At 40.3% G+C, this 262500-nt stretch overlaps 7 protein-coding genes, 1 long non-coding RNA gene and 1 pseudogene across 14 annotated transcripts in view; 6 read left to right on the top strand and 3 right to left on the bottom strand.

Annotated features, from left to right (window-relative positions):
• Positions 1-41160, top strand: part of gab2 (GRB2-associated binding protein 2) — a 56595-nt gene extending 15435 nt beyond the window's left edge. The window contains exons 1-10 of one of the 3 annotated variants that reach the window (XM_022189078.2): positions 6794-7225; positions 22568-22868; positions 33496-33724; positions 35885-36480; positions 37235-37332; positions 37515-37794; positions 37937-38027; positions 38161-38263; positions 38382-38501; positions 38608-41160. In XM_022189078.2, the coding sequence (XP_022044770.1) occupies positions 7154-7225; positions 22568-22868; positions 33496-33724; positions 35885-36480; positions 37235-37332; positions 37515-37794; positions 37937-38027; positions 38161-38263; positions 38382-38501; positions 38608-38754 (2037 nt within the window). In that variant the 5' untranslated portion in view covers positions 6794-7153 and the 3' untranslated portion in view covers positions 38755-41160. Of the gene's footprint in view, positions 1-6793; positions 7226-22567; positions 22869-33495; positions 33725-35884; positions 36481-37234; positions 37333-37514; positions 37795-37936; positions 38028-38160; positions 38264-38378; positions 38502-38607 lie in introns of those variants that run through there. The other 2 variants (XM_022189077.2, XM_051957682.1) reach the window with 2 other exon arrangements.
• Positions 1997-2901, top strand: LOC127536676 (uncharacterized). Its single transcript, XR_007945773.1, has 3 exons — positions 1997-2162; positions 2636-2744; positions 2839-2901. It is a non-coding gene; the product is annotated as an uncharacterized LOC127536676 (long non-coding RNA).
• On the top strand, positions 3172-6156 carry LOC127536721 (probable asparagine--tRNA ligase, mitochondrial; annotated as a pseudogene).
• Positions 41161-43898: 2738 nt separating the features above from the next.
• zmp:0000001236 (mastermind-like protein 2) lies at positions 43899-78472 on the top strand. Its single transcript, XM_022189076.2, has 5 exons — positions 43899-45240; positions 70169-71377; positions 76620-76778; positions 76874-76982; positions 77062-78472. Exons 1-5 carry the CDS (start codon positions 44830-44832, stop codon positions 77904-77906), a joined length of 2733 nt encoding a protein of 910 aa, XP_022044768.1. The 5' UTR covers positions 43899-44829; the 3' UTR covers positions 77907-78472.
• A 16735-nt stretch (positions 78473-95207) lies between these two features.
• On the bottom strand, positions 95208-132221 carry yap1 (Yes1 associated transcriptional regulator). The gene is given in 9 exon segments (XM_022189074.2): positions 95208-98191; positions 101130-101242; positions 102351-102405; positions 102408-102477; positions 104866-105035; positions 118646-118759; positions 120613-120731; positions 129696-129931; positions 131074-132221. Coding segments are annotated over 9 exon segments (1314 nt in total). The 5' UTR covers positions 131275-132221; the 3' UTR covers positions 95208-97955.
• Positions 132222-132314: 93 nt separating this feature from the next.
• Positions 132315-160057, bottom strand: cep126 (centrosomal protein 126). Of its 2 annotated transcripts, none has more exons than XM_022189073.2 (11): positions 159714-160057; positions 159361-159480; positions 145809-145954; positions 145594-145708; positions 145247-145376; positions 141500-143477; positions 138800-138918; positions 138399-138468; positions 137683-137892; positions 137512-137576; positions 132315-136212 (listed from the first exon to the last, which is right to left on the bottom strand). In XM_022189073.2, the coding sequence occupies exons 1-11, from the start codon at positions 159746-159748 to the stop codon at positions 136204-136206; spliced, it is 2997 nt and encodes a 998-aa protein (XP_022044765.1). In that variant the 5' UTR covers positions 159749-160057; the 3' UTR covers positions 132315-136203. The 2 variants fall into 2 exon arrangements, with proteins under 2 accessions (XP_022044765.1, XP_022044764.1); XM_022189072.2 differs by lacking the exon at positions 132315-136212 and adding an exon at positions 136685-137422.
• A 1001-nt stretch (positions 160058-161058) lies between these two features.
• trpc6b (transient receptor potential cation channel, subfamily C, member 6b) lies at positions 161059-170729 on the top strand. Of its 3 annotated transcripts, XM_051957678.1 has the most exons (13): positions 161059-161255; positions 161585-161682; positions 162649-163417; positions 165497-165682; positions 165840-166004; positions 166409-166625; positions 167186-167413; positions 167795-168059; positions 168224-168419; positions 168646-168852; positions 169027-169083; positions 169420-169495; positions 169594-170729. In XM_051957678.1, exons 2-13 carry the CDS (start codon positions 161633-161635, stop codon positions 169758-169760), a joined length of 2583 nt encoding a protein of 860 aa, XP_051813638.1. In that variant the 5' UTR covers positions 161059-161255; positions 161585-161632; the 3' UTR covers positions 169761-170729. The 3 variants fall into 3 exon arrangements, with proteins under 3 accessions (XP_051813638.1, XP_022044762.1, XP_022044763.1); XM_022189070.2 differs by lacking the exon at positions 161585-161682 and having other exon boundaries at positions 161061-161255; XM_022189071.2 differs by lacking the exon at positions 161059-161255 and having other exon boundaries at positions 161585-161686.
• A 1515-nt stretch (positions 170730-172244) lies between these two features.
• pgr (progesterone receptor) lies at positions 172245-178684 on the top strand. 2 transcript variants are annotated; one of them, XM_022189067.2, is made up of 8 exons: positions 172245-173797; positions 174197-174306; positions 175180-175296; positions 175577-175882; positions 176186-176330; positions 176480-176610; positions 176972-177129; positions 177228-178684. In XM_022189067.2, the coding sequence occupies exons 1-8, from the start codon at positions 172917-172919 to the stop codon at positions 177381-177383; spliced, it is 2004 nt and encodes a 667-aa protein (XP_022044759.2). In that variant the 5' UTR covers positions 172245-172916; the 3' UTR covers positions 177384-178684. The 2 variants fall into 2 exon arrangements, with proteins under 2 accessions (XP_022044759.2, XP_051813654.1); XM_051957694.1 differs by lacking the exons at positions 172245-173797; positions 174197-174306 and having other exon boundaries at positions 174952-175296.
• On the bottom strand, positions 178307-243592 carry LOC110947757 (rho GTPase-activating protein 42). Its single transcript, XM_022189063.2, is given in 25 exon segments — positions 178307-179737; positions 180423-180502; positions 180611-180673; positions 181874-182030; positions 182366-182761; positions 183036-183186; positions 183681-183840; positions 184068-184173; positions 184783-184841; positions 185041-185125; positions 185702-185776; positions 185974-186036; positions 186343-186382; positions 186696-186774; positions 189126-189235; positions 189814-189914; positions 190325-190454; positions 191252-191356; positions 192738-192848; positions 193075-193103; positions 193106-193175; positions 201399-201470; positions 220771-220832; positions 223689-223784; positions 243312-243592. Coding segments are annotated over 25 exon segments (2643 nt in total). The 5' UTR covers positions 243466-243592; the 3' UTR covers positions 178307-179648.
• Positions 243593-262500: the final 18908 nt, after the last annotated feature.

Genomic DNA, 262500 nt, shown 5'->3' with positions numbered 1-262500 from the left:
TACATTTAAAAGTGTTCCTACTATTTTGTCCACCCTATTCACATACAGTCAAGACCGAAATTATTCAAACCCCTAGCAAATTCTAACTTAAAGTTCCTTTTTAATGCAAATCAAAGCTGAGAAATTATTTTTTCCACAATGATACCTCTTGTACATCATCTTATCTTTTGGGAAACAACTGTGCCATTTCCAATAAAAAAAAACAAACACATTTCTGATTGACATAAAAGTAACTAAGTCAAAATTTGCAAGGGGTATGAATAATTTCAGGCTTGACTGTACATGAGGAGAGCAAAATATTGTGCATAAATACATTAAAGCATAAAATACAATTACAGTTTTGACCAGTAAAAATGCAGCTGTTTTTCATTTCAGAAGACCTTGGAGCTGCAAATGAATAATATATTGGAGGCAACTCGGGGGTAAATGAATAAATCTGCTCTAGGTGGGGATTTGGAGAGGGAGTGGAAAGTCTCATAGAGCTACAGCACTACACTGTGGTGAAGTCAGATATTGCACAATAGGAATGTAAAGAAGCAGTGGTTTATTACTCCAACAACTAGTTTGGTGTATGTCCTGGAAAGGATATGCTTTCTTTGTATAGTTTAAGTTGTCAAATATTCTAAGCATTGTGCAATGGATAACCTTCTCCTGAATGTTGCCTGAAAGAGGTCTGATTTTCATCAGACACATGCAGAGATACAACATTAGAAAAACATAGCTACATGACCTTAGCAAATTCCCACACTACATTTTGCACTCTGTCAATTCATCAGGAAATAGAATTGTTCTGTTTCCTGTTAAGAGGAGACCATGTGCATAATTGCTCCATCCATGCTGGAGATAATTAATATCAATGACCCCGCTGACGTTTCAAATGCATCATGTTGGGTTTAATGATGATGTGTCATAAGCAGCCGGAGGTGGAGACACCCAGCTCTGTGTTTTCTGGCAGACCCCGGCCAGGGGCTGCAGAGCTGACAGGCGAGACCAGGTGAATAATTGTCTATGGCATCTTATTATATTGCTGGCATGATCTGATTTACTCCAGCAGCAAATGGTGGGAAGAGACCCAGTGTCGTTGTGGGTATTGAATTAACGAGGTTTACGCACAAATGAACCCCACACTGACGGCAGATACATCATGCAAGATTAAAGAGGATTTCCATGTGGCTCTGATAGCTGTTCTGCTTGCTTCATTACACTATTGAATCACTCCGTATGTGTTGCACGCTCCTGTTGAGAATAGGTTTTATATTTCTCCCTGTATGTAGAAATGAGCTGGGTTGATGGCCTTTTGTAGGAAATCTTCCGGCCAGTGTAGCAGAAGAGAGGTTTTAACATGCAATAGAAAATGTGAAATATTTTTATTCCGGGAATCACTGCCTTAGCCCACATTTATCCCCACATTCAATGCTGATATGAAACTGTGATTTAAAAACAATAAATTCTTATTAAAATCAAGAGATAAGAATTTGCAATATTTAAATGTTTGTGTTTTTTACTTGTATTTTTCCTTCACTTGTATTCAGCCAAAACCGAAAATCATAGGTGACTAGTTTGAAAATTTTAAATTATGAACATCTGCACTCCTTTTCCTTAACAGTAATTCTATTTTATTTTTTCTAAATATTTGTGTGGCTTATATATCTTATTAAAAAGGAAAATATTTACAAAAATATCCGTAAAATAAATGCTAAAAATATGAATTGCGTCACGAACTCTGAACTACAACTCCAGAGCACGAAAAACACTGCTGCAAAGACTGAAGATTTGATTGGATCATTGTAATCCACGTGACTCAATTGGACGAATGGGGCAAGACCTCAACAGGAAGCGTTCCTGTAAGACAACTGACACAGCGTGAGAGCTGAAGTCAAGTCAACCAAAATATTATACATGTTAAACCGATGAAATATGTCCTTTTGTATCTTCAAACTATCGCATTCTGTTGTGCTTTTAATGTACTTTTGTGTCCGTGAAAGCAGCGGTTTGCCACGATGTTTCAGGCAGTCACTAAAACGCTTTCCGTAACATCAACCTCTCCAGTTTGTCGCGGAATATTGTTGGGTATTCGACATTATTGTAAGAAGACACCGACGAAGCTAAGAGTATCTGAGGCACTTTCGGGAGCAGATTTGGGAGCAAATGTCAAAGTACAGGTAACAACTGTGAACACTGTGTTCTTGCAGTAGCATGCTACTTATTTCCAGTTAAACCCAGGCTGCTGTGTCATAGTTTTGAGGATGTGATGGTCAAACCAGCTGCTTAAAGGCTCAATAATGCCTATTAATATCCATATTGTCATATTTTATAATTGTAATCATGCTGCACAAGGTTATGGGTTATCCTTGGCTTCTGAGATACACACAACTGTATGTTTTAGCTGTGAATTTGTTGTTAAACACTTGTTTTACCTGGATATCAGCTGACACTTTAGACACACTGAACTAATGCTACTAGTTTCACATTTTGCTTTTAAATATTACCAGTATACCACATTCTAGGTTTCTGACTGATGTATTTGATAAGGAATGAAAAGTTCTTAAATAACAACATCCTGGTTATACAAGCATAAAGAAGGTGTTTTGTGTTCCCAGATTAAAAGTGTGTTTGATTTGTCTCTCTGCTGCAGGGATGGGTTCGCTCTGTCAGACCTCAGAAAGCCAACGTCTTTCTCCATGTGAATGATGGAGCTCCTTGCAGCCGCTGCAAGTCATCACTGGTGCAGAGCTGAGTGATCCGTAAGCATGTCTATAACCAGTTTTTGATATAAGGTCTTCACAAACTTGAAATACTCAGATTGTCGTCACCTCTTTTATTTCTCCCTGATCTAAGGTCGCTGACATTTGGCAGTGCTGTTGAAGTCACAGGTATTCTCAAGAAAAGTCCGCACAAAAACAGCCAGTTGAACTAGAAGCAGACCAAATCAGTGTAATTGGAGAATGTAACCCTGTGGTGAGAACAAACATCTCGCACACTTTCACTTGCCTTCTGTGCTAGCTTCCAATTAAAGCACCTTCATGTTGCATCTGTTCATGTCGTCACTGTGAAACGCTTTAATATTGTTGTGTCATCTTCTTGTTTTGTCTCAGGATTTTCCCTTAAGATCAAAGAGAGACACGGCCTTGAGTACATTCGCCAGTTTCCTCATCTCAGGTGTAGCAACAAATGCTTCAGCTCTCTGCTGAGGATACGAAGCGAGGCCACTACAGCAATTCACTCGTATTCAAGGTGAGAAATCTGTAGAGCCGCTTTTAGCAGAATGCACAGTAAGGGGTTTTTGTTTGAATGTTGAGGGTTTTTTTCTTTTTTTTAAAATTTCTGTCAGGAAAATGATTTTGTACAGATCACACTCCCATCATCACCTCAAATGATTGTGAAGGGGCAGGGGAGCTCTTTCAGGTGAGGTGAGTGTGTAAAGATTTCAATTTTTTAGTTTTTGTGATCTCATTTGAATCAATCGGAGCTCTATTGTGAACAGAAGGATAAAGGACAGTGTTTGAAAACCTAAAACCTCTGCTTTTGTAACAGCCATCAGGCCTGATATGTAGAAGATGAGTATTTTCTCATGTACCAACCTTCCTGACTGTGTCTGGACAGCTTCATTTAGAAGTAATATCAGGGTGAGATAAAATATATGAATTTATCTGTAGTGCATCTTTTAAAATTCACATATTTAGCTTTAACATATTTGTGCCATACATGTACATTTAAGCACTTTTCATATTATGTCCTGTCGATCCGTCTCTTGCAGTGCTTTTCTCGAGTCTACACATTTGGTCCAACTTTTCGTGCCGAAAACTCCCAAGCAGACGACACCTGGCTGAGTTCTACATGGTGGAGGCAGAGATCTCCTTCACACAGTCAATAGAGGATCTCACTAAGGTATATTCTGTTATTGTCCTCTAATCTCAGCTCTAATCGAGTTAATACATTGGTTGACGTGTTATAGCCTGTTAACTGCCTTTCACTCAGCACATTTCACTGCAACAATAGAGCAATTTCTTACCTTTCTGAAAGCCTTTGAGATGTGCCATGCCATATGAACAGAGGGCTTTGATTAGTCTGTCATCTTTATTCGTTCACAAAGCTGCTTTACGTTCCTGTTGGGCATTACTTTGTCCACAAAAGTAGAAACTAAGTTGCGATGAAGTTGTCTGGCAACCTTTGATTAAAAGCCATCTCAGCTGAGTCATTATACGTGAGCATCTCGGAAAGAAGCGAGTTGATGTCATCACATAATCTCTGTGTACTGAGATTCAGTTTTTGCATTTACCTTGCGTGCCTTTTAAAGTTGCCCTTGTGCACAGCGCACAGAAAAAGCTTTAATTATTAAACTTGGCCTGCTCCTTTAGGTCATGGAGGGACATGTTCAAATCTGCCACCGAACATGTCTTGGCTCACTGTGTGGAGGATGTGGATTTGTTTCACAAGCATGTGACTCCTGGACACAGGGTGAGTCGTCGTGAAGGACACTCATTTAACTCGGGCACATAATCTGGCTCCTTACAGCAAGCAGCCATGACTATATCTGACTTCATGAATATCTTAGATTACATTTTTTCCTCTTGCATTCACAAGGACACGGTAGATGCTATGATGAAGAGCAGCTTCCCTGTGTAGTTTCTTATTTCTCTAAACATTGCATTCAGAATATATATTAGATAAAGAATAAAATGTAAAGATTGAAGGGCTTAAATCTATATACTCTCTACATTAAGGATTACCTACACTGAGGCTGTAGACATCCTAAACCGCAGCTCTGAGAAATTCACCTTTCCAACAGATGTAAGTGGCAATAGCTTTATTTTTTTCCTTTACAGAGCATATTTAATATCTACCTGAACTGTGTACAGTGTTTTCTATTAACATGTTCACTCCACATTAACCTCAGCTCTTCTTTTCTACAGTGGGGTTGCGACCTCAAGACGGAACATGAGAAGTACCTGGTGAAACATTGCGGCAACACTCCAGTCTTTGTCACTGATTATCCTTATGATCTGAAGCCGTTTTATGCAAGAGACAACCAGGACCATCCTGAGCGCACAGTAAGGCACAGCCGCACTGTTAAAAATGCAGAGGGAATCAATGATTTAGCCGCTCATTTCCTTCCTTGCACTGTCAGTTGAGCTATTGCGGCGATTTGCATATGTGAGCTGACGTCGGCTGTCGTTTGTGTGCAGGCAGCTGCAGTGGACCTTCTTGTGCCAGGGTTGGAGAGCTCTGTGGGGGCTCGCTGAGAGAGGAGAGGCTGGATCTGCTGAGTGCTCGGGCTGGAAGAGTAAGAAGGAATGATTTAGGAGTATTGGAAGCAGATTGTAATACATTTACACTCCACTTGTCGATGGCTGCACAGTTGTTTTAATTTTATTTTTTGGCGCTTTAGTCCTTTGAGATCAAGCACAGCCCTGATAGTGCACTCTTTCTTTCTTGCTGTTGCTGAATAAAATAAAGATCAGGTTAGTATATGCATCATGTACAACAACTCGGACATCATTTTATTAATTTGCACCATCACAGAGAGCAGCAATTTTACAGATGTCAGCTCTGTAAACACAGACTAACTTCTATGAATGGTAGCAGGTTTTTTTTTTTTTTTAAGCTCCTGACTTTCCACAGATATTCAGTGGCAGGAAACTACCACTTAAATTGCATTTCATTAACTTGCATGTTTATATATTACAAATGTATATAGAATAAGCCTTAATGCCTTGAAATTACATTATAAATATACTGTGCAACGTAAAGAGGTCATTTTTGACCAGCAGCTGTTACAATTAATGACTTTATTCTTCTCTAGGGCTGGATTGGAGGACATCTACAGCTGGTAAACAACAAAAACTCAAATTTACATTAGCAGTATTTATAAAGAAATTATCTTACTAACAGATTCCTCATGACATTTTCATGTATTTGCAGGTATCTGGACTTGAGGCGTTTGGCTCCGTCCCTCACGGTGGCTTCGGACTGGATTTGAGCGATATTTGCAGTGCATTCTGGGTGTTGACAACATAAAAGACGTCATACCTTTCCCAAGATTTTCTCATTCTTGTCTTCTATGAAACTGAATTTGAGCCCGTTGGATGAGTTCATTAAGTTGTTTGTTGCTGTCTGTGAAACATAAAATAAACATCTTATTCAGCTTTGTTTTAATTTGTGTCACTTGTTTGGTTTTTAAATATCACTTTTGAATGTACTTGCACCTGCAATATGAAAACACAGAATATTAGAATTAGAAATTTTCTTTGTGAAAATGGAATTTGTTTCCTTTATTTTATTATTTTGTGTGCATGGCATTCCTGCAGTAGTGTATGGCCAGGGTCATTATTGTTGGTAGCATCATATTATAGTTTTTGGCATGTTACATGTCCATATGTAAACACAATGTAAGGAGCATGTTAAGTTCCCAAACGCTCCACCAGATGGTGCCTTTTCCATTTATTCTAGAAAGAAATCGCGATTTTTTTTGTCAGCCCACTGTGATGACTTTGTGAATGTTATATTTTCCCCAAAGCGCAACAAACGCAGGAATCTCCTCTTTTTTTTGCAATTTTTATGCGTAAAAATATTTGGAAAGGCATACAAGTTTGAGGTAATCATTAGCATTAGTATTAGCAAGTATTTTGTTCCACAGAATTGATTAAACATCTGCTCTGTGTGAACATCACAGACACTATATTATAGCTGGGTAGGTTTTATTTAGACTCATTCGGGGATCTTGGAGCTGTTTGTGGAAATCAGTTCTCCCATCCTGTTCGTCCCAGCGCAGCCCATCCCTCTCTCTGCTCGGTGGGCGTGGTGTGAGTTGGGAAAACAAATTGCAGACATCCTATGATACTTCCTCACCCTTCATCAGTTGAGTTTCCCCGCGGCTCGTCGTCAGCTGGCCGTGCGTAATTCCCCAAGAGTGGAGTTGCACCGTTTTGCGCGCCGGGTATTTTTATTTTTTTTCTCGCCACAACACCACCAGGAGCGGCTGGCTACATCTCCGACCAGCACTACTTTGATTTTATATCAAATGGGGGGAGCAGACTGCACCAGCGTGAGCCAAACGCCGACAGCACTTTGAACAGGCGAGCTTCAGGAGCCGTCATGTACTAGTGACAGACGGCAGTTGTAGAGCAAGAAGAGGCAGCAGACACTGACAAACATGAGCGGAGGAGAAATCATCTTCCAAGGCTGGCTGAGAAAATCACCGCCGGAGAAAAAACTAAGGAGATATGTAAGTTAAACAGACTTCCGCTTAGTTTTCTTCTTCTTCTTCTTCTGTGTTTAGAAGTTTGACTGGAGCTGGAGTAATCACATTTCTCTGGTTGCTTTCTCTGTTAAATGGGCCCTTTGTGTTCTTGTTCATCTGCATCTCAAAGTGATGTCAATCTCAGGTATTTAAAGTCCAGTAGCAGCAGGTGCATCACACCACTATCGAAACCTGTACTCCTTTTCAAGTCATGCAAGAGGCACATAATTCCTGATTCTGAATATAGAAATGTATGCCAAATTGCAGTTGTCAGGTTTTTCATGGAAGGCAACCCACTGTGGGGTCCAGAGATAACACAGAGGTAAGCCTGGTGTAATGCTCGACAGCTGTCTGTAATATCTGAGATGCACACAAACTGCCATTTGGCTTTATCTGAGCATGATGAGGTAATGCCTAATCAAGCATTGATGTGACCAGTTATCATCTGAGCCAAGTCGACTAATGTCACAACAATGGTGATAACTGCACAACACTTGAGCGCCTTGATAAGGCCGCGTAAGCCAAAGCTGCTCGCCTCTTGCTGGGTGCCGGGCAGGGAATGGCTGCAAATCAGATAATAGGATTTATGGAGGCAGATAGAACCATGAGACAATCTCCTATAAATACAGCTGTCCGCTGTTTATGTATGGTGTTGCATTACAGGCCTCTCCATGTTCTTGCTAGCTGACTTCGCCATGATGTCATCTCTCTGTTTCATCTGGAAATCCATCCTTGAATGTCTTCAAATGCACCCCCCTCCTTTACTCCTCTCCTGTCATTTCCTCATTGTCTTCCACTTAAAGCTGGCTAATGTTTACACAGAGACCACCGTGGCAGTATGGAACAGCAGCTGCAACGGTGCAGAGTAGAATGCTTTGCTTGGTTACAGTACTTTATAAACAACAGGAGAGAGAGAGAGAGAGAGAGAGAGAGAGAAAACTCACAAGACAGGATAGAGCTGCCAACATAATGGTCTGCAGGCAAGAGAGCAGGGAACAGCCTCTCAGCCTTTCTCACCCTGACTTTCACCCTGACTTTCACCATGAGAAAAAACCTATGAACAACTGCACAGACACACGCACACACACACACACACACACATACACACAAACGCACGCAGTTTCAGCCAGAAAACAGTGTCATGAGATAGTGTCCAGAACAGGCAGACTTGTGAATGTGATAATCTGTCCATCTGAAATTCCTTCCACTTAAAGTCAGTCTTCGGACAATCGGGGCCATTTACTCACCAGTGTTACTGTCATCTGACGTAGTTAAGTTAATGTACAGGGATATTTTCAGATACTACTTGCATACACTCCCAGACATTCCAGCCTCAAGGTGTGTTTTGTTTTGGAATATGGTAATAAGTTCGATCACTCATTATATCGGAATGAGATGAGGAGGCGTAGCTGCCAAATGCTGTGACAGTTTGTACCCTTGTGCTTTTCATAGGTGATTATTTGCAACGATGAAAAGGCGTTTTAATTCTTAACAACACCTCCCCTGTCAATATTCAACCCCCTTTCTGCCACAAAGTTCCTTCTGGAGCCAGATGAAGCCTGTGTTTGTTAATCAGTAGTTAGTCGGTGAAATGATTTGTTATTGCACAAAAAGGGAAAAAAAGAAAAAGCAGTCCCCTGTGACTTTCCGCAGATGGTTTCTGAGAATGTGGCACACGGCCGTGCATGTTTTCTGCAGCAGTAGAATCCAGTGCAGGATAAGGAAAGAGTAAAAAAACTGGTACTACCACTGCATGTCTGGCATGCAAATTGTATGCAAAGCAAAACGTCAGCAGATAGAGCCTACATGCAACTGGTGGTGGAGACAGGAGACAACATGTTTATACGCAGCAACAAGCATGACTAGTCCCAGTTAAATGTTTTCTAATTGTTTACAAATGTAATTAACTTTCAGCGGTGACTCACTCGCTCTACAACGGCCCCTTGCTGCACAAACACATGATGAGTATAAACTTTCTGTGCCCCCCCCCCTCCTCGTCCTCCTCGAACATGTGACAGCGGCACTGCAGACATGTGTAGTCAATTTTCACACACACACACACACACACACACACACACACACTGCATCTCCACAATATAAGGAAAACAGTCATGGTGGAAATGTGTCAGAGCTGCTAAAGGAATCACTTAGTTGGAGTTTTGATCTGTTGTCGGGGGCTGACCGAGGCTCCAGAGGTGGGCAGTGTTTAAAGGCAGGTGGGAGTGGCCTGTTTGCTTTTTTTGAACGATGTCCAGAATAAGCAGAAGGAACATGAAAACAACTGACGAATCCAGCACTCACCCGGTGCCTCTTGCATAGCTCTGCTGAGGTCATTTTACTCATCAGTTAGCGGTCAGACGATATGCTTCATCATGTCTGCCGTATTCAGCCCCCAAACAATCTTTCATTTGTAGCTGCTGCTTAGCAAACAACCTCCTTTCTATCAAGTAATGCGGTACAAAGGCAATTCTTGACGCTTTTTATCTTGTAATAAAGGTCAGAAAGCCTCTTCTTACCCCTTCCTCTCTTCGTATTTAGAATGGGACACTCCTTTCTGACCTTCATTGTTGACATATGCGCAACAAGAAGTCACCTAAATGAATCATGCATGCATGAAAAGTGCCCACCATGAATCATAAATGTGACATGTCATACCGTGAACAGTTTATTGCCTGTACTCAGATTCAGGATCGAATCGCTGTGAGCTAAATCCTCCCATCGCCGTTGTTGTCTGACATCACAAACGTGTCTGTTCAAATACAGTAAAGCATTGCCACATTCCAGACAGATCATATCGGCAAGGTGATATCGGCTGCGTTTTCTTTCTCCCGCCTACGGTTTCAAAGGGCTTTACTGTCTTGCCCTTGTGGATGGCACACAAGAGAAGAGAGGTGGAGGGTGGAGGGGGGGCAGTTGCTTGGGTTTTAAAGGCAGAGCAGAGCAGAGCAGCAGTGGTGGCCTGTGTCCCACTGTCAGCTGCCGGGTCTGCTGTTGTTTTGCAGAGGGGCTTTGGGAAGTCCTTGCCCTCAGAGGTCAACACTGAACGCCTCCCAGTTCCTGCTTTGACAGACACCCAGCGCTCGCACAGACATTTTCCTTGTTCCATTTCATTTGTGGGCCTTTCCCCATAAGCGACAAAGCTGGGGTGGCTTGATGTGACTGCAGTGTCAAAGTCAGATTAGTTTATTATCGTTAGATATGTTCACCTAAAGGGATACTTGTGAGTGACATAAGATTGCAAACTACTACCATTTTCATTGTTGGTCAATCTATTGATCATTTTTAACCTCATTTATCCCGGAATGCTCCATACTGAGGATAAACATTTTCTTTGATCAGATTAATTGTTTATTCTTTGATATAGTTTCCTGTCATATTCTTTTCAAGAGTATACTTACTTAATACTTCATTGACACAGAGGAAATTAGTGCATAAACGTCACAACTTTTTGTCACTAAATCATACTTTTTCTATTTTTGCCTCTCCAACCCCGGCATCTTTCTTTCACATTTGTCTCTCATTGTAAAACTCCAAAAATGGCCTTTTTTTGAACTTTTGTCATAATATGCTGCTCTTTGCCATGACTCTGTGATTGAGCCTTTGTGTTTTTTGCTCCAAAATGTAATTATTTCACCAACAGCATATGCCAGACTTCCCTTGACTGGTACCTACAGGAAGTGTTGTGACAGAGGTCCCATGACAGGGAAGGAAATTAAATTGCTCTGCGAGTATATAAATGCATTTCCATCTATCAAGACTTTATCAGCTGAGCTTACAATAGTACTGTTCTGAAGGAAATTAGATCCCATTGATTTTTTTTTCTTGTGTTTTGGACCTGCAGTGAGAATGTGTTTGGTTTTTTGCTGAACCCTCAGAAAGCACACTAACACAGAGGTGACAGTTTCATAAAATGGTGCCTAAAATAAAAATGAGTCCAACAGCAACAACAACATGGTTCATAAACAGCTGACTCAGGCAACTTCTTGTGATTAATCTGCTTTAACTTCTGACCCTTCTGCTCTTTCAGAGATCTGCAATTGTTACAGTTCAGGAAAACACAGAGCGACCATAAACAAATAGTTGATTTTGCATCTACATTCTGTGTGTTTTTTTTTTTGTTTTTTTTTTTTTTACATTGTTCTGACAATAACAGTGACTGCTAGGAGCTAGAGCTTGCATGTCAAATGACTGTCATTAGCATTGGCCTTCTGAAGTTCATGGCTTTGCAGCCTTAATATAAGTCTGTAGAAATGTCTTTTAGTCTCCCACTCAGCAATAAATGAACACATAGAACTTCAGAATGATGCAGAAATTCAGAAACATCATGAGTAAATGTGAAAACTATTTTAGTCATTTCTCACAAATTGGGTGCAAACATTTGAGGTTAAATGTGTGATGCTTGCTTATGCATGTGTCTATTAGTTGGCAGTGATAACTAGAAATGTCTGTCAGCAAGAAAAAACGTATGTGGTGGCTTTTCTTCAGAGGAAGTTGTTCATGGCTTTTGTTGTGGTGCTGGGGTCTTAAAAATGACACTTGTTAGGAGGAAGACTATTTGTGGAGCTGTTGTATGTCACACTAATCTTGTTCCAGTTAAAAAAAAAAAAAACACCCAGTGGTGAGACATGAAGAGGAAAAAGGAAAATGTATTTTTGTAAAAATTGTATGTGCATTGCTCTGCTTGTTGATATGTCCTTTGAAAATATAGACACTACTGTTCAAAGGTTTAGGGTCACCCAGACCATTTCATAGTTTTCCATGAAAACTCACACTTTTACTCATGTGCTAACGCAATTGCACAAGAGTCTTCTGATCATCAATTAATTCAATTCAGTTCAATCAACACCTTTAGCTAACACAATGTAGCATTAGAACACAGGAGTGGTGGTTGCTGAAAATGGATCTCTATACTCCTATGTAGATATTCCAAATTGAAAATCAGCCGTTTCCAGCTAGAATAGTCATTTACCACGTTAACAATGTCTAGACTGTATTTCTGATAAATTTAATGTTATCTTCATTGACAAAGATATTTCTAAGTGACCCAAACCTTTTGAACAGTAGTGTAATTATTTAGAAATATTAGATTTTTTTCAGTTTTGTTCTGCCTTTTGAAGTAAGGTCTTCTACACCTCAGTGTGCCTTGCAGGAATTTATGATGATAGAGAGGAACAGATTTTAAACTGTTTTTGTTAAGCATGTTTTTTGAGACAATAGTGTAACTGTTAGAATAATACAGTTAAGCTTGCATGAACCTGCCTAATGTGGAAAAAAATGCATGAACAAAGATATTTGATCAGATAATTAAGAGCTGGCACACTGCAAGGCAAATCCTTCTCACTGTAAACACAACATCTTGTATAACTGCAATAAAAGGGCATTGGTCAAACAAACCATGCAGTTGTAGATACCGTAATTAAAATTTCTGTTGTGTATATCTTCCCAGACACATTGTTTTTATGTCAAGTGGGAGTCAACCAGTCACTTTGGTCTAAATTTGAAGATATTGTATGACCTATAGAGGAAGTTGCATTGGGAAATATAAGCCTAAAATAAACACCTCTAGAACATGTTAAAAATAGACTGATATGATTAATTATCTTTTGGTTTCATGTGAAACACTTTATCTTGCTGTGATAGTTTGTAGGAGTAGAAAATGCGTAAGCAAAGTGCATTTGGGCTGAGCTTGTGGTACAGGTGGTTAAAGTAGTCAAAACGAAACACAAGTGTCTCGTTATCGCTACTGATCAATAATTTGATTTAAGGAAACTCTGCAACAGTGGAAAAAAAAAAACAAGTGGCTTGTGCTTCATTTAAATTATTATTTTTGTATGTGGCTGTAAGACCCACCCATACAAGCAGCCACAATGATGAAGTTGTGTTGTTTTTCAATTGTGAAACTCTTTAACATCCTTAGTGTTTTTTCAGTGTCTTTGTGCCTTTACTGGACTTATTATAGACAGAGCCTAGAGATTAGTTCCTTCTGAAAACCCAGACGCTGATGAGTCATTGCAATTCAGTTGTAGGAACTGAAGTTTCCCACTACGGGGGTTCAGATAAATATAAACTCTGGCTAATGCAACCAATATATAAATAAGGATAGATAAACAAGATAAATAAGGCAGTGCATGTCCACAGAGACTCTGATGTTGATTACTGTTAGATGTGAAACCAAGGTTTTACGTGACACAGATCTTTATCATAGACCTACAGTAGTTTTTTTTTTCTACTAGACTTACTTATTTTTATTATATTTATTATTATACTTTAGAAACTTGGTGCTCATATGTTGGAGATATTAAAAGACTTTGGTTCTGGAAATGTTAGCAGATATTTATGTAGTTATCAGATTTAGATGGTTAGCATGTGCCAGATTTACTGTCCAGCTTGCTCCCACTAACCCTTGTTCACTCCCATCTCCCCTCAACCTCTTTTTCCTACTTTCCCATGACATGCTGGAGTAGTGTTGTCTGAATAAATCTTCACCACTCTGTTTGTTTCCCATAAACACTCTATTGCTGAACCTGGACAAAATGTATTGGGCAACTTGAACTCTATGCTACCTTTACACAACCCGACTGTTATTAACTGATGAAATTTCATTGTCAGTATTTTTACCATGTTATGTTGAGTATGTGGGCCATGATAAAGAACCACCCTAGTTTTGTTTGGTTGCTCAAATGACAGCATGTCATGTCACAAGTGAAAAGACAACAGTTATACATAGACTTGTGATGCTACTAAGTGTAGAAGGCACTGACGCAAATCTTATTATTGCAAAGCTGACAAAGAAAATGTTTTTCATCATGCTGACCATCAAAATGGTTACACAAATCACTGAAAAATTACATTGTTTTCTCCTGTGACTACATTTCCGAGTGACACAGCAAACTGTTTACAAGATACTTAGCTGAGCATCAAGAATAAAACACTTATGAAGTCTTTTTTTCCCCCCAGTGGGTAATTATAATCCATCGGTTATTAGTTGCTTTTTATAATAATTTACAGAGTGATCTGTATAAATGTAGTAAAAAAATGTATTAAATGTGTCACTAATTAGCTACACTGCATTAATGCTTCTTTAAATTATGACTGAATAATAGTATTTTAAAAATACTTCTGTATAAGAGTTATATAATCATACATTTGCAAATCTTTTGGTGTCTTTTTTTAAATTAATTTTAATTAATGTTTCTCTTCAATTTAAAGATATACAACCAGAGTGTAAGGCAAGTGCAGCACTTAAGTAATCTCAAAACAAAATATTTTAACATTAAGACAGAAGGAGACATTAATTCTGTGGAGGATTATAACAGAAAGACAATACCAAGAAAGGAGAAAAATTGCATGGATCAAAAAAAGGCAGCATCATGAATTTGAGATGCCTATCTAATTGACACAGATGCGCACATATTTTTTTTAAGTTATCATTATCAGCAGCCTAAAAGTATAAATGATAACACTAATGATGAAATGATTTGTTCCTTGAATTGCTTTAGAGTGCACTTCACAATACCTGAATTAAAGTAACCGCTGGAAAAAGTGTGTTTGTTGATTCAATAAAGTAAACTCCAGATTTCATACTCCACTAATCATGAATAATATTAGCATTGTGCAACTGTAAGCATTACTCCCCGTGCTGAGCTGGTTTGTGCCTGCTGGTGTGTTCCAGCTGCATGATAGCATTTCCAGTGTATTTACTGATGTCATACATGCAGGATCCTGAATCTTTAATGATGCACACAGCTGGTGGAGGAGAGCCGGCAGCGTCATAGAGACACAGTGATATTTGCACAGATTAGGGTGCTGAGGTCAGACGTTTCCCCATGTACGTCTGCTCTGTGGACCCCTCCCATTTTTAATTGTTTTTCCATTCACGGTTGTGCATCTACAACTACCCTGCAACGCGTTTCAAAGACCGGGAGATGTTCGCAGTGTGCCCTGCGTACGCAGACGTGTATGAGCCGACGCAGATGGCAGAGGCAGTGGAAGCAACACAAAGAGTTCTGATTAAAAATAATGCCTCCCGTTAGTCAAACTGTCAGGGTGGGCTCACGCTAAATAAGCCCAGCCTTTTGCTGATACGGAGACACGGCGAGAGATTACTCATTTTCCTAATGATGGAACTGTTCGGCTGTAAATTGAGGCTGATTATATCTACTGAGAGCTTTTCAGAGGTTGTTTTTCATAGGATGTGGAGCAGATTTCACAGATCATTGCCCCCATGAAGTGAGTGAATGAGGACTGTAGGTACCGAACGCAGCATCCCTCTTAATCATCGTCACACCTGTAGGATGGAGCTTTCTATCACAGTCATATGATGACGTTGTATCTATTTGCCACAGTATTGTGAAAGCTGTATCACATCTAGGTCTGCTCTCCATGTACTAAATGAGTTTCAAAGCTGATGTCTGGCTTTAAAGGAGATTGTGAATTTGGTAATTGCACAAATTACGGAAACATCATTTTCAAATGTCCAAATTTCCTCTCTGGAGGTCTGTATTTGCACTCCATTGCTAACCTTGCACCGTCTTTATTAACACACATGAATTTATGGGCCTGTTTGGGTCTTATCTTCTTGTGTTATGTTTTGCAGCTGTCTTCTTTCCGAGGTCAGTGTTTTGACTATTGGGAAACCTGAGCAGTTTGATTTAAACTGCAGCAGTGCTCTAATGCATTCGCTGGATTTAAACGTCTGTAGTTTTATACTCTGAGAATCTCTGTTTAACATCCTTTCATGTTTACCTTATTGGGCACATGGATTGGACAAACCCAGGAGCATCTGGATCTTTTCACCACTCGAGACAGGTAATGGGCTTGAGCTGCTGAAGAGGCACACTGTTGGCACACTGTTGGACTTTGTTTTGTTTGTCACCTGAATTGATTGGAAATGCTCCAGAAACATCTTTTATAAACTTTGTCTGGGGTAGATGTCTGCTTAACATCTCACTCAGAGCCAAGATGTAGAACCCTGTGTGAATCGTACGTCTTCCAAGGAACCGTTTGTGTTTTATTTAAGCTCATATAAACTGATGTCATGTAGGTAAATATTGGTACATGGAACCTGGTAAGCACAGAGGAAGAAGACAGACCTGCTTTTTGTGGATTATGCAGCTCCTTTGTGACAAATTAGACATATTCATATTCTGTTTTTCATGAATTTTCTGTTAGAAATGTCCCAATTTTTCAATAGCTTGGAAACCACTATAATGCAAATTTGAAATGTGTTACTTTGCTGTGTGAATGACAAGACAATATTCTTCAAATGTAACTCGATTGCATTCCCTCACTTGGTGAAACTCCCGTCTGTTTCTGGAATGTGATGCGATGTGTGACCCACTATTGATTAGGACTGAATAATCAGGGCTCTGTCGTCATTGTCTGTCCAGCGTTGTCCCCTCTCGCTGCATTAACCGGAATCACAAGTGTTTAGGCATTCGCTCGCACAATCGTGGCCATTTTAACAGTCCCACATTCTAATTCATGCATTGCAAAGTGGCCTCCACTGCTGTTCTTTTGTTGAGGGTAGATTTCTGGAAAAAAATGATGAAATTCTGGCATTATTCAGGCACCAGAAGGGACAAGAAATTAAGTCACTTGTGTGCTAAATTTTGTTCTTTTGTCTTAACTAACTTTAATATGCAAGGGAGCAGAACCTAAAGAACAGATGCAGGATGAAGGCATTGGAGGTCTGCTGTGTTTGCTGTCCTCACTGAGAACCAATCGCCAAAAAAAAATTATATAACGTAATTTCCGGACTATAAGCCGCTACTTTTTTCTCACGCTTTGGACCCTGCGGCTTATACAAAGATGTGGCTAATGTATAGATTTTTACGTGCGAGCTTCATGCCATCATTTAGTTTAGCCTCGTCACATCAGACCAATAAAATTACCAAACAGGTCACAGTGGACCATTGACACTGTTTGAATTAAATCAAACACACACTAAATTCTTCAGATCAATCATTCTGTGCTTCATGCACACACCCTCATCATGGAAAACAACACGAAGAAATGCGTATGATGCAGCTGTTGCAGGCCAAGCCTGCTCTCCTTTAACCTAGGCAGGTTACGGTGTGTGTGTGTGTGTGTGTGTGTGTGTGTGACGTGAGAAGGAGCGCTGCAGCTGTGTGTGTGTGTTGCAGATACGAATGTGGAAATGGAGGCAGAGTGAAATGCACCACGATGACATACAATACGATACAATAAAAAACTTAAAGATAAGTTTTAGCGCTAAGCGCACTAGCTTAGCGTGTTGGAGTTGGCAGCGTGCGTGGACTGACTCCATGTGTTTCACTGCCGTGTTGCAGGCACTGTTCGAGAAGAAAGTATGTATTTAATTACAAGTTAACTAAAATCTTTCAGTGTAAATATCTCATGTTACAACGTGGACACCTGCAGCTTATAGTCAGGTGTGCCTTATATATGTACAAAACTTTTTTCTTTTTAAATTTAGTGGGTGCGGCTTATATTCAGGTGCGCTCAATAGTTCAGAAATTACGGTATACTAAAAAAAGCTTAATAAATAATGTTGCAATGTGCTTGACAAGGAAAAATATTGTAACTCAAGACTGGTATCTTTTCAAACATTTTTTTAATACAATTTAACTGTTATGGCCAAGCCCATTTGCATTTCCATGCATTCCATGTGTTATTAGTGCGTCATCATCTGATAAAATGGAGGACATATTGGAAGAGACATCCAGATTCCAGCTAAGTAAAGATGACAACATGTACATCTCTGTGTCATAGCTTGATCATTATAACTGCTGGCAATAGGTGGGAAAGTGTGCAAAAACAAGGTGGTTCCAATGCTGTGTCGCAGCTCCACAGTGCCAGTGTTTGTGCAGCTGTGTAGTGTATGTACTGCAGCAGCAGGTAAACCAGAGGAGGCCGAGTCAAAGGCAACAACCTGCTGTCTCCTCCCACTGCTTTAATAGGATCAGAGGTAAACAAGACTATTCTGACCTAACATATGTGTGTAGCTCCACTGTTTGCATATGCACATTTAAAAACATGTTGACTGATGCTTATCGTGTGGCCTGTTGACACAGCCTACTCCTAAACACACACAATGTATTGCTGTGCAGCTGTAAAAGCCACACTTTGGGTAATTGTTTAGGCCACGACCATGTCCAAGTTCATTAATCCATGTTATTATGATGGCAGAGTGATGAACTGGCTTCAAACACACGAGACTGGGCTCATTTTTACTGTCTTTCACAGTAGATGCACAAAAACAGTAGATGATTGCTGTGACTTATTTGCTATGACTGTGTATTAATCTTCCAAAGGAGAACTAATAACACATACCAGACAATCGCATCCCGTTTGTTTCTGCAAACAGAGAGCTTTTGTATGAATTGGTTTGTTTTTCCACAGAATCATTGTGTTGCGTTCTGCCAGAAATAGAAAAAAACATGTCTACTTATCAACATCCAAAGAAACAAAAGGAACTGGCAAGTCAAAGCTGTTTTGATCGTATTTTTAGAAGCAAACTTGCTGAAAATATTGTTTTGTGTGGTTTTGTTATTAGATGTTTTCCTTCCCAGTTGTCTAAAATAGATGCAGACTTGCTAGCCTTTGTACTCTTCTGCTGTCTCTCTGTATCCCTCGCTGGCTCAGCACAGAGCAAATGAAACTGTTGGAACAAGGTAGGATCAAGCCTTTATGGGGTGATTGAATGAGACTGAAGGGACTAAACGCTGTACCTTCATAGCTACGGGTGGCTGCCCTTCTTGGGAACCTCAAGTGCCGGCAGGCCGCTTGTAAATATATGTTTTCAGCCTAGAGTCAGTCAGGAATTTCAGGACTTAAATTTCAAATGATATTCTCAAAGTCTGTCTTTACAGTTACATTATTAACAGCAGAATGTTTGTTTAGTGTTTTATGTGAATGTGTTGTTCTGTTTTCTGCTCAGATTTGACCTTTATTTGACTTTGATCTCTTCCTCAGAAAGAGCAGCAAAGCATGCCGTACATGAAAGTTACGATACGTCCCTTGTGGTTTGTAGTGAATTTCTCAGACAATAATATATCTCTTTGATATCCTGTTAGTTTATCGTGCAATTAGTGGCCTGGATCAGAGCTGTCTCAGTGGTCCCATGGACTGTCCAGTTCAGTTGTTAACAAGGCCAGTGTTTTTCTGCTGGTCCCTTTATTTTCTCCTTCTTCTGAACAGCGATGCAGCTTAAAACCAAAGCCATGAGGGGGAGGGGAAAGTTCGAGAGAGACGAGAGAGTTCAGCCTAGTTTTACAGCTTCAGCCCTCGCTTCCCAACGCTTAGACAGTGATTGATGGGCTTAGACATGCTCTGCAGGACAGGCAGTTGGTGGGTTAGCTCATTTTGTTGTGTCCTTCTTCCTTCATGATCTACTTTGCAGGAGAAGTTTGCTCAAATTTGAAAGAGTACATACGAGAGAGAGAGAGAGCAAAAGCTGCTTGTGTTGTTGAAAGGGCTGATTTTGAAAACTGATTGCATTTAATGAGGAGCTTAGCAGAAAGTGCGACAGAGGGAAGCAGTAATCTGATCCTCTTATTCAGACCAAGCTGTGAATTATTTTCTTCTCGTATTAGGCATCAGCTCCTATTCCTCAGGACGTACTAATTCTATTTGTAGTATCATAAAGGCACCTAAATGAATTGTCTCTCCTCTGTGGTTGAGAGCTATCCTGGGTTAATATGCTCGCCACAGCTGAAGGATGCCAGGAATAACCCAGCTGGGTCGCACTGACCTTTTGAAACTGGGCAGTACTCCAGGTCTCAATTAAGTGATGCTCTCTCTTTCCAGAAAAGGCAAAAATATTCAAATAGGCCTTGCAAGAGTTAGAGTGATTTCTGTCTAAATGCTGCAAATGCACTGAACCGAAGCGGTTTGGGGACCTGGAAAAAAAAAAAAAAAAAGGTGCCGCGTTCAGGTTTGTTCTTGTGGAGGAGTGTGATGACTCTACTGTATTTCTATGAAATAAGGAAGTTTACACTCCAGTGGAAACATTTCGAAGGAAACTTGAAGACTATCGCTGTCGACTTCTTTGCTATCTGTTTTCCCACACCCTTCACCCTTACAGTCGATATTAGTAAACATTAATATTAACCTGTCATAGCGAGAAATGACCTAATGGATAGTTTTCACGCTGCTTATGATATGGTGCTGATTCAACTTATTTTCTTCACACCTTTTTTTTTTCTATTTCCTGGGACTGGGGTTAGTGGTAAGATGCGCAAAACAGGTCAGCTGCCAACATTATTAAGGGCAGACTGCCTCTAGGTTTTTATCATTGTATCAGACTCACAGAAGATGAAATGAAAATTCTTACACCCCAAAACCTCAGGAGTAATTCAGCTACACACAAAAGATAAGATTGCAATCTGTACTTCCTGGAAAAAAACAGAAAGAAAAGATGTGTGCTGCAGCAATGGAAAAATGTCAAAATAGCACTTTGGTACAGCTTTAAAAAGGGTATGAAGGATCTCGTCTTATAATAATAATAATAATAAACTAGACTATACTGTGTGCATCATTATTTAACATTCACATTTATTTAAGTACGTGACATTACAATTCTCATTTATTAAACATAAGGTAGCACAACATTAGTAGGACTAAAAGATAAAGTTAGGTAAGGATCTTTAATAAGAAACATATTATCACTCTGTGAATTTGCAAAAAGTATCTTGTACATCTTGGAGCTTTCATACATCAGTGTGTGGCTCAGCCTTTCCAGCTCTCACAAAGCATCCATGACTCATTGTCTGAGTAGATGTGAAATCTCAGCAGGATCAGTTGCAGGCATTTCCCTGTCCCAGGCATGGGAGCTGGCATGTGGTGGGCACTTCCTAACTTTAAATCTTCAGGAGATCAGGTGACCACCTTTTGATAAAACTCACAGGCCTATCCCATTTTACATCCCTTGTTACCCCTACTGTACGTGCATTCTATCTTCTGTCTCTGTTTTCCAAGTCGTCAATATGTTTGGCTAGCTCATACATTGTCCTCTCCGTTGTTTCTCATTTGCCGTCCAGGGGATAGATGGTATCTTCGAGCTTCGGATTCTGGCATCAGAGATTTGTTTTTCAAAGGAAAATCAAAGGTACAACAGCAGCAGTTCTGTTCTGTGTCGCCGTGTTTGCCAGTGTCCCAGTGAGCTACAGCAGTGTGACAGATAGCCACAGCACCGGGACCCTGAAACCAAGGCAGCTATCTCAGCCATCATTAATTTTACCTCTGCGTCTCAGAGTTAATGGTCTCTCTAAATAGAAAATTTAGTGTTCATATATTTCCAGGGGAGATTAGAAATATCTCTGTGAAAAGAACAGGGGAGATGCATCCATTTTTCTGCCCTGTTTGTATGTGCGTGTATTCGGGGTGGGTGTCAGCCTTGCGGCAGTGTCTGTGTTGATGGAGGGAGAGGGGGCCTGCAGGATCCTGTGTGTCAGCAGCCTGCATGTGAGACATTGCCTGGCGGAAGTGCATCACTGGCAGATGTCCAAAAAATCCCCCCCTCAACCCTCCTTTACTCCCCCTTTCTCTTCCTGGTCTATCTTCCTCTTTTGTCTCTGTGCACAGAGAACACAGAGTCCCTTTAGACTGCCACTGGAAAAGCATATGGAGCTGTTGCATTGAAGGCCGCTGTTCTTCCTCTCTGCTTTTCCAGTTGACGAATACAGCAGTGCCACTGGTGTGAAGCCAGCATGTTGCAGCTTTCTTGCTCTTACATCATGACTTCCTATTTGAGCGCGTTCTTTTGCTGGCTTTCATGTGGTCGTGACAACTGATGCTTATTTACGCTCTCAGATGAAAATCCTGTGACTTGTTCGTATGCAGAAGCCATGGCTTGATTTTGATTGGGCCGAAGCAGCGTCACTCACCGGCTCTTGCAGTGAGGTTGTCGAGGCAGAGCTCTGCTTCTTCTTAGCTCAAGGAGGGATATCAGCACAGGAAATACGTTGGGAGGGAGTAAACACCTGCTGCCTCCCCACTCCTTCCCTCCAGCAGCCGCTAACACATGCACAAGCCTGACGCAACCGCACGCGTGCTCAAATAAGCAGACTTTTCTCTAAAGTCTGTCTGTTTGATCAACAGTTAACACCACAACTGAAGTCCAGCTGTTGAGTGCGTTACCACGGCAACACTTTGCATCACACACAGTACGACATCAAACAGAGCTGCAGATGGTGTTGCTTGGTTAAGATGTATTTAAAATGTTTAAATATTATGTTTTTATTAACTATCAGCACACATGGATGATGTGACTGTACCTGCTCGCAGGGTGGGTGTTTTCTTTGTGTGTCCTGAGAATGTGTTCTTACGTTTCTGTCTCGTTTCCAGGCATGGAAGAAGCGCTGGTTTATACTTCGCAGCGGCCGCATGAGTGGTGACCCCGATGTTCTGGAGTACTACAAGAACAACCACTCGAAGAAGCCCATCCGTGTCATCGACCTGCACTGCTGCGAGCAGGTGGATGCTGGCCTGACCTTTAAGAGGAAGGAGTTCCAGGACAGCTTCGTGTTTGACATCAAGACTTCAGATCGCACTTTTTATCTCGTAGCCGAGACTGAGGAGGAGATGAACAAATGGGTCCGCTCCATCTGCCAGCTGTGTGGTTTCAACCAGTCGGACGAAAGCCATGGTAGGGAACCCTGACCCATCTCTGCTGCCCTATCACTTTGCCTCTCTTTCTATTTATCTCTCCTGTGACTTCATTTTTTTATCTTCAGCTGGGTAAAAGAAATCTCAAATGGGCTGAAGTGACCTCACTTTGTATCACTAACCATCTTTGTTTTCGGTTAACCAAAAAACTCTGTCTCCTTTTGATCTGCTTTCGCTGTTGTCTTAGATTTAGATTTGCAAATTATTTGGTATTTTTTAGTTGCTACAGTTGTGAAACCTACTTCTTGTATTAGGTAGCGCTGAAATGATGTGCTAGTTAAACAATTATACAGAATATTTGCTTCTCAATTATAAAGATTTTCAGTTTTTGACCCATTGTCAGAGATTTCAAGTAATTTAAAGATGTAAGCTTACACTTTGGGAAACAATTGATTTTCTGGCGTTTTATAGACTTAGTGAACCATCCAATATGTACAGTGCATACAGTATAAAATGTACAGTATACTCTGTACTTCAGCTTCACTACATAACACCTCACTTTCATTAGCCACCCACTGTTTCTTTGTCACTTTATTTGGAACAGCTGACATCTTACTATTCTCAAAAAGTCAGACGCAAAGGCTCAGCCGCATAATATCACTTGCAATTGCGTTTTTTCCATCTTTGTTATTCGAGAGAGTGTAATGGGAACATCCGTGCCAAACAAATGGATGCTGTCTGGGGCTGTTATTGATTTTCATGCACATTTGTTTTGTTAAAGAAAAGATCTGATCTCTGCTTCTACTGTTCAGAAATTCTTATTTCAGATAATGGACATTTTAAAAGTTAGTTAGGCGAGATAGATAGATAGATAGATAGATAGACAGATATCGGGGTGTTTTTTTTGTTTTTGCCAGAGCTTCTCTTTTAGATCTGTTGTGCATGAGAATGGCTTGTTTCCCTCTGGAGCTGCTATTGATAAGAAATGAATCCAGCAGTGGCTCTGTAAAGCATGTAGGATAAAAGCACTTATCAGACTAGACATGCTAATGAGAGCATGTTTATGAAGTAATGTTCTTATGTAAAGCAGCTTTGGTCTGGACCGAGAGGAGCAGTCTTCTTACCTTCAAACTGGTTTTCTTTAATTGCCTAAATTATGCTCCGCTATGATCTCTTGCCATTAAAAAAACAAAACCACTGCACATACAAAATGATGATTCAGTGTTAAATATGGGAATACTGAAGTGTTCTCCTTAAGTAGCAGTGAGTAAGTGAGTGAGCTCTTTATGGCTGAACACACTATTGTTGGCTAGTTTTTGTTTTTTTTTGGCATATGTTTTCACAGAGCAAACATGAACGTATTGTGTTGCCGCTGTTATTTTTGCAAATGATACCTGAGGTTTGAGCATCTGTGCATCCCTCTGCCAAACACGAGAGATCAACAATAGTTTGCAATAACAAAAAACTCTCCAGTTCTTCTTCCTATCCGTCCAGATTGCTGTTGTTTTCCCGCCATCTGGCAGCTGGTGGACGTTAATCTTTGTGCACATGGTTGATCACCTGTAACACGCAAGATGTCCAGCTGTGGAGTGAAAAACAGCTGTGGCGAGTGTAATAATCCTCACATCATGAGGAGATCCCCATGGTCCGTGTTGAGTAATTAGCAGGGTCCCGTTATACGCCTTAAACTGTATCAACTGCAGCCAGCAGGGTGTGGCTGGGATAGAGAGTTCAGGGAGAGAAAAGGGCTTATGTCATGACAGCTGCACAAGTGATTACAGTAGATTTAGTAAGAAATCCACATCAGGCTTTTTTGGTTTTCACAGAAATGTTTAGTTCCTTTTTCTGGTGAATTTCTCTCATTATTAGTGCCAGAGGGCTGTCTTGGACTACGTGACTTTGATTAGCATTGCACACCAAAACTAATACCTTCTTCTGAGGGTTTCAGAAAGCCATGAAAAGGGTTTTGGAAACATTTTATGCAACCCTTACTCAGAAAGACTTCTTCGGTATTTTCTTGTGCTCCATTGGTTCCTGAAATTAGAGTGGGAAAAGCAGCCATGGATGTTATCGTGGCTGATAAGACCATTCAGTGGAGACCTGCCGCTTCTATGAAACGATAAATCCACCAGCTGAGTCTGTTTGTTGGTTTGTGTGCTTGGAACGCTCTTATTATTATTATTATTCTGAATAGATACAAAAACCCCACACACATCTTAAGATCAGTTCACACAACACGTACCGCCCTCGTAAAAACCAGCTTTGCACAAGACACGTGTCAAGTCAGTGTTTCCCAAGAAGTAAGTTGTTGACTTTAATGCATGATTGTGTTCGTCATAATCTCTCCTGCCTGCTCCTTTGTGTGGTATCTATGTGGCAGTGGAAAGAAATGCTCACCTCCTCTCCACTGTTTCTCATCAACACTGTCCTTCTGTCATGTTGGCTAGTGTTGAATATGTATTTTTACACAACAAATCATGCTACATGGCTGAAACTACAGGGTGTATAATGGAGCTAAAATGCATTTTTAATTATTTAAAGAGCCAGCAATACTTCTAGTCAAGTCTATTTTGTTTTTACAGATTTGCCTTGAAGGGTTTTCAAGGCCTTTTATTTGGGTAAGGATTAATTAACTATATAGATGCTACAACTAATTGGGTGCCTGCCAAAGAACGGATCGGATTTTAGCCGATAATCACAATTGTTGTCGATCTTTTTTTTTTTTTAGCAATTTGCTAACCATCTAATCATTTCAGTACAGCTTTTGAGTTTCTTGCCCAAAAGGAATTCATGAAAGCCATGTGCATTTGTGAGAAAGTGAAAGAAAAGCTTCCTGAATACTACAGTCATGTGGCAACAAATTCTATTTTTGACAACACGTTCTTGTCATGTGTGAATTCCCCACACATTTGGAAAATGCTCTCACCACATTTCAACTGGCAGAAACTACCTGTCAATCACAGGATGCATTGATGCTGACAGTGATACGAGGGAGTGCATTTGTGAGTGTTTGTAAAAGAAATGAAGTGGGAGCACGAGGAGTGTTGCTGGTGACTTCCTGCCAGCATCAGTATTCCTCCCGCAACCTCTCTGATCTTGATCACCCACGAACATGTACTTGTTATTCAGCCACGATTTTAAACCAGCAACACAATGACTGCTTTTTTTTTTTTTGTTTGTTTTTGTTTTGCTCTGTTAACCGGTTGTGTGATTACACTTTAAAGAAAAGATCCAGATGTGTGGATGATACTTGGAGTTTAACGGAGAATAAAATTCGCTGAGCATCTTTTAGCAGTAAATATGTTTTGTGGGTTTTTCTCTAAGAGGGCAGCTGCAGATCTGAGGCGGTGTGTCGTCTAACAGACTGGGAATTCCCTCTTGAAAGAAAACAAACTAGATGAGAAGTTAGTTCCTCTTGTGGAAATTACATAAGCTTACTGAGACAACAGAAGAAATGCAAATTTGTGTTATGGATATTTCATGTTTGTTTCCATACAGAAACAGAGAGAACATGCTGGCCGGACTCAAACGCATCGACATGGCTGTTTGATAGCTGTAATGTTACATACTGTGCACTGTGTCATATCAACTGTTCTTACAGCTGCAGTGCCAATAGAAAGTCTGATATTGTTGTGAATGGGATTAACTGGGCTTAGCCAGACAATAGTACGTCTTAAGGAGGACTGAGGTGTTTGTGTTACTCAGAGGACTTTAGTGGGCTATTTGGCAGCATCAGGTATTTTAGCACCTTGATCGGAACGTACCTTCTGTCAGTCGCAGTTGGCTTCTTTCTGCCTGTGATAAGCTGCGACTGTTGGGAAGGACGGCCAAGTGAAACACATGGCAGTTTGTTGTTACACAACTCTGGCTGTCATTCTGTGTTTCACTTTGCCTCACATTGTTTCTGTTTCTCTATGATGTGAACACACCTTCGCACACATGCCCATCGAAAGTTTTTGGGTCACACAGGCCATCTCATGTTTTCCATGAAAACTCACTCTTCTATCCATGCGCTTACATAACTGCACAAGAGTTTTCCAATCATCAATGAGCCTTTCAACACCATTAGCTAACACAATGTAGCATTAGAACACAGGAGTGATGGTTGCTGGAAATGTTCCTCTGTACCCCCTACGTAGATATCCAATGTCTAGACTGTGTTTATGACTAATTTAATGTTATCTTTATTGAAAAAAATGCTTTTTTTTAAAATATAAGGAAATTTCTAAATGACCCCAAACTTTTCAACAGTGGTGTACATTTGCAAATTATAAGTGTGCTAATGATTTTGGTGTATTTTTTTTATTATTCTAGCTCCTAAAATGCCACTTTTCCCACAATTATTTCATTTAAAATTAAAAAAGGTTCAATAAGATTAAGTTCACCTCCTGTTATAACAAAATAACATAACTGCAGTATGCCTTTGCAGATGTGCTTTTGATAGATAGATAGATAGATAGATAGATAGATAGACAAAACCTTTAGTGATCCCGCAGCGGAGAAATTTACAGTGTAATAGCAGCAAATAGAAAAACAGTTTGAATAAAAAAGAGCAGTACACAATGCACACAGCGCATAGATATAGATATGTTCTCCTTCTAGAAGAAAAATAAAAATACTACCTGAACCCCTGAAGATGCAGGTTTACAAAGACAATTTCTTTAGTAACACATTGTTTCTGTGTAGTTGAGTTTTTGACATCAGCCTTTCTGTGTTTTAAGCAATTCAATTCCACTGACAGGGATCTTGATGTCTCAGAAACCAAATGTGTGCGTGGAAAAATATCTTGAATTGATCCTTTATGCAAGTAAGACTGTACAAGTTTAAAAAACAGACAAGAGTTGTAACCATATCTGACATACAAAAAGGCTTAGAAAAAACAGACATACATGCACACTTGAATATCATGTAAAAACAACTTGTGTTCCCTCTCGCATGGCTTCTTACTCTCTCTGTAAATGCATGCCTGTCTTTTCCCTTCCCAAAGTGCCCTTCAACTGCATCGATTTTTGTTGAAATAACCAGACTTCATGGCACTGGGAGGTCAGGTTTCTGCTGCCACAGAGCTGTCTTAGGACAGTTTTCCGTTGCTGCCACTGCTGCTCATCCCACAATACCACAGACAGAGTCTAAATTATTGTTGAAAAGCAGAGATTTGAGAATGTATTGTGCACACCCGTTGTCAAAATCATGGGAGAAAAGGGCAGCGATTTCTGTCTGTCAAAATAAAGAAGTCCACCTGCATGTAGATGTTTAAAATATTTAAATTATTTAGTGATGTCTTTAGCTTTAATAGAAATAATTTCAATTTAACCACTGAATAGACTGATAAGAGCTCAATAGAGTAGTACAGTTACTCATTTGGTTTTGAACAAACGCCGATAACCAACATCAGGAGCTTTTAAATGAAACTGGACAGCAGTGGGGAGTTTTAACCCTAATTGTAGCACCTCTGTTTTCCTTTCACACAGACACACACCAAGCTGTGTGTTTTTCTTGTTCCCACAATCTGTTGATGAGTGTTAGCACTGTTGTTATCAGACTCCGATGGCTGGCTGTGCGGCGTGTGTCTGCTCATTGGGAGACCCACCCCTGAGCACAATCTAATGAATGGAACATCGTCTCGTCAATCATGTGCTTTGTTCCTATTTCTGCCAGCTGTTTGAACTCAGAAACAAGGATAATCTCAACAAAGGGACGAGGTTTTTACTCGTCAGCAGTCTCATTTCATCTTTCTCACAAATCTCCAGCTGTTTTGTTTTCCTCCTCATTTGGTCTGTTTTCCTATCTGTCCCTAGGAAAAAGGAAGACAAAATTGGTATTGTTTTTCGATTTGACTGCTGCCCTTAAAGATGGAGAGAAATTGGAAAAAGAGAATAAGTAGCTTTTCCGACTGCACCCCAAGCAGTTTTTTAGGCACTCAAAAGTGCCTATTTTTGATTTATTCAAACCAAAACTTTCTCAGAGGGATTCCACATTGAACCCCGTTTGTGGAGCCAGATCCATGATTTGTTGACGACAGCTCTTAGCATGGTTTAAAAAAAAGATTTCTGCATGATGGTGCTGGCAATGCAGTTGGCTGTTTAAGTAATAAAAATGTTACTTTTGAGGGAAAATTCCAATCTACTCACTTCCCCATTTGTTCATTAATAAACAAGACAAGAGATTTGTACACCATGTGAAAAACGCAGCTTACCAACAATTACTAAAGAGGAACACACTAGAAAGATAGTGAAGTTGCGGTCATTATTTGTTTTTCTCTTCATCAGAGACTGTGCTGAAGAAATGCCAGCTACAATGAGACTGATACACATAAATCTCCCTTGGCAAAGCAGGAATTTCAACAAATGTGACAAATCCAAATCATCCAAGCAGATGTGGAAGTTATGAAATCAAGTTAAATTATTGTTTCCTGCTGCTGTTATAAATAAGTACGCTGTAAAATCAAAATGTCTTCGAATAAACTCTTTAGATTTTAGATGGTTTTATATAACTGCTCATAAATAAATCATTGCTTCTTTACATTTTCTTTTTGCCACAGTCCTTCATCACATGTACTGTTCGGTATCTAGACTACAGTTCAAACGTTTGGGGTCACACAGACAATTTCATGTTTTCAATGAAAACTCACACTTTTATTCATGTGCTAACAGAATTGCACAAGGGTTTTCTAGTCATTAATTAGCCTCTCAACACGATTAACTAACACAATTAGACGCATTAGAACACAGGAGTGATGGTTGCTGGAAATGTTCCTCTGTACCCCCATTAAAAATCAGCTGTTTCCAGCTTGAATATTCGTTTACCACATTAACAATGTCTAGACTGTATTTCTAATTAATTTTAAGTTAAATTAATTGAAAAAAATGCAAGATCTTTCAAAAATACACTTTTCAACGGTTGTGTATGGAGGGACTAATTTTTCATCTTTAAATTGTCATTATCTCAGTATCTTGACTAAATTAGCTATTAAAGTATGTTGTTCAGAGCAAACACAACAAACACATTCTCTGTTTTTCATTCATTATTTGTTTCCATGCCAAACTTGTACTATATTGGCAGGGAAACTTATCTTTTTGTGCTGTAGCCCTTCTCGGGTAAGTCTTTTTTTAAATTTTTTTTTCCAATAAGACAGAGGAAAACGCAAGTTGTCACATCTCTATCCAACCTGCTGTTGCACAGCTGCAGGATTTATGTAGCCATCGCCGTAAAGAAGTTAGGTCAGGGCATCGTAAATGAGCCGCCGTTTTAGAATTTAGCCAGACTTTGTAATTAATTAGCCCTGGCAAGCGTGAGCCTTTTAGGTGATTGATTAGTCCAGTGTTTTGAGGAAAACCGATGTCGCAGTGTGGTCAAGTGCTGGTGCTCACATGATGCTGTGGAGCACACACGGGGAGTAATGTGATCAAGGGAATGCTCCTGTGTCTTTGCTTGGCTTATTTCGTGTAGTTTGTAAGGGGGAATGAAACAGCCTTGTAGCTTTGTTCACTTCAGACAATCTAGCAGAGCGGGAACGCCATTTTCCCTCCTTCCTGTGAAGTGTCACACTCCCTCAGTGCTAACAAGTGCTCTCAGTGTCGGCGTAGCCCGTCTCGGCAGCAACCTAGCATCTGCTTTATCCAGCTATGTCAGTGTCATGGAAAGCTCCCAACCCCCCGCTAGCCACACATGCAAATGGACCCCACAGTGTGGCCTCCTGGGAGACACTGTTTTATGGACTGGCCTTGCAGATCCATTTAGCACAACAAATAATGCATAAAAATACATATGCTTGGGATCAGCAGTGACTGGAATCATTAAACTGGTGCGCATTTCCAAATTAACATACACACTTTTTTTCCAAGGGCGCTTCGACATCGAACCTATTGCATGATCCTTGTGTCACAAGATGGCCACACCCCACCACCAGGGCACCCTGTAGAGCCGTGACATATCTCTTGATCCCCGAGGCCATATTTTAAAGTGCAATCTCTTATGAAACCATTAAAGAAATTGCATTTTTTGGTACTCAAATTGAAAGCAGGTGGATAGAGTTTACTATAAATAATTATCTTTAATGGAATACTTCAATAGTGCAGTTGCAGTGATGATGAAAAAGGTGTTGTGTAGAGAAAATTCAAATCCTTTCAGTTCAATAGGTCAGTGGTATTTTCTATTTTTACATGTAAAATTTCAGATCAAATTATCAGATGTCCTCATCTAATTCTGGCCATACAGGGAGGAAATGAGAACCCTACAAAGACTTTCTTGTCATGAGTGATCCAGCATGGTTCTAATTTTGGCCCCTGGAGACCAGCAGCCTGCTTCTATTAGATTATGACCACAGACCCAATGAGACAGTAGGTGATGTATTATACAACGTAATTGGAAAATTGCTCATGAACTTAGGAGATCTTGAACCAAAATAGCCACGTGTTGTTCACCAACCAAAGTGGGTCTTTTGCTGCATTGTTGTTGATAGTCGGGTGTTACTTTCAAGCTGAGGAGCTTAATGGAAAGAACACTTTGTCTCCTTATATCGCATTGTATGATTTTAAGCTTTCTGCCTAATTGTAGCAAAAACAATTTCTGGTAATGACACCAGGCTCATAATTCAAAAAAACATAATTAGCCCTTATTTTATTTGTGTTAGTCCCTCCCATTTTTATTGCTTTTCTTTGTAAGTGGTAGATAATAAATAACTTCTCACTTTGGTTAATAAACACGTTAACACCTTATACTGAGTGTCTCAGTATATTAGGCAGTGGAGAGAATATTACCAGGGGCATCTGGGGAAAAGTTTTAGTGCTTTTATTTTCTGCTTTTTTTCTCCATTTCTACGCTGTGGTTCTACTGAGTCAATGGAATTGTTTCCCAGTGGTAACATACATCATCGGGCCCATTAGTGTCAGTGATGAGCCATGTAGGCTATTCCATCAGCACACAGACCAGTCATCTTTCATCTTGTTCTGATTCTGACAGTCACGTGTGCCCCTAATTGAAAATCTTTTAGAGCACACAGAAAAACATCACTGTCTGCACACACACATACTACAAAAATTAGCAAGATTACATTTTACTTTCTAGTTAAAGTTTCATTGTCTTTTGGATATTAAAGCCATCAAGCTTGCCTGTGTTTTTGAATGCAGCTCTGCACTCCAGCAGGGGGGGGAGGAACTGTGTTTCGACAACAAATCAATATATCTACCCATATTAGTGGGCATAGTACTCGCCACACTGGATGAAAGCTTTTACAAAGCTTTTTGTGGAGAAAAGAGATGATGCCTAACCTGCCTAGGCAGAGTGGATTCGCTCAGCACAATGGCGTAATTGAGGATCGTTGGGGGGAGTCCCTGCCTGTGTAGCTGAGGGCCTGGACATCTCGCTGGTGTCCGCTGGCCTGAAGACTCCATAGCAGAGCCCTTTTTTTCCCCTCAGGCATGGATGTGACCTCATTCACCAAACTGGACTGCAGAATATCCCCGCCCTCAGACTGCCCCACATGCATGCCCACATGCTCACACACCACATTTGTATGTGTTTTTCAGCTCAGAACATGACTCACAGAACATTGCTTTCTTCTTAAAGGGCAATTTGACCCGTAGCATTCCTTGCAAAAGTCTGATAAAGGAGGAGAATGTTGGAGGATAGACGAGCTGCATTAAAAAGCAGAGAAATTTGTTGTTACTTTTCAGATTTGGTACAGAAAATCCAAACATTAATTGGTCATAGCTTCTAAAATTAGAAGATGTGTATTTTTTTCTGTTTTATATCATTGTAAATATATTTTGGTCCTAGAATATTGTTAAGCAGTCTCTTGGAAGTTATGTTGAGCATTTTCACTATATTTTTTTTACATCAGATTAAACAATAATCAATAGCGTTATTGTACTTAAAATAATTACTCTTTAGGCTGCAGCAGATCTCATTGTTCTTACATAAACATGCTCATGCTAAACCTTGCATTTACTGGACCAGTGAAAGAGAGAGATTACTTTCAGCGGCGGCAGAGTTTTTTTTTTCCCTCTCCCCCATCAGCTAGTGTTGCACACAGCACCATGGGTCGATGGATCAGTGGGCCGCCCACTCTCTACTCCTACAGCTCAGTGTGCACCTCCTCATTTTGGCTCCCTGCCCAGTCTATTTCCAGCATCCCCATCTCCAGTTTGTCTCTTCTTTGTAGTCTTTCAATGGAAATATCAGGGATGTCACTCAGAAACAATAAGACTGTAACACCATGTTGCTCACACAGTCCCACAGTGGAAAACAATGGTCAGCTCAATAAAATCAACTGAAGCACATTGACCCGGGTCAAAAAGGATAACTTGGATCATGTGCTGTTCAACCACTTGCACTCTGCAGTCCAAAAAGCAGAAGGATACTGTTTTCTCTCCTCCCTTGAGACAAATCCCTCATCTCTATTGATTAGAGTGCAGAATGAAAGCTACTAAATGCAGGACTACAAGACCATGCAATGCAAGGTCACAGAAAGGCCCAAAACCATCAGGTGAATTGTGCATGGTACTTTTAATTCAAATGTGTAAGGGATGTCTCCTCGGCTGATTATTCATTTCTGTCACACAACACTGCATGGCATGTGCAGTCTACAGAAAAAGAACCGAGAAAGAGTGGGGGGAAAAAAACATGTTCTTTAAATAATCAATCACTCCCATTTCTTCTGTCTGCAGATGGCAGGTTACACCATATGCCTCGGTCTGTTGGAGCAGATGTCACCGGCTCAATGGGTCCCCTGACCGGAGAGCGCAAGTCCTCTGCCCCCATCCACTCTAGCCAGCCAGTGCTCTTCACCTTTGATGTGCCTGTGCGCCACTCACACCACAGCTCGCTGTCCAACAGTGCACCCCAGGACTACCTCCTCCTCCACCAGTGCATGAGCAGGAAGACAGAAAGTGCACGGTAAAGGTCATGACCCCTCAGGAGTCCTGTGTCAGTTTCCTGTTTTCTGTTAATGCAGGTCAACATACAGATTTACGGAGCTTCCTCTGCTTGGAAGCCCCTAAGGGTTAGAACTACTGTTATAGGGGGGGAGAACTATTCCGCTGCTGTATGTCTGTGTGTGTTCAAGTGCATGTGGTAAAGCATTGTTAAAAGGTTGCGTGGGTGAGCAATGAGAATTCCATTTTCTAACGTAGTCAGCACATTTATTTTGGAGAAATAAGTAGTATAAAGATAAAACAATCAAATGGGTACTCATTTTTGATTCATTATAAGGTAAGATAAGCTTTTATTAATCTCACAGTAGGAAGATTTTCAGTATTATGACAGCAAAGATAGTGCAAACATTTAAGGGATGTAGCATAGGAATGAAAATAAACCAAAATATACAAGTGCTACTTCTAAAAATAAAATTATTGCTCATAGCTGTGGTATTGCACAGATTTTTTGATTAATACAAATACCCATAGAGAATTATTGTTGCACAGATCGTACCTAGCAGAATACTAATTTATGCTAAATACCACAAAGATAAAAGTGTTTTATTACATTAATGCAAAATTACCATAAATTGAATACGGCCATGAAACAGAGTAGTGTTTGAACAATTCAGTCGATCTGTAATTTGACCCATGATATGCACAAGTCAAGAGGTGTGAATACAGATTGAGTAACTGTATCCATATGCATATGAATGCCTGTGTCAGCTATATGCTGAGCAGGAGAAGATTATGGCCAAGCGCCTGTATTAAATGCGCTCCTGAGTTTTCATTAACATTCAACTCACCTCCCACTGCCATCGTGCCTGTTTCTACGAATCAAAAGCCAAGCCTTAATAATGATGCCATTCAGCAGATAGCCGGCACAGTAGATGATCAATGAGGGTGAGGCAGCAATTCATCACTCCTATAGGTTTGGACTCTCCCCGGGTAGAACTGCCCTCTGAGCCACATGATTTGCACATAAATCTGCCGCACTGGACCTCGGTGAAACCCAGAAAATCAAACCTGACACTCCATCTCATCAGCTTTATGCAGATATTTATGCGGATATTTCTGTCACTACCTTCTGCTTCGTGAGTCCGCTAATTAAGACTGGTGGCAGGGTATGACTCATGTCAGACTGAAACTCCCCAGGTCTGATGATCAGTGGTATGAATTAACCTACGTAAATTCCCCTGTGTACCCACAATGATGCAAGACGATGAACAAAATTACTGATTGATGATTGAAATCGAGAGACAGAAGAAGAGAAATTTGTGAAACACTGCGTGCCGTTTGACATGAAAAAGAAAGCGTTTGAAAGAGCAAAATCCATCCATCCATCCATCCATCCATCCATCCATCCTCTATACACTGCCTTATCCTCACTAGGGTCACGGGGGGTGCTGGAGCCTGAAAGAGCAAAATGTTATGTCAATATTAAATAGATTATTCATTCAAAATTGTTATTTTTATAATACAAATGTACCATAACCAGAAGAAGCCTGCAGTGAGGCTAACAGATATGATCTTCTCTGCAGTACAGCAGCGACTCATTGAGGGTATCTTCTATTTGTTTCTGGCCAGCTAAGACAGGCTACTGCTCAACTAACTGCCTAGAAATGTCTAAGCTGTATGGTTGCTCGAGTGGCCACTCAAGGTCAAGCCCTACAAAGGAGGCAGAATAAATGAGGCATGTCCCTAGGGTGCCTAACCAAGGCTGAGAAAGTCTGGGAAAGTCACAGCATTTTCCTTCTTAACATGGATGTCCTCTGCTGGTCAACACACCCAAAACACGTAAATAAATTGGCTTTTTGTGTAAATGTTAAACATCCTAAAGCCGAATGCATGTGTCATAGTAGTATTAAAGTGCAAAGGCACTGGATACGGAGGTATGTTGTGCATTGAATGTATGCAGACACAGATAAAGTCAAAGTTCTCTCTGAAGTACTATGGTACCATCTAGTGGCTGGTTGTGTAGTTACACCAACATTGTAGTAAATGCTACTGTAAGACTTTTTTTTTTAATTGTTTGAAATTGGCTGGCATTGAGGTATGAGACAGATGCCTGCCTCTGAGGAAGCATTTAGGCTCTGTGAAAAGACTTGTGCTTATGTGTATGTCTTTGCCCATGTTGCAGGAGTGCCAGTTTCTCCCAGGCCACGCGAAGCAATGTGTTTGTTGGAAGTGACTCTGCAGTTCAGAAACTCTCCTATGGCTTTTCACACTGTCTGAACGGCATGGGTGCCCAGCTGCATGGCTTCTACAGCCTTCCCAAGCCAGGAAAACACCAGTTACCCGAGCATGATGACTCCCCCCAGGAGGCCTGCTATGTACTTCCGCGGGGCTACAGCTCCGAGGCACCGGCTCACAGCGCTCTAGGTGATGCTGAGCTGGAAAATGAGGAGGTCTACACTTTCAAAACGCCCTGCAACGCCCTCGCCACCATGCACAGCAACGACCGTTCACCTGACAATTATGACCTTCCTACGACGCCTGGCTCCTTTTATCAGATTCCCCGGACATTTGATAAGAATCACAATGCCTTGACACCCTCCAGCTCGGAGTCATCCTGTGCTCCTCCTCCCAGGCCCCCGAAACCCAGCCAGGGATCTGAGGGTCCGTGGGGGAGCCCTCAGTCAGTAGGAAACCAGAATGGAGAGATGACGTCTGCAGTGTCGGTCATCCCACGCAGGAATACGCTACCTGCTGTCGAGAACATCAGGCTGTACAGAGGTACGCTGACCTTTAACTGCTTTCCTACAACTCTCCTTCTAAATGCTGCTTGTTTCTCTAAACACAACACTAGCAGATGCGCACAGAAATCATGTATTTAATCTGCTTCCTGTTTTCGAATTCAGGCCTGGTTTGATCAGTCAACAAGCTTGCGGTATTGCAGTGACTTAGCGACACCGTTTCCTCTCCCCTTTTCATTCACTCTTTCTCTCTTCCTCTATGTCTCTTTTTACTGACTTAATGCTAGCAGCTGAGCAGAGACAAAGAGCCCAGTCTAGTAGACAGTGTTCTGCTGAGACGCTAATGAAATTCAAGCCATACAGCCTGCTCCAGAATGCCTCGTTCCAGGCTGATAAGCAATTAAAAAAAGCACCCGCAGACACAATGCATGGCTTCTTAGTTTGCTGTGTTCGTGGCTGTGCCAAGCCCATGCTCGGGCCTCGTATACCCAGCGACAAGAATTGACTTGTGACCCCTGTTAGTGAGACTACAGGCTGTTCACACACCTGTGCTGCAAATACTAATTATAACCCACTGAAGCATTTAATGAAATGTCACTTGTGTTCTGTTTGTTTCATTGGAAACACGAGTTCACTTCTTGAAATGCCAGGCATTTTTATCTAAATTGGCCTCCACTGTACAATCTCTGACTTGTGTATGTTTGTGCTATTTCACTTGAGCAGTATTTTTTTTTTTCCTTTTAAAGTTTATGGCAGTGGTAAATATTGATTTCTCTTCTCTCCTCTCTCCACAGGCTCCTCCTTTGAAACTAACAGCCATCATCGTCTCATCCATTTCAACAACTCAGGCCAGTCCGTGGAGTCTGTCAATGATGGGTTCAGCTCCTACCTGGTGAGTCTCTCTTTAACTGCACTGCCTCCTAGGATAGATACTGTCAGTACAAAATCATAAGCTGCAGAGACAGAAAATGCATTCTGACTATATTTATTCCAACCGAGTGTTCCAGTTTTCCAGCAATATTGAGTCCACAGAGATTGAGAAAGTCATGTGCCCTCTGTCTCTTTTGACACCAGAGAAGCCAAGCCCCTCTGACTCGCTCAGACAGTGGCAATTCAGATGACAACTACGTGCCCATGAATCCTGGCTCCTCACCACTCAGCACTGCTCAGGCTGACAGTCCTAAGAATATCTACATTCCTATGAGCCCTGGGCCACATCACTTTGATTTCCCAGGATTCTCTGCAACATTACCTGCCCGTAAGATGAGTAGTGCCTCCTTGTGTCACAGGCCAGGTCGTCTCAGTGATGTTGCACCACCGCCCATCGACCGCAACCTCAAACCTGATAGGAAATGTGAGTTTCTGACTGATTTCCCACTTTCATTCTCTGATATATACATCTTTTTTGGCTTCAAGTGAGCTCCGAGGTCTGTATTGTTAATTGTTTTTTGTCAAGACCGCGACTTTTGGTGACAATGTGCTCTTGTTTTTCACAGCGAAGCCAACACCTCTTGATTTGAAGAAGAATGGGATCATTGATGAGCTGCCATTTAAAAGCCCAGTCACCATGTCTTGGACACGGCCCATGTGAGTCTTATATCAGTCACTCAGGACAGATTACCCAGGGCCACTCACACACACATGCAGTTTGATGGTACAGATTGTTGCTGCATTTCATTTCTGCCCGAGGTCCCTCACAGTTCTGCCTGCTTTGCTTCAGGCCTGCTGTGAACTCCATGCCCTCCCAGCCTTGTCGACCCATCTCTACACAAAGTATCACCAGCACTGACTCTGCAGACAGCGAGGAGAATTATGTGGCTATGGTGAGTGCCAGTAGCTGGAGGGGAGGAGAGTACGTCTTGTTCTTTGTATTAATGAACGTGTTGTCGTGTTTCTCTTACGCACTGTGTGAGTGAAACTTCTCTCCCATCCCATTAGCAGAACCCAGCGTCTACCTCCCCAGCCGTGAGTGGCACCAGCAGCCCAGCCAACAGGAAGTGTGGTAATGTGGACTACCTAGCACTGGACTTCCAGCCTGGGTCACCCAGCCCACACAGAAAGGTAAGCAGATGATTTTGTAGACTTAACGGTGTTTGGCTTATTGCTACCGAAAAATAATCCACCCTCAGGCCAGAATCTCACTCCTTCCTCATTTATCGCTCCACAGCCCTCTACATCCTCTGTGACTTCGGATGAGAAGGTGGACTACGTGCAAGTTGACAAGGAGAAGACGCAGGCACTGCAGAGCACGATGCAGGAGTGGACTGACGTGCGGCAGTCTACTGCTGAACCTGCCAAGGGGGTCAAGTCCTGACACTGACCTGCGCAAAAAAAAAAAAAAACAAAAGTCGAGCATCTCCAGTATCATGTTTGTATCATTATGAATACTGTTTGGGTTTGTTTAAGAAAGAAAGCCATAGCCTATCCTATGCCTGTTCTCTGTGATGATTATTACTGCAGTGCACCGCTAGCATGCAGGATATCAGGCCATACAGGTAAAGTGCCCTGCCAAAGCTCTTCATGCAGACTGTTAGAACAGTGTATGGACAATTAATAATGTGTATGAAAATATCATCCTTCCTATCAATCCATTCTTCATGAATACATTGTTTGATCGAAGCGGCCCCGCCCACCCCTCTGTAACGGTTTTGTTTGCATCTATTTGGTAATTTACTCAATTGCTGCCGTTTAATTGAGCAGCAGAGGCTAACTGGTCGATAACCATATTAATATACTGTAGGAGTACGCTTACTGGTCTCAGGAATGCCAAGATGCACTCCAATTTTGGCATGCAGGCTGACTTTCTCTTTTCACTTCAATCTATCATTTGTGCTGAGTCTTGCAGAAGCAGTGAAGAGATTATTTTCACTGCGGGCAATCATTTCAGCTTAGCAGTGCATGTCTGGTAAAAGGAGAGGGGGAAAAATATAGCCATACAAATATGCAAAGGCCTGTGTCAGAAGCCCTAATGATAACTGTACATGACTGCTGCCTCGGTTTCAATTAAGTATGAGCCCAAACCATATTTAACAGCTGTCAGGCTGGATGGCAGGCCAATTATTTCAACACAGGTACAAAGTCAGTTATGCCCAAGTGTACAGAATGAAGAAAACAAGACAGACAAGATGAAGAAACATCTTGTATGTTTATAGGTTTGACTTCAGCCAACTCACTTCAGGTAATATTCTAATACATTTCATTGTAAGTGTGCACTGACCAAGAAAAATACTGCGTTACAGGAACTGAACATAAAGTAGGAGATGTAGTTTCCAAGTGCTCGGTCTCTCTCCAGAGACCATATATACAAGCCTTGTAGGATGGAGAATAGCATATTTATGTTTTCCAGAACTCAACAATTCACTGATTTATGTCTTTGGGCTTTGACATGCCACACACTACATCTGTGTCTCAGAAGAATAATTGTTTCCTGTATGTAAATTATTAATAGAATGACATATTTGCAGTGCATCTTGTCGACTGGTAGAAATTCGATGCACTTGTCTGAGACAAAGCGTGCATTATAGCAATGGGACATAGTCCTTGTTTTTTGCAAAGGCAACCTGCCACGATGAAGACTTGCCAGTGATCGTAGTCACTTGAAAATAGTTGAGGAAAGAATGTTTACTAAATTTTTCCTAAACTCTTTTTGCTTAATTTGCCTTAAATTTTCATTTCAGTTTCGACTGTACATTTTGCCTTGGAGAAATTTAATTATTCACAATCTTATTCGAGAAAGGACCATATTATATTCAGGGCAACTGAATGATGAGTTTCTAGTTCAACTTAAGTCCAGTATTTCATTGTGGGCTGGATCCACTGAAGGGTGAAACCCTAATTGATCTTAATAAGAATAGTGAGGCCATGCAGTGCGAGATGGTGTTATTGATTATTTCACTAAGGTTTACTTCTTAATGTTTTTCTACCATTTTTACAGCTTTTTGTATTCTTTTTAATCATTATTTTTTACTGATACGTGTAAGCAAGTGTTATGCATTAAGGACAGGATCAGGCTAAATTAAGCTAAGGTTTGTTACAGTGTGTGTTTTATTCCTTTTCAAATTCCCACATTGAATTTTTTGTGATCTACTTTTGAAATGGGATGGCTGGCAGTTTAAGCCGCACTGGCAAAACCATTCCCGGGTGAACTGTGATCCACAAAGAGCATGAGAGGAAAGAAAAGACTGAAGAAAAGCCTGTCTCCTTGTCAGTCTCTAAAGTGAAGTGGATGTGTAATTTATTATCTAGAGAGACCCGCTGTAAGCAGAAGAGCTGTGTATGTGTTGTGGTAGATTGTGAGTTGTAGTATGTTAAATGACAGCCTGACTGGGCGAGATGGAAAACACTGCTCAGATCTACTGTCAGACTGTCACTGGGTTGACGTACTGTACTTGTAGAGATCATTTTTTTAACCACTGTTATTGCTACTACTGTAACGCATTTGCAGATTGCTTGTGTGTTAATTTATTAATTTATTGTGTGTTTTGCAGTTGATCCTTGTAAAGGAAATAGAGGAAAAACAAACAAACAAGGAAACCTTCTCTCTACTAACATTTGATGTATGCAAACTGTCTTGATTTTTTTTTGAAGCAATATGAGAAATGATGCCAGTGTGACGGTAATGTGGTACAGTTAATTTGGGATACACGAGAATACAAGATTTTGTTATTCCTGTATTATGGTAGACTTTAACTGTGGACGTAGAATAAATCAAGAAGTTAAAGTTTGGTGTCAACGTTCCTCTTTAAACCGTAACCAACACCAATATTCACCTCTCAAACACACACTTTTATTGATGCTGTAATTTACACAGTGATGGAAAGTATATTTGCAAGAGAACTAGTACTATCTCTATTTTAAAGTACTTTATGCTTCTATTCCAGTACATTTCAGGTGAAAATACTGCACTTTTTACTCAACTGCATCTACCTGGCAGCTATAGATACTGTTTACTTTCCACATCAATGTTTTATATGCAGAGCAGGTTGGTTTATTATATCAGTATAGTTCTTAAATTTTGCTTCAAGTTTACGCTACATAGACTTAGACTGACTTTATTCATCCCCAGAGGGAAATTAAGTTGTTGCAGCGACATGGATATTCAATCAAGGGGTAAACAATAAGACAAAAGAGAATGTTAGGGAATGAGGTAATGAAATGAGATAAAAATGTCTGAAATATAATATAGAAAAAATCTACAGAATATAAAAGAGTGATACAGAAATGTGCAAATGAGAATGTGCAAATGACATAAGTAGGTGCAGATGAGATTTCAGATACAGTAATTGACAGAATGGAAAGCATCCAGTCTGTAAATATGGGACCATTTTATATAACAAGTTGGTTTTTCCATTCATACTTTAACTCTATTTTTCTGCCAATATTTCAGTACTTTAAATTAAGTATTATTTTGAATACGTGACTTGAAATGTTGTGTTTTTTCTTTGCAGTATTTGAGTAAAATATCTTAATATTTTCACCTCGGAATTTACAGAAGTTTGATGTCTGCTGCCCCCTGTTGTGCAAAGCAGCAGCTGCATCTGTTGACATTAATAAAGTATCAGGTGATGGGTTTTTAAAAGTAAAAAAACATACCAGTGGATCTATAATGCAGCATAAAATAGCCAGCAATAATGTATATTTCCAGTTCTTTTCACTCCAAAAACTTATAAATATTAGTTGCTTCACACAATATATTACTATACTGAAGTATGAATAAAATAAGAATGTTTTTCTCCAGGATCTTATTGAGTCAATTACCTAATAAATGAATGCTATTGTGCTTCATGATATGACTATCACTTTCCAGTAATGACCAGTTGGACACGAGGCTGTTTCCCATAAAGAGAATTAAAATGACTAACAGGCTAAACATGTTTTGGTCAACCAAGACTCCAATGACAGATTAGTTGATGTGACTAAGAGAGGCAGCTAAACAAGCAAACTTTTAAATAATACCAGCACTTCTTTTCTTTTACCGCTTGTAGACAGAGTCACTTTCTCGATAACAAGAGCGGCATTGGCCAGTATTGGTCGACAAAATACTGCTAATTATGAGTTTGGGTTTCTCAGAATCCATGAGGACATTTTCTAGAGTTCGTGTGTATGAGTCCTAAAGGGATTTGTGTTTTTGTGTGGTTAAAGATATGTGCAGATGGCCAGGCTTTCTTCTCATGCCAAAGAAGCCCAGAGCCGGACGCTGAACTTTCAACAACCGAAGGACATTTTAATTACTTTTTAAAGGGCAGCAATTCAAGTCAAGAGTTCCACAGGACGGATTTCTTCTTGGTCTCTTTCTAAATGGCCTTAACCCATTCTTCTCACTTTTGTATGGCTTTTCTCTATGTTAATTTTCTTTCTTGAGTCACAAAAATACACATCATTCTTCTGTAAATTTCAGTGTGAATCAGTGGCTGTAAAACCTTTGATGCTTAGGCCTCCACTATGAGTCTATTAGATGGTAGTAAAGTCTAAAGCCACTGTGATCATCAGCTTCAATTAGCAGGTGATGAATGAATGAAAGTATGTCTGATACAGTGACTCACCTTGAGAGGGGGTAAAATTCAGGCAAAAGCAGCTGAATAAACCTAGTTTTCCCCACCCAAAGGTGTTTCTTTACACTGTAGCTGAGAAGTCAAGTTCTATATTAGACAGGTAGGCTATACATTTAAACAAGCAAGGTGTTAGAAAGTCTGAATTCACCTACAATTTCAAGCACAACAAGCCAACCCTCATTTGGACAACACCTACAGGACCACGTGACGTCAGGATGAGCCAATCACGTGCAGGGTTAACAGGTAAAATGGCTCATTTTGTTTGTGGGCTTCACGCACAACGTTAGATTAGATGTTTTGAATAAAAGCGGCCTTTCTGCGTAAATAAACATGCAAGAGTGCTTGGAAAGGTGAGTAAGTGTTCACTGTTTAATATGCGTAAACAGCTGAAGCTGGGGGCACCGAGGCACAGCAGCAGGGGAGGTAACAGAGCAGCTGGCACCTAACCTGAAACAGATTAGATCTTATTGGAACTTGGCTGTAAATGCGGTTTTATTTCTTAGTGTATGCGAGCTTTAGTTGTGAGATCTGTATGCTTAACTACAACCAGCAGCTTTCTTAGTCCACTTTTTCCCATTTCTCTTATGAGATTGCATCTAATTTGACACCTAGTGGACGAAATGTTATTAAAATTCAGCATGGAAACACACACACCACATGCAAACCAGTTTCGCCTTAGAGCTTAAAGTACATTAAACCTTTAAAGCGTCGTCTCAAGTGAGCAAAATCTCCCCAAACGTGATTTTTTTAAGGGATCTCAAACATAATCTCTGAACGATATCTGCCTCATCACTCACTTTTGTCTGCAAGTTCTATTTAACAAACACTGATGAGGTCCTAGCTTTAGCAGGACAGTTCCTCCTTCACTCCACTAGAGTGTGCGTTTGGACTCCGCTGCATCCATCTGAGTGCATCATGTCAAAAGAGGAATGTTCATACAATGAGGGTCTGTGTATAGCAGCTCCTCTATTGCCTCGGTGTACCACACGGACAAACGATTGTCAATGGACTATTTGAGACGGATCTCAATCGCTTTCTGCAACGGCTTCCTGCGTCTCGGCCGCCTGCTTTTTTGGACTTATTTCCAAACCAGATCCTTCTTCTTATCCGGATGAAGGGAGAAGACAGATCGGAGAAAGGACTAATTTCCGAACAACCACCAAAAAAGAAGAGAGAGAAAAATGCCGTGAGTCTTGAAGTTTAGTGGATTTTGTGCGTTTGTAGATTCTCCTATTCTGGCGACCGCTTCGCATTTCTAGTTGCTCGTGTCCCTCATACTCTGAGTGTTTTTAATAAGTGTGGGACATGAGAGATCTGTGAGCTGAAAATGTAGCAGGGAGAGCCATCGGTGAAACTGAAGTTGTGCGTGCTGTGGTTTTGAATCATCCGAGGGGTTCATATTGAATATCGCCTATTTATCTTTGCGCAGAGGTCGGCTCCTTAACAGATCCGCTCCAGCTGTGAATCCATGAGCCCTTTATGTGTTTGTAAATCATTTCACTTTTAATTATAAGCTGACATACTTAACACCCTCGAGGAATCCCTAATGCAATTTTGTAACTTCGGGACTTTTTAATGCCCATGTGGAACATAATGAGTTTATATCGACCTTATCCTACCTAAATCTTTTTTTCTATCATTCCCCCATCAGCCTGGCAAGATAATTGTGCAACATTTTAACTTAAAGCACATTCTCTCAAGTGATTTAGCAGTATTTTTTCTTCTTATTCCACATGGGATCATAGCTGAGTCCACACGGCTGCTTTTCTTCCATGCCTGTGGTCCATTATAATCTCAGTGGACCTCAGTCTCTATAAAGTTATCGGGGACCCGCGGGCATGGGAGAGGCGACCCCGGCTCAGTCTGCTGCGGGGACTTTCGTACCCATGTTGGGCGTCGGTTTGGGAGCTATGCCCGGTGGGGTGGGCAACGGGCCGGTGGTGGCCACCTCCAGAGGCTCCGCGGTTCCACAGCTGCACAACGCCATCGTGGAGCGGCTGCGCGCCCGCATCGAGCTGTGCAGGAGGCACCACTCCACCTGCGAGAACCGCTACCAGAGGGGTCAGGCCGAGAGCTCCGACCGGGAGCACGAGAGCACGCTTCACCTGCTCAACATAGTGCACCAAGGGCCTGGGAACCGCAAGGCAAAGGGCAGCCGGGGATCGAACCATCAACCCCCTGAGTACAGCAGGGCCAACGGGGAGCAGAAGGGAGCGGAGGGCGAGCAGAAGATTTCCACACGTATAGCGGTGAGTTTTTGGTCATAATTATTGATAATCATGATTATAATTAAAACCGATGATGATGATGGCTGTGATAATGAAGCTTGTGCCACTGGTGATGAGGATAGTAATGTATTTGCTGTTAGTTGTGATAAAACTTAGTTATGCCCACATAGTTCCACAAAACTCCGGCCAGGAGAGTTTGCAAGCATTTTTTTTTTTTGTGCACAAATATGTGAAAATGCTAGTGAGAGCATTGATGTTTCTACACAAATACCTCTAGAACTATTCTGCTGTGACTCTTGACATTTTTTGTCAGCCAAGTATACACAAAGTATGAATAAAACACTCAAGGTTCCTGATATTGCAGATTACATGGGCCCTTGAAGTTAAATGGCGTGACACGGGAATGCTTGTTTGCAATCCTTGCTCAGGAAATGATTTTGGTGTCATTGGGTCATGGGGATGTTTTGTATTTACTGCAAACCATGTCGACATCTCTACCGTGCAGCTGATCCAAACAGAGGGATGCAGATGCTTTCTGTGGCTTGTTTAACCCATTTAATACGCACCGTTATCTCAGTAAAGACAGTTTCCTTTGTGTTGCACGACTTGTCAGACTCTCAAGAGGATGCTACCTGTCATTGAACAGGGTTTCTCAAAGTGTTTCTAAACAAGAGAGTTTCTTTGTTTGAGTGAACCTGTGTTGGGTAAAGAGCTACATGACCATGTGCGAATAATTTCAAGGCTCATTTTGTAAATTTTGAGAACCTTAAAAGGAAAGGATATTGAGAATAAAGGACTATGTCGTTTGCATGTTTTCCCATAAGAGCAGAGCCTTGCACAGAACGTAGAGTAAGTGGGCAGGATAGGGGAAGCTTAGCTGAGCTTTGTGTGTGCCTGGTAGTGCTGATAGGACTGACTTCCTGTATGGCATCTGTTAAGGGAGCAGCAAGTGAGATGTGAGATTTATTTTGTTATTTTCTTTCATTGGGCATGAGGGAGTTCAGCATCTAGCCTATGAATTATTTCCCAAGCAGCATTTCAATATAATGTCAGAAGGGTGAAAGTTTGCAGATGTTTTTTTCTAGATGTGCTTGAAATGCGGGATGGAAAAATAAACACTGATTTTTTTTTTTTTTTTTTTTTTTTTTTTTTTTTTTTTTTTTACCAGTGCAGCCATAAAAGGGCCGTAATGATTGTTCTTTTATTCCATTTATTGTCTTCACTGGAATTGAGCTTGGGATGGCTTCTGCTATGTGGCATAGTTGTATTAATTATGCCTTGAATAAGCTATTTACATATGAGAAAAGTAGTTTCTCCTTGATTTGATTTCCAATGCCAATATAAAATACAGTGTGTCCTTTTGCTCTCCATGTATTTACTTTTAATGCCGTTGGGTACGGTACAGTCATGGAACATGATGTGAGGCAAGACACAACATCATGGATTATACTGCCTGTCTGAAAGAGGTCAGGGAACATCATTATCATGTCCTGTTTCATTTTTACTGATGTTGACTCTGGAGTAGCGTGTTCTATATAAAACTGATGAGTGCAGCAAGATGGTGTGGAGGAAATGAAGTCCTGGCGTACATGTTTCTAACAACCCTGAGGTTAATGTTTTTCACAGCTCATGATGATTGGGTGAAGCAGAACAGCAGTCATTGCAGAAATCTCCCTTAATACATGTATACTGCATCTATCCAGCATTGACTCTGCTGTTCCACAATGTATTCTTGAATTAATTCAAAATGAGTAAAGTGTAGAATAACTCTTGCAGCCAAATACTTAAAATATGTATTTTTTTTAATACTCTGGCTATAAAAAGTACATGTATTCCAAATATTTCCCAGGGTGCAGTAGTTCAACATGCTACATTCTTCTGAATTACAAAGTAAAGCATCTACAATGGCCACATCTGTGCGTGTTATTGACTGTTCACATTGGAATTTGCAGTGGAAATGTATACCAAGTGAGGGGCAAACAACACAATGGATTATGACTGGCTGGGAGCGCAGAGTGAGCAGCACTTAACAACGGTGCTCTTTGAGACCAGATTAACAAAGGATATTCTTTTAGATGAAATTGGAGAAATTGGGAAGAAGAGATAAGAGCTTATTTATCGACTGAGAAAATGATTTTCCATAATGCTTGCATGAACTCACTGAAAGCTTTGGGATATTCATATTCTAGATTATTTATTCACATCCAGTTGTTTTTTTTCATTGTTTCCCTTCATACCTGTATCAGTAAATGCGTTCAGCTCAGAAATAGGTCACACAGTAGAGCTTACAAAACGTTAGCCCCGTATTACAATATACAGACATTTGGTTTCATCAGATCAGGATCCAGCAATCATCTTGCATTGCCTGTCAACGATACAGATAGTGAGTACAGAAACTAAAGGCTTAACAAACAATGATGCAGCCTTGTCGCATGCTAGCATGCCATGCATTGTCATGGCCTATTATCATGTGTTTAACAAATGGCTCACTAAGCACCTTCTTGAAAGATTTGCTGGCCATGAAATTGTTTGAACCACAAGGCCCCCATATAAATGTTTAGAGCCACTGAATACATTTCCTGCACATGTTTACTTTAAGTCAAACAGGCCTTGAAAAAGCAGTAGGAGAGGGATGCCTGGTGATTAACAGTCCTATGTGCACTGGGAGGATTTTGTCATTACCCTGTCTTGTGCTAGTGACAGATCTGGGAACTATAGTCCTGAAGCAGTGTGTGCACTAAGTGCTCGCATGCTGATGTGTTTTCCTGTTATCTTTACCCACTTGTGAGACTGTATGTCCAACACACAGCAGCAGTTCTTTTTAAAAGACGGAGCATGAGGTGTCCTGGTCATCTAGTAGCGTAAAGCACAAACCACTTAACTGCCATGCTGCCACATTGAACTTCACTGTGCAAACTTGTCTTCATGTCCTCCTCTAAGTCTCTCCTGGTGCTTTTCTGTTGCTCCCAACCTTGAGCCATGCAAACAAAGACTTCATGCCAATAATTTGTTTAGGCTTGTGGCACAAATACACGACCTCGGACAAAGGGTTAATTGGAAGTAAATGACCCCCACAAGAAGGTGCAAGATTAATTTGAGGGGTTACAGGGTGATTAGGAGGATAAGAAAGCATAAGGAAAAAGTTGAAATTGTGTCTGCTTTTTTTAGGCTTTGCAGTAGTTTTGCCTTTGTACAATGGACAGTTGTGTAACTGAATGCTTTCTTGCATCCTATAGAAGTCAATTACTACAAAACTGGCCACAATTAAGTTTGTTTTACTATCCAACATACATTTTGTTAAGCCCACATGACATGACTTAGCAATTTTCATGTGTTTTCCCCTTGATTTCATTTTATTTGTTACGCATCACAAAAATGTTTCTAATCCGCATACCTTTGCCATTTATTGTATTGCCTTCCAACCACCGCTCCCTTTTAGCCAACCAATCATATCTTTGATGGGGTCAGAACACCCTGATAACCCAAGAAATGGAGGAAAAAGGTGTATTTAGTTCTAAACCTTGATATTTTTCTAAACCTAGGGAAGTAGCTTGAGTGCCTACATCTAATTAAGCTGGTAAAATGTAGTTGGCACAGCATCTTGGGTGAAAGCACTGTGCTAAACTTATGACACCGCCACCTTCCATCCTTATAACACAGACTTTGTGGCACTTGACAGTGGCAACGTTTCCTACCGTGTAGAAAATGCTTCCCTCAAAGCACAATTGAGAATGAAGTTAGTGGGAACATAATTTGTGCGAGACAGGGTTGTGAACGCTGACCTCTTAATTCATTATCACCGAATGAACTACAACTTCCAGCTGACCAGTGGATTGACGGCTCACTCAAATTGCATGGAGAAAATGAAACCCCTTTCACTCTCGTGTGGTCACATATGATGGATGAAGCCTCTGTGCATGAGTGGGGCGGGGTGGGGAGTGCACTGTAAGTGTTTCCTGGCATACACGGTTTGACTGTTGAACAGCCTGAATCAGAGCTGCCGGTGGTCTGATCTCAGCCTGGCTCTGCTGTGATGTGAAACAATTAGCCCAGGTCCATGGGGGCCACCCACAGTGAAGCCCACAGCTCTACCCAGCCCTGTGGATTGCAGAAAGGATCCATGTTCATCCCACAAATCACTCCCATGTTGTCATGGATAGGCTGAAGTTTTTCTTTTAGGAGTAGCTGCCTGTCAGTTGGCCTGAATGCTGAATTAGTTTAAGTCTCCTGTAGAGAGGAATAGAATTGCTGTGGGTGCTGTTTATTGACAGCTCGACTACACTGACTGTAAGCCTGATGTGATTAAGCTTGTCTCATTGTGTAGACTGTAGCTGTGAGATGAGTTGAGCATCTCATAGTGCTCTGATTAAAAGACATTAAGATAGGCCTCCCTATACTGTAGTAAAGCCATCTGTTAATCTCCTCCTCCTATTTGGGATTAGTGCTCATTCCAAGATGTGGTTCAATTCTACTTGTGTGTTGTGCATTTTTTAATATATTTAAGATGTCCTAAAATTTAAAGTATTAGTTTTTGCAACAAAGCACATACATTTACAATGTAATGCATTTTGGATTAGCATTTTGTTTTGATTTGATCATCTCATTATTATAATTTGGGTGAAAAATAGTTTAGGGAAAATGGTGTTGATACTTTGCATGGTTGCTCTGTAACTGGTTCAACGTCTTTGGTAATTGAACAGTTTGAGCTGAATTGCATGCATTATTCACAATCCACCATAGATTTCATTGACCATAGCTATAGCCACTTGCATGAGAATGGAGTCTGCTATAGAATATCAGAGTTTTATGAGCTCAGATTAATCTCAGGCAGTCAAATGCTTCAATAAATACGACTTCTCCATCCGTTCACTGCGTTGCGTCTTCTGATTGACACCAGATAAAAAGAAGGGATCATCATTACATTTGTTCAGAGAAACTTGACAGCAGCCTTTTACAGATTCACATCAGCCAGATTTACTGAGTTATGTAATAAAAGTTGGGGCCATGTAACGTTATGTTCTGGACATTCCACAGTCGTATCCGGGGGCAGTTCATAAATTTTTAGCACCAAGTAGATGTACGAAGGCACAGCTTGTCTTCAAGGATCCGGGATGTGGTATGTTAATATCTTACAAGGCTAATGTTGCGGCTTCTCAGTTTCCAGGAAATGACTTCAGTATCACATTTGTTTGGACACTGTTAATTTTGTCTTAATTATAAGGTACTGCATCATCTTCTAGCTAAATCGCGCATAAAATGAGTTTCCCTGTTTCCCAGTAAACATACTTTTATGATAACATCGGTGTACATGTGTTCTAAACAACTTAACTACACATAAATTTTGCGATCATGATTGCTATGTCCTCTAGGGAGAGCGGGTTGCAAGCCTCAACAAGTTTCTCTTTTGGTAACCAATCCAGACACCAGATTTTTAAGTGGCACAAATAGAGTTCACTGATGACTGACATTTCTCAAGGGAGCTTTGTTTGTCAGTCCTTTATGACAACATTTGCTGAAAATTTCATAAACTGTTTTCAGTCTTAAGCTTTTAATATCATCCAGTGGCATGATGTCAGAAGTCAGGATATTCAGCAACCTATTTGTTGTAGTATAATGATGTCTGGGTATGTCAAATGAAATTTTAAGTGGTTGTCCAAGAGATCTTCTTTTTGATTTTTAAGAGCCAACTTTAGTGCTAAACATGTGTAGTAGTGCTGTTTGTCATTGCCTCCAGGGGATCACATTGTGAAATATGCTTTTGGTTTGAGTGTTTCTGTAAAGCTCTTTTTCTTGTCTTTCCAACCATGGTAGCTGTTGCTGTTTATCCAGCTCCAAACAATCTTGTTAATACCAGAAAACATGTATCACTTCCTGTGTACCAGTGGATTTTCCCAGAAAAGATCTGTGAGGCACCAGCGTAACAAATGCAGTGAAAGGCATTCACATGTTTAAGTTATGTCTGCTACAAGGTCTTAAGTCGTTTAGTGCAAGCCATAATTAGTGAAAAGGGTAAAAATGTATGCAAGTGATTTGTGTATTGGTCAGCAGAGCAGAGTAAAGGTGGGATTAGAGATGAACCTTTTATGGGTTGTGCGACTATATTATTTCCCAAACAACTACCCTGTTTGATCTATGTAAAGGATCCTTATCCCTTCTGTGAGAACTGTTATCTCTCAGTGGTAATTATTTGCATTTTTCTGTTTTTACAATGGCAATAAAAATAGTTAATTTCAAATCCAAGCACTGAGAGGTAGAAAGACTTTTGCCATTTTACCTCAGAATTAAGAGTTTTATATAATTATTGTAAACTATTACTTGAACAATAATTAAATATGAAAATAATTTCCGCTGATGTAAAATGCTTATTAATCCAATGTCAGGTTTTTCATTTATTATTGTATCCGTATCATAAAAGAGAGAAAAATCCAGTACAATTACTTGTTGTTGTTTTTTTTGTCTTTTTAAAGACCAGGCTCAGCATATCAGGTGTCACGCAGCAGCAGCAGTGTTGGAAATAGTGCTCTGCGAATCTGGGACATCTCTGTACCTGGCAAGATTTGCATTGCCTTCTCTTCCTGGAATGAGTACACTTTTCTTCTTTTCTGGACTAATTTAGGTTTTGTTAGAGGTTCCATTCTATCAAAAAGGAAAACAAAAATCACAAAAATAAGAAAAACAAATGCATATGAATCAAGAAAATCTGAAGTTTCCACCCGGCAGGGCAGTGAGGATGTGTGTCAAATCAGAGGCATTTATGGATCATCTGTTATACAGTATCTCCAGCAGCAGTGTCTTAAGAACCCCACTCCCCCACTCCCACACACTTCCACTCAGCCACCCTCCCACCGTCTCAAACACACACAACACACCCTGCCGCACACGCCTCATGTTTTATTCAGCAGCCTATGGGAAGGCTGGTATCCGTCTCTGAAGAGTGCTGCCAAAATCGTGTAGTAAACCCATCTCATCCGCAGTCTTCAAGGGATGATACAATGTAAGTGGCTACATGCTCAGAAGAACATGCTCCTCTAACAGTCCAGGTGGGCCCGGTCTACTCTGCTGCCCTGTGAGGTTTACAACAGCGTGACCTTTAGGGTAAATTTAGCCTTTGGTTGTACTTGAACCAGCCCATCTCCGGGTTAAAAGCCTTTCCTCAGAGGGCCTCTGCTTGCTGCCCTTGGCTCCAGTTCCCGGCATCTGGCGGAGCTTTCAAAGCAGCGGTGTTACCTTCAGACGCCATGTAGAAAATATACATGATCAGCATCAACCTTGCAGAATCTCCTCCCTGGTGGCACAGGTTGCCGTTTGTCTTTGCGTGAAATCTGCTAATTTATACTCTGTGTATACATGAATATCAAGCTTGCTCTCACATGATTAAAAACAGCTAAGATGAGACTGAGTTGCTTTCACTCATTGCGTTCGTAAATAGAAAAATGATCCGCTGCAACCTTTATGAAGCAAAAATACCAATGTTAGTTTTACATTGTCAGGTTCAATTGAATCGCAATTTGGGGACGGTTGAAGCAATAGTTTGAATCAATTTGAAGATGAGATCTGTTGGAAACAAAGTATTTTTAAGCATTTTCTGATATCTTAGAGTTTGTGGTTGCTGCATATTTGTCTAAAACCTAATAAATTCACACAAACTGCAGTTTGACAATGTGTTCCAAAAACGATTGCGCGGTTGTCAAATTTTTCTTGTTGATGCTCCGACTGCAAGTTTGACTGTGCCACAGACTCTTGTGAATGTGTGAATACTTGTTTCATGTTGTGAATATGAATTACCCCGGCACTCAGTGTTTCCATACAAGTGAACATTTCACTGAGTTGAAATACCTCCATTCCCGAGGGGTTTGGATTAGAGAGTCCCCACTGTATCCCTTTGTTGTTGATTTGTGCTTTCAGCATGCTCCCAGTTGTTGCCAGCACTTTGTTTGAATTTCCAACATTATGTGGACCTTCAGATACAAAAAAAAAAACTCATTTGTGCCATTGAAATCAATGGGGAATTTTAGGAGGGCTAATATATTAGCTCTCCACTAAATAATTTAACAGAGAAAACAAATGTTTCGTGACTTTTAATCATCTGGATTTCAGACATAGAATAGGTATGAAGAGCTGTGTTCATGTCCATCTATGCATTCAGAAGGGGCCTTGTAGAAGTATCCGTTCATGCCTGATGCGATTTCTTCTGCTGAGAAAGCTCTTTGAGGTTTGTCAGGTTTTTCCTGCTTGACTTAATTGAGGAGAGGGCAGGATTGTGTGTGAAGAAAAAGAGGGGCGGGAGTGAGGTGGTGGTGAGGCGGGGTAATGCCTTGGAGTGTCTTTCCACGAGTGCTTTGCTACCCAGTGCTGAAACTGGAACCCTGTGGGAACAAGCGTGTTCAGGTGTATTTCATGTGCAACGCATGGAAGGTGATTTGAGGGAACAAATTGCATGCAAAATGAAACGCAAGCAGCACTTGTTTACAACAGGACACGGCCCAGAAAACAGACACGCTGGTTTAAGCCAGTTTTAACAATGTAGAAATTATACTGTGCTCCAATTTGACAGCTGTGAGGGTTTTGTTTGAGAGCTGACAGTTGTGTGTTTGGATACACAGCAGCTTATCTATAACTGTTCTCACACCTATCTGACAATCAGCCACCTGATATGTCATGGTTTCCTGGACTTATTCTAGCTCCTGTTGTAAACAGATCTGATTATCACAGTTGCCAACGGTGCACAGGGTGTGGGTGTCCATTTGTGTTACCCTTTTAACACAATATGTTTGTCTTCACGGTGCTGGAGTTCTTTACCTCAGCCTCACAAAGCTTTATAGATCTACGACATTATCTACTCCTCAGACAAAACCATTTGAAGCTCAAACGAAAGCAGCTATCTCACTTTTTTGCTCAGGAACAATTAGATTCAGAGCAAAATGGCTATATTTGCAGCAAGACTTCAAACAGCCTATCCTCCCCAGGGTCATTACCCTCCTCAGGAAATGAGAAAGTGGGCTCCTGATGTCACTGGCAAACCTCTTGCACAGAACGCTGGGTTAAACTGGGAGGGGGTAGGGGCGGGCCATGCTAGATCAGAGTTCAGGCATGTTTACATTACAGCTCAGGATATTTCTCAGAGCCCAGCCAAGCTGCTGAAGTTCCCAGGCTCCAGAGTTGCAGAGTGCTGAAAAGAGGCACAAGCATTCACTTCTTCTTTTCTCTCCCTCGCTCTCCTGTGCTCTGGGGTCTAAGTCATAGTTCAACTCCATTTGCATGGTGGTAATGTTCTGTTCTTTGCTACAGTTGTCCTTGGGGGAATATTATAAACAAGAAATATATGAAAGGTGAAAGTCACAAACCTAGCTGACATAAACAATGTTTGTATGCCTGAAATCATGTTGCTGGTAGTGTTTTAGAGCTGAATGTCAGGAACTAATTGCAAATTCAGTACATGCAAGAAAGTATACATTAAAATAGTTTTTGCGTCTAGTCCTTGACATCTCCTTATCCTTTTCTTTTAAAGAGAAAGTGTTTAATATGAATGTCCTTTTCTCTGTCTCAGCATTGACAACAATACGTGACTGGTAAAAAGCTGTCCTGTCTGTAGCAGTGATGTCTGAATTAGAATTAAGCCAACATACTGAACCAATATTAGTCTTTCAAATACAACACACTATTTACATGCTTTTTAGTGTCATCTTTAAAGAGATTAAGGCCTGAATATAGCACATAAACAGTTTAATTGTCATTTTCTTCAAATTTAGATAACTGGCTAGTTATCATCAATCATTCCGGTGCAGTGTGGCAGAATTTTATCTCAGTTTTGTCATTGGCACTGCTACTTCACCCAGTGTTATGGAGCTGCCAGCTGGTTTAAACAATATAATTAGTTTGGGTTTCAGTGGGGACTTTAAAGAATAGTTCTGGTTTAATATAGCTCAGATCTTTTTTTCATAGTTTTGAGCATTTCTTTCTGGCTTTGATGATTGATTTATCTCGGAATGTGACAACATCACTAAAAAGAAGTCAGACTGGGCAAGAAAAATGAAGACCACAACAGTGGACAATTGAAAGTAGATCCCAGGTTAGCCAAACTTATTTGGAGGGGAAAACAAAGGCCTGAACTGTTTGTTGTAAACATCCATCACATATTTGACCTACTGTACTAACCTCCGTTGTGTGCACAGTTTTCCTTTCCAATAAGGGATTATTAACAATATAACAGGTGTGTTCACTTTTCATTTAGCCTCCAAATAAATCTGGCTAAACTGATGGCTCATTGTCTGGTCATTTCAAGGCTACAGTGAAACTGGGCAGGTCAAAACATGAGCTGCATTCCCAGTGAGCACAGTGTTAATGCAGCGGATTTGTGAAATAGTGTTGTAATTACCTAGATTTGTCTTGGTCGGAGACGTTCACACCATTTTAGCAAATCTCAGGGAGCATGGTCAGATTTTAAAGGAACAAAACTGTCAAATACTAACTCAGACCGCTCGACCAGCCCGTCTGCAGCATCAGATACAGGTCTGGAGGAGGAACATAGATGGTCTTGTTTCTTGCCTCCACTCTGCCAATAAAGCTGAGAAGTGGCAGCTGGAATGTTTGTGTTAGTGCTCTGCTGTGGTGAGGTGTCACGGTGCTGAGCTATGCTTTGGCGCCTGCTCTCTCTCTCTCCACCTTGCCTGGAGGCACACAGACATTGCTGTTGCATCTACAGCATACATGAGAGGTGAAACCAGGGGAGGATCTCTGGTCTCCATCTGCCCCGTTGAATCATCTACACTCTGGTTTTTAACAGGAAACAGACCTGCCGTGACAGAGGTGCTGCACTTCCCGACTGCTTTTTAGGACTAATTTCAGCTTGTACAGTTGTGCTCATAAGTTTAACACACCCCGGCAGAATTTGTAAAATATGTACCATTCTTTATTGAAAACATGAATGATCAGAGCAAATAGCACAAACTCTAAATTAAAGTGAAGTTTTTCCATGATCAAACATATTTTCTAAATTTAAAAAAAAGGACAATTTCACAAATGTTGCCAGGGTATGTAAACTTATGAGCCCAACTGTATCTGCTTATTAAGTGGATAATTCAATTTTGATTTTTTTAATGATTTTAACTCTTATATGCCAGTACTGAAGTTAAAAGTGTGACTCTTTGTCCTTTTAGTTTAAAGCTGAATTAATTATAAGAAAAAACTTGATATCAAAGTGTTGGACAGCCGTTCCTCTAATTCCAATCAGTATTCACATGCTGTAACTTGGATGTTTTTTTTCATTGGTAGTGGTATCGCAGAAATTCGATAAAGCAGGATTGTCTGGTTTAATTTCATAGATGGCTGATTCTAAAGTTGAATTAAGATGTTTTATGTTGCATCTGCTGTTTGCATGACAAGTGAGTTTTTTTTTATTTTTATTTTTTATACCATTCACGGACTACATGAAACTCCAAACTCACAGTAAAATTGACCTGCTGACAGTAAAAGAGTCCTGCTTGGATGATGGATGGGAAGACATAAACTTCTCTCTACCAAATTTTAGTTAAGTCTTTGCTTAATGTCACCCAAATGGTATAAGATGTGTAACTATATCTGTGACCGTTGTCTTCATTTGTTTAAAATTCTCAACGTGGCAGCTGTAGGAGGCTGACCCAGAAGTGTAAATATGATCCACTTACTTATAAACATCTATGATATAAATACAATTCTTAAAATACACTTTTGCAATAAGTTGTTCAATTGTTCGGACTTTGCTGGAAAGATTTTATTTACTGCTGTAATTTTCGATGTAGTATTTGGGAATTGTATGCGGTTTATGGGTGTTTTGTGGCCATTAAGTGTATTTTCAGTTTAAAGAAACGCTAAAAGGTATCCATCAGAAGTGCGGTTCAGGGAGGCGATTCTTAGTAAGGAGTCCCTTGGAGGTTTTTGTACCGTACTCAAGGTTTTTATCTCATTTTCTCCACTCTTAAATAAGCACAAAGTATGTTTAATCCATCTGGTAAAGCCAGGTGGTGATTGTTGTCTCCAGAAGAGAAGAATGAGTCTTACAGCAATTAAAGGAGGTATACAGGGGAGCAGCTTTCAAACTGGATTGTGGAGGAAATCCAAGAAAAGAACCAGCATCTTTATAAAACATGTGAAAGTATGGTAGCAAAGTTGAGTCCAGACCTGTTTATGAGTCATCTGCAGGTTGGCCTTTACAACCAGTGGATCAAATTCTGATTAAACCTATCCTTATGAAATGGATTCTTAAAACTTGTGTCGTATCTGAGGAAGTAATGTGTTAGGTCAAGTGTTTCTCCCAATGATCATTTTCAACTCTTCTACATCAGTTTCCTGCTGTCAGTCAGTGGAAAGACTACCATGTGCAGCATGTGAGAATTTTAATCAATGAGATGCCAAAGACCACAATCGCACACATCTAGAGAGTGAATAGGTCCTGTTAAAGGGCCCCCCACCTCCAAATTTACTTGGGCTGACTTGTTGTTTTAAATTAAGATGGCAAATGATCATTAAGCAAGTAAAGGCTCATTCTCTTGTCCTTCTGCTTACAGAGAAAAAAACTGTGATGCTGCATTCTTTTCATAGCTGTTAGTGAGAAAGTGGGGTTATTATGTGTGCGTATGCATGATAACAAGAAGGAGAAAGAGAGAGTGAAGAGAACATTCCTTTCTCACTCCCACTCTCCACCACCACACCCCCATTGCTACTCACTGCCACCCCACCCCCAGTTTCCTTCCTGTGCTTTTTTTAGAGTCTATTGGATGTTTTTCCCACATCCGGCAACAAAGCCAGCCTTTTTATGCCATAATCTAACAGCAGGGTTCTGTGGTTAAGCTGTACACACGCATGGTCAAATGTAATAAATTCTCTGGCTCTGAATTAACCACTCTTTCCCAACTTTATGTCCTCATCCACTTTACTTGACAGTTTGCTTCAGTAGCCAAGAGCGTCTCCTTGAAGGACAGAAATTGTTTCTGTCGTCCGTTGTAGGATGTTTTCTGTTGACAGCGTCCTGGAACAATGAAAAATACTTGCAACACTAAATGTGAGGCTCCTCTCAAATAGAATAGTGTTTTTTATTAGTTTACTGCATATAAGTACATTTACAGGCACTTTTTCAAGTTACCTGGAGAACTTGCCACAGTTCCTCTGTGGATTTAGACTCCCTGAGTGTCTCTGGTCTCCTCATGTAAACCCAGACTGCCTACATGATTTTGAGATCAGCGCTCTGGAGGAAGCATGCCATCTGTTACAGGACTCCTTCTTCATCTTCTGGCTTAAATTCAGGTTCTTTACCACTGTACTTTGTGGGTCATTTTCATGTAGCAGATTGAATTTGCGGCCGATGGAATGAAATGTGAGGTCTTATCCCTGTTTGGGGTGCGGATGATATGACACGACCAGTTTTTCATTATGCTTTTTACTGTGGCTGTTCAAAATGACTACAAATAAACTTGATTTCCCAGGCGATCGGACGCCACATCTTGTTCTGTGTGACCATAATCTGGCCCTCATGAACTCCCTCACATTTTGCAAGCTGCAGCATCCCTACGACTGTGAACTGTTTGGGATTGTACAAAAGTAGAGGATGGCTGAAGATGCAAGCATGTTGATGTTGATCCCTGCAGGCAAGGAATGTTGTAGCAGTTTTAATACTTGCACCACCTAGAGGCAATGAGTGTTAGGCCGTCAGTACACAGAGCATTTCAGCTGCATTATATCTGTCTCATGGGTCTTATGGAAAAAAACATACTCTCCTATTTTTATCAATCCAGCTGTTCAGACATACCAGACATAATGTTTTGATTATGTTTCACCCATGTTATATTCCTGTAAATGTGAGCCAGCGCACATTTTTTGCACTTCGGGTTTATTTTTCCTGCGTTTTACGCTCATAACTACAGTGATGTGTGAATTACATTCGGAGACATGACATTGGAGTCGAAACATAGGTGACCTAGAACTCAATACTGTGCCTGAATGTATCCTGTATTGACTGCAGTTTTTTCTGTCTTGCTGATAGATTGGATTCGAACTGCAGTTGCAGAATGACAAGCTTGGTTTCGTGTGCTTTACATCAGTAGCATAGCCTGTCTTCTCCTGCCAAACTGTCCTTGTTCACGTAGATTATTTAAAGCTATCCTTTTAAATATACTTGACAGAGTGGTCTTTAAATGGACTGCTGACCTATAGAATATACGCTTTTCGCATATTGTATCCTAATGCTCTTTTCGGCTGTTAGCACGTTCTACCGGAACAACTTCTCAAAGCACCAAGTTAAAATACTAACACTTATGTTTATCAGCGTTTCTCTCCATTGTCATTCACAGTGAATTAATTCCTTTGGTAAGAGGGAATTTTTCCCCTCTATTATGCTGCCTTGCCTGAGTTTGAATCACCAGGCTCATCTGTTTTGCCCGAAGTAGTAAAAGCGAGGGGAAAAAAAACAGCTGTCTAGTCAGTGAAGGGACGCCTTGCCAGTTGAGCTGTGAAATCCACACAAGTAAGCAGGATAATCTCTTCCACTCAGACTGAATATTATATCCTGGGATGGAAATGCAAATAGTTCCACATACAGCCTTGACCTAATAGGGTGCAATTTAATGTGACAGCAGTATAAGGTATGGTGGGATACCCCAAGTTCCATCACACTGACGCTAAAGGTAAATATTGAAGGACACTTTCACAAACGGTAAAAGGAAGCAGTTTGTTTTTTATAACTTTGTGGGAAATATCATATGCACAATCTTTTAGTAATAACCTCTTGCTAGCTATGATACACTGGGATTTGCTACTTTATGTGCCATGTAATGGCCTCTTTCTGGTTAGGTTATTGTTCTTTTACAGCCTGTTCCTGCAGAGGGAGCATAGACAGATTCTGTGCATCTTTTTCCTATTAAATGGTGTAACGATAGCCACATGGTTCAATTATGGTTCATTATTCAGTCGTTTAATACCAGGCATGCATTAATAGAATCTTCAACATTGATTAAAAGTTTACTAATTTGTGCTTAGTTGGACTAATAGGAAAGAATAACTGCTGAATTGTACTTTAATGATTACACTTATCAGTATTAAGGGCATTCTTCATTTGGCAATAGTTGGGAGGTTGGCAAAATGTCATGTTCAACATTCAAGAACAGTTTGTCTGTTTTCAACTTGTAGGAATTATTTTCAGATAAGATGCCAAAGACATTTTTTTTTTTCCCACAGTTAGTCTTGATCAGCATAAATGTGCCTAATCAGTCTGAAATCAAAACAATTGCACTGTGTTCCCCTCAACTCTGAACCAATGTCTGTAATCACATAATGGGAAAGTTGTTTTTTTCCACTTGGCCAGATTACCTGAGAGCACACTGTGTCTCTCTCTCACCAGCTGCAACATGTAAAAAGACCTAAAGCACTGGTTTACAAGACCCACTAGACACACAAGAGCGGCTTGCATGCAGAAACTTGCTCAGAGAAATGGGCTCTGCTGCAACCTTGAACTCTCTCTGCCACTGTGAGAGCCACTATGCCAGTAGTTGAGCTCTGTGCCTTCAGGGCTCTGTGGGAAGGCAATTTAGGCAGCCCTTTGAAGAGTTTTTTTTTTTTTAATTCTACATGTGCAGGAGAATACACATTATGCACATTATGCTTTTTAGGCGAAAATTACCCATGTTAACCTAAATTTTCAACAAAAGAGTTAAAAAGAAATCAAATGGTTATCAGAAGCTCTCATTCTTTCTTTTTCTTTGATTCATTTGGAGTCTTTTTTTCCTGGCCACCCAACAAATTTAATTGCAATATTCACTCTCCTTGTAGCTTTCTTCCACCTCTACCTCCTGGGAAAATTAGCTACTAATTGTTCCCCTCTTGCCTGGTTTCTGACTTTGCTTAGTGCTTGAAAGGTAGTACAAGTAGCTGTTTGTTCTTTTTTTTTTTTTTTTTTTAATCAAAGCTTGTTTCTGGAATACAGCTGCCCACTGCAAATGCAGAAAGCACGACTCAACACTGAAACTCTGCAGGATAAGAGTGGATATCTGGAAGAACATCAGAATGTTTAAACAAACAAAAAAAAATGTACTTTTTAGCTTAGTTTCCGACACCCCTGCCAAAGGGTTGACTTCACTCTCAAATTCAGCAGTCGCCATGGCAACAAGAAGCGCGCCCTACCTGTGTTCAGCACTTTTTAGTGTCGCCTGAAAACATTTCCACTGCTGTGTGCACTTCTTGCACCATATCAGTTCCAACTGTGTTTTAAGCATCTGCAATGTATTTCAGTGTGTGGTGGTGTTTTGTCACGCTGGAGCATTTTATTTATTTATTTATTTATTTTTATATGCAGTGCACGTGGTGTCAAATTGGCAAAGTGGTTTTCTTGTGTATTTTCTATTTGCTTGTGTGTTTTCTTAACTTGCAGAGCACTGAGCTCTCAGGGCTAACTTTAGTGAGTGTTTAGCCCCGTTTGTCCAGTTTGCATTTTTCATGTGTGTGTTTACAAAAATGAAGTGACAGTATGTTTTATGATTTCTTGATGTTTAGCCAGCAGTGTGCAAAGCTGTCTAGTGCAGCTACTAATTTAGTGCTCCACCAAATGATTCTCATGGGGTTCATGTTTTTGGTGCGTGCCCTTCCAAAGACTTCTCACTAGCTTCAGCAGTGTGAAAAATAATAGCTTTAGTTCTTAGGCCACGGCTATCCTGAATCAAATGAACTGGTTTTCACTGGAATGTCGTAGATGATGGTATCTAAATAATATCTGAGATTTATCAATATCATGTGATGTTTTGTATTTGTCCTTCTGGGAAATGTCGGGCTGATGATAAATTTATGTGGAGGTCGCATATTTTCTGCTCCATGATCCCCACACTACACTAGCGCACACACACATGCACGCACACACTTCTTCCTTGGTTGGAGTCGGTGAGCTCTGCAGTGTTTTCTGTGTCCGCCTCTACCCGCGCCGGGCTACACAGACCTTATTTGGAATGTCAGAACTGATAGGAGTGGGAGTCAAACAAAGCTTCCCACTCATTTATTTTTTCTTCTTACTTTCTAGTTGCAGCAGTCCCTTTTCAAACCCAACTCGCTGAGGATTGTTTCAAAGCACGAGTGCAGATTAGTGTGACTGCTCGCCTGTCCTAATGTGTGTGTGTGTGTGTGTGTGATTTTAAGTGAAAGCAGAGAGAGATGGCAGAACTCAACAAGTATACCTTTTTTCAACTAGTGGATTTTTCAAAGCTTTCTCCATTGAAGCGGTTTAAAACACTAAATGTGTTTTCCCCTCTCTAAAAGCATGAGGCTTATCAAGACCTGGCTGAGTGAAGCAGCATTAGCACAGCATTAACCACTCAGCCCAGGTTTCCCACGGGATATAAAATGGATCCTTGTTTCTCTAGGAAATCGCCACAGCAATGCTGCTGAAGAGCACTTTGCTGCAGCCACACCAGATATTGACAAATAATATTTATATTTCCTGATTGGTAGCTGTAGTCAGTGCACTTGAAAGGGAGTATCACGGAATACGTAATCCAAATAGCTAAGTGATAAGACATTAACAGCACATTAAAGTGATAAATATGGTACAGTTTGAAGACAATCTCATTAAAACACACAGTAGATTCTGAATAATACTCACTGCTCACATGCCTCACATTAGCTAATGAAGCTACACAATGGGTTTTGCTTTGTGGTGGCCAGAGATATGACTGTATTGGCTCAGGACTGTTGTTGCTCAACTCAGCAGTGGCATTGTTGGCTCTCACCGTGCTGCAGCTGCATGCTGAAGAGCAGCCAGATGTTTGAGATGGTGAAATGAGCCTAGCGAGCAGGAAACGGTTCTGCATGCCATAGGAATCGTCTTTGAAAACAGGAAGGGAACTTGTTCCCTGCTTATGCGCCTTTTCCTGTGGCATGACCGGAGGCAGGCCTTGTGTTTGACGGTTGCTGGGAAAAAGGTACTTGTGGTTGTATGGTAATGGCCTTTTAAGGCTACAAACATTCTGAGAGAGCTTTAGACCTGTCCAACAAAGGATTTTCTTTCACAGGAGCTAAAATCATTGTCTGCTGTTTCACGTGGGCTCATTTACACATATTAGTTTCATCTCTGCAATCAGAACGTTTTGCGTAATGTGATAGGTCAACCTAAGCCAATATTATACAATAGCAACATATCAAATGTCAATGTGAAAACAAAGACTGTAATAAATCTAAAGAGAATTATCGATGAAAGTTTGCAGCTTTTCTTTGATATTCAGACGTTTAGAGATTTTCAGCTCACTGTCGGCTGTCCTGGCTGCAAATTCACTGACTTTGTTTCCTCTGTTTTTGCTCTTATGTCATTTCAGCAGCAGTAGATAGATATTGTCAGCATCAAAGCTCTAAAAACTCAATGTACACTACACAACAAATAGTAGATAGACTCATGTAGCAACTAGATGGTCAACATAGTGAAGCTTAAGAATTCCATGTTTCCCCCAGGAATCAATGACCACAGTGCAGACACAGGTTGAGTGAAAAACAGGCCAGGTGCCCAGAAACACAAAATCTGTACCTGCTGGATTTGTAAATATGCAGTGAAACCTTGCCGACAACATTTTCGTCAACTTAAAAGGTGATGATGTGTCAGTGCTCTGTTCACAACTTGTTTCCACCGCCCTCAAGTGGGAAAAAAAAATCAGTTATAGCAGGTTTAAGCCTCGGCTGTTAAGAATCCTTTAATGTTCTGATTTATGTTAACCCTCCCACACCCTCCAGCAGTTTCCCAGAATGAAAATTGTCTCTTACCTCCTTCCCCTTTAGCAGACACAGCGCAGTATACCAATTGAAGGAAGCATGACATCATGGCAGATACATCATGTCCTTTCATTTTTGGTGCAAGGCATGCAGTACTTAAGATGTGGCGAGGGTGTTTCCAGCACTTGGAGTGTTGGACCAATGAGAATTTAAGCCTGTTACCACTAAATTAAACCCATTGAGCTACAATAGCAGCTTTGACTGTGATGCAGTTAACAGGCAACCCTGAATGGTTGTTCAATGGTAGGATGCTTTCCTGTCCATTATGATGTTTGGTAAGAAAAAAAATATGCTGTGGCTACAGTGTGAATGTGGCAAATCTAGAAGTGATTTTTCAGTTTGCACTTCGTGTAGTTTCTTGCTTTAATCATTGATTATTGAAATTTTACAGGAACCTACAGCGATTGCGTGCTGCACTGGGTTGCTCCTGAGCCTGGGGAGTCCTCGGTCCTCCTCGATAAATGTCTCTGTGGTTAAGAATGACATGTAGATGAGAGGTGACAGCAGTGTCAGGAGCTCTGTGAGCCACATGGCCATGGGTGATGTGATGTGACGGCTTGTCACTGCGATGTTGGTGACCTGTGGTACGTCTGCAGTGGCATGGCCTAGCTGGTGCTGCGGTAATGCCTTGACAGAGTCACAGCTCTTAGAATCTCTGTCATTCTGACAGAATAAAAAACTTGGTGAATATAATGCACAATAAGCCTTTCAAGCTACCTGGCCAGATCAAGAGTCATTTGTTTTTAGATGATTAAAAAGGGTTATTTTTATCAACTCAAACCGTGCAGCTTTAAACACCTCGTTCACCCTTAGTTCAGGACATCATCATAATGGGTGTGACCAGTAAGTGCAACGATAGCAGTATTGTTTGTTGCTTTATAATGGGGCTCACATATTTTCCTATGTGGTCCACGCATATTTTTAGAGATGTAACTCCTGCATCCTTTAGCCTTGGGGATATCACATTAAATGTGTCTGGATTCTGAACAAAGGACATGCCAAAGCAAGGGCTGATTAGAATGCTGGCTTTTAATCTGTACATTTGGATAATGGAGAGCTCATTTTTGAATTCTAAGTGTCTCTAACAGGATTTTTAGTGTGCAAGCTGCCTTTTATTAAAATAGCAAGTTTATCCATGGAATGTTGAAGCTGAGCTACAGTAACTGTTAAAAAAAATCTGCCTTCAGTAAACATAATGGATGATTTCTCTTCAAAGGAGCTCTTATCATCTCTTCCCATTTCCCAGAGGCTGCCACAAAGCTGCCTCCCTTTTTTTTTTTTTTTTTTTTCCTGCTGCTGCTGCTCATCCTTCTCTCCTGCCTGCTCTCTGGAGGGCAGCCTCAATCTAATACAACTGTGTCAGGAAGTGTGGGGATGCAAAGTGCTGATGAGCCAAAAGTAGCCCACCTCTGCAGTGTGCTGCTTTGTCCCAACACACACCAGCATGATTAGGGAAGCACACCGTGAACCTATGTTCACATCCCTGTGCAACCTTATGGCACATGCTCTGCAGAAACAGATTAAATATGTTTCTTTTGTTGGGGAAATATGATGAGCTCCATTCCAACTGTTCCGCTTCAGGAAAAATATTGGGGGAAAAAAAATCAAGATTTAATCATTTACTATGTTTAAAAAAGGATTAGCAACCAAAATGTACTGCAAAATGTAAGCTGCCAAAATTTGTCAAGTGGCAACCATCTTATTCTTCTTCTAAACTGTGCTTCTGTAGGTTGTTTTTCAGATAGAAGTTCAGCTATAATTGCTTGTTGTTGCCTCAGTGCACCTCCCAGTTACATTCTCTTTATTTTTACTGCTATGAGAGTCTATTCTTTAAAGTAAATCTACTTTATGTGCAACCTAAAGCCAAAAGCTAAGTTTCTCCTGTTGGTACCATGTAATCAAGGGTATCCTGGAACATTTTAGTTATGTAGTACCAAACACATTGCGCAAATGTTCCTTTTCCCTGAGATATGCTGAATAAAAACAAACACATGACTGAGTAGCAAACAGGGTTTTAGAAAAAAATGAATGTGCCATTCCCCCTGACCTGATTTGGCTATAAATTGTCTTGTAAATGTGCATACTCAGTTCTAGCTTTAGCCATTAAATAATTACATTTTAAAATGATGTTTTTGGCTACAGTATCATTGTTTACAGCTTTAAACAGCTAGTACACATTTCATACTTCAACTGAGCTCTCCACACTTCTGAAAGCAGATGAGTTCTGTATGACAGCTGATCACTGGCACCAGTGTGAAGACTCTTGTTTCTGATCTGGCAATAAATGAGCTGAAATCCCCTCTTGCAACAGTACAAAACCTGCAAAACCGCATAAATATTATGTCTCCCTAGGAACACAATAGTCATATTTATTCTTTGATTTTGGGGCTGTTTTTTCCATGTCAAATGCCGAGAGGGAGGTCTCTAACTCTCTCTGGAGCAGATTGCAACATGTTTTAGGGCTCTGGTGAACAGATTAAAGGCTGGTGAGCTGGATCTTTTGTTGAGCCACTCTCAAACTCACACAGACATGAAACCTTCGAACACTCTCAAACCTATACCCTTCAAGCATGTATGGCTCTCAGGGCTGTGCCACCATACTGACAGATGGTACCAAGAGGCCTGGTGTTGCGTCCCTGTGATGGCTCACCCGGAGCCCCATCCACAGTGCTCAGCATCACCACACTGCTCAGCTTGACACACCAGCCACCAGCCTTCCAGCTCCCATGAATAGATAGCCTCTGTTGACACGGCCAAGGTCATGTTCCTCACTGCCACAGTCAAGAGGCGTCAATATGCGCCACTGAAAAGATGATGTTCTTAATTGAAATCTCTTTCTCGATCATGTTGCCCTTATTTAATCTGTTTTCTGTGAAATTCTGTGTCCACAAGTGGGTCAGTTATAGCGCCTAAGGTGGATAGATGCTACAAAGTGTGGTTTCTTATCCATCCATGTTAATATCTTTTAAAAATGCATATTCTTTCCATTTCTTTTTCTTGTAACTGTGAGAACTCTCTGGATTTTTTTTTTTTTTTTTTTTTTTAAACCAGCCTTGGTATCCTTAAATAAATGTTCTGCTCACTACTAACCTAGACGTTGACAGTGGATGTTATGCGTTTTGTCAATCCAGAAAATAAATCAAGTATACACTCGTCTCTGAGAGGATCGGTATATAATACATATGTTTGAGGCTCTCATGCAGCAGGAGTCACTTTCAAAGTGATTCAGAGCTTCTGAGCTCATTAAATGTTAATCAAAAAATCTATTTTCAGATCACTCGGAGATCAGTCATGAGGATTTCAGGCCATCTAGGAGGCCACCACTCCTGAGTGGTGGAGAGTTGACAGAACAGACTGGTCCTTTTTTTGTTGGAAATGTTTAAAAAACAACAACCCAATGCTGGTGCTCGAATTGAAGTTTGGTTTTTGCAGTGATAAATAATAGTATGAGGATACACACTACCGTGATCTGCCCTTGAGAAAATCTCAAAAGACTTAAGTGGCTTCATCTTTGAATTCTGAATTGAGATCTACTCTTGACCGGAGTCCATTTTTAAATGGCACAGAGGCAGGAGTGAGGCAACCCTGTCTCACAATGGCTTTTTGCAACACATGCACTGTCCTTTCCATTATTCATGACGTGTTTTCACAGACAGTGCCTTGAACCATGAGGAGTACTCCTGTCTGTCTTCTCCAGAAGGAGCCCTGTGGAATGAGAGAAAGTGTGCGTGAGCTGCACACACTAGAAGGACTGTTTTCGTCCGCATTTGGAGAAAAACAGATGTCCAGTAATGTTTAACAGTGTGGATCTCGGTGAAGATGGCAGAAGTTCGTACTGTAGATGAACTTTAACTGGAGCACTTGCAGTTTAAAATTGTGTGTGCCTCTGTAAATCTGTGTATTAACTTGACATCAAACAGCCGCACTGTCTCTGCATCAGCTGATGAGATTTCTTCCTCTAGTCTATATTAAGAACTGTTTTTATTGAGGCTTACTTTTGTGGGATGTGCATTCAAGTCATTGCTTATTTTCGTAGTAGTTGCATAAAGTTTTGAATTTTATAGTTTTGTTTAAATATACAAATCTGTTTTTATTATTAGAGTGAAAATGTACTTTGAGTGTAAGAATTACTTTACACTTACCTGAACAGCCTATGTACTTGCTTTTGGCCCATTATGTGCATGTATTATGTTTTTCCCCATTTTTATTAGTTATCAATGTAAAACTATTAATATTTCCATATTTGAGGACTCAAACATGTTGAGTTAGGTAATACACAACGCTGAACTATCTTTTAACTTGTTTTTTTACATTCATACCTCAGGTCTCCTGCCTATTGGATCAGGCTTGGCTTCCAAATTAGTTGTGATAAGACAAATCCTGCTTGCAAGTACAGGTCTTAAACTCAGAATTTAGTGCACCAAAAAGAAGCTTTCCACTCTCAGCAGATGAATTTTAAAAAGCCAAGTCAGAACAGACATTATTCTGAGCAGTGAAGGGCAAACATCCAAGAGAGGTAACAATGACCATAACAGATTTTTCAGCAGAGGGGCACTTTGAATTTTCAGCTAGCAGGGGGTGTCTGTGATACAGCTTTAAAGGTGGGCTCTGCCCCTAGATGCAGCACTACACAGTGGTTAGAAATTGTCAAAAATCTAATGGAAACAAATTGGTCACTCTTGATTAACTTCAAAACCCCAGATTTCCTGTTTTTCCTTATGCCTTCATATCAATCATTTCCTGCTGCACTAAAGTAAACTGTTTGCCTAGAAAACTGCTTTTCCAATCATGCTTAAGAAAATGCTCTGAATGATGTTAAAGATGATAGTTTGTGCTAAGTGTAACAGTGGGTTACATGTAGCATGATGAGAACAGCTCATTTCAGTGTCCCTCCTCCTCTCTGTGAACCGCCACCATCATTACTGTCGTCACCCATTCAGTATGTTGAAACACACGCGCACTTATTAGCTTTAATACAGGAGGCTCGGTGAGTCACAGATATTTGCACCTTGATTAACATGTGTGGATGTATCTCTGAACTATTGTTAGGAGCATTAGCAGAAGTAATACGGACATGAACAGAGTAGAAATGCAGTGAACTGCAGGATTCACTCCAAACCCTCAGGCTATGAATCATCTTAATGTAATGTTTGCCAGCAGGTGGAAATGACTCAAATTTGTTCCCACAGTGAAATATGCAACACACTGATACTCCTCTCCTATGCTCAAGCTGGTGTACAATCAGAGCCATTTTGTTTCCACGCAGGCAGCACATTAAAATGTGGTCAGATAATCAGCCGTTTTTATGTGTATACAACAGTGTGAGTGAGATTGCCCCCTAGATAAACGGTTACTTTCTGACTCATAGGCTCATTAGGCTCACGTGAAAGATAAAACTCCATTCTTTTGTTGACATGACAATGTTGTTTATTCCTAAATATATAAATAAATTAGTTTTTGTAATGATGAAATGCACATTTTGTTTTAGTTTCAGTTTTATGGAGCGTTACCGAGCGGTTCAAGTTGTGAGTCGTGCTTATGCTCTTATTACCTTAAATGAAGACATGGGCATAGGACAAAAGGAAATCAGATATCAGCACCAGCATGTTAAGCAGAATCTCAGCCACAAAGGAGAAACTCTGCTATCTAACGAAGCACAATGGAGGAAAATATAATGTATGCAAATGAGGGAAACAGACAAAGACCCTATTCTTCTCTCTGCGGTCTGTCGACTGTATCAGATTCCTAACTATCTTCTCATCCCATCCACTGCGCTCAGACTACGTTATATCAAAACCGTTTTTCAGTGCCTCATAGCTGCATTGCAAGCATTTAAATAAAACTGTATATTCAAGTGTTATGTGTAATCTAAATGCATCTACATGGCTTTACAAAGTGATGTGACTGGGTGATTTATGACAGAATAACGAATTGAGGCCTCTTTGCTGTTACTGTAAAATCAACAGTAAATGAAACCGGTTTCTGTTAATAAAAGATTTGGTAGTAGTTTCAGAAGCTGGTCAAATTCCCTGCATCTCCCCTAGTGCTATTTTTTTCCAAATGGCTTAGCTGCTGAGGTCTTTTTTTTGGAATACACTTACCGAGTAAATGGAATCAAGGTGAGGTAAAGTATTCTTTTTTGCATTTTCTAATTGTAATTTCATTATGTTGTGTTTTGCAGCTTCAAGGCTCCCTGCGAAGGAAGATTGAGGGACATGCACCAGGACACACACCAAAGCAGAACGGCCTCTCCTGTGGTTTTACTGGATCAGACTTTAAGCGAGTCCGTGTGGACGCCGGTGGTCTGGGACATGGGACCTGCAACCACAGCTTAACCCAGTCACACTCCCTGCAAGGCTCCTCAGCCATGGGCATGCAGAGGAAGAATTACATGATGCCCCATGGATTGGGGTCAGACATATTCAACATGACCCTGAAAGAAATGAAAAAAGAGCCCACTGAGATCCAGTCTTGTGGCCAGTCAAACACAGAGATGATTTTTGACTTCAAGGATGAAGGTGGCGTTCATATTGACCCAGAGCTCCAGGATCTGTTTGACGAGCTGACAAAAACAGTTCCTCCTCTGAATGACCTGGAGTTTGAAAAAATGCTGAAGCAGGACGATACATTTGGTTTGGATCTAGGTCGGCCGAGCTCAGCGGGAGCAACTGCCGGTCTGTGCTCCCCGATGGACAAGCCGATAAAGACGGAGCATTCGCCGGATTTCGGTCATGTTCACTGTGGCTCGCCACAGCTTCGGCCGGCCTCAGCGGGACCATCTTTCACATTGACCAGCACCACTTCTACAAACACGTCACAGAAAGCTAACACTCAGGCGGGACACCCCAGAGCCATGCCCTGCTGGCCAGAAATATCCCACGCAGAGCAGCTGAAGCAGATGGCGGCCAACCAGCAGCAGCCGAGCTCTCTTCTCCATCACCACCACCAAACCCCACCTGTGGGGTTGACCAGCTGGGCTCCTGCCATGAGCACCCACTCCTCCACCAGCACCTTCCCCCAAGACAAGGTTTCTAGCCCAGCCCCACTCAGCCAGCAGAGGATCGGGCCACACAGTAAAGGGATCAACAACTGCCTGTTCAAGTCCAACGGCCACAATGGCTCCCATCATTTGGACATGAAGGTTCTCAACACCAAACCCACTTTACACTTCAGCCCCAAAGTGCCCCATTCTGCCAGCCAACCGATGTCTATCATGACCAATCCGGTGAGCAAGACAGAACCACAGCAGCAGTCGCCATCACCGGGTCAGAATCAACCACATCCAGGTCACCATTTCCAGAACCAGCAGATCGCCACATCGGGGCCGCTTTGTCTGCAACCCAAGACTGTTCCTGCAGGGCTGCCATTCAGACTGTCTCAGCAGCGACAGGTAAAGATTCTGTCCAAAATTCCTTTGCACATGATTGCTCTTATGTGAAACCTTTAGCTGTAAACTTTGAAAAATTGGGAAAAAAACAAGTTTTAGCTCCATGACATAGCAGCTTTGACCATAAACAGACTTTTGCATGCTATAAAGGAGCATAAATTTCAATTCTACAATGAATATTAAAATCAGGATTTCTTTGTATGTCCTGAGTCATCCTGGTCCTAGGAGCTTTAGTAGAAAGCAACCGGACTTCAAACAACGTAAAAGAGAAGTCCGGTTGCTTTCTACTGAAGCTCCTAGGATTGAAATTAGGAGTTAACCCTTTAATGTGCGACATGGGTCAAAAACGACCAAATCCAGTGGAAAATGGGTGTCTGATGACTCGCACTGCACATCATAGGGTTAAACTACATCTAGCTGCAATCACAAATGTTGTTATATTGCAAAATAATCTGCTCAAAGACAATGGATTTTTTTTGCACACATGCGTACCCATAGTATCATATGTGATGGCAACAATACAACACAGCTAGTGCCATTAAATCGAGGTAATTGTTAAGGTAATGACATTAAAATGCCATGATTTAAAAGTACAAATAGTGTAAGAAGGTGAAAGTCTTAACATTTTCTGTTGCAAACTTCAAATAACTGGCTTGTGTGTTTTATTGCATAGTAAAGAAGTTCAGCGGTTTTGTCTGCTAAAAGTGAACTGACAGGATACAAAGCACAGTCAGTCGTACTCACTTTCGTCTTCTTCTCTTGGTTTCCTCAGTTTGCTCGCAGCAGCAGCCAGTCTGCTGTCTGGAACAGCTACAATGCAACGCTGTTTGCTTTGGGACTTTATTGTTATTGTTCTTGTTAATGTCTGTGCCTTTGCTGTTGTGACTCCCTTCAATATGCATTTCCCCTGAAAGTGTTTTGACGATGACACAGATTGCCAGAGCATGGTGGATTAACATGCAGGACTTCTAATTTCTCTGCTTGTCATGGTGGCTCCCTGTCAGGGCACAGATATGCACAGCGGGATTTGCTAATTGGAGGTTGTTAGCTACAAGGGACAAGTGGTGGAAAATGACAGTAATCTGCTTAGCCTGGTGCCGGAGGTTGAATCACTGATTTGTTATGATTGGGGAGATTTAGACTGTCCCCTCTTTCATTTTTGCACCAACAGTATCTGTGGCTGTCTTTGTGTGAAATGATAATGCGAGCCACACAAGAGAGCTCTCATAACCTCTACAGATCAAGGGAAGTGCTTGAGTGACTGGGAAGAGGGAGAGAGAGAGGGAGGAAGGGAGGGAGTTACGCAGGCATGGAAGTAAACAAGGTAGATGGCAAAATACATCATAGGACAGATAAAACAGGACCAGTTTTACCACTATAGCAGGCAGGCATTTACACCCAAAACAGTGCATGTTCACAGTTGTCTTAAAACTCCCTTTTAAAATGGTTTATTTCCCAGAAGTTTCCCATAAATGCTTGAGGCAGATATAGAAGAAAAAAATCAAAAGTATTAAATATTTTATAGAAGCAAATAAACTCTTTTCTGGCCACCAAATGACCCTATTTTACCACATGCAAGATTGTATCTATAAACACAATGTCAATTAAAAAGATCAAAAGTATTGGTTATGTAGCATTAGTGTTACCATTAGCATTAAGGATAATAGCATTAGCAGCGTAGCATATTTATACGCTAAATCATAAGAAGTAGAAGATGGTACGTAATTAGAAAGTACAGCAGTGAGGAAGAAGGGGAAGAGTGGAAGAGAGCTGGATATCAAATCATGAAAAAGCCTTAAATGGATTTTGATAAATTATTAACAAAGCAAAGTTTTCCAAAGCCCAGAGCTCCTGAAAGTAAAAGCTCAGTCACCTCGGAGTCTTTTAAAAACAGAGGATCTGAGGCTGTGCTGAGTTCACGAGGGGTAAAGGTTTGATGAGACATCTTTCTCAAGGACACTGTTCCAACTGTGCTGTTTTGTTTGAACAAATAAAATATGCAAACACAAAACCGAGGAGATGATAGTGTTGGAATTACGGGGAAGAAACAACTCATAATTTTAGAACAAGCGTTTAAAAATGCTGATGGCCCTGTTTGCTTTTCGCAGTCAGCACGGAGAGGGTTAAAAGTTCAGCTAATGAAGAAGGGACAGCTCAGAGAGGAGAAAAGAGTGGAGTCTCTTCCCACAGTGAACTGAATTAGTAATGCCAGTGAAATAAAGGTCCTGAAAGAATGCCCTGATCCCCTGTGTAACACTAGCGACTAGCAGTGGGCTTCCTCCCACTGACTCAAGCTGAAGACCCTTTTTTTTCCCCCATGAGCTTTTGTGCTTGTTTGAAGCTTCTAACAATTTAATAATCAGCTGCTGAATCAAACATGTCAAAATTTAGACCTGCCACTGTGCAGATCTCTAATTATGAGGTCACACATACACACACACACAAAAAAATGCACTCCATCACTCAGTTGAAGTATGAACACATTCTGGGGCAGCACACACTGGAGGACACTAATGCATTATGAAACCTGAGTTACTGTGGTTGGTGGTTAATAGTATTTCAAGGACAAAATTTTGTGTTGCTAGTCACGTCAGTTGTGTAGCCGTGTTGTGTATTTTAGCTAAAGGAAGAAGAAAATATTTTTGGGTGGATTGTATGACTATTGCTTTTTTTTTTTTTAAGGGCCAATTCTGGTATAAATCTGCAGGTTGTTTTTATTAATTATGACTGAAACTGGTTTCCAATTGATGTATTCACATTAGTGTAAATGTAGTATAGTATTGATTTACTCACAATTTTCTGAAAATCTAAAATCTAGCATGAAATATTTTTGGTAACTAAATGCCAAAATGCCTGTGCAAACTGATCAGATTACCTTTTTCTTAATTTAATTTATCATAATATTATTGGACCAGCTTCATAATTAATGCTGCCTTGACACATTCATACATTATATATTATCTTAATTCAACTGTTTGGTTCTATAATTTTAAGCATTTAATAACTCTAATTAGTGCCATTAGGACACTTTTGGATTTTTGATCCTTTTACAGCAGTATGCTAATAGATGTTTGTATTTTTAACTATAAATGCATTCAAAATCACTTTTACAGACATTTGACAGGCTATCCTATCCAAAGAGACTTATCTGTCCACTCAGCATTGAATCACATGGAGACATTTGAAAGCAGTTTCATCATCCCCAGTTGTTAGCTTCAGCTAAAACCAGTTCCTATTTCAATACTGCACAATAGATGTGCTTTCTGCAGAACAGAATACCCTCCTTACTGAAAACGCCGGAGTGCCACAGGAGCCGATAGTTACACTGCATGCCGTTCATGCTTTGAATCATGCTTCGATCTGCCTCCCATTGTTTTAAATCCGCCTCTTCACTCCCAACTGTTCAATAGTGGCAAAAAATGCCCCAGCAACAAAAAAAAAAAATCAAAATTGGTTTTGTCGCAATAATCAGGACTCCTTAACTTTTCTTGATGATCCTGTGGCACCACATCCTTCAGTAAGGATAGGAGCGGGGCCACAGGGGTTGAGCCTACCAGGTCAGTGCTGTGAAGGGAGTACTTGTTTCCTGGGAAAGGGAGCCGCGGCCAAGTCCAGATGCCGAGGCGCTCCCCTGGGACAGCATCCTGAGACCAGACTAGAGGAAGTGCAGTGTGAGAGCCGGCAAGGCTGGGCCTGGATCACTGTCAGCTGCCTGCACTGCCTCAGGATGGGAGACTAAATCACTCCGCTCCTTCTCTCGAGCCCGAGCCACATGTGGTATTCATTTACAACAAGCTTGTGAAGAATGAGAGCGGGGGGGGGCATGGAAAACAGCTTTATGACACATCAGGATGACAGAGGGGATTACTCAGTTGTACATGCTAAAACACCCCTCATTGGTTTTTTTTCTTACAACAAAGACAGAACAGGCCCACTCCAGTTTACCTCTGTGGGTAAAAAGTCTGTGATGGTCACAGTTTCTTACAGTCTCGATAAGTGGCTACAATGAATCAAAGCCAGTGACTCTGCTTTCTGGAGTAACAGGAGAAACCGCTGTTTTGATGTTTCGGTCCTTGTGTAACCTCATTGCCATGCTTGGTTTGCTGTGTGGGTTGAACTCAGGCAGAGAAAGGCGCATATTAGCTTATGTTAAATGGCTTGTGACTCCTGACGAGTTTCAACTTCCCCTTATTCTCTAATCCAGCCTCCTTAGTTCTCCATATTTCACATGTGTATATATGTAGACACACACACTTCCCCCTCTTTTATTTCTGTTTTTCTTTGGGGATCACAAAGTCACCTCCCTGCAGATTCTCTAAGAATCAAGCCTCTAAGTAATAGCTTCTGCTAAATGCACTGTTGGATTTCTAATCCATTTCACCCTGGGAAACATTTTAAGTCAACACAATGACTGACACTGTATACACACTGTGTGTTGACTTGGATTTGGTGCACATTAACCTCCTTCATGACTAATGCTCACACTTGGTTGAAGCTTTGGCGCTGCGAGGGTGTCCTTGTGTCCACATAAAAGACGAGTTTTCCTTGGAGTGCACGGACGGTCTGCACAGCTGCCTAAAAAAGCTCCAAAATATGCAGCGCAAGGACATATAACATCTCAAACACCCATGATGGTGAAAGCTTATCTTCAGAGCACACATTGGGGGACACGACTTCAAACAAAATGCTAGTTTGGACACCTCAATTAAATAGGAGTGCTGCCGACTACAACGTTTTAATCAGCGATAGTGTCAGGAGCCAAATGGGTTTCCAGGGGATGGGACGTCTCCTTGCCAAACACAACACAGTGATCAGTAAAGGAGAGCTTATTAAATGGAGGTAGTCCTGGTGCTGGCGCTTAACTTCCCATCGGCACACATTTCCTGCTGTCTCAGGGATTCTTTCCACTCTCTTTAGACACAATTATCAAGGGAGAGGCAGGCCTTGAGGAGGGCTCGCACCCCCCCCTTCCAAAAAAAGCCTCTCTCCAAGTCTCCCTTTTTCATCTGCAGAGGGAGTAGCCTTGACCACATTCTGGAGGTTGAATAGCATCTTTGACACAGATATATGATGTCTTGTACAGTTTTGCCCTCTAGTGGTCAAACCGTTTTGCTGCACAGCTTTCTGTTTTCAAAGCACTTTCTCAAGGTCCCAAGCAGGGAAAAGAGTGGAAGAAAACATCTAAAAATGAAATACTAGCACCACTGACGCTAATGTAAAACCATCCTGTGTCTATTTATCAAAGGGGGTTCCTGCTGGTCCGAGGCTGCCCACTAATGGAAGTTTAGGAGCCATGTCAGCGCAGCCGAGGCCCTCAGCACCCAACAACCAGCAGAAAGTCCCGGCCAAAACTCAGGCCATGCAAAGACAGCTGAACCAACAGCAGCACAACATCAGTAACTCAGTAAGCTGCATTTACATCATGCAGATTTCACTGGATAATAAGCATATCAGACTAATCGTTTAATAAATATTCACTGTTTTTTCTTTCCTTTCCAGGACAAAGATAACACACACGATCAGTTCAATCGTCATCTGACAAGACCGCCACCAGATTACAAGCAAACAAGAACCATGATGGGAGTTCAGCAAGGAAACCTCTTCACAGGTATTGTGTGTGTTTCTGCAAATTTGGGAATGCTGACAGGTGAGGTCATGGTAACCAGTTTTTCTCGGTGTCTTTGTAGGTCAAAACTCCTCTCAGTCTCCCAGTAATGGCCCCGACAGCAGCCTCCAGTCCATAAATTGTCACCTCCCAACTGCTTCTGCTTCAAAGATGAGCCCTTCACCGTCGGACCGGAGATTCGGGATCGGGACGGACTGTCACCCGAATCCTTGTATCAGTCAATTTCAGCAGCAAAACAGTCACAATCGAATTGGACTGAGTCAGAGTAAACCTCGGTTTCTGGGGCCAAACGCACAAGGAAAGTCCTTCGGGATGAACAGCGTAGCAGGAGTACAGCAACACCAGAGAGCGACAGCTGACTTGCATTCCTCAGGGGTGGCAGGACAGCCTCTGGGAGGGCTGATGACAAATGTCAGCATGGGCTGGGCTGCAGCCAACAAGCAAGTACCAACTGGACTTGGCGTGAGGCGACTCCCCAACCCGCTGCAGGCTCAGGGTGCTCAGGACCTGCCGAACCTCCCATACCAGCAGCGGCACATCGGCCCTCCCAACCAGGTAGCGCCAGACATGGGGATGCTCCCGCTGAACCCAGCCATAAGAGACGCAGGCCCCAGACCAAACCAGGCCATGATGGGCTCTCCGTCGGCGGTGGGGAACCTGAACCAGGCGTCTCCTGAACAGAGGGTACCAGCAGGAAACTTTGCAGAACCGAGTCCCGGCTCGAGCAGCTACCAGAATAACCGGTCCAACCGTCTGACCTTTGACTTCCTCCCAGAAGGAGACAACACAGTCCCAGGAATCAATGCAGACTCAGACTTCATAGACTCTCTGCTGAAATCTGGCTCTGGGAATGATGACTGGATGAAAGATATAAATCTGGATGAGATTCTGGGGAGTCACACATGAATTACTAAAATCTGACCCGTATAGAGGTCATGTATGTATGTAAGGTGGAAGGGATAACTTTTGTAAATAATGTTAAAATGGAATTTTATAAACTCATATTATTTGTTATCAAAGTATACTGAAGGGTTTTGTTTTGTATTTACTGTGAAAGGAAATTTGTGTTCTGTCCTTAGTACTCTGCATATTTGTTCCTGCTATAGTGGCCAAGAAGCTGTCTGTCCTGCTCTAGTGCTGTTCTATAGGAGAAAATACAAAAAAGTCTCACTGTGAAAACAAACATTGTTGTGTTACTTTCAACTCTCCCTTGGTTAAAGTTCTGAATCTAAAGCATCCTCTGTTAAGCATGACAAGGTATTTACCCCCTCAAGTTTTGCTACCATAAACACAAAGAATCTTGCCACAATACGTTTTTATTCCTTACTGTTTGAGCCTTTTCATCTGTGGTAGTTTTTGATGCAGTTTAAATAATGTAACCATTTTTTTTTCATGTGATATTTAATAATTATTGGGATCGTATTTAGGCATTATAATACATGTAATTAATAAAATTTATTTGAATAATGTGATGCTTTTGTTTTTTCTTTAAGAGATGATTTAATATTGTATAGTATGTAATGAAGATATGCAGTTTATCTTAATATAAAGAGCTCAGTTTCCAAAAAATGAAGGATAAACTGAAAGACAGACTCTGTATAACTACATTAAATTGGATTTTATTTTTATTTGACTACCGTATTTTCCGCACTATAAGGCGCACTTAAAAGCCTTTAATTTTCTCAAAAATCGACGGTGCGCCTTTTAACCCGGTGTGTCTTATGTGTGCACTAAGTTCCAAAATCTGACTGTCGGACCATTTCCTGCCGACATAGGGACGTAATACATACACTACACACGCTGGCAGTGATAAACCTATTAGAGAACATTACATAAATCTACGTACAGTACTGATTATTGTCCGAGCTTTCGCGAAAGCCGGCATCATTGCCGAACAGCCACCTGGCAACGAGACTGACTCCAACAATGACGAGAGTGAACCCGGCATGTTTGATGTCGAAGTTGCCCAGCTGTTCAATTCAGATACAGAAGATGAGGACTTTGATGGATTTGTGACAAAAGATTGATCAAAAAATGTATTTTTAAATGCGTAGTAGAATAAAGTTCAACCAAACTCACCGTTTTGCTTCCGTTTCCTTGTTTTAGTATGCGCCCAATAATACAGTGCACCTTATATATGGCTTAAGTACAGAAATAAACCCCGTAATTGAGACTGCGTCTTACAATCCGATGCGCCTTATGGTGCAGAAATACGGTAATTAAAGCTGGTAGACTTTTATTTTTTCACATTGCAGAAAACTATAAGTTGAAAATATTCAGTGCAAAGAACAAATTTTGCACTTAAATTTGTTAGATTTCAACAATTATGTTTAAAACAGTGACACTTCTTTCTTGTTGCTGTGGAGTTGTGACATGATCAGGGACCAATTTTTTCCTGATGTGTTTGAGTTTCACAGGTGTTTAAAACATCCTCTGAGTGTGGCTTTTGTTGTTTGCTGAATTCTTATGTGGGTTTTCCTACTTTTATTTTTATGATACCAGGTAAAAATCTGACTGTGATGAAGCCAAACATAACAAACAGGTGTATAACTCCTGCAGTTTTCCCTGGTGGATTAAAAACACTTCAAGTTCACAATATCACACTAATGTCATGATGCTGCACTTTATAAACCAGTAAAAAGATAAATTACACTATTTAGCGTTCAGCCTGATCTTGCAGGAATCCAAGGTTATTGTGTTGCAGTACGAACCTTTGAGTAAAGTGTGCACATACTCTAAACATCTTGAAATGTGATGCTCAGGAAAGTATTAAGTCAGCAATGATTCCAGTTTGAATATGTGTCCTTATCTGCTACAGTTAATTCTCTGCATGAAAATGATGGGCTTCTAAAACAAAATGTTTAGCACACCCAACCTCGTTAACATCAGCACGGAAAACAACAGCGCTGTAATATTGTTATGTAATTTTGATTTCCACACAAAATGTCACAGGGTTCACCTCAGAACAGTACGAATAATGCTTGTTTGTTATCCAATTACAAAGGATGTCAAAACATTTGTTTAAGAGGCGTTGGACAATGTAAATGCTATTATTCAAAAATATTCCATTTTTCAGCAAACTATATGACTCACTGAGATGTTCTCTAAATTAATTTATCCTCTTGTTCTGTGAAGTATGAAGTGCTGCACTGCCAAGTTTCAGATAAGACCTGAACCCCAACAGACTTTGATATCACTTATAACAGATGGAGATTACTACTGTGACAACTGTGCTACAACACCTTTTTTTTTATATATCTAAGAACAGGTAAAAGACTATTATTTTTATCCGGAGCATCACTGAGTGCAATACAAAGGTGTTATTTATTTGTTTCAATGGGAAAGCAGGAAAAACCTACTGTCCTCTGAACTAGATAACTAGTTAACATTAAAATCTTCAAATACAACCTCCATTATTCTGTTTTTATAAATACTCTCCTACAATGTCTCTGATCATATTTCAGACCATTCGGAACTAAAGTATGTATGCTGCTTTTTGTAAAAATATGTTTTTATACAATTCTTGCTTCGGTAGCATCCCAATTGCTCACGCTCTTGTTTCACTTTGTAGTCCACATGTGTAAAAGGACTGCAATACCCATAAGTACTGTGGCTGCACAGATGTTTTACATTGGGGCTAATTACAGGAAAGTCTATATATATATATATATACACTCAAATGTTGCTTCAGTTGGTTTGCCTGAATGCATGAAGGTTGAAGAATAAATGTTTGTGCATTTTTGAAACAAAAAGACTCAGCATGTGACTGTCCTTCAGTCAGGTAAGCTGTGAAAACTTAGTGATTGCTTTAATACGTAAATTCCCCAGAAAAAGAATCAATTTCATTGCTTTCGTGTGAGCAATTCATCCTGCTTTTACCAAAGATCTATTTTAGTAATTTGAAAGTTTATTTTGAAGGTCTTCACCAGAGGTATTTGTATATAATTCTTGTTTACCTTGATAGTCACTGAATCACAGATAGAATCACAAATTAAATGTTTATTTTGAAAGTTTTATTAAGGAAACATTAATTGCAAAATATTCTACTGTAGTTTATTAAAAATTACACGGAAAAATGTACAACAAAAAATACAGAGATAGAGAAAAGGGAAATGTATAATCTTATGCCCTGTGCATTGTACAGAGTTTGTAATTAACAAACACGACTGCCCAATGGTCACAGTGCAATTTATTCAATCTTTGACTTTGAAGTTCATACCGGATGGGAATGGGGAAATGCTATTTTTCTAATTTTCCGCTTTTGTGACTCAATTTTAGTTACGTACCGTGGCCACTAGATGGCATTGATACTCAAAAGTAGAGATGGTATACAGTTAATTGTCGGTACAAGCTAATGAGGCGTTATCAAGGCTAATCAGTTAGCCTGACCTTCCGAAAAGCGTAAAATTAAATAATCATCAAGCGAAAACAAATAAAACTAGAAAAGTACTCAGAGTGCAGTACTGCGCAAACGCTGCTCAGTTCACAAAAATGTAGTTTAGAAATATTAAGCTATGAGGTTTTTGTTGATTTTGGACGACATACAAAACTATGACGTTTATGACACATTTTGAACAACATACTAAATTATGATGTCTGTCACATTTTGGACAACTTGCTAAACTATGAAGTTGTTTGCACCTTTTGGAGGACATACTAACCTATGACGCGTTTTCTGCAATTTGGACGACATACTAAACTATGACATTGTTGTCATATTTTGGATGACATACTAAACTATGACGTTGTTTGCACATTTCGGACAACATACGAAACTGACGTTTTTGTCACATTTTGGACGACAAATTAAACTATGACGTTTTTTTATTATTTCTGGACGACATTAAAATATGACGATTTCTGACACATTTTGGACAAGATACTAAACGATGACGTTTTTCTCACATTTTGGACGACATACAAAACTATGACGTTTTTTGTCCATTTTCAGACGACATACTAAATGATGACGTTTTTGACCATTTTCGGGAAAAAAATGAAGTTTTTTGTCCATTTTCGGATGACATACTAAACTATGACATTTGTTGTCCATTTTCGGACAACATACTAATCTATGATGTTTTATGTCCATTTTCGGACGACATACAAAATTATGACGTTTGTTGTCCATTTTTGGATGACATACTCGGTTGATGCTACAGGTACGGACCAGGCTACGGGTACGGGTCCGTATCTGTAGACACTACCGACATACTAAACTATGATGTTTTAGTTAATTTTCCTACAAAAATTATGTTTTTGTCAATTTTCGGACGGCATACTAAACTGTGACATTTTTGTCCATTGTCGGACGACATACTAAATTATGATGCTTTTTGTCCGTTTTCGAAAGACATAACAAACTGTGAAATAATTTCAATTTTGGGACAAAAAATGACAATTTTTGTCCATTTTCGGATGACATACTAAACTATGACGTTTATTGTCCATTGACATACTAAACTATGATGTTTTTGGTCCTTTTTTGGATGACATAAACGTCATAGTTTAGTACGTTGTCCGAAAATGGACAAAAAACGTCATAGTTTAGCATGTTATCCAAAAATGGACAAAAAAACATCATAGTTTAGTATGTCATCCAAAAATAGACAAAAAACGTCATAGTTTAGTATGTCATCCGAAAAAGGACGAAAAATGTCATAGTTTAGTATGTCGTACGAAAATGGACACAAACATCATTACTTGTCCGAAAAATGAAAAAAGGTCATCGTTCAGTATGTCGTCCGAAAATGAACAAAAAAGTAATAGTTTAGTATGTCATTCGAAAATGGACAAAAAACGTCATTTCTTTCCCGAATATGGACCTAAACGTCACTGTTTAGTATGTCATCAGAAAATGAGCAATAAACGTTGTAGTTTAGTATGTTATCTGAAAACAGACAAAAACATCATAGTTTAGCATGTCGTCCGAAAATGGACAAAAATCGTCATTACTTGTCCGACAAAGGACAAAAACGTCTCAGTTTAGTATGTCGTGTGAAAATGAACAAGAAACATCATAGCTTGGTATGTAGTCAGAAAATTGACAAAAAACGTCATAGTTTAGCATATCGTCCGAAAATGGGCAAAAAAACGTCATAGTTTAGTACATTGTCCGAAAAGGGACAAAAAATGTCATAGTTTAGTATGTTGTCCGAAAATGGACAAAAATGTCATTACTTGTCTGAAAGTGGACAAGAACATCATAATTTAGTATGTCGTCTGAAAATGGACAAAAAAGGTCATAGTTTAGTATGTCGTACGAAAATTAACAAAAAACGTCTTTTTTTTTCCCGAAAACTAACAAGAAACGTCATAGTTTGCTATGTTGTCCGAAAATGGACAAAAAAACGTCAGTTTAGTACGTCGTCCGAAAAGGGACAAAAACGTCACAGTTTAGTAAGTCATCCGAAAATGGACAACAAACATCATAGTTTAGTATGTTATCCGAAAATGGACAAAAACATCATAGTTTAGCATGTTGTCCGAAAATGGACAAAAATCGTCATTACTTGTCCGACAAAGGACAAAAACGTCTTAGTTTAGTATGTCGTGCGAGAACGAACAAGAAACGTCATAGTTTGGTAAGTCGTCAGAAAATGGACAAAAAACGTAATGGTTTAGCATGTCGTCTGAAAATGGACAAAAAAGTCATAGTACGTTGTCCAAAAATGGACAAAAAAACCTCATAGTTTAGTACGTTGTCCGAAAATAGACAAAAAACATCATAGTTTAGTATGTCATCCAAAAATGGACAAAAAACGTCATAGTTTACTATGTCGTACGAAAATTAACAAAAAACATCATTTTTTTCCCGAAAACGAACAAGAAACGTCATAGTTTGGTATGTCATCCGAAAACGAACAAGAAACGTCATAGTTTGGTATGTCATCCGAAAATGGACGAAAAATGTCATAGTTTAGTATGTCGTACGAAAATGGACACAAACATCATTACTTGTCCGAAAAATGAAAAAAGGTCATCGTTCAGTATGTCGTCCGAAAATGAACAAAAAAGTAATAGTTTAGTATGTCATTCAAAAATGGACAAAAAACGTCATTTCTTTCCCGAATATGGACAAAAACGTCACTGTTTAGTATGTCATCAGAAAATGAGCAATAAACGTTGTAGTTTAGTATGTTATCTGAAAACAGACAAAAACATCATAGTTTAGCATGTCGTCCGAAAATGGACAAAAATCGTCATTACTTGTCCGACAAAGGACAAAAACGTCTTAGTTTAGTATGTCGTGCGAAAATGAACAAGAAACGTCATAGCTTGGTATGTAGTCAGAAAATTGACAAAAAACATCATAGTTTAGCATATCGTCCGAAAATGGGCAAAAAAACGTCATAGTTTAGTACATTGTCGGAAAAGGGACAAAAAATGTCATAGTTTAGTATGTTGTCCGAAAATGGACAAAAAATGTCATTACTTGTCTGAAAGTGGACAAGAACATCATAATTTAGTATGTCGTCTGAAAATGGACAAAAAAGGTCATAGTTTAGTATGTCGTACGAAAATTAACAAAAAATGTCATTTTTTCCCGAAAACTAACAAGAAACGTCATAGTTTGCTATGTTGTCCGAAAATGGGCAAAAAAACGTCATAGTTTAGTACATTGTCCGAAAAGGGACAAAAAATGTCATAGTTTAGTATGTTGTCCGTAAATGGACAAAAAATGTCATTACTTGTCTGAAAGTGGACAAGAACATCATAATTTAGTATGTCGTCTGAAAATGGACAAAAAAGGTCATAGTTTAGTATGTCGTACGAAAATTAACAAAAAACGTCATTTTTTTCCCGAAAACTAACAAGAAACGTCATAGTTTGCTATGTTGTCCGAAAATGGACAAAAAAACGTCAGTTTAGTACGTCGTCCGAAAATGGACAAAAAAACGTCAGTTTAGTACGTCGTCCAAAAATGGACAAAAAACGTCTTTTTTTCCAAATATGGACAAAAACGTCACAGTTTAGTAAGTCATCCGAAAATGGACAACAAACATCATAGTTTAGTATGTTATCCGAAAATGGACAAAAACATCATAGTTTAGCATGTTGTCCGAAAATGGACAAAAATCGTCATTACTTGTCCGACAAAGGACAAAAACGTCTTAGTTTAGTATGTCGTGCGAGAACGAACAAGAAACCTCATAGTTTAGTACATTGTCCGAAAATAGACAAAAAACGTCATAGTTTAGTATGTCATCCAAAAATGGACAAAAAACGTCATAGTTTACTATGTCGTACGAAAATTAACAAAAAACGTCATTTTTTTCCCGAAAACGAACAAGAAACGTCATAGTTTGGTATGTCATCCAAAAATGGACAAAAAACATCATAGTTTACTATGTCGTACGAAAATTAACAAAAAACATAATTTTTTTCCCGAAAACGAACAAGAAACGTCATAGTTTGGTATGTCATCCGAAAATGGACAAAAAATGTCATAGTTTAGCATGTCATTCAAAAATATACAAAAAACGTCATAGTTTAGTATGTTGTCTGAAAATGGACAAGAATGTCATAATTTAGTATGTTGTCCAAAAATGGACAAAAAACATCATAGTTTAGTATGTCGTACAAAAATTAACAAAAAACGTCATTTTTTCCCGAAAACGAACAAGAAACGTCATAGTTTGGTATGTTGTCCGAAAATGGACAAAAAACGTCTTTTTTTTCCAAATATGGACAAAAACTTCACAGTTCAGTAAGTCATCCGAAAATGGACAATAAACGTCATAGTTTAGTATGTCATACGAAAATGGACAAAAACATCATAGTTTAGCATGTCGTCTGAAAATGGACAAAAAACGTCATAGTTTTGTATGTCATCCAAAAATGGGCAAAAAACATCATAGTTTAGTATGTCATCCGAAAATGGACAAAAAATGTCATAGTTTACTATGTTGTCCGAAAATGGACAGAAAACATCATTACTTGTCCAAAAAATGAAAAAAGGACATCGTTCAGTATGTCGTACGAAAATGAACAAAAAATGTCATAGTTTACTCTGTCATCCAAAAATGGTTAAAAACCATCATTTTTGTCCGACAATTGAACAAAATTCATAGTTTAGTATGTCGTCCGAAAATGAACAAAAAGTAATAGTTTAGTATGTCTTCCGAAAATGGACAAAAAGCGTCATTTCTTTCCCAAATATGGATAAAAACATCACTGTTTAGTATGTCATCGGAAAATGGACAATAAACGTCACAGTTTAGTATGTTATCTGAAAACAGGCAAAAACATCATAGTTTAGCATGTTGTCTGAAAATGGACAAAAAAATTCATAGTTTAGTATGGCGTACGAAAATGGACAAAAATCGTCATTACTTGTCCTACAAAGGACAAAAACGTCTTAGTTTAGTATGTCGTACGAAAACGAACAAGAAACGTCATAGTTTGGTATGTCATCAGAAAATGGACAAAAAAGTCATAGTTTAGTATGTCGCACGAAAATGAACAAAAAACGTCATTTTTTTCCCGAAAATGGACAAGAACATCATAATTTAGTATGTCGTCCGAAAATGGACAAAAATCATCTTTTTTTCCAAATGTGGACAAAATAGTCACTGTTTAGTATATCATCGGAAAATGGACAATAAACGTCATAGTTTAGTATGTTATCTGAAAACAGACAAAAACATCATAGTTTAGCATGTCGTCTGAAAATGGACAAAAAAGTCATTGTTTAGTATGGCATACGAAAATGGACAAAAATTGTCATTACTTGTCCAACAAAGGACAAAAATGTCTTAGTTTAGTATGTCCTACAAAAAAGAACAAGAAATGTCATAGTTTGGTATGTCGTCAGAAAATGGTCAAAAGACATCATAGTTTAGCATGTCATTCGAAAATGTACAAAAAATGTCACAGTTTAGTACGTTGTCCGAAAATGGACAAAAAACATCATAGTTTAGTATGTCGTATGAAAATGAACAAAAAAACGTCATTTTTTCCCCGAAAATGGACAGGAATGTCATAATTTAGTATGTCGTCCGAAAATGGACAAAAAACGTCTTTTTTTCCAAATATGGACAAAAACGTCACAGTTTAGTAAGTCATCCAAAAATGGACAAAAAACGTCATAGTTTAGTATGCCATTCGAAAATGTACAAAAAATGTCATTACTTGTCCAAAAAATGACAAGAACGTCGTCATTTAGTATGTCGTATGAAAATGAACAAAATATGACATTTTTGTCCATTTTCAGACAAAAAATGACGGGTTTTTTTTGTCCATTTTCGGACTACATACTAAACTATGATGTTTGTTGTCCATTTTCGGACGACATACTAAACTGTGACGGTTTTGTCCATTTTCAGACAAAAAATGACACTTTTTCTCCATTTTCAGTCGACATACTAAACTGTAACGTTTTTCGTCCATTTTCGAACAACATACAAAACTATCACGATTTTTGTCCATTTTTGAACAACATACTAAACTATGATATTTTTTGTCAATTTTGAGTCGACATACTAAACTATGACGTTGTCCATTTTCGGGTGACATATTAAACTATGACGGTTTTTGTCCATTTTCCAATGACATAGTAAACTATGACGTTTTTTTCCATTTTCGGACAACATACTAAACTATGAGGTTTATTGTCCATTTTCGGATTGACATACTAAGCTATGATGTTTTTGTCCATTTTAGGACAAAAATGACTTTTTTTCCCCACTTTCCAACGACAAACTAAACTAAAACATTTTTTGTCCATTTCCGGACGACATACTAAGCTATGATGTTTTTGTCGATTTTCTGTCAAAAAATGTCGTTTTTGTCCATTTTCGGGCGACACACTAATCTATTATGTTTTTGGTCCATTTTCGGACGACATACTAAACTATGATGTTTTTTTCCATTTTTGTACGTCATAGTATACTATGTCGAAAAAAATGCCATTTTTTCAACATCTCAAAAACATGCCATATGATGAAATAATGTAAAGTAGGCCGTGAAAAACACTATAGAGCAGTTTTCTTTGAAAAAAAAATGATCATGAATTTTGTCCGAAAAAAACGCCATACTATACTATGTCAAAAAAAATCCATTTTTTTCAACGTGGTAAAAACATACCATATGATAATATTATGTGAAGTAGGCCGTGAAAAACACTATAGAGCAGTTTTCTTTAAAAAAAAAAAATCATCATGAATTTTGTCCAAAAAAACCCGCAAACTTCAGCCAAAGTTTCCAAGACCATTGACTCCAGTGCTGGCTTCTTCATCGAGGAGGATGACGACGGAGAGGCGGAGGAAGGTGGTGCACCACCTTCCTTCAGGCCAGGAAGGTGGTGCACCAGCCAGCTCCAGTGATTGAACCAGAGTATCTGCCTTGTGATGACTGTCAAAAACTCTTCATGGACTCTCACACGTTTCATGCTTCAAAAACATGCCATATGATGAAATAATGTAAAGTAGGCTGTGAAAAACAGTATAGAGCAGATTTCTTTGAAAAAAAAATCATGAATTTTGTCTGAAAAAAACGCCATACTATGTTGAAAAAATGCCATTTTTTTCAACATGCAGTCCCTCCAGGATTCTGTGGGCATTTTTCACGATTGTTGCGGCCGAAAATGCCTGAATTCGCGGCAGCTTTTTTAAAAATTTCGATAAAAGTTGCGATGATTTAAGCTTATTATGATTAAATTGTGGGAGTGTAAAAAGCTGCATTTTTACAGCTTGTAGAACATCTTTCAACACTGTAATTGACAATATTTATTCCGAAATTAATTATTTAACGTTCCAACCCATTTCCACAAAAGCTGGCACACCATGGTGGGACATTAGCAGCAGCCAGATGCTGGTTTAATATGACGTGACCTAATTATGTAGGGGGCGACAGGAATTGATGGGACTCAGAAACACCCCCACAATTTAATCAGTTGTTCCTTGTATCATTTCCGATACATCCACTGTGGTAGATTTGTTGGAGTATCACAATGATGTGATTGTCAGCAGGTCGCTGAGGTAGCGGTCACTTGTTGCCATGGTTACCGTGCCGCTATCAGACGCCATGCCGCTATGAATCCTTAAATCCGTGGATCCAAACTTTAAGCCGTATCACTGCCGAAGTCTAATTATTTGGTCCTTGTGTCATTTCTGACCGACCCTGAAAATTTCATTCAAGTCCCTGAGTCCCTTTTTGAGTGATGTTGGTAACAGAGGAAGGATTCACACATGCTGATTGTCACATAACTCCACCGAGTTCCTTGGTGGAATAATTAATCTAATTTACATTCATTCTTTCAGTGCTCTAACGGATCTGGATGCAATAGTTTCCATCATGGTGATTTTTCTGGTCTGTTGTCCGCTCATTTCAGCCGTTCTAATATGTTTAGTGTTTAAGAAAAAATGTGTCTCAATCGATGATTTTTTTGTTTGTTTTTTTTGTATTCCACCACAATATTGCACAGTTGTAAAACAGTTTAGTTCCACTTTGGTGAAGAACATCAGTGAATTAATTGTTTATCACGGTCTTCAGCAGTAATTTTTGTTGGTAAATGAGAGACATTAGTATCGCACATGTCTGCATCTTCAAACCATAAATAAGGAAGTGATTTCGGTGACGTACATGCATTACATTTGCGCTGGGAGCTGCTATGATTGGTGGAACTCACGGGAGGCGGGCCAAAGTTGCGGGAAAGTTGTGGTAATTGGACGAAATTGCAAGGCTGCGCAAAATTCATGGAGATTAGTTGATTTCACGTGAATTCCCGCAAATGCAACATCGCGAATTCCTGGAGGGACTGAACATGTCTCAAAAACATGCCATATGATGAAATAATGTAAAGTGGGCCGTGAAAAACACTATAGAGCAGTTTTCTTTGAAAAAAAATCATCATGAATTTTGTCCAATAAAAACGCCATACTATACTATGTCGAAAAAAATGCCATTTTTTCAACATGTGGTAAAAACATGCCATATATTATGTAAAGTAGGCTGTGAAAAACACTATAGAGCAGTTTCCTTTAGAAAAAAAAATCATCATGAATTTTGTCCGAAAAAAACGCCATAGTATAGTATGTTGAAAAAATGCCATTTTTTACTAAACTATGACCTTTTTTGTCCATTTTCAGACAACACACTAAACTATAATGTTTTTTGTCCATTTTCGGATGACATACTAAACTATGACATTTTTTGTCCATTTTCGGACGACATACTAGACCAGGGGTCGGCAACCCGGAGTCGCGTGCGGCTCTTTCAGCCGTCTGTTGTGGCTCCCTGTAACTTTGGAAAATATATTGTTCTGCCTTTCAGGTGCGTTTCAATGTATTTTAATATAGAGAGTTTTATTGTGAAATTACCGCTCTTATTTTGACGTGTCACTCCATCGGATGTGCTGCTGGTGTTTTCCCCTGGAACATGAGAGTGCAAAGTTGATGCAGAGAGATAACACAGAGCTTCCGATTCCCATACATTTCATGCCTTTTTTTTTTGTTGTTTTACTCCCGGAGAAGCAACGCCTGTAGTTTCACATCGTTTTGTACTCCAGAATGTCAAGCCTGTTATTAAAGCTCCATTCCAAGAAAGACACGTCTTGTCTTTGAGTCAAAAGTACTTGTGAGTACTAAGGTAAACTACAGATAACTGTCTTGCTCAGTATCTACTCTTTGATAGGGTAATACGACGTTACTCGCAAGAACATGGCTCCATGTCACGTCCAGCATCTAGGCAGCAGGTCAGAGAGTCAGAGGAGTGTCGTCTTGGAAAATAGGGCAGCGACTTACCGGAGAAAAGTTATTTGCTTAAGATAAATAGATTTTGCAAGTTAAATAGACATTTGCAAAATATTGATTTCCAGCTAACATTACATAACATATGAGGTCCAAGAGCAAAAATGACATTAACCAAGTAAGATAAATATTAGTAGGACACAATTAAAAAAATGAATCTATCTAATTAGTGGCATTGTAATTAATTAATCACGACTGATTAACAAGGGCATAGAGGTAAAAAAACGATATATGCAGTGTTGTCTTCATTTTAAATGCCAAAAGGATTTTGCGGCTCCCAGTGTTTTCTGTGGGAAACGGGTCGAAATGGCTCTTTGAGTGTTAAAGGTTGCCGACCCATGTACTAGACTATGACATACTAAACTATGATGTTATTTGAAATTTTGGACAACATACTAAGATATGACGTTTTAGTGATGACATACTAAACTAGACGAGTCCTCAGTAGATGGCAGAACCACGCCCATGCATGATACTCTGTATCAATTTTGATCATCCTACTTGATCTGCTGACCTCTAGCTCCACAACTGAGCAGGGGACCTGAGACTGATTGTCAGTGCCAAGTGCAATTATCCTGACTTCAGCACTTGCATACACACTTACCCAGCCAGATACCAAAGCAAATGCAGTTACCACGCTGGCGTACATCAGGTGTGGTTGACTATTAAGTTTTTGTCATATTTTCAATGACATACTCGAGTAAGGCAAGACAGGGAAGATCTGCAGTCAGGGGCCCTGAGGTGGAATCGAACCTGTGTCTCTGACAGTTTGGTTTATGAGTCACCCTCTTTACCTGTTGAGCTACCTGCCCACCTTCTTTCCACTTGTTGAGCGACATACTAAACTATGACTTTTTAAATGATATTTTGGACGACATAATAAACGATGGCGTTTTTTTCTAGGTTGTTTTTTTGTCCCCTTTTGCTGTTGTTTCCTCAATAACAGAGTAAAGAGAAAAACAAAGAAGACCTGCTGTCATGGGCCATGAGGTGGAATTGAACCTGTGTTTCTGACACAGTCTTGTTTATGAGTCACCCTCTTAACCAGTTGAGCTACGTGGCCATCTTCTCCCTGCTTGTTGAACGTTTTTATGATATTTTGGATGACACACTAAGCTATGACGTTTTTGTCCATTTTCAGACAAATATTGACGTTTTTTGTCCATTTTGTGATGACATACTAAACTATCATGTCTTTTGTCCAGTTTTGGAAGAGATGCTAAACTGTGACGTTTTTGTCCATTGTAGGACAAACAACGTTTTTTGTCCATTTTCGGACGACATACTAAACTGTTATGTTTTTGTCCATTTTCCAACGACATACTAAACTTACGTTTTTTTGTCTATTTTCGGATGACATACTAAACTATGACTTTTTTTGGTCCATTTTCGTACGACAAACTATCGATCCATCCATTCTCTATACACCGCTTTATCCTCACTAGGGTCGCGGGGGGTGCTGGAGCCTATCCCAGCTGAAGGCAGGGGACATCCTGGACAGGTCGCCAGTTTGTCATCGGGTTACATATACAGATAAACAATCACACCTACACTGTGTAGACAATTTAATATCAATTAACCTCAGCATATTTTTGGACTGGGGGAGGAAGCCGGACTGCCTGGGGAAAACCCACACACGGACAGGGAGAACATACAAACTCCATGCAGAAAGATCCTAGGCCCAGGCCGGGATTTGAACTGGGGATCTTCTTGCTGCAAGGCAAAAGTGCTAACCACTATGTCACTGTGCAGCCCAACGACATACTAAATTATGACATTTTTTGTCCATTTTTGGACGACGTGGTAAAAACATGCCATATGATGATACTATGTAAAGTAGGTCATGATAAACACTATAGAGCAGTTTTCTTTGAAAAAAAATCATCATGAATTTTGTCCAAAAAAACGCCATCCTATACTATGTCAAAAAAATGCCATTTTTCACTAAACTATGACGTTTTTGTCCATTTTCGGACAAAAAACGTCATTTTTTGTCCATTTTCGGATGGCATACTAAACTATGAAGTTTTTTGTCCATTTTCGGACGACATACTAAACTATGACGTTTTTGTCCATTTTCGGACGACATACTAACAAAGACGCTTTTTGTCCATTTTCGGATGACATACTAAACTATGACGTTTTTTGTCCATTTTCGGACGACATACTAAACTATGAGGTTTTTGTCCATTTTTGGACGACATACTAAACTATGACGTTTTTGTCCATTTTCGGACGACATACTACCAAAGACGCTTTTTGTCCATTTTCGGATGACATACTAAACTATGACGTTTTTTGTCCTTTTTAAGACGACATACTCAACCGATGTGTTTTGTCCATTTTCAGACGACATACTAAACTATGATATTTTTTGTCCATTTTCGGACGACATACTAAACTATGATATTTTTTGTCCATTTTCGGACGACATACTAAGGCCTTTATTTGTCCATTTTCAGATGACATACTAAACTATGATGTTTTTTTGTCCATTTTCGGACGACATTCTGAACTATGACGTGTTTTGTCCATTTTTGGACCACATACTAAACTATGACGATTTTTTGTCCGTTTTCGGATGACATAATGAATTATGATGTTCTTGTCCATTTTTGGACAAAAAGTGACGTTTTCTGTCCATTTTCGGACGACATACTAAACTATGACATTTTTTTGTCCATTTTCGGATGACATACTAAACTATTACGTTTTTTGTTCATTTTAGGACGACATACTAAACTATGTTTTTTGTTCATTTTCGTATGACCTACTAAACTATGAAGTTTTTGTCCTTTTTCGGACAAGTAATGATGTTTTTTTGTCCATTTTCATATGACATACTAAACTATCAATTTTTTTTCCATTTTCGAATGACATGCTAAACTATGACATTTTTTGACCATTTTCGGATGACATACTAAACTATGACGCTTTTTGTACATTTTCGGACGACATACTGTTTTTGTCCATTTTCGGATGACATACTAAATTATGACATTTTTTGTCCATTTTCGAACGATATACTAAACAATGACGTTTTTTTGTCCATTTTCAGAAGACATACTAAATTATGATGTTCTTGTCCATTTTCGGGAAAAAAATGCCTTTTTTTTGTCCATTCTCGGACGACATACTAAGCTCTGAATTTTTTTTACTTTTTGGACAGAAAATGACGATTTTTTTCCAATTTTGGACAACATACTAAACTATGACTTTTGTTGTCCATTTTCGGACGCCATACTAAACTATGACATTTGTTGTCCATTTTCGAATGACATAGCTAACTAGTGCATTCTTGTCCATTTTCGGACACTAAATGATGTTTTTTTTTTTGTCCCTTTTTGAACGACATACTATGACGTTTTTTGTCCATTTTCGGATGATGTTGGTAAGAGAGGAAGGATTCACACACGCCGATCATCACATAACTGCCGTGTTCTTTGGTGGAATAATTAATCTAATTTACCTCATTCTTTCAGTGCTCTAACGGATCTGGATGCAATAGTTTCCATCATGGTGATTTTTCTGGTCTGTTTGTTCATTTCAGCCGTTCTAATAGGTTTCGTGTTTTAAAAAAAGTGTCTATCAATACATGATTTTTTTTTTCTTTTTTTGTATTCCACCACAATATTGCACGGGTGTAAAACATTTTAGCTCCACTTTGGTGAAGAACATCAGTGAATTAATTGTTTATCACGGTCTTCAGCAGTAATTTTTGTTGGTAAATGAGAGACATTAGTATCGCACGTCTGCATCTTCAAACTTAAGCAAGGAAGTGAATTCGGTGACGTACGTGCATTACGTTTGCGCTGGGAGCCACTATGATTAGTGGAACTCCCAGGAGGCGGGCCAAAGTTGCGGGAAAGTTGCGTTGATTGGACAAAATTGCAAGGCCGCGCAAGATTGGTTGATTTCGCGTGAATTCGCGCGATCGCAACATCGCGAATTCCTGGAGGGACTGGTTAGTTCTTTGTTTATGGCAGTCTATTTTAACCTTTTTATTCTTAAAGGGCTTTTGGAAATGTCTGTCTGCATTAATGGTAACTATTGCTAGTGGTGGAGAAATGCTAAACACTGAAGTACGAAAGTAATAAGTATTTTTCTTCTAACATTACTTTTGAAATCTAATTTTGAAGAAATAAAATGTGAAAAATTATCCCAGTCACCAAAAAAAGCCAACGATTAACCTCCATGTATTAAATATCAAGAGTAATTACTGCCCTCTGGTGGTCACAAAGCGGAACTGCAACATTTGAAATTAGTAAAGTAAGGGTAATGAGTTGTAAGACTATTAAAAATAGCTTGCTAAAAATAAAAGCATTCACATGCAACATAAAGTCTATTTGTATTATAATTGAGAAGTCGTGTATTTGTTGTAAGTTTTAATGGAAAATTAGATGGATAAAATCATCTTAAGTGGTATTTGTAGTCATGAAAACCCACACAAGGAAAATATTACCACAAAGTATATACTTTATTTCAGGCCAATTTCAAAGTATCATATGAAGAAAGATATAATGTAACAGAATTTATCGTTCTAAAACACATGCACATATCTATCAAAAAAAATGAACAGATCATTACTGAATATAAATTCATTTCATGTGCATTTAGAAAACTCTAAATACAAAATCCTTTAACTTGTGATTAGTTCTACTGCTACAACGAGAGTCAACATCTAATATGCTCTGACAATTACACACTACGTAAGCATAAAATCAGGTTTGTGTGACAAAATGCATCATTGCATCAAAATGAAAACTCTAGCCGTGCAATACAAGCACTGTGGTGTACCACTCATTTTAGTTGCATTGTTCTCACCAACACTGTTCGTCCATCTTAAAATCCATCAACATATGATTTAATGATCAGTAAAATCAAAACTAAAAAGAGGTTTCTCACACAGCATAAAAAAATTGTTCATGTCCTCTATTCTAATATATATATATATATATATATATATATATATATATGTATATGTATATGTATATGTATATGTATAGTGTTCCATCAAGTTAATGCTACCAATTTAGTATTGGCTGGCAACAGAATCAGTGTGACATCCTGTGGCCTCGACCAAAGGCATGCACAGCAGGCTGATTATTCAAAAGTTACTGCAGTAATGCAAAGATGTAGTCATCGTGTAAACATCAAAAATAACGTGATTATGAGAGAATTGTCAGTGTGTTGTCTCCGCTGCGGCTGTAGCAGTTTTCTTAATCAGAGTATGTAAACATGTGAGTGCTTAATAGAAGAATCACTTGCGTCTCTGTTCGAAAAACCTCATCCTTTAAAAATCTCAGGGTTAGTCACTCAAAACAACCATCTACAAAATAAAAAGAATCTCTCAGCTGGACCTATTCAGACATGTCCATTTTTAACACTTAGAAACGTACGTCATTTTTCTCATTAGCTTATACAGTTTGTTCATACAGAGGCTGATTTACAAATCATACCGTTTCTGGACTCTGAAGATAGAAGCAAAAAAAAAAAAAAAATGTTGTTAGTGTCATTACAAAAACATCTTTGGAATCTGCCACAACAATTCCTGACTGAGATAACTGATTGTTTCTTAATTATTCCGCAAAAGAAAACAAACAAGAAAACCGACAATCTGCCTAAGTCGCCACCATCAGTCAAACCGTGACCTTCTACACTACCCCTTGACATGACTCTTAAACCTGCTTAAACTTGTCCAAGCTGTGTAATCCTGTCCTTTAAACACCCAACACAGCATCTCGCAATGGAGTTCAGCTCCTCTTTAGGAAGACTGTTCAAACATGGAAACTCTTGTTTACTATACACTGTCACAAGATTTAATTGATCAAAGAGCTATAGTTTCTGCCGAGCCTAGACATCTGCTTTTTTTGGTTAATGTTTAGGAAAGATAACAAAAAAAGCTGCATGTGATCAACAAAAATATAATAACACTAATATGTATATAGTAAAGCAGAGACAAAAGAAATCAGCTAAATGTTTTTTTTTTCGTTTTTTTTTTCTTCTCGATAAGCCAAAACCAAATCAATCCGTGTCTCGGCAGATTTAATCTTGGTGAAGTGATGTGCTGTGATAACAGAGAACCCTGTTAAAAATGTTTCAATTCATCTATGAAAGAAATGGGAAAAAAACAAAAGCAAAAAAAATGCCATTTGATCTAAGCTATCATACATATGTAGTAACCTAAAAATACAATGCTAAAAAGATAAAACAAATGAATCGTGAATTAGGCTTGGATAAGACTGAGATACAAAGAAGCTAGGGTTAAAAAAAACAAAAAAAAACAAAAGAGAGATCCCTAAATCCCCTCGTGCTTATAAACAAAAAATACAATTTTGATTACTGAACATTAGAGGAAGAATGCAGCTGATGTTTATGAGTACAGCCTTTATGCTTATTGCTGCGTCACAGAATCGTGGGTAATTGTTCGTGTTGCTCGCGTCTCAAAAAAATACATCTGAAGGCACTTGATCTATCAAAGGTTTAACTTAGACTTGCTGGCACAGCCAAGCAGCAATGTAGTCGGTCCCCAGGTTCCAACCCTCATCCCATCCCCCCCTCAGCAAAGCCACCACATCCAAACTGGGCATCACGTTTTACCTTTACTCCAAATCAGTATTGTTCGTTATGCTTCAAATACATCATTTTTGGTTTCTCAGGCTTGTCAAAAAAAAGAACAACACAACAACAAAAGAATAAAAACTTATGAGGCCAAATATAAAGCTACTTAAGCTAGATGCAATCATCCCAAACACAGTTAAGTAGTGCAGCTTCAGGCTATATTGCAAAAAGAAAGAGGCTCCAGAGGCTCCAGGTGATAACTGATAATGGCAGTCCTTACAGAAGAGCACATGCACCCGCCCAGTTCAGCTACAAGGGGGAGACCAGGGGGAAGGAGTGACCCCCTGCTCTGGGGTAAATATGCCCTAGATTCACTGACAGACCTGTGAATGATTTGGGGACCCTTGCATAATTGTCTGTTCATAGGCCAGCCTTGAAGACACAGACAAAACAAAGAGATAACACACCAGTGAAAAGAACAGAACAATACTGCCTGTATAAGAGGGTTGGCCTTAAACGCTGAGATAGACAGAGAAGTCCAGAGAGGCTCGCTGAAATGTCTGGTAAAAGCATCTATGAATCCTTCACAGATTAGAGCAGGCAGAAGTTCAGAGTGTAGGGAGGAGGAGGAGGAAGGAGTCTTCTATAACCATGTGAGGAAGCTCTCCTTGTCAATCTTGGTAGCTGCCAGCACAGACTCCATGTCGTTGAGGATGTCGGAGCTCAGGGCCTCCTGCAGGCTGGGCATCAGCTCTTCACCCTCCACCGCCATGCTCTCGCCCTCCAGAGTGCCCAGGTCCACGTCTGTCCCCGGGATGGCATCCAGGTAGTCGGGGAAACGGCTGGGCTGTGTCGCCATGGAAGTTGGAAGCGGGTCCCCTGATGAACAGAAAAATGATGCTTGAATTTCAATTGCAGAAATTTTGGGCTGCACAAAGAAGCCCACATAGGACGATGCAATCTACTTACTTGGCAGTAGTGTGCATGTGTGGAATATATAGATTAAAGTAGAATCCTCTAAACAGACATTATTTCTAGTCTGATTGAGTCCACTTGAACGACTCTGTTCCATTCATACACATTAGGTCGCATCTACGCATACTGCAAACTACTGCCAAGTATACCTCTGTAGCATACCTGATGAAGACCCAAGCAGACCCTCATGCACTTGTGGATGTTGAAGGTATAGGTCCAGCGTCTAACTTTCTACATCCATGAGTACATAATGGTCTGCTTGGATCGGCTTAGCGTAGCTTCTGTTAGCTGTACCCCGGCCGATCGGAAGTTGGTTGGATGACAGGAAGCATGGCCCTAAATAGAAACTTGTAGTTTATGAACCCTTAACTCACATTTTGAATCTGATTCCCCCATTTAAGAGCACATCCGATGAGAAGCTCTGGTTATTGGCAGTTCCATCATGAGAAACGTCATGTTAGAGACTGTAGCCAAAAGTATCCCTGGGGCCAGAATGAGCAATGGTGAATTATATTCAACACTGCTAGCTAAGGATAGTCACCTAATTACCAATCTACTTTATACTTTAAAGGCATCATAGTACCATGTGATTCTAATGGAGCACTTTGCTCTCAGCGTGCAGACTTAGTTGTAGACTCAAGAGTTTAAAAAGACAAAATTGAGGGAGATATCCTCTGTAATTTTTCGATTAAGTTCAAAACTTTCCTTTTTTATCAAAGGATGGCTCATGTAACCCTGGTCAGTCACAATATATGCAATGATTGGATGTCAATAACTTTGTCTTCTTTCCCTTGTAGTTTGTGTTTAGTCCTCTGCAGGTATCTCTGGATCCTGAGGTACACATTTCTCATCTGTGGTTAATGGGCCCCAACAACCTCCCCAGTGTCTTCTCAGGGCTCTTGGCATAATAAGGTTAAGACTTGCTCAAAGGCAATCACTGGATTTGTTGGGTTTTTCTCACAGTATGGTCAGGATTCCACTTGACGTTGTGCATTCAACATTAACACCTGTGTTGCATGCTTTTTGTGACCTCTGGCAGGTGCACATCAACAATTTCACCATGGACCTCAAACTGGAGCAGAGAGCAACCTTCAGGGTCTGTGTCAATCTGCCAGGATGGTCCACCTTTCAAGTGAAAGATCATCACTGGTGACTAGAGGTGAGTCTGCAGTTCTGACCCAAACAGCGGTCTTTGTGGTGGCCTGCACGCTCTTTGACATTCATGGAGTTCTGTGCTGTGAAATTGTTCCCCATGGGCAGATTGTCAACTTCTACTGTAACATCTAGAGGCCCCTGAGGGAGAACAATCAGCAAAAAACAACTAAAGTGTGGCATGAATGTGCCATGAACACACCGAGCACACCGTTTTGTTTAGCCACAACATGGTGTTTGCTCTCCACCTGCTCTACTTTCTATAAATTTTACTTCTTCCCTAAAATGAAACTGATATTTAACGGTCACCATTTTGACACAATAGGGTAGATTCAACATGCACTGCAGATGGTGCTCGACACGGTTACACAACGGGACTTCTGCAGAGCGTTACAAAAGCAGTCAACTGCTGCAAACTGAGAAACAATTTGAAAGAAACGGCAGCCAAATATAAATGAGATACCTTTTATAAGAGGTAGTGACATAACTTTTTGGTAGCATCTTGTACACACAAGTCACATCAAACTCCTAGCTGTAACTACAGGGTTGGACGTGTTGACTTTGGAAGGACTACAATAAGTCAAAACTGTTATCTTTATCAGGAGTCTAATACAAGTACAAGATGCGATGAAAAGCCTACGTGATATAAATTCAGCCGGCATTCACTTCAGTGCAGTGTACATTCACAGCAACACACCAGTCCTTGCAATGCTGTCACTTCTGTAACACTCCCTGGAAGGTCCCGTTATGTAAACATCTGTGCTGATATCCTCCACTGTGTTAAAATGGCGACCCTTCAACGGTGACTAGGGTGAGTGGAGAGTGATGATGGTGTTGTGGCCAAATAACTCATGTGCAATCACCGTGCTGTCACTGGGTGGACAGCGCAAATGCGGCACCCATATGCCATAGTTTTGGTTGTTACTGCCGAATGCTCTAACTCTGACATTTCAGGACGGCACAGTAGAACTCTGCCTAGACAACCTGACACTGAAGGATGGATTCATGGCACATAACCCTGTGAATGCCAAGAAAATGACGTGTGTGCTCTAGGTGTCCCGCTCTTCCACTGTTAAAACTGCTGTTTGGTCTGTGAGTCAAAGCTGCAGACCCACTTCTTGTCACCATTCAGCTTCCACATGAAGGTAGGGTCATACTGGGCTTTGACAGAAACAGTGTGCATATGTTTGCACTGCGCTCTAGTTTGGCGTCCATGATGGTACCAAAAATGTGCACCTAGTCAAAAAAATAACCACAACACAGATCCTGATGTTTATAACATCACATCCCATAGCATTCTGACTTATGACAGTTGCACCTGTTGCCATTTATGCACAACAGAAACACTCCTGAAACTTTTTGATTGTACCTTGTAAAATCTCTATTGATCCACTTCAGTGACTCTCCTAATTAAAAGGACAGTTTCCACATCTGATTGAAGTAAAAGTCACTTAGCTTAACTTAAATTTGTTATGCAACACAATAGTTACCCTAATCGTATTTCTGATTCACATGGCTTAACCTGAGAAGATGTGTAATCGAAGTTGTCTGAGTTCTGATTCTTTTTTAAAAATTTTCTTTCATTCAACTCAGAATTGTGAGATTTAATTCTGGCTTTAAATCTCTTCTGAGAAAACAGACCAACAAAGTCTAGACAAAGTGATGATATCACCTCCATTTCCAGACTCACCTGTGTCCATCTCATCCACGCTGTTGAGGAAGTCATCTGGAGTGCGAGGGACGCTGTAGCTGCTCATACTCAAGCCGCTGTCTGTGCTCTCATCCCTGGAGTGGTAGGTCCCGCTGGACACACAACAAATTTGGGTTATGAACTCTGAGCCATCTCTAATAAACATCCTATTTTGAGTCAAGCTGAAGCAAATAAAAAGTTTGTCTTTGTCTTGAGTTTAATGACATTCACTTAACTCTACTTTGAAACTGAACTTAATTAAATGATAAAACAAAGCACACAGTCTTTAAAAATAAAACTCTGGCCTTAATACCCTTGAGGACCTTTAAACAGAGATATTGATGAGAACGACTATGGCGACTAATGAACACTGACACCATTGAAATGGAGCTTCACTTCTTCGCCCTATATTGCGGAATATAGGAAAAGAGCAACAATGAAAGCAACAGAGACAAAAGGGGAGCGAGAGAAGACATTTGACAAGCCTATACTAATTAGCAGAAAAATATGTAGGCAGAGTATGGCAGAGGCAGGATGAATGAGGCCATTGTGAGAGCAGGGGAGTGGAGGCAACAGGGGGAGGAGGGGAGATTAGCTTGGCCTGTCTACTGACTGGACCACATGTTCTCATGGCCTGCTTGCTATTCAGCTCTTTCCTCAGTTTGTCTGCTGTCAGAAGAACTAGAGCTTGAACTGCTACGAATTATTTCCCAGAATGCCATGAAGCGGCATTAACACGAGGGGAAAAAACTTTGTAGTATCAGCTGTTGTTAGAGTTTCAATCCAGCAGGTTGTGTGTCTTTACTAGCAGTAGATGGTGTCCTCAATTTGAAAAAAGTGTGGTTTTATTCCCCCCGCCTCTCCACACACACACAACTTGCAACACCATTTAGGGTCTGATTGCCTTTATTGCAGCAGTTGTACACCAGAGGTCATCATTGCGCAATGAACTCCAGCACAGATCTGCTGGTCTGAATGAGTCATTACCATGTGAAGAGGGTTAAGCTCGGAGACTGGCCTTCTGTTTTTACTACTTGTGTGACTTGGGGAGCTCTCACCAGGGCTCAAACTCAAACAGCCGAGCTCACAGGCTCTCTCAAACATGAAGTCTGATGAACTGAGCCACAGTGGGAGCCAAGACGGCTTATGTCAGTGGGACTGCGCAGTTCTAGGGGAATATTTCCTCCATTTCCACAATCCTGGCTTCCGTATGAAACTAACCTGTTGAGGAATGGGTCGGAGCTGTTGGCGGTCATGGTCCGGGCATCTGGGCCATTGGGGAGGACACAGGGTTTGTGCTGCCATCTTGATCCATACTGGTGGGCAGCTGGTTCCTTAGAGCGAGCTCCTGAGGATAATAAGCACATTAGCAACACCATCAATCCTAACCTTAACCTCAGAGGCTAATTATACGCAGCTACAGCTGGGTGAAGACATTTTCTAACTGTCTTATACCCCTGCTGCTCTGCATAAAACGTCAAAACTCTGGAAGACACAATTCGCCAACATGGTGCTCTTCATTTCTCGCCGTACGGAGTGTCATATTACATGAGGGGGCCGGCCACAGTTGGAGACAATTGTTTTCTACACATGCTGTATCAGATAAGGCTGAGGATATGAAGTCATGCTGTTCTTTTTGCCCTCCTTCCTTCGAAGTCCTTGAATGTGAAGGTGAAACGACTCGACCAGTGTCACTATTTCGAGATCTCATTAAACTTTTACAGGGAAACAGAGAAAAGGGAGGCAACCGATGGAAGGTGACGTTTTTAGTACATATATAAAATTGCTTCTCGACACCCTGTCACTTAGCATCTGATTAGTTTAGCTGCACTTTAGAACAACTCCCGCTAAACTGAGTTTGAATCACAGCTGTGTGCCAAACTGGGCTTGATTGCTGTGTCAAAACAAGCACGGGTTTAGTTAAACTGCAGCTGAACCGGCTGTCTGAGTCACACAACGCAGGATCCCAAAATCTGAGCCCTAGCATGCGCTTTATTTGCTCTGTATTATTGCGATTCGTGTTCTCTTCTGTAAGATTTCCAGTGTGATTCATAATCACATATTGTCATACAATCATCAACTAAGTAAATAATTACTCTTTGAGGGACACTGTGTACAGAACTGATGCAACATCGATGATTAATTTAATTCCTGGGATTTTACTTGAAGTCAGAAACCATCTTTCTGCTGCACGCCAACTTCTTATCTTTCGGAAAAAAGACTTATTTTGACAGAACATGTGTCCTTGCACTTGTAATAGCTGACAGGATAATAGAAGTGATAATGCTCTACGTACTCAACTATTATAGCATGTTTGCCTGTTTGCATCCTTACAACTGACTGCAGAAAAACAAATAAAGTGATATTTGTCTGACAAGCTCAGTTTTGCATCAAAACGAACTGAGAAATGTAGCTACTTTTTTGTGTAATCACTCAGGATGTTGTCTTTGAGAGCAAATGGTAGACAATTCACATTTAGAAGTTAATGAAATTATCAAAACTGTATAAATCTGCCCTTATACTGAAATTTATGAACCTCAATTAAGCTACGGCTGCAGCAGCTTGAAGCCAAACTTCAGAATCGGTGAAGGTGAAGCCTACAGGACACAGCAGTGGGGTTTAAGTGATCCACTCACTCATTTTTCATCAACACATTCGCTATGTGGAATACATTTGAGTTTGGCAAGTTTTGCCCCAAAGGTGAACTCCCCTACACAGACGTATAACCGGCATAGTTGCACAAATTCCTGCGATAATCGCGGTCTGCTATATTTGCAAATAGACTATAGCCTCCGAATCCAAACAAAAGTTACAGGAACCTCGGGGTTAATGCAATTCAGCAGATTGTCTGATAGATGCTCTTTTAATGTATAACAGCTGGGCTAGAGTCCCTTTTGCATCACGCGCTGATAGTTGAGAAGCTTGTGTGTCATCTTGTGTTGTTTTCTTTGCATAATCAGTGCTTATCTATTACAGTTATTTACCACAAGACGCCAGGAGAATCCGGGCAAGAAGGCAACATATGCACTCAAGTAACCTTGTTACTCAAAAACCTTTGACATCCACATGCACATATAACTTGGCTAGAACCTGTTTAAGGCTTTGACATGGCCGAGAAATTCTTAATCCCTCACCCCATTATGGAAAACCAGTTCTCTCTTTCGCATGATGTTTCAAAAAGCTGGCCAATAACCGGGATACTTAAGCATGTAGCACATATGCTCGGAGGACTTTTGGTAAGAACAGTCCAAATCACTTTCCCTTTACGGTCTGGTGCAGGAACACGCTCGGGTCACTTCCTACACTGTAAACTTTAAACAGCCCGTGTGAATGGTATGGTAAACAAGTCAGCAGCACTCTCATTTCATAATCATAAGCTCTGTTTCTGGTGTTATGACACAGCCTTGAGTAAACTACTGGACTCTGCTGCACCACCCTGTGTGGGCGGCACTGTGACACATCACCGTTAGGAAGTGATAAAATTACCACAGATGACTCACAAGACTTCATTGCAGGGTGGTGTAACAATAAAGACTGATCAAAGAGGCTGGAGATCCACCACTATACCTATAAATGACTCATATTTAAGGACCTATTCAGTATATGTTTTTCATCATAAACATTTTGGCACTTACTCAAGTAGCAGTTTTGGTGTTCAGTGTCTTGCTCCTAAAGTATTTGTCCTCACATTAGGCCTCAAATGTGTTTTTTGAAGTGTTTAAGTCCGATTTCTAACCTGTGGTCTCTGCCGAAGTAGCTCCTGTTGCTTCAGTCTCAGTCTTTCCTTCTCAATCTGCTGCAGTCTCAACTGGTTGTTGCCTCCATGACTGCGCTGTGGTGGGCTGGGAGGCAGCTGCCCTCCCTGTTTCACTGGAGCACTCTGAGTGATCCTCTGCTGGTTCAGGGCTGCAAAAGAAATGAGTTCAGACGTCAGTGTTCGTTTTAAGACTACAACACAGGTGCTATGGCAAAAAAACTTTGCAGATCTGTTGGGAAACTTGAAACTAACTGCTGCTAATACAGTATATACACAATCCTATTCAACTTGACAGTAAAATTTAATTTCAGAAAAGATTTAAAATAGGATTACTATTATTACGCTCTTGTACATTTCAGGTTTTTGTTTGCATTACAGACTATGAAACCTTGCATATTCTCATGTGACTAATTTGTACATTCCTCCACATTGGGAATAATTATATTACTTTTTTTGAGTTATACCCCCCTTAATGCACTTACTGCTTTTTATTTATCTTGTTACACTTAATACCAATGACTGGCACTAAAACACCAAGGCAGTTTCCTTGTATGTAAAAATCTACTTTGCAATAAAAACCTTTCCGATTCCAATGAAAAATCTGCTGAGTCACAATTAAGGGAAACTTTATCTCCTGGACTTTAAACCATTAACACCCACGTAGCTTTAGCAATGACAATTCTTCATAATTGGGTAGTAAAACATAACACAAACAGCATCCTGATCTGTGTCCATAATACAGTAGCATCTCTGCAGCTGCACCTTCCTAATTCCTGGCTGCACTTTAACACCATATAACTAGACTGACAACTTGAACGTTTGCCTGAATGGTGAACTTGTTAGAGAAGACAGAAGCCAGTGCAGCAGGTTGTGGTAGGACGAGGGAAGTCCCACACAAGTTTTCTTCCCAGTGTCTGAAACAATCACTATTCCTGTAAGACCTGATCCCCTCCCACTCACTGACAAAGACAGGCTTTGTTAGTTTTGTACATTGCATCAGTCATGACTTATCCTTTCATTGTGCGTTTTGTTTTGTTCTAGAACAAAATCGCAGATTATCCCTCAAAGGACTGACTGCTTCCTTACACTGGCCTGATGGCTCAGTAGATTTAATAAGTGCAAAATGAGAACCAGGGCGTCACTAGGTTTTAAGGACAGGGGGGCTTAGCCCCCAGGAGATGCACAGGATGTGAGTGAATGTGAATTTCACAAACAGCTAACAAAAAACTGAAGAAACTGCTTTTTCCACTTTTTGGACAGATTTAGATTTATTCAGAGATACTTTACTGTGTAAATGTTTTGGGCCACAGTGACCATGACTTTTGCTTACAACACAATAATTCAGGGCTGCCAACTTGTGACCAGACCTTAGAGTGAGATTTGGTCTGAGTGTGATGCTGGTGGAGGGTCTGGGGGCCCTTCCCCAGAAAATTTTGAAAATTATTGATCCTATTTCCTGCTAGGGATGATATCCGATCCGATCCGCTGGATCGACTATCGAGGTTCGATCCAGGCCAAATGACTGGATGCGCGCATGCGGAGTTTTATATTAGAACTCGTTTGATCCGATCCATAAGCCCAATCTATCTCATATATCCTCATCTTCACTTTTCACGACATGCCGTAACACAGACGAGCTGTTGCCATGGTTGCCATGCGCCCGTGTTTTCATCACGTGAGGAGAGAGTGAACAGAATCCTGGAGAGCTGTGGTCATCTCTTCAGTGTGGAATTACTTATGCGAACGGAGGAGAAAAGTAAAATAGCTGAGTGCAACGTTTGCAAAATGAGTGTCTCAAGGGGTGGCAGCAAAACCGGACATTTTAAAACAACGAACTTAATAAAGCATCTGCAGAAGCGTCATGGAAAGCAGTATGGAGACTTTTTACAGGTGAGTGCAAAAGAGAAAGTGAACCGCGGCAGCCATCGTTGCAGGAAGCACCACAGAAGAGTACAAAACTCACTCCAATGCCAAAATATAACAGAGGAAATTGTCGAGTTCATTTTTCTGGATAACCAACCACCTTGTGTGGTGGAAAATGTGGATTGTTTTATCATTTTTCGACACCCCCGGAAAAAATCAGACTCCCCCTTCACGTGAACGCGTGCGCCTTACGTTTCACTGTGTGGCCACTTGATGGCTTTTCTGTTGTATGTTTACTGTTTATTTTGTTGTTTTCGACTGTTTTTCGGGTTAAATGTGATTAAGTAGAGAACTGCGGACAAGTTTTCGTGCTAAATATGATTAGGTGACAGGTCGCTCCTCCTGTCCACCCCACCGGTGTCTAAATGGCATCAGGGGAGATCCTACGCTGCTCTCAGCTTCACTCGCATGAGAACGTTTAATCCCCAGATATTGTTTATATTCCATCAGTGTTGTACACGTGTCAATAAAATAATTGTTCACTGTGTTTTACATACAGTACAACATCAGCGGCTGCATGCAAAAGAAGAAAGACACTAGATTGCACTATCACTGTTTACCCTTGTTTTTCTATTTTTGTTTTGGTGCAGCAAATCAGGTGTATAACCTACATTTTTTATTGTTTTGATTGTGTGTCTGGAGAAGCCATGTGTAACTTACTGAGTACTACCTACATTGTTCTAGTGGAGATGCTATTATTTTATGTTAATTCATAAAATTATTTATTGCAGCCTTGCAATGCCATTGAGGTGTAATGGGGCTTTTCTGTTTATACACTGGGATTATTTAGTTTAATTTAAATATGTGCACCAAGTTTTATTTCAAACATTTGAATGGTGCAGCTGGCTCTGTTGTGTTTACAAACACTGTTAAAAGTGATGTGAGCTTTACGTTTTAATAAAGCCAAGGCAGTTACGCATAACTTGTTGTCACATGTTTTCCTTCTTTCTTTAGGGGACCAGAACAGTTGTTGTACAATGAACGTGGTGTTTTTAGATGTCAGTGTCAAGCAAATTACATCCATGTATTATTAACAACTTTTAGAATGACAAAAAGAATCATATCAGTATCGGCCGATCCTGAAGGCTGCAGTATCGATATCGGTATCGGATGGGGAAAAAGTGGTATCGAGCCATCCCTATTTCCTGCATTCTGGTGTATTTAAGAGCATTTTGCCTGTTAAAATCTTATTATAGACAACATTAAGGGACAATAAAAAAAACATTGAGCTTAAAAAAACAGAAAAAAAACAGCGCAAGGGCAGGCAGTATTGAAAATGGTTCTTCTTGTAAAATATGGATGAAAGTTCTGTGGCTGGATGTGTACAACACATTTCAGGTATTTTCATAAATATATGCATAATTGAAATAACTCCAGCAATCACTTTGTAACATTTCTAATGCACATTCAAAAGCTTCAAGTTGACCACATCAGCCAACTAAACAATAAAAAGTGCTTAAGCAAAAACAAAACATATCTTCATAACTTAAATTATCCATTCACTGAACAGAATTACAATCAGACACTAAACTCTGTCCCACAGGAGCAGGGTGACATGGACTAAAATCAGGGGGAATAACTTATTAACTAGGCCCAAAATAAATAACAAATACTGTAAACTCAGAATAAATGGCACAACTGTAAACAGGAACAGGAAAAGAAAGAACAGGGAAAAATGAATTCTTGTGAGCCATGTTATCCTCCCTGGTGGCCTTTTCTGAAGCCTTGATTATCTCTTTTTCCCATTCATGGCAGGGCTCCAAACCAGCCATTTTAATAGTCATAATAGAGGAGAGTGTTCCCTCTAGAGCCAGACTGTTCCTGGTCTTAGTCTTGTTTGGTCCAACCAGTGAAAACAGAGCATTATAGAAGGTAGTCATATTAGGTGCAAAATTAGCAAAAGATGCCAGTTAGCGTTCTATCATGGAAACAGCAGCAAAACCAGAAAACCAATGTTTTTTACCATTAATTTGCCACTCAATGTGCAATCTGAAGGTTTCATTTTCTGTTTATATTTAAATTGTGCACAATTTAAATTGAACCTTCAACAAAAACTTCAGAAATCCCACTGGTTTTGCTGCTGATGGAATGGCGTAATGCAAACAGACATGTTTTTACATCACATGTATAACCTTGATGCATGGGCAGCAAAGATTTTTATGTTACAATGGTAGCTGTGGTAACAGTCAAAATCCTGATATTTTGACCTGGTTTATGTTTTTCTTCTTTTCTTTCAGCTATTGCAAGGTCTATCACACAAACCAGGTAACTGTCATGAAGTCCAATGTATTCTCTATCAGCATAAATGAACTAAGGTTATAGTATTATCCCATAACGGTGTATAAGAATGTGACCTTATTTATTTATTTATGACGTATATTTTGGCCGGCTAATTTGGCTTATACATCTTTCTCTTGGCTATCTCCACTTTCCAATCATTACTCTCCTAAATAAAAGCTCAAGTTAAATAAGTCTTAGATTTTACACCTAATCATATGTGAATGAGCTCAGCTCCTGTTTCACTGTGTCAGGGCTGCCAACTTGTGCCCAGACTTTAGACATTTGGTTCGTGCGGGATGCTGACGGGGGTCTGGGGGCCCTCCCCCCGAAAATTTTGAAAATTATTGATCCTATTTCCTGCATTCTGGTGTAAATTAAGAGCATTTTTGCCCTTTTAAAATCTTATTATAGAGAAAACATTAAGAGATAATAGGATAATAAAAAAAAATTGAGCTTAAAAAAAGCAGAAAAAAAACAGAAGCTGAGCCAAAGAACATGTGGGATGCTAACCTAGCAAACATTTCAGACTTTTTCTGTGAATTCTGAGAAATGATTGACTATTTAATGACAGAGCTACACATCTGAACTCAATCTCATTAAAACAGACTCTAATTCAGTGTCATCCATCCATATTAAAGTTCAGTTACCCAAAATGTTTGTTGCATGAGCTCCAACAAAACGTGTCCAGGTAGAAGGCTACTTTGACAAACAGGAAGTGGAAGATTCCAAGCAGATTTGTAGAAGGGGGAACCGGACTGTACTAAGAGTGGTCGAGTATAGAGGGGTGTTTTGTGGGTTTTTAAGGCTGATAATGATTATTTGTGAGACATTTGGAGCAGATATTTATTTGCAGTAAATGAAAGTATTTAAAATCTTGTAGTTGATGGCATTTTTTCATATCAAAGGTTATACTATGATGTTTTCTAAGAGACGTACTGTGCTACTCTGTTTTTACATTATTTTATTTAGTGTTTATTTATACAGGTAATCTCCTTGAGACACTGAGTGTCATTCTCAAGAGAGACCTGTCCTTAAATAACATTACAAGACAACATTGAGTCACTGACAAACAACACTAAGGGACCTATACGAGACAATATAATACTGAGTTCCAGACAAACAGGGTCATGACAAAACACAACATAAAACACTCAAGAACAAGTCCTAAAAGATGATTTTTCCATTGTGTTTAAAAGACGTTTGAAGTTTTCCAGAAGAATCAAATGGGACAGCTTCAGACTCTGCTGAAGTGAGTTCCCTGGGCTGTTGCACTCTTCCTCTGGTGTTTTCTGGATTGTTTCAGCTTCATGCCTTCGTCCACATATATATCATGACAATTTTAGGCAACATCCTATCATTTTGTGCTTTTTTGAACCACATAATAACTATGCTTTAATGGTCTATCATTGGTGTCTATGGAGTGCATGGGGACTGTCTGCAAATTGCAAAACCGCTGCAACAGTGAAGAGAGACACAAATATTCAATGACTTCACTCTGATCCACTGTAGTGTCACCAAAAATCACTGCAGCCTTCAACTGGCTCCTGTTGACACCATGTTATTCCTGCAACTTGAAAGACAGCTGCTTTTGATAAAATGGGCATTGTAGCACATTGTCTACCTTTCAACGATGGGAAAGAGGCCACCGTTTATGTTTTGACACCTATATCTATATGAGTTACTATGCCAGTAAGTCTGAATCTGTGGAATATCTTTCCCAACCTACTTGAACTGTGGGCCCTGAGGACTGTGGTGGGTGTCCTTTATTTTCAGTTCTGAAAGGTGGCAACCCTATCTACGACTCTAACAGCTATTTATACTACTACTGTTGCTTGTACTTTTAGTATTACTACTACTGCTTGTACAGCTATACTACAGCTGCTATAATCGTCTGGTATTTGGTTTGTCAAGCTGCTAGCTCGCGTTAGTGTTTTGCTAGTGGCCAACTAGTTAGCTCTCATAGACTGGAAGCTCTCAACAAGATTTAATCAATGAAAAAAGAGCCAAAAGCTATTCTACCTATGAAAAGTTATTTCAAGTTTTTCTCGTTCTCAATTGTCCGACGTAGCATGCATTTGTATGCAGTACAATGAGCCGGCATTCTTCTTGTTTTAGTTTTCGCACCGTACACATCAATGGAAAGCACTGAAACTTTGCCCCCATTAGCTTGGTGTCCCAGTACGCACGCCGCTCAGAGGGGTGTGTCTTATCTACTTTTCTATACACATCTATGAGCGCTGCACATAGGCTTTGGTGCATCACTCAGAGACAGCCAGCCTGACAGCTGCACAATGACAGAAAATGCAAAATGCAAATGCAACCAGATCTTCACAAACCTGGTGTTCTCTGAAGTAAAAATTTGAACCCAAAAGTTACATATTCCCATAACAGCAAAGTGAAACTTTTTTTTTTTTTCCCCCGTGTGATATTTGGAGTGTGGCGTGAGAGCGTGTGAAGGGACTGAGTTGTGTGTGTCTCACGGCCAAAGCGTGAGAGTTGGCAGCCGTGCTGTGTGCATCTGATGCTGGAGCTGATGCTCCAGAAGGAAGTCATCCCAAAGATATGGTTAAATAAATAAATAAATAAATAAGAGTGCACACCTAACTCTATGAACAACCAGAACCTTCACAGTGCATTTCAGACTAACTAGCTAGCTAAGTAGCAGCGTCTCACACTGCCTGCTGTACAGGGGCTCTCTCCTACAGCGTGTACAAGCCAGGTTTTTATTTGTCAAACAGGGAGCATTTGGTTCATTAATTACATGGGCCTTTCTGCTGTTAGCTGGGGGGCTGGAGCTATCTTATTGTTACTATCAGCAGTGATGAATACTTACTCTCCTGAAAACATTTCATATATCCATTCTTGTTCACGTTCTTCTCCTAACGCTGCTCTAGTCGGTTCTGTGTGCTCCTCCCGGTAAACACATGCTACAGGTACCGAGTGGTTGCAGGGAAAACGTGGACTGGATTTCAGTGATGTGGGCGTGCTCTATATGAACAAGTGGAATGGATTGGATAACGACGCACTGGGTCGGACTCTCTACCTTCCACTATGAAGTGAAGGGAAACTAAGATTTTTGATCATATTTAAGTTAGTAATGACTGGTTATGTGATGATTTATTTCAGCTCATATTCTGGCCACATTATATTGAATTTGTCAGGACTTTTTTGTGAAAAAAAAAACCTTAAAAAAAATAAATTAACATAAAACTATTTAGGAGGCGAAAGAATATTTTCAGGGGGCTGAAGCCCCCCTAAAATAGGCCTAATGATGCCACTGATGAGAACGTTGTGCTCAATCTGACACACTTAATTAATATAGCTCTACCTCAGGTTATGTAAATACCATGCAGCTTTTAAGTTTTACATTTGTTGCCTCTTTCACACAACAGATGTAGCAGCACTGTGCGGTCGCAAGCTAACTACATGCTTACAATATCAGAACAAATGTGTTTGTACTGAAAACACAGCTGCTCCCCTGTGAAATCTTTGTTTTCTTTACTGTAGTGGGGTGGGTCTAATAAACATAAGTATAAAGCAAAGCCAAGCAGTGCTGTAATCTATGCATGCAAAGTAGGTCACACATTTTATCAGTGTAGAGAAAAAGAAGCAAATGTGCTTGACCACAAGGGGTGTAACAGTAATGGAACCAATGAGCAGTGCTGTTTGCTTATGTGCTTGAAGCAGCAACCACAACAAAGCCTTGGCGGAGGCACAATTTTCATGCGGGACTGCCTCTCCGTGCTGTCCTGCCCGCCCCGGCACCTTTCTCATCACCATTCAATCACTGTCTGTTTACACTATTGCAGGAGCTGAATGAACTGTGGCTGAGGGCTCTCCCTGGGAAGCTCTGGAGGCCCCGCCCTGCCCTGCCTCCCATCTCTCTCCCCCTCTCCCTCCTCCCTCTCTGTCCACACTGCCTCCCCCATCAAACCCCACCCCAGCCCCGCACATGCACACAAACACACCGAGTCACGGAGTCGCCTCCTCTCTCTCCCACACACATTGACTGAATCCATGGGAGACTGTGTTACTTCTCTCTGCTTCTTATCTTTGGCAGATACTGAGGCCTTTTGTGGCTGGATCGCTCCGCCATCAGGGCACCATTAACTGTTCTCATGACAGAGTTGCTGCACACAGGCCATGCCAGCAGCTGTAGATCTGTTAAGGCCCGAGCTTTGAAGAAGAGTTGCGTTAAAGTGAGGGCCGAGATCCACCAATACACAAGGTAGAGGTCTAAAGAAAAAAAAAATCTGATTTCTAACATCCTGGGTCTTTATTGTTGACCACGATTTTTATCAATGAGAATAACATGTCCGTCAAATCTCACACAGAAGGAGACAAAAATCAGACAGCCAAAGCAATACGGAAGAAACATGCTGCAAAATTATTACCTAAACAGTCCAACTCCCATCAAAATTCACAGACAGAACACATAAATCAACTCTAGCTGACCAAACTTTCCATTGTTATGCAGCACACAGATCAGTTTTACCTCCAAATCTAGAGGTTTATGTAATCTGGATAATGTGGCAAATACGATATTTTCAGGACAACTATGCGAGTAAAACCAAAATTGAAGTTAACTGGAATTTTCCTTCAGGGCAGCAGAGCTTCTGCTGAAGTCAAGGATTCCCTCATAGACCAAACAGCAAATAACCACCAATGCTACAGGAGGAACTATGCACAAACAGTGAAGATATCAAAGTGGGGAATTACATCTGTGGGCGAGATAGATGCAGAGCACAGGTTCACTTCAGGGCCAGAGTGATAGTTTTAAAGGGAGGCCAGTGCAGGGTAAGAAGGCGGAGTGTGTGTGTGTGTGTGTGTGTGTGTGTGTGTGCGTGTGTGTGCGTGTGTGTGTGTGTGCGCGCGTGTGTGTGTGTGTGTGTGGTGGTGTGTGTGTGTGTGCGTGTGTGTGTGGTGTGTGTGTGTGTGTGTGTGGTGAGGGGGGTTGGTTTAAGTCAGCAGCACATACAGGTGGTGACTGCTAGTGGGCCAAGCAGATAAGAGACAAGTTAATGCTGTCTGCCTTTTGTCTTCTTCACGCACTTCTGCAACACAACGAGCCAACAACACAGGCTCTTATCAGCCGATCACACTGGCAGGCACATTACACCGCCGGATCACCTGGGGCAGGTAGAGCTGAGGGTGTGCCAGCTGTGGGAAGTTTCTCTATGTGACCAGGGCACAGCACCTTTGAAGGCTTAGTAAATATTTGTCTGATGTCGATTTAACAGTTTTTTTTTTGTTTTTTTTTAAAAGAAAGAAAGAAAACGAAGGCCCTTTGGGAAGGTGTTGTGTTTCAAATGTCTAGATAAGCAAAGTGGGGAAACTGTCTGGAAGTGATAAAAAACACAGTTTTTATCATCTTGTACTCCAGTAAAGTCTGATTGAAACCAGCCTGTGTTGATTTGACTCTGGATGCCAAGAAAAAAGTTTATCAGGCAGTACTGACAGCGTACGGCACCGTATCTGAGAATTCTATTCGTAAACAAGTTAGAATTGCATTGATTTTAAATAGTATATTTGTTTTATTGCCAATAAAGTCTTGCAGATTAAAGTGAAACAAAATCTATTAATGCTTTTTTTTTTCTCCTCCTAATCCATAATAAAATCATCTGAAATGTTTTGTCAGAGTCAGTTTATCCGTATTACATAAAACATCTTAACAGGGAGGAAGTTTTAGTAGTTTACAGTTCTAACAAAACAGTTTGAATTAAAGCTGCTGTCCGGAGTTTGAATCGCAGCGTCTCCCAGAACACTGGTGGTCCCACCCTCCCTCCCTCCCTCCCTCTGATTTCGCCCCTTTATTTGTGCACGCGCGCAGTACATGAGAGAAGTGCCTGGAATGCTGCAGCATATGGCCTGTTTTGCTGTTTTCCCCTCTTCTGCATTTAGTACATTTAGTAAATAATAAAGGAATTACGTTAGAATGCTGTATTGAGTCTAACGTGTCCTAATACCAAAATAACATGAATCTGCTAGGACGAACGAGTAAAGTTTCAATATGTGATTACACTCGTGTATCCCTCTGGATGACGTTGTTTATCAAACTTAGTGCATTTACGCGTGTATATGTGTTACATTGTTTATTTATTTCCATCTAGAGTTCAGAATTGCATGACTCCTCTGACGAAGAGTATGTCCCAGACGCCCCAACATCTTCCTCCAGAGGTCGAGCATCTAAACGAAGCCGTCAGGCGGGCTATGGAGGCCGTGGTCGGGGAGCGACGCGAGCACCCCGAGCCAAAAAACGTCCTGCAGTGTCTTGGCCTGACAAGCCGTGGGATTGGTAACTTTTCTGGAAGTTGCTGAGCCCTGATGCTCTCTCCTCCACAAGCAAAACAAATGTGCGCGCGGTTGCGTAGTGCGTAGCTCGCCCACCTCTGCATGGGCTTGCTTGCTGTGCGCGTAACCGTTGATTGACAGCATGACAAAGCTGAAGCTCGAACTTGATTGGTCGGCAGCAACCGGCGCTTTTTGGAATAACATGGGGGTCTATGAGAGGAAGGCGGAGCTCAGGAATAAATTTTCATATCGCGTTATACTAACTTCATATTATAGTATCGAACTAGACTAACACATTTAAGCTTTGTTAAACAATGATACATAGATTGAAAACAAACGGAAACTCCGGACAGCAGCTTTAAGTATTGTTGATTATCAAAAGTACTGGGTGCTGCTAACTTTTACATATTGTCATTTTGAATTTTTTTAGCAGTGCCAACGAAATCAATTCACCTCCATTGTGCTGGAGTAATGGTTACATGATAAAAAAGAATTAAATAGTTTGTTAAAAGATAAAGAACACAGCAACAACAACAACAACAATAAGCTATGAGTAGAACCAACAATTATAATAATAATTAGTTAAACAGACAACAGGTTGCGATTGTGTTCAATAAATTTGTTTAGTAGAAATATTGTCATTCATTTTTTGCAAAATTACGTCATACAGATTAAGGTGAAACAAAAATATAGTAATTCCATTTTATTCATCCAGTTCCAAATAAAGAATCTGAAAGATCATTCATTCATATTATAAAAAATCTTAAAAGGGAGAAAGTTAGTATAGTACGTAGTTCCAACAAAACAGTTGGAATTAGAATTTAGAAGTGCTGCGACTTTTACCAACTGCCATTGTTCTGTTTTTATGCCACAAATGATGTTCAGGTCACTCAACTATGACAGATTTTTTGCAAAAAAAATCTCAGATTCTGATGTCAGTGTTTTATTTATGCTGCAGCTAAATTCCAATTCACCTTAATTGTGCTGGAGTCTGGATTGTGATATGTCAAAAACAACAAGAAACATAATAAAAAATAGTGAATAAAATCAAAAAAGGCAACTGACACTATGAGTACATCAACTATATCAATAGACAACAGGTAGAAGTGAGTAAATGTTTTGTTTTTTTTTAAGGAAAATTGCATTTTACCTGTACAAAAGTGCAGAGTTGATGCTGACTTTCACTAATTGCAGTTTTTTCAATGTCTTTTATGCTGCAAATGAAGTTCATTTCACTCAACTGTGACAGAGCTTTTGGGGAAAAAATCTCAGATTCTGATGTTATAAATAATTAATGAATAAAAATGATGAATGAAATCAAAGAAGCAGCTACTAGACCCTCGTCACACTGAGTATTTCATGACAGTGATGTCATTAATAGGTGCCAACTTTTCCTACTGAAATGCTCTGAAGGTTGAGGCATAGAAACACTTCATGATGCGTGTTTGTCAAACAGCTTGTGAATCTGTGCTTTTGGTGCACTCAAGTATCTCCTCGCTGTCTCTACCAATAGTGGTATGTCAAGACAACAACAATATCCACATCAGCCAGCTCTCTTTTTGAACTAAGTCACAAAGCACTCATGGCTTGTTCGCTGCTCACCACCTCCTTGGAATCCTAAAGAGGATGCATGGCTTATCCCATCGGCATTTTCTCTCTGTTCCTCCGTTTTTCTTTCTTCCCCTTTCGCCTTGCCTCTCCCCGCCCTCCCCCTCCAACCTCCCCTCTCACATTGGAGTTCTTTGACTGAAAAGGTCTGGAACAGATTAAGAGTTGGACCACAGAATAAAGAGGCCTGGCAGAGATTCAAGTCTGTCTGGAGCTGGAGCAGAATGGGGCTGTGCCTGTACTGGGCCTCACACAGGGGAAAGCCAGCGGCAACAACCCTCAGTTAAAGGTACTCTGCTGCTTTTCTTCTCAAAGCTCAATAGCCTCCATTATCAAAAGCAGCTGGCTTATGATTGGAGAACCTACATAGCTGCAGTGTAGAGGTTTCTGAAGAAAATTTAGTTTTGTTTCTATGCAAAATGTAAATAAATAAGTTTAAAAATAAAACTACAAAGAACAATCAGGTCGTCCTTAGAGAAGCAAGCCACACAACCACTTGAAATATCACAGAGTTTCCTAAAATCTAAAAAAACAAACTTTCAAACGGTACAAACAACAGCAAAAGAGCAACAGAGGAGGTATAAACGTGAACCATTAGAATAATTGAGCAGAGGAAAGATTTGATCTCATGCGGAGTGAGATTATTTTTATGGCATGTAATGAAGTTAACAGTCTCTGTCTCTTTCTCCCTCTCACTCGCTTCAGGGGCCCAGCAGCCTTGTGTGTTCAAGACTTATAAATCTTCAAAGAGCTTTGCCGATCAGAGCCTCCATCTTTTCCCAGCCGCCCTGCTCCCCTTACAACTCTGTTTTGAACTTTCCTGTCTGCTTTCAGAGCAGGAACATACAATTGCTTAAAGGAAGAAAATAACCCTGCCCTTTAAGTGCTCAATTTGGATAAAAAAAAAAAACTTAAATTAAACAGGATAACAGGCTGCGTGCTGATTCACACATGTTGCCTTTTGTGAACTGGGGTGAACTTCCCTGGGGAACGCCTGCCGTAATGAAAGGATGGCACCTGAAGAGAAATGACTCAGAGTGACATAAGTAGGAGCCTTCATCTCTGGAAGTCTTCCTGGCACACTGGAGGATTAGCTCATTCCCATGGACACGAGAAGTCTCAACACATGTACCTGGCTCTGTCACTAATTCACCAAGCCCGGCCGCCACGCACTGAAAGCTAACTGTCAAACTTTAGCCTGGCCCGGGGGATTAATGGTCAACTCAGCTGTTGTGCCAACACTAAATGGCTGACAAAAGGTTAGGTGTGACTTTTGAGGGTGGGGTTTGGAGAAATCTTGTTTTCAGCCACCAACGGTGCACACAGTAAGGACAAAACAATGTAGCGCTGTGAAATGAACTATGAATCATAGCAGAATTGACATCACTATTATAACTGGGCTGTTTCGTGAACTAACAAAAGCTATTTTGTTGGGGACAGTGTCAAATCATAAAAAATCAAATGTTTAATGAAATCTTTAAGTTACTGGTAAAAGTTTCTTTTTCTCAAAACAGAAACATTTCTATACATTTTTCTATTCACACTTCTGAGTGTCATATAATAAACTGCTTTAATTTATTGGACAGAACTTTACATGGTGTTTTACTTTAATAAAGAACTAGACTAAGAAAGAAATAACACGCTACAGTAAACTTACCGTAGCGTGGCTCAAGTCGTGGGTCCAGCCAGGATGTGGTCTTGTTCTTGTGGTTGATGTAGTAAATTTCTCCCTCGGATGTAATGGCTTGTTCCCAGCCCTCAGGGAGGGGTCCTGACGAGTGACAGGCAAAAAAGTTGTTGTTGTCAAGATTTTACACAACTATAAGCAATTGACAAGGGGCATATTTACAGTATATTGTGGTTAGATACACTTATAAGCTTGATTTAGGCATTGATTAAACTCCCTGGAAAACTTGCATCTGGATTTACTTACTAATCAACTTTAGTCCACCTGCAGTCCATTTTGTGAGGATTCTGTTTGAGAAATAGTGGACATATTGACCCTACTGGATATTTATGTAATGGATTCCTCCAAGCAGACAACAGTGGACAAGAAAGCAGAAAAATAATGACAACTTTGTATCCGTGGTGTCCACAGCTGTTTGGAAGTACACCTGCAAGGGACTATAATCCAAAGTTTACCTCTGGCCTTATGATACGCGCCCACAGGATCCGGCCAATTTCATGCATCCCATCGATTGTCTATGTGAAACGCACCGCACTGAATGCTGGTTCTGTTGCACTGCATTTCAGGCTGTGATCTGGTGCATCTCCCCGCAGCTCATTTGCATAAAGTACACCTGACTTCTACTTTCTGCAAACTTTCGTTGAACGTTTAAACTAGCCGTCACTGAACTAATACAAGGACAGTTCAGCAACTGCACAGGTTATTTCTCGTCTTAAATGCTTTTAAAATACTTTTCGCTGAACTGTTTTCGTAATAAAGGGAAACTTTGTGACCGAGCTGCCATGTTGGTCTGACGTGTCCACTGGACTGAAACTGAAAGCGCTGTCATGTGATCATGTAGTGGCCCGCTAGTGACCCGTCCACCAAGCAGGCAATTATCAGATGCAATGCGTTTACATGTGAGAAAATGTATCCTTTGGACACGTATCATTATACTTATGTGTTGAATCTACATGAGCATCCATGTGAGCATTCATGCTAGTTAGCACTGGACTTTCAATGCAACTGTGTTGAGTTTCTTTGTGTACTTCAAATGCTGACAACTGAAACTGAACTGATCATGTTAGAATTGGAGCTTATAAATGTTAAGCAACATTTACTTTCAGAGATTTCACAAATGTTAGAGTATATACATGGATTGGCTGAGCCAGTAAAATAAGGAAATATGGCTATACGTGCAGAATATTGACAGATACAATTACAGCTATTTCCATATTACATTTTGTCTCACAGAAAGTTTATTTTTGAGCAGATCAAGTGAACCAATCACTGCAGTTGCGGTCTTCATAGCTACGATGTTTAGTAACATTTCTGGGGTGCAGCGTAGCATACGCGGCTTAAGTGTAACAACAACATACATTCAAAGCAGAAGTATAAACCGAGCTTAAAAGAAACATTAAAATCAGATGGATATGCTGATGTGTACATACTTGGACACAACTACAGACAGACAGTAAACAGGCTACATGGGCTAAAATACCCAAAACAAATAATAGCCCAACATTTCTCACTTGTGAATGCATCATTACTATCAGGGCTAAGCAAACCTGTTTGTCAAATTTCAGATATTTTTTTTTTTAGATTTACTCGCAGGTTGCTAGATAGAACAGTGACAACCGCAGATATAGTTCATCTGTAAACTCTGCAATCTGTGAGTCACTGAGCTCCCAAACATGTCAGACAGGACCTGTAGCGTTCTGCCTACGTCTTACCTCACCTAGGGCAAATTCCAACTACACGGACAGAACTGAGGTATATCGAGTAGTGACATGTAAGAACGAGACTGTACCTGACTTCCCCTGCGTGTTGTGTGAACTTCAGTAAATGCCAGAAAGAGCTGGGCAATAATTCTTTAGCTTAATGCTGGAAACTCTGCACATTCTGCAAATTGTGTCATGTGCTGCCTCTATAATAAAACTAAGTTGAACAACACATACCACTGGCTGGGTTCATAAGGTTCTGTTGCTGGACTGGCACAGAGCTGGGAGGGGGAGGCTGGTTCATCTGGAGAAGAGCCTTGCGAGGATCCTGCCAAGTGGTGGTCTGATCGATGTGGCTGTAAAGAGAGAAGATAGCCAAAAAAAAAGAAGAAAAATTATCATCAGTTTTCTTTTTTTTCCAACCAGTAATCAGTAGTGAGTTCAAACCGAGGGCCGTATCAATGCGAAACAGAAGGTCACAAGCAGGAATTAATGACTCAGAGCAGCCTGTAAATGGTGACTGTTACAGGAAACCAAACTGATCTGTGTCTATTTGGCCCAGTTTGAAACCACAACTCGATACAGACATTTTTAAAACTTTTGTTTACATTAGACTGGGATATTTTTCCTTGGCAAAATGACACGTCATGAGTAAGAGTGAAGCAAAACACCTTGACTTGAGTTAAAGTTGAGTCATAAATAAACAACACGGTTAATAAGTAAATGAGGCAAAAATCAAAACAGTAGTCGACAGCGGAAAATAAATCAAGCCAAGCTGAAAACTTCTGTCGAAAGAAGCCACGATTGGCTTCAAAACAACCATTGTAATGTCAAACAATGTTGCTCCATCTATTTTCTGGCTCATCTCTGCCGGGACAGGACTGGGGAGTCGGGGGAGGGGAGGGAACGGGGGGGGGGGGGGGGGGGGGGGGGGGGGGGCATTGTGTTGCGTTCTGTGAAGGCATTGATAATTAGTGCTTTGTTGGTACTTGTTGCTTGATTAAGATGGAAAGCTAATACAGGAAGCCCTCCTCTCCTGAGCAGGACCCTCTCTATTGAGGGAGGGTCAGTCCCAGGGCTCAACGCAGGGGGTCCTTTTTTCCTGGAAGCGGCTCGGACACTGCGGAGTGTCAGGGGCTTTAACAATCTGGCGCCACATTTACAAAGCTTTCACCTGCTTGACAAAGGCGCAGACTGAGCTACGACCTAAAAGCACACTATTCACTTGTTCTTTTTTTCCAGTGTTGTTGTTGTTTTTTTTTTCTGGTTTTGTTTTTCCGCACCATCCCATTTAAGAGACCTCCCTCATCTCAAACAAATAGGCACCAAACTCCAGCGGCTTGTTTATGCAAAAAGCGCAACTCTTGCATTTACGTAGTGACTGAATTATTTCAACCCAAAACAAAGAGTTTATTTATAATGCAATTAAATATTACCCTTAGCGATCTATTATACCCCGTGTTCTGGATGCGTTCTTCCCAAGCACCCTACTTTCTCATTGAAGCTGGCTGTTAATTTGATCCCAAAGCGCCATTAGCACAGATTTTGGAACAGCTGGGTTGAAGTGAGAGATTCAGAGAGTTTCTCTTGGCCTCTGCGGTAATCCCAGCCTGCCTGTCTGCTCTCTATCCCAGGCCAGAGAGCGAGAGGGCCTGACTCAGCACTCCTCCCCCTGACACAATGCAACCCATTTTGAAGCCCCCTCTTGTTTATGCTTTATTGATCAAAGGAGCTGCCAAATCCCCTACCGAACCCTCCCCCCCACACCAGCCCTCACACACACACAAACACCACAAACCAAGCAAAATAGCTGGAACTGCTCAGACTGGAGGGGGCCCTTGAGAAAGAGAGGTCATAGGGAGCAGGGGGGAGACAACTACAGAAAAGGAAAAAAAAAGAGTGAAAGAGTAAAAAAAAAAAAATCTACGGAAGCAAATCCTTTTGAATTCCATTGGCTGTATGAGTCGCTGTGGTTCTGTTACAGTCTGAGCACCCACCCTGCCCCCTTCGCTGCCTCCTTCCCACTCTGGAAACTATGACATTTATTATAGAGGGAAGGGAAGAACAGGGGAGGAGACTGGGAGACGAGCGCAGGGATAAGGAAAGGGAGGGTTTATTGTAAATGAGGGGCCTGCACATCCTGGCACACCAATGCCAAACAGAAACGCTACAAAACACGGACAGAAATAAGCAACCTCAAAGCAGCCCCTTCGGCATGTGATTCTCACTGTTGTGCACAGATGAAAGTACAAATATTGAATTTTCTATCAAACACTCGGCTCGAGATGCAAACTTTCGCAGCTCAGATCAATCACAACTGATGTAAACAAAGCCGGTAGAGGCAATGATAATCAAAACCCTCTCTGATGAAATCTATGAGAGCTTCCAACTCAGCCAGCCCTGTATGCGGGAACTGAGGAAATCGGTAAATGAGTTACCAAGTGCCAGTAATTCATCACCAGGTTTTAAAACGAAAAGATAATCCATTCACTCAACCTGCCCTGCACCCTATATGGCCAGCAACGCGCTGCTTCCTGTAGGCGAAACATAAAACAAAACAATCTCATGGCAACTGTTGGGACGGCTGGAGGCCAACAGTTGCTCTTAGGAATTGCTGATGAACTGCAACCTCCACAGTCACAACTGTTGTCTTTACATGTCTCTGACACCACGACAAGCTCAGCAAGGCGACCACCGCACCCTGCCCTAGACTGCATCCCTGGGGTTGGGCAGAGAAATATGGGCTGAGGGTCCAACCTCATCCACAAATGGAGTTAAATTAAACAGCAATATTTACATTTTCAACTAATTTTGCTGTCTTGTAACGGTGCTACAAGTTCTTAAGGTCCAAACTGAGACGACAAACTGTTAAAAGTAAAACTATATTCCTCGAGTTGTAACTTTTCACCAACTAGCAACGGCTGCTAATCTTCATGCCGGAGGAAACTACAAACGTCTACAACCGAATTCCAATCCATAAGAGATTAAATTATTAAAATGAAACATTGGGAGAACATTTTCAGATTAAAAATCTGTTTTTCCAACGTCTTACAGCTGATAATGGGAAAAAAGCAGTGGAACAAATCCATGGATCTGCATTATTATGGACATGGCTATAATCTCACGTTTGATATTCTGTCGTGAATCAGCAAAGACAAACCAGAACCCGTCATTAGCTTCCCCAGAGAAACGTGTCTGTAAATGGCCGAGTGACTGCAGCGAAGGAGAGCACTGTGGTTCAAACGTGACCCGTTATCAACTCGGTTTGCCTGTAATATGGAGTGTTACTTGCTAATTTTTGCTCAAGCTGTCATCATGGTCGCCTGTGGCTTAGCATACTACAGAGTGGGACTCTTGATCCATCCTAACACTTGACCTCTCTTTGACCGATGGCCCAGTTATCAAGGCGATGTTTATTGTGCCCGCGTTATTTATAATGTGTCTTGCCGAGGAGAAGGAGGGACACCTTCCGCATGAAGCCTAAACACGACTTTACTTAAATAGCACGCAACTTTTCTGCTGTGCACTGATCATATCCATCCATACAAAGAACATTCGAGACTTCTCTTCAAAGAGCTTCAAAGCTTCAAAGAGTAACTTAAGTTTCCTTTCACAGATCTAAGTGAAGACATCTGCACACTGCACTTGTTTCACAGGATTCATCTGATAACTGTAGTATGACAAACTAGTATGACAAACAAAACGACCGCCTGTTTACACTCGTGAACTGTGGCGTTTACATCTGGCTTCGGGGGAGAATGCTCGACCCAAAAATAAATTAGCTCTGGGGTTTAAATGTCTCCAAATAAGCTCTGCTACCTGCAAAAACTGCAGATCAAAAGCTTGATTTGAGGCCAGACTGAGTCTTTACTCGGCTGAAATTGCCTCTCTTCGAAGCCAGATGTCAAAAAGCTACATTTCACTGGTGTAAAAAGGGGAGTGAAGCTATGGGGAGTGCAGGCAATGATGAAACACTCCCACAGCTGAGTTGTCAAATGTTAAAAATGGGATCCTCAGGCCACAGGGGCTCCACCCTGGGAGTATGTGCTTGGAAGGTGGTTGAAGCCGATGACTAAAGACTGCACTGAGGGAGGCCAGATGTAATCAGGCCTCTAAGATGAGGATGACCACCTCCACTTTGGTTGACCGGGGATGCCTGGCTGCCTCTCTATCAGCAGGACATCATCAAGAGAGATTATTGGGGCAACCTCTGTGACCCTATTGTGGCTTTAAGTTTCCTTTTGAAGGACGGCTTGTATCGTCCTACCTACTAATAAAGAAAAGCTCCAGAACAGATTGTGGCTCAGTTTTACTGCTGCTTTTATTTTTCAAAACTAATTCACTTATTTATTTAGTGTCATTTTAGGGATTGCCATGCCCCAGCATACAAATGATTTATTTATTTTTTGATCAATTTGCACAAATAGTGCATTTAAAAAATTTTGAAGACTTTCTTACAATGTCGCACGTTATAGTTAAAATTTACACATCCTTCACTAAGTAAAACACATTTACAAATTTGTTATTCAAGTGCTATTTGCCAAGAGTTTTCAGTATTTTCGGGAACTCGAAACCCCACCTAGGAGGGTCCACTTCTCAGATACTACATCTCTGTGGAGATGCCCTCAGTGACAGTGGACGTATTGATGTCTGAAACAGAGGTGTTACATCAAGACTTTGGTAAACACCAGCCTGACTTTCTCACAGTCCCGTTTGTGTACTGAGCTTACAGGCCACAGTTGAACAGGAAGGTTCTTGTCTGTGTGTGGTCAATAAACCAAAAGTTTGTCAAACACAAAGTTGCTCCAAATGAGGGCTTCACGCAGGCTTATAGCCCAGTCTTCCCAGCACCATTTGTGACCGACCAAAGGTTCAAAACAGCTGGGTATGAAATCCAACTGGTGTTTTCTTTTTAGCATTTTAAGTTTTATGCAGAGTTGCAGGCACTTTGATAACAATCGATAGCGAAAATATTTAGGTATTAAGCATGTATAGAGATGGTTAATGTGGTAAATGACTATTCTAGCTGGAAACGGCCGATTTTTAATGGAATATCTCCATAGGGGTGCAGAGGAACATTTCCAGCAACCATCACTCCTGTGTTCTAATGCTACATTGTGCTAGCTAATGGTGTTGAAAGGCTAACTGATGATTAGAAAACCCTTGTACAATTATGTTAGCAAATGAAAAAAATGTGAGTTTGCATGGAAAACTTTTGAACCGTAGTGTACATGAGATGCTGAGTATTAGATTAACAATGCCAAACTATGAAGCTCAAATCAAATTTTGACATTGGACCTTTAATAAATACGTTTAGAGCAAACAATGTGCTTATTTCTGAGCAACCACTGCATTTGTGTGTGGACTTTAGGTATTGTAGAAGTTAAATTATGCTTTGGGTGTGATGTACGCACAGACAGGCACAGGATATTTCACGATAATATTGATAATCATGTAGAAAATGGCAAACAGTCCCAGCCTTTCTCAGTTTAAAGAAACAGACATACAACAAAGCAAACTTTTTATACTTATTCGGAAAAAAAAAATGGATTTTTTGTTTTACACAAGCCAAATATTCCATTGAAGTTTCATTAAAATCTCATGGTTCCAATCAGCATATCCAGTTCCAAACAAACACTTTGATTTATCCAGCTCACATTAGGGGTCCCTGCCTTGTAGTCAGTGCAGCAGATGTTCAGGAAACCTTAGATAGGGTATAGTGAAGCTGGACTATTTATCTATTTAGTGTTACCCGAGACAGTGCTGCCTTATAGTATAAAAAACTGAAATAAAATATATTGGAAGCACTTATCAAACTTCACCACACTGAATAATCTCATCATTTACAACCACTGCCAACTTTAACTAGAAAGAGACAAGTAGGCCATTCACTTTGTGGGACACCAGGCTCATCAAAACATTTCAGAATCTAATTGAGAAAAGACAAAAGTGTCCATCAGCACTGAGCTCTACCTGCCCCTGAGGGCAAACAATAGCTTCAAGCCCCCCAAAGCTTTCTTCTGCTCAGGGCTGACTTCCCACGAACTAAAAGCTCTTTCAAAGCTGCATTTAATAAGGGCCCGGAAACGGTGATTACCCCTCCTAGTTCACCGGTGTGTCTAAATTAGAAACCTTCATTAGTTTATGACCCAGCCCTGGAGACCAGCCCTGCCCCCATCCCAGCACCAAGCAAGGTGACCCAACCTTCGTGCCCCTGCCGTTATAAATCAAAGGCCACTGCAAACTGCTGGAAGAAAGAGGAGGCAAAATCAGCAGACTTTGTTGACATTGTCCTATTCTTTGTTTTTATGGAACATCCAAAACAACAAAAAATTAGTGGGGTTTTTTTGCACAATGGATCATATTTGTCTAATATTCCCATTGGGGCTGCTATGAAGCTTTTTTTTGTGTTTTTGTTTTTAACCAACGTTTTTCTCTCAATAGATGCCTGAAAAGATGTATTAAATTTGCAGCTATGTGTTTGTACAGAATAACCAAATGATCTGTTAGATAAAAAATCTATCAGTGCTGGTATACTTGCTATTATGATCACTGATTCTTAGAATTCAGATCAAACTTCGACCCCAACAACAGCTGTACATTTCAGGTGCGAAGAACACGGTTAAACTCCCAACAAAGCCGCTGCTCCCTCACCGCCATCTTTATACTTCATGTCAGCCATTTGTCTATTTTGGGAAGGACTCACATGAGTCTCAACAGGCCTGTGGTCTGAATAAAGATCACTGTTTCACTGCTGGAACAAAGGGAGGGCCAGAGTTTCTCTTGGCCCCTCTTCTAGTCATCTCCACATGGCTGCCATTTAACTCCATTGACACAGAAGAGGCACCATCACAGAGCCACGGCTCCATTCATAGCAAAACCGAGCCTGACTTTTAAAGGGAGTGGCATCTGAGGGGCTGCCGTGACTCACACAAGCCAATCATTCCCAACTGTATAATCCCATAGTGTAGTAATAAACAACACAGGAGGAAGGAGAAACAGCGTCTTTGAGGGGGGAAAAAAAACTTTCACCCTGAGTTGATTTATCTCTAAGGACAACAGCGGTCACCGGAGTGAAATGTGAGCCCCCACTCTGTGCTCGGCTCGGCTCTGCTCTGCTAGCTGGTGACCGACTCCCCACCCCCACCAGTCCATCCACCCACCCACACACTCTCTCTCTGGCTCGGCTTCACTCCCTCCTGCAACACGTCTCGGTCAGACAACCCCTGTTTATAAATAGGGGAGTGTCTTTTCCAGCAGCTCTGCCGTGGCCGCCTTTATTCCTGATCAAATATCTGCACTTTGATGTGCAGCGTATGGAAGACGTCTCCTCGTGTTTCCTTACTGGAACACAAACACACTTCCTCTGGTTGTTTAACAGTTTGTTACAGTGATTTAGCTGTTTTCCACTGAACAAGTCCAGAAGTTTCTATCAAGTTTGCTGTGAGTAGAAAGCAAAAATAAACCTCGAATTCAGCACTATAATCTAATATCTTTATTTTCTATGAATATTTTTTTTCCATTCAAGCACTTGTTTTTGTAACGCTGAGATTAGGTTCTTGAAGGTCAAAACACAGAAAAAACTAACTGTGAAAACATTGTCTATTTTGTTTCATTATGCTTTTTGTGAAATGCTCTCAGTCTTTGCTGCTGTTTTTTAGTTGTATTTTTGGAAGGGATCTTATACATATATGCATAAAGAAGTTCTTTCTCTTAAAGTTTAGAGTATTAGTTCGTATTATTCTGCTCCAAATTCTGGATTTTCCGTCTTACATTTTACCAATTGATAAGTGAAATACAGTAACTTCCTACCTACAGTCTTCAATATTAAACAGTATAAAAAAAATTCAACTAACATTTGACAGCTATTGCTGTTTCTATTTTTAAAAAAGGATATATTGCTACAACAACACTAAATAGTACAACTACACTTCACAAATTAAGTTTCCAAACAACTGCAGAAATCCTGAGAGTCTTTGAGAAGGAGGTTTTCATTCTCCCACCCCCCGAGTCCTTTTATTTTTTCTTCTTTTTTGATTTTAGAAGAGCCTCTTCAAAATGGGCCAGATGTTCTCCAGATGTGCGACCTTAAAACATCTGGTAATGAAAGCTCCCTTTTTTGATCCGAGTAAATTTGAGGCTATCATGTTTGCTCAGACTCCGTGTCAGAGAGGAACATTTCCTAGGAGCGACAACATTTTGCCTTCCAGTGGAGCGACAATGACTTTCAATGTCAGATCTTCTCTAAATATGAGCTGCTGGGCATTTCATAAACGCTGGAGCGTTGCACAATAAGCGGATTATATTAACATAAATTGTTGACAAAGACATCACTTTTATGAATAATTCAAGAGATCTTTTTTTTTTTTTGCCGAACTGCAGACAATAAAGGAGCTACAAGAATAATAATAAACACATAAGAACAAAAAAGCCTCACAAGCCACAATATTACAGATAAACTAGGAGAAACCGAAGAGCCTCTGGTTGCCTTTGAGCTCCAATTTGAAGTTTACTTTGAGTCATTTAATGTGGAGAAGATCTGCTGGTTAGCAGATGAGTTTTGCAGAACTGTCAGTCCTTTGCTGTCTGGGGCAGCTACAGTGGTCCATTGTTTCTACTGAAACCTGAGACCAAGAAAAAGGAACACTACATACAGCAGCAGTCCCTCAAAAGACTCCTCTTGTTTGCAGAGGCCACCAAATTTAATAACCTACAATTTAACTATTGCAATTGTCTCTTTCTGTGCACACTGGCCACTATTGTGAACCGTAACAGATTTGGAAGTCATTGTCAGCATAATGTACACTGAACAGAGCTGTAGTATGAGACACTGCTGGTAAGTTGGACTTGTCTTAATCATTACTGGAAACCAAAAATTTCCATTCTTACCAACGTTTACAACCATTGCTGTTCCTGTAGCACCATAACAAGACACTCAAGTGCAATTTTGATGTAAATACTGTCTGTGAATGGGTGTTTCTTTGTTTTGAACAGTTCATGACCTCTTCAAATACACTCCTTTGGCTGACTGGACGTACTGGAGTGACACACCGACATTGCCGTGAGAAATGTTCTGATGACTAACACGGTTTTTGGTAAATGAAGCAACACCAATTTTCAAGTGTAGGAATAACATGTGTTGCTAAGATTAGACATCGCATAAGAGCATTTTCTGACTCCTGACATCATCTTATTAAACGGAGAGATTCACTGATGACTCTTCCGTGCTCTCCACTATTGATCAAAAACACATTTTTTAAAGCTGCAGGGTTTTGTCCAAAGACTATAATACAAAGACACTTGCGTGGCAGCATACTTACTTGAGGAAGTATCTCTGGCCGGAGGCGGTCTTGGCCATCTCCCACCCGGCGGGCAGGGGCGCGTCATCGGGAATCTCATAAGAAGACTGACGGAGATGTTGAGGGGAGGCACCTGCTGAGGCCATGCCAGACAGCGAGCCTCCAGAAACGGCTCCCAGCTGCAGGGAGGCCGGGGACGAGTGTGCACGGACATGGTGGGGGGTGAGCACGCCGCCACTCCCGGCATCAGTGCTGGCCTGTTGGGGTTGCAGGAGACACAGTGTGAATTCAATCCCATAGTCTCTGCAATTGATATGGCTTCCCTTTGGGAGTTTTGTGTGAACATCTCAACTTAAAATTAGACTCCAGTTGTCCAGTTTCATGCCATGTGATTGAATGTGATAAGAAAATTAGCATAAGTATTTATAAATATAAAAAATTTTTTTCAACATTTGGAAAATTTGCCAAAAGGGATTGAAACAGCCAGTTTTAGTTGATTTTATAGTCCTTTCTACATAATTTAAAACCCAGTCACTTCTCATACATCTCTACACCTGAATGGTTGTAAGTTGTTGTATTCAAGCGCAAGTGCGGGCATGTTTGGATGTTGTTTGGATCCAAGGAGGGAGATCTGAGGCCTGTGTGGGACACAGCAGAGCGCAGACTCGCTGCGGCAACGGCGCATGCGCACTTGTTACAAAACTCCAGAGTACCCACAGTTGTTGGAGGGGGGAAGAAGGGGTGAGGGAAGGAAGGTTGAGAGGTGGAGGGGGGGTTGAGAAATATAGGTTGAATCAAATTATCACATGATTTTTTTTTTTGTTTGCAAATCATCCTGATTCCAAACAGAAAACAGTTTGAGAAACCTGTTGCACAAATTGACTGCTACAAATCTGTAAAGAACCATGTATTACTAAACAAAACATTAATACACATGTGCAACTTTATTTAACCAGTCTAGCTTCAAGCAATGCAACGAGTTATTATAAAATTAAACTATATTCTCCACTTTTTTTCCGGCATGAATGCAACCAAATGACATGCTTTCAGAATGTTTGGAAACACAGCCTCGTGAATTGTGTTGTTGATTTGTTTGTTTTGCCATTAAAATGTGGTAAGTAGATGGGAACTCAACACTTTTAAGTGCAAATTACCCTGAAGAAAAGAGGATGTCACGACATAAAAACAAAACAAACCTCCCAAGGCACAGTGTGGATGTTCTAAAGGGTGAAATATAATTTTGTTTACATACAAATGACGGATAAAAATGGATCATGAAGGTTATAAACGACAACAAAGTGAAGGAGCTATTAGGTAGCAGTCTAGTACTGTAGGCCCCACAGGATGGGCCTCGCTTTAATTTCTGAGAAGGGGCAGAGGAGGAACAGGGTGGGCTTACTTGTCTGGAATGGGACTTTGGTTCTGGGGGCTTGAAGAAGGAGTCTGGCAGCTTCCTCATCCTCATGGGCACTGACGGGGGCACGATGGTGTTTTTCGGGTTCATCACGGCGTTAAAAAGCGCCTCCAGGTCAGTCTCCGAGTCGCCCCGTACATGGACGATCTGGTGTCCGGCAGGAGGGTTGTGCTGGCTCGGATCCATATTTCCACTACGAAGTTTTTGTTTATTTATTTTTTTAAAATAAAGTGTCCGAAAATGTTGCGCTCAGAAAAGTCACCAAAAAAACTTGCGCCAATCCCAAACTTTTTTTTTTCTTGTGCGTTTTTACGCAGCAGGAAATCTGGAAATCTCGACGACACTCAGCAAAAGTTTCCCAGAGTCATTCTAAAGTTCACCAAGTCGAGAAGTTTGCTGTCTCCCGCAGTGTGTTAGCTGTCGAAATCTTCAGTGAAACACAGCGTTTTCCTGTTGTTTTCTGCTGGCATACTTGTGAATGTAACAAAGCGCATATCTACTCCACACTGGAATCTATGTTGTCGTTCGGCCTCAACTTTCCCCCCCAACAGGAAAAAAAAAGGTAGGAAAAAACGCAGAGGCAGCTGAAAATGAGGGAAAAAACAAAAGTCCAACTTGTCCGAGCTGAAGCTGTTGGGAGTTTTCTTTTAGGGGAAAGTCATACTTAGAAGTACAAATCTCCGCAGCTCACTTTCTGGAGGAGGAAAAAAAAGTTTTGCAGCAGTCGGCTCTAAACTTTGGGCAGGACATCAAACTTTATGACTCATGGGACGTCTGCTCCAGAGGCGGAGCTTGGCTTTAATTGGGACAAGAGTCGTTAAAGGTACAGTCAGTGCAGGCCTGGGACCCTATTTCCCCCAAAACATGCATTAAAACTGATTAAACCTGCACCAAAATACCCAAATATTATAAAATATATGCCCAAATCTCTATATTGTGGAGGAATTTTTATTTTTTTGCTTATTTACTCTTCATGACTAATCATCATTACACATTTATTAGATAATCTGTGCAACAATTCCTGAAAATAAAGTTTTTTTCACTTCTATATAAAGTGTGTATATTTATTTGTTCATTTAATAACTTTACAACTTTTGCATGCAAATGCACAAACTAATGAGAATTTAAGGATTTCACCTCTTCAGCATAAGATATACAGTAAATATGGCCATGAAAAATGAAAAGCAACTGAAGTTAGGCATGAAAAAAGTGTTATAGTGCAAAAATTGAGTTTAGCTTAAAATCATTATGAAAGTAACTCACTTCAACCTGGTTTACAAATGCATGGTGCACCTATTAAGTCTGCTTTTTTTTTTAATTCACTGCTTTAGTTTTCATACACTTCTATACATTTTTTTGTACCATTTAGTAAGGAGGATCAGTAAAATAAGAGTTTCATTGTACAGTGTAACGTGACAACAAACCTCTTGAATCATGAATATTATATCAACACAGTTACAGTTAACAGGTGAAACAAAATGATGAAAAAATAAAACAAACATGCAACTTTTAGACCCTCAAATATGCGCATACAGGTGGAAAATTATAAAACGGAAATCTGTCAAAATTAAATGGAAAGCAGCTTCAGTGAAATACCTAAATCTGATCAAATATATGAAAATCTTTTTCATCTCATTCGACAGTATCCATATTGTATAGGATGTTTAATGTTTTGCTCATTTAATCTTCATGATTAATCGTCCTTGCACTTTTATGAGACAATCTGGACAACATTTGCTGAAATAAAGTTGTTTTTTGGCTTCCATATAAAGTAGCCCACATGTGCGTATTTATTTACTCACTCGTTAAGTTTAACTACAACTTTTGTATGCCACTGCAAAAACTTGACCGTTTAACAATAAGATATACAGTAAATGTGGCTACAACAAGTGAAAAGTAACTGAAGGACTTGTTGCAACTGAGCTTAGCTTAATATTAATATTAAAATAATTCACTTTATTACTGCAATAGTCATTTAGTGCAATTTGGGTTTACAAATGCATAGTGCACCTAATAAGTCTGCTTATTTATTTAGTCACTGCTTTAGTTTTTATACACTTTCATACATCGTGTCATTTGGTTAACCCTTTTCTTGCAATATCTTTGTAATTTATCATTTCATTTTCCATCTATTCCTTAAAAAACGTGTTTTTGATATCATTCCATTTACATTTTTAAGTTACCTTTTATACTTAAAAAAAAAATTGTAATGTTTGTATAACTACCCCAAGCTCTTTATCACTGACAATATCATGCAACAGGTGATGCAGTGCACAAACTGTTAGAGACGAGAGCAGCAACAGTTAGAGGAAAAGAGTGGACAAATTCTTTTGTTGCTGTTCTGTGTAACATTCTTCTTTTTCAAATGTCAAAATGTTTTTTAAAAAATCTGTTATAAAGTGTAAAATGAACATTTTCAAACATGAAAGCATTCTTGTATGGACAAAAACATAATACAAACAACAACACAAATTATTATTCTACCAAAATAACAAAAAGGGCATAAAAACACATGAATTCTTATATGAGTTGTTTTTGACCCACTTAAAGAAGAATGTTGGTCCTATCACTCGTGCATCTAAGGGTTACGGAAGATCAGGAAATAAGAGTTTCTTTGTACAGTGTAGCGTGACAACAAACCTCTTGAATCTTGAATATTATATCAACACGGTTACAGTTAACGAGTGAAACGAAATGCTGAAAAAAATAAAACAAACGTGCAAGTTTTAGACCCTCAAATATGCGCATACAGGTGGAAAATTACTAAACAGCAATCCGTCAAAATTAAACAGAAAGAAGCTTCAGTGATTGCTCCATAGTTTTTGATCTGTGCAAGTTTATGCACGCTGAGTAATTTAGACGATCATTAAAATTCTGCCATTAAATACCATTTGCAGCCCAGTGCAGGTTTTCTCAGTGCTGTGTTATGGATAGTAAGGCAACATACATTTTCCCAAGGATCCAAACAATAATTCAAAAGCACCTTTTCTCTCACTGTGTACTATTTCTCTCTGGCTCTCTCTCTTTCTCTTTTATTTTTTTTTTACAGTGCTCATGAAAAGTAGACCCATGCAGTTCCCACAATTGTTATGCTAATGAGGCCCCTCTTCCATTGACAAATCATTTTGTCAAGATCCACCCTCTTTGGATACAGAGGCTGTGTTTCAGCTTTTCCCATACAACCACTGAATGAATGATTATGAAGCCCCTATTAAATATCCGCAGACACTGTAAAAGCTCCGCAGCAGATTAAAGAGCTTCCCTCTGCCAGTCACATATACCTCAGCAGATGCTCAACTTTGTTCATTTGACTGTTTTTCATTTCGATTTGTTTATATTTGAGCTTTGGAAACTTTGCATGCAGCAAGTTGTAGGAATTTAATAACCCAAATGTATTGTTTTTTTTCATGCACTACTGTAATATGCTGCTCCTGTACCTCTCAGATTCATCCTGTTCTTTTTGATTCAAGTCATATTAAAATGATCACTACAATTCCATTTTAGAAGCCTGTAAAATACTTAGTGATTGTGCTGCAAGCCCACTTTTTTTTTTTTTTTGCATGAATGAAACATTCTGTGCACACATGCTGCCAGTCAAGAAATGTCCATTGTGTGGGTGAAAGTGGTCATTTTCACATCATTGTAACGCACTCAGACACATTAAAGAGATGGACTGCAGCGTCCCGGCAGCCCTGAGGGGACCACCCACTTAGCACGAGTTTGGTCACTTTTGGTCAACATCTCCTCATGCCTGTGAAAAGGTCTGTCTCACTCTGGCTGAGGCTTGTTGAATATCAGTAGGAACGATTTTTTGGGGGGCTCCATTTACCGGAATCAATCTCAAGTCCGGAAAGGCAGGGCAGCTGTATCAGTCCACTTTGTTTAAAACGCTCCCTTCTGGTGTTATTATCGGGCATAGTGACGCAGAGTGTTGCTACAGACAGATGGGCAGATGGGAGCTTGCCTGCCCCCTACAGGGTTTGATGCGTGCATACAGTCTGTGGGTGCAGCTTCTAATAAACAAACTCATGAAGGGACTCTCTCTCCTCCTTCTTCCCCCTCTGTCTTCTGTTTGCATTGCCTTCAACATGAATTAATCCATATATACCACAATGGTAATAAGTTACTCTGTGTTTGCTTTTAGTGTTATCATGCATTTCACCCATCCATTTTCCCCTTCCCCCCTGTTAAACCCACATTTAATTTACATGCATTTTTGCATTGCATATATACCAGTTTTTAAAAACATTGTCTTCTCATGCAATATGTCCACATCAGTCATTCATTCACTGCACGCTAAGTGGACGGCAACAAAACAAGACAAAATGCTCCCGAGATTAAGCTTCAAAACAGACCAAAGTGCAAGCTCAAACTTGCATCCGTGGAAATCTCTTCCCCTTACTTTCAGCACTCTTGCCCTTTCTTGTTGAGTTTCTGGGTGTTGCGCTGGTTAACGCTCACCATTGTATTGTATAATGAGGCTGAGCACTAATGGTAACAGGCCAAAGGCAACAGATTTCAGGGAGAACCTGAAGTACAGTATTTGGAGTTAAATATCAGTCGGTGCCGTTTGGAGATTTACACAGATTAAAACAGGCTGTACGTGATTTTGTTGTTGTTTATATCTATGCATGTACAGACACTGGAAATCTAAAGAATTTAGTACATGAACAGGATGCTTTTTTCTTAAATATTCTTCTTATTTTTAAGAAATGTACCATTTTGTTATGAAATTTAGTTGTTTAAAAAAAGTCCACAATGAGGCTCGGTCACTTTGTTGGGCTGGTTATTCCTACTGAGCAAATTTGTGACTTTCTGACAACACTATTTAACCTATTCAGCTGAATTTTGGGTATTTTCCCCCTCTCTAATCACCTCATGTAAACTGATGTCCGATGTCCCTTCTCCAATAACCACAGCAGAGAAGAAAATCTCTTGGCACACAACTTGTCAAAGAGCTTCTGCTGCTGCAGGCATCGTCACACACCAAAGCTGAACATATTTCCTCTCTTTGTGGCTGCTCTCAGTTTTGGTGTAAGATAACAAGGAGGTGATGTGGCAGTGAGGCACTGCCGTCCCGTCACATCATTTTTTTATAGCTCCTTGCTGAAGCAGTCAAGAAACCTGCAGTTAAACCAGAAAAGAAAAAAAAATAAGTTTCATCACAGTTCAAATGAGCGTGGGCTTCCTCCATCTCTTGGAGCAAGTCCTAGCAGGCAGACTGGGGCAAAACCAGACACGCCGGCAAAGGAGGGGCAACTGAATTCACATCAATAAGCCCTACAGCCTTTCCCCCCCTCATGCACCTATTGTTTGGCAAGGAAGACAGAGAAGCTTTTAATTAATAATACATAAAAATGCATTTGCTGACAGTTAAGTTAAATAAATACGGTCTTTTGTCAAATGATGCTGCTGTAATTAGAGGGTATTATTAATTGAATCAGGACTTAAAGCAAGAGTAAAGTTCAGGGTAGATGCAATCGTAACAAAAGACTCTGGAAGCCCTCTGGCAGGGACTCAGCTTGCTGAGCCAGTAGGTTGAGTATCGAAGACATAATCATGTGTTCTACTGCCCTGAAAGAAAGACAAACACACCTTCAACGTTGCAACACTTCTCTTTAGAAACCATTTCCGGGCCTCGTTGACTGTGCATGCAAGGCTGAGAAAAATTACAATACTGCCAAAGATAGTGAACCCAGTCAGCTTATCAGTGTGTTGACAACAAGCTTTATTCAGTTCACTGCCAATATGGTCGCAAAATAGTTCCCACTAAGTTATAGTTTTACTAAATAAAGTAAAATCAGAATGGGGCAGCCTTGAAAAAAACCTCATACAAATCTACAGTTTATGTATTTTGCAGTTAGTGCTGGTCGTGAGTCAATTATAAGATGGTATATGTGAAACAGAAACAGACTGAAGCCAGAATCACTTTCATAGGCACTTATGAGTTTGATTGCTTATTAGTACGTTGCTTAACAAAAACTACATTAATTCTTTGTGGCAATGTGTTCAAGCAGATGGTGAAAATGCAAAACTAACTTCAACACACAAACTCAAAATTCAATTTGGTTTAATTTCGCTTTTGTTTTGTCAATCTGCTGTTGCTAATCTCCCAGATCTTTAAGTTGCTGCAGTAGCCACATTTTTTAAAATGCATTTTGCTGGGTAATAAAGTGCTTTGATGAACAGTACGATGCAGGACAGTATGCACTGAGATCAGTGGAAACTACACAGCCATACAAGCTTCACGTCAGAATTTCTTCTGGTGTCGAGCGCGGTTGTTGGCTGAGGATGCACGGCGCTTGTAATGGTTTGTGACTTTCGCTTCTCTGGTCTGCAAACATATACAGAAGTGAAGGAATAAAAGATTTTCAACAACTTTTTGTGTTAAGGAAAGCAAAATAATCCCTTAGAAATACTCACATAGGGTGGATCAATAAGTATGAGGCCATGCGTGCCAGTATTTCCTCCAACATGTTCCTGTACACCTGCAAATAATAACAAGAAGGAGTGGTTATCCTGCATTGAAATTACATAACATATAACACAATTCAACCCATCTGCTAATGCAAACAGCCTTTGCAAAGTGCTCACAGTGCAGCTGGTGGTTGAGTCTGTCTAGAGAAAGAAGGATTTTCTTCTCCTCCAAGGAAATGGTGGTGAGCCCCTGCTGTCGGCTGTGCTGCTGCACTGTTCCAGACCTCTCTGTTTGGGCGGTCTCCATGGCAGCCACAATGTCCCTGTCTTCCAGCAGGCCTTCAGCATGTACTTCACCAAGGTGTAACTGGGCTGCACTCTCAAAACCTGAGAGCACATGAAAAATTGCATGAAAGGCATGCAGTCTCATCCGTTTCCACTTTAATGCTGGTGTAGTATAAGATGTATAGCATATCTGTACTATTATACTTCTCAATTTCTGATGTTTTCCCTATGCATTACATAATATACACTACCGTTCAAAAGTTTGGGGTCACACAGATAATTTCATGTTTTCCATAAAAACACACACATTTATTCATGTGCTAACATAATTGGATTTTCTAATCATCATAGTTGGATGTTTCTCGGTACCCCTATGTAGATATTCCATTAAAAATCAGCCATTTCCAGCTAGAATAGTCATTTACCACATTAATAATGTCTAGACTGTATTTCTGATTCATTTAATGTTTTCTTTCTAAAACAAGGACATTTCTAAGTGACCTCAAACTTTTGAATGGTAGTTTACATACTGGGGAGAACTTTTGTGAAATTTAAGAAATTAAAAGTTAGGTTAAAATCTAAACACAGGCACAAAATGTTCACAATACCTTCATTTGGAAAGGCTGTGTTGTGAGTAACTGAAAACGGTCTGGTCAGCTCTGCAGTCTGTTTTGTTGGCTACACAAAGCAAAATAAATACATCAAACCACTAGATTGAACATACATAATATTCATGCAGCCTATAGCACACTGTAGATGACGCACAATTACAGAGCAGCTTGTAAAGGAATTATTTGTGGATAAAACTGCCAACTCAAGTCCATCCAGAATGTCCTGTCTGGAGGAGCATAAGCTGTCATATCTAATCAACTCAACCAACACTATGGACAGCACGAAACGGAGTTTAAAAAACGATTCCACAAGTTGAAACACACCCATTTATTATGCTTTAGAAGTTGCTCTCACTCTTCCTTCCCACAGGGCAACTGCACAACTTACAAGCAGGTACCTGAGAGCTCTGAAGAAGTCTTCTGTTCTCCGAGCCAGCAGGCTGTCGGCTCTGCTCAACGCAGGGTTTCCGTAAAACTTGCCCACTCTCCGGGGCACGTCTTCTGAGGATAGCTTTTCCTGTAAGAAGACATATTCACTGGAAATGCAACTATATCAATAAGCAAATTTGAGAAAGTAAACATGCATGACGAGATACAACTTCACATAACTGTAATGTATTTGTTATTGCTGTTTGGTGTATTGCTAGGAAAGCAAAATTGATTATTTGGGCTATATCGTGCGGCTGCACCTGGATCCATTCATCCATGCTGTTTAAAACAATGTCAGAATATATGCAGCTGCACCCATGAAGTAATTACGTTCAAAGTGCCTCCTTTAGGAGTCTTTGATGTAATGGAAAATAGCGTCTTAGTTACATTTGATGTCTTCAGTAGAAGGAGCTAATGTGAGTTGCACTGTTCATGGCATTGTGGGAGATTCAGGTTTGAGAAAAGGCAGACAACAGACTATTATGAGGCAGGGATTTGATTTTTAAAAGCAAACCAAGCCCGCTTTTCCAGATATTGTTGTCTTCTGTATCTGAAGAATATGCTGTCCTTTCAATATCAAAACATGAATTAGCTGATACATACACACGTGGACAAAATTGTTGGTACCCCTCAGTTAAAGAAGGAAAAACCCACAATTCTCACTGAAATCACTTGAAACTCACAAAAGTAACAATAAATAAAAATTTATTGAAAATTAAATAATCAAAAACAGCCATTACTTTTGAATTGTTGATTAACATAATTATTTAAAAAAACTAACTAATGAAACAGGCCTGGACAAAAATGATGGTACCTCTATAAAAGATTGAAAACTATTTGACCAGAGTGACATGATTAACTCAGGTGTGTCATTTAATTGACATCACAGGTGTTTCCAAACTCATAATCAGTCAGTCTGCCTATTTAAAGGGAGACAAGTAGTCACCCTGCTGTTTGGTGAAAAGGTGTGTACCACACTGAACATGGACAACAGAAAGCGAAGGAGAGAATTGTCCCAGGACATCCGAAAAAAAATGATAGACAAACATCTTAAAGGTAAAGGCTATAAGACCATCTCTAAACAGCTTGAAGTTCCTGTGACAACAGTGGCTCATATTATTCAGAAGTTCAAGACCCACGGGACAGTAGCCAACCTCCCTGGACGTGGCCGCAAGAGGAAAATTGATGACAAATTGAAGAGACGGATCGTTCGAATTGTATCCAAAGAGCCCAGAGCAACCTCCAAAGAAATTAAAGGTGAACTCCAAGGCCAAGGTACATCAGTGTCAGATCGCACCATTCGTCGTTGTTTGAGCCAAAGTGGACTTCATGGGAGACGACCAAGGAGGACACCACTGCTGAAAAAAACTCATATAAAAGCGAGACTGGAATTTGCAAAAATGCATGTTGACAAGCCACAAAGCTTCTGGGAGAATGTCCTTTGGACAGATGAGACCAAACTGGAGCTTTTTGGTAAGGCACATCAACTCTATGTTCATAGACTCAAAAACCAAGCATACGAAGAAAAGAACACTGTCCCTACGGTGAAACATGGAGGAGGCTCAGTAATGTTTTGGGGCTGCTTTGCTGCATCTGGCACAGGGTGTCTTGAAAGTGTGCAAGGTACCATGAAATCTGAAGACTATCAAGGCATTCTGGAGAGAAATGTGCTGCCTAGTGTCAGAAAGCTTGGTCTCAGTCGCAGGTCATGGGTCTTCCAACAGGACAACGATCCAAAACACACAGCCAAAAACACCCAAGAATGGCTGAGAGAAAAGCGTTGGACTATTCTAAAGTGGCCTTCTATGAGCCCAGATCTGAATCCCATTGAACATATGTGGAAGGAGCTGAAACATGCCATTTGGAGAAGACACCCATCAAACCTGAGACAACTGGAGCTGTTTGCTCATGAGGAGTGGGCCAAAATACCTGTTGACAGCTGCAGAACGCTCATTGACAAATACAGAAATCGTTTAATTGCAGTGATTGCCTCAAAAGGTTGTGCAACAAAATATTAAGTTATGGGTATCATCATTTTTGTCCAGCCCTATTTCATTAGTTTGTTTTTTTTAAATAATTATGTTAATCAACAATTCAAAAGTGATGGCTGATTTTGATTATTTAATTTTCAATAAATTTTTATTTATTGTTACTTTTGTGAGTTTCAAGTGATTTCAGTGAGAATTGTGGGTTTTTCCTTCTTTAACTGAGGGGTACCAACAATTTTGTCCATGTGTGTATGTCAGCTATTGTGTGGATCAATTTGTAACATGCAAATAATGACAAACACCAAATGCTTAAGAAGACAGATAGTGATGCAAAAACTGCTTTGAGTCGGAAAGGATCTCTTGGGAATCTTATGCAACTCACACAAACAGCAATTAGGTAATTCACTGCATTTCCCATCAGTGTGACTACACGAGAGGACAGTTGCAGTAAAAATAACAGACTCAAATAGTACCTGAGGCTGTATTTATGTGAAGAATAAGGCATAAAAAGGAACAGAATGCAGTACAGCTATGGTTCTTAAATTGTTACAGTTTAAGTTTGAAAGCAAATGGTTAAAAAACAAGCCTGGGAGAAGCTCCTTGTTAATCTAAATGTCATCTCTGCAGGCGTACAACTAAGCCTACACTGTGTGAGGTGTTGCTAGCCAAAATATACATTACCATCCTTGGTGGTTAAGGCACTGCGGACGCCGTGCCAGAGCTGTGAAATCTCCTCATCTGTGGGGGTGCAATCTAAACAGATACTTCTTTCATTGTAAGTCATCCCTCTTCTTCTGCCGTAGCTGTGAGTTTCCTGGTGACCTGAGCTGGACGTACTCTTTGCGTTGACCTCTGAGAAGGGGCAGGTATATGAGGGCGGCAGAGGTGTGTACATAACAGCACTATCTGTTGTGATCACATGATGTGCGTTAGGCGAGAAAAAGCCCTCAGAGTTGTTCTTGTGCAGGGCCTGCTCTACAGCCAGGGCCTGTTTATAGCTGACACTGGCAGGATCCATGCCATATGGAGTCTTAGTGATGTACGCCGTCTTGTCTTCCACCGATTTCATCCGAGGAGGTGGGCGGGGCACCATAATCTTCCCTTGGGTTTTGGCAATCTGACTCACCTCAGTGGCAGATTGAGGTCGTATGACAGTGCCCTTTCGTGTTCTGGAGGAAACAGGACCCGCTCCGGCTCTGGCAGAACGTTCTCTCCGGGGAACCTTGGGGCCACTGGACCTGGTGCTGCTCCGCGGCACCTTGACCTCATCTGCTCGTTCCTGCGCCGTACTGACTTGAACCCCAACATCTGCCCATGCTTCTTTTGTAAAGTGATAACCAGTGGAGGCTGCCGGGGTCATGCTGGGTCTTGGCTTGGGAGTCCCTGAGACTGTAGCGTGACTTAGCTGGTGGTCCTCTGAGTTGTTTTTTGATCGACAAAGATTGGAAGACTTGTCTTTCATCTGCTTAATTGTGTTCTGGTCTTTGGTCTCTTTTTCCAAATGTACCTCGTCAAACCAACGAAGCTTCTTTTTGACAGTGGTGTTGCCTGCCATGTCCTTAGTTTTAGCCCTTGTTAATTCAACACTATCTCTGATTGCTAATGCTACTTCTTTTGCAAAAAATAAATGTCCTGAGCCGTACACAAACGTAGTATCTCTTGATACATATTTTGACTGCTTTTTAAGGATTCCTTTAATAAATCTGACTTCACATACTGAATGAGATGGTGCAATTGAAACAGGAAGTTTTGCTAATTCTTCCTCAGAACATTCAAGACACTTGGGCATGTCTGATTGAATATTAGATTTGCATACGTGTTGCAACAATGGTGTATTTGTGGGCTTGTCAGTTTTGTGTTCTGAGTTTGAAATCTTATTGAGATTGTTTATGATTGCACTGGATTCTTTCTGGGATGACAGATGGTGGTTTTCTTTTCCTGTTTGCTGAAAAGTTCCTTCTTTTGACAAATTATCTGTTGTTTTGTCGTTCAAGAAAATACTTGGCTTTGGGGAAGCCCCAAACAAAATGTCTTTGCTGTTGCCATTTTTGGCAGGCAAAGGAATTTCTGTAGCTGATGGATATTTTAATTGTCTGTCATCATGGATTTTCTGCTGTCTGAGATCCAACAGAGCCTCTTGTTTAGGATATGAAGACTCAAGTGCTGCGTTGCCAAGAGCGACTCTATTTGTAACAATGGTGTTGTCAGTGGGACTGTTTTGTGTGGAGTTTACCTCGAAGTGCTCTGGATCTCCACTAATAATTTCACAAACAGTTAATAAGTTGCTGTTGTGCAGAGTGGGCTGGCTGTCTGTTTTAGTTATTTGATCAACAGATGTGAACCCCCAAGACGTCTCAGAAATATGAACCTTATTATTCGGCCATTCAGAGTCCATTTGCTTGTTCTGCTTAGGTTCAGGCAGTTTTCCTGATCGGGCTAAGTTATCACCAAGAAGCATCATCGCTGAGAAAGAAGTTAGGTCTGACGATGGACACAAATCATGCTGGTTTCTCAGGTCTGGATGGGTCTTCTCTGAGTGAAGCAAGAATGATGAATAGGAACTCTGCAGATGTTTTGCGCTGTGGTTGGGGTCCTCATTCTCCAAACTGTCCTTACTTGAAAGGCTCTCAGAGTTACAGGAATCAGACAGGTGGCTGGCCTGAAAAACGGAAGCAAAACTGAGCTGTTGTGCAAAAAATATGAATATAGTTCACAACTGTCTATATATCTTGGGATGGAACACAGATTTAAAGTAGTAGTTATTTGAAAAAGAGATAGGAAGTGGCCCAGTTATCTCTCTTAAAGAGAATGTTCATTTCTGGTGATGCTGGTGAGGTACATCTTAATTTCAAGGCTTAAATTACATTTTTCTATTTTTTCTCAACAAAAACATTACAGAGTAAAATACTTTTTCTGGTTTCAGAAAGAATTTCTAAATGGTGATTGGAACTTTTGTTTTATATTTCTTGAATTTGAATGGAAAATGTGCTTTATTGATGGTGAGCAAGAGTAAACTGTAAAACATTTAAGCAACATTGTAGCTTCTTAATCACAAGACCCCACTTCACTTCTTTGGATCATTTTAATAAGGTGCCTAACATAAAAGCTGCACTTTATACATTCATTTCTTTCATGCACTATAAAATATTCAATGTAAAAAGGCTGTCTTTACTAACATAACACAACAGCTCAAGGATGTGCAACTGCATAAACAAGTTCTTATGTATGTAATACACACAAGTCAGGTGTGAAAATGTCATCACACTGATATTCCAATAAGAAATTAAATATTTAATGAAGATCTCCATACCTGTGTTTTTTTTTCTTTTAGTGTAAGGAGATTTGTTAAACCAACTGTGAGGTCAGATCTGGTGCTTACCATGTTCCGCCCTGTGCCCAGGGATTGATGGAGCCAGATTTGTTATTTATTTATTCTACAAAGGTAAAATAAGACTATTTGTTACATAAAATATAATTTTTGGAACAACTATTCAGTCACATTTCACTAGAGGGTGCTGTAGCTTGTGACAGCATTGTGAGAGAAATTGGTTCATGTCACACTGCTGCCCTCTGGGGTCATTTTGTGTAGAATGAAGTACTAACAGGATGTATTTTAACTGTCCAGCATCCTAATATATGAAAAATTCACAGTTTCTGCCACGGAATCTATCAACATATGTCACCTCACACACCACAAAAGCATATTTTAACTGAATTTTTACATTTGTTATGTCCATAATGAAAGGTGGTTTGATTCAAATTATCATTGTATACTGGGAATGCATATTAAAATTTCACAGTTTTTATCAAGATAAAAAGAAATTTGGCGTACAGAGGGATAACACAATGATTTATTAATGCAGAAGTGCTGTTAGTTGAAACCAATACAGCCAGTTCATGCAATGCAGCTGATTTTTGTCACCAGAATCTTCAAGTTTTGATTCGTTTGTTAGAACAAAAATTAAAGTCCTTAATAGAGACCGTATTTCAAATAGGACAAATATATGGAAAGCTAATTAAATCAGAAACAAGAGAGTAATTACTGTGACAGTGTGTCTCCAAGCTGCAGACTGACAGACACAACTGGATGAACACAACAATTATGGCTGCTTAAAATTTGAAATGACAGAAAATGAGGTGTCAGGGCCAGACTTCATCTACTCCCTCAGGCTGTTTTTCCCATTTGCTCATGTTAAGATAGCAGCTGGCTGACCTTCCCTCCCTGGAAGACTCTCATTCTGATCAACTTTTCAAGCAATTTCTTCACTTCCAAACTTAAAATAGATGGTATCCTAGCAAATAAGTAAAATCAAACAATAATAAAGCCTGACTCATTCATTAGAATTTGGTTTTGGAGGAAGTAACCTCCTGTCCACCCACAAAACATTCTGTTCCTTGCACACTGCGATGAAGTAATAGCAAAAATACCTGTGGACTGGTATCTTGGTGCTTCTCTGTTCTGCTCTGTTCCTGAAGCAGTGTAGTGTAGGCCTCCATGGCAGAAAGTGCTTGGCGGTAGGAGGATTTAGAAACTGTGGGAGGCTTAGGAGAGGGCGTGCTGTTTTTTTAGGAGACAGGAGAAAAACATAAACAAAAGGCATGACTCTTTAAGCTAGTAAGAGAGGAAAGGTTACACAAAAATACTTTACAAATCAAAGATTTTGGACAAAAATATCACAAACATTTGCGTGACATTCTGAGGCTTCAGACTGACAGCAGCGACAAGGCTGTATGCAGTATGTGAAATGATAAAACTGTCAATCTGACATTTTTACCTGCTAATGTTACTGTTGCTGGACAAGAAAGACGACGACTGCCGGGTGTATGAACTCAAAGTGCCTTGAATTTGATTGAGTGCATCTTCGATATTTGTGACATTCCTTCTGAAAGCTATAACACCATAAAGAAAAACATGCAAGCAGGAGTGTGTCAGGACTGTTGGTGGATTGTTTCTCATTTCTAAGCAGTATATTTACTATACTTTACTAACATTGTCTACGTCTCTGAGATGGAGGTAGATGAGCTCTTTGGAAGCGTTCAGTTGCATCCTGGACTTGCTGTCTGCGTTGCTGTAGGATGTTTTCTCTCAGACGTTGCTCCTGCATGTCCCACTGCTTCCGTCTTTCATCCAAAGCCCTGAGCCGTGAAAAAGAGTAGCGCATGAACCTTGGGCACATTTTAACTGATTAAATCTCGTCTGGCCATGTTTTTGATAAAGAAACCTGAGTCCATTCCCCGAGATATGCTTTCAACATTGTCATGAATAAATTAAAGATACCGGTCAGTACTAAGTTCACTAAGACATCAGCACAGTTCATGAAGTTCATCATTATTGGGTTTGTCAAAATGGTACATTAAACAGTGCTGACAACTAGAGCAAAAAAATCAGCTAGGCTTCAGTTAACAAATTTCCATCCTGTTAAAAATAAACAGATTCACTGTTATCTTATATCCATTATCTAATGTCATTAGGTGCTGCACACGTGGAACTTCAGTCATCACAATCTGCAATACAGTCCTGCATAAAACAGTGTTGGTTCCTAAAACGTAAATGTACAAACTTGTACCTATTACACTATCTTGTTTAGATTAAGAGGCACAAAATAAGCTTTGCTTCAAAGTTGAAATCTTGCATTTCCTCCCTCTATTTGAATATTGTATAAAAATGTGTTTCTGGATCAACTATGGCAGATATTGATGATTGATTGTCATGTTAGCATAAAATGGAAAGGCTTATCCACCACCTTAATATTTGTCCCTGCTTTGAATAGAAACAAAGATTATTTTTAGATTTTTTTTCCCTTGATGCAGACATGTCCATGAGCTAAATATAATTAGGAAATCATTGTCACCGGATGGGTAAAACTCAAATCTAGCTCTAATATTAGGCAATACATGTGACCTCACAGCTACAGCCAGTGGCATCATCAGGCTTATTTTAGGCCCCCTGAAAACATTCTTTCGCCCCCCTAAATAGTTTTATGTTCATTTTTTTTTTTTTTAAAAGTAAGTTTTTTTTTTTTTAATAAAAAAGTGCTGACAAATTCAATATAATGTGGCCGGAATATGAGTTGAAATAAATCATCACATAACCAGTCATTACTAACTTAAATATGATCAAAAATCTTAGTTTCCCTTCACTTCATAGTGGAAGGTAGAGTCTGACCCAGTGCGTCGTTATCCAATCCATTCCACTTGTTCATATAGAGCACGCCCACATCACTGAAATCCAGTCCATGTTTTCCCTACAACCACTCGGTACCTGCAGCACGTGTTTACCGCAGTGTTGCCAACTTTCTCACTAAATCTAGCGACTTTTCAAAGCTCCTAGTGACTTTTTTTTTGGTCAAAAGCCACTAGCGACTTTTTCTGCCGTTTTGGAGACTCTGATAGGAAAACTCTGCTCATTCAGCAGTTACTGTTTTCAACAAGTAGCAGGTGCTGCTATGAGCTTCTCCCCCTCCCAGAGCACAGGCTGTCAGTCCAGTAACCCCGCAGCAGTCCCAGTGAGGGGAGGGGGAGACCCACATCACTCCGCAGACAGGCGGCAGATGAATTGCGCATGCGCAGTCACTACAGAGCCCATCCAGACTTATGGAGCCATATAAACGAAAATGTTTCTTCACTGTCATGCTAAAATAAACCACAGCATTTAGCCTCTAGTATAAAAACATACTTTGGGTGTTTTATACTCACTTTTTGGTCTCTTCCACAACGTTATTCCTCTCTCCTACAACGTTGATTACAATTACATGCAAACTGGGAAATATGCAAATTAGGCGATGACGTCATTTAGCGACTTCTAGCGACTTTTAGGACAGCCTACAGCAACTTTCCTTACTGAGGAGTTGGCAACAGTGGTTTACCGGGAGGAGCACACAGAACCGACTAGAGCAGTGTTAGGAGAATGCACCTTGTTCTTCGCGCCTCTGCATCGGCTTCTGTGTAAACAGGCTGGGCAGCCAGGGAGAGAATTGCTCCTCCTCCCCTCCCCTCACACGCACACGTAGCAGGGGGCGGTTGACCTCCGGATGACACGTTCATTTCTCCAAACCTACACCGCCTGTCCGTTCACAACTCACAAACTCTGTAAACTCCAAAACTTTGAATGAAAACACGCCCACAACTGATGCTCAGATTGAAGTTACAGATGTCCGCCATCTCCTGGTGTACAGTACATGAGGCACACAAGGCAGTACATTTGAAGCTATGACTTGTTATGTTCAGCAATGTTGCTTGTCGCAATATTGCGACTTTGGCACTTAAAGGATTAATTGCAAGTTTTCCGAACCGACTAGTTGCCAATAAAATTAGCGACTAGTCAGTTAGGAAATTAGTCGAAATTCCCATCCCTAATGAATATACAAAATGTTTTCAGGAGAGTAAGTATTCATCACTGCTGATAGCTGGGGGGCTGGAGCTATCTTATTGTTACTATCAGCAGAAAGGCCCATGTAATTAATGAACCAAATGCTCCCTGTTTGACAAATAAAAACCTGGCTTGGACACGCTGTAGGAGAGAGACCCCTGTACAGGAGGCAGCGTGAGACGCTGCTACTTAGCTAGCTAGCTAGTTAGTTTGAAATGCACTGTGAAGGTTCTGGTTGTTCATAGAGTTAGGTGTGCACACTTATTTATTTATTTAACCTTATACTATCTTTGGGGTGACTTCCTTCTAGAGCATCAGCTCCAGCATCAGATGCACACAGCACGGCTGCCAACTCTCACGCTTTGGCCGTGAGACACGCAACTCAGTCCCTTCACACACACTCACGCCACACTCCAAATATCACAAGGGCAAATAAAAGTTTCACTTTGCTGTTATGGGAATATGTAACTTTTGTGTTCAAGTTGGAGTCAGAGAACGCCAGGTTTATGAAAATCCGGTCTGCATTTTCCGTCATTGTGCAGCTGTCAGGCTGGCTGTCTCTGAGTGATGCATCAAAGCCTGTGTGCAGCCCTCATAGAGAAGAGTAGATAGGACATGCCACTCTGAGCGGCGTGCGTACTGGGACACCAAGCTAATGGGGGCAAAGTTTCAGTGCTTTCCATTGATGTGTATGGTGCGAAAACTAAAACAAGAAGAATGCCGGCTCATTGTACTGCATACAAATGCACGCTACGTCGGACGATCGAGACAAGAAAACTTGGAATAACTTTTCATAGGTAAGAATAGTTTTTGGCTCTTTTTTCATGATTAAATCTTAAGAGCTTCCAGTCTATGAGAGCTAACTAGTTAGCCACTAGCAAAACACTAACGCACGCTAGCAGCTTGACAACCAAATACCAGACGATTAATAGCAGCTGTAGTATAGCTGTACAAGCAGTAGTAGTAATACTAAAAGTACAAGCAGCAGTAGTAGTATAAATAGCTGTTAAGAGTCGTAGATAGGGTTGCCACCTTTCAGAAATGAAAATAAAGGACACCCACCACGGTCCTCAGGGCCACAGTTCAGTAAGGTTGGAAAGATATTCACAGATTCAGACTTCTGGCATTAGTAACTCATTAGATATTGGTTGTCAAAATATAAACGGTGCCTCTTTCCCATTGTTGAAAGGTAGAAAATGTGCTACATGCCCAGTTTTATCAAAAGTAGCTGTCTTTCAAGTTGCAGGAATAACATTGGTGTCAACAGGAGCCAGTTGAAGCTTGCAGTGATTTTGGTGACACTACAGTGGATCAGAGTGAAGTTTTTGAATATTTGTGTCTGTCTTCGCTGTTGCAGCAGTTTTGCAATTTTGCAATTTGCAGACAGTCCCCATCCACTCCATAGACACAAATGATAGACCATAAAGCATAGTTTATTATGTGGTTCAAAAAGCGCAAAATGATAGGATGTTGCCTAAAATTGTCATGTATGATATGTGGTTTAAAAAATGTCATAGTGCAGTATACAGTCCCTCCAGGATTTCGCAGGCATTTTTCGTGATTGTCGCGGCCGAAAATGCCTGAATTTGCGGCAGCTTTTCTAAAAAATTGCGATAAAAGTTGCGGTGTTTTAAGCTTATTTGTTGTGATGAAATTGTGGGAGATAGTGACCAGTGATAAAAAGCTGCATTTTTTCCAGCTTGTAGAACATGTTTCAACACTGTAATTGACAATATTTATTCCGAAATTAATTATTTAACGTTCCAACTTATTTCCACAAGCTGACACACCAAGGTGGGAAATCAGCAGCAGCTAATTTGATATGACGTGGTTGGTAGATTTGCGGCACAAAATGATAATTTACTATTGAATGAATCATATTTGTACATATCTGTCAGTGGCTTAAAAAGTTAATTTCACTTCCTGGCACACACGTGTTCACACACACGCTCACGACTTGTCACGTCAATTAACAAGAAGAGAGCGCAGTCCTCCACCAAGACAGTTCATTACCTGACCTTGCGCTGAACACAGGTGTGTGTCCTGCATGTGTACATACCGAATCGTGTGACCTAAACATGTAGCAGGCAACGGGAATTGATGGGACTCAGAATCACCCCCATAATTTAATCAGTTGTTTCTTGTGTCATTTCCAATACGTCCACAGTGGTAGATTTGTTGAAGGATCGCAATCATGTGATCGTCAGCAGGCTGCTGAGGTAGCGTTCGCTTGTTGCCATAGTTATTGTGCCGCTATCAGACGCCGTGCCGCTACCTCAATGGGAAATCCTTAACAAATCCGTGGATCCAAGCTGTATCACTGCCGAAGTCTAATCACTTGGCCCTTGTGTCATTACTGACCAACCCTGAGAACTTCATTTAAATCCCTGAGCCTGTTTTTGAGTGATGTTGGTAACAGAGGAAGGATAGGAAGGAAACAGGCTCTCATTGACTGCTGGGTGGTGTGCTAGCACCCGAAGGTTCGGCTAGCCCTGAGACAGGCAGACTGGTAGGTTCAGAGCGAGGATGGCGAAATATGTAGCTAGGGACGGTCAAGTAGGGTAAAGGAGTCTCCAGAAACTCCTTAATTTCTACCGGTAGATGGCACATTAACCAGGGACGCTGGGCTGCTAATCTGCGACCCAAGGTGATCGTAATATTTTTTCTTTCCTCCCTCCATTTCTGCCATAAATCACTGATGGTCTTAAAGTAAATGCAGTTCTCCACGCTGGAGAAAAAAAATCTCCAGAGAAGAGCTCAGGGTGCTGGATGGGGCGCCTGCTGGGTTCTGGGAAGGTTGCGTCATTCTGTCACGAATGAGGTGGTGTGAACCCATGCAGCAGGCGACAGACAGGCAGGATGATTGAACAAGAATTTATTAAACAAATACTAAACAATAAAGCACTCCATAAGGGATGCACAAAGGGAAAACAGGAAAGGGGCAAAACGAAACTAAATTAATCTAAGAACAACGGTGCAGGAACATGGTGGAGGGTAAACTAAACTAAAAACAAAAGGCGACGGCTTAGGGCCGCGATGAAAGCGAAGCTAAATTAACAGGGAGTGGGGAAACTTACAAAGTGTCCTGTAGGGGAAATCAGAAGACCAGAAAGGGAGCAGAGCTGAGGGAGATGGCGGTTGTGGGGAATGTGGCGAGTGGTATGCAGACTGGGAGTTGACGGAAGGGGGGGGTGCAGAATGGGTGAGGGATTCCGGGGTGAAGAGGACAGGACCAGCAAGGTAACTCACTGATAACAGAGTACGGGTAACAGGGTGCAGCGTGTATCGGGGGTGGCAGACGAGGTAATCAGTTAATCCAAGAGCTGTATGCTCGCAGCAGGGTCCAGTGTGTCTTGAGCAGGAACATGATGCAGGAGGTAGATGGCAGGTATGTGGCAATGACGCAGCAGGGAACTGAGGGATGCGCCAGGCTTTATACAGAGCTGATTGTACTTTATTGTCATCGTGCTCAGCTGTGCTTCTCCCCAGCTGTTCCTAATTAACTGAGTCAGAGCACTGGCACAGAAGGGAGTGCGACATGGTCTTTGTGTCATTTCTGACCGACCCTGAAAATTTCATTCAAATCCCTGAGTCCGTTATTGAGTGATGTTGGTAACAGAGGAATGATTCACACTTGCTAATCATCACATAACTCCGCCGTGTTCTTTGGTGGAATAAATAATCTAATTTACCTTCATTATTTCAGTGATCTAATGGATCTGGATGCAACAGTTTCCATCATGGTGATTTGTCTGGGCTGTTGTCCGCTCATTTCAGCCGTTCTAATGTGTTTCATGTTTTTTAAAAAAAAGCATGTATCAAGGATTTTTTCTCTTTTTTTGGATTCCACCACAATATTGCACTTGTCAAATAGTTTATCTCCGCTTTGGTGAAAAACATCAGTGAATTAATTGTTTATCATGGTCTTCAGCAGTAATTTTTGTTGCTAAATGAGAGACATTAGTATCGCACGTCTGCATCTTCAAACCAGAAACAAGGAAGTGAATTTGGTGACGTACATGCATTACGTTTGCGCTGGGAGCTGCTATGATTGGTGGAACTCACAGGAGGCTGGCCAAAATTGCGGGAAAGTTGCGGTGATTGGACAAAATTGCAAGGCCGCGCAAAATTCGTGGAAATTGGTAGATTTCGCGTGAATTTGCGCGATCGTAACATTGCGAATTCCTGGAGGGACTGAGTATATTGTCAAAATAGCAAGAGTGGGAAACTGTCAACAGCGACCTGACGAAAATCCTGGAACAACAAGTAGGAACAGCGGAGGTAAAGCTGGAATGGATGGGTGACTTTATTTATCACTATGGAGAACAGCGATTTGGAGTTAAGGTAAGAAGTGACAGAGTAGGATTAGCACCAGCGAAATCCAGGAGGCAGCAGGAGATCGAGAGAATGGTCAAAGAAGACAGCTGAGAAAGCAATGGAAGAGGGCCTCAGATGTAGAAAGAGAACATCTCATGCTACTCCAGAGTGACATCAAAAGTCGGCTGGCAACCTTGCGGAGAGTGGAGAACGTGAGGAAACTTCGTAAGAAGAAGGAACACACAAGAACTCAGTTCTATAAAAATCCCTTCAAGTTTGCAAAAGACCTCTTCGTTTTAAAAGTTTCTCAGTACCTTTCTGTTAGTTTGAACTTTCTGGTTAACAGAAGCCTTAAAACTTGTGACCATGAGTCTTGATTTCACATTGAGACCATCCATCTGAGATGTTCTCAGACCTTCACCTGTGGGTTTTTTAGAAATCCTGAACAAACTTTGATTCTCTTCACTGAACAGTAAAGTTTGTGGAAAGAAGGTAACATTAGTTCGATGCCTTCAACTACTAGTAGACTTTATCTGGAAAGCAGTTTTCTGAAATGAGTTCTTAGTAAATCTGTCCATAATCAAACCAAAAACATAGAAAGAGGAAATGTTTGAAGAAACAACTTGATGTTTTCATTTCAGACTAGAAAACGCTTTCAGACCTTTATCCGTTTTTGCTCTTTTTGATTGTTTTGTCTCTTCTGATTAATTACATCTTCTAAAGTCTAACTGGTGTCTTTTCAAATGTTTTGTCTTCAGTTTGATTCTTCTTAAATGTTCAGTTTTGCCCTTTTGTCACCTTTTTATTCTTTTCTAATGTCTGATTTGATTTTGACTTTTGAATGTTTAATTGCTTTTTTCTTTTTCCTTTTTCTTTCCCAGTGTTTAATTTTTAAATTCAATCTTTCAGGTTTTTCTTTTTAAATGTTTTACCACCTTTTAATTTTCTTTTTAATTGCTTCATTGAAATTTCTGTTTAATTCCTAGGTTTGTCTTTAAGATTTAATTTTCTAATTAAACATTTAATTTTTAATTAAAGGTTTTGTCTTTTCAAAGGTTCAATAATCTAAATGTTTTGTATTTTTAAAGGTTCAATATTCTTGTTTAATTGTATTTTTAAAAGTTTAATTATCTAAAATATTTCATCTTTAATGTTTGATATTTGTTTAAAAATGTTTAATTTCATAATTACATGTTTTGTATCTTCTGTTTAAAATAATTTCATTGTATTTAATGTTTAATTTTCTTTTCAAAAGTTTTATTGTATTAAATGTTTTTTTCTTTGACTTAATTGTTTTTAATGTAGTTTATTTCTTTGATCTTTTCTGTCAAGATTTTAACCCCAACCTTAAAAATGAAACAAACCCTTAAATCACAATGAAAACACTTCTGTTGTCACAATCATGAGTTAGTCAATTATTCAGTTTGTCAATTCAACTTTATTGGTTTCCCACCTTTCACACAAATGACAAAACTAAACAAGCAAAGAGGAAAAACTCTGCTAAAACTATGATTAAAACTAAAAAACATTAAAAAAAAAAAAGATTTAACATGGTATAAAAATATGTTGTGTCCAGGGGATGGAGGGAGTTTATTGAAGCTTTCTTGGGCTCACACGGTAAATCATTTAAAATAGAAACTTGATATTCAGTCTAAGGAAACTGGAAACTGCAGAGCGACAGAAGAACCAACAATATCTCCTGTTGTATCCTTGCCTGGAAAATCCAGACTGACTTTATTTATGTATTAATATAAATACAAATAAAGGCAGTCTGGCATTGCGATGATACGAGACGATTTCAAAAAGGAGGGGCTAACAAATGGAGCTTGAACGAGAAAGAACCAATCAGCGTAACACGGATGTGACGCACAAACAAATCGACCTTGAATCCAAACAACAATGGCATGCAGCTGAGAAAGCGTCGCGGTGAATGATTACTGCCGTTTTTGTCACAAAAATCTGCGAATACATGCGGTACTCTCAAGTACAACACTTATTTTTGAAAAGGCTACGCAACAAAAGACTCTTTCCGAACAATTAGCGGTGTTAGGAATATACTTAAAATCGGAGCCAAACCAAGTCGGTGCGTATGTGTAAAAGTTGCTTAAATTTACTCACGTTTGGAACGGGATTTTCCTCTGTACAAACAATGGCAAGAAGCCGAAAGTAACGAGCCATCCACTGCCCCCTCATCGTCGGAAACGTCAAGTGAAAAGAGGCAACGACTAACTTGCCTGGGGACCAGACAGCCTTTATATTGTGTATTACAAATACACATAAAGTCAGTCTGGAACTGCTCCATTGAACCAAATCTAGCCCAGAGGCGGGACTACCGATCACAGCTTGAATTGGAGAGAGCCAATCAGCGTAACATGTGTGACACAATCACTAAGCGACCTAACAATTGCCTTTCCGCCATGATGTTTTGTAGTTTTAACAGCTTCCTTCGCCGTACAGGGGTCTTGAGGAAAATCTAAGCTCTCCCTTTCAACAGTGGAGGGCAGCATTACGCATTCTATCTTACAGCCTGCCGGAATTAAAAATACATCCTTTTTAAAAAGAAAAGCTTTAAGAGCTGCTTCTTGTTAAGGTTTTAAGGACAAATTCAGCCCGTGCAAAACAGAGGAAAGCGCACGAGAGAAACCTTGCTCTGTTGCAGTCGCATCGTTAACTCCCGCCTCTGGTGCTCTGATTGGTTCGGTCTGATCTGCTCGGAGCTTGAAAACCTGTCAAAATGTGTCAATGGAGGAGGGCTAGACCGTATTCCCGTATATCCCTTATAACGGGAATACAGTCTAGCTAAGCTAGGCTAACGACTAACGCCATCCAAAATGCCAAGAGACCACAAAGAGATTCGCTTTGGCCCCCCTCCTCTCTCCCTCTCTCTCCTTGTTTTACGGCGGTGCCCCCCCCCCTTCTCCTCCTCCTCCTCTGGCATCATCTTTATGGGTAATCCAGGCGCTGAAGATGACGCAGCATTAACTCCCGCCTCCCGTGCTATGATTGGTCGTACCAAACTGTACCGGGAGGGAAACGCTATTCAATTCGCACAATGCCAAACTGACTCTCCTGCATCTCCTAACATGGAGATAGGAGATTACATGGAGATTCAGTTTGGATTTTCCAAGCTAGTTGTATCCTTTGAGTCGACTCTTCTGGTGCTTTCAGACCAAAGAACTCCAGACTCTTCACAACCTGCTCAAACTCTTGGTACAGGACCTCACCACACGGGTTAAGGTGGTTTCCTTCTCATTTCTACTCTGAAGCTCACCTTCTCCTGCTCAAACTGCTGACAAAAGTTTCTGCTGCTCTAAAGTCTGGTCTCCAGAACTTCCTAAAAACTCTCAAAGTCTCTTCTGCTGCAGGTTGCTTTGTAGAACTTTTACAGAAAACCTCACTCAACCACATGGAGGGGCCTCAAGATAGTCATCCAAATGAAACCGTACAAAAACCAAACTAGCACAACCCAAACGCTAAAGTCTCCTACAGCCTACCAGAGAACCTCTTTAAACAGAGAATCAGGACAGGAACTCTTACCTTCTGGACAACCAACATTGGTTCACAAACAAGAATACAGAATGTGTCTGACCAAAAACCTCTAAAGACTCACTACAGCCAAGATAAAGACACAACTCAGCTGCACCAAATCCACTAATCACTGCACACATTAGCACCATGTGCTAACTGTGACTAAAGAACCACATTTACCAAGACAACTATCCAGTACAAAGCCCTAAAACTCACCAAGAAACACATTAAAGAGGATTTTACTGCTGGAAGCTGCAAGCCAACACCTAAAGAATAAACTAAAACAACAGAGCAAACCCCGGTCCAGTGAAGAGAAGCCGAGGAAATGTTTGACTGCAGACATAAAGCAAGAAGACACTGAGCTGCTCAGGTGTTCCTCCTAACAACAAACAGCCACCTGGACAGCCAATAGGAACACAGCTTACTGGAAGTCCAGAGGGACTTAGTGAAGTAAATTTAGTTTGAAGTTGAAGCAGAAAGTTAACAAAGAAAGTTGAAAACCACCTTCTGATTCCTGAAATCTTTTAGTTTTCACACATAGAACGCCTGAACGTGTCAAACTGGTTTCATAGTAGAACCATCACTGTAAAAGCATCATAGTATGTGTGTTGCTCAATAAACATTATGACCGGCTGTCTAGGGTCGCCGAGGAGCAACACAAAAACAGGACAAACACTGGTTTCCAGAGGGTTAGGAGGCTATTTATTTGAAAGAGTAAGTTTACAACAACACAACATGTGAGCAGAACAATCACAAAGTCTGTCTTTAGTTCAGCTGAAAATATGAGTTTTTGTCTTATTTATTAACCAAACTTTTCAGGAAGTAGATGAAGAATAATTCAAGCTCTCATGAAGAAGTCCAACTTATTTTGGATCCTTGTGGAGAGTTTAGTCTTACAGTTTGTAAAGCTGTTGAGTTTTTAGAATCACATGTATTGTTTTCAGGGTTCTCACCAGGATTTTTTTTTCAGCGTAACGGCAGGTCCTCCTGCACGCGCCTGCAACAGTCTGGAACGCGTTTTTTACATTATTAAAAAAGTAAATCCTCACATTTTAGAGATTAAAGCCAGCACCTCTACATCTGTGTTATTTTTTGTATGCAAGTTTTGCTCTTCTGTCTTTGAGACATGCAAATTTCTCAATGACTCTATGGTTAAAATCTGGGGTCTCCCTGACAAGTTTCTTTTCCATAGAGAGCATGGCCAGTGCATTAAGACGATCCTGCGACATCGTGTTCCTGAGGAAGGTCTTGATTCTTTTTAGTGTTGAGAAGCACCTCTCAGATTCAGCTGTCGTCATTGGAGTCGTGATGAGGATCTTCAGGAGAGACAGTCTCTGAGAAGGTGTCCTGAAGATTGTTGCTCATGAAGAGCTGATACAGAGCCACAGCACCATTGCAACTCCTGAACTCTGTGTTGCTGAAGATGAGCGACAGTTCAGCGGGGCGCAGGCTGACCGTGCCCTGGGGGTCAGCCTGCGCCCCGCTGTCTCTTATCTCTTGTATTGAAGAGGAATGAACTGTGCATGTCAAAGTTATAACGAGAGTCAATGGAGAAAGATGAGTGCGCCCCGGACGGATACATCTCCACTATTAGTAATTGTAGACAATGTCGGACATTTCTAATCTGACTTTTTATTACAAATTATACATTTTAGTAACTCCCTACAGGCTCTATTATCCATTTTGCTTGTTAAAACATGGGATATACATGTAAATGTAATTTTATAAACGTTTTATTAAAGGAAGGGCTGTGACTCTACATGATGTGAGACAGAGGGAGCGGCGCCCTAGCGCCCTCTATTGACCAGCCGCCCCTGGTTTAGTGTCTGATTGTAATTCTGTTCAGTGAATGGATAATTTAAGTTATGAAGATATGTTTTGTTTTTGCTTAAGCAATTTTTATTGTTTAGTTGGCTGATGTGGTCAATTTGAAGCTGTTGAGTGTGCATTAGAATCCTCCAAGACAAATGTTACAAAGTGGTTGCTGGAGTTGTTTCAATTATGCATATATCTATGGAAAATACTGAAATGTGTTGTGCACAGCCAACCACAGAACTTTAATCCATATTTTACAAGAAGAACCATTTTCAATACTGCCTGCCCTGTTTTTTTTTCTGTTTTGTTAAGCTAAATGTTTTTATTATCTCTCTAATATGATTTTAAAAGGGCAAAAATGCTCTTAAAATACACCAGAATGCAGAAAATAGGATCAACAATTTTCCCCAGACCCCCCCACCAGCATTACACACAGAACAAATCTCACTCTAAGGTCTGATCACAAGTTGGCAGACCTGAATTATTGTGTTGTGAGCAAAAGTCATGGCCGCTGTGGCCTAAAACATCTACACAGTAAAGTATCTCTGAATAAATCTAAATCTGTTCAAAAAGTGGAAAAGCAATTCCTCAGTTTTTGTTAGCTGTTTGTGAAATTAAACATTCACTCACATCCTGTGCATCTCCTGGAGGCTAAGCCCCGCTGTTCTTAAAACCTAGTGACGCCCCTGGCTACAGCGATCCTTGCATTAACCTTTTTTAAGCTCATGGTTTAAAAACACAACCTCTCACTTTTAGCCTCTGCTGATAACTATGGAAACACGCATTTAGAATGGTATTAATATCTGCACAGGGATGAACTTAGCAGCTTTAGCCATCAGAGAAGTGACCCTTCAGTCACCGCTCTGGGCCAGCGGATCTATTTTCAGGTCTCGACAGCAAAATCCTGTCAACACCATCCATCCCTGAAAGGTGCTAAGCCCGGGACAGAACTCTGAGCTGTCAGCCCAGGAGGTGTGTACTGTGCGCAGCAAAACAAACAACATCCACCTCCAAGAAACATGGAAGATGCTGTTTATTTATTAGGAATAAACAATAAATGGGCAAGATTGGGTTGCAGAAATGAGACAGTAGCTTGGTCTAGGATAATACATTCTGCACTTGATGATAGCTAAAACAGCAGACACTTAAACTTGAACAATAGTACCAATAACATTTGCAAAATTACTTTTCTCAATAGTGTGTGCAACATTAGTTTTGATTTTCTCATTTCATTTTTTCATGGGCAAAATTTCATTATGTCTTTTAGTACTTTACTACCCATGTATCATTGCCAGTATTACTTCTTCCTCTCTGCTCTACAGTTTTATTTTATTTTCAGAAATGTATCTTACTTTCATCTTATTGATTTCCTACTAGACACTGCATTCTCTAATGATATGGAATTTTGTCTCTAGAGCAATGTCTGGCAAAAGAATTTCCTTAGGGATTAACAAAGCTACATCATATCCTGTCTTGTCCAAACACATACATGAATAATTATTTGAAATCTGACCTCCGGCGTCGGCTGGTTTCCAGGGAAAATTTGCGAGCTCTGGCTTTGCATAACTTCTGTTCTTCAGCCAAAAGTTGTCTCTCATTTTCGAGGCCTCCATTATGCCCCAGCCTCAAATTTCTGGGGGCAAACAGCTAAAGAATAGGGGTTTAAATGGCAGTTTTAACGTGGATATATGTCACCTAAATGTAACTTTCCACTTAACTGGATGAAAAGTACTTATTAAGTTGTCATAAATTAGACAGACTGGTCAAATAATACCACAGTTTTGGTCATGAGTGATCTTAACACAGGTCTAGAGATGTATTTTATACAAACTTTACTAAATAAATAGCTGGATATGTGAAGGATACGGTTGGTAGAAGAAGTTTTCCTGAAGAACTTGCATCCTCCGGGGCTGTCGATCCTTGCAGACACCGAACAGACATACAGGTTGAGCTCTGAGCAAAGCTGCTAGCTGCTAACTTGTCCTCTTTAGCTAACGTCGGCGGCGCTAAGTCAACTTATTCAACCGTTTTCGGGGCGAAGACAAACTAGCAGAGGAAAAGTTCGAAACCACATCTCAGCAGCTTCTCCAGAACTGTTTCTTTATGTGGTTTAAAAGAGTAAAAATAAGTCTTCTATTAAGTTGGTTCGTGTAGCCGCTTCAGCTGTCTGTGTACAGTCCCTCCATGATAGCAACCGAGGACGCAGTTGCTTGACAACCGGCAGAAGGCGCTTATTTCCACCGGGTCCAGCAGGAGGCGCCCGGCTCAATGTTATGACGGTATGCTACCTTCAGGTACACCCGGAAATGTCGTAAACTATACAGATTGAGCAACAAAGTGTGCAGAAAAACATACGAAAAACAAATATATGAGTAAATTTAAGCAAAAAGGAAATCAAATTAAGTGACGAAGAAATATTCAACAGTTAAGAAGAGCCGCAAAGAGAGATACCGTTAGTTTCAGACGATGTTTACTTTTACGGTTTGGGTAAGTGTCAGAAAACGGCAGCGTATTTGAAAGCACCTTCACATTTCATATTTACTTCAAAGTTAAAAAAATATATATATGAATTTTAAATTTTATTTTTGACAAACATAAGTTATAGAAGTTTAACTGGTCTCTAACAATAGTATATAAAGGGATTTTTAAAAAGTGTCCTAAATATGAAACACAATTTACTTACTTAAACTGAAAATACAATGAAAAAATATGGATAAATGGCTCTTGTGTTTAGTGCATATTATAAAATGTTCATATACTATGAGGATTGTCAAAATCTTCATTTAAACAGTCTGGATCCTGATAATAGTTTATTTTTGCATAGCTGAAGTACTATACTGTACTAGTGCTATATAAAGGTGCTTTGGTATTCTGATGGAACCGTGTTTTAAGAGGATTTGGAAAAATGAATATGCTCTTCCTCTGATTGTTTATGCTGTCATATGGACAGGATGCTACTGCATAATCTGTCTTCACTGTGTCACACCATATATGGTAGGGCTATTGCTTGCAGCCAGCACTCTCATAATTACAAATTGTTTTCAAGAATCTTCTGTCCCCATTTATGTCACACCCAATAAATAATTTAAACACAGCTCTGCTTTAATGACATGCTTTTTTTTTTGGCTTACCGGCATAGTTGCAAATTAACAAAAATAACCATAATCCCCTCATCAGGAAATAAATGTGCACATCGTGTTCCAGTACGAACACTAAACTCTGCAAGGAAACCGCCCACTAGGCGTGCAAAGGCAGCACTGTCAGCATCCAGATCCAAGGTGGGATTCTAGTGGGTCTGACAGGTGGTTCAGAGGCTGACGTGAGGAGGGTTTACATGAGGTGCAGATGGTCGCGTTTGGACTTTATAAAGAAAAAGTAAAGTCATTTGGAGGACCAGTTTTTTCTAAGGTGAGTGGGACATCCTCTTAGATTTTATTTCTGTAAAGCATGAGATGCATAATGTGAATAATGAAATTCTGTCCCTTATTTTCAGAGAAACATTTGAATACTATCAATGCTGGCAAATCCTTTAGAAGAAAAATATTGCTGTTATTTTTGTCAGTTTATCTGTCATTGACATATTTACTGATGTGTTACTCTTTTATAGTATTATAAATGCTAACATGACATTCACAGAGCCTGTTTGCAGAAGAGATAAAAGGCTGCACACATACGGCATCAGTGTTATTTCTAGTTTATCATGCCACATAGGATCTTTTCTTTCCTTTCTCAACTAGCCACCGACCCACCACCTTCTTTGAGCCACATCCCAGCTGCCTGTCAGGATGCAGAAGTGCAACATAACAAAAATAACAAGGCTTTCTCAGAGATCCAGGCAGGTAAACCTTGAGGAACAACCAGATATGTCAGTTCAAAGACAATAAATCTTAGCAAATGTTCTTTTTCTTGGTCATACTAAGGTTTTCACCTTAGTTATTATTTTCTCACCTTCGCTAGCTGAACTGCAAGACACCCTTCTTAGATTATGTAGTCTCTGCTAATATTGACTAGGTGTCAAACATGAATCATTTGGCACTACTCAAATTCTGCATATAGTGCATTGGCTCATTAGATTGCTTAGTTATGTAAAATCCTGTTTACTGTAATTATGACTGTATGAAGGGGTGTTGTCATCATCTTTTATCATCTGCTCCGAAGCGATTAGCTCTTGAGGTAACAATGTTATCCCAATTTAATTAGTAGGCAGAAAGTAGATTTACTCGTTTGACAAAGGCACGACATGTAATTAGCATTAAAAGCAGTGATTCTTGTGAAGTAGTACTGAGCAGATCTGTTTCCCAGGTATGTGGTGAACGCCACAGCTAAAAAGTTTACCATGATTTTACAATGGTATTGTTGTTTAGTATTCCAGAAATGCAAAATAAATGTGGTCAGCTATCAGGCAGAGGCTGAGTGGATGGACAGTGTGATGCCAGGAAATGAAGGCGAGCAGATGATGAGACTGTGGGTGGTGTCACACATGTAGTGTGAGTTATAACTCAGCTGAGACCAACTGTGCATTGGACATTGTTGTCCATTCACTGCTCGGATCACTGCTATTTCACTCCCAAAGAAATCTAAACAGGGCTGAAATAATAAATAAGCAGATAGATTTAAAATGCATCTGCTTAGAGAGAAAAGTGTAGGAAATCCTAATCGTCCTAAAATGGGAGTGATTTGTTTTTGGGAGTGAAAACTAAGCATTTTGGTGTAACAGTCACAGCTTCACAAAGTTTCAATCTGTATTTGGCGTCCCGTGAGAATGCTATCATGTGACTGAGATGTGTTTACTTGTGTTCAGATGGAGCAATAATGGGAAAGGCATGATGCTACGACAGACTGCAGCCAAACCCCGCAGACAAGTTTTACGAGGAGCTGGTTATCTGCTTCATGCCCATTCTTCCTCCTGCCTTTCTCTGACAGAGGAACTGTTTTTAGAAGCTGTGGAATATGGCAATATTCCCGAGGTGAGGCGGATGCTGGAAGAGCTGCCAGGCCTCAATGTCAACTGTGTGAACTACATGGGCCAGAATGCACTGCAGCTGGCAGTTGCCAACGAGCATTTGGAAGTTACTAAGCTTCTCCTTAAGAAGAAAGACCTTGCCAGAATAGGAGACGCTCTGCTGTTAGCCATCAGTAAAGGTTACACCCGCATAGTAGAGGCCATACTAACTCACGAGGCCTTTGCAGACGGTCGGAGGCTGACTAACAGCCCCGGCCAGGTGGAGACACACGATGACTTTTTCTCCTATGATGAGGACGGCACACGTTTCTCTCTTGACATTACTCCCATTATACTGGCCTCCCAGTGCCATGAGTATGAAATAGTGCATATACTGTTTCTGAAAGGGGCCCGTATAGAGCGACCCCATGACTACCTCTGTCAGTGCATGACCTGCAGCGAGCAGCAGAGGCACGACTCTTTCAGCCATTCACAGTCCCGGATCAATGCATACAAAGGTCTAGCCAGTCCAGCATATCTTTGCCTCTCCAATGAAGACCCAGTGATGGCAGCTCTGGAACTGAGCAATGAGCTTGCAGTTCTGGCCAACACTGAGAAGGAGTTCAAGGTACAGTATTTAACTTTGAAATGAACTTTACCAAAAAAAATAAACAGCTTTTTATCATCCATCTATCCACCTATCAACCCACTATCTACACACGTGGACAAAATTGTTGGTACCCCTCAGTTAAAGAAGGAAAAACCCACAATTCTCACTGAAATCACTTGAAACTCACAAAAGTAACAATAAATAAAAATTTATTGAAAATTAAATAATCAAAATCAGCCATCACTTTTGAATTGTTGATTAACATAATTATTTAAAAAAACAAACTAATGAAATAGGGCTGGACAAAAATGATGATACCCATAACTTAATATTTTGTTGCACAACCTTTTGAGGCAATCACTGCAATTAAACGATTTCTGTATTTGTCAATGAGCGTTCTGCAGCTGTCAACAGGTATTTTGGCCCACTCCTCATGAGCAAACAGCTCCAGTTGTCTCAGGTTTGATGGGTGTCTTCTCCAAATGGCATGTTTCAGCTCCTTCCACATATGTTCAATGGGATTCAGATCTGGGCTCATAGAAGGCCACTTTAGAATAGTCCAACGCTTTTCTCTCAGCCATTCTTGGGTGTTTTTGGCTGTGTGTTTTGGATCGTTGTCCTGTTGGAAGACCCATGACCTGCGACTGAGACCAAGCTTTCTGACACGAGGCAGCACATTTCTCTCCAGAATGCCTTGATAGTCTTCAGATTTCATCGTACCTTGCACACTTTCAAGACACCCTGTGCCAGATGCAGCAAAGCAGCCCCAAAACATTACTGAGCCTCCTCCATGTTTCACCGTAGGGACAGTGTTCTTTTCTTCGTATGCTTGGTTTTTGAGTCTATGAACATAGAGTTGATGTGCCTTACCAAAAAGCTCCAGTTTGGTCTCATCTGTCCAAAGGACATTCTCCCAGAAGCTTTGTGGCTTGTCAACATGCATTTTTGCAAATTCCAGTCTGGCTTTTTTATGAGTTTTTTTCAGCAGTGGTGTCCTCCTTGGTCGTCTCCCATGAAGTCCACTTTGGCTCAAACAACGACGAATGGTGCGATCTGACACTGATGTACCTTGGCCTTGGAGTTCACCTTTAATTTCTTTGGAGGTTGCTCTGGGCTCTTTGGATACAATTCCAACGATCCGTCTCTTCAATTTGTCATCAATTTTCCTCTTGCGGCCACGTCCAGGGAGGTTGGCTACTGTCCCGTGGGTCTTGAACTTCTGAATAATATGAGCCACTGTTGTCACAGGAACTTCAAGCTGTTTAGAGATGGTCTTATAGCCTTTACCTTTAAGATGTTTGTCTATAATTTTTTTCGGATGTCCTGGGACAATTCTCTCCTTCGCTTTCTGTTGTCCATGTTCAGTGTGGTACACACCTTTTCACCAAACAGCAGGGTGACTACTTGTCTCCCTTTAAATAGGCAGACTGACTGATTATGAGTTTGGAAACACCTGTGATGTCAATTAAATGACACACCTGAGTTAATCATGTCACTCTGGTCAAATAGTTTTCAATCTTTTATAGAGGTGCCATCATTTTTGTCCAGGCCTGTTTCATTAGTTAGTTTTTTAAATAATTATGTTAATCAACAATTCAAAAGTAATGGCTGTTTTTGATTATTTAATTTTCACTAAATTTTTATTTATTGTTACTTTTGTGAGTTTCAAGTGATTTCAGTGAGAATTGTGGGTTTTTCCTTCTTTAACTGAGGGGTACCAACAATTTTGTCCACGTGTGTATACTTCATTAGGGTCATGGGGGGCTGGCCCTATCCCAGCTGCCAAGTCAGCTGGGATAGGCAGTGGACACCTTGGACAGGTCCCCAGTCTATCACAGGGCTATATAGAGAGACAAACAAGCAACTTGACAATTTAGAATTGCCAGTTAACCTCAGCATGTTTTTGGACTGTGGAAGGAAGCCAGAGTACCCGGAGAAAAACCACGCATGCACCGGGAGAACATGCAAACTTCATGCAGAAAGATCCCAGGCCCAGACCAGGATCTTCTAGCTGCAAGGCTGAGCCACTGTGCAGCCCTAGCTCCTTGTCATGTTTATTTAAAGATTAGAGTATTTAGCTTTTTTTTTTTTTTTCAGAATGATTACAAGAAACTGTCAATGCAGTGTAAAGATTTCGTGGTGGGGCTTCTGGATTTGTGTCGAAACACCGAGGAAGTGGAGGCCATCTTGAACGGGGACACTGAGTCGCGTCAAAGCTCTGAAACCTGCAGCAGACAAAATCTTATCAGGTTAAAACTGGCAATAAAATACGGACTTAAAAAGGTAAGCTTGAAGTTCTTTGTTTGCATCTTCGACTTTTGTGGTTGAACAAAGGTAGTGAGTAATATGTGAGTAATATGTTTCCCTCTTGCTGTTGTTGTCGTCTGTCTGTCTTTCTGCACACAACCACACAAAAACCAAACTCGCTTATTTGAAACAGTTTGTGGCACATCCAAACTGCCAACAGCAACTTCTTTCTATCTGGTATGAGAACTTGACTGGGCTACGTCAACAAACAACAGCAGTAAAAATTCTTCTTGTGCTTGGTGTAGCTGTTGGGTTGCCTGTCCTGGCATGCATTTACTGGATAGCACCGTCAAGTAAGGTCAGTCACAAAACCATGTTCAAGTTAATGTTCATCTAAGAAAGCATTTGCGACACCTTTAATAGAAGTACAGGAATGGACATTGGGCTTAGCTTCAAGGTGTTTGTTGGAGGTTTAAACGGGCCACTGGTACAACAATGATTTGTCAATTTTCTTTTGAGTTTCTTGTTCACAAGTGGCTAAAAACTCTTTCACAGATGTGTTTTTCTTTTGGTGACTGGTTCAATCACTGCTACATATGAGACAGCTTCACCTTTTGGCCTTAACTGTTAATTTATATGTCATGGTACAAAGGCTAGCTTCTGTCAGAAGCTGCACCAGCAACATGCAGAATGGATTTTGAGAGTGTGGTGCAGCTCATCCTAATGTTAAATTATGTTCTCTGTATCATTCTCTTCCTCCAGTTAGGGAAACTCATGTGCGGACCTTTCCTGAAGTTTGTCGCCCACGCAGCTTCCTTCATGATATTTCTTTGCCTGTTGGTCCTGAACGCAGCAGACCGCTTTGGGGGAACGTCACTGCTGCCTAACATGACCACCCGTGATTACCCCTCACAGCTTTTCCGTATGAAGACCACTCCGTTCACCTGGATGGAGATCCTCATCATATCTTGGGTCATAGGTCATTGGTGTAAACATACTTTCCAGTCCATCCTCTGTTTTCCTGATTAATGCATACAAGTCACAACCACCCATCAACTCCTTTCCCATTTAATTACTATATTTTACATTATGCAAATTTTTCCTCTCTCATTTTTCTGACCCTCAGTCTTGTCTGCTTCTCATGATTCAAGTCAGGCTCCTACATTTACAATTACATCACACTCCTGTGCATGCCGGGCCAAGGATATCACGACTCATTCAGGAGTTATAAATCCCCAAACATCTATCACGGCAGGAAATTGCCCACATAGATAATTACGCATTCCTACCACATGAACCATAATAAATCAACCTGGTAATGACTTTCCAAAGACAAAAAGGCAAGGTAACACTTTCAGTTAGCTCTACAGGTAAAACTTTGCAGCCACATGACTTATGCTTTGCAAGTACACAGCAATAATAAATCCTGTTTTGACTATCAACTCACATCTTACTTATGAAGTTTGTATCTATTCAGTATTTGAGAGAGAAACATTGTAGCTGTCAATCAAATTTGTGATTTTTTTTTTCCTCTGACAGGGAAGATCTGGGAAGAATGCAAAGGTATTTGGTCGCAGGACTTAAGGGAATACATCTCAGAACCCTGGAACCTTCTTGACTTTAGTATTTTGGCCATTTTTATGACCTCTTTCATTGCCAGATTAATGGCTTTCTGGCATGCATATTCTGCCCAGTGTTACATTGACAAGCACTACGCTGACTTGTCCAACAAGACTTTGCCCTTCGAGATACAATATTTCCAGCTGGGTAAGTGTGGATTCAAATATAAATAGTGATTCAATCATTTGTTTCTCAGAATGAACTTTAAATGTTGTTAAAAATGGATTTGATTTTCTGCCTCAGATTTAAATGATAGGCTGCACCAGAGTTACACTGCACACTTATCTACAGAAAAAACATTAATCGCATAGGTGATTATCTTTTAATTTGAGAGCCAGAACCACCAAGCTGAGTAAAGTATCTGCACAGCGCTTTTTATCTACTTCATTTTCTGGTTAAGTCATTATCAAAAACATCAAGGCTATTTAGATCTTTATATTAGGAATCCGAACACCAGCAGCGATATTCACAGAGTGAAATTTTCCAGCATAAAAACTGTAATCCTAATCCGCATTTCTTTATTTCCAGCTCGAATTCACTGGCTGCCCTCAGACCCGCAGCTTATTTCTGAGGGCCTCTATGCAATCGCAGTTGTGTTGAGTTTTTCTCGCATTGCATACATCCTGCCGGCCAATGAGAGCTTTGGACCTCTGCAGATCTCTCTGGGAAGAACCGTAAAAGACATCTTTAAATTCATGGTGGTCTTCGTAACAGTCTTTGTGGCTTTCATGGTGGGAATGTTCAATCTGTACTCGTACTACCTTGGAGCTAAGCACAACGACGCCTTTACAACGTAAGTGTCAACTACAGACTGTTGCTTTAATGCAGCTTTTAGTAAAATGGCTAAATCTTTTATCGTTGCGCCTTTGGGTACCATCTGTGTTGAATTAATACGATGCAAGGCGAACACATTGGTTGCACTGCACTAATTTAATTCCCATTTCTCTGTACCTCCAGGCTTGAAGAGAGCTTTAAAACGTTATTTTGGGCCATCTTTGGATTGTCAGAAGTCAAATCAGTGGTCATTAACATCAACCACAAGTTCATTGAGAATACAGGCTATGTGCTGTATGGGGTGTACAACATCATCATGGTGGTTGTCTTGCTGAATATGCTTATTGCCATGTTTAACAGCTCCTTCCAAGAAATTGAGGTACAGCTTAACAATCCTCTCTTTAAATTAATGTTTCTTTTTGTGTCATATGCAGTATTCATGAACGATAATTAACATTTTTTGTATGTTAATTGCTTTTATAACGAGTTAATTTAACCAAAAAAAATGGCTATATATGTCAAGACTGACTATTAAATTCATCAGCATTCTCAAATGTTTTCTCCGTTCCTTACTCCTGATCACCCTTTCTTTTCTGTTTATTCAGGATGATGCCGATGTTGAGTGGAAATTCGCCAGAGCGAAACTTTGGTTTTCTTATTTTGAGCACGGTGGCACACTGCCCGTGCCCTTCAACCTTGTACCGAGCCCCAAATCTGTAGTTTCCCTCCTGCTGGGCATAAGGGAATCTCTCTGGAATGCACCCTCAAGCAAAAGCAAAGAAAATTCAACTGATGAGATGGAGCTTAACAGTGTGAGTCAACAACTGCTGAAACGAATTTCTCAAGCAAGAAATGACTGAATTAATTTTGTTGGATGTTAATGACTACAGACTTCAGTTATACATATTATAGTGTTCACATGTCTACAAAACTCCAAGTGTACATGCATTAACTGCGCTTCTCCTGTTTGATGTTTCTTATCTTAGCTGAGGCGACAGGAAGCTACAAGTGGGGATGAATCTCTTTGTCCAACGCGCCACCAAGTAAAGCATTTCTTATTTCCATGTGTTGACAAACTGGTTTACAACTGAGCTGTTTAAATGAAAACAAGCTGTCTTTCTTCAATAGAATTTTATCATCATAGTGAACATGAAAAATGCAAAGGCAGTAACTTATTTTAGTGCCTTATACTCGAAGGACTCATTAAGATACTTGTAGGAAAATTTTAGTAACCACCCAGAAAATGTGTCAGTCACTGCCGCGTAGCGTATAATCAAGCATGTTCATTGAGTAAGTTGGCAGCTGTTTCTTCCTGAAGAACTTGTTTTATAGAAACAGTGAGTCCCTTGAAGGCTCAAATGGTCTGTTCTTCATTGCAGAAAATAATGACTTGCCTCATCAAAAGATTCATCTTGAAAGCGCAGAGAGACAAAGATAATGACGAAGTGAACGAAGGTGAGTTCAGCAAGTTGTCTGGTTGCACCGCTTTTCATGTGCTGATGGCAAAATTACGAAAAAACATCACTTGACACTGTTCACATACTGTGTCACAGGTGAATTGAAGCAGATCAAACAGGACATCTCAAGCCTCCGCTATGAGCTGCTGGAAAGGGGGAACCGTGACATGAGAACACTGGGAGATCTGGTCAGGCAGCTGGGAAAAGACATGCATGTTCAACAGAAAAGAGACAAGATGGATGAGATGGATATACTTTCATAAAACATGGAAATATTGGAGATGTGCTTACTGGACATTGCAATTAATGAGATTCAGTCTGGCTGAAGGCCCGTAGGCACAGATTTACATACACAATTCATATTTTCGACAAGAACTTACCTGTTAAAAGTAGATATTATGCGTTCATTAAGAAATTGTTTCCCTTTTTGGTGTAAAAGAAATCATCAGATGCTCTATTCTCCAGTGCCTGTATCAGTACAGTTAACCACATGGTGGCACTAATGAAATATTTTCTTGCTGCTCAGGCTCTGCTACACTACTCGCACTACTGACTGCTAACATATGATGCTGCCTGTTGCCAGCTGTTGATTTGATGTGATTTAGAGATTATTTATCCATTTGGAGCAGAGAAGCGGAAAGCACTTGAGATAAAATAGAAAAACATATGTGTGAATACGTTAGTGGTAATTTGTAATTCACCTAAAATGAGAGCTTTTGATGAGAACTTACTTTTCACAGTAACAAAACTATAAAAATGAATCAACAAGACTGTGGCATAAACAGAACATTAACTTTGTTAGATTTTTTGTGTGTGTGTTTTATTAAAATGTTCATTATCTAAGCATAACGTCTAATGAATGTAATTAAAATTCATGTTGTTTATCTAAACTTACATGGATTACAGAGGTTTTGAAAAGTCTTTGCTGCAGATGCTGTTGTGCTCTTTCACACATGCTGTGAAGCAGGACAAATGTCTAAGAACAGCCTGACCTGTCGTGTAGACAAACAGCTCACATCCACATAGTAGACCAGAAGACTAAAAGCTACCACCAGACTTAAGCTGTCAAGCTCCTGAATAAAGCTACTTTGAAGCATTTATGTCAAGAAAAAGGAAGGCACAGGCACAACTACTACTGCTATGCTACTAAAGCATCATAATGGATGAAATGATCACAAAGCTCTGTAAGGTGAACGTGATGAAATCCAATAAAATGCATTCATGTGTCTGCATTTTTTGACTGCAACAGTACAAGAACATGGCATCATGTAAGAACTGAAGGCTGCTGGTCGTCACCACGAGCCTCATTTACAGATAAAAGTCTGGTGTGAAAACCAGGCCATTACAGCATTTGAAGAACACATCACATAGATATGAATGTAGGACTGTTATCTAAGAATTAAGAGTGCCACCGTGTGAGAATCCCCTCAGTTGTCAGCAACATGACGCAGGAGATAGGACCAAGGCCTGTGTGTGCATCATAATTACAGGCATCAGCAACATCCAAACTTGGCTGATTATGTGGAATAGTAAAAGCACTTTTGTTATCTAACTCATAGCAGAAAGGGAAATTAGATGAGAACAAGTGAGAGAGTCACTCTTAAAACACAGAGACCTTAACCCTCAAGCGACCAAGCTATTTTAGCGACTAAAATGACTGACTGCATTTTACACAGGAATATGTCTACTTTTATTCCTTTTTTTTGTACTTTCTTACCTATTCCACTCCACTGCATTTTAAGATGGATATTCTAAAATAACTTTCTGTAATTATTCATGGATTTTAATCATTTTTGACTCAGAGCTAAAGTAAAACCATATGAACAATATGATGCATTGTAAGAACACAATAACATTTATGTAGACACACTTTGTCTGCCACTTCTTTTAAAACTTTATTCCTTTTGTTTCCTCAACAGTAAATCAAAAGTACATAAAAACAAAAGCTACACAAACATCTTGTCTGTATGTGTGCAATGTAACATGCAGAGAAGTATTTAGATTAGGGGCAGCTGTGGCTCAGGGGGCAGAGCCGTTCGTCCAATGCAAGACATTTTACCCACCTTACCTCCAGTGCTGCCACTTACACTGGTGTATGAATGTGTATGCTGTGTAATGTTGGTGGTGGTCAGAGGGGTTGTAGGAGTGGATTGGCAGCCAGTCAGTCTGCCCCAGGGCAGCTGTGGCTAAAAATGTAGGTCTGCCAGCTATAGTGCACTGCAAAACACTGAAATATAGCAATTAGAGGTAGAAATAAATAAGTAAAACTAAGGCCTACAATAGTGAAAAACCTATACATCTTTCTGGGGTCATAAGTGACCCCAGACAAGTTTCCATTATCCTTGTCACACCAGTTGGCCGATCTCTACAAAAAACTATGAGCAGCTGTAGGACAAGTAGATTGACAAATTCATGGAAGGAAACATTTTTTGGATAAAAGATATAAAAATGGCAAATATAATTATATGGCTGGGGTCATAAATGACCTCACTCGGTCGCTTGAGGGTTAAGATGTATAGATGATTGCGAAACAGAAGATTTTCTCAACTTAAAGTCCCTCCATGTGCAATTGGTCTAGTTTACAATAAAACTTGATTTTTTTTTGTCTTGAGCAGCATTGGATTGATATATATATATATATATATATATATATATATATATATATATATATATATATATATATATATATAACTGAAAAAGACATGGAATTGGATAATTATATTTAGCAGAAAACAGATCCTGCACATTTCAGCAGCTGACTCAACCTAATAAGATAACAGCTCACTGCCTAGTCATTTGAAATAATGAAAAAAAAAAAAAGATTGTTAAGGATAAGTTGGTGAAAGCATCATACACTTTATGGTTCCGGTACTTTCTAATTGGCTAAACATGTCATCATGTTGCATTTCATTTATGAATTGTGGGGCGGAGACTAACGGCCCTTGGCACTGTGATTCCATTCTCCTCGTTGGGAAACTAAACTTTGGGTCTCGTTTTAGTGCAATTCAACTCCATACATGTCTCCTAGCATGGCTCTGCATTGACTCTTCCTCTGGCATCATGTGGAGGATGTATTTAGAATAAGGAATATTGGAAATCTGTGACAAGAGGAAAGAACATCCATACAACTTTGAAACATGACACCCACAACCACAATCAGGACTTTTTGTTAAATGTGCCAAATTTACGCATCGGTTTAATTCCTGGAGAAATATTATAATTACGCTTTCAGCAAGATAATGGTTCCTTTCTGACTTTAAAAAAAATGGATTAGACCCCTTGTGAAAGAAAGGAGAAGTCACAGCCTTTCTCGACGGGGAGGAGGATTACAGGAAGGTCTTTGAGCCACAAGTTATCACACACCTTTCAGCCTCCGGGTGCGCTTCAGTCTTAGCTGTGCGCGCCGGGCATTTCAGGAAATGGAGAGCAAAATAAACGGAAAGATGGACACCATCAGTACTTCTATCGCCGATACTACTGATACAGGAGTAAGCGGCTTGATGGAAGCTGGCTACAGTAAGTCTAATACTAAATTATCTGCGTCCTCCTCTGTGCGTAATTTTGGAAACGCTGGCACAATGATCCACGGACTAAATCCAAGCAGCGACTGCGTCGTTTTCAAAGACTTCACCGGTCTTGATACCTCGCTTCCTCCAAAATATTTTTATGACCGTGGCAGTGATTTTTTTAAGAGTGACGGCGTCCAGTGGGAAGATTTAGTCAAAGTTCAGAGGACGGCCGTGGCCACATCTGAGAGTTTGCCAGGCGCAAGTCTGAGCCTCTCTTCAACAAGCGGAGCGTGTAAATTCATCAAGGATGAAAAGGAAGCTTCAGTGATTATGGATACCCCCTGTCCAAACTTTGATCCTTCGCCTGAGATTTCTGCTCTCGACACCTGTGGCACTGACCGGAAGCAACAATTGGGCCTGAGCGAAGTTGAATCCACAAGCTTTACGCCGGCGACAGGGGTTCCCAGATCAGGGTTGGAGGGCTCTTCAAACTTTTTTATCGACCTAAATCAGTCAGACCAGTTAGGCAACCCGATTAGGACCGACTCCAGATGCGCTCTGCCTGGGAAGACGGTCAACAACTTTGACGGCAGCGCGCAGACATCAGGACAGGTGGCAATGTACAGGAGTGAAGTTGCTCGTTGGCAGACGCAGACGTCTCCAGCTGAGCCTCAGTACTGGTGCCAGTCTGTAGCAGTTGCCGGTGACCCGTTTGCACCCAGCAGCTATGATGTTATCCAGAACCAGGGTCTGTCTCAGAGGAACCCATCGCCTTTCTCTGCATTCCCCGGGTAACAACTATTTTTCACTTATTAATAGAACTTTGCACTGTTAATCAAAGCTGTGTCAAAAGCAATATGAAAGCAAATTTATTACAAAGGCCTACTCATGTGAGTTAGGTTTGCATAAAGTGTAGATCAGAAAATTTACGACCTGGGAGACAGCAAATTGTTAGCCCGGTTATGAGTCAGACAACATTTCTGAGCCTGAGATAGTAACAAAAAAAGAAGACAACAGTCTCTTCTGCTCAGTCTTTTTCTTAATCTAGACTTTCATCTGTCTTCTGTTAAAACACTGTGTACAAGCTTAATGAGTACATATCCAGTATGTTCCTTCTATATAAACACTTGGGACGGACTGTGGAAGTTTTATAGAGAAGCTCTTCAGTTTCTATGTGTTTCTTTCTCCAGCATGCCCCCTCAAAGACTGTGTGTGATCTGTGGAGATGAGGCTTCTGGTTGCCACTACAGCGTCTTGACCTGCGGGAGCTGTAAAGTGTTTTTTAAAAGAGCAGTTGAAGGCAAGTGAAGACAGCTTTATGAAAATGTTCAACTTATTTTCCAATCATTCCCAGCGTAAGTGATGGGATCATTTTTCTTTTGCTATCGTGCATCATGTCTATCAAATGCTTTCCGCCCATGTTTGTTTTGGTACAGTTCCAAAAGGGGAATTCACTGAGTGCATCAGGCAGCTTAAGTGCATTGTTTTTATATCTGGTTTCATTTCAAAAAGTATTTTGGTGTCTGGCCAGTGGACAAACCTGAATGACTGTTAAACTTTCAGCTGTATGTTCATCTCTTTACTTCATACAGTACTACACATTTTGTATTTTCCTGTTACTTGTGTTCTGTTACTTTTTTTTCCATTAAAATACTATGTGATGTATATTAAATGACTTTCCTGGTACCTACAAATGATAAATGTGGCTCTAATGCTAGTTTATTTTATTGCTCCTAAAAAAATAAACTCCAAGACCAGCAACAAAAATACCCAACACTTGAAAAACTCTTGAATCTTGACTAAAAAACATTAACTGACCTTTGATGGTGGTTGTTAAAGATTCTCGGCAACAGTATCACATTGACCAGAGCTCACCATGTTCTTTTTTTTTTTTTTTTTTTTTTGTTATCTGGCAACGCAAGATATATTAGAGCCACTATGTCTCTCCATGGCCATGTCACTCTGTCCTCACAGCCTTGCCTCTATCTAATTTTCTTCTTTAGATCTCTCAGAATGCTGTCTCGGTGTGGAGTGGAGTAGCCATGCTAATAGTCGAGAGCCTTTCAACACTTTTTCCGTCCTCGTTATGTGCCTCTCATGCTCCCTACATGTTTGGCAATCAAGTGCTGTTAACATTGTGTGCGTTGTCTGTATCGATCCATTCACTCTACAGGCCATCACAGCTATCTCTGTGCGGGCCGGAATGACTGCATTGTGGACAAAATTCGGAGGAAAAATTGCCCGGCGTGCCGCCTCCGAAAGTGCTACCAAGCAGGAATGATGCTCGGAGGTACCGCTTGATTGTATTCCTTTTGTTTTTTGTTTTTTTTTGGCTAAAGCACCTGTAGAGCAGAAATGAAACCGATTTGTGATAGATTGCCAATTAAAATGTTTACAGCATGACAAAAAAGCAAATTGTAAATCAAAATTAAACTTTTGTAAGCAGAAGGATTAAACTTTTGAACAGTGCTACAACTCAAAATGTAAATGTAATTCACTGCAAATGTTTAATTGCCACGAACTGAGCCCTTCCTCATCAGACCTAACCAGGCCTTGTATCCATGTCACAGGCAGGAAGCTGAAGCGTTTTGGGGCCTTAAAAGCCTTGGGTTTGGCCCCGGCCCTCATGTTCCAGTCCCATTTGGCCATGTCCAATGACAATCAGGCCTTGACCTCCATGGCTTGCCTACCAGGCATCCATGAGTTTCAACTCTCCCAGCAAATCATCAGCGTGCTGGAAAACATTGAACCAGAAATCGTGTACTCTGGCTACGACAACTCTCAGCCCGATGTTCCCCATCTTCTGCTCAACAGTCTCAACCGGCTGTGTGAGAAACAGCTGCTCTGGATCGTCAAATGGTCCAAGTCCCTGCCAGGTAACGACTCTCTGCATCTCAGGGTCATCACGGTTGTTGCCATGGCGATCCACACTGGCAGGTCTCACTGAAGGTCTCAGACTTAAATACAGACTGTAATAGAGGGCTTTGTAATTCCATGAATAATTGATTTAAGTGATTCCAAGTGGTGACAGGAAACGGTATAATAACGACTTGCATAAATTTGAAAAAATACGATAAAAGTGGGGGAAAAATATTACTGGGAAGGTTTTATGACACTACACAAGGGAGCAAATAACTGTTCAAATGTTCTGTAATAGAGGCTTTTATTTTCTTTCCAAGGGTTTCGTAATCTTCACATCACTGATCAGATGACCCTCATCCAGTACTCGTGGATGAACCTCATGGTGTTCTCCCTCGGCTGGCGCTCCTTTCAGAATGTCACCAGTGAATATTTATACTTTGCGCCCGATCTGGTTCTCAGTCAGTAAGTTACTATAATCACACAGGCAATTTAAGCTGGGTTTTGTGACATTATGATTCATAACTCAGAATTTTTGACTCTAGTGCAGTTTTGGATGAAAAAGAGATTCTTGATTGCTCACAAACAAACGTTTTTATGGTTTTGTCTGTCAGGGAACAAATGAGGAGATCTCCGATTTATGACCTCTGCCTGGCCATACAGTTTATTCCTCAGGAGTTTGCAAATCTTCAAGTTACCCGCGAGGAGTTTCTCTGCATGAAAGCCATAATATTACTCAACACAGGTAAGTATTAATAATTCCCTTGTGGGTATTTTATTCTTTGAGTTAGCCACACTGAGTATAAAGTGTTGCAAACAGAGATGTGAAGCTCTGATGACAGTCTTTTGGTACAGTAACACATCAGAGGGAATTTTGTACAAGGTTCCTGGACCTTGACAAGTTTAAAGTAACAACTGCTATCAAGTCCTACCTCTGCAGTGCCTGAAAAACATTGTTGTTTTTATAGCAGCATATTCATTCCAAAGCAATAATTGCTAACTGGTACTTCTGTAACGGTTACTCAGTTTTTGTTCAATTTTTATAACAGAAAAATACTTTTTTATAAATTTACAAGTGCATAAAAGTGCAACCTTTCTGCTTTCAGTGCCTCTTGAAGGACTCAAAAGTCAGGCAGCCTTTGACGAAATGAGACAAAACTACATCCGTGAGCTGAGCAAGGCGATCCAGATGAGGGAGAAGGGTGTGGTGGCCAGCTCCCAGCGCTTCTACCACCTCACCAAACTGATGGACACCATGCATGATGTAGGCTTCCTTCACAGAGCTGAGTACAACAGCATTGATTTGTGCTACTTTAATAAGTACCACCACAAACCTCTGTTCAATTGTCTCCCATCCGACAGATAGTGAAGAAGGTCAACCTGTTCTGTCTGAGTACCTTCATCCAGGCAGACACCATGAAAGTGGAGTTCCCAGAGATGATGACGGAGGTCATCGCCTCCCAGCTTCCCAAGGTCCTGGCAGGAATGGTGAGGCCCCTCTTATTCCACACCAAGTGACAAGGCCAGCAGACATCCCAACTCTGTGGAGACATCTTGTGAATGGATTAGTCATCACAGTCACTGGATTCTTCATAGTCTTCATTAATGTAATCTGGCATTTGTACTTTGCCAAAAAGCCCTGCTATTTCCTTGAGGTGACACAAAATGAATGTTTCCTCAGACTGTTTTTAATAGATAAATATCTTAAAAATGAAAAATGCAGAGGCATTAGATATTGAAGCTCCTCCGTGTAATTCTGGTTTATCCACCATTTTCTGTCCTATAACTTGTGTACAGTAGGTTAAGGAAACCATTAGCGATGCTGATATTTTTGTACTGAAGCTGCACAAAAGAAAAAAAAACTACCTACAATGAACCGAACTAAAATTACTTTCTTAGTAAAGCACCGATGCAGAATATCACGCAACATGCCACATAAATTCATGGAAAACTGTACATATCAGGAGACAAAGCTTAAAATATCTCTCTAAAAAAACTTTACAGTAAGTGTAAGTGAATTAGAAACAACTTGGCATCTGCATCAAGGCAGTAAATTACCCCAACGTGGTACTTTCTTTTAATGTGCATCAAATTATACACAGTGACAGATGTTAATGGATGTGTGTGACAGCTTTACTTCAAGTCAGTGCAGTAATTCATGAAAAAAAAAAAGCAAAAGTGAAAATTGATTTGACAAGCTTACAAAATCCCCTTGCAGTGATTCAACAACTGATCCCACCCTCCTTATCCCAAGATTTAACTTTACACCAGATCACATTTAAGTCACTAAGTTTTTGAGTAGCAAATGGGACTGGAGATGTAATATATTGCTGCCTTGACAGAATAAAAAGTATACAATAAAAAGCAAAAATTTATCTAGCTATGGATCTGCAGGGCCCTATTTTATCAATCATTCCCTGTAACAAAGAAGTAGAGACAGGTTTAATAAATCACACTGTTTATTTATAGACATGTTTACGCACTGTCAAGATACAGCAGGTGATTGCAAGGGAACAAACTTCCCATATATAAATGGATGTTACATATTCAGGATATGAATATCATTTCCGTGATATGCCCCAGAAAACTCAGACTGTAAGGGAGTGTTCGTCCAGCGTTTCTGTTCAAGGTCACATCACATTCTTCGAGATGTAAATGGAAAAGAACACCCTGATCTTGGCATGAGAGAGGCTCTCAGAAACCCTCCCAAATACATTTTGGACAATTACAAGCAAGTTTGACTTTTGAGTAATCTTACAATTTGTAATCACTCAAGGGCGAAATTTTTTTTAAACTATTATTTCGTTTCTTTCATCTTATCCCCCCAAAAAATCATGAACATTCACTGTATAAATGATTATGGACTCTTTTCTTTTGGTAATGTTGTGACAGAAATAGAATATTAACTATTAAATGGCATCTTTGAAATAACATTATCTAGCTGTCTTTGCTAGTACACCAGTGTACCAGCGAATACAGTACCACCACAGACATTAAAGCTTCAGGTTACATCTCATGTACTTTTCATTATAAAAACACATTTTCACACATGGCATATGTTTGATGTGACAGTGAATAGTAATAAACAGTATGAGAAGCAACTATTTTTGATGAGCAAATATAAAAAAAAAAGATATGAGCCTTAATGTACAGTACAGTACCGTGGAGCTAACAGAAAGTGCGCTGCAGCAGTGAGCAGATTCAGTGGATGAACAGTGATCCATAAACATGAAAGTTAAGGTGCAAACCCATTACGCTGTTTTTTTTCTATTAGATTCTAATAGATTAGATTACTGTCCTCATTTTAAATCACAGTTTGTTCAATTACAGTTAATAAAAACATGTTTATGAGACAATAGATTTCAATTAACAACTTGATAAAGGCTCTATGTTCATAATAATGGGAAGTTAAACGATTATACAATATATTTCTGGGAATAAACTCTGTGAAATGGCATATGATTGTTTTGTGATTCTGTAGGCTAATACAGAGACTAAGAACATCAGTGCAGTCAATGGGTGATATACTTACATGGATTAATAATGCCATGCCTATTTCTTCTGAAACTCTGCATAGTAATTATGGAAAAGGAGCTATATGTTTGCACTTTGATTAAAGCAGTTACTGCCCCACTCGATACCTGCTAAAATTGCATTTGATGTTCAAAAAAATATTAAAAACCAGTTAACAGCAATAAAAGGACTATCACAATAATTAACCATATTGTATATTCATTATTTTTTTCATGGATACCATGAAAAAGATGCATTGTTTACCACCCATTAGAGGAAGACAACATAATTCTCCGGGATTAACCCTGTTTTTCCCTCGTATGTTGCCTGGAGCCAGCCTGGTTCAACAGAGGGGTAGACTACAAGACAAAGGAGGGACAAAAAAAAGTTAAAGAGAAAACAGATGCAGAGTCCTGATCTCACGTAAGCTGATTTGAATCACTTAACCTGTACTTGACGACATTACTTTTATGACTTGGTGAACAGCAGATCGGAGCAGATTTAGGGTAACTCTGCCTTGTAAATGTAGTCGAGAGGAACATAAACGGCATAACAAAGAAAATCATTGCTGGGATGATCTAAAATAAAGGCTTTAATAAAGACCAGTCGAGATGTGCTCAATAAGAATGCAGAGAAAAATGGTTTGTTAATGTGGAGAGCAATAAAAGACTGTCGTAAATGGAAGGGAGCATTTGTTGACGTTTTTGTGTTCGTCTGCTGGCTCTGCTGGCTGTGTTAACAGGGAACAGGCACTGGTGCCTTCCATCACTAGGTTACTGTGACCTGCCTGGACTGGTTGTGGGACAAGTCATCTCTTAGTGGAAAAAAAACTAAGAGGCAATAAAAATCCTGAGGCTGACTGGGTTTGTGGTGCGTATACGAGGGTTGGAGCATATTTATGTGACAAGTAACTAACAGTAAGAATCAAATCCTTGCTGTAAGCTGTCAGTATACAAAACACACACGTAAGAAGGTATAAGGTGAACACATCTGCACTATCAATGTCAACTGAAGAAAAAATTGCCTTGTTCTGGCTCTGCTTACCGTTTGAGAAGAGCGCCCCCTGGGGGAAGCTGAGCTCGTGGCTGTGCTCTGCCTCACAGGAATACATCGCCTTGGCCTCTCTATAAACACAACACAAAAACAGGCAACGTCATACGAACGGAGATTAGAAGATTTTGAGGAGTGGGATGAATTGGTTTAAACTGATGTGTGTCATGTCTTTGCAGCACCTTCCAGCTGGTGCAGACTGTAAAGAGGAGGCATTTTCAAAAAGCAGTGCTCGGGCAGCAACCCTGAAACAATCAGAAAAACAGCAGCGCGTCATTATTTAAAGGATGCCATTAACATATAAAGCTCAAAAACAGAGTATTTCAGAAATGATGTCATCGCAACACAAATAGGCCCTGTGATCAGATGATGCGGAGTCAGAAAAATTGTCCTTTATTTTTAAAAAATCATCTATTTTAACATCATATACTATTTTCTCATTAACACGTATTATATGAGCAAGAAATTCAACTCGTCTGACCTTTTCTGACCAAAACAAATCTGTCCACTTTCTCTCAGCCATGACAGCATTTCATTGTTTAGAATGAGGTGAAAGGCAGAACGACACAATACAGGAGGTTTCCTTCCTCCGGGTGGACTTGGCTTCAGCACGGTGCTGAGTTAAACTATATAACAAGGCTGCACTTGACCCCGCGCACGACAGCCTCAGAGTCAAGGGGACAGCAGAGCCTAGGGCAGCCTGGGCGGGTGCAATACAGGGAAACGACTCGAGAGAGAGAGCGTGTGACAGGCTGCTCAGACATGACAAGTCAAACAATCTATTCGTCTCGAGAGAACGAATGCAGACTGGTGCTGGGTCACATCAACCCTTAGAGCAGGCAGAGTGTAATTAAAGCCAGCTCTCCCACCAGAACAGAAAAGACATAACTCTCTGAACACACACTCATCTGATCTTGGAGACCTCTCAATGCTCATAAACAGACGGAGGAGGAGGCTGACGACTCAGAGGGGAGAGACAGCGAAGGGGGGAGGAAGACAGGAAGAAATGTTGCTGAACCGTTGTCCTCGAGCGTTATTGACTCGTAGTTATTTTGTGGGGGCACATGAACTGCATAATGTATATACTGTATATATACACCCACAAATTTTGGTTTGCCTCGGCCGTTAATAATCATTTTGGATCTTGCTCACTTATAAATTCATCATTGTGTCTAAAAAAGTTTCTCAGAGCCAGTGTGATGCATTTAGATAGCTTGTTCACAAAGAACTTAGATCTACTATTGTATAAAACCAAACAAGCTTGAATGATTGCTAACTTTCCTCCCAGCCGGTTGATTGAACACCAGTTTAATAATAAAAGTAATGACTAAAATGCCCACAAGATAATATGCATGGATGACATCACACTGCAGGTGATATCTTCATTGGAAACAGGAGGAGTCATTTAAAGAGAGTGAAATTATTAGTTTTTAAAAACTCATTACACTGAGCCAGGTCTCTGGTAGCCGTTGCTGACTGAGGTGTCCATCCTGCGGCGGATCACTTGTTTTGGTGGAAGATCCGGGTGCTCAGCAGGATTTAAACCCTCTTTGGACTCCAGTGTTGACAAATTATGGACAGATCCAGAGCAGCTCCCGCGGCCTTGAAGGGCACACAGATAATAACTTGAGTCTCCTTGTAAGTAACACAAAAACACAAAAGTCTAATACAGCTGACACACTGAACAGAACAACCCAGAAAATGAAACACGGAAATAATATTTTAACACTGCTGTTAAAAAGCCCCTTAAATCACGGGTGCACTGTCAGTTCCTAAAAGCCATGGAGGAGTAAATCATAACAATAAAACTACAGTTTATGAATTCCATCCTGCAAGCGACATTTTCATGAGATTCCACTTCATTACCGCAAGGCAAACAAAATAAATGGACTAATTACAGGCGAGCACAAACTGGCGTTGCTTAACGATCAGCTTACCTTCAGATATATGCAGCGATTTCAGAGACGGAGCGCTGGAGCGGTTCAGCAGCACCGGCCAGAGGTCAGGGCGGCAGTGGGGGGCTTTTTTGGGTGCGGGAGACAGCCTGGGTGTTGTGCTGACTGAGGACAGACTGAGAGCGTCCTCTGACTCTCCATCTGTACGTCCCGTGTCCTCCCTGGAGCTGGACTCAGGACTGCTGACACATGCGGCGCTCCTGGGGCCGTTTGAGAGCTGTGACGGCGTCCGGCGGAGATCCAGGAGCGACTTGTCATGACTCGTCCTCTGTCCAGAACAGGCTGTTTTGGAGGAGGCGTTCTGCTCGGAGGAATGGGACGACAGAGACTCCATGCTGCCCATGGGGGTGCTGCTGGGACTGCTGCTGAAAGTGTCACCTATGCAGGGACCGGTGAAGAGGCATACAAGGCCCTCATTAAAACCTGCTTGGTAAGAAAACGCCTTACTGTGCAGGTTAAGACGAGAAAATACACCAGTTTTGGAAAAAATATTATTCATTTGGAAGCTTTATAAGCCAAATCAACAACTAATCTGAATAAATTAGTGAGGCAGTGTGTGCAGATGTCTGACCAACTTTAAAGGTTGCTGACTGACAATTGGCAGTGTGCAGATATGGTGACCTGTGGCACTGTTCGCTGCTTTGGTACTCACTTTCTGCATCTGCCAAGCACAGTGTTGGGGTGTAGATGCTGCGGGGTTTCCTGGGCCCTGTGGACAGACAGATGGCTCTGCTCCGGCGAGAGCCAGGCCGGCTCTGGGGCTGAGGCAGGGGCACGTTGGGGTCTGGAGGCTGGTGGAAGATCTGTAGGCCCAGAAAAACAGCGCAATCGATCCATCTCCATGTATGTTGGCATAGTTTTAAGTTAATAAGCAACCTTGTAAAGCTGGAAATGACATCTACACCATGAAACAAAGGAATACTAGAGAATCACAACTTGGTTACTGAACATATAACCAGCGGTAATAACCTACAAATTTGCATTTTGATCCAGAAACAGTGTCTCAGTTGAATTTAGGAGAAAATATGTTAGGATTTGCATGAATCTTGTAATATTTAATTCCAAATACAAGATATTGACCATATTCCCCATACATGTGCATATGTTTAGTGCCATCTGTCAAAGATTTCAAAATATATTGTTCATTCTCAGGGTTTTGCCCATATATCTATTATTGGAAATATGAAAAAAGCTGGCATAGTCACAGTGGTTAGTTGGGTTTTGTAATTAAAGACCTATAAAGGAAGACATTATAATAATGAAATGGTGCTGATAGATTTGCAAACGTGATGATCACCTTATTGAAGTTCTCAATTAGTATCTCCACCACAATGTTCTGGAATTTGATGTTCATCATGGCAGCCACAGTCTCCTCTTGCGACCGCATCAGGGTGGGGCCGAAGATCACACCCAGGTTTGACACCGTCATCAGGTTGTACTGGTTTTGCGCAGAAACTCTGCATGTAGACGACATGAGCATTGTGCAAATGTAATATGCTGTTCTCTGCTGATACTGTAACGTTTTACTAAGTGATACAGACAGTTGTAGAGACACCTACACATGTATACAGTGAAGACCAAACTGTCACGGCTTTATCTCGATTCAACAATTTTTATTTTGTCTCATAGGGTCACTTCTTTTTTTAAGGCTGCAGTGTAGCTGATTTAATACAGGAACACGTACGTGACAAGGTGTTTTATTAGTAACTCCAGCATTTCTTTGTTCCTCTCAGGGAGCTTGTGAACCAAAGCATGAACAGCACACACCCTGTAGTTCTGGTCATCAGACTCTGAGGAAAAGAACACGAATTAAAATAATAAGGAGGGTGAGGTGCTGAAACTAGTAATGCCAAGCTGGCAATTACTAACTTTAAGAATATTTTAGACTAATCAAATAAGCATTATAGTGGCTGTGATCAGAGTATATTCATATTCAGTTGTAATTACACAGTCAACGTGCCATGCACACACACACAAAAAAAAAAAACTTGAAACTGTTCAAGATCTGTTTTTCTATTCACATTCAATTTGAGATTCTCTATGCAGACATGTAGAAAGATGCACAGTAGCACAGATTAAACCAATTTAACTTCACAGTTTGACACGATGTCACAGTGATGTGACGCACAGAGCATGTAGCCGCCTTCTGGGATGGAGGCGGTTTAATTGGTTCAATCTTCGCTTGTTTGATTTTTCTACCGTCAAGACCTGGATCACACTTCAGATGACTGAATGTGGACGTAAACCAGTTCAAAATAAAATTTCCTTCAAAATGTTACATACAAATTCACGATATAGAATTCTAAGAGTCAAATGATCTTCTGGCAATGATAAAAAGTACTTAATGAGGAAAAGAATTTGCTACAGTAAAAAATAAATAGATTTCTATAATCACTTACTGACAGCCATGATAAAATCTTTGTGGAGCTTGAACGTCATTAGAGGCTCTGAGAGACATCTGATGGGGGAAAAGAAAAAGAACATTTGGCATTTTATTTCCTAAGTGACATGGGTATTTTGAATGCAGCCACCTTCCCTTGTGAGTCAGTGGCAGCGCTGAATGCATGACTAACACCAAAAGAGGTTTCAGAGACGCATTATGGAGGCAATGATGACTCCTGACAGTTAAGGACGCGCAGCTGGTGGGGCGAGCTGACCTGAGGTAATTCTTCAGGCCGCTGGTGATAGTTTTGTTGTCCCATGTCTCTGGATCCAGATCCATGTCCACAGGTGCCTTGGACGCTATTAGAAACACATTTCATGTTTATATCAGCGATTAAGCTTTGAACTGTCTTAGGAAAGCAAGGCAAGTTGACATGGCCTGACAGGCTGCTTAACAGAGAATTAAAAACACCGACTGTCTTCTTGTGTGAAGAGGCTAAATAGGATAATCTGAAATAAATGCAAGTACACTGAGTACATGTGTGGTGCCTCACAGAGATGGAGATCAAGCTTTAGAGAGATTTTGGTAATGCGTTCAGACATTTCCTCTTCAAATGTATGAAATGTATGCAAACAGGATTACGCCGGGTAATTGAATAAAGTAATGACAAAGCAATATGAGGCCAGATGGCGGTTACACTGTCACACCACAAGGAGGACCTCTTTCCTTAATCTGCAGGATCACATCACGTTTGCTAAAGTATTAGATTCAGCCTGAGAAAATGGTGAGAAAAACTGCTCATATACAAGAACTTTTGAAACCACAGAAAGAGAACATAGTGAATCAGGTACTTATAATTGCAGAAATGTTCCATTTTTTTCCCTATGTGGCATATGAGAAGGTCACTGATGACACTTTCATTTTCAACTACTTACAAAAGACTGTGGTCATCAGCTTCTGTACTTTGGAGTTGACTCCTCCAATCCTGTACAGCCCCATTGTATTTATGCCTATGGAGCAATGAAAAAGAAAATTCATTAAGAGGAATAAAGATGAAAGATTTTATTTTCAGTCAAGACTTCTGCCAGTGCGATGTGTTGTCGTGTCCACTAATAGATGAAACGCATTGTTGATTCTAATCACAGTCTGACCACATTCGAGTCGGATGTGGAAGCGACATGGAAGCGGAGAAATTTAAAAGCCTCACCTCTCATCTCGACCAGGTCGATGCATTTCCTTATGAAGTTAAAGCCTGCCTCATTAAGAAATGCTGCAATACAACACAAGGACAGGGTTGACATGTCAATTACCATCTAGGTTAACCACGCATAATGTAGGAAAAATCCCTTATGGCTGCGCTCAAACTAATAAGACACAAACCCTGCGCTGGCAGGCTCCGCTATGTCAGCTGAGTAGGCGTATGTCAAATAATTGTGTTAATGAACAGAGACAGCTATAGGTAATGGCGTATGTGTGTGTTGGAAACTTCCTTCTCTTAGTCTAAGCCTCAGAAAGCGGATACCATGCATTTCAATGATGAAAGGGTTATTAAAGCATAAAGAAAAAACACACTTACTCTCTTCCTTTTTGCTTAATATGGCTGGAAGGTTGTAGATCTAGAAAGAGTTTACAAAAAACATCATTAAATTAAGGAACCCTTTGCTTCCAACCTCAACACAATTATAGCATAGTTGCAAAAAAATCTGTGAGACATTATTCTCTTCTTTCTATCACTAGCAAAAGTAAATGGAGAGGTCATGGTTTGTGAAAAATAAGTATCCCGAAGCCACCAGTAGAGGGTGCCAATGACAAATTATTCAGTTTTGTTCGGGTTTGTTTGGGTCTCAAAACAATTACAAAACATCCGGGGCCAAACAGTAGTCAGCACAAAATGAATATTTCAAAAGATAATCAGGCAGAGATCCTCACCGGCTCCTTGCCATCCATGGCCTCCAGCCACAATCTTCTATTGGACTCTGACAGTGCCTGCAGTGTCATAACACCGTGCCTGGAAAGATTTAAGAGAAAAAGCTGGTCCCAGTCTGATCTCATTGCCTTGGGGCCCATAGACAGAGCATGTTTACACTGGCTCAGACCGCTATAAAAGGACTCGTGTAGCTAAAATAGCTCGTGTGCAAATGCTTGACTTCAAACTGTGCCCTCGCTTGGCTTTGTGCGCCACATTCCACTCCCAGTTAAAAGTGACATGTGCTTAATATTCAAGTGAAGTAAAGTAATTTTTTGCACCCAACATGCATGTACTTTAATCTGCTATCACTCTGCCCTTGTGCTACGTAGCTGAAAGTGACCTAAAAATCATCTGCAGCGAGTACTGAAACAATAAAACAACAATATCTTATGATACTGGCAAATGAAGAACTTCACCCCACCCAAAAGCGATAGTTAGTACAGCATGGAGCCATGTCACCTTGCATGTGTTATAATTAACGGGTCATTTCAACCAAATTACAAACCCCCCAGATTTCTATCCCTAGCGATATTTTGTGATGCCGACAGTTCTCGATGTATTTGACCAGTTTTTGAGCTGTCTAAGATCAATACCTCCAACCAGTCACATAGAATGTGGAAGAAAATATATACAGTTGTGATGCTCACAGCACTGGAAACACTGGAAGATTCAATAACAACATCTCTTTCCAGAAAAACTGACTCTGCTTCTCTAATCGATATCACAACCTGGTTTACGTTTTCATTGCAGGTATTTGTTGCTAAGTTGCTATGAAAACAATTGACAGTGAGGTCTGGGTAATATCCAAAGCACCAGGGACACTCTTTATAGAAATATTGCTGCTACACTTTAATAACATTCTTTCATTGCTTTGCGCACCGCAAATGAAAGTCTATTTATTGGGGTTGCACTGGAGGTCTCAGGGGGAGATCTCTCAAAATCTGGGCAAGTAAAATTCAATTATTTGCATGAATACCCCTTTAGTAATTTGGGTGAACCAACCCTTTAACAACGATGAGGTTCGGAGATGGTTGGCCTGATTATAGCTGGGCTATAGGTGCAACAGCATGTTTATTATAATGAGGATGAATGGATGAGCTTGAAGCTGACTGGCGCTTGGCCCACATTGTCCTTGTGGCTGGAACACGCACCTTGGGGCATCACACTTTTTGATAAATGAGTTGTCCTGCAAATAAACTGCAGTTATCGTCTGCGCCGGCAACACTTACCAAGGGTGAGCAGTGCTGCCGCAGTGCAACATTAACACACAGTGATGAGCTAACTCTGCGTTGAAGAGGTGCACATCGTAATAATGAGTTCATATCAAGCTTTCATGATGCTTGGCCAATGCAACTACAATGAATCAGCTGGCAGCTACTTAAAGGTGTCTAGATCTTTGGTCGGTCCCTGATCTTTTCCCCCAGTAATATTCAAATCAATTACGGATGTTCCCACAAAGCTTTAAAAAACACTTCTCAAGACACAAAAATGATCAACTGAAGTTCAATTACATAAATCAGTGTGTTACTTAAGTGAGTGCAGATAAGTAGAAAGAATTCAAGAATGTATCCTGCAGCCCATATTGGCCAAGTGGTGTCTGATTTTGTGAAAGTAAAGTAAGAAGGTGACAGCGTTTCATTAGGTCTGGATTTCAGACTGAGTGCATAATACGATTAGCAGCACACATGCAGCACATGCAACTGCTCTGAAAAGGGCAGCACTGGTCAGTTCACATACCGGACTTTACAGAAAAACTGAAGTGGTCTGAAAAGTGTTCCACGATAGATGTCATTTCTACATTGACATGAACACAGAGAAAAGACGGAATGGGTTCAAAAATAGGATACATACTGACATTCCACACATACAGCAAACAAGGCCTTGAGAGGGAGAGGGCTGGAGGAACATGCAGGACACAAACAGAGCTGAGGACATCTAATGATGGCAAACTGGGTCTTTGAAGATGTTAATCAAACCTGAACAGCTCTTGCATGTTCAAATGTTGTGTACTTTGTGGGCTAATCTGAGGCTAATTTCCAGTAACAGCTGGGTTCAACAGGACACAAAATGCACGAGAACAAAACATCCAGCATGCAGTTTATCAGTCGTAAAATAACTCAGTTGTTATTTGTCACTGCAAAAAAAAATTACTTCCATATGTGAATAACAACATGGCAACAATTACTATCCACAAACCCGTATGTTATGTAGCATAAAGTGCAACATACTAAGACAGCATACTGACTTGCTGATATTGAATTAGGTGATGTGCAATGTGTTTTCTTCAAACATACTGACTTAGAAGTGGGGGTTATTGTATTAAATATCACATTCTGTGCACTTTTCCAGTCCATTAAAGTCAGACATTATAGGGAATATGCATCACAGACCTCTCCACCACTTCAATATCAAAGCAGAAACGCTTGTCGATGGAGTCCGTTTTCCTCCGAATGCAGGACTTGAGCTTGAACATCTCAGGCTGATTCAGGACGAGGCCATTCTGAAAATAAAAACAATAATTATTACCAAGTATAAGCTAAACAAATGAATACAAACAGAAGTATGAATCGATTTGTTAAGGTTTAAACTCTAATTGTGCCTATGTAAATGGAAATACAAGTCTAAAAGTCTGGAAACATCCAATTAGTGAAAACTAAAACTTACAGGATGAGTTTCTTGATCTAACAGACAAAGTGTGAAATAAATATCTGTCATAATTTGAAGTTATTCTGACAGTTATTCTTAAGTGTAAATTCTTACAACTAAAGTAAATCTGTTCAGTGAAACAAAAAACTCAGACTCTGTTAAGGGTTACTTTCATTTCTCCCCTTTCTTGTTATTTGTGGAATTTGATATCTCTGAAGATTAGTGTTCTTTGAGTTAACAAGTCCTTTGTTTTCTGTGCCCATTTTTCAGTTCTGCGACTTTGAATTTTTCCCTTTTAGTCCCTGTGAGGTGAAACATTCTGATAGGCCTCAAGCAGCCTCTTTGTTTCACCCACACAGAGTACACTTGCTCAGTCTTCTCTCACTTTGAATGTGCAACTAAGCAAAAGACACCGAAAACAAACTAAACTACCTGTTTTCCAGATGATTTAGTTTCAGTGTTGCTCATGGAGAAGGTCTTGCTGCCTTTGTCATACGTGCAGTAGTGACGTATCCAAGTGCATCCGAGAGGACCTAGGAGGGAAACATGAGGAAGAAAAATAGCTGAGCCAAAAATGTATCTTTTTTCCTCTGAATTACAGGCTTCTGGAAAGACTTCTGAAAATCAATTTGCAATTTAAGCGCGATAAATCAAAAGTTGTTTATTGCAGCTGATAAAAATCTACCATTTTTGGTTCTTCCTCCCCCAACCCTGCCCCTCCACCCCCATACAATCCCTGTTTGAGAGCACATCAAAGTGAATCTGTAAACAGGATGAATTATGAGCTCTGTGCAAGAGGATCTTTTTTGCAGAGGCATGAGAGAGAACTCAAGACATGTTTATGGTGATGAATGTAAAACCATGCACTTATAAGTAGAGGATTGGGGGGGCGAGGTGGGGAGAAAAAGCCCCGAAGGCTTAGAGTCCAGTGAGGAAGACTCACGTTTTTCCTGGACGTACAGGAAGCCCTCCATCGTCCACTGGCCGGGGGGTTTATAATCCTGATCTGCAGACCTTATCCTCTTCATCAGCTTCTCCACTTCCTGCTTGGTGCTCACAAAGTTGTTCCGTGTCTATGTGGAAAAAAGCAGGATTATGTTATCAAGCCTCGAACAAATGAACTCCATTATACTGGCATTTTGTTGTGATTTCTCATTGAAAAAAATGACCTTATTTGCCTCCGACAACAAATAAAAGAAAAATGTCCAACAATTGACAAATGTTTCGTATTTGTGCAGCTGCATGAGAACACCTGAGGAAAAGAATAACGGACATTTGCGAGCCGTTGGGAAATACAGACACTAATCTATTTCCAAAACATTACATTTTTATTACTGTATCAGAAGAAAAAACTTATTTGAGGGGATCTAAAATTAGAGCAAAGGCTCCGTTGTTAATCCTCTTTTTGTGGAGTCATAAGGGTCACCATGGGGCTGTTTCATAGAGTGCTGAGACAGCCTCACCTTCTCCGGTACCTATTAGAGCTCACTGCATCCAACGACATGGAGAAAGGGTTACCGAGTGAAAATTGTCAGGGCAGTGGCACTGACATTTTGGGTCAGAGAGAAATTTGAACCCTCAGGCTGGAATTGGTGAGGTCATAGAGATGGACGTCGGGGGCAGAGCAACAGCTGCAGGTTTACTCCCGACTCCAAGTCTGTTTTGACACAGTACCATTAAATGGCCCGCAGTAACTGCCTGCAATGCAACGCTGAAAATATCGATCCTCTGTGCAGTGAAGAATTCCATTTAATCACGCAGCTATCCATTTGTGAAAACTCTGCTTGTTATATCAGGGTATGATAAGCTGCAGAATTTGATTACGTGGCTGGTTGCCTTTGTATACAACCCCTGAGGTGTTGAGACTTACGTTCTGTAGGTTGAACTGGAGCTGCTGTTTGTACGGCTCAAATTCATGAGCCAGCTCATATCCTTCATGGTAGAATGTAAACAAACCCTGAAGAAAGGCCAGGAGCTGGAGAGGGACAGTATGCAAAGTGATTTATTGAGTTATTAAAGATTATGGAGCTTGACTACCAATTCACAAGATGGAGCACATTTTGAAAGGTATATTGTGGAAAAAAAAACACACCATTAATTATGAGCACAAGAAACAATAATCACTATCATAGTCACACTAATTATAATTTTGTATCTATAAAACATCAGGATTTTCTCAGCCATGCATTAAATTATTACACTGTCATCTAAAAGTAACACTGTTCAGTTTAATTCTGTGCTATCACTCATTTTGTCAAAGTAACTGTCAACCCACATTTGAAGGAAAACTCTAATTATGATGTTCATATCGCACTGTCAGTTACAACAAATTAAGTTATCGTTAATTAGCGTATTAGTTGAAATGAAACACTTTCACAATGATGCACTGAACACTGCATATAAGAGATAACGAGAGACACACACAAAAAGGAAAAGTTTCAGAAAACTGTGGCTCTTTATGGCTGACAGATATTGATCTTATTTTCTGTATAACACACAAACATCCTTGACCATTGAAGAGAAAAAGCACCAGGAGTATTGTTGGGAGGAAAAACTGATCCCATCTCTAGCATGGAAGATCCCGCAAACATAGAGCTGCTCTCAGTCAAATCCTCAGACACAACCACTGATTTGATTTCTGGGATGAGGCTTGGTATATCAAATGTTCAAGGATGAACCATCTTATCTGTGCCCAGATTCATCACAGGCAAGGTTGAGCCTTGTCATTTTTTCCCCAGCAATACCTGGAGCCTGGAGATTTACATTTCTGGCCTGGGTTGTGGGTAACTTGCCAGTAGATGTAAACAAACGAGAGTGGGGCTTTTAAAACAGAGTCTTTGCTCCCATGTCACGTTCGCAGACTTTTTAACACCTACAGAATTTATTGCTTCCCGACAACCTCTGCACTAAACATGTTAGAATTGACTTTACATATCTGTAATGCGGCCGCTTATATGAAGCCTTTGATTTGCACTTGCACTTTGTCTTGTTGTGTTTGACAACAAATACTTCATCTAATTTTATCCACCGGCTAAATGGATCGACTATATTACAGAGAATTTGTGATGAAGATGACAAATGTGTGGAATATTCAAGTGCAGACATATAGTGTTTGTACCTTGGAGAGATGTATAATTGCGGCTGCCTTCACTCAAGGGAGGCACAACAGACATTTAAAAAGCCACTTCCAGTAGCCGTAAGTACAAAGATCTGATGTTGTTTTGACTATGTGCCACTAAAACTAATCTTTTATCTAAATATACAGCGGAAAAAAGCCACAGCTATTACTGCAACTTCAATATGCATTCAGCACTAACTGAGGATACAGAAATATGCAAAACTGATACGTCTCTTACCGGCTCTACAAACTCAAATTTCTTCTTTTCTTGCACTTCTTGTATTTTGAAAACGTACTCAAGAGATGCATCATAGAAGAGTTGTCTCTCCTTATCAATCTGTGTGTCGGCCTGAGAATGAACAAACAAAGCAGGTTTAGAGTCGTAACAAAGACCGAGGTCAGACCTGTGTAGACAGAGAGTTAATGCTTACATCTCCACATGGCAACAGTGTGTGCTTAAGGAGCAGAGAATAGCGCACAAACAATAGCTTTATTTTCCGAGGGACGCTCAGCTGACCATAAAACCACATTATTCAAAGACATGTTGGGGATGAGGAAATTTGTTCTGGTCTTACCTCCTGCAGATATGCCTCTTTCTTTTGGATGACAAGCTGAGGTGTCTCTCTAGCGTGGAGTAATATTTCTCTGTTTCCTTATCGAACTTCTTCTTCCCCTCCTAAAAAAAGGCCCAAAAGAAATACAAAGGGGCTTAAACATTACCAGAAATAGGTTACCCATTCTTGATCTTGGGGTATGTGATTGCATTGCCACTAGGTGGAGGTCTAACTACATTTTCACATGCCATTTGCCCCATGTCATTTAAAATTCCTGTCAATACGTTATTACAGGTCCTAAAAGCGGCATATGACATGTGTAATGATGAGCAGACAATGTCGGCATGGCTGTGCATTATCAGCGGGGCTTCTGAGAAATATGCGCTGTAATTCTCACGCTGCCCCAGCTGGGGACATAAGTTCACAGCAAAATACATAACACTGTAAATCACCAATAGCATAATGCATTTGGCACCGTCACAGACAGGACCGGCTGGATGCCGTTTGCATTTTCTCCCCTCCTTGTTATGCGCCGCTATCCACCTGGAAAGACAAGTCAAGCTCAATAGCCACGAGTCCCAGGAGTCGAGACACAGTGTTCCAGAAGACGTTGAGGAAGGGACAGGAAATGGGCTTTTCATGCCAGATGCCCATCTATACAGCATATGGACTAAGAGATTGGACATTTCACACCAAAAAACGATCCAATTTGCAGGCCTTAATCAAACTCTGTCCAAGCAGAGAGAACCTGTCTGCATCAGGGCATTCAAGTGTCTCATCTGCAAGTCTGACCTCCAAACCAAGCTGTGCCTACTTAATGCCCATCTCGCTACGCAAACATTCATAAAGGAGCTAGAGGACAGACAGAATAAGGGGTGGGGGGTGGGGAAAGTGTGAGGAAATGGCCACTGTAACCAGATCCTGCTTGTTTGTTTTCATTCCCATGGCCCTGAAATTTAGCAAGTCTAATCTATGAGCTACTGATATGACCTAGAACGGCGTTCTGCTTCAGCAGCCCCCAGAGCAGTTAAACAGAATGGAGGAATTCACCAGCAGACACGGTAACGCTCCTACATAACCATCACAAGTACAGCAGAGAAATCAATAGATAATTTCATGTAGTAGCATCTTATTTCCATCTTTCTTGTCATGTCTGGCCCAGAAATGATCTTTTCTGGAATGGGGGTGAGAAAAAAAAATCAATTGTGCCTATGCCCTCTTTTCTGAAACAAAGAAACAAATAAACAGGTGGATAGAAAAATAAACAAATGATTAAGAAATGATATCATACTGACAGGAAATAAATTTCCCTTTAGGATTGTTTTATTAGAGAACAAAAGGGAGCTCACTATCTGCTCCACCATTGTCAGTGCTGTTGACATGACATTATTTTGTGAGCATGCATACAGCTGAAGCCCTGGGGAAAACACACACACAGCCCAGAAACACACACACACACTCATGGAGGATCACATTAAATTAAGAGCTTTAGGTTTAGCTGAGCCTCACAGTCACAGCAGGAATCTCCCGGCACTGCTGACCAGTGTGAGCTTGCCAGAAAACTCCTCACTAAAAAAAAGAAAGAAAGAAAGAAAAAAACAAACTCCTCTGTACGCCTGGACTAACTCTTTCACACTTGCAAAGAGCAGGCAGTGACTCAGAGCTGCAGTGAATCTGTGAGGCAGAGCCAACCTGATTAAGTCACCCAAAGTGCACTGCTTTGTTTTGATCCAAGCAGGACGTGTATAAACTGGTGCCGTGGTAATGATACCCTAGCAGTACACCAGGTGTTTGTTGGCCGGTCCATGTGTTCGGTGCATCCCCCCCCAACTTCCAACCCCCCCGGATATGTTTCTGCAATCAGAGCGGAATATGAGCGATTTAAATTGCAAAGACTCTCATCGGGAAGGTGGTAAAAAGCGAAGGGCTTTGAAGCCCGACACGTGGGGGACAGAAGACATCGGTGTGGATAGATCTACCCCAAAGCACACATGAGGTGGGAGTTTCTGACACAAACTGACACCAGCGCCGGAGAGCAATCAGCTATCTGGGGATGAATAAAGTCAAAGTACTTCCCAACAGTCTGTCGTGCACAAAACACACATGAACCTATCACTTGGGAGATTTCCTCATCTGATTGCTTTGTTGGCGCTCATGAATAAATCAGACGCAGGAAGAGAATATTCTGATGCAGATTGCTCTGTAGTGGAATTTCTAACTGGTGTAGTCTCATGTTGCCGTTAAGAGCGCTTTGATGCCAGCTGTACTATGAGCAACTTTGCTAATTGCTAATATAATGTTGCAGGGAGGGAAATGATGAGATCAACAGCAGGCGGCCTATCTTCTGGTCATCAGGTGCTCTGTTCTTGCTTCGGAAAAGATGCTGAGAACAGACATGAAGACCACGGGAGGAATATTTGGACGCTAGCTGTACATTGCCGTTTTTGACACTGGCCCTAACAAGCCTCAGGGCCATCATTTCTGAGCCTCTCATCACCATGGTAACAGATGTAAGTGGCAAGGGAGGTCGGATGTGTCTGTCTGTGTCTGTGTGTGTGTGTGTGTGTGTGTGTGTGTGTGTGTGTGTGTGTGTGTGTGTGTGTGTGTGTGTGTGTGTGTGTGTGTGTGTGTGTGTATAGAGCGAACAACCCCAGATATCACACAATATTCCACCACACTTCCTCATTTCTGTCCAACACCCTGGAATAACACAAACATCCACGGCGAGACGTCACGCGTAGCATGTTTCACCGACGCATTTATCTTAAACGGATTCTCTGAGCAGTGACATGAAAGGGATAACTCCGCAACCTATCTCTATGAGCTCATTAGAGACAGCTAATTGGAGCACGGGTCCAGAATGGCGATTAAATAGCAATAGCTAGGTTATTTTGATGCTCCACCACACACGAGCTGGTCTTGGCTCCACAGGGGAGACGGTGAGAACACAAGGCTTCAGATTGAGTTCAGTTACTTTGCTGCAAAGCCAAAAAAAATGTCTCCCTCCTTACCTGGAATCCCACTTCCTGAGGAGACATCACAGAAAGAAAGAAGATGGCCAATTAACAGGAAATAATTACAAACATCTGCTTGTGAGGAGTTCAAAAACAAATACCCAGACCTCTAAATAGACCATGATTAGTATGTGAGGTGTACCGCGAAGCTTTAGTCTAAAAAAAAAAAATTATCAGTGCTTTTGCTTTGTGTGACATGTAATAAATCTAGAGTAATAAAATGAAAGTACAAAATATATTATGTGTGTTGCTGGTAAACACAGATATTTCCTTTGTATCTGATTTCAGAAGGACTATTAGAGTGAGTAACGCTGCCAGGAGTTTAAAAAAAACAACTTAAAAAAAACTGGTATCTTCATAAAATCCATCTTCAAAAACATCTTTATTATGCGTTGAGAATGTCTCCTAACAAGCTCTTGGATTTCGGTCTATAGTGTACCCTATAGGGATCCTTTAGACATCTCTCTGTCAAGATCAAGCAAAACCTCTCTCACCATGCAACCCAGAGATAAAAAGGTCGGAAAAAAACAGCTTGAATCATCTGGAAGTTTAGAACTACTTGTTAAGATGACACATTTGATGACTATTTGTTTTGAACTGTGTCATAGGTCAGCACTGCTCATGACTAAGTCCATGGCTAAAGAAATCTCTCAGACCACCGTGGTTGTGTTGGAGGTAATTCATTCATTCATTCATTCATTCAGATTTTATATCAAGTGTCAGTTCAGAGTTTGTTTAGTTCAGCATTTCATCTCACTGTCCATTTCAATAACTGCAGCATCCAGCTTTAAAGGTTAAAGATTACATCACTGAGTGACCTTAAATAGTCGGTCACTTGTGAGTTTATTTATAAAGACAGTTTTCGCAGCAGTTCAGCTTTATTAAACCCAAAGGCATTGAGGGCTATCCAAAAATGTTCACTACCGAGAGGGACTGACAGGAAACGCAGGCACCAAACCGTCTTGTGTTCAGTGTCACTTTCAGCTCCAGAGAGGAGAGAATATATTCGAAAGAAATATAATAAGACCACAAGCCGTCGTGTCAGTTCATCCTTCAAAATGATTCCGTGAAGTCATTGTGCGGAAGATAATGTGGGTTAGATAAAGGATAAAAAAGGAAACCCTTCAATTCTCAGGTTAAGAAGTTCCATGAATACAGAAATAACATAATAGTGAGATTAGTTATCCATAAGAACCAATCATCAGTTTCAGAGGTTATGTGAATATATGATGACAACTTAAACAGTAGATAATGCGTAATGTGACAACTTCCTTGTTTGCTTTTCATCTTATTGTTTATTAATTACTTTTAAAATAATACATACCAAAAATAACACATAATACTCTTGACTTACTGTTCTTTCAGTCCCTTCGCTTCTAATATAATTCTGGATGTCGTCACTGTTTGTAATGCAAGGTAATTTAATATAGATTGCTTTTGCCAAATGACAAGAAGCTGATATATTTACAGTGGCTGGCTGCTGCCTTCAAACAGGTAAAGACCGACCTCTCAAGGTCTACTTTGACTGCCTCGTGAAATTCTGATGATCAGGGGGAAAAGTAATTACTTTTTGAAAGATTGTTTTAATGGTGTTTCTGGTTTATTGGGTAGGGCACAGTGGAAAGTGATGGGACAGATATGAGAATAACGAAAAGAAATGTGTTCAATCTGCATCACATTATTTACACATTTTGTTGGTTTTGCACCACAAACTTTGAGTCTGATTGCATTTTTCTTGACTTATTGCAGTGCGTGGTTTTTGATGAATCCTTAATATATTAGCTGACAATCCATAGAGTTTATTATGCAATGTGTATATGTGTGTGTGTGTGTCCATTTCCAGAACATCACTTCCATCTTTGGATGGACTGTATTTAAACAGCTGGGACAACTGTGATCACAGCTAATAATCCATAAACACACCGCAACAAAAAAATTAACTCACCATGCATAAGATTTAAGTTTTCTTGGTCTGACAGCATTTGGTGGCATTTTCAGAACAGAATCTGTTTCCATTAAAGTCTCCCTTCACCCCCAAAATCTATTTGGGTCAATCTTACTGCTCTTTAGTGGTCGAGCTACACTGTACCGAATGATGCATGTTCAGAGCCGACACCAGAAGAATGTTATTAAATTCTTCTTTCCACAGTGGAAAGCTTGCATATGCTTCCTTAAAACCTCAGTTTAAGGTTTGTGCCTACGGGCAGGATTTGTAATATCACAATTAGTCTGGAAACCAATCCTGCTGCAATTGGCAACTTACTTACTTTTGTGTACTTGTGATATGGAAACTGAAAGCCTGCATCCCACATACATTGACAACGTTCTTCCAGTGATGTAGGTGACATCTTGTGTCAAGTGGTTATATATTTGAAATGGAAAACATTCATAGATCATGGTTTTTTCATTGAGGGACTAGTTAGTGATGTCTGTTTTAAACATTTCTTAGGAGAATATAACTTTTTAATGGAAAAACAGTGTCAGACACAAATTGTTGCTCAAAGCTGAGTATTTTGAGTCTAAATGGGATCTTAATCACGCAAAAGAATTTCATAAAACAATAACACAATAAGACTATGATATCACAATTCAGTTCCCTTGAAAATAAAAATGATTCCCCATCCTTGATTGCAAGTATTTGTATGGATACACGGACGGGCTTTCGGTACTTAACCAAGGTCTACTGGCTGATCATAACATCCCAAGGTTAATGAAAGTATAAAAATAAACTGCTCATATCTGTATGATTGAAGATGTTTTAGCGAAGGCCACAGCTGGCAAGCGTATCCCCGAACCATTTTAATTGATCCCTTTACTCCACAGCGTCTTGTCAAGTATATTTTGGGATTTCATAGCATGGATGAAAATGTCATGTCTGCCTTTGGAGACCATAACTAGTCGAGCAGCATTTGATGTCTGAACTCCCTTTGTGTGACAGTGCAAATTATCGTTGGCCATCTGACTCCCATCTGGGTCTGTTTGCACTAATTCTTCACACTCAGCCAGTGTGGGACCCCTACGGTGCCCCTAATGTTCAAGAAGACCCTAGTAGGGAATATAATGGTGTCAAAATTTCAAACGGGAAGAATGCCACCCACCAGTTAGACACCCCCTGGTGTTTTCTTGAGAAAGTGTCCCTGGGGTCTGTTTAAATTTCAAGACAACCAACAAACACACATGTACAGACACAAATACCGTCGATGAAGCTTCAGGCAGTTTACCTCTAATGGTTTTCAGATTAAAGAAAAAAAAAACACGCATGTAACAGCAGGTCTGAGATATCAGTGTGATAGAGGATCGGTTCGTAAATTAGCGGATGAACACTAACCACGACGGACAGCTGGCTGTGTTGACACAGTGACAGAAACCAGCACAGGTTTTCATTCCTTATTTCACTTCTGAAAGCACCCATCTTTTCCTGGGAAGTCATCAAGTTTCAGCTCGCAGAAAAACATATCTGAAACTGAAAAAAACTGGAAGTGTAACAATGTCAGGTCTACATGCCAGGTTGGCAGCCGGCACATATGGTGTTCCAGTGAAAACACATGATTGTTTGGGTTCTCGGAGGCTTTCTCGATGAGTATTTGCTGTAAACTGTGCAAAGTTTTGGGGGGCTTTATTCCAAAACATTTGGTTCAGCCTTGTGTGAAGCAGACTGTGCCTAATATGTCCTATAGTGCTGCAGTCAATCTGCTGCTGCGTCATCATGGCCGCGGAAGTGTTATGCTTGTTCCTAGGAAGCCGATACACTGGTACGTAACCTCAGCGGGATTACTCGCAGCATTCCCATATAAGGCAAGAGCTCCCCGTTTATTCATCTGATGTTCTCAGACATGAAGCGCAGTAACTGGAAGGGTCAGACAGCCTGCAGATCTCTCCAGATTCTGGGAACAGTGGAAAGTTGCTCAGCCACTCGTGATGTCTGCCTTTTATCTCTCTCTAGTTGGGCTAATGTTTTGCGGGGGATAGGCCGTAGGAGGAGAGAGCCATTAGGAGGAAGTGGTCGGAGGGAATAAGTGGTAGTGGGAGTGACGGGGGCTGTGGCTTTTAAGAAACTGTTTTATAAACATAGACAGTCAGTGCAATAACACGGTGCACTGTGATGGGTTGGAGTAAGAGAAGGAAATGCCTGCAAAATGTGCCATTTCATTACAGTAGATAGATGTGAGGGCTGAGCATGAAGCAGCAACTGTTATTTGGACAGGCCGCGAAAAGAAAGAGTGACTGATGTTCATACCTCGGCGCTAGGAGGAGGAATAGTTGCTTTGGAAATTGCAGGTTGACTCAAATAGACAACAATGAAACACAGTCAGGAGACTATTCTTGCACACCAGCAGCTGAAAAGCCATGTAAAATAATTTAAAACGGGAGAGAATCTGACTTTGAGGCGAGGATGTCACAGGGGTCAGGGCTTTGGAAAGATGTGCAAATGACGCACAGCCCGGTGCAGAGTTAGCAGAGGACTCACAGACTCTGTGGGAGATCTGTGCAAAGGCTTCAGTTCTACCAGCGTGTTCATGTGTGATCTCACCGAGGGAATGACCACAAACAAGCTGCTGCACTTTCATTTTATGCCTTTGCGTTGGCCAGGAATGAAAGTATGGCTTGTAGCAACAAACCCACACTGTTCTTTGCAGTCAACTCCAGTCTCAACAGCATGTCCACTGTAAAAACTAGGATGCCTTCAAGCCACAATCTGCAGAACCCCTGCTGATATCAATCCTTTATATCCAATAAGTTAGGCAGAACTGAATTACATGTAACAGGATCACAGTAATCTGATTACAAAAATGGTGAAGGCAATATCTAAGATACTGTAACTTTGCAGTAATCGGATTCTAGATGCATTTAAAAAAAAAAGTCCTTGCTGCTTGATCCAGCAGAACTGTCTTAGAAGGAAGAACTACTCAGATTGTAAATGTCCACGTTTGCAATTTGCTCAGAAAATGCGTGAACTGAAGTATAGTAATCTATAGAATATAGTTTGCTGTGTTTGTAATTAACCCAACACCGATTGGCGAATGATGTGAAGATAGATAATTGTTCAGTTAAACAGGGAACCTTTAACTAAACACCAACCTTAAAGAACTAGAAAGTACTAATATCTTTTAATAGCACAATCAAAAACTCACGTCTTTGTTTATACCCCCTACTGCTCTGATTAATTAGGAGCAGGCCATTTCTCTCGGCGGTGTCACGTTTTGCTTTTAATTAATGATTTACATACTGTAGGGGAGATGAAGGGGGTGAGGAGAAAAGACAACAGTGTCACATCACATGAAATATCCTCCGCAGTTCAGCTGCTAATTGCACATGTAGGTGGTCTCTTACCTTCGCAGCGCCGATTTGCTCCTTCCGAAATTTTTCCAAGGGAGTAATCAAAACATCGTCCGCATTCTGAATCTGAAACAAACATGAAAGAAAACAGAGACAGACAGATGTCAGCCGGCGGGAGGTGTGACCCGACTCGTTGTAACCTTCTGAACGGTTCAAAGTGACTGTTAGAAGGCATAATATCACAAAAACCTCATCTAGAAGTCATTCAGTTTTACTACAATGCAATTGCACTATAAATGTGTCACACAGGAAATTATGAGTGAGAATCACCCAGCTCAAGTAAAGTACAGATGCACTGAGTCCAAATACATGTGGATGATAGAGCAATCACATTCATTAATATCTCTTAAACCACTGACAATGAACAATGTGCTACTGTGAAGGACCAAAATGAGTACAGCAGAGATATGAGATAGAGCACTCGACAATGGCCCTGCTAGGCAGAAGAAAATGGAGCCTTTTTATGTGAGCTGTGAAGCACCAGCATTGTCAAACCTCGCTGAAATATGACACAGCAGAGCAGATGAGGGAGCTTTACAAGTGCAGCCTGCAATGCATTTTAATTTTTGAGGTATGTGTCTACATATTGGTGACCTCTCCCGTGTCATGACCGGAGTAAAAGGTCTCTCCAGGAGGCTTTCCCCTTTTTATTCCAGACAGGAACTGATAAGGTGAGATATATTGTGACAATTACAGTCTACGCTCAATCCTTGCGGATGAGCAGTTCAGAAAGGTGCCATTAAGGCACTAGTGAATTTCCTGCAGATGGGCTTTTGCTCACCGAGATCAGATGACATCAGATTGGTGGAGCCGCTCTATGGGAGGCGCTGTCACAAATGACATGGCTCTTAGGTTGATTTAAGGTGTTATTCCGTGTGGTGAGTGTATGTGATAAACTAAAGGCTGAGCTCTATAATACATCTATGATACCAGCATTAATTTAGTGATGCTGGCTCAGATGAACTATCAGCTCTGCAGCTACAGTCCTCTGAACACAAACACACCTTCCCGGGATCGAGTTTTTGTTTTGAACCATTAATCACGGCACATTTTCATTGTCCAAAAATAACCCTGTCAGCTCCATCACCCAACCAGAATGAGAGACTTCAAAGGAAAGCTACAATCTCTCTGAGCCTGCATTGTTTTCCTTCTCCTTTTATATGCAGCGATGCGGGCTGTTGTAAGCTTGTAGTGTAAATCTGGGGCTTTGTTGTAGTAATGTAATTTAATTACACGCCGATATCTACAGCGTTTCCAATATAGACAGATCCTTCAAACTGAAAACCAAAATATTTCAGACAAGCATGGTTACACCACATGACAATTCCAAATATTTGCTTATACTACAGTCATTATTCACAATTCCCTACATAAAACATTATGATCACACACAAATGAATAAATAACTGTGATGATCGTGTAACATTAGCTGCTGTCACGGTCTCAATGGAACAGTCGGCTCTCAAAGAAAACCAACAACAGGCAAATTGTTATGGTCAGACAGACGACCGGGTCGGAGGCAAAGAGAGACAAACCAACAACTGGTGACATATTTTGGGGATGTGATGGAACACGTCTGACATGTAGCAGCTTCAGCTCGACATTTACAGGACTTAAAGGCCCTGCTGTTAATGTCTTGGTGCAAGACACCATAGGGCACCTTCAGAGTCTATTGTGCAGCAAGTTGGAGCTTGCTGTTTTTCTTACTGAAGATTACGGCTCCACCTGTGTGTCTGAGATTACTGACACAGTCGATGAGACATCTGAAGTGCATAAAAAGTTCGTTGATAGTAGTTTTTTCTCGTGATGAGTCAGTGATGGTGCAGTGTTGCTTAACATTCATTTATGCATCATCAAGGCAAAGCATTGTTTTAGCAAAACGTAGTATATTCTTCTCCATTTTTGATGATTTTTAGTCTTTAAATGTGCACACAAATCAACTGATTGCAATTAACAGTTAAAACATAATAGTGACATTCTATTGACATTTACTATTTTTTGATTTTTCAAAGTTATTATGCAAAAAATATAATTAAAATCATACAGGAAGAATTACTGAACAGAGCAAAAATCTGTAGACTCTCCTTCCTTCCTTTACATGAGTTGACACCAAACTTTCTACTCACTCTGTGATCGGCACTTTCCTCACGTGCAGCACAAAATGACACTTTCATTTTTATAAAAGAGAGTGTTTAATTTACCTGTGAACAGCAGTTTGTAAAAGATGGTAACAAAAACATTTTTTTAACACATGGAGCTATGGAGTTGAACAATTAACTGAGAAATATTATTTTTAACCTTCATTTATAATTCGCTTTAATGTATGCACAAATTGCTTCACATATGACATTAGCACTCCCAACTCATCCATTAGCAAATGGGGTTTACAAGCAGAAGGAAGAGAGCACTTCTGTAAGATAAATTAAGGTAATTTGGTTAGAAGTGACACTCCACTAGAAGCATGGAGGACATTTGATGGTCATCAAATCTAGCTATTATAATCCTCCAGTCATATCCAAGTCATCGTGTTATCTACTGTGTCAACAGCAAGAATTACTACTCTGCCGGTGTGATAATGTCATTTCCTCCGTCTTATCTCCCATGCTTTCAGTTTAATTGAGCCTGCAGTATTACTCTGCTTTAAATGTAGATTTCTAATACCATTAGCTTTCTTTCATTTCCAGCTAAATGGACAGGACAATTAAATATAGAGCACTCTAAGCTTTGGAGATTATACTCAAATATTTAGAATTGAATGTTCCTTTTCTGGATTTCTATACCCTTAGTAGTTGATTTGATGGATTTCTGAAAGCTCGTGGTACCTGAATCCTGCCCGTGTGCAGCGTTTGGATGTCTCAGAACAGCGTGCTCAGAATTACACTTCGGAATGAGAGGAAATGTATAATCAGTGTTCACTGTCAAAGAATTAACAGTGGCGTGCCGCTAATGGCAGTTAGCACACATTCCTGTATATCTAAGACAATACAGAACACAGACAAAAGGGCAATCAGCATCACGATTTAAAACACTCCAAGATTTCAGATCCGTTTTGAATATTAATTTCAAATAGACTAATTCAGATATTTATACTTGAAGGAGGCCAACTTATTTAAGACTCAATGGATTACTTTCAAACTGGCATTGTGCCGAATGCCCTCAGCAACAGCCTCTCTCAACAGGATTAAATCCATATGAGCGAGCACAGTGTGATGCTTGAAAGGATGCAATAGCGCTAAGCAATTTCATTACCAGATAGGGGGAGGAATGTCAATGTGCTGTATTTCCCTTGCTCCTGCTTTTACCAGTCTAAACATCAAGCCGATCAAAAGTGTTACTCTGAGGTTAATTTGCAGGGACGGATCAAAATGCCACCAAGGCCACATCAGATTGAACAGTGCAAAGTGTACCTATTGAAATTTGACTGTGTCAAAAAGTCTGCCTAGCACTGGAATGAATGTGAATATCTGCTGTGAATAGTTTGTGTAGACATTTAATCGTCTCTGCATCATTCATCTGTTGATCCAGTGAAGGAGATTACACCTTCAATTCACATAATTTCCAACACATGATGTATTCTGTCTGACCATTTGCTCTTTACAGAAGAGAAGAATTAGAAATAACATTTTCCAGTTCAGCTCTAGTGAACATTTTCAACAAAAATATTCGGTTCATTAAACAAACACAGTATTTATACAGTATTGTGTTACAGACCTACCGGAATGGCTTCAAGCGCATATACTGTGAGTCGGATATGTCGCATTCATTCATTGGGATGTGTTGTTTTGTTCTTATATGCCAGCGGTTCATAGTCACTATCGTATTTAACTGTGAATTGTTCCGTTTCAGTGATGACAGTATGTTAGTCTATAACTGCGCAGTAAATAATTTTTATAGGCTTTCTGCCCGTTCCATTTTGACAGTGTCCTCACAATAAAAAGCCAACTTAATACACCTAAAGCTGCACTATTTTTTCCACCGCAAATCAACTGAATCTCCTGGAATATGAATACACACACACACACACACACACACACACGCATGCATGCATACACGCCGGTCTCGACATTTTTTTTTTCCAGGTTTGAAGAGGCGTCATAAAAGCTTGCTCGGTCACCGCGCTGCACTATCATTCAAATGAAAAAGCATATTTTTGTTTGTTGTTTAGCAGTTTCACCCTCACATAGACTAGGCAAGCAAACATGGCTCCAGGCAGAGAGGAGAGTTCTGGGGAAAAAACAAAAAACAAAACAGGCAACTGGGCTTTGACAAGTAGGTGTTTTATCATTCTGCGCTTGCCAGTTAAAATCTGCACACTGTGACAATTTAGCAAAACCCTCTGACAGAAACAGGTCAGAAATATACTGACATTTTAACATCTGAACAGAAAAAAAAGTCTGATTATGTTTGCATGAGGCACGTCTCTTCTGATTCCAGTCTATTCAAATATGCATCCAGTTTAGTGTAAATATATTTATGATATGATTAACAGAAGCAACCATATCGTCAAGCAGCTTTGGGCCAGTATTGATTTGTTTTACTGTTGGTTTCGACAAGGAGATTGAGCACACAAAATTGAAGAAATGAGGAGTCAAAAAGTGACAAAACACCAACACTGAATGTCAAAAGACATAAAGCTAGAACTTCTAAAAGTTTAACAAACTATTGACCTCAGATCAGAACAAAAACATAAATAAGTTTACGTCTGTTTGTTTAATCATGAATATCCCCACAACATCCCCCTGAAGAGGTCTTGAGATGATAAATAACACTAAATTAACTAATCATACTGACTGTGGCCTGTATTCTTAGTGATTACTTTTTCCCCATCAGGTTCTCACCTAAGTTCAGCGCTCATGTGTGAAAGATCCACTAAAGCCTCCGAGGCTGAAACGCGGTCGATCTGAATGTACAATCGTGTCAGTTTATTAAGTGTAAAATCCAGCAGTGAGACGTCAACAAGTGCAGCTGAGGAATGTTAATAAGTGCCACTGGTACAGCTAGAGTGGGATAATATTCAGTACGTGAAGAAGACCGTGCGAGTGCCAGACATCTGCACTTCTTTGTCTCGAGTCGTATTACAGCCAGTAATAGCCGGCAGCGTGGAATAAAAATATCAGCAACACTCAGACCAGTAACCACAGTGACAGCAGCGGCAACCAAAAGGAATTAGCCTAACTCATTAAAGTAGGTGTAAGTAAAGCCCCCAAAACCTAATTAATGTGTTTAATGCATAATAAACAATATTGCCCTCATCATCAAGACAGAATAAAACCTCCTATTTCATGCTGACGGTGTGATATGACCTTTATTGAAAGAGGGAGTGCAGAAGCTGGGGTGTTTCTGTCACTTCTGTCTTCAGATTCTTTTACAGGGTAAACGTGTGTGTGTGTGTGTGTGTGTGTGTGTGTGTGTGTGTGTGTGTGCATGTGTGTGGCGCAGGGGGTAACAATCTCATTGCAGAGCTAATTCTTTATCTGGCACAGCACCGGCACCTGCAGCAAGCTGGAAAGTCGTCCTCCCCTAACTTTTATGAGCTATGAAATAAAAACAAACCTTGTGCAGACAGAGTCGCACAACAGCATGAGAGTAGATGTGACACATTTGCCCTACACTTTTCCTTTTTTTTCTCTCTCAGAGAGTAAGCTGTTAAGAAAGGGTACGAGGAAGCTGCTGCAATGGACACAGTGGCTGGTTTGTGGTTCCTGTGGGGATTTTGTTTTGCTTGTTTAAGTACAGTCTGGCTGCCTGGGAGATGCTGTAATGCTTCTTGATGCCACAGTTTGAGGCTTCTGTAGTCACTGTTAATGTATGTTTATCCCTAGGTATTAAAGTTTCCCCAAGTACGGAGCATTTTAGTAATCAAAGAATGAAAAAATGTGTAAAATTTCACACAGAAATTGAGAACAAAGCCATGAACTGATCATAATTCAAAATTCAAACCTGATTTCCCATCTCAGAATCAGAATATCTTAAAAGGATCACATGATTTCAGACTCTTGAAACACAATCTGCTGTAATGTTTCTTAATGCCACTGTTTGAAGCTTCTGTAATTGCTATTTATGTATGTTTATCCCTGTGTCAAAGTTTCTGCAATTAAGACAGCACTTTGGTAATTAAAGAATGACAGAAAATATACATTCTCACACAGAAATCATTAAAAACCCAAAAAGCCAAAAATTAGGATTTTTGACGGGATTTTCCTGAACTGATCATAACAAAAAATTCAAACCTGATTTTACATCTCTGAATCTAAAAAAACCTGAAAGGATCACATCATTATAGACTCCTGTAGTACAATCTGAAGCTTCTGTAGTTGCTGTTTATGTATATTTATCCCTACATATTAAATTTTCTCCAAAATACACAGCATTTTATTAATAGCAGAGCCACACTGTATGCATTTTCACAAAGAAATTATCTATAAAGAAGCCAAAAATTGTGACTTTTGGGGGGATTTTCATGAACTGATTCTATCTAAAAATGAAAACCTGATTTTTCATCTCAAAAACAGAAAATCTGGAAGGATCACATCAGTTAGACTCTTGAAGTACAAACTGCTGTAATGTTTCTTGATGCCACATTTTGAAGTTTTTGTAGTTACTGTTTATGTATGTTTATCCCCATGTGTTAATGTTTCTGCAAATACAGAGCATTTTTGTAATCAAAGAACAACAAAATGTGTAGACTTTCACATAGAAATGATTAAAAAATAAGCCAAAAAATTATGATTGTTGGGGAATGAACGGATCATAACTTAAAATTCACACCTGATTTTCATCTCAGGATCAGAAATTCTAAAAAAAAATTGCCTAAATACACAATATTAGACTCTTATACTACAATCTGCTGTAAAGTCTGTTGATGCCACAGTTTGAGGATTTCTGTAGTTGCTTTTTATGTATGTTTTCCCCCAGGTATTAAAGTTTGCGCAAATACAGAGCTACTACAGAGTACACCTTTATCCACAGAAATTGTGAAAAAAAAACAACAGATTTTTCCATGTTATCAGGAAATTTGGAAGGACCACATGATTTCAGACTTTAAATCTTGATGACACCGTATTAATCCTCTTGTTGTGCATGTCAACAACTTAAAGCCATCAGTACATTTATGCTGCGTAGTGGTGGTAGTAATGTCTTCTATTATTCTGAAAAGATAAGCATAACGCTTTGAATATGAACCGAGAATGGGGACATAACAGCAGGCTCATTCAGAAATAGTATTATTGATTACTCATTGTACCTGTGTGTCAAAACTGGAAGCTTTGCAGTGAGTCAGGTTGTCTGAGAGTTCCAGACTATGTGGAACCTGTGCAGAAATACAACCATCCACACACTGAAACACAACATTTACAACACCAACCCAACTACTGTCAATAAAATGGATCCTAAAAAATGAAAAAAAAAAAAGAAGCTCGCTGTCAGGAAGTTAGTAAAGCCGGCAGTGAGTGAGCAGGATAATTTGTCTGCTGAAATAACACAGATAGTTAAGTGCCATATTTTATGCTTTAATTAATGTATGCCTGGTGAACCCTCAGGATGATATATTGGAACATAAAAACTCTCACCATGGAGAGGTATTTCAGCACGACCGGCTCGGTGTCTCCTTAGCACAGACTAGCGACAGCAAATACGTTATGTCAGTAAACGGCTTTTCTGGCGACTGTCTAAATGCCTGCTTTGCTCTTTCCAACAAACAGCTGTCTCCAGGCCGCGAGAAAACGCTTTCCATCAGATGAATCGGTGACCTTGCCTTACTGAAGCGACACACAACGAGCAGCATGCATAAAGATAACGAGGAAAGGAGTCACCGCAGTGCGTTACGAACAGCTTCTAAAACAGCGACATTCATCAGCGCCGCCGAGGTTCTTTCTCTTGGGTCGTCTCAGTCAGCAAATGATCTGAAGACACACCTATAATGCTCCGATATCAATCACTATTCTTGTTTTGTTGACACACAAGATAGTTCTTTTGGCTCTTTTAAGTGAGTCTCTGTTGTGAAAAGTGTAACTTTCACATGATTTAAAAACAGAATTGTAAACAAAATAGAGATGTAATGACTTAAATCTCATTACATTGAACAAAAACACCCTTTACTTCCTCATATATACATGAATTATGTATTGTAAAACTGAATTTCAGTTAAAATCTTGCATGTCACCTGAGATTCAAGTAAAGTACTACAACAACAGTGGTATAGTGATATATGTACATGTAAGAAGTCCCTGGATGAATTTGATATTTTGACTTTCAGTACATAAAAGATTGAGGTGAGTAATGATATACACAGCGGTATGTTGGCTCAGGCTGAGGTTTACTTTAGCTGTGGGGCGGACAGCACAAAGGTTAGATAATGTTCATTCCAAATACTTTTCAGACTTTCATTAAACAGGCTACTATGGATGTGGCAGAAGAACAATGAGTGCCTTTATTTCACAGTGTTGTTTCAGGGTCAACGGGACATTCCTCAGTTCACAGGCCAGCACACAAGCTACCCACAGAGCAGAGTCACTGTACTGTTAAATCCTGAGAAAACAGCAGCAGCATACGCCTCGCCACAGACACAGACACACTATATAGCATTTTGGTTTCAGTTTTGTGGCGAGAGAGACAAATTATGTGTAATTGTACGCATTTAAAGAAAACCTAAACCAAAGGAAGCCTCTCAATGTGGGAAATGCATGCAACACAGAGCAGAAAGTCAGCACTGCAGGAACTGTGAGGGGTTTTGTTGAAAAGGAGAATGTATCTTGTGCTTATTACTGAGAGAAAAATCCAAATGGTACAACAGAATATTGCTACTCTGCCTGAGAGCAGAATGATCCTCTGAAGGAACTTGTCATTCTTTCCCAGTCAGTTTTTCAAATTAAAAACTAAAATGAGGGAACATTTGACCCGAAACAGTGACTTTATGTCATTCATATTTATTACATGATTGCATTTATTACATTATCCTTTCACTGACAGTGCACAAAGCCCATGTCAAATCATTTTTGGATTTGAAATACTGACCAGCTCAGCGTTCTTTACAAAATCAGCTTCAACCTGCCCTCAGAAGGCAAATTCTCACTAAAATTAACCAAAATTCATGCTCCCACTTGTTTATCTATGTTTTTACCCAAAAAGTTGCATTTTAAAGATAGAAATAATTGTAATTTAATTGTTCACAACTCTCAAATGAGTTAGAATGGGAGAATATAAATACGCTACACCTGATTTTTTTTTTTGGCTTCCTTTCTGAAACAGCATCAACAACAACAGGAAAACTCAATCTGTTTTCCATTGCAGCCATAAAAGGCTGCCTCCCAGGGGGATATGATCATCACTCCAAAAGCCACAACATCAGGGCACTGCCCTTCCACTCCTAAATGCCATCCACGCTCAGCAGTGCTGAACCTTCTCAAACCATGCAGAACTTGAACCACTTTCTCTCTTTTTATGCAGCTGAAAGGGTTATCAACTGGGGAGTTATAGTAGAAATCTTTTGAAAAAGATCAAATTTGGAAAGTTTTCATGTGGAATAACACACTTGGGTAGCTGGCAAGCCAATCACAAAGTGCAAATCAAAAAGATTTTAGGCCTGGCCAGCTGCCAAGCCAACAGACAATAAATTGCTTCATGCTTGACAAAGCCTGCAGAAATTGGGCTACTAGACAGACTCTCTCCCAAGCAGCAGAGGCACCTTCGATATACAGTATGCTAGTTAACACCAGCAACACACAAAGGGCATGCAGGTTTCCTCTCCACTGGATTTGAAATGTCTGGCAACCAGCGTCTCTTATCAGTCTGCGTCCATCTACTTGTATCTTGCAGACTCAGTCCAGATGTGAAATGGGAGGACTCTAGGTTTTATTTCAGGGATTGCTTCTGAAAGTTTACACCCACTCAGTCTCAGCCCGACATGTTTCTTTTTATCAACGTGTGGCACCAACCACCACATCTGTCTGCCATAATCTATCAGGAGCAACAAACCTTCAAAACGGGAACACCATCTGGCAGTGATTGTGGCTTAAATATGGCAGATAGTCAAGTCTCCGCTGGTACATCTCACAATATTTTATGTTTCAAGGACGGTGCACTTTCCTTGTTAGGAGGGATTTTATACATTTGGTGAACATGTGTTGGTTTGAGATGCACTAATTAAGTTCTGGAGACCAACTGCTGTCAAATTACAGAAAGACTGGGATGAAACGTTCTGGTCATCTGCGCTTTTCTCACTTTTTCATCCGACCAGATGCATACACTGTGACACACTGGATCTGGAAAACATTGAGGGAATTTTCACTTTGTGCTCTCTCATGTCACGGTGAAAGGTATATCATAAAGCATTTAGCGCAAAATGCTCTGACGTAAAGGCTTTTCACCTTTCATAACCTGTTAACAGATAATATTTGATAGACGGCTGAACTTGTAGCACCTCTCTCCGACAGTCACACATCTGTCAATAACTGGATCATTTCTGAACTAACAAGTTGAGGGATTTCTCATGTGCAAAAATCAAAAGGAGATACTTTAGAAAGACTATACTGAGAATACAACCCCCAAAGTTGGCTTAGGACAACAAAAGTGGGCTGTGATCAAGGAAACAAAATTGAATGTAAATGCGATTTTCAATTATCTAATTGTATGATAATTTAAAAAAAAACATCTGTGAACTTCAGAATCTTCACATTTTTGACCTATGACCGAGCATCTATCTGCATGTCTGCATTATGGGTGAAGAACTGCCAGAGAAAACCAAAAATCTGATTTTGAGACTTCGCAAAGACGGATACAGAAAGACCAGTGACTGAGTAAATCAGTTGAAAAAAAGTTGCAGCAGCAATGGAGGTATAGAACAATCTATAATACCACTAATCAGGTGTGCTGTGGCACAAGACATTCACAGTATACTTCTGAAAAACAGATTGGCAAGTGCTTTAGACTTTGTACAGGGCGTATCAATGGAACAACTCACAGTGAGAAGCACATTTAATAGCGTGGACCTCCTTAGACAGCATTCAAGAAAACTACTTACTACTTACTACTAAACTGCAAGAATAAACTTTGTTGAAATGCACATTTTATGGTCAGATGACACCAAAATAAATGTGTTCGGCTCAGATGGGTTCCAGCACATTTGGTGGGAATCTGGCTAGGACTATCACAGTGAATGCACAGTCCCAACAGTGAATGCATAATATCAACAGTGAATTTATAGTCCCAACAATGAATGCACAGTCCAAACCGTGAAACACGAAGACGGAAGCATGATGACATGGAGCTGCGTAACTCCAAAAGTTGTTGGGGAGATGACATTTATAGATGGCACCATGAATGCTTGCGGATATTGCAGAATACTGGCTGACAATATGACTCCCAGGCTGCAGTAGCTTGGCAGAGGAGGAATACTGTAGCATGATAGTGATCAAGCACAGTACCAAAATCACACAAGAGTTTCTAAAGAAGGAAAAAAAAAGGGAAAAATGTGATTTGGCCAAGTATGCTGCCTCACTTGAATCCAATAGCAAGCCCTCCAGCAGAGAGCATCAGAAAAAAATGTCTCTGAATAACGCCAGAACATCTCTCCTGAACTTTGGTGTCCTCCATGTCGAGGAAGACGGAATCTTTTAATAGAAATTTGAAAGTTGGAACTACGAAGTATTGCAAAAATATCAAATTTGAACTTCCAAGGAAACAAAATGACTTTTGTTGTGTCAAGTCCCTACTGTGGAGCCTTTATTTTTAACACGGCAAACCTAAACTGTTCGTTTTTAAATCATTTCTACACTGTATTTTGCCTGCTGTCATTCTTGATTTTTCTATATTTGCAGCTCACTTAAAGATACACATCTGAGGTTTGTAAATGTCATAATATATTACACTGTCAAAAATCAGCATAAACAGCAGGGGAAAAAATGTATTTCTCTGTACAACAAACTGTGTTCACTTTCAAAAAAATAAATGCAAGACAGTAAACAAACAACATAAATGCCTTCTTAGAAGTTTCTTGTTTTTTTTCTTTTGGTTTGTTTTTCCCCCTCAAATTCTCTGTTGAGTCTCGGCTTGATTTTATTTTTTTACAAAAGCTAATGAATACGTGGATCTGATAACAGTGCAGCGGCTCAGTGTTTGCAAAAAACTCGAAGTCATGAAATGAAAAGTCCGTTTTGTATTCTTTTATTCCTAATGGAGCCTAAATAATTAGTTTGTTGCCTTCAGCGTGTCTTTTCTAGCAAAAACAATGAATTATTTATCAGCTGTATAAAAATACACCAGTTATAAATCTGATAGCACCAAATGGGCTGTTATCCACGTCTGCGTGTTTGAAAGGAGATTTCACTCCTGCTTGGTACAACAGTGATTTAAAGTCCCTCTGCGCTGAGAAATGTGTTTTAGTTGTTACTTCTCTTGGATGTTTGACCTTCATTGTACAGAATGACGCTAATGGTCCAGCTGGCTGTTTTCAAATCTAAAGTGGAAAGTTTTTCTTTGCGTTTATCCTGCAAAAGGACATGATAAAAGAGAAATGTGACATGTTTTTTCATCAGAGTATTTCAAACCCTCCTGAACTGTCACTGATCACAATGACTGGCGCCATTTCAGCTTTGACACTTCACTGTATGATGAAATTATTGCATCATTCCCCTAGAAAAAGAGAAACTATTCTTTTTGGGGGAAAAAAAATGACATTGCTGGATGTCACTGAAACAGCTGTTTGTCGTAATTCTTCGGTATTTGAAAATTATAGGGTGTGTAGAATATAGTCAGGAAGGTTACTGTCTGCTTGGATTCACTGATATTATTTGCAATCAGCAGCACATAATAGAACCGTGAGGGAACATGCAGAATATTTTTAGAATATGAACTGAGTAAATGGTTCATTTTAGAATTGGCAAGGTGTCGTTCAATCTGGAGTCATATGAAGCCTGTAGTTCCAAAATATGACATCTGTATTAAGGCGTTACATAATGTTAATTAAATCTAAAAACAACAGGAAGCCATTGCAGTCTTTTAAAGCCGTTTGCACCAATTAATATTAATATCAAATATGGGTTGATAAATTCCAAAACAACAGGAGCAACAACCGTGATTAAAAAAAACACATACATGCCTTACATATTTCAGCAAACTTTTTCTTATCTGTATTATGGTTCTGTAAAAATAATGAAGTTTTGTTCAATTACCAAGCTGTGTCTAATGTCCATTTTTACTTAAACCAATGGCAAAGCTGCACTGTACCACTGGAAGCCTAAATTGCAACTGTGGCAATAACGAAACTAAAGTTTTATATGCATATACTGCAAAAATGACCTTTTACTAATTACTTTTACTAGTTCTCAATTCATGCCAGCGTGTCGCGCTGCTGTTCTAGCTGTGAAAGAGAGAGACAGTTTCTGGAAAGTGAGACCTCCAAATATGCTCGGTGGCTGGCAGCCTGCCTCATAATCACTGAACTTGTTACAACCAGCCTGTTTCTGTAAAAAATGAGCTTCAAAACGAGCACAGTACCTGCTGTAGCTTATTAAGCAGTGTCAATCACAGTTCCACATCCAGAAGTCATGCGAGTCATTTGCAATTTACAGTTCATTTATAAGAGCAGAAGAGGGGAGGGGGAAAAAAAAGGCCGCTTTCAGCTCAAAGCAAGCACCATCCAAGTATAAACTTCTTGGAAAACTGTATCAAAAGTCACTTTTCATATCAAAGGGACTCAAAAAAAATACTAAGTTTACATATGACATTAGTTACATCGCCGGCACTTGTATCCCAAGAGGTTTGAAATCTGTACAAGGAGAAAATAAGTTTTTCTTCCCGCATCACCAACATTCAAATCAGCTCGAAGTGCAGAGATCAGAGGCGTGCTTCTCGCATATTCCTGAGATCTGATGAGACAGAGTGCCAGGTGAAGTGAAAAGAGATGATGCAAGGAGGTGCTTTTCAAGCAAGCACAGAGTGATGACGGGGAGTATGTGTGCTATGAATAGGTTTTTACTTATTAACCATATCACAGATGAATGAAGTAAAGCATTCTATAGATCCTGTGGCTATAGCTGCTTTGATTTATTTACTGTATTTCCATTACTTCGCAATCATGCATTTTGTTGTTGTCTTGCAGCTTCCTCCCACTCAGCTGTGATTTAATTTCTCTTATCCAGTTCGACCTGTCTCTGCTTGTCATCTCGGCTCGTTCCTTGCTACCTTTGAAACGAGATGATTTTAAAAACATAGAAATAAATAAATAAACCCGCTAATGCCTGCATTAATATGTAACCGTCTTCTTTCTTTGTATCTCTTGTTTTAGGCATATAAATGCTGCAAACACGTGACGCTGTAAAACACTGATGCATGTTCGTGTCACACAGATTTCCAACGTTGCCTTCCGATTTTCCTGCATGACGTGCACTCAAAAAAACATTACTACAACAACAAAGCCACATGCCAAAACATTGTTGGAGGCACAAATCAAGAGAGATGAGGAACTTCCATAATTTGCAGCAACTAAGACATCACAGTAACAAAGTCTCAGGTATCTACATGCACTACCGGTTAAAAGCTTTAGAACACCCCAATTTTTCCATTTTTTTTTATTGTTAATTATGCATGTTAATGTCTCATTGTACTCTGAAATGAAAGCATAGAACAAATAAACAAGTGAAGTTAAAAAAAAATCAATTTAGAAAGCAAAATGTATTCTAAAGTTTTGACTCATCAAAATAACCACCGTTGGCAGATATAGCAGCTGAACACACTCGTGGCATTCTTTCCACAATGTAAATCAAATATTCTTCCAAAAGTTCTTCCCAACTCTGCTGCAGAAGTTCCCATCAAAGTGTGGAACTTGTAGGTTGCTTTGCTTTCACTCTTCTGTCCAGTTCATCCCAAACCAGCTCCATGGAGTTTAAGTGTGGAGACTGTGCTGCAGCTCACCATCTTATTCTTTTTTCCTAAGGTAGTTCTGCCATAGCTTGGACTTACGTTTTGGGTCACTGTCTTGCTGCAGGATGAAGCCCTGACTGACTAGGAACATACCAGAGGGTACTACATGGTGCTGCAGAATGCTGTGGTAGATGTTTTGGTTTAGGGTTCCTCTCACTCTGTACAAGTCACCGAGCCTGGATCCAGCAGAACAGCCCCAGACCATCACGCTTCCTCCTCCATGTTAGACAGTTGATGTCACACTGAGGAACCATCCTTTCGCCTGCTCGATAGCGTACAAAAATGCTGCGTGATGAACCAGAGATTTCAAATTTTGATTCATCAGTCCATAATTCCCTCTTCCAGTGTTCAGTAGTCCATTGGAGGTGTTTCATGGCTCAAGCAAGCCTCTTTTTCTTATTCTGACGTCTTAGCAGTGACTTTCTTGCTCCAGCTCGACCAGTCAAACCTGCAACTCCAAGTCTTCTCCTCACAGTTGAAACTGAGACTTGTTTACTACAACCAGTATTAAGCTGTGCTTGAAGCTGTTGTCCTATGAGCTGCCTATCATCAAGCTGTTGTCTCTCAGAAACTTGTCTTCTGATCCTGTTGTGACTTAAGGACTTCCAGTCCTCTTCCTGTCAGAGTTTCCCCCAGTTTGAGTGCCTTTTAATGGTGAAGAAAACTGTACTCACTGATACTTTGACATTTCTCTGTAGGAAAGACCTACATTTTTAAGTGTTATGATGGTCTGTCTCTATTCTATTGTTGATTGCCCTTTCCTCACCATTTTTATAGCAACACACTACTTTCTCAGTACAATACTATTCAAATAATGCTCTGGAGGGTATGGTGCCACGGTGTGTTCTAACACTACTTTTATGAAGACAGAGGGGGTTGTAAGTAATCAAGAAAAGTTGGGACAGCTGTGGGATTTGGTAGCACCAATTTTCAAGGCTTGACCAACCTCCATTGCTACAGAACAGCTTTAAGTTGTCCTTTCTGTATAATCTGAAATCTACTTTATTTTTCAGTTTTGGGTAACCTTATTTTTTTTGTTAACCTCTGGCAGTTCACCACTTACCTTTGAAGCTATTCACTGGACTTGAAATCTTTGAATTTCAACAAAAAACTGGAAAAATTGGGGCATTCTAAAATTTTTGACCAGTACTAAATACTGTTTGTGTCTTGTAAAGAAGCTTTAATGCCTGTCTCGGGTTGTCCAGGAGTTTCAGGCTACCCAGTTCCATGAGGTAATTTTTGCTGTATTTCAATCTATGTGCTTTGCACATAAATGCAAAGATCAATTTAAGTTTGTCACAAATGGTGCTGCATGCACATAAAGAAGCAATTCTGAGTAATCATGGTGTTTGTATTTTAAATTCTTAATGTGTGTTGGTTAGAAATTCTAAAAAAAAGAATGAAGTGAAACAAATTATTTAAAATTTTTTAGCCATGCTAAACACGAATGTTGTCTTTCCAAGCTCTTCATCATTCGCTAAAATATCTTGATATTAGTGGTGGAGGCAGACACGTTTGTTACAGGAAATGCTTCATCTCCAGCAAATAAATAATTTACAATGATCAGAGCTTTTAGAGAAAAAAAAACACACTCTCCACGGGTGATATGAATTTATAAATGGTGCCTTTATGCTTGTTAAATGATTAGGATGACACAATATTCCATAAAGCTACATAGCCTGCACAGAGGTGACCCACATCTTCAAAGGGCAACTCTTTTCATCATAAAAATTTATCTGCACTTTGAATGTCATGAGGGAAATGCTCATATCAAGAAGTCACATCATTTCACAGCAACTGTATGACATGCCTGTGTTTTAGCAGCTAGTTTTGTAGGAGCTACTCTGTACAACACATAGTACAGAATAGGTGTATATCCATTCAGGCCGGATACACTGTGAAATCTTTAGCAGTTTAATCACAATACCGGCACATTAATCACCTTAAACCTCAGAGTGTCTGTCCTTAAAGTCACATTTAAACTTCAAACTACATACTGTCAGTATCAAATATCCACCTCCGGACAAAAAAAGTTTCTGGAAAATTTTTTTAGTCTGCTCCTCTGTGGAATCTCAATGAAAATGTCTCAGGTTGTTACAAAACGTAGGACAGGCAACCTGCAGCTGATCTCATTTGCATATCAGACTTGGTAAATCGCACACACAGCTTAAGTATGTGGACTAAGATAATCTCTGCCTTGAGACATTTCTCAGTAGTTACCACCTTCTAAGACGTCTACTTTTGCTAATTAAATGCTGAGTGCACGCTCTGGCTTCTTTCTGCATGAACAGTGCAACTTAGTGCAAGTTGTTGAAGTGAACTTGAAGTGAAGTGCAAAAGTTATTTTTTTCAAATTTTCAAAAATGTGATGTCGTTTTAAAGCTTTACCCACAGGCACTTTTTTCACAGAGGTGAAAATATTTAAGAATTGCAGTGAAATAAGAAAGGAAAAGGAAATAAGGAAAACCTTAACACAATGTACAAGTATATCGATGAAGCACAAAGCACTCCGTGTTCTACTCTATTGTACCTCTTCCACACTGTTACTCTGAAACATTTTGTGGAGTTTGAGGCTAAATCTAAACTCAATGTATTTGAATAGAGTGCCAATTTCTTTCTGAATAAGGTGAGCGGTAGAATATAAACATTCTGTCGACAGTTCTGTTTGGTCTGGAGAAAGAAAAATGGAAAAAATGAAAGGCAAGAATCTTTAAGATTGGATGTCTCTCCATTTAATACAAATATGACAGCAAAAATCAGTTGCTATTGGTTACCCTAAAGTGTTCTTACTTCTTTGTTCTGTTGTATTTACACCATCTCTTCTTGTCTTTTTGTACATATGAGATGGGGGAGGTGTGCTCGTTTCTCACATTGGTTGGGACATATGCCTTCCATCCCCCACCTTCATTGCCCTTGCCCTTTACGTCATGCCTGGTTTGTCTGGAGACATTCAGCATAGTTGGAGGCTTGTTTTCCGACCTTTAAAGGAGCCAACTGGAGCCATAACTGCCACTTTTTGTACGACACGGAAAAAAAAAAACGTCTGCCGACTTAAAATTATCTGAACTCAAAAATCCATCACAGAAAACATGAAGCCTTTAACTGCTTCTGCCAAAGTTTCTCTGTTCTGCTGCTGTTTCACTGAGATTACGCTCAGCATTTTCATATTGTTTGACACTGTTTATTATGCTATGCTCTCTTTGCTGTCAATCATCTGAAACACACAGGAAGAAATCTGCTACGAAAAAGCTCTCCAAAGTCTATTAGTTTCTGAGTTCACTCATTGCCCCTGTCCTCACAAATCAAGGTTGCAAAGTTGTACAATTAGTTTCCGTGATCTTCTGGACAACAGCATACAACAGAGTTGAAAAGACTGACAGTATGAATTAGAATTCATTTTGCTATGGAGGAACAAATTGTCATAATTACATGTTTATTTTTGTAAATTGCAGCTGAAGAATTATTAGTGTTCAGGCTAAAACCTAATGGCATCCATCACTGTAACCACAACCATAATTTACTTTACGTTAGTTTGTCATTATCTGGATTGACGGCAATACATTTTAAAGATGTAATCAGAGTTTAAACATTAGCAAAGCAAAGAAATAAGAGGTATGTTATGTTTTTATTTTTCACTCACTGTTTAATTAGTTTTAAGGTTAAAATAATCCTCAAATCTGCAACAACTATAAACTGTATATAAAACCTGCCTTCTTTCTCCTATCCACTAGGGGGTGACACCTCTGGTTGCATAAAGTAGTCTAATTGTATAGAAATCAATGAGAAAACGACCTTACTTCTCATTTGCTTTATTGCTTTGGTAAACATTTTCCTAACGAGTTTCTGGTCTCAACTGCTGGTTTCAAGTCTTCTGCGATGCAGCATGAAATTAATTTTCTAAATTATTGTCCTATTCAGAGCAAAGTAAACCATCGAGCAGGATGGTGGTTACTTTATAAGTGGCAAGTCACTACTGTACGGACATCCTTAGTGTTCTCAAGTTCTCATTCAAATCCACCCCTCTCCAGTTTCCAAAAAAACAAGACGGTGACAGCTAAAATACCACATTCAAGGCTCACAAACCAATGAATGACATCACAGCAGCTACATCCATCTTTAATGACTTTCTTCTCCATTTTCATGGTCGTGATGGAAAAGTTCAGCCCCTATTAAAAGCAGTAACAGTGAAAACACCACCGCCTTTCTGACATGTTGCGAGATTTGACATGCACTTATTCAAATTACAAGCGGTCCTTTATGTAAACATGGGTTGCTTTAAACCCCTAAAAATAGAGAAATGTAAACTAGATCATGTGCAATATGTTCTTCTGTGTTGCTATGTAGTTTTGGTGTTTTATACCAATCTGTAATTAGTGACTTTAATCAAGGGACACAATAGAAAAAAAACTAACAATTTCTTTTGCAAGCTTGCTTTAAACTGCATACTCACCAGGCGTCTTCTCTCTTCTTCAACAGTGTTCAACAGCTGGGAGAACTCTTTGAATGACTGAGCTGAAACACAAAGAGCGATCACCATATTAAAGGTGAAATACTGGCTGTTTGGTCAATAAAAGCAACAACATGTACGCCACAATCATCCACAATATGTTCCCCATTGATCAAGTACACACAGTGAACCACTATGTTGCTTCATTCAGATGATAAAAAAAGATATTTAAAAAAAACAACAACAATTCAGTGGCACAGTGGTCGTTAGACATCAGATGTTCCTGGCACCCCACAAGCTCTGTAGCATGGTGCTAAAATGTTTACAGTATTTGCACCGCGGCTTCAGACCTTTCAGTGAAGCACATTTTACAACCTAATAAAAGCATGCAGCTGTCCAATTTAAAACCAAGACTAGCAGTAAAAAACAATACTTCAATTGAATGGAACCCACTGATTGCTTCCCGTTATTTTCTTCCCCTGCTAGGCTCTACAATTTACAGTCACAGTGTCGGGGAGACTGATGCGGTGGAGATATGCTCACGCCATCTGGGCTATACTTCAGCAGCCTATATTACATTCTGCAGCGCCAGATGAATTCAGCATACCATATATTGAACCTTATTTGCCAGAGAACTGTGCCTTGATAGCTTCACAGCTTCATTAAATAGAGGGCCAGATACAATGTGGCCCCCGTTGGTCAGCCCCTGTGTCACCCTGTGTCCAGTCATTTAGCAGCGGTCGAGCTGCTCTGCTTGCCAAAACAGTAACATCATTATCGTCGCTGACAGCCTGGCATGGGAACCCATGCATCATCTTAGACACTGTGGTCCATTTACACACCAAAGCTTTTAAAGACCAGGGAGCAATGATTTTGTGCCAGTGATATTGCAGGCAGCCTGGCCTCCTATTAACGCTACCAGCTCCTTTATCAACAGTGCAAACCTCTCGGGGGGTAAAGGGCACAGCTGGAACTGCTGATGGGACAAGATTAGACTCCGAAGAAAGGAAATGGGAGTCAAAGTGAGGTTATAGCTTGCATATCAGTCACTGGTAAATGGAAGGAAGGCAATGGCCCTGATGAATCACTGAATGAAATCAAATTTAGTGCCTCAACAATGAACGAATAAGGACAATAAGTGTACAGGAAAATAAAGACATTTCCTGTATGTGTACATTCTTCTATGCGTGTTATAATGAGTTGTATGCTTATGATTTTTAATTCCACGGGCTAAAATGCTGCCTTACTGCTTGGTATTTAACTCTTCTGGTCTAGACTCATGTTCGTCTGACTTGTTCCACCCCTACAAGGCTCTGAGCTGTTCTCAGAGACTGAAGGATTGACCTTCTGAGAGAGGGGCCTGTAACTTTTCTAAAAATTTAAATTTCTATAGCCACATCAATCTTTGGGCCCCATTGATTCCTACATAACTGGCGTGGAATGTGAATGTCACTGCAGGAAGTCACAGAGTGGAATCAATAAAAGGTCAGGTGAACCCGTCTGGCAGCACATACAGGATCCTGATGTTATGGGGGGGAAGTTGGGAGCATCAAAGTGAACTACACCAATACTGCATCAAGATCATGGCTGGCATTCACGCAAGGGTCTGGCTATGTCAGTCAGAAAGCTCAGTTTCATTGATGACTAGATTGATTTCAACAGGTTGTTTCATTTTTTCCCCTCAAACAGTAATCATGGCCTTTTCTCCCCGAGACAGTGAGCAAACACAGCGGAAGAATGTGAGGAAGGAGCACTCGAAGTCAGTGCTTACAAAATAGTGGTTCGATTACTAAGCCAGAACTGTGGATGCTAGGAAATTTTGCACACTGTTAAACAGCTTCATATGTTGATCTTAATTTAATACTCCTCTGATGAATTTTGCCAGTCACGATCAAAAAAAGAGAGTCTATTAATCGGTTGCCAACAGATGGCACAGAATTGCCATTTGAACCGTTTCTATTATGCCGGTGGCTTGCATTGCAAATACAGAGACAGTTCAGCTACAGGTGGGCAGCTGAAATATCCATTGTTCAATCTGAGATCAACACATCCTTGACTGAAGGCCAAGGAAGGGGAGCATTGCCTCCAATTAAACTGTGCTTTATTCTAATGAGGCTTGGATTTGGGTGCAGATTTTTCCAATAAGCATAATTGGTCTCCTGCACTCGAGGCCATCATGCAGTCACTGCAGCTTTGTGAGAAAAAAAGGGAGAAAAAAAAGGACTATTCATTTAGCATTCAGATGAACATTACAGTCTCATGTAGAGGAGGTCGATATCCCGTCTAGCCCTCACAGATGGACAGTAATTCAGCAGTCTACAGCTCCACGGAGTGAAGGACTCAAGCTGGGGATAATGAGCAGCACAAAAAAAAAAAAAGAAAAAAAAGGAGGCTGGGGAGGCCAGACTGGGAGTCCAGCCCATTAGAGCCAACGAGGCCCTCTGCACAGCTGCGTTCATATTCCTGTTGGAGGCTAGAAGGTTTGCACCTCCATTAATCTCTGACACTGATCACAATTAGTCCCTTTGATCGCTTACAGGCCAGAAAAGATACAGGGAAAGCATCATAAGCAAATCAATAGCATTAATTATACATGCATAGCAGACAACTGTAAGATCCATACTTAAAGTCAGATCCCATTCTACGAGTTTGTAGGGTATGCTGAATTTCTCTGCTGCGTTTTCCCTTCTTTATTAGCTACTTTCACTGACGGAAAATTGCCTAAATATAATTGCACATGTTGGTAACTTCATCCTCACCCAGAGGACATTAGCTGTCATCGCACATGTAGGAAACAGTCGATTGTTTTCCCTCAAGAATCTCTACAGAAATGTCAGAGAAGGTTCTGATTCAAGTAAGGAAGGAGATAAAAGACTAGAGAGAGATACATGGCCTCCTGGGCCTTGTTAATGTGAACTTACCAATGTTCACCTCATCATCCGTCTCTGCGTCACCTAAGCACTCAAACTGGAACTCCTGCAGGGACTGGGAGAACTTTTGGACAGCAGCAGAAAGATCTGGAAAAAAAAATCAGAGGGTCTGAGCATCAGATAAAGCATTGCACAAATGAATCAGACATTTTCTCAGTTTTACATATGTGCAGAAGGCAGCAAATTTAATGTAGCCTACTTGGCCTGTGCAGACACTTATTATAAGCTGCTTTAACACCACAGGAGCCTAATAACCTGGAACCTTAAGCCTGAATTTTATGAAAACTTGTAAGCAAAAGTAGTTGGTTCTGCTTCAGTTTCTCGCTGGATTTCACAAACTAGAAGGTGTCTCGTGTAAGTCATTGGACAAAATGAGCTGTACTCCGTTCCTCATTAAGAAAACAAGAAACGCTCACACAGAAGTGAAACTGGGGTCACTGCTAGATTGTACAGAACCAAAAGCAGAACCCGTGACACTTGGTACAAGCTCAGTCAGAGGTCACAAAATTCCCACATTGGAAAAGGCCTGTAGGAGAATTCTGTGTGACTGAAAAGTCACAGTGTTATACTAGTATGTCAGCACAGCATTTACATGACAACACAACTCTTCAACCGCTGACAAGTTGGTAAAAAGGTGACTAGAAAGACAACATAGAAAATCCAAGCACAGCATTATATCCTTTAAGTGTAGTTCATCATATTTATTGATTTGTATTCACTGGTAAACATGCAGTTTCTCCCTTTGGGAATAAAGCAGTGTTTTTAGTGGATAACTCAGCAGTTCCATTGTTAAGTTTGCTATTAAGCACAACTGTAGCAACAACATAACAGAACTCTGAAAGACTGGCGCTTTGACACCTTTAGAAGGCAGAAGAGCAAAAGAATGCACTTTTTTGATCTGCTGACTGTCCGACTCCATGCCCACTGACATTCATACAATAAGAGCTGTGTGAGTGGCTGTGATATCAGCTATATTTACTTTATCACTCAACCATAGATCATAATACTCGGATCTGTCCAGAAAAATTAAGCCCAGATGAGCTGCTGTGTCAAAAATGATAAAGAACACATAGAATATAAATTCTACTCTTGGACACTCGTTGCTAGATATAAATCTGTGGTGTTTACGGCATTCCAAGAGATTAATTGCAATAAAATGTCTTATATTTTTAAGAGTGACATTTGACAGAATACTTTTTGCATTCCACAAGTTTCCAGCTGAGTAAATGTGAGCCTTGGCTGGTATGTTAGTGGAAAAAAGGCATCTCTGTGATCTTTGAAACGATTCGACGATTGCCTCTAAATGAATTTAACCAACTCAAGTTTACCAACACAGCAATGTGATATTGTAGTCGCGTGTTGCGTCTATTTCAACTTTGTTCAAGCGATTTGTTTGTCCATTTGCCTGCCCTCTACAGCACAAATGAGCCTCAGTAACAACCGCTGTGGAGTAGATGTCAGCTAAAGGTGCACGTCAGTCAAAACACATTTCCAAAGCTCCGAATGTGGAAGCCAGGAACAAATCACTGTATCAAACTCTGCTGTCATCCTACTGTTTAGAGCCACAGGCAGCAGAGTCTGTCTGAGTAACACAAAGATCCAAGGAAGTCACGGCTGACTTTTCTTTAAAAGTTTTCTTCATGTACACAGTCTGGTACCTTTGACTTGAGCCACAGTTGGCTCATTGTTTGTGGCGATGAGTCAAGCAGACTGTGACATGTCCACTCAAGAATTGCTTTAACAACCTGTTATCTAATACTCTCAGCATTGTCATCATTTCCTGGATGATTGCTGCCTAATATAAAAATACAAAAACTCCCACTTTATTTCTTTTATCCATGAAACAGCCAAAGGAAAAAAAACACCAACCAACAAAATAGATTCTCATACATCAAACATCTCACCGTAACCTATAACTATTGGTATTAACCTTTTCTCCAGCTTAAAAACCTCAGTGATAAAATGTGTTTAATTGCTAGTAGTCATTTTTTACTTATTAAAAGTGCTTTAATTTGGACATTTTCCAAAAGTTCAAGTGAAGTATAAAAAAAAAACAACAACTTACTTTTTCTTCCCCAATTAGGCAACATCAAGGCGTAACTTGTGAACTCAGCAGCTGATTTTTAGGGTTTCAGTTTTTTCCCACTTCGAAATAACAACGTGTATGAGTTCATTAAAGAATTTTCAGAGAGGAAAAGGGAGAGTCCGATTTTTAATTATTGATCACATTTTTATTATAGCACAGAGTTATAATAGGGAAGCAAGTTCTAACTACTGTACAAGACAAGACAGAAGCAAACACTAAATTAGAGAGTAAAATAAAGCATTAAGACAATTTCTGAAACAGAGACCTGCAGTAGAAACCATTCAAAGATATGCATGATAGAAATCAGACGAGGATCTGACGGCAGTTATAAGAAAAGTCATTCATCAAACTGAAAATCAAACATGTCGGGAGGAAAAAGCAATTAAGGTGCTTTTCTTAAGGCAAAGTAACTACAGTTCTGACGTGCATCTCACCTAGCAAGTGCATGATAACTCTATTTTACTTTTTAATTACACACCTGGTTTGAATTTGTTTCATACCTCAGCTACATGAAGGTTGTGTGTGGGTCTGCAGAGGTGAAAGCAACCCACATTCATAGTTACAGGAGTGAGGTGAATGCTTCGCTATGCAAGGGAGGCTTTTAACAATATTCCAGCTGGATTTTTAATTAAAAGCAAAACAAGACAGAGATTCTAAAATATTCTGACATTTAAGCTGTCAGCCCACGCTTTAAATGTACACATTTTTCCCTCATATCCATTGTTGACAATGAGTCACTAATTGCCTCTCGCTTTCTTTTTCTCTCATCAGCAGTCATGTCTTCACTTCAAACAAGTGTGAACTTAAAAGACTCTTGTCTGGGAAGTAAGAAATGAGCGATACAGCGGGAGCTGTATGGCCAACACTGTGATAGAAGGCTCATTAATTACTATGCAGGAAAAATAGTGGCTGAAGCTGTGATAAATTGTACTGAAACTAAACTATAGTCGTTGTTTTGAAGGTTGTAAGTGTACATAATGTATGGACGTGTATGATCACATGACTTTTATATTGTTTGTGCTTGCATGTTGCTTTTTCGCCTGAAGAAAGATCCCATACACTGATTTTACAATGAAAACATAACGTAAATGATGTCAAAATAAAAGCTGCACCATTTTAGTAGCGGGCGGATGTAACCTTTATCAATGAATAATAAAGCTTATTGTGACTTAACTAATAACAGATTCATTTTATTAACTACAACAAAAGAAAATCACTGAAGAAAGTTAGAAAATTACTAACTTGTCAGTTGCCTCTATTTGCTAGAACTTGTCTGTACGAGGGTGTTAGGAAGTCCATAACGGATACTATGTTGAAACTTATCCAGCTGTGGCAACAATAGTTCATCTAACAGGCTTCCCAATGTACAAACTGGCCTTAAAAGCCCACAAAAAAAGAAAGAAATCGATGACTTCATCTCCACGGGACCATAAATTGCTTTGAAAGCCTGATAAAAAAGAATCATGTGATATTTCTCACTAAGTATTTCTCTATACCCAACAGCCGGAATTGTTATATTGTATTTCAATGTATTTTAGAAAGAGAATGACGAGGCTTTTACTCAACGATACCACAGACTGAAAGCCTCTTAAAGATATCCGCACTATCGTGGTCAGACATACTATCTTGAGTACATCTGACCACTTGCTGGGGCAGCGCCGGGTGCCACTGAGTGGAACATTTACACAAGATGTATCGTGCCATTGATGTGCTCCTATCATTCCTACTTTGGCTGTAAAGCTGCAGATTTGAGATCAATACTGAGCTGCAGTTGTCTGGATGTGCACGCAGGACCATCAATAATGGATGATCTTTTAGCTCTGACAGGCCCCACCTTCTCCGAACAATGTTGCACTCAGCCGGACACATTGTTTCCTTACAGCCATCACTAAAAACACGGAAACACACAGTAAAAGATGATAACTAAATCAATTGTTTCATCTGATCCTTGCTTCCTTTGTGCTAATTAGTTTGTAACTGAATTCCAAAATAATGTCAACTACCGGCCACTCAGTCCCAAGTCTAATGTGTCAGTGGAGAGCTTCTACTAACTTTCTTTAATTGAAACGTGATCTGACGTGGTCCAATTAGTCTGGTTCACTTGCTCTTTAATCACACAGTTTTGGGCCATTTGCATTAGGAAAACATTTCACATTTGAGAAGATTGGCTCCATTTGTTAATAAAAAGAAGGAATTCTGCAGAAAAACATTCGTATATGAAAGTGAGGACTCAAAAAGAAATCGAGTTAAATTCCCAGCAGCCTCTGGATCTATTAATCTGTTAAAGTTTTAAAAATGTGCACTGATTTTTAAGGTTGTTTTCCTTCTTTTAAACATCAATCACACCCATGAGCGTTCTTGGCTGCCACGACGGGCACACGCTAAGGAGATGATGGCATGTCAAACGTTACTGTACTCTGTGATTAATTCCGAACACCTTGTCATTTAAAAAAGATTATTTTATCATTAGCATTTCAAAGCTGCAGCTCCCATTAGGCTTTGATAGCACTCCAGTGTCAGGGGGCTCGGGGGAGATGTGGTTGACACAGCTCCGGGAGAACAAGCGAACACAGAGGTGGGACGGTGCTTGGGTTCTCCATTACTGAAAAATACTGCATAACAATATTTCTGGATAGTTACTGACTCAACTCACTTGGAGCTGCGAGAGAACTGACGGAGAGCACTTAGCGCCTTCTGAAATAATGTGCATTATTATCAGTAAGTGAGTGGTCGACCTCTCTCACTCCTCACAGCTGGATCCTGTACATTTTACTGGCTTTAAATAATGCAGCCACAAAGGAAGAGAAATATAAAGCAGTGCAATGAATGAAATCTAATGTAAGTGTGAGAATTTTTGGTGCAATATCCACACATTCATAGCCATAATTACAGATAGTCTGCACATTTAAAACTCTGCTTCAAGATAAGTTTTTCTACATATACTAGAATCAGTGCATTACATTTTCTAATTATCTACAAATCTGTGCAATACTGATAAATCTGTGCAATATTAATATTTCTCTGTCAGCATTTCTACTCATGATGAAATCTGTGCAATTTCACTGACGTGCAATATTGCTATTTTTGTACTTATTGAGAAATCTGTGCAATGTGGATAAAAATCTGTGCAATATTAATGTTCCCATTATGTTGCGCTTCAAATTGACCCATTTTAAAGTTTTAAAAAATCTTTAAAAAAATTGTTAAAAGCGTTCTTTCAGAATGAAACTTCTTCTGCTTGGTTAATAAGTGTAAATAACATATAAAATGAAAATGGTTGATTTCACACATTTGCAAACCCTTCCTGAAAAGAAGAGATGTCTTGTGCTAATTGATCAACTCCATAAAAAGACAAAAATTCAAAATCCATCCATTCTCTATACACCGCTTTATCCTCACTAGGGAAAAATTCAAAATGTGAAATAAAATTTAAAAAAATAATTTAAAAATCAATGTCATGTAAAACTATTGTATTTTATAGGTAGGTCTTTCCAATGTAGATTAAGAAAAAAGTTCTAACATGGATATTTTTATGAAAAACTAGTGAATTATCCTCATTGAAACAGATTTGTAAGGGGTAAAGAATGCCATTAGCACTAGTAGCAACATTATTCAAAAAAAGACTATCAGATGTGGATGAAATTTTCAGGGAAGGTTAGAAATGACACAAGGACCACCTGATTACATTGTGGCAGTGATGTGGTTTATAGTCCGGATCCATGGATTTTTAAAATATTTCTGTATCATTGCCAGATAGCGGCACGGCGTCACTGCAACCATGACAACAAGTGAACACTGTGTGAGCTGCCTGCTGATGATCACATGATTGCGATCCTACTACAAATCCACCACTGTAGACTTATCGATCAACAACTGAGCAGCTGTGACGAAGTACTGCATTCTCTGAGGGCTTTTCTTGTTTTTATTGTTTCAAATTGTTTAAATGTGATATTATTAGTATTTTCTAACTGTATTTCGTAATGTACGCTACCGGTTGAAAGTTTTAGAACACCCCAGTTTATCCAGTTTTTTATTGGAAATTATGCATGTTAATGTCTCATTGTACTCTGAAATGAAAGCATAGAACAAATAAAAAAATGAAGTTAGAAAAAATAATTTATTTCGAAACCAGTTCTAAACTTTTGACTCATCAGTAGCCAGCTTTGGCAGACATACTGTAACAGCTGAACACACTTGTAGCATTCCTTTCACAATGACAATCAAACCTTCTTCAGAAAGTTCTTCCAATGCGGTTGCAGAAGTTCCCAGATTTTAATTTCAATAACAAAACTGGAAAAATTGGGGCGTTCTAAAACTTTTGACCGGTATTGTATGTGTTTGTATCGGGTCAGTGTGATCCAAGGAGCTGAATTTTTCTTCACCCTCAGCAGAAAAGTTTAAAAAGTCAACTCACTTTCACATCTCAACTTTAAACTGCAGCGCATGATATCAGCCATAACATTCAGCAGCAGTTTGCATACACAATGATGCTTGCTAGTTCTGTTGTCACCATATCTCACTGTGAATATTTACATAAATGTACCATATTATAATTAGGGCACTGCTTTAAAAAGACCTGGCACAACTATTTATTTGATTTATTTTCTATTTATATGCATTATTTACTAAGTTTGGGAATTGACACAAATGATTTTGGCCCTCAGCTCATTTATGGGTATTGCAGAAAATATTACTCAGGCATTAACAAAGAAACCGCCTCACTTAAAGTGATCACAGGACCGAGCAGCAAAGATAAATGGAAAGAGAATCAGCATAAAGGAAGATAAATGAACAGCTTAATTTTTTATCCTTAGGCAAGCAGTAAAGGCATAATCAGCGCAACACTTTGCAGGTTGCACATTTAAAAGTTTCAGTGGAAACAATACAAACAAAAAAACTTGCTTTCCCAGTGTTTTATCGGCTTAAATATCAATGCTTAGTATTCTGCATCCAAATATACACATTTGATTTTACACGGCCATTTGTTAAAGATGTTGGCAATAACACAATATTGATTAGCCACACTGTAGCCAAATCAAATTATAGAAAATTAAAGGACAAGGCAAGCCAAGTCAGTGGAATAAAACAACAAGAAAGTACTACAGTTATCATGTTTATGCTGCTCTGTGCACTGTTGTCCTGCCATTACTGGCTATTTTTGCAATGATCCCAGTAAATAACATCTCATGGGCGACGCTATACAAGAACATACAGCAGCAGCCCAGACTAGCTTCCATTATAGAGGAAAAAGGAAAAAAATAAGGAATAAAGGACAGTAAGAAAGAAGCTCCTTTGTTGGGTATATAGGAGTCTTCATGGTTCCCCAGATATTTCATCTTACTACATCTCCTCTGACAGCAGAAGGCATTTGGTGCATACTGCTTTCAGTACTTGTGGTGAAAAGGAACTGTGTTGTTCAGAGGAGAAATAAGAAGAAAAAAAGCACACCTGAAACAAAGTAACATGGAAGTAAGAAAAGAAAAAGAGGCACTGCAGCGTGACTAACAAAGAACACAGCCTATTATTGAAATCATACACCCTTTTAGACCAGCACTTTAAAAAAGCGTCTTGAAAGTGTATCATAATTTGCAAACATTTTATCGCACTCCACATGCAATTTTCCTGAATCAGTACTTGACCTGCACTAATGATTCCTTTCACAGCAGCCACACATCGATGGAAAGGTGAACGACACATGATGTACCTTCCTGCTATACAGGTTTGACCACCCAAGAAAGGATGGAGAATCCCAGTTAGTGCCCAGCGTGAGAGGTGTAAGAAAGGACTAAAGCTGTCAGTCACCACCAGCAAAGCCCCCTGGGTACAACCTTTATCTCATCTCCAGGGCAGCCACATGCCACCAAATTCCATCTGCTGACAGTCGCCTACAAAACACACACAACACGGCAGGAAAGTCGGCAGTCTCCTTGCAAACACCTGCTTATTTCAGTAGATATTAGGATATTTATTATATAGATGTTTTGAGGCAATGACAAAGGAAATATCAAGATTACTTCTTTCATTTCCAGGAATAGTAGCATTTTTTCCCCTAAAATTACATTAATAACAAAAAATACACTGATTTCCCTTTTCTTGCTCTATTGTACAGCTATGCAGCACATTAACACACTTCTATTTTTTCATTTCATGTTAAAAATACAATAATACTGCAAAAACCGACTCAATGCGGCGTGTTACTTTATGCTCGTGCGACATCATTCATTAGCCTAAAATAACCTTGTGAGTTTTAATATCCAAAAATCATTAAAAAAATAAACACTTTTTCCCCCCAGTAGGATACCAAATATTATTACTTCATTATCTCAGAAACGCACTACAAATACAGAGGTGGCTGATGCCAAGTTGAATTCCATCTAGCAACACTTAATTGCTTCATGTTTCAATGTAATGTGAGAAACGCCTCCAAGGACGCCAAGGCAACTGGACCTAAATTGCAAGGACAGTGGCTATAAAACTCCTAAATTCAATATCATAAATAGTTTTTTAAATCACACCACAAAAGAGAGACAAACTGCACAGGGAAAGAGGTGGCATAAAGCTTAAAATAAAGCTTAAAATAAATCTGCATTGCTACAACTAACTCCCTACATAGAGAAAAAATTACAGATGCAAACTCAAAAAATATGCTAAAAAACATATTTAATAAAACATCCTGTTGATTTGCTTATGTTGACACATGCTAAAACATCAATGTGCAGCACCCCCAGCACTCTGTGTTATGTGACTGACATACTCATTACAAGACTAATTACTAGGCAGCATCCTTGTTGTGCCTTCACTCCTCTGAATATTTCTTAGAGGTTTTAATGAAGTGCCTTAACACAAATTAGCTGCAGAAAAGCTTTTAAAACCTTAAGTCACAGGCATAAATGTATTCCATTAAAAAGCTACACTCTGCATGATAATTCCTTTTTTCTCAACAGCTACACATGTACCACTCAAACGACTCACAAGGTGTTTTGTTTACAAGCCACACTCTCACGCTTCACCACATATATTCATCGTGGATAACAAAAGAGTCCGGCAATAACGCACTGCTTTGGAGGAGACAGCTCACAGTCTGCCTGTACATCAACGCCGTGATGAGAAACGCTATAGCTACTTTATCTTGTCAGTGGGAAACTGCTGATTTCAGATGAGAAGGTCTTCAAAGGGGAAAGCTTCTTTGCACCCAGCTTAATGAGAGACGGGGGGGATCTCTTTGATGCAACAGTGGGGCGCATTGTGCCACTTTGATTCCATTTGGAGGGATTGGAATGGGGGAGCGGCCCTTCAGGTAAGGCCCTCTTCCACCTGCTTACTAGTTCGCTTGGCTGTCAGTCGCCCAGCAGGGGAGGCGAGTGGAGCTGTGCGAGGAGAAGACGGCAGACAGAGTCCTCGCACTCGCCGAGCATACCAAAAGTTTCCCACCGCCAGCTGTTGTCTGAAACAAAGCCGTATCGAGCATCATCACATTTGCTGCTGTAGTAGCACGGAGTGACTCTGGCTGGCAGTTGGACAGTGACCAGAAGGTTTTATTGTGTCTGTATAAAGCATGAATAATGAGACTACTAGGGAATATTATAATCTCTGAGGTGGAAAGATGGAACCTGTATACAGAATATTTTAAGGTTATGATGCTTTTTTGGATTTCCAAAGCAAGAAAGGAACTACAGAGGAATGACATTTGTACTTGTATCTCCAGTATTTCGATGAAATAAACTAAATTAGCCCTAGAATGACTTGTTTACAGAAATCTGCCAAATGCACGACTAATTCATTCATTCCTTCAATAGGTCAGGGTTATTGATGGTCAGAAAATAACAATAAAGGAGAAACATACATCTAAGAGTCACTTCTCCTTGCAGAATATGCATCTGCATTGTGTTCAGGTATCTAAATTGCTGAAAAACCTCAAAGATGGGAGATTCTGACTCTGGGTCTTTGATATGAGGCTGATGCAATGCTACAACCTATTCTTAAGCTCCAAAAAAAGAGATCAGAGTTATTACCCCTGCAATTCTGCTGGAATGAAAAAAGCCAGACAGGCCAGCCTCCACCATTTATCACCAAGTCCACAGCCTTTAGACTGAGTTGAGAGATTTTCTTTCAGAAGACACACAGACAACACATCTGACACAACTTCTGAGAGAGATGAACTCGCCTCTGAAAGAAAAAGCACTCAGAAAAAATAAGCAGAATTTTACAACTGTAGCAGTGGTTGGCTTGGACTTTTCCCCACAAATAAGATTTTTCAAACAGCTTTGTACTTTGAGGAATTCTTGCTCCTATCGAGGTAAGTACAGTAAGTCGAAAACACCTGAATTAAGGGGTGTGCAAAACTAATTTTATCCTCCAGTTGTCTAAACACTCTCTGGCAAACCGCTGGGCTGAGATGCGACTTTCTAATGTGACTTCCAAATCCCGAGTTAGGCATCTTCACAGGAAACATGCAAATTCACCATCTTTTACTACACAACATGCTCTTAGTTAATCATAACAGCGTATAGCCCAATCAAAAACGGACAAAAAATGGATCAGTCCTAGGGCTGCACAGTGGCGTAGTGGTTAGCACTTTCGCCTTGCAGTAAGAAGATCCCTGGGATCTTTCTGCATGGAGTTTGCATGTTCTCCCTGTGCATGTGTGGGTTTTCTCCGGGCACTCCAGCTTCCTCTCACAGTCCAAAAATATGCTGAGGTTAATTGGTTACTCTAAATTGCCCGTAGGTGTGAATGTGAGTGTGATTGTTTGTCTGTATATGTAGCCCTGCGACAGACTGACGAACTGTCCAGGGTGTCCCCTGCCTTTGCCCGAGTCAGCTGGGATAGGCTCCAGCGACCCTAGTGACCCTAGTGAGGATAAAGCAGTGTATAGAGAATGGATGGATGGATCAGTCCTAGTTAGGGATCAACCAGTATGTTATTTTAGGGCCAATGCCAAAGATGGTTATTGGTAATCAAGAAAGGCTGATAACCGATATCTGGACCTGATAATGTAATGTTTTAACAGTATGTTATAACAGAGAACCTGTCGTTCATACCTAAGCTTCTTCATGAATAAGGGTGACTATTACTAAATATGTAAAATAGAAATAGGAGTGATTGAATAATTCAATTCTAACACAATAATAATTCAATTCACAACATAGAATAGGGAGAGGACAAAATAAAATCTCTGACAGTACCAGGCTCAGGGAAGGCGGCCAGCTGCCTCGACCAGTCGGGTGGTTTATGCGGGATCCACTGAGATTGGTGAGTTATGCTAATATTTCATTGTTTATTTATTGTCAACAAGGGTCCAGATCTTAAAGTGATAATAATTATTGTTTTCCAGATTCTGTCTCAGGTTCATCGGTGGCTGCTTTCCAACTTAGCCGCTAGCCATTAACATTGCCTCAGCCATTGTGAGAGAAGCCAATTTCCCGATTTGTGGCAACAACATATGCCAGTTTTTCCGCTTGAGAGACATTTCTGAGACCACTGAGTGACAACAGACACTGGAGGCTGCATCAGACCTGAAGTAGCACATTTAATTCTTTAATAATCGGTCAATAAGTTATCAATACGATAATGGGAAAATGTCAAATATCAGCCAGGATAATCAGTCTGTTACGAGTCCTAGTCATTTCATCTCCACCTTTGATACTCTGTAAGAAACACTTGAGTGAATGAGTACATGATTCAATGCTACAGAAGAGAAGCCCATATGAACCATCTTATCTTTCTCGATCTCAAGAGGCAACAAAAGTACCAGCAAGCAATGCCAGGCGAAAGCTTGAGAATAGCGCAGCTCGCTGTGACAATCACTTTGACTGACAGAGCAACAACAGAGTGCTTCAGAACAGTCCTCAATCTGGAGTCTAACACATTTCCCTGTGCCGTCTGAGGGGAAGCAGCTTTTAGGAATACAACGTCTAATCCTTTTATCAAAATCTGTCCACAAAAATAGCAGAGTCCCTGGCAACGCCGCATGAGATGTGCTCGTCGCTTAGCTCAGCTTTATTGCTAAACAAGTCGCATAATGTGCCCCTGTATTTCATTCCCATTACACGACTTCAAATTCATCAGAGTAGTCAAAACAGCAGCAATACATCCTAAATGGTATAATCCTGCAACACACACAATCTGCCTTAGTCACAGTCCAACAGACACAGACAGTGAGAAAAAAGGCATACACACACCCACACAGTGAAGCAGAATGATGTCAGGCCAAATGCTATCTGAGGGAGGATGGGGGATGGTTATACAAGCATGTTTACAGGACATTTCCTGTGGCTGAGCCTTGGGAGCATCATCTGTCCTCAGACAAACAAACACTCAGAGTTCCCAAAGCTGAAAGCCATTGTGAAATCACTTTGGACAAAAAAGCCAGCACGTCATCTTTTTATTTATTAAAATAACACTGACTAATTACGGCTATATTAAGTCGCATGAATACGTCAAAATTATACAGTTGGAAAGAGCGAAAGTGCTGTTTACAGACTCGCTAAATACTGGAGTTTTTTTTTTTCCCTGTAATAACCACCCTCGTGCGTGTCAGCCATTCATTACTGCGTATACCCCAGGAAGGAAGAGTTTGTCCGGACTGGTGAACAGGCATGGGCTGGTGGCAGAGACACACTGTCAGGTAGCATAATAACGGCCTGTCTTATAGGCTAGACTAAACTAATCTGACACGACAGGTTATATAAATTAAAAGCTCACTCAGATTTACCTTTATTTATTTAACTATTTATAAAGCATAACTTTTTGTTTGTTTTGAATAATTAATTTACAGAAAAAATACATTTCGCATGCACTAAACACCTGAAAATTAAAGCTCCAGGCCCAAGCAGTAGATATCTGATAGAAACACAGTTGAATAAGTTGCATTCTCTACCTGCTGACATCACGTGTGAGGAACAAGCAGCTGGTTCGTTGTTTTACAAATATGTACAAATTATGTGTGAAGGACAAAAGCCAGCCAGTCTAAGCAAGTCTCGAGGGATTCCTACACCAAAGGGACCAGCTTTGAGCCTTCGGTACAGTGTTTTCTCATGGTTTTCATACACATTTATCAATGTCATTAGAATATGAAGCATACTGTGTATATTCTGCAGCAAAAACGTATTTTTTTAGTTTTTTTCTCGCCAGCAGACAAGTCTATATAGAAAACATGAATGGAGCATCTGTGATATCAGTCTTAGCGCTCTGAAAGGAATCTTCTTTTAAATCCAGTGAGTCACTATAAAGCCGCCGCTCTCAAACACCAGTCAGATATACACAACAGGCACAGCTTGCAATCACAAAAACCAAATAAAGAAGCGGCTGCTGAAAAAGGTCAAACTTTGAGCAAGAAAAATATTTTTCTTCCGAGCGGGCCAGTCAATCTGCACCTAAAACACTAATGAATATTTGACTTCTACTACATGACAGGCAGTTAGAAAGATGACTGCAAATGAGATGCCCACAGTGTTGTGTCTGATTGATCCAAGTTCTAATAAATGATGAGATGTTCTGATGTACAGATACAATTAATAACGAACAAGATATGAATCTTAAAGCAACAGTTTTGTCATCTTGGGAAATATTTGCATTCTTGCAGAGAGTTAGAGGAGAAGTTTGACACCACGTCTGTGCAGTGAACAGGCCGGCGAAACTACAGGCAGCAGCTTGTTAGCTTAGCTTAGCAAACACAGCTACAAAATCCGCCTTCCAGCATCTCTAAAGCTCAATAATTAACCTGCTATCTAACATTTGTTTAATTTGTGTAGTTGTGTCCAATTCTTGTTGGGATTTACTCACTTCCTGGAGGCCTGTCATCACCGTGACCGTGCATAAAGTTACTGTGGCTGGCCAAGAAACAACTGGCATCCTACTGATTTGTCAGTTTAGATGTAGTTTGTTTATTGGTGAGCTTTAGAGGTGCTGTTGGGCAGATTTTGCGGCTGCTGGACCGAGTCAGACTCGTTGTTTTCAGTCATAGTGTGAAACTAAGCCAACTAGAGTACACTGTGTATTCACTATACAGACACAAGCATAATGTATTGTTGACCCATTCAAAGAAAGTTTTACAGTAAAGTTAAAACTGCAACTCAAGCCTCACAGATAAGTTGGAGCATACAAACAAACTTTACCCACATTTTCTTCCAAGTATACAGCATTAGCTTCCAATGATGCCTCATGGACCAAACATCCAACCACATTCTACCATGCATCATTAGTTGCCGTGTACATGTGGCCTCTCCCACCCTCATCACAAAGGGACAATTAGTGCCTTTAGTGCGTTCAATTACTACAGTCAGGCGGAAGCATTAATAAAAGTCAGCTGTCGTTATTTACGCCAGATGTGAACAGCAGGTGACAAACAGTAAAGCTCAGCTACTTATAGAAGGAAGATGTGTTTTGCACTTGTCCAAACTATTACCAAAGACAAATGTTTAAAAACGGGTGTGATTTTTGAAACTTTAGACTACAGTCCTCATTATAAGCTTCAATTCATACAGCGCATTATAATGGAGCCTTAAAAGCTGGTCTGCTATGATTTTTTTTATATATCTTATTACCATGTTTATGTACAATAAGGTAAGAAAATACATTAGATACATTGCAAAATTATACGGCACCATGCAAATATGTTTTTTTTTCTGTTTATCAACTTGATTTAACTCGGGAAAAAAAGTGCAAAAAAAATAAGTCAATTCATGATTTGGCATGACCACACTGTCTTTAAAACAGCACCACTTCTATCTAGACTTTGTGCACAGTTTATCAAGCTACTTGGCAGGTAGGTTGTTTCTGGCATCTTGTAGTGTTTGCCACAGTTTTTCTGTCTCCTCGTGTAATCTGAGAGCGACCGTGTGATGCCTGAGATCGGGGCTCTGCCAGGGCCAGAACATCCGTTGCAGGGTTTCTTGTTCTGCTCCTGGCTGGACATGGTTCTTGCTGGCTCTCGCTGGATGTTTAGGGTTTGCTGTCGTGTTGCAGAATTTATGTGGTGATCGTCAAATGTCTCGCTGAAAATACTGAATGATGGATATGAATTTAAACATTTACAGTGCCTACAATTTTTGCACAGTGTCATGTATATTTCAAACGAGGAAAGGACACACAGAATCCAATTTCATCCCCAAAGCCGGGGTTGACGGACCCTTTCTTTACTATTTCAATATGTCATTAAAAATCTGTAGTCAGGGCTGTGAAATTTAATTAAACTTCCCTGTATATTTGTCAGTATTGTTTGATTACTCATACAAAGAAGATACAAAGCTACACACATATGTACACACATATCCACCACACAAGCACAGGATCAGCATGTGTGGCCATTTTTTTTTTTTTTTTTACAGGTAATGTATTAACAGTCTGGCTCGACAGTCCCTGTTCACATAGGCAGCATATGAAGACCGATAAATTGTGATATTCTATTCAATTCTGAAACATGAGATGATTACTGTTAGGAAAAAAAGGGCCCCCTAAATGTCCTCCAGTAATGTCACCACTGATGGCAAGTCATAAAAGGTCATAAACCTCTGTGGCGTCCTAAGTTAAAGATCATCAATAATTTACCTCCGTCTCTTCACTTCCTGCATTCTCTCAGCAGCCCTGACTGAAACTCCACAATCCAGATATAGGAAAGACAAATACAGCCCAAAATTCCTCCCAAGCAGCTCTGATGCTGGTTATGTTGTGGCTATGTTTTTGATTTATTTACTGCAGTAGTGTACACACTGGCATTCATTATTGGTCGATTATAAATCCGACATTTTAACATTAATTTTTCAAGAGAACAGGTATCTTAGGGTGGGATCTGGGAAAACCTTACTTCTGCAGTTTTCCTCCATCAATAAAGCCAATCAAACTCAATCAAAGTCTTCAATCACTTGTTACCGTCTTGTATTCACAGTACAACCTGGCGTGTTAAGGTCTTATTTGGTATTAAACCGTTTGCGTGGCCTTTGACATCCTGGTTCTGAGTATCCTCAGTGCCATGAATAAAACATTCAGCAGGGTATTCCTGTCCACCTGCGCTGCCCTACCCACCGACAGAAGAGTTTCCCTGCAAAAGACGTGCGAAACAGATTTGGCCTTGAGCTGCCCTGAGAAATACACTAGTGTCCAAAGATAGTGCATCATCTAGAAATGACATATTATCTTACATTAACGAGTAGCAGCACAAATAGAAATATAAACACAATATTTAAATTAATATGAAAGAGGAAAAGCTACCCATTGTTTGGTAGGTGCACAAAATGCGCATTTTCAACCTTTATACAGCAGTTTTGGTAAACGCAACATTTATGGCTGAAATATCAGAAGCCCTCAAGTTGTTTTAATTCATTTTAAATTGGAAGCAATATAAAAAAAAAAATTCTACCTGAGCAACGAAGGACTGAAACTCCTGCAGAGTGCGCTTTTATAGCTGAATGTAACAGCTGATGCAATATTACATCATGACCTACCCATGTCAGTGTGGGAAAAGTTGCCACATACACTGAGGTTGTCCGGAACCACAATTAAAATTTTAAGGGGTGATGCACTTTCTCTGAACACCAGTGTGGTGGAGTCAGCAAAACAGTGGGAAGCGATGATCCCAATACAGAAACACTGAAGTGAAACTGTGAGAAGGAAATTTAAAAAAAAAAACAACCACCCAGTATCTCACCATAACAAGCTATACGTAGCTGTCTTAAATGTCAGTTTGTTGAACCAGTGTAGACGAAGTGAAGTAACGGTTTTACTTTACCTCTGTTTCTGTGTTCATTTGCTTAAATGCTTTATTATATGCTCAAATTTTAAAACAGCAGATGGGATATTGTCATACAGAAAAAACAAACATTGGGTTATGATGTGCCTCACTGTCCAATTTTTTAAAATAGCCGAGATTGGCTCTGAAGAGTCCCAAGGAGTGCCATTTGCAAAGACAACAAATTCACTTATTTTTGAAAACTATCATAACTTGCACCATGTCTGAGCTTGATTAAAACTCAGGACAGTGCTCGCTGCACAACAGATGGAGAGAATACAAAATGGCAATGCAAAATGAGCCTAGCTAGCCAATCATTCAATCCTGTACACACATGATCTGACAGAATTCTACAGGTTAAAACTAAAGATATGTAGCCATAACATTAAAACCACCAAGGTAATGTTGCGTCGATCCCCTTTGTGCCACTAAAATAGCTCTGATCTGTCAAGACATGGACTCTACAGACCTTTGAAGGTTCGCTATGGTTTGAGGCACCAAGACATTAGCAACAGAAGCTACGAGTCATCCAAGTTGTGAGGTGACGCCTCCATGGACTCGTCTCACAGATGCCCGATCAGACTAAGATCTGGGGAATTCAGAGGCCAAACCGACACCTTGAACTCTCTGTTGGAAAGTGTAGAAGAGGTCATTGCCATCAGAGAATACCGTTGCCATGAAGGGGATGGTTTGCAAAATTGTTTAGATAAGTGGTACGTGATGCAGGAAAACCCACATGAATACCACAACCCACAGATTTCCAGCAGAATACTGCAGACAGCATGAAAATTGCCTTTTTCTCACAGTGGCACCCTGCTGCCATCTCTTTCTCATGTAAATGACACACCCGGCCGTCCACATGATGGGAAAGAAAACCCAGTTCATCAGACCAGGCCACCTTCTTTTATTGCTTCGTGGTCCATTTCTAATGCTTAGACGTCCATTGTAGGTGCTTTTAGCCGTGGAAAGGGGTCAGCATGGGCACGCTGACTGGTTTGCAGCTACACAGCAAGCAGTGAGGTGTGTTCTATCACGGCAGCATTGAGGTGCAGCCTTCACTCTCCACACATGTTAATGAGCTTTAAGTGCCCATAACCCTGTCGCCAGTTCAATGGTTGTCCTTCCTTGAAAGACATTTGGCAACCGCTGAATACCAGGAAGACCCTACAAAGCCTGCCATTTTGGAGTTGCTCTGACCCAGTCGTCTCAATTTAGCCCCTGTCGGAATGGCTCAGATCCTCACGCTCCCCCATTTTTCCTGCTTCCATCAATTCAACTTCAAGAACTACCTGTTCACTTGCTGCCTGACACATCCCACCCCTCGACAGGTGCCACAGGGACGAGATAATCAATGCTATTCATGGTACCTGTCAGTGGTTTTAATGTCGCTGCCGAGCGGTGAAAATGCAGTGCAGTGCGGTCCAAAATCTCCAGACCACTTGTGATACATTCAATACATTTTTGCATCAAACATCAGCTAAATAAGTTCAGTGAGACATTAAATCTCTGAAAAATGGGCATGGATTTCATAACATCTTCGTTTTTCTCAGTATTTGCCCATTTTGCTTTAATAACAACATGCACCAGAGCTGCATTGACTCCACAAGTTGGTGTAAAACCTGATAGAGTGTTTTCCCAGCATGTTTTGTCATCATTCTTGGACTCATCAGTAAGTTTGTCAAGTCATCCACCAAGTCTCAGCCCACCTGAAGCCTCTGGCCTTGTTTTCATTCCTCAGAAGTGATTTAGAGACACGACAGACACTCTGGGACCAGAACTAGACAACCTTGTATTGACAGTATATTTGCCGATCCGAGTCTTGCATTCTTTATCAGTCTTTAACTGTGTTGAAGTTTCTTTTTTAATCTCTGAGCAAAGCTTGATAAATTGATCGTCTACTGGTGTGGTCACTTTTTCGGCAAATTTGAACATGTGGCTAGAAAGGAGTTAAAATGGCCACTGCTGCCCTGGAAATACTGCAGTTTTAAACACCTCTTCTCCATTTCACACATTTCTTCCTCACTTTATGTGCTATAACTTCCTGTGTTTTGAAATGTTTCATCTCTTTTAAATGTTTTAAATGTTTCACCCGGCTCTTTTCCATATTTATGAGGCCCATATTTCCTAATCTTTCTCCATTTCGCAGCCATACTTCTCACATTAACAGACCAAACTGCCGTCCCCACAGGGATACAGCACTGTCCACCGTTATCAGCATAGTGGAATTTGAGCCTCATCTTGGAATTTGAGAGGAGAATGAATTGACAAAGTGCTGGCACCCTCATTCGAGCAGTCAATAAAACACACAGAGGACTACATCCTCTACTTCTGATAGGTGGACCTTGAGAATAAGAGCATCTTTCATTAATGAATTGGAGATAGAGCAACCTGGCAGTGCACTAATGATAACCATATGTCTGACTGTGGCCTTAAGACTGGGCACTAGAGCAGAGGAAAGAAATCCATTCATATCTCACAAACCCTACTGACTCTGGTCTTTATTGCAGGATCTGTTAGACAAGCCTCTGCATGCAGTGCAGCCAGGCAGACAAAAAGCCAAACAAACGTCTAGGAATTACAACAAGCTCCGTATAATGAATTGCGTACCGTTTTTGTGTAGATTAAAGCCTTTCACCAGCAGTAAAAATGTTTCCCAACGGGAGGCTACAAGCTCCTGGTGTTTTGACTTTGAGGAACCATTCAGACTCTGTAAGTAAGCACTGAATGCATCCTCTAATTGCGAGCCGCCTGCGGGTTTCAGGTAGTTTATTTTTGGACCAAAAAAATAATAAGTGACTCTTACTCTTGAGCGCAATAATGAGCATGTTTCCATCCTTGATGAGGTCCTTGATGAATTTATTCGTCCGCTCCAGCTCGATTTCATGGCATTTGAGACGCTCTCTGAAGTCCGGACTGTCCAGGAAAGAGTCACTGAACTCCAACGTGGGGAGTCCCATTGTCTCCAAACGCGGCTTTTTTTACGCACTGCAACTCTGCGTAAAAAAGTTTGTACTTTGCATCACGCTGCGCCGATCTCACACCAACTTCTCCAAGTTCCCCCAAAAAGTTCTCCTGCTCCGTTAAGTTCCTCCCTTCCGCTTTGATTGAGCTCTTTTTTTCCTTTCTCCTACCTTTCTTAAAGCCAGTGGTCGTATGACTCCTGCTGGTTAGTTTTGGATAATTTACAACAGGCGCCTCTGTCCATGTCCAACTCAGACATTCAAGGTCTAGTTTTCACCCTTCAAAGTGGAAATATAACTTTACTTAAATCCTCTGACACGCAGCAGTGTTTAATACAATTTACATAAAGCAAAAATAATAAATATTGACAGTTTTATAGATAAATTCGTGAGTTTTTGCAGAATATAACTCTTATCCTCCTTCATACCTCATGGGTTTTAACCACAGATCACTGCAAGAAAGAAACTTGAACTGAATTTATATTCAGTTTCCATGCAATTCCAAAAAAAAAAAAAAAAAAACACAGCACAAAACCATGAGACAATGAAGCATAAACATACTAATTTTATGCGAAAATAGCAGCCAAGATTTACAAAGCATCATTTTTAGCATCAGAATGCTGCTTTAAACCTGCCAGAATATGAAATTATTGGCAGAAATTTGTGACAAATTTAGTTTGGGCTTCACATCCAAGAATTCTGTAGTGAGCTTCTCTATTTAAAATCTATTAAACATTATTCCAATTACACACATTTTTGACACTTTCCTTGACTTGGTTGCATCTTATTTTGACACATTCTGACCTCTGACCTCTCCACATCTTGTATTTTTGGTAGAATGATGCCAGCGGGCCGAGTTTCTGAGGTTTTAAACTGTACACGGTGTTGGAATTATGGATGACAATGCATCACAGTGGTATTAGTGAGAGCTTGTGGAAAGGGATCTGAATTAATACCTTGGTAAATGGCAGTAATTAAAGTGGAGCTTAATTGGAGTCAGGAATTTGTCACATTCTCTTCATGCAACAGGGAAGGACAGCGATAATAATGTCAAACTCCAAATGAGTACATTGGTAGTCATGAAGCAGAGGCTCTGTCACCGGTGGTGCTAAGTCTTCTGGATGACTCTTTCTACTTATGGTGCTTTACGGCGTCGGGGGGGGGGGGGGGGGGGGGGGGGGAGGCTTAATCACTGAGCAGAGTGTAAAAACAATATCAGTGGAGAGAGGAGGATGTTGCAGCATTTGTTAGAACCAACACACACAAACGAAAACGCATAAATAACTTAATGCTTCACAGTCACAAGCAGACTCAGCTGCGGGGTTTTGGCTTAGTTGCCTTTGAAAGGCAGCCTTGTTCTGATAACTAACCAGCAACCTTTCCTAGCAACGTACCTGCTCTGACTCCAGGAGCAGTGAGATAAATCATCATGGACAGATAACCTTCCTGGGCAACATTGTGTGGCTGCAGCCGAGTTGTTAGTGTGTGTTAACATCATGTTCCAGCAATGGCCAGCGGGCATGTGGTCAAAGTGCATTTTCAAAACAGATTACAATAAATTTCAGATAAACCAATCAGCCGCAACATTAAAAGCACTGTCGGGGTATAACTGGGAGCATGGTCATGACATTCATTGTCAATGTAATCTGCAATATTTCAACTTTATGTACATTATTTCTTTATCATATGCAATATTTAGCACCTCAGTATAATTACTAGTATTACTTCTTACTTTTTCTATTAAGCCTTGTGTTAGCTTACTTACTTTACTTTCTGTTCCTTTTCTACTAGGTGTTGCTTTTCCTAATGTTATGTATTTTGCTATCTGAGCAATACCTGGCAAAAGAGTTTCCTTCGAGATTAATGAATTTTTGTTTCATGTTTGGCTCGTACTATTCACCTAAAACTTGGTTCCAGACCAACCAAGCCCCTCCTGGAACTTCAATCCCTTAGAGCAGCAGTCTCCTACAGCAGGAAATTGCATCTTGTCACATGCAAAAACTGTCCAGGAACCACTTGAGGAGCATGACGAAGAGCCCAAAGGAGTTGAGTCCCCCTCAAAACTCCACAGAATGCACAGAAAAAGAAAAGTCCCATCCCACAACCACAACATCCTGATTCCAGACACCATCAGGCTTTCCCTCAAGGTCCTCTTGGGTCAGAAATAACGACTAAGTGAGAAATATTTCATAGGTGGGATGCTTTCTGACACATGATCCACAGTCATGATGTTCTACCAAACAGCAGATTATTAGATCTGAAAAGTACAATGGATGGATGTAGCACCCATAAATGTAACACATATTGTAATTGTTCAGGAGTTGTGCTTTTGCTTGTAATGGTGTTATATCCACCACAAGGTGGCGCCTGTCGCTCCCTGATGAGCCTGGGAGGACTGTGACAGACGAGAGAGAAACAGGAAGTAGGAAAAAAGCGAGACAAACATTACAGGAAGCGAGAAAAGCTAATTGTTTTCTGTGTGGGGAAACTGTGAATAAGTCGACGAAATTCTTTTTTTTTTTTTGTTCTTTTGGTTCGGAAGTTGACATTTTTTGAAGCTACGCCTGTTATCAGAGGACGGAAGCAGATGGATATTTGATGTGTTTATGTGTCTATTCTCTGGTGCGTTACTTCTGTTTCAGAGTTAGCTTGAAACTTTGCTAGCTTTTGTTCACTACAACGATGTGACTGACGGGTAAAAGAAAAAAACAATCGGAGAAATAAGAAATGAGTGATGTTGAAAAATGCCTATCACTGTTTTTATGTGTAAGTAATCTAAAATGCTGTTATGATAAGCGAAATGTCTTTTATGTTGTATTTCTTGTAAGAGCATGTGCATTGTGTTATGATTGTGTTACTGGAGAGAAGATAGCGAAAATTTACTGATGTTGAATGTACTGAGGGAATATATGGACCTAACAAACCTAATTATATGCCGTGTAGGTTGTTTTTTTGTGCTTGATATCTACGTGGAGGAAACGGCGACAGGGCGGTTTTCGGCGCGTTGGAGGTGTTCCGGTCGTTGCCGTAGCTACGGGAAGAGCCGCTCTGTGGACTGGATTTGAACTTGGACAGGAGAACAGGTAAGATTTCCACACAAGAAAAGAAACACGTATGGGAAAACAGAAACCTACATGACTGAAACTGAACAACTCTGAAAGAAATTCCAACTGACTTTTTATTTCTTTTGACTTGACTAAACAACTTAAGAAGCTTCTATGGGGAAAGGAAATATAATTGTGGAAGTTGTTTTTTTTTTTTAATAAAACCTACTGTGTAGTAAAGAGGAAAAAGTTACAGTTGTACCCGGGTACAGTAAATTTTATTTTGTTATTTATCTTTATTCCTATGTGCTGAAATGTCTCTGTAGGAACAGAGATGAATTTATTTCCTTGCTGAATGTGATGCACTGTACTTTATTTTTTTTCTTATTTTCTTTCTGTTAAAGCCGAGCGTAACGGGTGAATCAGTGCTAAGAGAGGCACCATTTGTTATTAAATGGACCCACTTGTTTCAAACGAATCCTGGCCTTGTTTTACTTATTAATCCTCCTTTATGAATCTAGATTTAGATACTGATGTTACACGGTTTCACAGGTGAATAACCTTATCGCTGTCACATCACGGTACATGTACATTAGACTACATGGGTTCCCAGTATAAGGTCATGTTGGCTCTTCTGTCTGGATTATCTGCATTCCCTGATGAAATAACTCAGCCCTGTCTCCTATTGCCCTTTCCTAGCTATTGTCTCACCTCTGATTTTAGTTGCTATCTATAGGTTCGACACGGCTGCCTATTTCTGACTCTGCAACCCACATATGCAAATGCGTCAGACGTGTTGGAAGAGCGCGCTGCTCTCAAACAGCTGTAAGGACGTGGAACTGGAACAAAGACTGGCCTCTGGCTGCACCTGAGGAATCGACAACGGCATCTGTGTCCTCACTTGTGTGCTTTCACGGTGATGAAATCTCAAGTCCCGTAATGAAACGGAGCAGAAACCTTCAGTGATTCGTTCAGGGGGTGAAAACTCTCATCGTGTCCACAACTTAAATTCACATTAAATTTGCATGTGACAAAGCGGGCCGGGGATCCCAGTTAGCCCGGGGATGTGTGATTATTGCAGCTGCAATAATGTCCTTGCATGCATTATCCATTTGGTGGGACATGACCGTGGGAAAAGCAAAGGTTCAGTGAACAGGTAATTCTCCACAAATAAAGCTAAATAATAGTGCATTCCAGCCATATGCCGCTTTTGAAGAAATTATGCAGAAAAACAGTCTAAAATACTGCCTTAACAACACACCAGTGGAGACTTGAGGACGAGTGGTTAGCTGTATGAAGCATGGCTAATTGCAATCTAAAATAGCTGCCTGTAGAGTCTTTGAGGGAAATTTGGTTTAATTAAGATGATACTCAATAGAGAGCTGTGCCCGTGTACTCCTCTCTCATAAAGGCACATTCGTATTAGTCATGCAAACATGAGTCTGCTGAGAGGCAATGCACATATCTTTCTCTGTGACTGCACCTACGAAGACCAAGCGAAAGCCATAAAGAGGCTGCCTGGGCGTGTGCACACACGAAACACACACATGCTCGCACCACACAGGTTTTCTGCACACACTAAGTGAATGAGACATCTTTCACATATCGCACAAGAGGGGGAAGACATTAGATGTGAGGCGCACATCTTTCCACGTGCTCCCTCTTGTTCTCACTGCATTAAACGGGACCACTCTGACGGAGGATCAGCAGATCGGACGACTCGGATTTCACGATATCAATAATCCACGCGGAATAAGCATCGATTAGCTCCGCAATAAGTTGTGCGAATGTGAGGCAGCTTCTGATTAGATTCCCTCCAGTATCGCTGCATCACACAGTGGGGCAGTCGGCGGTGGTGAGAAGATGTCTGGCCTCCTTGCGGTGGCAGAAGTGGGGGGTTGTTGGTTCCTAACATGCCTCCGTCAATTCCAGCTCTCGTGCCATCATTCTGCAGCAGCCCGCCCTCAGGGGTGCAGTTTGTTACATTGACACAGTGAGCAGAGAAATGTAATACATTAGTGGAAACCCTGTTGCTTCGAGTTAATTGCTGTGTGCACTCTGCAGCACCGAACTGGGTTATTGGGTGAAAGATGACGACTGAGATGGACGATGTGGAAAAAAAAGAAGTTTCTGCTCAATTCACAGCTCTCAATTTTCCATCTGAAAGTGCAGAGATGATACTGTAGAGTTTAAGATGTCACACTTGACATGTGTAGTACTGGTCAGCCCGCAAACATTTTATATCACATTCAGTAGCAGAAATCACTGCAAAAAAGTGAGGAAGCATCAGATATAAGTGAATTTAAGACACTTGTGTTGCTTTAATTATGATTAAAAAAAGACAGGATTAGATAATTTGATTTCTTGTGATGGCAATTACCTCCGAATAATATGAGCTTTTTTCCCCCAATTAACAGTTGACACCACCACGCATACTTTTCGTTTAAAATCAGGTGTTAAGGTAATTGCGCAATTTCCGGGTGGCACTCAGCTTAGTTCCAGAGGAGAGCTTTCGTGAACAAGACCTGTCACTGTTTTCCTAGCTCATGATTAATGACCCTAATTTAGGAGGTTTTTTTTTTAATCCAATCATGCTCTGACATTTCCTATCAGATGAGTCCTTCTTCATTCGTCCTGTTGTTTACCTCCTGACAGTGCAATCTGCCTAAGTGGCAAGTGCTGGGCTCTGGCTTATGACTTCCATGTCCGGATGACGTTTGAGCAGTTATGCGTGATTACCTCTTCTTTACACAAAGAGGCATCTCTAAAGCACCCACTGTCCACAGGGATTTCATTTATTGCTTTTCACTGCACAGTCAAAATTGGGATGGTAAGCCTTTTTGCTTTTTTTGCCTTTTTTTTTTGCTTGAAATGCCACGGCCGCATTGCCTGGTGTCAGGTAAAGGACACATCCCCCGGTAAATGCACGAGCTGGAGAGCAAATGCAATCCAGCACACATGAAAGCCTCATCTGCTTCTCTGCATATGTAGCTTTTGACTTACAAATCTTCTCCTACCACATAAGAAGGCTTGTCCTCAGGAGCAGAAGCGGTTTTATTTTCTACCTCATTGACCTTCATAAGGTGATACCTGTCCGGCCGGACCCCAGGCACGAATTTAAGTCCAGGTGATAAATTACAAGAGCTGTTCCACTAGCTTTGTAAGCAAACTGTTGGTGTGCTTTGCTAGGACTTTGGCACTAATTTGGAGCAGCAGAAATTCAAAAGGAAGCCTGTTAACCGCAGTGCGCCCCTGTCGAGACAGATAAACTACTCTTTGACACCTTCATCTCTTGGCCCCACACTGTGAGGGTGTTTTCACCAATAACAGCGCTAGGTGTGAAAAAAAAAACTGTGGCTAAACTGTGGAGCAGAGCACAGAATAGTGCTTAAAAGATTTTAGAGTTGCTACGCTAGAGAGAAGCCTTTGTTCTTATTTTTAAAAACCAGATGTACGATGCAGGTTACAGCTTCAAGTGCTGCCAGCTGCTTTTGATTTCCTCTGAATCGCAGGAAAGGCTCTGATTCCATTTTAGCTCAAAGTAGAATATTTCACATCTAACATGTCATTGAAAAATGAATGATTCACTTCTCCTCAGATTCTTTCCACCTTGCCCTTTGACCATAAAAAATATAATTTCGTTTGGAAGAAAGAGAAAACCGAGGGCGAATTTTTATAATGACATGATATGAAAATACATTTCTTCCCTAACATTTTTTTAAACAGGCATGAGAGTTATTTCTTTACTCTCCTGGTGTCTTTTCAAGCAGAGCAAAAACATGAAATCAAACTTGGAACAGTTTTTCTTACTGTCCAAACCCACAAATTCTGCTTCATTAGTTTTTAAAAATGACAGTTTCAAAGGGCCACGGTTAAAAACGTAGACGTATCTGCTGACCTGTGTAATTTATTGGACAATTTGCTTTAACCATCTGGGAGTTGATAGCATGGGATCCAGTCGATATCCCATTCCCACCAGAAAACAACAGATTGCATGCAAAGCTGGATCATTCTTTCTTGCAGTTTATTCCATCTGGAACTGCTTTTGACCAGACATCAATTTTGAGTGCCATTTTGGTTGAAAATCATGCTGCAGCTTTTCTTTTTTTTTCACATCAAATACTGGGCTCCAGTAGCTTTTGGGGAATCATTTGATACTAAGAGAATATTGATAAAGTTTGGGGATAAACTTTTCTTCCTCGAGTGGTAGTGTGTATTCACAGATTTGTTTTTTCATCAGGCTTTTAAATAATAATGCTGCTGGTGAACAGTAACCACAAAATAAACACATTTTCTCACAGTTTTTGGTTATAATTGTGAATGATCGAATGTTGCATTCTCAAATTGTGTTGCTTGTAAAGCCGCAGCTCTGTTTGTATCTTTGCTGAATAAGCCTCCATTGAACGGTTTATTAGTATTCCTTGAGCAGACCCGAGAAAGCTGTTGAGACACACTTGATCAGATAAATCAGTATTAAGGGTTTTCATCAGAGGGAGAATTACACAGGTCCTCCGACGCTGCACACTCCTCCTCAGGGAGGCTGAATTATAATTTTACATTCTTCAAAAAGTTTTCCAATCATCTTTCCTTCTCATGGTTAAATTTAAAGCCCATTAGTTTTATGTCACTTGAAGTTCCTCCATCCAATATTTTTTCGGCTGGTGACAGAAAGAAAGGGGAGCAAAGAGATTAATTTCCACAGGATATTCGAAAAGAGAAATCAAGCAAACAAAATTCTCGCAAATTTAAACTTGCACCGCTGTGATATGACAAGTTCCTGGAGGCAAAGTAGGACTATTATGCTCCTCAATGAAGCAATAATGTAAGTGAGCATTTACATGTAGTGACAAGGAGCGGCAGCAGGCTGCTGGAAGTTAAAAAAAAAAAGAAAAGAAAAGACAGATGAATTTCAACTCCAAACTCAAAGAAAAAGGTTCAAGTTTTCTGACATTTTCTGTACAAATATGAGCGACACATTGTTGGTGTGTGTCACCATCAGTAACTGACACAAGGGCAATCTGTAGCAATTGGTGATGAAACAAAAACTACTATAAAGCTCAGGTTGAAAACAGTTACAGCGGCTGTTTCATATTTGAAAAAACAAAACAAAACTATCAGTGAATTGAGAAAAGCTCCCTGAGAAAAGATCAGATTTTCAAGAGGAATGTGCTCTGAAGGAAAAGCTTAATAACTGCGTCGCCTTCAATTTAAAAGGCACACAAGTACATGTCTCCACTGCTGGTGATTGACTGATGGAGGCTTTGTTTGCTCTCCCTGGGATCCCTATAGCTTTGTGCCAGGTAATTGAAACGGCAAAGAAAAAAATAGTCTTTGTGTGGGTCATGCCTAAAAAGAGCCCACACAACTAAAAGCAGTACACGGCTGAAAGGAGACCCAGTCACTGCTGTTTTTCTCTTCCACGCTGTTATTAATGTAGCCTACGCTTCCACGCTCATAATACATTCAAATGAACTTAAGATTTTCACAGTCCATCAGCCTGGTGCATAGAATACCATCCGACAGGTTAAATGCTGCCACGGAGCAGAGAGAAAGGCTAAATCCTAAAGCAGAGAACCAATCCAGAACAGTAGCAGACTCATCAGTGGTTACATAAGTCTGGAAAGACTCGATTGAATGATGCCTCACAGACCATATTCAACGTGTCGCACTGCATCACAGCTGTGTCTTTCAATCAAAATACTCTGGACGTTGTGTAATGACATCCAGAAAGAAGGGATTTAATGGCAAGTAACTATGCCAACACAAAACAACAGCTACTATTGCTGTTGCTACTGCAGAAACTTTGGTACACTAATGGCCATTTTCAAATCAAAATACAGCATATAGCCACATAAGGCCCCATGAGACTGTGATAACAAAATAACAGGATGCAGTACAAATGTATTCATGCCTCTGCTGCTCTTAGGTCCTCAGGGTGTGAAAGTGAGATAATATAACCTTTCCTGAATATCAGCCGCTGAGGCCAAAGGTGGCGATTACAGAACAATAGCAAGCTGGATTTCTGTCGCTTTAAGGAACCAGTCTGATGCTTTAAAGAGATCATCATCAGGATTATCTGAATAAGCGCACATATAATGTAACAGTAGCACAAAGGGACATTTTATGAACTCAGCAAACTGACTAAGCATGCTATTGTTACCCTCCGTAAGCTACTAATCATAGCAGACTTAGCAGCAGAAATCTCTGAGCGCACTGAACTGAGCGAGAGTGCTTTATTACTTACTGATTAACGGTGATGTGCTTTGCAATAATGTGCTGCTGATTCAAGAGTTGCTGATCTGTGTCGCTCAAGATCAAAGTTTTGAGCCACGCAGACAATAGCTGATCATGAATTACAATCATTATCATATGAGATGCTTGTTCACGATAGTAAAACCACCACAGAAAGACCCGATCAGGCATAACATTATGACCACCTGCCTAATATCGTGTTGGTCCCCCTTTTCTGACCCGTCGAGGCATGGACTCCACTAGACTCCTGAAGGTGTGCTGTGGTATCTGGCACCAAGATGTTAACAACAGATCCTTTAAGTCCTGGAAGCTGTGAGGTTGGGCCTCCATGGATCGGACTTGTTTGTCCAGCACATCCTACATACACTCGATTGGATTGAGATCTGGGGAATTTGGAGGCCAAGTCAACACCTCAAACTGGTTGTTGTGCTCCTCAAACCATTCCTGAACCGTGTTTGCTTTGTGGCATGGTGCTTTATCCTGCTGAAAGAGGGGAGAGCGTTTCCACGAGAGGGTGTATGCATGGTCCGCAACAATAGTTAAGATAGGTGGCACATGTCAAAGTAGCATCAACATAGATGGCAGGACCCAAGGTTTACCAGCAGAACATTGCCCAAAGCATCATACTTGTTTTCTTCCCATAGTGCTTCCTGGTGCCATGTGTTCCCCAGTTAAGTGACGCACCAGGCCTCCTTCTTCCATTGCCCTGTGGTCCAGTTCTGATGCTAACATGCCTGTTATTGGCGCTTTTGTTGGTGCACAGAGATCAGCATGGGCACCCTGACTGGTCTGCAGCTGTGCAGCTCCATACACAACAAACTGATGCTCTGTGTATTCTGACACCTTTCTGTCAGAATCAGTATTAACTTCTTCAGCAATTTAAGCAACAGTAGCTCATCTGTTGGATCGGACCAGATGGGGCAGCGTTCGCTCCCCATGTGCATCAATGACCCTGTCACCGGTTCACCACTGTTCCTTCCTTGGACCAATTTTGATAGATATTGACTGCTGCAGACCAGGGACACCTCACAAGAGCTGCAGTTTTGGAGGTGCACTGACCCAAGTCGTCTAGCCATCACAGTTTGGTCCTCGTCAGACTCGTTCCAATCTTTATGCTTGCCTATTTGTCCTGCTTCAAACACATCAGCTTTGAGGACAAAATGTTCACTTGCTGCCGAAAATATCCAGCACACTAACAGGTGCCATGATGAAGAATCAGTGTTATTCACTTCACCTGGCAGTGCCTGATCGGTGTATTATAGTAAGAGCAACTCTCTAACAAGGACAAGGGAAAAGAACAAAAGGTTCAAGTTCCTGAAATTTCAAATATAAAGATCCAAAAATGTTTTTTTTATGAAATTTGATGTCACACTGTTACTTTAAATGGATCCATTTATGGCATAAAATCACTTCTGGATTTGCAGACCACAGATTTTCTTCCACAGCTGTAGAACATAAAAAAGTAGCTGCAAAAAAATAAATCCCAAATTTATGACCACATAGTCGTGTTTTGGTACATTAAATCAGTTCAGTATCCAAGCAGGCATAGCTTTAGTAAACCAGCCATAGTGACATTTGAACCCAGCCATTGCTCAATGTGTCTGAAATATTTTCCAAAACTGGGGGAAGGAGACCACATTCCCACATTTGTCACTGCAGCCGCAGATGCTGCTGCTTGCAAATGTCAAGTTATTATTTTCACTCTCGCGAGCGCCATGCTAAACATCACAAAATAAGCCTCCCAGCCTACGTTCTGAGTGCCAGGTGAGGTCGGGACTAATGACTGTCTTAAGTGTCTGTAAAGACAGCTTCAAAACTGTCATCTATCTCCTCAGCACAATGTCCTTACACAAGCACAACGCTGGTAAATAAGCAACGGGGAGTGGAGACTGCAGTTGACAGAAGCTCAATAATCCAAGGTCAGGGCATTTAACAGACAAAGACAAAAGGCTTATCTAACCACTTTTCATTTGCCTCACATCACCAGCAATGCCAGTCAAACCAAATGAGTGACAGCTTCCACTTTAAAGATTTATGCTAATCTAAAAGGCTGCGGCTGTTGTTTTGTTGTCAGGCTTTATAAGCATGTAAGAAACAAAAGGAGTCCGAAACAATTAAAACAATGCGTTATTTAAATTGATTTAGTTTCATTCTATTTAGAAAACCTTGATATAACTTTACTGCGGCACCGACAAGGCATCGGGGTATCCACACTATCAGTACCTCACTCTCAGCTCATGTGCCTGGATTTATCTTTTTTCTTGAAAGCAGATTATACCCTCAGCTTTCATGTGTCGTGTGATTTGATGTGCCGCTTTGCCAAATATCTGCCTCCTGTTAAATGTAAGGTATTGTAGGGAAAGGAAGGAGAAGGGACATCTGATATTTGGATGCTCAGGTGTGACAAATCCCTCGGTGAAGGTGTTAAAAAATAAATAAAAAAATTCTGCAGATTATAAACAGGCTGTTCAGAGAAGGATGCGACACAGCCGAGTGACACAAAGATATCATGTCATTTGAATCGAAATGATTATTTACCCCTTCTGGGCGATATAGATTACTTTCAAGAGATGTTTCTTATACGAAGTTGTTGTGAAAATGTAGAACTTTCAGACAAAAGGAGTAAGTTTGCTTGCACTGATATTTGAGGTAATTGTGAAAACTCAGCTGTAATAGCCAAGAATTTCAAGAGAATATCATAAACATATATGTTCGAGTGTTTCACTTTGTTATAATATGAGAACTTTTGGTGTATATTTACACACTTGGATTAAAAGAAGATAATCCACAATGATTACTGAATCCTGTGAGAACATGTGATGTGTAACTCTGCTGGATGTTCTTTTGCTTTGAATTATGTGAACAAAATGTGCTGCACAATTAAACTTTTCTTGCCTTACCACAGTAGTTTTATATTTTCATGGCTAATCTAACAGTTTCCATAACAGCTTTATTTAGAAGTCTGCATAAAAATAATTAAATCAGTTGTTATGTTCACAATGCCCACAAAACTACATTTTTTCCCCTCTTGCATCTGGTTCTAATTCATTTCTCTGAGAAGCAACACAATACTTTTTTCTCATTTTTTAAATTTTTTTTATTTTCTTGGATTTGAGAGCTCAGCGTGTTGTTTCCTTTCATTTTCTACAAACCTATCGGCTTTCATTTGTGATTCTAATACGAGTTATAAATAGCTGGTAAGTGCAGGAACTGACGATTACCACAGAGTTCATTAGCATGCACGGGAATGCTAATAAACCCTCGTATTTCCCCCCTCATTTTTCACTTTTTGACACTTCGAGTACCTCTCTGCCAGCTATTTTAACTCCCTCTCATCTGAAGCATGCTCTCTGACAAATAATAACGTCGCTGGTTCTCCACAACTCCTAAACTCGGAAGTGTTCGCACCAAAGCGCCAAGGCCTCAAGGACAGTTCGACTGAGCTGCGGCTTACAAGCACAAACTGCCATTTCAGAAATATTCAAACAGCACGTCATTGTTTTCACAAACGGCCTGATCTGAGGCTTCGAGTGGTCTGCCATTGTTTGAGTAACCACAAAGACAGCTTTTGTGCGGAAAATGCTAAACTGAGATTAGCCCCGGCAGTCAAACAGGCTACATGGAGCCTCAGAAGGGAGCACAGTAATCACACAGTTGCTCTGATGGCGTGGAAAACCTTGTAACTGACCCACTTAAAACAAACTGTACAGCTGCTGAGAAAGAAACCCGCAGGAAATCTCTGAAGATTATCCACCAATTGCGCAAGTTAAGACGTCCAGCAGGATATTTTGAAGCCCACGATACATTGATTTTGGGCCAGTGTACAATACAGTAAACATATGTGACTCTATTGATCTTAGTGGGGTTTTCTGTAGGATAAATGGCCTTCTTGATACTAAATACATTCATGCAAAATCTCAATTTTATCCAGATTTCTCAACATAGGTTGAAAAATGCCACGCTACAGCTGCGCTTTATTGCAATCATTTATCAGTACATGAGGTTGATGTTAGTGCCTCCATGCAGCGCCTTCAACATAATTTCAATTTCACTACAGTAGCACATTATTTAGATCTTACTAACTTAAAGAGGATATCCATAAATCATCTGTCTGCGCGCAGTCAAATTGTTTTCCCCTCAAATCCTGATAGGAGTTTTGAGTTGTTAAAATGGTCAAACGGCCGCTCAAACAATATGCTTATCTTCTCATGTGCATCATCAAACATGTGTGCATGGCTGTTTTAAAATGAAAGGCATCTCATTTACTGTGAGACGTTTGCACGCTGTGATGTGTGAAGATGATAGCTCCGACAGCTCCCACTATTATTTGATGATTTATCGTAACTCTCTCAGTATGGGCATCTGCTTTGTTTTCACATCTTTACTTCCCAGCTCCCTGCGGTTCTTTCCTGTCGTTTGTATGTGGGTTTTTTTTTTTTTTTTTTTTGGTCGCAGCCATGAAGGAGCTGTCTACGCCGCTGATTTGTCTGTGAGGCTGAGTTAATGAAGGGGCCTCCTCGACGCTAAAGACCTTGATGTCCGGTTCACCTGAACAGACAGCGCAGCCATCTGTGGCGTGTCCCAGCTGTATGTCGTACAGTTTCGAAATTAACTTGGCTTCTGTTTCCAGGATGAGTAAAACCAGCCTGACTAATCTAGTATCCAGGGAAACACGATCCCACATGTGACATGCTGGTCTGAATTAAGGGTAAAGTGCACCGCTCTCGAGAGCAATTTCCTCATTTGAGCTTTAAGTCAATAAGGTCATACATAGGACATTAATCACCAAAGTTAAAAGGAAAAAAAAAAGACAGAAGCTCTCCATGTCGCAGTACAAAGAGAAGTGGCTCTCTGCTCAGCCTATGTGCCTAAACCTAGATTTCCAGCCTACAGCTCATTAAATCTGAATTGAATTTCTTTTCAGTTGCCTGTGTTGCAGATCTGTATTCACCTCGGGTGATAAACCTCTTCTGGCTACCAATTAAGGGAAAACATTTACATGCACAGCCCAATTTAAATGCACCACCATCAGAGCAGACATGCTCAATCACCTCCAAGTCTGTCTCATTTATCATGGCCTTACTTACAGCTGCAGTCTCTCTGTATATCGATTCTGTAGCACATGTGCACGCCTGTTTTCACTCAACAGTCTGTGAGGAGGCTGCAGCTCGGCTGGGACGATACCTCGGGTTGCTGTTGTGCTTTGATGGTGTGCAGCTGTCATACAGGGAAGACGCACTGACAGCACCTTGTGTAAGACATCAGAGGTGAATGATTTCAGCCTTGAGCATATTGGCAGTCTGTACGGTATCGACACCAGCATCGATTCTACAAGTATCATTGTTGTATCCACCCTTTAGATGTTGGTTGCCTGCCGGGCATCTGAGGTGTACACCAAAATGACCTGGTACAGCTAGCTAGGCTATTCTGTGAAGTGTTACTCTGCTCAAAGAGAAGAAAGTTTGGATTTACTATTGTAGACTTGTGATTTGTTCTGATTTGCCTGCTGTAGTTTTGGTTTTGTATGCGAGTTTTGAGACATCAGTTCTGAATTTTATGCTGCTACAGTCACAGTCTTTCCAGAACCAATATGCTTGATACTCTGAACTCATGTTTCTTCAGCAGAAAGAAGCTCTGGTGAAAACTGCTCACACATTTGCATTATCCAGAGAAACTGACATTATTGCTGCAAGGACAAGTTGATGTTGAGATTTTGAAGCATCACAAGCAAAATTTTACTGAATCTGGTGTTGTTTAGTGGAAGAAAAAATCTCAAAGATGCATCTTTTAAACACGTTCTTCAAATAAACCTGTCTGAATGGCCATGCCTTGTACTAAACTACTTAGCTTTATTTTTTACTGCATTTAAATTCTTCACAATCATGATCATTTGTTCAAATTAGGCCACACTCATTTCAAACATCACGAACAAAAAGGTTGCTTCATGCGATTATTTGGAGAGTAAATTAGAAAAAAGTACTAAAATCACAAATGCTATTACTTTGCACACTTCAAGTCAAGCTAAATGAAGAACACAATGACTATGCTGTTAAGAGACGGCTTTAATTTTATTCTATCAGTCATGGAAATTCTCACATCTCTTCTAGTGCAGGACCTGAATGGGCCAAAACGGAGCTTTCTGCTAATCCAGCCAATTTCATCTTAGATAAGAGCAGCAAAAAAAGAAGAGGACTGATGAGGAGAGTGCGTCCTCTTTACTCTCTTATTGCTTAGTTTTACTTTGAAGGAACCCTCAGATTGCCTCAACTGATCCTGGTTTTACTATGGCCTGCCACCTAGGGAATCTTTAAATCAGGCAATATGTCAGCTCCACGAAAGGTTCGCTGCACCTGGCTTTACTATAAAGTAGGCAATGATACTGTAAAAGGCCAAGCAATGAACTTGGATGCTCTCTAGCACAGGCAGGATCCAGACCAAGGATAAACTCAGCATTTACCTTTCTCTCCTTACCGCCGCGGAAAAAAAAGGACGACGGGAGCTGCAGCGAGGTAACAGTGACAGGTCAGGACAGTTCAATCCAGGAAGAAGCCAGTGCATTAAAGGCACTGATGAGACTTTGATTCATTTGGAACTAAAAGCAATGAATAAAACATTGGGTATTAGCTTCAGATCCACCTGCTGCTAAGATCTAAAAAATGAATGTAACACAGATAAAGGAATAGAGAAGATGGACTGAGTGGTTCCAATTTAAAGACACCACATTTCGCAAGTGCACCTTTAAAAATGATCCAATGAGTCTGACGTTGAGGATAAAAAAACGACTGCGCGACGTCTTCTTTGTATCTTTTCTGAGTTGGGTAAATCCATTTAGCAATCTAAACGCACAAAAAATCTGTCTTTTCTGCAAAATGTGAAACACTCACATGACATTTTGGTGATTCCATGTGATTTTCCCCCTACATGTGCTAAATTTTCACACATTTTCTTTGAATTTGCATTTCAGAAACCCATATGAAGAGCTGCACAGTGGAGTAGTGGTTAGCACTTTCGCCTTGTTCTCCCTGTGCATGCGTGGGTTTTCTCCGGGTACTCCGGCTTCCTCCCACAATCCAAAAATATGCTGAGGTTAATTGGTTATTCTAAATTGCCCGTAAGTGTGAATGTGAGTGTGATTGTTTGTCTGTATATGTAGCCCTGTGACAGACTGGCGACCTGTCCAGGGTGTCCCCTGCCTTCGCCCGAGCCAGCTGGGATAGGCTCCAGCACCCCCCGTGACCCTAATGAGGATTAAGCAGTATATAGAGAATGGATGGAAACCCATATGACATCCACGATCTGAGCTGAAAACAGCAATGAAGGAACTGTTGCCTCTGCTTATTGGGAAAAGTAAAAGTCACTCAGATCTCTTCCAACATTTTTAACCCGAGTCTCAGGACAGCTGTGCTTGTCGGTTTGGTCCAGACGCAACTGGAGTGACTATAAAATTTGGCACAGACATTAGCGCTCCATCCACCAGCAGGTAAAAATTTAATAGCAAAATGCATCTAGAATGAATGATTGAATTCCCTCCAGCCCAGCAGTGTTTTATAACTAATGTTAACATTTTAATGTCAAATTTTAATGCCAGAGTGCCACTCAGAGTCAGAGTCCATCCATTCAGTAGTGGATGGAGATGAAATAAACCCATGAATCAATCATAGAAAAAGAAAAATACTAATTATAGCAGAAATCTCATTAAGGTGGCCTCAGCAGCAAACAAAACATGCAACATGCACAAAATTCTCTTTTCCCTACCCAAGACAAAATATACAAGATAAAACAGAAGTGAAGGTTTAGTGTGTGAAAGAAATTTGGCAGCAACTTTGCACAGTTTCAAATATGAAGAGTTTGTAATGATTAATGGAAATTCTCAGTGGATAAGCTCAATCACTCAGCAACTTAATTTTGCTTGCCTCACACCAGTATACTAGTTTGTTAAATTGAGTGGGTTGCTGTTAGTTAGTTCTATCAGCATCTATGGGCATCTTTCTGTTAGATGTTTAGGTGCATTCATGAATTTCCTGGACACAATATTCAGTTCAACAGGTTGTAAAGATGACCATATGTGGACCTCGGCACAGTGGTGGTTAATAATTTGGCAGTTTAACTAGAAATGGTGACAAAAGCGGTACTCAAACACGATGGTTTTTAGTGAGCATGTCTGCAGCAAATGAAGAGGTGGGCAGAAGTAGAAAAGGCAATGCTGAGTATGTTTCATGTTGACGAACCAACAATGTAATCTTTAACCCTCCTGTTGTCCTCATTTACAGGCACCAAAAAATGTTGTTTCCTTGTCTGAAAAAAATCAAAAAATTCAGCAAAAAAATTCCCCAAATTTCTGAGAATTTGAAAAATCTTCAGGAAGAAAATTCAAATAATTCCTTAAAAGTTTCCCTTACAAGTTTTATTTTAAAATTGTCTTGCCAAATTTGGCAGGACAATTCTTGTAAATATTCTCAAAAATTCAGGAAAAATTTTTCACAAAAATCCTAAAATTATCTAAAGTGATTACATATATATCAGTAAACTTCCAATATTTTCTTTAAGGACATTCACAAAAAAATCAATCGAAATCCAGTGAAATTTGCTGGATTTTGGTTGATTTTATTGTGAATTTTCTTAAGAAACATTTTTAACATTTCTTTATTTCCACCAAAAAAATGTTCAAAAATTTCCCAAAAATGTTGAAAATATGGACATCAGAATTTTCACTGTGAAAATATCTTTTTTCCCACATTTTCAAATTTTAAAACAGGTCAATTTTGACCCGCAGGACAACATGAGGGTTTATCCCAGAAAACGAGATTAACATTTGGTCATGCAAACATCCGTCCATCCATTCTCTATACACCGCTTAATCCTCAGAAAGGTCGTGGGGGCCTGGAGTCTATCCCAGCTGACTTAAGCAGGGGACACCCTGGACAGGTGACCAGTCTATCACATGGCTACACAGACAGAGACAAACAAGCACACTCACATTCATACTTGCAGACAATTTCGAATCTCCAATTAACCTCAGCATGTTTTTGGACTGTGGGACGAAGCCGGAGTACCTGGAGAAAACCCACGCCTACACAAGGAGAACATGCAAACTCCATGCAGAAAGATCCCAGGCCCGCTGGGCCGCTGATGAAGAAAACAGCACATCTTTTTGCTACAGATACCTTCTAGTGTCACTTCTTCATTCCATTTCCCACAGTTATTCATAATTCTTTTGTCTTTTGTTATTTGTTCCTGTCAGACCCTCCTCTTACTTTTTGTTGTCACACCTTTGCCATTTGCAACTGTTTGCCAGACTCCTCCCCTCCTAACTTTTGCTGCCAAGATGCCTTGATTCAGTTATTTTTTGTTCTTTATTTTGTTCTGTCACTGATTAGCCACCATATGCATTTTAACCACTATCCATCTTTGTATTTACATGCAACCTTCTCTCTGACCATCCCTATAAAATGTGGACTCTCCAAATGTCCTGGGTCGGTTTACCCGGAACATCTGTGTTGGTAAGCCCAAGGTTTGCCAGGATACCAATAAACACCCCACTACAGCAAACTTCAAAGGACAAAGAGTGAAATTTCTTAAATAACGTAAACTGGGGATCTTCTGTCTACAAGGCGACGATGCTAACCACCAAGTCACTGTGAAGCTCTATATAAAAACATATCTGCATATTAATTAATGTTTTTACTTTTGGTGTCCACACCATAGACTACAGCCATGGCCATAAGTTTGGACACAA

The sequence above is a fragment of the Acanthochromis polyacanthus genome, chromosome 13 (genome assembly GCF_021347895.1).
Source record: "Acanthochromis polyacanthus isolate Apoly-LR-REF ecotype Palm Island chromosome 13, KAUST_Apoly_ChrSc, whole genome shotgun sequence".
Classification (NCBI taxonomy): domain Eukaryota; kingdom Metazoa; phylum Chordata; class Actinopteri; family Pomacentridae; genus Acanthochromis; species Acanthochromis polyacanthus.
Note: the sequence above shows the minus strand (reverse complement) of the source record. Positions and strands in the feature narration are given on the sequence as shown.

What these genes read in the sequence shown, in the direction of transcription:
- zmp:0000001236 (XM_022189076.2), top strand. Translation starts at nt 44,830, where the DNA reads ATGGGAGAGGCGACCCCGGCTCAGTCTGCTGCGGGGACTTTCGTACCC. An exon ending in AGATTTCCACACGTATAGCG is followed by an intron (nt 45,241 to 70,168) that starts GTGAGTTTTTGG and finishes TGTGTTTTGCAG; the next exon opens with CTTCAAGGCTCCCTGCGAAG. An exon ending in GACTGTCTCAGCAGCGACAG is followed by an intron (nt 71,378 to 76,619) that starts GTAAAGATTCTG and finishes TATTTATCAAAG; the next exon opens with GGGGTTCCTGCTGGTCCGAG.
- cep126 (XM_022189072.2), bottom strand. Translation starts at nt 159,748, where the DNA reads ATGCAAGTTCTTCAGGAAAACTTCTTCTACCAACC. An exon ending in ACCAAGATACCAGTCCACAG is followed by an intron (nt 143,478 to 145,246) that starts GTATTTTTGCTA and finishes TCCGTTTTTCAG; the next exon opens with GCCAGCCACCTGTCTGATTC. An exon ending in CACAGCCTTTCCAAATGAAG is followed by an intron (nt 137,893 to 138,398) that starts GTATTGTGAACA and finishes ATGTGCTCTCAG; the next exon opens with GTTTTGAGAGTGCAGCCCAG.
- trpc6b (XM_051957678.1), top strand. Translation starts at nt 161,633, where the DNA reads ATGCAGAAGTGCAACATAACAAAAATAACAAGGCTTTCTCAGAGATCC. An exon ending in ATGAGATGGAGCTTAACAGT is followed by an intron (nt 168,853 to 169,026) that starts GTGAGTCAACAA and finishes TTCTTATCTTAG; the next exon opens with CTGAGGCGACAGGAAGCTAC. An exon ending in TAATGACGAAGTGAACGAAG is followed by an intron (nt 169,496 to 169,593) that starts GTGAGTTCAGCA and finishes ACTGTGTCACAG; the next exon opens with GTGAATTGAAGCAGATCAAA.
- pgr (XM_022189067.2), top strand. Translation starts at nt 172,917, where the DNA reads ATGGAGAGCAAAATAAACGGAAAGATGGACACCATCAGTACTTCTATC. An exon ending in AGCAGGAATGATGCTCGGAG is followed by an intron (nt 175,297 to 175,576) that starts GTACCGCTTGAT and finishes TCCATGTCACAG; the next exon opens with GCAGGAAGCTGAAGCGTTTT. An exon ending in CATAATATTACTCAACACAG is followed by an intron (nt 176,611 to 176,971) that starts GTAAGTATTAAT and finishes TTCTGCTTTCAG; the next exon opens with TGCCTCTTGAAGGACTCAAA.